Here is a 287,288-nt window from a genome sequence, read left to right as displayed (position 1 = left end):
GACAGATTTTTCCATTTTCCTAATGTTCTGCAGGAGGCCTGGTCTCACAGAGGAGAAATGCCGAAACTGGCCCAAAAAAGTAAAAAGTGGGAGTTTTCCACTTAAAACAGCTTGAAAAACCTAGAACTTGGGGGTCACTGTGGCTCCTCTGGGGAGTGGTTGGCCATTCTCTCTGGTGTAAGACTGCTCAGCTCGTGGCTCTGAGCATGGCTGGAGTCCTCTGTCCTCCCAAGGTCCCCAGCGTCCAGGTGGCCAGGCCGAGGGGTCTTGCTTTCCCTCCTTCAGGTTTTTAAAGCTCAAGTCTAGTCTCAACGCCCCTCATCAGATGAGAAGCGCGCCAGGTTGGAAGATCCCCTGCCTGCGGGACTCCCTAGCCACACTGCCACCCACTGCCCCGTGGGGCGGCGGGGCGGGGAGCGAGAGCTGGCCGCCTGCCCCCCTGTCTCCTCCCTGCAGCCTTCGGCCCCAACGCGCAGCGAGCGGGGGGACAGAGCGGCATTTGAGTCAAAACCTCGCATATCAGTTCTGATTTCAACTGGAGTCGCCTCCCCCGGCTGGATTTCAAAAGACAGCGTTACTAATGAGAAACACACAAGTTCTTGAAATGAAGTTAACGTCTTTAAAAAAAAAAAAAAAAAAGGCCTTTTCTTTGGCTCTGTTGATATATATTAGAACCACATTGTCTAAGGAAAAAAAAAAACCCAGCCGTTCCGCTTCTGAACAGAAGTACGGGAGTCCTGTACATCGGGAGATGCAGAGGCTGGTGTCCCGGCTCGTCATCGCTCTCGGGACTTGGAGAGGGTTTCTTTGGTTTGGGTTTGGGTTTTAGAGAGTGCCAGGGATTTACAAAATCAATTTAAACCAGAGAAAAGAAAGGAGGGAGACTATAATGTCTGAAGTGAACAAAAACGAATGTGAATGGACACTGAACTTTTTTTTTTTTTTAATCCTCACCCGAGGACACTTTTCCATTTTTTGTTCAGGTAGAGTGGGAGGGAGAGAAAGGAAGAGAGAGAGAGAGAAACATCGACGTGAAAGGGACACATCGAGTGGCTGCCACCCGCACAACCGACCAAGGCCGGGGACAAACTGCAACCGAGGTACGTGCCTCTAGCGGGAACCGAACCCGGGTGTCTCTGGACCGCAGGCCGACGCTCTAACCGCTGAGCCAAACCGGCCAGGGCGACACTGAACTTTTTCTTAAGTGCTAGTTTGATCACTGTTTTCAAGAGAAGCCGGAGGTGTCGCACCGAGGACAGACGGTTTCTGCCACCTCCCTGTCCCCTTGCACTTCCCAGCTCTGGGCCTGGGCAAGTCACCACACCCTACGTAACTCTGTCTCCTCTGTTTCCCCATGGAACTCGAGGTGACCCAGGAGGAAGTGTCTGGCATGTGTGACATTTAGTCCGTGGGCAGAAAATGGGGCTTGGCTTGGAGGTGTCGTGCCAGCTGGGAGCTGTGGGGTCCCAGGAGCACATTACGGCCTGGTTCTCTTGAGAACACCCCTGTCTAGTTGTCTGGAACCCACTGGAGATGTGAGAAGTCCTTGCGTGGAGAGCGTCCTCATTCCAGAGCTGACAGAGGACCTTTCTCGTCTCATCTTGAGCACGACCAGAGCTGAGTGGGACCTGGGAAAGGGCAGGGCTTCCTGCACCTCCAGAAGCCTGAACTCAAGAAGCTGTTTCTGAGCAGCCCACAGGCTGGTTCCTCCCAGAACCTCCGAGCAGGCCCCGTCCTGCCCACCCACCTCAGCTCTTCTCCAGAAAGGCAGTGCGGGCCACTGGAAGGCTCTCCAGCCCGGGCGTCAGGAGCCCACTGCATTTCCCCACGGGCATGCCTTCCCCTCTCTGGGCCTCAGTTTACCCATCTGTGCCAGAACGATTGGATGCGATGACTCCCAGGGTCTCTTCCAGAGCCTGTGAAGCCTGAGCTGCGGTCTGGCCGGGAAAGACTTCCAGATGCCGACAGGGGACTTTTGGACGCGGTGGCCACATCTGAGCCAGCGTCCGGCCTTCCGCATCTCTGCAGCCTCTCGATGCGCTGAGTGCCTGGAGGCCCTGATGTAGTCAGCAGAGGGGCAGCTTGGCCCCACCCTGGCGGGACAGACAGGAGGTGAAAGGTGCACACGTCTGCGGAGCCACCATATTTGCATAGCACAGCCAAGGAAAGTCGTTTCCCAGAGGAATGAAGTGGGCTCCGTGTGTCCTCGATACCCTCCCAGAAAGTCAGTTATCACGACATCGAGCTTGGAAGAGGGAATAGGGGTCCCAGCACCAGCTGGGGCTGTTCTTGGTCCCATGTGGCTTTGATCTATTCCTTTAGATTCCTGGGACTGTAGTTCTAAAAATAAGACCTTTGCCCTTTGTCAAAGCTGCCTGGGGACAAATCACGGGTGCCCTTCACCCCTCTGCTCCGCCCCTCCATGCTGCACTCCAGGTCTCTGGGAGAAGAGGGAGGTGGTGTGGACTGCAAGGGGTTTCTTCCCCTAGGACCAGAAACCTTTCTCAGCCCTGCTCCATCCTCAGCTGAGTGGCTTGAGGTCTTAACCTTTCTGAACCTCAGTCTCCCCAGCTGCGGAATGAGAAGGCCTCTCTGACAGGTCTGTCGTGAGGACAAGCTCCGTGGCTGGGTTTCTCTAATGGGGGGGGGTCCCTTATTCAGACGCTTGTCAGATACTGTACGCTCCTTGCAAGTCTAGGTCGTCCAGTGGCGGTCAGCAGCTGAGCGAGTTGTCCTAAGCCCATTGTTGCCTTCCCACCTTGGCAGGTTCCCCCACTTCTCAGGCTGGGCCTCGCGTGCGTCATCCCTGGGTTGGGCTGGACCCCTCCAGCAGGCACCCCTGTATTCAAATGTAAGCTGGAGTCAGGCAGCAAGGAGGGTGTGGGATGTGCAAAGCAAGAGGAAGGCCAGGGACCGGCCAACCGTAGTCCATCAGGGTTTTCTGGTCCCAGGACCTCAAAGCTGCCCCCTCACAGGTGTCCCCCAGAGTCGGGGTGTGGGGGCTAGCAGTCCCTGAATGGGTCAGTCAGCTGGGCCTGCACCAGCCTCCTCTTCGGTGCTGTCCCAAGCCTGGCCCCTCCACATCTGGGGGACTTGTTTTCAGCCAAAGCGAGACCCTGACCCAACCAGCCCCAAACCCTTTCAGTCACCTTGAACGAGGAATGTTTTTTTCATTAACGTCCTCCTTCTCTGCTCTCCTCCCCAGCCTACCCCCCGCCCCGCAAGAGGCCCCCAAGCTTGAGCTTCCTCTCCCTGTCTCTGCAACTTCATAATATCCCCAGGCAGCTGGAAGGGCGAAGCAGTGATCTCAGCCGACAGCCATGCGCGGCAGCCCCCACCGCCCACCCCTGCCCTCGGCTAGCAGGCTGTTTTCCTTCCTTCGCCCACGGCGGAGACTGCGCTGCGCCCAGAGGTTTCTCCCCTGCAAAGGCTCCGGGGGAGCTGCTACCCCAGGGACCAGCTCTGGGACAGGAAAGAACACCACCCTTTTATCTGTCAGGCATGTTCTCAGACACTGTCACGTTTAATCATCCTTGTCCCCATTAGACAGATGAGGAAACTGAGGTGTCTCGTTCTGACTCTTCTCCCAGCACGAGACCTTTCTTGGTGGAGGTGAGGCTGGCCCTCCCTGGGCAGCCCCCCGGCGACGCCTTGGAGCCACCGAGCCGGGATGCTTGTCCTCGCCAGCTGTCCACATCTGTGCTGATCCAGCAGAGCACCGCCTCTGCTCACCACCTCTGTCTTCCTCGCTCCTTCCTTCAAAAACGCTGACTTCGGTCAGCAGCAGGAACTTTACTTCGGAGGAAACCGACGGGCCTGCGGTCGACGGAGTCAGAAGGAGAGCACATTTTACTTTAAAACAAACAAACAAACAAAAAAACCAGAGAAACATGATTGGCATCAGAGTCATTTAGACATTGGTTCTAATTCTGGCTCTGCCGCTTGCTGGCTGCGTGACTCCCCCAGACCTGTCTTCAAGGGCGGTTCTCCCTCCGTGAAACAGGTGTATTAGGGAAAGTACTCATGTCCCAAGATCTGAAGGATAATTAAGTGTAAGCTATAATGCTTGGGAAATGTTAGCTATGGTGATGAAGGAGAAGGAAAGAGAAGAAAAGAAGGAAGAGGAGGAGGAGGAGGAGGAAGGGAGGGGAAGGGGGAAGTAGAGGGGGAAAGGGAGGGAGAAGAAGAGGAGGAGGAGAAAGTTTAAAGGCTCTTGATACTTATTGCAAATTGTAATCAGCTCCACTCTGGTGCCCAGACTACCTTCAAAGCGCCGTGGTTTAGAGCCGCACTGATACAGTAGCCACTAGCCACAGGCGGCTATTAAAATGACAATTCGGTTCCATTAAAATTCAGTGCTCAGCCTGGCCAGCGTGGCTCAGTGGTTGAGCTTCGACCCATGCACCAAGAGGTCGCTGGTTCGATTCCCAGTCAGAGCACATGCCCAGGTTGTGGGCAAATCCCCAGTGGGGGGCATGCAGGAGGCGGCCAATCGATGTTCTCTCTCATGGATGTTTCTATCTCTCTCTCTCCCTCTCCCTTTCTTTCTCTCTAAACTCAATAAAGAAAAAAAGTTTTTTGCTAAAATAAAACTCAGTGCTCAGTAGCCACACGTGGCCGGTGGCTGCACCGTGAAACAGCACAGCAGGTCCTAAAGCCCTGCTCCAGAGCAGGGGACGCGTGGCCAGGCTGTCGGGATTCAGATCTTGGCTTTGCCACTTAATAGTGACTCTGGGCCGGTTACTTCATTTCCATCTGCCTCTGTTTCTTCATCTGTAAGATGGGAATGAGAATAATACACACCTCCTAGAGCTATTATGAAGATTAAATAAATTCACATTTGTAAAGCACTTCAACAACACTTGGCTTTTAAATAAAATCAGACACAGACTATGTAAGTTAGCATTCTCCATCCCTATTATGGTAGCAGGACCCCTCGCCACCACTCATACACACCTACCTGTACCTATCCTGTTCCAGATCCCGCACTGAGTCATGCGTGTAATACCTCCATTGATTTTAAATCTTGCACATAATTTAAGTGACAAATATTCACCAAAGGAAGGCAAGAGGGAACTGTGTCAAACCAGAGATCCAAAAGATGGAGCAACAGAACCCTAGAGCTTACCCAGAGCTTCCTGGTGGCCAAGGTGAAAAGGAAAACATGACAAATGGTTTTGTTCTTGTCTGATGATCAAATGGGCTCATGTGCTTCCTTTTATACATGATCAGATAAAAAGGAAATCTTGATATATATGTACACCAAGGTAGATGGAAACTCTATGATTAGACCTCTGTTAAGGCAAATTCCTAAGTTACTCAGCTCCTACACACACCCTTGCTCATCTGTCCCAAAGAGTGTTGGTCAATCCTCATGCTCCAGAGGGTCCCGATAACCTCCGAAGGGTTTCACCTGGCCCTGGCCCTCCTCCCCAAGCTCCTCTACTGAACAGCACTGCGAGCTTAGCCACACCTTCACCCGGCACAGCTCTGTCCACAGCACAGAATCACCTTCTTTTCCGTGGGGTCCAATTGGATTGCCCATTTTATCGCCAGGGGCATGGACTCAGAGACTCAAGTTTCTTGCCCTCAGCATAGATTAGGTCAGTTGCTGGGCCTGTGACAGAGGGTCGGGATGCCCTTGGCGGTATCTGTGAGGTCCCAAGATCTGTGCCTCTCTGGGGCTGGCTCAGCTCAGTCTGCCTTCTGCTGGTGCGAGGGCATCGGGTTGTGGCAAAGGGGGCAGAGAGGAGTCTCAGGGCCTGCCGGATGTGCCTGTGGACAAGACTAGCCTCAAGCTCATGCCATCCCACCCCTCTCCACAGGGATGTCTGCCGTCTGCCTGCCTCACCAACACAGTCTGCCCATCCACTCCCCAAAGCTCCACACCCAGGCCTGGCAGCCTAGAGGAAGGAGAACAAGACTGGCATCTCGAAGCCTATGATGTGACAAAGTCCAGTTTGAAGAGACCTGCAGAAAACGGCCAAGCCCAGCACCCGCCCAGGGAGCACGCGGAGCAGCTGCCGGCCGGACGTCGGCCCAGCAGGGAGCCTCCCTCCTGAATCGTCCTCCCTGCTGCCATTCCCACGGCTCCGGCTAATCCCTGCTCTTCCTCATGAACTGGCCGGTGAGAGGAGGACCATCCTAGAGAGAGGCCCCTTTGGAGAGGGAACTCCTGAAGCTCAGAAACCTTCCGGGCCCAGAGCAAGGCAACGCTAATGATGAATGACAGGCAGGCAAATTGCATTGGTTCAAGGTCCTTGTTATGGGCTGAATTGAAAAGTTCACATGTTAGTTCCAACCCTTAGTACCTCAAGATGTGACTGTATTTGGAGACAGCGCCTTTACAGAGGTAATTTAGGCAAAATGAGGTCCCCTGGGTGGGCCCTAATTCAATGATGGGTGTCTTTATTAGAAGAGGAGATTAGAACACACACACACAGAGGAAAGACTGTGTGGAGACACCAGGAAGAGAACACAGACGACCACAAACAAACCAAGGAGAGAGGCCTCAGAAGGAACCAACCCTGCCAACACCTGGACCGCAAACCTCCAGACCCCAGAACCGTGAGACACATCAACGTCCACTGTTCAGGCCACCCTAGCGAACGCATGCAGCCTCCATGCATGGACCACGCACCCCACACAGGGCTGCCAAGCAAATCTCACTGCTCGGGCAGAAGACAGAGGACGAGCACGTGCTGAAGACCTACTGTGAGCCGGGCGCACCCACAGGGCCTCATCTCGTCCTCCGAACCCTGCCAGGTGCAGCGTGGGCCACACCTGCCAACTGAGGAAGCTGAGGTGATGTCAGGAGCGACGCTCCTCCGAGCTGTGCTTGAACTCGGGTCTGTGTAATTTCAGGCTGGGGCCCTTTTCACCCATGATGCTAAAGGGCTCCCTGAGCCAGAGGAGCACAAGCAGAGCTTGGGGGGGGCATCGGGCCCCAGGGTACAGCAGGGGCTCTGTGGTGTCTGTCCACAGGCTTCCCCAGCTCAGGGCACCGTGCTGGGGGGGCCTCCCCGAGAACAGCCTGGAGCATGCACCCCCTTGCTTGCAAAGAAAGGGGGCCCTGGGAAGAGAGAACAAAAGAGAGGAAAGCAGACAAAGGGATTAAAGAGGAAGACAATGAGGTGGATCCGGACCAGAGGAGGCGGACCCCCGTGAACACAGCTGGGTGCTCCCTGCCACTTCTCCCACCCTCCCGCAGCCTGCGGTGTGACCAGCACAGGTAAAGCTCCCACTAAGCGCCACCCACTCTAACCCTCTCTTCTGAACGACTCGTCTCATGCACAGAGCATCCAGGGAGGCGCAGGGAGCAGACAGCTTGCCCGAGGACCGCAGGTAGCCCTGCGTGGGGCCACAGCCGGAGCCAGAGCAGCATCCCCAACCATTCCCTGCATCTCGGCGAGACTGCTTCGGAAGTCCGCTGTTTTAGATACAAAGAGAAAGTGTCTTCCTGCAGGATGAGGCTCTCAGGAGGCAGTGAAGGAGTCATTAACAACCTGGTACGAGTGATAATGTATTCTCTTTAACAGGGGATTGGAGAGGGAAAGAAAGAGCAGTCAGCCTGGAGAGAGAGACAAGAGGTCCCAGAGGCGAGCAAGGGGCCCAGCTGAGGCCGGCGCATCGCAGGGCCTGCGTCCTTGACCAAGCCTGCCTACCCCTCTGCAGGCAATGAGCCATTCCAGGGGGCTGGTCCCCAGCACACTTCTGGGTGCCCCTTCCTGCAAGGCATGCTGAGGAGACAAGCTCATTTGCCTAACTGAAGCATACTTCTGAAATTAAATCTATAGCATAATGTGGTGGTCATATCATGGGGAAATGCCCAAGATGTATTAAGTGGAAGAAAAAAATCACACAGAGGTTGCGCTGTAATGTCCACACTATGTTAAAAATCATCTGTATATCATATGTATATACGTATACTATATTAATATGTTATAACGAACATCATCATCCCAATTTTTCTCTACAAACACTCTCTTCTCCACTCTCCAGCTAGGTACTTTTAAAACCTTGTTATAGCCTACATACAGTAAAATGTATACACTTTTACATACATACACACCGTTCAGCTACCCCAGATCAAGATACAGGACATTTTCAACCCTCTTAGGAGACGTCCTGTACCCTCTCTTAGTTGATCCCAATCCCCAACCCCAGAGGTAACCACCCTCTGCCTTTCATCACATGGATTTGCTTTCCACCGAGCTATGTGCTCATGGGCACAGCTGATTCTACCACCACCTCTGGAGCACATGGTTCAGTCCTGGCCAATAGGATCACATTCCCTTAATCACAGTGATTGGTCCAGGGGTTGACACCGGCCAGAGCAGGGCTGACACTGCTCATTGCGGTGCTGGTGGAGAGGTGTGTGATACCTGGTGCTGCAGGCGGCCCCACGGGGAGCCTGGAAGTAGAGTCAGCAGGACAAGGCTGAGCAAACTGGGGACATTGTTAGAGTCCGTAGGCCAAGCCACAGCCACATGAGCCGATAAAATACCTCTTCTGCTTAAGCCATCCTGCTGAAGCATCAATTGATGCATATAGGCACCAAGACAAATCAGAAAGAATATATGTCAAGTACAAATTTAATCAAATGCATGTTTACTTAAACAGTTGACTTCCTTTACTCTTAGGATAAACACCCCAACATCTTATCATGGTCTTCAGAGTTTCCCCAGATGTGCCTGCTACCTTACTATGAACCAGTCACTATAACAAACTTGATTTTTCTCTCTCTCCTGCCACAGGGCCTTTGCATAGACATTTCTTCTTCCTTGACAACTCTTTCCTTCCATCTTCACATACTTAACAGATTCCAACTCCATCTTGATGCTCTCAACCATGTTTTACCAGACCTTATCAAAGTCCTTCCCCCCAGTTTCATGCCTTCACATCTCCCCTTTTTAACGCAAAACACAGTTGAATTTTTACAATTGTGTGATGGTTTCATATCTCTTCCCCATTCAACTATGAGTCCCATGGGGGCACAAATGACATCTGCGTTTATTTACTGTCATTCTCCAAGTGCCTACAGTAGACACTGACACTCACTTAGTAGGTTTAAAAACAAATTAATATTAACTGTGGCTGAAGAGGGGCCATAATATTGAAACACTTTCACTTTCTACATCATGTATATTTCTGTAATGTTCTACTTCTTCAGCAGTACCGATCACTTCTGTTACCAGAAAATAAATTACAGATTTATTTTAAAGAATAAAAAATAATGGTTCTTTTCTCCTGCCTCATAGAGATCCTCTTGGCCATGAGTATTTTGTTTCAGCCTCAAAACATGAGAAATGGTCTTTTTCTTTTTCTTCTATTTTTTTTTTTTTTCATATTCACACCTACACATACTCCAAGTTTTGCTCCCACAAAGTTTTCTGAAACCTTTGCTATCTGCTGCTACGTACCTGCTAAGAGCTCCCAGACAACACTGTAAATGATCGTGGCCAGTGAGCACGACCCGGAAGACTTAAAAGGAAGTTAGCTTTCTGTGCTGAGATCTCCCCTGGGGAACATGTGCTCGACTTAGTGATTTTTACTGCACGCATCTAGGAAGTTATGTCTCCTGCGAGTAAAATGATTCCTGCTTCACATGATGGGATTAAGGCTTGGTGGCCCCTGGGGCTTTTCATAAGCTCCAGCCATTCAGGTGCTCTGCCACCTGGTCACAGCTAAGATGATACGATGCTTTGCCCAAACCAGAAATAGTGGGCTGGGCCTCAGAGACCAGGCCCCAGGCTGAGGTTTGGATCTCACTCTGTGACCTCTGGGCCTCAGTTTACCCATCCATAAGACAGAGAGGAGGGTTTTGATCAGACCAGCAGGTTCTCAATTTGATATTGGCTGGAAACCTCATTTCTTAAACAAAATCAGAAGTTGAAGCTCAATATGTAAACATATAAAAGTGGGAAAATGGGGGTCTGAGATCTGTCCATTTGCCACTCCTTCAACCTCCCGGAGGCCCTATATGGGCACATACACTTGCACACGTGTATACTTGCACATACGCATATACACGTGCATACAGGCAGCAGCAGCAGCTTGTGGGACCCCTCGGGGGAGCGCAGTCTGCAAATTGTGGACTGGATCATCTTTAGGCACCATCCCCCTCAGCTCTGACATGCTATAGATGCTATGATGGTTTTTATTTTGATATGTACCTTATTCCTAACTTCCCCTGACTGTCTTTTCTTTCACTCATTTCCTCAACAGCTATTTACTGGAAAAGCACCATGAACCAGGCATTGTGCTGGGGACATAGCCATACCCAAGATAAGCATGGCCCTGCCTTCACTGAGCTTACAGTTCTTAGGGAGAATAAATCCTAAACCAGCAATGGCGTGGATGGTGCATGACTCTGGTGGCAAGTAGTATCAAGAGAAAGTCAAGGTCAGCATTCAAGAAGAGATAAGAAGGACAAGGGACCAAGAGGAGAGAAAGAACATCAAGGAGAGGAAGCAGCATGTGCAAAGGCCCTGTGTCTGAAGCTTAGCACATATGGAAGAAAAGAGAAGGGCAGAGTGTGTTAAGGAGGCTGGTTTCTATTCCAAGAGGAATGTGAGGCCCTGAAAGAAGTATGAACCTGGGACTGACCTACATACATGCAGCAACACTTATTGAGCTCCTACTGTGTACAGCCACGGTTTGAGATCTTAAGAATAAAACTTATTTTAACACAAAAGTTTCTACTCTTATCGAGTTTATGTTTTAATGGTAGAGGGAGAGACATAATAAACAAAATAAAAACAGGTAAGTTGTCAGATGAAGGGGCAGAGACTTTTGTGGAACCTGAAGCTTGTATGATTGGGGGAGGTGGACTCTTTAAGAGAAAATAATAAAAAGTTATACATATCAGTTTAGATGCTGGGCCTTGAAACCTGCTGGTTTCTCCCTGAGAAATTAACCTCCAGAAACCTAGAGATGAAGAGGGAGCCATGTGAATATTTGGGGGAAGAGCATTCTAGGTAGAGGGAACAGACCATGCAAAGGCACTGAGCCAGAAACCTTCCGGAAAGAGGCCATAGCAGAAAGTGGACAGGCCGGAGGGAGCTGCAGCCAATGAGATCAGACTGGCATTTTTCAAGGTCATCCTGGTCACTGCGAGAATCCAAGGCAGTCAGGAGTAGAAGCCCAGAGCCCAGGTGCCAGGTTATTTCAGAGAGATGCTGACAGAGCCTGAAACCCAGAGACACGCGCACATCTGAGGAGCTGCTTGAGGGTAGACCCAGTGGGACATCTCAGCGCAGCCAGGGGGTGGCTGGCCCGCCGAAGGGAAGAGGAGGCAGAGAAGAAATCTAGGCCAGCACAGAGACTGGGACAGAAATCCTCCTGCATCATTTTACTCCCATGCAGCCGGGCAAAAGGAAGCAAAAATGTTTTTTGACAAGTAAATTGTGTCCTTCCATACACAAACGTGACTCTCTCGTCAAAGGTTGTTTATCAGCCACAAAAGGCCTTCTGTGCTCCCACCCAGGGAACCCCGAGCCTGGACGGCCCCACGGGGTAGCAGCAGATCCTTTTTGAACAGAGCAAAGTAACCCTGACGAGGGCGACGCCAGCGGAACACTGGGGCATTGACAGGGGCCCGGGCTCCCCTCTGCCAGGGCGGGAGGCGCGTGGCTTTGGTGGCAGAACAGACGAGGGGATTGAGAGGGGCCGTGGCGGGTTAATCAGCGCGGCCTCCCCCACAGCCCCAGGCAGCTCTGCTCGCAACAGTCCACCTTTCATGACCGTCCTACCTTCTGAACAGCCTGCAAGGACCCGCCTAGCAAAGCAGCCAGCCATTCATGTCTTCCAAGGCTGCAGATGGGTTTCTGGCTGGGAGGCTCCTCACCCTCCCTGTTCCCGATGGAGAAGGGCTCCCGAGAGACTCGGGGTCACTGACCGAGTCAGAGGTGAGGGGTCTTCTGAGCACCAGCTTCCCTTCCTTCCAATCTGTGCAGAATGGATGGGTCACCACAGAGCCAGAGACCTGGCTTTGTGTCCCAGCTCTGCCACTGCAAGCTGTGTGAGCTCGGACAAGTCGCTTAACCTCTCTGAACCTCATTTCGTCGTCTATAATGCCTCAGGGCAGCAGTGAGGATGAAAGAAGTGCCCAGAACAGAAAGCCAAGTAAGGCAGTAATCAAGGCCAATATTACTAGTTACAGACCAAGACTCAAGTCCACCAGGCTGACACGCACAGGGCCAATGGCACTGAAGGCTTTAAACCGTAGCTGGACACCCGAGGGCCCTCTACCAAGGCCTTCAAACTCCCGCGCGCTGATCCAAAAATTAATACCCCAAGGATCTTGGAAGGTCCTTGTGCCTGGGGGGACGTCAGGCTCTGCCGGTCCTGGGAAGACGGAAATGGGTCGAGTCAGTTCCAGAGGCAGGAGGTGACAGGCTTGGCGGGAACGGGGACACCCTGGGGAGGTAACCAAAGACTAGTGTCCCCTGCAGGAAGACCGCTGCGCCCAGAGAGAAGGGCTCCCTCCAGGGCAAGTCAGGGCACGCGGGATCCAGCTCAGCTCCCATCAGGGACAGGCTCACACTAACACTGACAGTAATAACCACGTGGCCAGTTCCCACCTGGCTCTGAGAAGGCCGAGCACTGTGCCGACTTGGGAAGGACATAATCAACGAGGCAGGACCTCTTTGTAGAGCTCATGAAAACCAAAGTGTTCCGACCGCCTCTGTGAGCTTCTACAAACATTGTCGCCTTCCACCCTCGGCACCGCCTTCCACCCTCGGCACCGCCTTAGAAAGAAGCGTGAGGAAATGAGTTCAGGGAAGGTAGGAGTTCCCTGGCGTCACGCCGCAGGTGTGTGGCAGATGCAGGTGCGAGCAGACACCTGCGTGCTCGCTCACAGGGCGGCTTCTGGAGCCATCGGGCTCCCAGCTCAGCTCCTTCTTCACACTTTCCCCCAAATCACCTCCCGTGTGTCCACGGAAACCATGTCCAGGCTGCTCTGTGGAGAGAAGTTGGACAGGACAGCGTTTTCTCCATCTCCCTTCCCAGGGCTGCGCCATGCCCCACCCAGAGGGACACACCTGAGCGTCTCACTCACACGCCCCGGGGACCTTGAGGAAGCCCAGCTCTGAAACCCCAGGCCACCATCGCCATCCGGTGTGCAATTCAAACCCCACCGTGACCCAAACCACAGTGGTTTTCTGAGCCTTGAAATGAACACAAACCTTCCTGATTTCCGGAACCTCAGACCCGTCGGAGGGTCACACCTCCTGAAGGCAAAGCCAGGCCACAAACAAAAAACACCAGACAGATCGAAGTCCAAACATTCACTCCCAGAATGGTGTCCGGCCAAACCCAACACCCCCAAACTTCTGGTCCTGGTTTTGGGCCTTTGAATATAAGGAGTAAAGGGTTGAAGAGTCAAAGTAAATGGGGACAGGAGGTGGAGGCAGAAAAGGAGCCTCCAATGGGACATAGAGACAAGGTCTCTCTCAGCCTGTGGCGTCTGTGGGAGGGACTCCCCTCATCTGGGGGAACCGATGAGGTGGGACCTTCCTCTAGGAATCTGCCAGTTACCCCCAGAGCCCCAAGGAGGGGAGGGATGGAGCAGAGAAGACAGTGAGAAGAACTGTCCAGGCATGGGGCCGCCACCACCCCATGACGCCAGGGGGTAGGGCTGGACCTGGCTGCCATCTTGCAAGCCCCCTCTCCTGTCCTCAGGCTGCAAAGGGAGGGTGAGTGCCGATTCCGGTGCTGGGGGCTTATATCCCGGTCCAACGAGGCCCCGCCCTTGAGGATTCTTGCCATGTCTGGTCTAACTGGGACGCCTGTGAAACAGTGGTCTGGTCGTGCCCTTGGAGGATGGTGAGGTTAAAGTGAGACCAGGCAGCGTGCTGGTGTGTGTGTCCCAGCCATGTGCAGCCGTGGGGACAGGTGCAGAGCAGCGGGGAGCAGACAGGAGAGGGGAGCCCTGGTGATTGAAGCCGCTGGAAATTGGTCTTTGCAGCTCAGAAGCTGAGAGGCTGGGAAATGAGGGTGGGGACACCCAGAAGTTGCCAAGTGCAGAAATCATCAAGCCTTTCCCCAAAAGTGAGGTGCCTGCCCCTCCCCCCAGCCAGCATTCTGAAAGCTGTGTGCATCTATGCCCCGCACACAGTGTCCCCCTCCCACAGGGAACCCGGCTGCGTCTCTGTGCCTCTGCCCCGCACAGAGCTGTCCCCTCCCACTGGGAACCCGGCTGCTTCTCTGCTGGGGCCCCACGGAGGAAGCTGCAGCTGGGTGGGAGGGGCAGGCTCGGGGGCTCCACAGCCACTGAGGGGTAAGCTCCAGTGCATGGGGTGCAGGTGGGGGGACAAGACCCACTTTCATGGTGGCAGGAGAGTAAAGAGGGACTTAAATCCACAAGGGTCCCAGAGATGGGATGGAGCTAGCCGTCTCAACAACCCAACACAGTGCTGACTTGGGTAACCTCAATTCAGGCTCAGCCCTTTCCCGGGGACAAGGAGCCATTTTCTTGGTGTGGTCACCTTCCAGAAAGTTCCTGGCATAGAATAGATGATGTAGGGAAAACCATCAGAAGCCAGAAAGGACTGAGTTCAAGTCCTCTCTTTACTCCTGTGTGGTTTGGGCAAGTTACCTAACCTCTCAGATTCTCAGCGCCCCAGTCTGCATGGTGGAGATAATTACATATACTTTGCCCACTGGGGCAAGAGCTAAATGGGGAGAACACAGTAGGTGCTCTAAATGTTTTAGGCACTCCTGGGGTGGTTGGTTGTCCCAGCTGCCCGGAGAGGTTTGGCATCCTGGAATGCCCACCCTGCCCCCAAAGAGCACACGCTGTGTGCCGCAGTCTGGCTCAGAGCCCCCGGCCGGCCTGCCTGGTGCCCAAGGCGGGTTTGAGACCTTCCCCAGTCACCAGTTTACGTTTGTTGAGCCCCCTCCACGGAAAAACTTGGATCGGCTGGAAAATCCCAACTACAGTTACATTTTCAAACCTTCTCACAATCCAAATGTCAACACCAATCGAAACAATATGTTTATTTGCAGACCTCCTGCCAAACTGGATTAATTTTTACAGGCTCAAAGCCCATTTTGGAACTGTAATGTCTCAATTGTACAGATGAGAGGAGGGAGGGAAAACGCCAACCCAGCCTGGCCTTCTTGCTCTGGAAGGTGTTGGGGGAAGGGCAGGCTCTGTGGTTGGCCCTGTCACCCAGAAGGTCCCGTCCCCCAGGAACAGCGTCTGGGGTCCCCATCACTCCTCAGCTCGCACCTGCGAACCCCTCTCCTCCTGGTCCCCCTCACAGCTGCCTTCCCTCTGCGTGGGTCACCAAGCTCTCTGCCTGATGGGGGGCTGGTGGGGCGGCAGGTGGGTGGGCGCATTCAGCCAGGGTCTGGAAGACGAAAACCAAATAAAAGGATGAAATTTCTCCGGAGCCCCAGGCTTCACGTGGGCCCCAGATGAGCCAGGACCTGGTGTGTGGCTTTGTAATAAGGAGAACAAGGTCTTGAGTCCAGACACCGGGCCCTGCTGGCAGAGGACCCAGCCTTGCCTCAGACGGCCTGGCATGTGCGAGGCATGAAGTGGGTGCCTTGCCCCATCTGGAATCCTCACAGCAGCTTGGCAAGGTGGGCATCGCCCTTATGCCCACTTTCCTGATGAGCAGACTGAGGCTTGCCCAAGATCTCCAGCGTGCACGTGGCAGCGTCGTGGCTGCAGGCTGGAGCGTCCAAAGAGCCTGTCCTTTCCAGCCCTGTGGACAGCAGCGGAAGGCGGAAGAGAGTCTCACGGGGAAAGCCGTCTTTGGGGTGGTCTTCAAGCTGAAGCAACCAGCTGCCCTTGCATGAGAGCAGAGGGAAGGATGGGTTAGATGGAGTGTTGTTCTGCGTTGTCGGGCATATCCCCTCTACTTACTATCCAAGTCGACCTACTGAAAAATACGTCCAGCACCCCCTCCCCTCAGCAAAAGTCGAATTCTAAGCCCATTGTGGGAACGAGGCGGAGTCATATATGGGGAAGGGCCGTGGAAACAGCTGAGCTGCCCTTCCTGCCAGCCCCTGTCAGGGCTCCTGTCCCCTTCAGGAAGCCCCCTGCACCCCGTGCCCTCACCACGGGGAGGCGTTCCCTTCCTTCTCCCTGGCATCCTGGCAGAGGTTCCTACGCCTGCCCCACACGAGGCCCAGTGCAGCTTGGCACACAGGAGGCCCTCAAAAGAATCTGTCCTGAAGGAATGAGGTCACAATGAAGATATGTTAGCACCGCGAGGAAGGTGCTGTATTGCCCCCATTTTAGAGACGAGGAAGCTGAGGCTCAGGAAGGTGCAACAGCTGCTCCTGGGCCCACAGCTGGTGAGCAATAGCACCCCACTCAGAGCCCGGTCTGGGGGACTCCAGACTGCTAGCGTCGGGAGCAGTCAGCTGTGCCCACGCAGGACCCTGCTCCAGGGCCCTGCTCCACTGGCCACTGCAGGAGTCAGACGGGGCCACGAGTGGAGGCCACAGAGCGGGAGAGCCGGCTGCCTGCCTGCTCACATCTCAACGGCCACGCAGAGGGGTTGCCTGACAGGCCGCAGGGACCCGGGCCATGCGACTCGGGGTCTCAGGACACACGAGTCGATTCCCTTCGAATGGGTGTCACTCTCATTCCCTGAGGAGGGGTCAGACCCAACCAGACAGGCCCCCCAGAGCCAGGCCAGCAGACCGAGGAGTGTCTCTGCCCCTCGACTGCTGGGTGGATATGGAAGCGGCAGAACAAACAGCAAAAGCCAGGGAGCAGATAGGACCGCCCTGGACGTTTTATCCTGGTGGGATCGTCAGTCCAGGGGCCTGAGGGGAGGCCTGGAGCCACCTGGCGAGCCCACTGCAGATCCGGACCCAGGGTCCGCCGTGGAGTGAGATCACAGGGCGCGAGTGGGAGGGGTCCGGGCCAGCTCCGTGATGGGGGTCCTGGGCCCCCCGCCAGGACGCTGGCCCTCTTACAACACCAGGGTCCCAGTACTCACCCCTCCATTTACTTAGTTCTACGTGCTCCTCTTTCATTTGTGTTCAGAACCACGGAAGGAGTGAGCACAAGGAGACAGAAAGAGAAAGAAAACGCGCCCGCAGCCCAGCTTTCGGAGATGACCACTGCGTTGCTCTGCGGGCTCCACCCCCGACGACTCTCTACGGGCTTGTTTGTTTTGCACATAGAGTCAGACTGTTCAAAGGAGGTTTTATAACCTTCTCGTCTCACTGTACAGGTAAGATTATTGTGTGCCCACATGCTTACACAACACGCGGCATTTCTGGAAGGACACGCAAGAAGCGATTCATGTGGCTGCTTCCGGAGAGGCAGACAGCAGAGGGAAAGCTACTTCTCCTTCCATCTATTTCTATTTAACAAGCACCTCCAGCGTGTGCCCTGTGTCCCGGGCACCGTGCTCCTAAACGCGGGACAAAGACGAATGCATTTCACTTACTTTAAAAACACTTCTGGAGGGTTTTTGTCTCTGGTGGCGTATGTGCTATTTTTGTCGTTAACAGTGAGGTTAAATTCGCACATGTCGTGAAGGTCTTTCCGCGTCACATACTATTCATTTACGTGTCCCCTCTACTAACCGGAGGTGTCCTGGGACGGGCCTGTTGAAAGGACGGGCCCGGGACAGAGAAGACCAGACTCGCCAGCCTCCTCGAGAAGGAGCCGAAGCCGAGGGAAACGAGATGCCTCCCTCCACCACTGCCGGCCGGCGGTCCGCGCGTGTCTTACAAACAGAAACTCTCCCCTGTCCCTGAACCAGACCAGGTGGCAGACAAAAAGCCACACAACCCACGATGACTTGTTGAACCTCGAACCCAAATCGAGCAACCAGAGCTAGTTTCCTAAAAGCCAAAGTGAGGGTGCTCACGTGAGACCAGACCCCCGCACTGTCCCGAACAGCTCGCCGAGACCTTCCCTCTCGTCTCTGTCTGAGAAGGTCTATTTCGGGATCCCAGGGCCCTGCGTTCTATCCGCTTGGTGACACCGTGCAGCATCAGTCATAGAGGCTGGACTCAAGGTTCAGAAAGACCCGGGCTCGGGGTGACCTGGGACGGATTGTGAACTGTTCTGAGTACCAGAGTCCTAGGACTGCTGTGGGATTGAGGGTCCCCACGACTTTGGACAAGGAGTGTATCCCAGCCCTTGGGGAAGTCCCGGTCATTCTGAGGCTGAGCCACTGTCCTGGCTGGAATAGCTGGAGGCCTCGGAGGCATCGCCCCCAAAGCCCTGTCCCCCGGGCCTCTTCTACGCCTGGGCTCAAAGCCCGGACACTGCTGCCTTGTTTCAGGCCCTGAAGGTCAGGGGTGGGAGGGAAAGCGATGCTGCCCCAGCTGTCCCCCCGCTGAGGTCACACCTGCTGGCCTCAAGCTGCCCATTGAGATTCCAGACTCGGCCTAGTTGACAGCCTCAGGGCCGCTTCCCCATGAGAAAGAGGGCCCCACAGGACAGAGTCGGAGCCTGGGACTTGGCCTGGAGGGTGAGGGCAGTCCCCACTCCCCTGGACCCCCGCACACTCCTCCCTCCATGTGCAGATCCCCCCCGGTGCCGAGCCCTCCACCGGCAGCTGCCGCCTGGCTCAGCGCTCTGAAGCTGCTTCCGCGCCAACTGTTTGCACCCGTGACTGGGAGAGGACAGAGGGGCCGCAAATCTGTGCCCTGGGCCCCTCACTGCCCTACAAGGAAGTGGCCCAGACCTTCTGGGAGGGAACAGAGACTTCCGAGGCAGGAGAGCTCCCGAAACGTGCCCAGGAGGCCACGTGACCGAGCCCGGCACCCCGCAGGCACCCCAAGCAGCTCGCTCCTCCAGCCCCTCCTGAGCTCTCCAACCACAGACCAAGGAGGATCACCAGCTGCATGTTCCACAAGATGCTTATGTTTGCCTTGCTTCGCTAACACCACGAGCCTTGCAGTGACCCAGGAGGGCCTCACAATCCACACACCGTTTCTGGTGCAAGAGTGCCCCACCTCCCAGGAGGGGCAACCAAGGCCCAACCGTCCGCTCGGAAGGAAAAAATAATGCCACAAAATAAGCCAGGGCCACAGTCCCTGTGCCCCACCTCGTCACTGCTTGGAACCAAACTGTCCCCATGTTCCTGATCTGCGCTGGGGATTTCAGGAAATCAGACATCAACTAGGAACTGACCCTGAGTCAGACCTGTCTCCCCAGCTGAGCTGGGGCCCCCAGTCTCGGGCACCTGGCCCCATCTCCTGGAGCTACTGTGACAGCTCAGGAAAGAATTTTACTGAAAATGTCATCTCCGTCCCCAGGAAAGACTTCGATCACTAGAAACCCCCAATGCAAACCCTCTTTATGTGCCCGGGAGACAGAAGCCCCCATCAACTGACAGGAGACAGGCCTCCCAAAGAAGGTTCTGGAATTCCGAGTGCTCCCACAGAGCTCCGACTGGTGACTGGGGCCCAGGAAAGCACAGTCCTCCGCTCCTGAAGGCGTCCAACACTCACACCCCTGGGCCCCCACCCCCAACCATCCGAGCTCAGCCAGCAAATACTTCGCATTCTTCCAAATTAGAATGGCAAGTCCTCATTTTGACTAAATGCAATTTAAAACTCAAACTCCCCCAGTCCAAAGGCGGGACCCACCCCCGGCCCAGGCTCCTTGGAAGCCTGATGGCACTTCTCATGGCTTTGGCCTCTCCTCTCACCAGCATCAGTTGGGGGGGTGGGGGGGCCCATTCCTATAATAAGAATTATGTGGAAAAACGGGTGCTGCCTGACATTGCTTACCAACCTGTAATTTAGGATCGTACGTTTCTGCGCCAGGCAAACAAAGAATGTGGCTTTGGCCTTGCAGTTAACCTTCACAGCAGATGTGAATTTCGTTGCTGAACGTGAACTTAAGACGCACTTCGACAGGGAGCCGGGGCTTGGGTCAGCTCTGAGGTGCGGGCACAGCTCCCTGGATGTATTGGAGTCATGGCACATGAGCATGGCATCTGAGGGCCAACCGTGTGATGGCCACATTAGCACCAGATGAAAATGTCATGCGGGGTGATGTGACAATAAGCGAGAGTAAGCCACTGTGATTGTGACACCAGAGCCGGGTGGTGGACAGAGACCACATTTCTGTGATTTCCTTTATTCTTTGTCAGGGAAGAAAGCAGACGAATAACCCACAAATGAACAGAAAGGAAAAATGAATCCAATTTCCATTCAGAAGTTGCCGTTTACAAGGAAAAAGTGAGACTCGAATGTAGACGTTGGATTTCTTTTTCTCCCTGTGGACAGGGTGAGCTCATACATGCAAAAGGGATCGGACTGGGAAAATGGTCTCTGGTGATTCTCTGATAAGCTCGGCTATTCCTGATGGTCAGGAAGGTCATTTAAAAAAGGACCGAGCTCTTAAAACCAGCCAGGCGTTCCCAACGGTGCTGAAAAACAGTCGCCGCGACCGTGGAGAAACCAGCAGCTGCCTGGCCTGTGGCCGGCGGGCCCAGCCCTGCACCGCGGCCGGCGGGTCGGTGTTTCAAACGCCTGTGCTTTGCTGGGTGTGGAATGTCTCAAACTTCAGCCCCGACAAGTCTTATTGAAAACATTATCTTTACCATCAATAATACCTCTGAGTTCTTTATTAGCAAACTCCCCGGCAAAGCTGACATATTTACAGCGCGCAGTAAACTTTACGTATCTGCAACAATATTAGAGGAGAGGGAGGGACCCCGACTCAGTGACCATAACAAATCATTCCGTCTTAAAATGATCAAGTGGGAGGCTAATTGTCCTGAAAAGAAGGACTCCTGACGACTCCCATCCCATCCAGCGGCCAGAAGGAGTGTTAACAAAGATGAAAAAAGTACGTTTGAGGATTGGAAACATAAGAATACATAGTTTAAAAAAAAAAAAAAAAAAGAAGGAAAGAAAGAAAGAAAAGAAAAAAACCCAACTGATATCACCGTCTAGGCTGAAGGAGAAACCTGATCTTGAGATGGAATGGTTAACATTTGGGGTTGTTTGGAGAGAATTGCTCCAAGCTGTTTTTGTTCAAAATGTATAGATTTAAGGTAAGAAGCCCTGTGTAGGTCATAACCACTCTGGAAAAGTTCCCCCATTACTTTGCATCTGACAAAGGTAGGGACGCATTTTGTTTTTTCGTTTCTTTAAGCGGGTGGCTTCGTTGGTTTTAACTTGGAAGTGTGCTAGGAAAATATTTATTTGTCTTGTTCTTTTTATCAGTCTGCCAACGTTTTCTCCTTTAGGGTCCTGTCTTTCTCTCAGCTCGTCGACCCCTTTCCTCTTGCATTCCGGCCAACGGAGTGTGGGTCCTGGGTCCCAGCTCTATCCCAGCCCATTGCCCCTCTGGAGAAAGAGTGTCAACTCTGTGGGAATTCATAGAAAGGAAACTTTTTTTTATATGTCTAGTGAAATCTCAAGGTTCCCAACGGAGAACCCAAGGGAAGTGAGGGCCCCCAGCCTCCAGAACTACTAGCCAGTGAAAATGATTTGTTTGGATGAAAATAAAAATAGATGCATATTTATTTGGGAGGAATCCCATCAATGGTCTTATGGGAACTATTTGATTTTTAGTTGTTATTTGGCAAATCCAAAGAGGGAACTCGGTGTCCATTTGAAGCTTCTATTTTTCATCACTTTTGTTACATGAATCTCTCTCCTCCTTGAACTTTACATTAATCCGCTTATCCTCAGGGAAAAAAGAAAAAAAAAACAAAAAACGAGAATATTTCCAACTCTAAAAAGGATAAATATTTTTAGGAGACAATATTTGAAGGTATCTTAGAATATTAAAATAATTGCGTCATAGAAGAACAATTTAAAAAAGGTTTTTGGACTCTGCTTTTGAAAAGGAAGACTGAAAACTTGCATTAGTAACTAGCTTCCCCGGGGCTGTTCGTTTGCAGGGATCTGCTCCCTCAGCCAGCACTTTTTAACCCCTCTTCAAAATACAGGCCTTCGTTTCTAACTTCACAAGTGGATGGTCACACATTTTCACCATTCCAAAAAAAAGAGGAGAATGGGGTATATTTAAACTGAAAAAGAATTATCTTCAGGTGAAAGCTTTTGATAAAGAAATCTATATTAAAAGTTCTGTTTTGAAAGGCAATGGTTGGTGCAGATTAAAACACCAAATTGGTGACAATAAAATGTCATCAGATTCTTATACTTTTGCTGTACAGAACATCATCAAAGTCGCCCCATATGTTAACATGGTTTTTATATCTTTTGAATGCAGCATCAATTTAATTTCTATCAACAATGACAGTCCCAATCTCCAAATATTTGCATCAGGGGCAGGAAAAGGATACGCACCCCAAAATATCCTCAAAATTATATACTGATGTCAACACCACTTTGCTGAGCTGTTATGTTTTTGCGGTTTTGCTTTTGTGAAAACATGTCTTCCACGAGCCTTTTGTCCGCACCGTATCTACATATAAAATGTTTTTCCTGCAGTCATCCTGACCACAGCTTTGGCTGCTGCATCAGCAATATCTTTAAATTTGTTCTTTCAACCTTGGGGAAGCCATACTCTTTCTTTTTCGCTTGGTCTGCGCTGGAAATGAATTTCACAATTTGCGGAGACCTCAGCATCTCTTATCCTGTAACAATACAAGATGTGGAAAATATGCTTAAGGTTGAAAATCGCATTTTGAAAATCCAATCGTTTCTCTTTCTAGACGTTTGCTAAGCAGCTTATTATACAAATCCAGGTACTGCTTACATATCTCTAGGGGTTAAAAAAAAAGAGCATGATGTACTATTTATTATATTTCATTAGATAAACCTCAAAAAAGTAAACATCTTCTCCCCTCAATTCATCCACTGCCTGTTTCAAATTTTAATGCAATGATATGTTCTTTTCGAGATCTTGAATATTTATGTTTCAGAACTTAAATATCTTTATTTAAACCATACAGTCTCAATCTCCAAAACCCTGGATTTTTAATATTTTGGCGACTGAAACCTGGCATGTTTGAAGGCTTGCCTCTCTGCAGAAGCCTCTTGTTATCCAAAGTAGAAAAACAAACCGGAGACAGATTATAAAGAGCCCAACGCTGGCTGCTAGCACAGCAAAAACGCCACCGCCGACCCCTTTACGCTCTGCCCTAGGGACAACTACTCTCTTAATAATAAATAGGGAAAATGTAAAATGTTTTCTTTAAATTAAAAATCGCAACGAATTGTTTTAATGAATATCTCTGGTTAGGAGGGTAAAGCGTGCCTTCGTGTGTACACTTTGCGAAGAAAAATTTCCTGTGTGGTTTTCCCTGTGAGATCAAAAGGAACTAATTAACTTTTCTATAAGGTAAACAAAACTTTAACTTGAAATATCCCCATGAAGTATGTGGGAAGTGAGCTTTTGTGTGAGGGAGGGCGGGCGGGAAGGAGGGAGGGGGATTTAATTTTCTATTCGAAATCATCTCGTGCTCAGAAGGTACTGGAAACTCTTGTCCAAAAGTCCGCCTTCTTTTTTCCTCCCCCATTACCGAAATGATATTTAAATCAAAGGCTGAGATGTTGCCAAGTTCAAATCCCCCTTACGATTAATAGGGCATTGTTCTGCTCATAGGAAATTCGTTCTTCTCAGATCCCCTGTAGGAAGGACTGGGGTGTGAAGGAGAGTGCAGGAGGGAGTGTGGGAAAGGGAGCGATCTGGAACACCAGCCCGCGGCCTGGGTGGGAGGGTGGGAAGGGGAGACAGTCTTCAGGATGACGGACCCTCAGCCCGAAGTAATTGGGGTCAAGGGGACCAGGTCCCCAGCTGGAGCCCCATTTCCCGAGAACTTGGCTCATTTTCTCAGGTCTCTGAGTGAAAGAACAGCAGGAGGAGGCAGCTCTAAGGGGACCAGAGGGTCTTGGGGCTGTGCCCTCAGGGGTGCTGACCCTGGGCTGAGAGGGCAGAGCGGGCTCCTCGCGCCCCTCCCAGGAGGAGCAGCTGGTGCAGGGCTGCCTTCCTCCCAGGACAGCGTCCCAGCCTGCTCCAGGGCTGCCTGGGGCCGGGCTCCCTGGCTGGGCCTCCTGTTTGCCCTTGCCAGGGCAGGGACAGGCGGCGGCCTGAATGACAGAGATGGCAGGAGGCAGCCTGTGTGGAAGAAAAGGCTCCTCGGTGGAGGGCTCAGCAAAACAGGGGACTATGTCCGTGCCCCCAGAGTCTGCCCTAGGCCTTGGATCTGAAGCAGAGGCGGAGGTCACACACATCCCTCACACACTCACACACCTCTGCTCATCAGCACCCCATTGCTCCTTACGGCCACTCTGTGGACGATGCTAGAAGGTGTCTTAACAGCTAACATTTATTCAGAGTTTACCTGGTACCAGGCTCTGCACTGACTACTTTATCTAAAATGTCACAGCAAATATAGAAGGTGGGTACTCTTATCCCCATTCAACAGATGAGAACACTGAGGAAGAGAGAGATGAAGTCATTTGCCCAAGGGCACCAAGCAACTTAAATAGAAGGCCACTTAGCTACCAAGCTTAGCGGAATTTGGTTGTGACAAAAGGTCTCCAGTCGAAGACGTTTCTTATAGTAACTTTGCCCAGATGCTTGGCCACTAAGCTAGGATTGGGGTGGTGGGGTGGGGCACACCCGTGTGAACTCCAGAAGCCACCTCCAGGGACAGTGGCACAGGCCAGGTCCACCTGTACAGGTCTGAGTGGATCAGTCCACAGACGTGTGTTATTAGTGACCTTATTCATTTATCCCGCACTTAAGTATGCAAATATTTTGCTTTTGTGCCAGAAGACAGGGACTAGAGGCCACCTTTAGAAACTGTCCCTCTCACTCATCCCGGCCTCAGGGAGCTCTCCTGAGAGGACAGGGGAGGTGGGCTTGTGTGTGTGTGTGTGTGGGGGGGGGTGCATTGCTAGAAGCCCATGTCTCTCACCGAGCCCTTGTCTCTGATGAAGAGGCCAAAACCAATGCCCTTCCTAGATGGCATACCAGGGGATAAAATCCCCAAAGTTTGAATATCCCAAATGTATCCTTTTTTCTGGGGAGAAAAAGCAAAAATTCTCACAGGAAAAGGAAAAGGGGGTGTGGGAAGCAGGCAATAACCATTATGCTAGATTCAGGAGCACCAGCATTTCCTAGGGCCCAGTGTGGGAGTTGAGTCCTACCAACATAACCACATCCTGGCTGGGTGACCCTGGGCAAGTCGCTTTACCTCTCTGAACCTCGGTTTCCTCGTCTGGTAAATAGAGGTCATCTACCTGTAATAAGGCAAAGCATGTTCAGTCCCCAGTGGCCAGTCTTCACAGGGCTTAAAGAAAGACTCTTCCCTCCCATTCCCAAAATCACCTGGAAATAAGCCCTACCCCTGAACCGCCCTGCTGTGCATAGACTCAAGTACTGCGTTTACGCTTCAGTCCTTCTAGAAATGTTCAGTTATTATTGGAAGTGTCCTTGACTAGAGCCCCTTTGTCACAGTTAAATCCCACTCATTTCCAGTCAACCCTGCAGCTGACTCCTAGCCCACCTCCCCTGTCCCCCGGGCTGCAGCAGGGCCGTAGTGGGACCACTCTCTGTCCAGCTGGGGTGGAAACACTGCCCCTCTGTGCCCTTGCAGTCTCTGAGGCCCAGAGCCCTGTGCCAGGCCCTAAGTCATTCATTCATTCATTCATTCATTCATTCATTCAACAGACACCTGCCGGGCAACTGCTGTGTACAAGCTAGTGGACCTGGTGCTGGGTCCTGGGAATTCAGGTGTGAACAGGCCAGACAAGGGCCCGCCCCCGGAAGCTCACGTGATGGTGGGCGGGGTCAGACCGGGTCGTGAAAGTGGGTTGGAAGGAGGCGAAGAGCTGTTGCGTTTCTTTAACACGAGCCTGCTGTGTCGGGGGTGTGGGCACACGGGCCCCCCTCCACCGCCCTGCTGCCCTTGGATCAGCCCCTACACCTCTCCAAGCCTCTGTGTTTCCAGAATTTTCTCTAAGGCTTTCCAGGGGGCAGGCTCTGCGCTGGGCTCTGGGGGCAGGGCAGCCAACAAGACCCAACCGCCCCTTCCGGTTTGGTAGGGAAGACCAGGTAAGAGGGGATCACTCGGGTAAGGATGAGCGCACGGGGGACCCCAGCGAGCTCCGACAGCCTTACCGGGGCTGGCCCCTTGGCGGAGACAAGTGCCATAAAGGAGGCAGCCAGCCTGTGGACACACCAGAGGCCCCGGAAACAGAGCATCGCCAGGCTGCACTGGTACACCGGTACCATGGTGCTCAGTGTGGGAGGCAAGAACAGGCAGGCATGCACCCCAGATGCTCCTCTTCGTAAGAGCTGTTTTATTCCATGTCCCCACTAAGGTGAGACAGTGGCAGCCTGGGTACAACTGACCCGAAGGAGCTGATAGCCCTGAACCTGACCCCACTCACATCAGAGGGGACCCCAGGCCTTCCCTCCCGCACCCACCATGCTCCGCACTGCCTCCTCTCTCATTTGGGTGCAGGGTTTGCCTCCAGTCTCTGACAGCATTTCCCAACCCGGGAATGTGGATATACTCTGCTTTCCAACAGCGATGCTCCTGCCCCCTGCACCCAGTATTTGGTTGGCTTCTGGTATAATCAGCTATGTGTATATATTATTTACGTACAAACACATATCCCTCTCTAACTGCACACACACATACACACGCCCTCCAGAGAGTGAACACTAAGTAAATATTTGCTGGAACTGTTGAAGAGACATATATGTGTGCATCTGTTATGAATAGCTATCGTCCAATATGCCCACAGAGATCCACATATGGTTTTATACACAAGGTTAAAGATCAGTTTATGTGAGTGTATATACATATATAACTTTATTTCCCGTTGGCATCGGGCAGCCCGCTGGCATCTGCTACAAACGAACTGTTCATTCAGTTGGTTACAAACATGTAATGTCTGTGTGCACAGAGTGAAAAACGTAACTGTTTTATCCCCCTTTTTCTTCAAAATGTTGAATACACAACTTGTGATACTTTTAATAAAGGGTGCATCACTATGATCAATTTTACCTAATTGTTAACTTGGAATTTCCAAAACAAGCCATAAGAAATCACGGGGGGCTGTCAGTCCCTCCGTAAGGCACGGGGAGCCCAGCTCTGAAGAACGGCTGAATTTAAACGTGTGGTGTCAGACTCTACTGCCGTGCACTGAACCACTCCGGGCTTGTGTTCATCACCTCACTGAACCCTCAGCACCTCGGGAACTGCGGTCCTGGCTGGAGGATGCTCACCGAGGCTTGAGAGGCTAGTGGCCTACACAGGTACCCCAGCTCGTAGGGGTGGATCTCATGTGCTGGTTTCCCAGGGCTGCCATGCCCAGCACTACCCCCTGGGAGACTTGAAACAACAGAAACCTGTTCTCTCCCAGTTCTGGAGGCCGCGAGAACAAAATCAAGGTGTCACAGGGCCATTCTCAAAGACTAAGGAAGGAACCCTCCTCGGCCCCTCCTGCCTTCCGGTGTGGGCTGGCGAGCTCGGCTCATCCTTGGCTTGTAGACGCCTCCCCCACTCTGCCTGCCCCTTCGCAGGCCTTCTCCCGCGAGTCTGGGTCCAATTTCCCTCTTCTTCTAAGGATGGCAGTCCGGGGATTAGAGCCCACCCTAATCCGGCCTGACCCACTTTAACAAATCACATCGGCAAAGACCCTCCTTCTGAACAAGGTCACACTCTTGTTCCAGGTGGACGTGACTTTGGGGGGACACTATGGACCCAGTTCAGCTGGGACTTGGATGAAGCCTGTATGACTTCAACACTCGGGCCCTTTCCACAGTGTACCTGGGCCCACTCCTCCACTTCAAGGTGGCAGGTGACAGGTGGCGGCAGTGCCCTCGGGCTGACCCTCCCTGTGCCCTCCGGCCAGGGTTATACACAGCCAAGAACACCCTTCCTTGGAGTTCGGCCAAGTCTCACAGGGGACACTGGCAGGTCCCAGAGCTCAGAGCGGCAGAGAGAGGGCAGGCGTATGTCCCTTGGTGGCAGCTGGCCCAGAGGCCTCCTCCAAGGCTTCTGCTACCACGGCCCACCTCCGCCTGCTGCCCTGCGGGCCCCAGGAAAACAGCTTCCTCTCCACACATCTTTCCTGTCCCCTTTCAGCTGCTCCTATCATCCCAGACGCTTGCTCCCCTGTCCTCGTACCACATTCAGGAACCGCAGTGGGGGCCCCATGGCTTCCGGAGCCGGGTCAGAGCTGAAGCGGCCTCTGGCGTCAGGCACCTCCCACGACCTGGGCTCATCTGGGGAAAGCTGGAGGCCCCCTGGGAGGGGAAGCCTGAAACCAGGCAGGCCCCACCCCTGGCAGGTGCCAGGGGACTGGCCCCCACTGGAGGTGCCTCAGTGGCTGCTGCTCTGATTGCCTGTCATCAGTATCTCTGTAAAGGGATGACAGGTCTCACTCCTGGGCCCGGCACTTACTAGCTGGTGACCTTCAACAAATGAGTTGACCTCTCTTTGCCTCCATTTTCTCTTTTATAAAATGGGCTTCACAATAGTGTCTCCTCACAGGGTTGCGACCATTCAGCAAGTTTCTGCACGTAAAACACCGGGCATACTAGCAGGGACACGGTAGCATCAGCCGTCATTGTCGGGCTGTCGCTGTCACAGAACGGCTGTTCCTGCCGCACCCTGACTGGCGGCAGGAGGGGGATGAGCTTTGCAGAACCGGATTCACATAGAGCAGGACATGCTGTGGTCCACTAGCTCTCGACCCCAGCGGCTCCCAGCCCTGCCCCTTGTAAACTAGGACGCTGTGCAGCTGGGCAAGTCAGCTGGCCTCCAGCCTCGGCTTCTCCCCTGCCCAGTGGCCTCCTCCCGTCACCTCCCTCACCTGTGGATGGGATGACGAGTCCCCTTACACAGCTGCCAAGAGCACTAGAGGCAGCGAGCAGACGGGTGTCTGGCACACGGCAGAAGCGCAGCGACGGGTGGTGGACCTTGTCACTCAGGATCAGGGCACCCTCCGAGGCACATGTGTGGAAACTGCAGGCAGCGGCCTCTGGGGAGGGGAATGCTGGGTAGTGGAGTTAAGGGGTCACGTCCACACACACCCTGCCCCTTCCCTCGGTCCCTTCTGCCTCCTAGTCCGGGTCTGTGATGGGGGGCCGGGTGCAGAGCACCAAATGGGGAGTCGGGGCCAGCACAGCCGGCCTTGATCTGTGGAAGGCCTGAGGGAAAGTGGGGGAGGACGAGGAAGCAGGCTCATAAATTCATTGCCGAGTAATTTATGGCAGCCGAGTGTAACACCTAATGCCTGCCAGTGTGAGAGGTTAATGGGGAAGGTTAAGGGGCACAGGCCGCTGATTTATGGGCCTGGCCAGCGGCTTTCATCCTGGCTCCGGCCCCAGAGGCTGGCCTGGGGGACGGGAGGGAGGGGGCAGCCAGGTTGCAAGGGGGTGGAGAGGGAATTTGGGAGAGAGGGAGAGTCCAGGGTAAGTAGGATGAGAGATGGGAGGGAACCACAGGAAAAAGGCAGGAAGGACCAAGGCTCTGGTACCGTTGTCCACGCCCCTGGAAGCCCGTGGTGATGGGATCAGCTGGCTCCACGGCCCCGGAGGCCGGGCTTATGAGTGGGTCTCAGAACCGTGTGCACCCATCAGGCAGAAATACAAGTTTGAGAAGTGCATTCAGTGATGTAAGCTGGGGAATGATTTATGTTTCAGGCAGTTGACAAATAACTCCATCGTCCACATAGTAGTGAGGCCATGACAGGACCAGGAGACGGGCATTGAGTCCAACCTGCTGCTCCACCACTCACGAGCTGCGTGCTGTGGGTCTGGGCGTCCTCGCCTGCAAGTGGCAACCGTGGTGCCTACTGCTGAGGGCGCCTCTGTGCATTCAACGGGATCTCGTGGGTGAGGACTCCTGGCACGGTCCCTGACCTAGAGAAGATGAGATGCAAGAGTTGGGTCTGAGGGGACACCAAGGGCAGCCCGGTAAAGTTGACACCAAAAAGAGTGGCAAGCAGCAGGCACAGGCATCGGCCACCCCTGGCACTGGAAGAGTGATCACAGGGCAGCTGGACAGCACCCAGGCTGGACGCTTGGGTTGCCATTCAGAACAGCCTCCGAAAAGAGCTCGTCTGACTGTCGAATTCAGTAAGATTAGCTACAGTGAAATGAAGGCTGAGGGGATCTTTGAGACAGTCCACAGATAACCCCCTTCCCTGAACACCAGACCCAGAATTCCCTGGGGCCCAGGGCAGGGTCACACTGGCAGTGACAGTCAGAGACCAGACCCCTCACGCGCCCAGCACCCACCAGCTCACAGAGCATTGTCCCACTCACGGGCCCACACAGTCCTCCCAGCTCCTCGCAGTGTGTCACCACGAGGAAGCTGGGCTCAGAGAGGCCAAGTGACTTGCCCAAGGTTGTGCAGCCTGTCAGAGTGAGCAGGGCCAGGGTGAGAAGCCAGTTTCTTGGTTCCAAGTTCAAAACTTCCTCCTTGTGCCCATCGCCTTAGATGCAGAGGTCACGCTGCTGTGGTTTCCCAGAGGCCCCTGCACCACGCGCTCTGGGGAGCTGTGGGTGGGGGGAGAGAGGGGGTAAGGACAACCTCCCTGGGAGCAACTAAGGGCAACCACCCCCTTCTCTGGCTCCTTCCCTCTCTGCTCTGTCTCTTTCTCTGCTAAATCCCCCTACAGGCCATTTTGTGTTTTCTGCCCCTGTGAGCCTGTCCCCCCTTATTCTACTCCACCCTGTGACAAACGTCAGTTCCTCAAAAGCCAACATGGGAAGTTGTCCTGATTAAACCTTCGAGGTGTCCCCACATCCCACATCTGACTCCACACCTGAGTGGGAGCTGTGTTCACAATTGGGACTAAACACGGGGGACGGACAGACTGTTGGTACCCCGGCACACATGCACACACGCCTTCAGTTAGAACATCTTACATGCATGTGAACACACATGCACAGACATGTGCACACACATGTACAGAACACACATCTATAGACACATTAACCTCAAAAGCCAAGCCAGCTCATAGCCCCCCTCTAGACACAGAGCTTCGGTTCCAGAAACATCAGCATCCAGAAGTAACTTGCAATTCCGTTAACATGTTTAGTGCAGGCTCCCAAGAAAGGGAGGAGACTGTACTCCTAATACGTGACACTGAGAACTCCTTAGACTCCCACTGTCCCCTCTGCTCCCCGGCTCCTAGACCTGGCAGCTTTGCTCAAAGTCTCCTTTCTCTCTGACTCGAAGGCCTCACTCCTAACCCCACCTGCACCTTTACCCTTCCTGTGCCTCTCAGCCTCTCCTGCGTAAATGTGGCCAGGGGTTCTGGCTCCAGCCCCTAGCCCTCCCCCCACAACCCCTGTGATCCACGGCGGGGCGGGATGCGGATGGGGTGAGAAGCTCAGGCCTTAGTATGTTACACACACAGGTAAACACACACAGAGATGAACTTGTGAGTGTCTGTGATAAAGGGCCCATCACCCTTTGCCAATTCCCGGCCCTCGGGGCACCCATTCTGCAGGTTCAGCCAGAACCCTCATACGCTCCTTCTGCCCATCGGGCTTCCGGGCTGCAGTGCTGAGTTGGGGGAGGGAACTGGGCCGGGTATCCCAGGACCTCTTAACCTGGTTTCTGCTTTGTCACTTCCTGGCTGTGTGAACCCAGAAGAGTCACTCGGACACCCTGAGAGGCCATGGGCCTAATAGGCAAGATGTGTATGTACAGCCTTTCCGGCCAGATCTGCCAATTCCTCGCTGTGTGTCTTTAGGCAAGTGCTCAACCTCTCTGAACTCTGTCTGATTTCTTCATCATAAAATGGCATAGAATGATAGCAACTTGACTGATTTCTGTGAAAAAGAAAGAAAACAAGATATTGTAGGATTATGAATACCACTATTTGGGAAATGTTTCCTCAAATATAAGGTCCACAAGTCTTCAATTTTGACAAGGTCTTCTGTTTCCAACAGAATATTCACCCCAAGGCAAGGCAAGTGGGCAAGGGGAGGTGGTATGGGGTCGGAGAACCGCACAGAATTCAGTCCAACATCTGGGGGTTGGAATCCCAGGGCTGCGCTTCCTGACGATGGTGTGTCCTTTGTCAAGGCCCTTGGCTTCTTCTTTGCCTCAGTTTTCTTATCTGTGAAATGGGGATTATCATAGTACCTTCCTGTAAGATTGCCTTGAAGATTATCTACTTGTTTAGACAAAATATTAAATATTTGCTGAGCATCTGTTCTGTGCCAAGCACCTCTCCAGACCCTGGAGATGGAGCATGAAGAAACATACAAGGTTCCTGGCATTAGAATGGGGAGGCAGACAGTGCACAAGTAAACAAATAAATAAACCAGAAATCTAGCAATGAGTGGTCTGAAGAAGTACAGCACAGTAAGTGACATGAGTTCCTGGGGAAGGAGCTCATTTGGATTGGGTGGCCCAGAAGAGAGAATCCACAAAACAAGCCAAGAACTGGGTCTGGCTCATAATAGGTGCTCAGTTTATTGTGCTAATTGTGGGTTATTGTTACTGCAGGTCAGATACACAGCTAGACCAGGGGGGCTTTCTGGGAGCTGGCAGAGCAGGAGCAGGTCTTTGGGGAGGAGAGGGAGAGATGTCTGGGGGTGGCCCAGCTTGCGGAAAGGCCTGGCTGGCTCCAGCTGCCATGCTGTTTCTGGAAGCGCCTGAGCCACCCCCTTCTGCAGCCCCATCAGGCTTTCATTTCCTCAGGCGGAGGCTGAGTGCCAGCGCCCTGCTGCCCGCCAGGCCGGCACATCAGAGACCAGGACCATTTGCCGTGGGTTTCACGGGGTGTAAAGTGCTCAGCACCCATTAAAGCTAGAGAGGCTGCAGGGTGGGGGCTGGGAACCTGCCTAAAAGGCTCAGAAACACTTTGGAAAGAGCCAAGATCAGCCCTGATCCCTGGCTTTGCCCTGGAACTGTTTAATCTCAGCTTTAAAACGCCATGGGCCAGGCTGAGAGTTTGGGAAAGGAAAAAGTACATGTGATTCTCGGAGCCAGGGTGAGTGGGGTGGTCTCCCCGACAGCTCCCCAGTTTGGGCGAGGCAGCTCCCTGCCAGTCCATCCATCCACGGCGGCTATGAGGTCCTTGGAGAGGCACCTGGAGTAGCAGATACAGTGTCTGCTTGTCATCTGCTTGAGGAAGGGGAGGAAATAAAACACATCGATCAAGTGCCTGCTAGGTACCAGGCCTCCCCATCATCTCCTTCATCCTCACGGCATGTATCAAGGCCGGCATTAGCACCCTCATTTATCAAATAAGAAAAGAGGCTCCGAGAAGTTAAGTAACTCACTCAAGGTTGACCAGCAAATAAGTGGCAGAGGCAGGATTCAAACTCTGTTCACTCGTAGAGAAGGTGAAGTAAAGCAGCTTGGAAGAAGCTGTTCCTCCCTTCTGGGGAGGACGTGGGGTAGAGGTAGGTGGAAGACGGGGGCCCTGCCCAGAGAGCAGGGAGTGGCGGGTATATAGCCAGGTCGTCTCCCACCCTGGTCAGCGAGAGTGGGGCACCTGCCTATGCCAGGCCCTTCTCATGAACTTTCTCACATAATCCCCTCCCCTCCTCCTGCCCAGGACCCGGTCACTAAAGTTATCCCCAGCCCAAATCATTCTGACCGGCGGCAGACCTACTCACTTGCCATGTGACTCGCAATCACTGAAACACACATGTTGCATGCCTCCATGACAGGCACTCTGCAGTTCACGCACAGTTTTTCCACTCATTACCTCCACTGAGGATTTGAGCAAGCCTCGGGGACTGGGCAGCCCAGGACTCAGGCCCCCATCAGCGCCCCATGGTGGCTGTGAGGCCCTCAGGACAGATGCTGCTGGCAGGAGGGTCCTGGGGAGGCCCCATAGCCCAGGCAGGGAGAGGTTAGGCCTTCATCAGCCTCAACCTCCAGGGAGCACCCTTACATCTGCGACAGTCCAGAGTAGCAGCCACCTTCCATTTTTACCTGGAGGCAAAGGAATGGACTAGAAGGCCTGACGGACCTCTCCTTTAACCTGTGTCCTGGTGTAAGATGGCTGGAATACAGCACCTTCGAGTGCAAAGAGGGTTGTGAACCGGTCTCCATGTGACTGGGAGCCACTCGGGTCCTGTTACAAAGGGGAGAGTAAGTCACCGTTACCAAATAGCTGCCTTCAAGGAGACAGTAACTCAGATGTGGTGGAACAGTTTTCCAGCCAGTTCTACTTAGTTCATTCATTCATTCGTTCATTCATTGACTGTTCTTTGCCTAAACCCACCCCAGCCTGAGATCACATTACAGGAGATAAGAGGATAGAAGGGAAAATGTTGAGGGGAGGGGCCGTGACTCCAGTGGAGACAGGGTGTGGGGGAAATTCCGGAAGGGGAGGCTTGACCGGTGCCTCAGAAGCTTCCAGGGAGAAGAGAGGAGGCATTCGGGGCTGGACGCAGGCATGGGCAAGGGAGACATTCAGAAGCCCTCTGGGGTCCCACATGGGCAGGACCCAGCCAAGGCCTCACCCAGCTACTTCCTAGAACTGAGGCCACTGGCGCTTCTTGATCAGGTGTCATGGTTTCCGTCCTTCCTTTCCAAGCATCGGCTCCCCAATTTGTGGGACTTTATTAAAAACACACAGTTAATGGTTAGGAAAGAGGAGGCACTTTTGCCTTCTCTCTCCCCACCCTGAGCCCCCACTCTGGCTGGAATGTAGCCATCAAAATAAACATTAAATGCAAAACGCCAGAGCTGAGTTATTACTTGTGAGGGTGCTGGGAGAAAAATTTATAGCAACATTACAGTGTTTTGTTAGAAATCTCTTAATGTACCAAAATGGGAAGGTGTGTGTGTTTTTTATTAAAATGTTACACTCTATAAATCCAATCTGCAGGAAGGACACAGGTGGCGACTCGGGGACTCAGCTGAGGAAGCTGTCACTTCTATCTTTGGGGTCCGTCCTGTCCCTGGCTCTGGGGATAGCCTCCCCCAGCCCTGCCGCCCTCCTCCTCCTCCACACCTCTCTCCTTCCCTGGGAAAGAGCTCCCCCCTCCCCGACCCTCCCCCCAGGAGGAGAAGCCACGAAGGGGTGTAAAGATCTTTGTGACACTTCCCTTGGGGTCTGGCTCAAAGTTGCAATTTTCTTAAAAGGCCTCTCTGAGCAGTCGAGCCCCTACAGGGCCTTTATGAAGTTTGTCTGACAGGGTAAAATTTCCTCTTGGTCCATTTTCGCACATTTAGATTCTGGCTGATGCTGCATTTTTCAAGGGCTTCTTTGTAAAACGGCCACCGGTTTCTGTCTCTAGCCTTCTGTTCTGGAATGTCCTCCCCCAAAAGGGTAGATATGGGGGGGCAGAATGGTGGGTTCATTTTCTCCTCTTAGGCACATGTGGGCGTGTCCTTCTGTAAAGAGAACTGTGACGACAGGACCGATTGCCTTTCTCTCCGCCTTTCTCCCAGTGACGTCATCGACCAGATTCCTAGCCCGGACAGGCCTTCCGGAGCCCCTGAGGTTGTATATGGAATTGGATGGATGCTCTTGTACTGAGTTCAATGGTAGCCCCTCAAAAAAAGTATTTCCAGGTCCTAACCCCCAGTACCTGTGAATGTGACCTTATTTAGAAAAAAAGAATATTTAGTTTAGTTAAGCACAGGATCCAAGATGAGATAATCCTGGATTCTCCAGGTGGGCCCTACGTCTAAGGACGTGTCCTTAATAAGTGACAGAAGAGGCGAAGACAGAGAAGAAGGTCGAGTGAAGAACAAGGCAGAGTGGGAGCGGTTAGGCCACCAGGAAAGCCTGGAGCACGAGGAGCTAGAAAAGGCAAGAAAGGTCCTCCTGGAACACGGCCCCCACGGACTCCGCGACCTCGGACTCCTGCCTCCAGAGCGGGGACAGAATAAACTCTGTTCTTGTGAGCCACCACTTTCTGGTCATTTGTCACATCAGCCCAGGAAAAGCACCTCTCCGCATCTCTCCAGGAAGGGAGTCGGCAGCTTTCTGCAGATGGTTCAGAAATGGCTCCTAAAGAGTTTCAAAGCCACCTACTAAATGCTTCTGTGCAGAGCTGTGTGCAGAGCCCTCCCGCCTGCCCATGAGACCTGTACCTAGAATTTGGATGGGCGGGGCCATCGGAGACCCTCTACCTGGGCCTGGTTCCCCAGCTCCCTGTTCCATCATCCCCACTCCCTGTTCTCACACACACACCGATTCCTGGGTCCTCAGTTCCTTTTACTCCCACTCACCTCCTTGTTCCCTAGTCCTCTGAGATCCACTTTGCAAATCATTCAGGAAACTGAGCTCTAAAAAGAGCTCCTTAAAAAAAAAAAAAGCATTGAAAAGAGGCGTTGAAAGGACGTGGAATCCTGGTGTCTAAGGTGTCGGCTGCACACAGCTCAGTTCTGGGAACAGAGCTGAAAAGGCATATGAGTCCTTTCGGGTACTGAAAATGTTTTGGAACTAGAGAGAGGTGGTGGATGTACAACACTGAGAATGCACTAAACGCCACGTCTTAAAGGAGGCAAATTCTGAAGAGACTGGACTGGCCACACTTGGGGGTGGATCACATGGCCCCAAGACCCAAGGTCGCATAACTGCAGGTCGGAATTAGCACCCCGCTCTGCCTGGCTCTGGAACCTGCGCTCAGCCACCCCTTGCAAAACTCAACTGGACCTGGAAACGAATCCAGTTTAGAAAAAGCAGGAGTTTCGCGCTCCTGAGGATGGCAGAGCAGTTGGGAGAAACAGGCTGAGAGGAAGCTGAGTGTCCAAGGAAGTCTCCACAGCGCGTCTCTGCGCATAGGCAGGGGGAAGACAAGCTCCTGGCTCCCCAGCCCCAGTTCAGTCCATCGCCAGCCCTGCGGGATTTGCATTTCCCTGGGTGCTTAGGGCTGGCAGCTTCCCTTCGTGGCCTGGACCTGCTTTCTTCAGTACTTGGGCGAGAACCGAGGCGGGGGAGGGTGCGTTGCGCGACTGCAGAGGAGCGGAGTCCCTGAACCGGCACCCAATAAACGCAGCGAAGGCGCCACCCCCGAGACAACCGCAGCCCAGCTCCTGGGGCCTCGCCCCCGTTTCCTGGTGGCTGTCCATTCCTGGAGAGAGGCTATAGATTTGATTGTTTCTTTGATCTCAGTAGTGACCTTTTTGGTTTTCCAAGTGGATTCGCTCCATCTGGTGGGAGTGCGCGCCCCATACATTCCCCCAAAGGCTAGAGGTTGTTGGTAAACTACGCTCTGCGCTGCGCTTCCGCCCTGAGCTGCGCTTCCGCTCTTAGTTCACCAGTCAAAGCCCCTGCTCCCCCAACCCCCCCCACACACACACACCCCTCGGCCCAGGGTGGACAGGTGGACTCAAAAGTGACCGCAGTCTCCCCGAATCTGTGAGCTCTGGGCCGGGCTCGGGGCGTGCCAGGGGAATGCAGCAAGGCCACCTGTGTGCCTACAGGTCCCGAGGAGGGAAGGACCGCAGGCGGGTGGAAAAGAGAAAGTCAGGTCAAGTCACTGGCGTTCTCAGCTACTACTGGCCGGAGGGAGGAGGTTGGGAAGGTTGGGGGGCAGCTAGTGAAAGCAGGAGGCGATAAAAATATAATAACCACCACCACTTACTAAGCACCTACTACGAACCTGCCAGAGCTGTTTGAGCGGTCTCTCTTTCTGTCTCTGGTGTCTAGGGTTATCCAAGAACATCTCTCCTGCGTTCCCCTTGCCCTGCCCTCCCCCCTACCTCCCTCCTCTCTGCCTTCCTCCCTGCCAGTCACAAGCCCTGGGATTATGTGATCAGAATGTGCATTCCGCTGCCTCCTACAACAGGTGCTAGGCCAGCTGCTGAAGCCTGACCCCGCCCGCAGGTCAGGTCATGGGATACTGTGGCTGCAGGGACAAAGATACAAGGCCTAACCTTGGCCTTGCGGTGTGACTTTGGGCAAAGGGTGTCCCTCTCTGAGCTTCCATTTTCCAGACTGTAAAACAGGGACGTGGACCCTACTTCACAGGGTATTGGTGCAGCTGACAGAGAGAATCAAAGGACGTGAGGTGTGGCTGCTTTAAGTGCGAGGTGGGCTGGAGCCAGGAGCTGGAAGGCTGGAACCCTAGCCCTCCCCTAAACCACCCCCACTCACCCACACACAAGGGGAGACCGGACCCTCGAAGTTTCAAACTCCTCTGGCCTTTTCACTCCCAGGGCTTTGAAAGGCCCATGATGGGGAGTCGCGGTCAGAGGAGAAGAATGAATATGACCCATTTTCCTAACTCTGAAGGGCAGGAACCCCACTTGGCCATTTCTGATTCTCTAAGGCCAGGCTATGATGTTTAAATAGCAGCATCTCTGGATGGAAAGGAGGTCATTATCACTGTTACTGGAAAATGCCTTAAATGAGCGCGATCTCATTTAATCCTTGTAGCTATTTTATGGAGTAGTTACTATTAGTATCCCCGTTTTACAGATGAGGAAACCGAGACCCACAAAGGAAGTCCCTTTGCCCATATTACACAGCCCAAAAGTGGCAGAACTGGGATTCAAACTTGGATCTGCAGCTGGGCTCTTGACCACGAATGGAATTGCTGTCTGAGCATTTTGCTGCTTCCTCCGGTCCCCTCCTTTCCAGCCCCATGGCTTCCCCACTGCCACACATAGACTCCCCAACCCAGCTCTGTCTGAGAGAATCCAGAAGCACCTCCCACCATCCATGAGGACAGTGGGGAAGAGTTTGGGGGTGTTAGAATGGGAGTCAACACAGCTCCACTGGCTGCCCGCAAACTCTTGGGACTGGGGAAAGGGACAAGGGGACAAATGACTCTCATAGAAGAAGGGAATTATGGGCCATGCTCTCCCAGTGAGGAGAGCAGGGTGAGGCCCAGGCACTGAGGGAATGCGGATAAGCCAGTGGGCTCTGGGGACTGGAGAAGAGATGAGTGGGGGGAGGGGGGTTAATTCAAGGAACCCAGCAGGAAAGGATTGGGAATTGGGAAGTCAGCTCTTTCCTGCCCGGGTGGAAGCCTGCCCCTTGCCTCTCCCCAGCACCAGCATGGTTTTCTGGGTATGGAATGGAAACCCCACCCCTTACCAGACAGGAGTGCCACAGACCTGAAGAGACCCTCCAGCCGGCCAGCTGAACCTCTTCGCTGCAGAGTGAAAGGGTTGCCTGGGGAGGAGGAGGATGGAGTCCGAGTCTGAGGGACCAGCTTTGTCCCAAGGGGCCATCTCTGTCCAGACCTGTGGCGTTTAACCTTAGGGTGGTCAAGGATCCTTTGAGACCCAGCTGAGAATGTTGAACCCTGTATCTCCTCAGATACAGGCACATGCAGACACAGTGTGAGGGTCCTGGTCTCCCTCCAGCCATCAATGCTGCTTCCCCTCCATCGCTGAAGCCTCCATCTCCCCCGTGGAGAAATGGGTACAAAGTGGCTACATACTTCCCTGGCACTAAGACAGGGCAAGGGCAGATCCTCCCTTCACAACAAGCATCTCAAGAAACTGAAACCTCATTTCTGCCCAGGAGGTGGGGGCCTCAGGACCCTGGTACAGGCGAGGTGGTGTGTTTTGGCCTCCATTTCCCTGCCGCCAATCTTTTCCAACCACATTTTGAAATCTTAGAGGACCCGCTTCCAGGAGCGAAGGGGCAGAGGATACAAGGAGGGACAGGGGGCTTCAGCCCAAACACCTGGGGCTGGAGGTCTGGCTAATGATGTTTGGGAATTACCTGTGGATTTAAATGATCTGTGCTGTAACCGATCTTCAAGTAGCGCACGGCTGGACTTTATAGGAGGGCTTTCGGTTCCAAGGACTTCCTCCCGGTCGAGAACTAAAGCGGTCGCGGGGCGAGTAGAGACCTTGTCTCCCGAGCTTTTGAGCCGCATTCTCCCCGGGGCTCGCCAGACCCCCGCCCTGGGAGCTCTCTCCCCGCGCTTGCGGAGGGACGGGGGTAGGGCCCCCAGGCTCTGTGGCGCGCCTGGTCTGCTCCTCCAGACTGGGACCCCAGCCCGCGCAAGAAAGTATCGGGCGCCGCGGGAGCCGGGGGCAGATCCCCGAGGCGCTTGGCGGGGGAGCGGGGCAGCGGTGTGCGTTCCCGCGGGCGCGGGCGCGGGCGGCGAGATGGGGCCTTGGAAAAACCTCCCTTCCTCCCGCTTTGTGCATCACCGACGCTCCAGACAGACCCAGTGTGGACTCTGCAGAACGCCTGGATCACCCGGCTTTCGGGAGTTGGCGCAATTCGCAGGTGAACGCAGATGTGCCCCTGTTTCGACCCCCTCGCTGCCCGGCCCTACTACACACAGAATGGGCGGCGGGGAGGTGGGCACCTCTGCGGCCTGTCCTCACCAGGGTCCGACGGGCTCCGAGGCTCCGGAAAAGCTAAGCACCCAAACTGGGGGTACAGGTCCGGGGTGGGGTGCTGGCAGTGGGTGGCGAGGAAGGGCAGGTGAGAAGGCGCTCCCGGGGTCCTGCTAGGCAAGACCGGACCTAGTCCCAAGCTCCGTCCCTCGAGATCCTCCCGCGGGGCTCAAAGCGCCTAAATGGCCCCCAAAGGGGGTCCTTCCTCACCGCAGGCCGGCGCCCTATGGCCGGTGCCTGAGGGGTTCTGAGCCGCACACGCCGCGACCCCCGAGCCCCTGGAGAACTTCGGAGGGACGGTGTCTCCCTGCCTCCCACCCCGGGGCGCGGGGCCGGAGGGTGCCGCGGGGTCTTCGATCGGGGGTGGGGCGGGGCGGGGGTGAAGCCGTGTCCCGAAGGCTGGATGCGGGTGGCGGGCGTTGGCGCGGGCCTCCCGGCCTCGTGTCCGACCTCGCGGCCTCGTCCTCTCATCCTCTGCCCTGCGGAGGGCACGCTGGCTCCGAGCCTGCGGCCGGGACGGGTTGTCGTTCCGAGTGCTGGACCCAGCTCGCCGCTGCGGCGCCCGCGCCTGCGGCACTGGAGAAGTAGGGCTTTCTCGGCGCGCCCTACAGGCCGAGAGGGATCTGGAACCTTTCAACCGACCGCTCCCTGGAGATCGCTGAGAACCGCTCTCGGTGCAGAGCTCCGAGGGTGCTCAGTGGTTAGGAGCATGGCTTCTGATGTCAGCTCACTTGTGTTGGGGTCCCAAGTCTTCTGCTTTGCTGTGTGACTGTAAGCAATTGCTTCACTTCTCTGTGGTTCGATTTTTGTTCGATTTTTTGCAGTTGTCCAAAGTGTCCCCAAACTTCTGAGCAGTCTTTGTTACATCCTGGCGTTCACAGAGTGGCAACTTTGAGCCAAGTACACTACACGCTCGCTGAGGCGGGTGCACCCCGTTTTAGAGCATTGGGGCAGTCAGAGGGTAAGCAGCACCTGCTGAGTGGAGCTGGAGTGTCCCCACCCCAGCTCCACTGTTTGTCCAGGGGGGATAGGCAGAGGACAGTGGGGGTCAGGGGTGGAGGGAGCTCAGACCAAAGAAGGTACTTCCAGATCTGCCCTTCCCTTTGCAAAGAAGGGGTACCTGCTGTGCCTCTTCCATTGGGGACCTTATAACCAACTCAATCCTACACCCCTGGCCTCAAGACCTCCAGCCCTGGACCACAGGACTGAGCAACTACTCTCCAAACGGAGGGCAATGCTCCCCTGACATTCATTCGTTCGTTCATTCATTCATTCATTTATTGACTCATTCACTATGTAGTTTTTTTTGCTTTTTGGGTTTTTTTTGTAAACTCAACAGATGTTTACTGAGCGGTGCTGTGCCAAGCACTGGACTTCTGGCCTGAGAGACAGTAGCCATGGGCTCTAATTCTAGTAGGAAGACAGACACTCAACCAAGTAAATCAACAAATGTGGAAGATAAAGTCAGGTCAGAATAGATGCTGTGGATGAAATAAACCGGCAGATGTGACAGAGCAGTAGCTAGGGTAGTGCAGAAAGGCCTCCCAGAGGACGTGACACCAGGCACTCTGCGTTAACGAAGAAAGCCTTCTTCACCAGGTCTCCTTCCCTGGCTGTGTGAGAGCCCAGGGAGCCACCGAAGGAAGAAACTGCTTCCAGGATGGCTGAGTGGGAGATTCAGAAAGGAGGGAGAAGGGGGCAGCCAGGGAGGTGCCTGCCAGGGGCTGATCCCCACTGTTCCTGGTTCACAGTGGAGTGATCGGAAGTGACAGGAAGGGCCAGGTGTGTTAAGGGCAGAGGAGGCAGATTAGAGACAAACAATAAACCAAGGGGAGCCTTAGCTTCAGGAGAAATAACACGCAGAGGCCAGGGCCAGAACCAGCCTTCAGTGCCCTCGAAGTTGCCAGATGGCTGCAAGGGTGCCCTGTGCCCTCGAGAAGGAACTGAGTGGGAGAGGCTCCACTTTCAGCTATGGATGGATGGGTGGGTGGATGGGCCAGCCGATGGGCGCACAAATGATTGAAGGCACACAGAAATAATCAGCTACATTTATTAGTGTTCTCAGAAAGATGTGTTTGAAGGAATTTGAGGCAGTCAGTGTCCATTTTCATGAGACAAAAGACTTGCCCAGAATGTGCTCACCCCACAGGTACTGCGTCACTGGCAGGCACATGCTCACTCTTTCTGAGTCCAACTCTAAGTACAGTGTAGAAAAGCAGAAGACTCTGGTGCAGGTTCCCAGGACACAGGACCGAGGTGTTCCAGGACGGATTCTGACTGAGGACATCAAATGCTGCTCCCCGATGCTCTGGGTTTGAAATCCCCGATGCTCTGGGTTTGAAATCCCCGGGGTGGCTGGGAAAAGGGTGAATAATGAGGCAGGAATTAAACAGGTAATAACAGGAAGCATGGGGTGGGTAGGTGGTCAGAGGCTGTGCTCAAAGAAACTTCCTGGCAAGAGGCAGTTTTTGCATTGAGGGCATGCAGCACAGAGGTTACTGAGAATATTGCCTTTAAGTGCAATTATACCTGTCTTGGGGTCATTCCTCCCCCAACCTCACCCCATGTGTTTCACTTCTCATGGTCTTCCCCTGTGTCTGAAATTGGGGCTGGGGGCAGTGAAGGGGTTGCTGCCCCCATCTGGGTGCTTGCAGAAAGCTTCTGGGCACATGGGATGGGAGTAGCCTGTTCGCTTGGAACTTGGCAAAGATGCATCTCTAAGCCCCCAGACCACACGGCATTTTCATTCATTCATTCGACACACATTTTATGAGTGCCCACGATGTGGCAAGCCCTGCCCTGGTCTGAGAGAACACACTGTTGTCACGCAGCCTCGGAGAGGCCAGTGCACTCTTTATGTCGTTATTCGATTCATGAAGAGCGAGAGGGAGAACAACGGGTCCTTGGCTAGAGGACACCAAAGACTTTGGGAACTGGTGCCTTGCTGGGCAGTGGAAGGGACCCAGGGTCCAAGAGACCCGATTTTAATATTTAATTCCACAGATATTTATGGGGTGTCAGGCACAGCAGAGACTGCCCTGGGGGACTTCCAGCTAGTGAGATCGAGATGAACACCCACAACCAGACAACCAAGAAGTCCAGGACACAGATGTCACAAGTGGAGGCACCAAAGCGAACTGGGACAGATGGGAAGACTTTGGAGGAAAAGCCTCTAGGCTGAACCCCCAATCATTGGTGGAACAAAGAACTGCAGTGAGATTGGTGTGTCCAGAGCTGGGCAGGACCAAGGACCTGAAACTGACAGGAGCCAGCTGGGACGATGGCAGGCTCTGCTCACCTACTTTGGGCTAGTGAAGCTTGGAAAATTAATTGGCTTCTTTGAGTATCAGTTTACCCTTCTGCAAAATGGGCTTAACAAGGCAAGCATCTCCAGATTGTTGGGGGTGGCTGGGAGGATGACCTGTGAATGGCTTCTGCACAATAGGTGCTCAGTAAATACTAGGTCTTCGGGCAGATCAGGAAGCCAGGGGTCGATGGGCTGTGGGGGGGGGGGTTCAGGATTGGGCACCCCTGGGCATGGTTTGCAGAATCTTTATTAACAAGCACATCAAGGTAAGCCGCAATGGAAACCAGATGTGGGATCTCGCAGTCAGACTGAGGCAGAGCGAGGAGCAGAGATACCAAGGCAGCCAGCCTGGTTGGGGTAAGGACTAGTCAGGATGAAGTTGGGGTGAAGCACAACTGTTCAGATACTTTTTCTTTGAGAGACCTTCAGTGCAGAAGATTGGCCTCTGACCCTCCTTCCTGGGTTCAGGGCACCCAGGCCCTCATTTTACTTCACCCCCTTCACCTCTCACCCCACTCCCAGCCTCTCGAGGTATATAACTCCTCCATCCATGGATTTCCCCTGCATTTTATCCAGGGCTTCCCTAACTGGTCTCCTTGGAACCGAGTCATTCCGCAGTCGGATACCCAGAGGCCCGTTTGCTCTGTTTGCGTTTTCCCTGTGGAAATGTCCTCCCGGGTCTCTGAAGAGCCGAGCTTCAGCGTGGGTTCCAAGGCGAGCGCTGCTACTTTTGAGCTGTGTGACCTGGTCCTGGTGGCCGCACCTCTCAGAGTCTTGATTTGCTCATCGAAAAACTGGGGACCCCAATCTCCACCACTTATTGTTGCTGTGAGGTATAGTTGATAATTAGCAGTCAGGAAGGGGCTCAATGCGCCCTAAAAGTTCTTTTCCCTTGCGGTGGCAGGTCCCGGGACCCTGAGGCATGAGTCGGTAAAGGAAACCACAACCCAACAAATCCGAGATTACAGACCGCCTCACCCCTACCCCGAGCGGTGAGCAGGTGACGGCAGGGCGATGGGGCGATGCCTGCGGGTCTCCGAACTCCACACTCTCCACCCGGCCAGCCAGAAAATCCCCTGGAAGGGGCGCAGACCTGAAGTGCGCGCGGCTCTCTGTGGGGGCGAGGAGGGAAGATGAGGGGAGGAGACAGCGCTCTAAAGCTTCTGAAACCTGGCCCGGCTGGGGGTTTCTCCCGTGGTTGAGTGAACACAGGCCTCTCTGCACCCCTACCCAGAGCCCTTACAGAGGAGGGAAATAGTTAATCAGACGTGAAAGTGGCCACGCACAGGACGCCTGCGGCGTGTGTGTGTTAATTTCATGGAGGACTGGAGAATGGGGGGAGAGGCTGGAAACAGAGGAAAAGGCACTCGTGGGGAGACCCGCAGCTGCGCCTCCAAATTCGCGCAGAAGTGTGCAAACGACTCGCCTGCACTCGGAGGCTAGCGGCCCAATCTGACTCCCAACGTCAAAACTTGTTAGTTTTTTTTTGGTTTGTTTGGTTTCTTCTGTTTTGTTTTGTTTTTTTGTTTTTTTATCTGTAACTAAAGTTTTGCAGGCTCCCCTCCCCTAGGCCAAAGCGGGGACCAGATAATTTTCAGCCTAGCCTCGGGAGCCCTAAGGGTCTTGACACCTCCCCGGTCCCGCCCAGAGTCGGAAAAGCCTTCGGGCGCCTCAGGGTAGAATCCCTAAAATTCTACCGCGAGAGAGGAGAGAAAAGGCCGGAGCAGTAGAGGAGGGAGGAGGGGGGTGAGAAGGAGGGGAGAAGAAAGGAGAGATTCTAGGGGGAAATTCACTCTCTCTCTTTCTCTCTATTCCTCCCGCCCCCCTCACCCCTTCAAAAACCTTAAGAGAGTTTGGGAGATCTGGTCAACTTTCCGAAACATCTGAATCTTTTTACAGCCCTCCGTTCTATCCCTGGGCCAGCTGTGGGGAGGGAGGAGGGAGAGGAGAGAAAGAGAGAGAGGGAGGAGGGAGGGCAGAGGGAGGGAGGGAGAGAGAGAGAGAGAGAGAGAAAGAGAGAGAGAGAGAGAGAGAGAGGACAGCAGTGGAGGGAGGCGGGAGAGGAGCGAGCAGGCCGGCGCGGAGCGCACAGCCACAGCCTCCTCGCTTCTCCAAACTCCCGGCCGCGGCGCGCGGTGGCGTCCTCGCGCTCTCGCTCGCGCCCCCGCCCGTCGCCCGCGCAAGCCAGGCATGAATGCTGAGACTTGCGTCTCCTACAGCGAGTCGCCGGCTGCTGCCATGGACGCCTACTACAGCCCGGTGTCGCAGAGCCGGGAAGGCTCGTCACCTTTTAGGGCATACCCCAGCGGCGATAAGTTCGGCACAACTTTCCTCTCCGCCGCCGCCAAAGGGCAGGGATTCGGGGACGCCAAGAGCCGGGCTCGCTACAGCGCGGGGCAACAGGACCTGGCGGAGCCCCTGGAGAGTGGCGCCGGGGCGCGGGGCTCTTTTAACAAGTTCCAACCCCAGCCACCGGCCCCGCAGCCGCCGCAGCCGCAGTCACAGCCGCAGCCGCAGCCGCCGGCTCAGCAACCGCATCTCTACTTGCAGCGAAGCGCCTGCAAGACGCCCCCGGACGGCAGCCTCAAACTCCAGGAAGGCCACAACGCGGCCTTGCAGGTCCCCTGCTACGGTGAGTGCACGTGCCGGTTCCCATGGGCTGGGACCCTGGGGCCCATGGCTTCGGCACCCTCGAAACCTGGTAGGCTTATGGGAGGCAGGAGTTGGGCCAAGGAGGTGCGGGGAACCGATCAGTGGGCACCTCTCGGATGGGAAATGGGGATCGACTGTCCCCAAGGGAGACCCGTCTTGCCCCTTCGTGTCTACCTCCGCCACAACCAAGGAGCGTTTGAACTGTTAAACTCTGCCTGGAGTTTGTTTCACCCCTTCTCTGCTGTTCCCCGACCACTCGCTTGGCGTTGAAGCGGAGGTTCGCACCGGCTCCAAGCGTGCGGCGGGAAACAGTTGCAGCACGGCGCTGGGGCGCCGGGCTCCCGGCTGCCAAGGCCTCGCTCCCCGCCGGCTCGGAGGCTCCTCCGGCGGCGCCACAGGTGGAAGCGCCGCAGGTGCCGGCCCGGCCGGGAGCGCAGTCTTCGGAGCGCGCCGGGGATGCCGTGGAAAAGGGGCACCACACGGACGCGGGTCCAGAGACGCCTGGGGTGGCAGAAGACCCGAGTCCCGTGGCCCCCGAACGCGGCTCGCCGCGGGGAAACGGGCTGGCCAGAGTCCCAGAGCCTTTCTCTCGGGGCGAGCCCGGGAGGCCAGTTGGCTTCAGAACAATGGTTTAGGGCCGACGCCGCAGGGAGGCAGGAAGCCGAAGGTCTTGAGGGGGCTCGGTGCTGGGGGAAGAGGGAAGTTTCTTCTTTCTGATTTGGGCCCATAGGAAACCCGAGGCCTAAATGACCTCCAGGCCCCCTTGAACGCAGGCCTGGGCCCCCAGAGCTCAGCGACCATAGTGGAGGAGAGAGCCTCTCTCAAGGGCAGCTTGAGGCCAAAGCAACTCAGTAGCCTAGGCCCTCTCTTCCACAGAATCGGACTCAGTGAGCCCCAAGCTGGGAGCGAGGGAAATGGAGAAGGCAGGGGAGAATCTTCTCTGGACTAGGAACCCTGGGTACAGTCTCCCCCTGAGGCCTTGAGGCAGGGCCCTGGAGATGAGCTGGTGCTGACAGGGCAATGGCTTCGGCTGAGCTGATCCACACCAGATGCAGAGGCACCAGGCTTGGGGACAGAAGTGGGACATAGTGGAGGTCTTGGCAACTGGAATAACCTTAGGAAAACAGCCCATGGCAAGCACTTTCTTACATTCAAACTAGCTCCCCCTTAGGCTCAGAATTAGTTCAATAGGTGGTTGTTGACACGCACAAATATTCACAGCCATAGGCCTGTCTACACTTGCATTCTACACACACACACACACACACACACACACAACCTCTTCCTCATGAGCCAACGTGGGCACACATCAAGTACACTCACTCATGTGGCCTAGGATATAGTCACACACTCCCAAACCCGTAGAACAGGACTGAGAGTAGATTTAGAAAGACCCAGTGGCCTTTCCCCACTTCCTCCACCTTCCTGTTGGAATGAAACCGGGCGCTCAGATCACAGACACAGCTCCACACAGGTGCTCCTTCCTCGCTGGGGCAGCCCATGTTTTCAGCCCTGTCTGTATGCGCTGGCCTGCCTCCTGGCCTCACTCAGGCCCCTCCTCATCCATGTCAGTTGGGACTATTAAATGAGAGCAAATAACAAACTGGGGGACCCATGGAGGTGCAGTGTGCAAAGCCAGGAGACTCAGTTTTCTCCTCCACTACACCGGATTATCATGTTTTAAAGAAATTCACCAGTGAGGCTTCTGAGAAGGCTGAGACATTGGGAAGGAGAGATCCAAAGCTGCTTCCACCTTCTTGTTTGAAAGATGCCTTCAGGTCCAGAGGGGAAGGAGTAAGGGCTTTCCCCCTCTGGGCACCCTCTCTGAGCCCTACTGGGCCCTCACGTGCCAGCTTGGCCCTTGCTCTACTTGCATTAGTCTTTGGGGCTACCTACAGTGTGCCTGAGAGCAAGTAACTCCACACCCCGGTACTCATCTGCATCATGGAGAGATCACAGCAAGGCTTCAGTGGGTGGTAAATGTCCTCCCAAGGAGAGAGCAGGAGTCTAGCCTACCCTCTTCCACATTTCTATCATCAGCCTCTGTGCTGTTGGGAACCTCTGAGCACCTAATTCTGAGGACAGGACAGGCGCCTACCCCTGCTGTGGGCAAAGCCATAAGCTGCAGGTTGGTACAAAAGGCAGCCTGGAATCACTGACTGGACCCCACTCCCTGGCTGCCGGAGATGGAGGCACTACTCGGCAAAGACACAAACAATCAACAACTCTCTTTATTCTTCTTCTTCTTCTTCTCAGCAGCAGAGTCTCCCTGTCTAGGAGGAGATTTCTGGTCCTTGTACAAAAGAGATTAGGCACTCAGGTACAAGATCAGGCACCCCAGGCACCAAGAGGGGAGGCTCTGCCCTTTATGGGGGCCGCTGGGAGAAGAGCCTCTGGAGATGAATTTTTAGACTGCTGGCTCGGAGGGAAACTGAGGCATGTGTTGACAGCTGTTCTCTTCCACACTTGTCAGAGTGTGTATTCAAAAGGGAAGAAATGAGGTTCAAGGAAAAAGCCTTGGGGGGTTCCCAGGAGCTTGGAGAAATTGGGGGCAGACAGGGCTTGGCGCTGGGCTGGGCCGGGCCTTGGCTGACCTGACCCCAGGTAGCTTCGACTTCGAAACCTCCTTCCTAGCTCTGTCGGTCCGGCGGAAGCCAGTTCCTCATCTGCGATCCACGAAACCACTCGGAGCTGGAGGCGAGGCTCCGAAGTTTCCTCTGGGACCTCAGACCCTGGAGCCACTACCCACGTTCAAGGGGCCCCGGCCAGTGAGGTGTGGGCCCCGGGTGGGGGTGCGCCAGGGCCGCGCCAGGGAGCGCGTGGCCGGGAAGCCTTCTTGGTCTCAGGCAGCCGGATTTTCTCTGCGTGGCCAGAAGTGGAGGTGAGAGATGCTCCCAGGCTTCAGTGGTCTCTGCCCCACGGGGCCTCCGTTTCCCATCGGTACTCAAAGGGCGACGAGCAAGATGAGTAGGCAGATCCCTCTGGCGCAGACACTTTCTTCTCGATTTTACGAAAGAGCCCCACGGGGGTCGCTCCGGCTGCGGTACCGACCTCGCCGGGCTCTGGGTCCGCACTTTGGCTTTCCTAAGCCCCTGCCTATCTTCGGCCGTTTTGACCGCGTGGCCCCAGGAGACACGCCAGGTTGGACGCCCGACACTTCTCAGCAGCACGAAGAGCTTCCTCGCAGCCGGGGTGGGGGCTCAGGCCCCTCGCCCCCAAACCCAGGTCCAACTCCCCGAGCCGCCCCAGGCGCTCCGGGTTCGGCCTTGCGCCCCGGCACGCGTGGTGGAGCAGCCTCGGTTCCTCTGTCTTTCGCTTTCGATTCGGTGCACGCAGGTTTTCGTTGCGAGCGGATTGCTACCTTCCTATCGACCGACCCCAACGCAGCGCTCTCTGCGCGCGGTCTGGGGAGACGCGGACCAGGCTGAAGACCCCTGGGGCGCCGCTGAGGGCCCGTCCTGATTTGTCGAATTAGACGCAGTGTTTGAATGCTGGGGATATTTATTTCCCTGCACAGTTACAATCACACACCACAGAGGGTGTCAGCTCCGTCCCAGTCTGGTCGTATTCGAAGTTAGTCAACCAACGTGGGCTTTTTAATGGGACCCCCCACAAAAAGACAGCCAGAAACCGACATGCAGGCAGAAGCAGTAAGAGCTCATCGGAGATTGTGGGGTAATCGAAAGGAAACTCGAGCCCGGGAGCTGTGACATCGCCGACCCTCGTCAATTTTGGAGGAGAGGGATCAGAAGGAAGACGCTTTTAATTTTTCACTTTAACAATTTCTGTAGCCGCCAGCATGCGCCAACAATCCCGCCTGAACACATACATTCTTAAATAGAAAAACAGAAGACCTGGATCAAACCGATAGTATTATTTTAAATCCATCGATTTGAACAAAGTTTTCTTTCTTGTAAATAATTTATATACAGTCATGTCCACTAGCCGAGTGGAAAGGTCGAAGAATTGTCGCGTGTGTGTACAGTGACAGAACTACCACCTGGACCCAGGCACCCCTTTATGTGCTGTGTAAGTTCACGAACAGTTTTGGGGGAAGTTTTCTGTAATTTATTCTAAGAAAATAGCAGAAGAGACCCCGGAGAAATGGGGACCACGCCTTGTGCCGGACCGTGGTGTTTTCTTGAGTAGGGTGACTGTGCGCCCCAGCCTTGCGCGGTTCCGACTCGGAAAGCGAGTTACTACCGGCTGCGGCAGGACCCTCGCCGCCGCCGTGCCGCCGCCAGACGAGCCCCGAGTCGCCGCAGCCCTGAGCCTCGCGCTGCAATAACGGAGCCGTGGTAGGAAAACAAGTTAAAATACCATACATAAAATTTAGCTTAAGTCCTGGAGGACTTTCGTTTTGGAAAGGGTCTGGGAGCACTTTTCCGGGGACGTACCTTTCCATTGGCCTCAGCCCGTTTCTCTCTTCCCGCAGCAATGCGCACCGCTGGCGTTTAGAGTTGCAAATTGAAATAGAAATGGAAATACTGCAGTCTTTGCAGATTCGGGGGTGAGGGAAGGTTGGAGTCCCACGTATTTGTCTGGGGTTCAGGCTTCTCTGCTGACCCCTGGACCAGGGTGCCCGAAACAGCCAGCGGGGAGAGAAGGGAGAAACTCCCAGGAGCGCCCACAGCGCCTGGGCACGAGATGGGGAGCTGGGCACGAGATGGGGAGCTGGTGGGCCACGCCTGAACTGTGCGCCTTTCCGGGAGAAGAGGGGAGCTGTGGGGGGCACACTCTGAGAGAGTGCCTGGGAGATTATTCCCTCCACTAGGAGCTTCAGCGTCTTCAGCTCCCATGACCCCCAAGGACCTTGGCCCCGGCACTGTTTGGGGACAGTGAGATCCCAGTCTGTGTCTGGACCCGCCTGCTTGGCGTCACCTTCCTAAGTGCTCCCGCAGCTTTGGGGTTCCCCAGGAATCGCTAAGGTGACGGGAGTCATCAGATTAGGAAACCAAGACAGTGAGGCCCTGGCTACATGGTGACATCCGCAGCGAATGTATTAACAATGAAAGCCATCGGTCCCTTCTCCTTCAGAGGCCGTGTGTGCCACACTCCGCTGGCTGGTTTGCACCGGACAGTGACAAGAGGCCCTTCTTCCTCACAGGGCCCTTTTGCGGAAAGAGGAGGCACCTCTCTCTGACGCAAGCCCTCCAGCTGCAGGCGGTACCGCTCAGAGATCAGTTATTGATACCCCCAGGCGACTCCCTCCAGAGGTGCAGCTCTGTGCCTTCTCCTCTCTGCATTTGTGCAAATGAGAGACACCCCCGCCTCCATGCAAGATGCTCCTTCCTCACCAGTGCAGGGGTGTGGGGTGGCCTGGTGCTGCGTGGGAGCTGGTGTCTTTAGAAAGGCCAGCTCGGTGTTGCAACAGAAGCTTCTAGTGTGTCCAGAATGGTGTCCCAGGCCACCAGGCACAGCAGACCCGTCCCTCTACCATCTACCCCGTGTCTCCTCAGCAAAGCCCCACTTTTCCACCCAATCCCACCCGGACTGCCAGCACCAAGGAGGAGAGGGAGGAGTGAGAAGGCCGCTGATGCTCTGTGGGGAGAAGAGACAGGCAAAGGGGAGGCTCAGAGGAGCGAAAGGCTGAGGAGTGGGGTGGCGGTGAGGGGCAGCTAGGGGGTCGCCATGGTGCTCCGGCATCTGGAATGCCTTTTAGGAGAGGAGGGCTACTGGGAGATACCGGCGTGGGGTGGGGATGGGGGTGAAAGAGCCGCCACAACCTTTCAAGTACCTGTCTTTCCCGGTGACCATACTGTTTGTACTGGGGACCGGGCTGCTGCGTGCTGCTCGCTCGCGTTACAGAGAGGAAACCTGTGTGCGCCTCATCAAACTTTTAAAGCGGATTGTTTTGGAGGGAATTCTCCTTCCAAACTGGAGGGTCTCAGATTTTGGGCGTCGTGCTCCAAGCACCTCACATAGAGACTGCTGGCGACCCGGGTCGGGGCAAAACTGCTGGTGCTCCACCGACGCACAGGTGATGAGATTGAGCGGCCGGCGGTGGAAGGTTTGGTCTGCGATGCTTAGCCCCAGCTTGGCAGGCAGGGCAGGCAGTCCTGGTAGAGACGGCAGGCGGGTCTCCACTGTGCTTTTTTCTTCGCCATGCATGACCTTGGGAAAGTTCTTCCCCTTCTCCTGGCTCTGAATTGTAGTTCTGTGAAATGTTGGAGTTGGGACAACTTCCAAAGCCCTTCCAGAAGCTCTGTGCTGGCACCGGTTTGGACTACCTTCCCCACGTCTCCCTGCCCTCCCCACCCTTCCATACATTTTCCCCAGGAGAAGTCAGACAGCGTGGACAGAAAAGGCTTCCCTGGAAGCAGAGGTGGGTCCTGAGTGTTCCCTAGAGGGTGCTAAAAGGCACAGGGACCGAGAGGGCAGCAGTTCCAAGACCGTGGGTGGGGGTCCTGCAGGGTTGTGGTGGAATGCAGGGCCAGGCTCCAGGCTAGGGCTTAAATGTGGAGGGGCGAGCCACCGGGTGTCTTCATGCTCACAAGTGACCAGGCTCAAGCCGAGGCTCTGGTGTTCCTGGCCCCTCCGGCCCACTCATGTCCAGGCTCCACTCGTCTTCCCCGTCTCTGCATTGACCGAGCACCCAGGGCCAGATCCTGGGCTGGGAGAACAAGCCGAGCACCTGCCTGCACCCTGTAGCTTACATCCTCCCAGGAGTATGCTTTGGGGCATAATAGATGTTTATTGGCTGGAAGGATGAATGAAGAATTGGTGTCTCATCCGGAGTGTGGCATGGTTAGGGTCACCTGTGAGCATATCCCAGGACCTTGGTCGTGAGTGGAGCCCTGGGGTTCGTGTGAGTATGTCCAAAGCCTGACGCTTGACCGCGAGAGGGTGTTCTCACTCATTGGGTCTGTGTTCTGCTGTCCCAGTGTGCTGCAGGGGGCCCTGTGTACTAATCTATGTGCACTCCTGTGTGAGAGAGGGTGCATCCTCAGCACTGGCCCTGTGTACCTGAGCCACATGCAAATGAGGGCGAGCACCTGCTTAGGAAGCCAAGGAAAAAGTGACTAAGCGCCTGTGCATAGCCTGTGGCCTCCCCCACTGGTTGGGGGCTCCTCCTGGAGGCTGACTCATCGAGTGGCAGGCAGAGTCCCTCTGTGGCCCGGAGGGTGGCACTCAGTCCCCAGCATCTTCCTGGAGCCTCCCAAGGGTCTACCCAGTTCACCCACACTGCGGTGATTCGTCCCCTCAACCTCCAGATCTTGAGTGTGCCCTCTGTCCCGTGTGGCTCGCTGTGGCGAGAAACCATCGTCTGCACCATCTTTATGCACATGCAGATCCCATTCAGTAGATGAGCAAACTGAGGTCCAAAGAGAAACGGTGCCCCGCAGACAGGTTAGTGGAAGGAGGGACCACTGCTGGGTCCTCCTCCTTCCATGCTGGTGGTGGAGGAAGAGGAGGAGGAAGGACTTGGGCAATGTCTGCTCAGGCTCCCCACTGTCTCCCTTCCTTGTAACCCTATGTGCATTGCACATTCTCTCTGTGCATCAGATAGGCAGATGCCTGCTGTTCCCCCTTTTCAGGAATAGGGCAACCATGGTGGCATAGATTCCTGGGGGTTTCAGTGGCAACGGGAGCACCCCTGGAGTTCCTGTGGAGTTGCAGGTACTCACCCTGCATGTGACCAGGCAGGGCTGGGACTCCTGCTGTCTGCCAGGCCCCCTGGGCCACGTTCCCTTTCCTACGCGGTGGAAACCACCAGGGCTTTTGCCTGAGGGGTCAACAGAGGCCACGTGACTGACCTCCTCAGTTGACCATGTGCCAGGTTCAGAGGCCTCAGTGGTGCCCAGGTGCCCTGTTACTGCCTGCCTACACACAGTGGGTCAGGGTGTCAGGTTGGGTGTCCCACCTAGTGTTGGGACAGACACCAGACGTCTGCTGGCCCAGATGTCCTGTTTCACAGAAGAGAGGACTGAAATGCCTGATTCCACTTACTCATCGCTCACCAAACTTTGCCTGTCGCTGTGCCAGGCCTTGTGGGGGATTCTGAGAAGTGCTGGACACCGCCCCTGCCTCCAGGTCCAGGGGGGAGACAGCAGAGTAACTCGATGATCCCAGTGCGTTGGGCAATGCTGGAACGGGAGTCCCAGCTCAGGCTGGGCAGGCAAGGGCGGCTCGGCGGGCGGGGTGTGCGGTGGCAGGAAGGGCTCTCCACCGGGCTCCTAGCTCCTCAGAAGCGCCTCCCCCCAGGTGGGCTAACCTTGCCCAGTAAGGGGGGTCTCAGAGAAGTTGAGGGAAGTTGGGTCTTCCACAGACCCGCTGGACGGTCTCTGGTAGTTGAGAAGCTACTTCTCTCCTCTCTCCTCCCCCTCCATGCCTTCTCTAGAGATCAGAGATCCGAGATGAAGTTCTGGCTTTCCCATTGAAATGGCCATGCATCTTTGGAACTATCCTATCTCTCTGATTCCACTCATTTGTTTCTTCTGTGAAACAGGGCTGTTCGGGCCTGTCCTGTAGGAAGGGAGCGAGGGGTGTGGGTGCAGAGAGGTAGTGTGCCTGCAGGTGCGTCCTGCAAGGTCAAGTTCTTTGCCTGGGAGGACTCAGGGCCACACCCCCTCTCATTATCTAACCTTTGAAGGTGATGGAATATTGCAAATAGTGGTGGTTTAGGGGAGTTCTGATCAAGTTTCAGAGTGGGGATGGAGAATTTAGGGCCCTCCCAGATATGTGGGTTTCCCTGGCTCTGTCTGCAGCTCAGCCACATGGGTTCACATCTGGCTCACACCCCAGCACTGAGCTAAGACAGCTCCCTGGCCCCCACTGTCAAGGAGGGAGCTCACCGTCGGGCAGAGAAGACAAGCATGCCCACAGTTCTGCTGCACAGGTCCCCTTTCAGGGCCTCGGTCCCTCGTCTACAAAACCCTTGCTGGGGACTAGTGGACTTCTGCATCCCTGGGATTCTGTGCTATCCCACGCCGGGGATCGAGGCACCGAGAGAGGTCCTCCAGGGTCCTCGGGGCGACTCTGGGCCTCACCGCTCTGCCCCATCCTTTGCACGGAGAGAGGGGCCGTTCAGGAGGCAGACGGGTGGTCCAAAGGGAAAGTCTGGTGCGCCTTTCCTGGCTCTGTGCCTTTGTTTCCCCAGCTGCAGGACAGGGAATTTAATGGAGCGAGGCCGACGAGATGAGAGGCCAGGGGGCTATGGTTGGCAGGGCAACACCTTTGTGCCGGTGACGCCGCGTGCTAGCCCACGTCTGCGCTCTCCTGCCAGGGCAGCGGGCAGCGCCACGTGCTGCTTGTGTGTGATTTCACCGAGTCCCCGTCCAGACCCACGAGACCGGTCCTGTTATCATCTCCACTCCACGGAGGAACCAGACCCCTGTCGGAGGCACCCTTTCACAGGTTAGCCTGGAGGTCACCCTAATCCCACTCCGGAGGATACGGGATTGAAAGACCGGATTTTATCAGTGTGGCCCCCAAAGAGTTCTTTCCATCTTCACATCTGAGGATGCAGTGAGCTGGGGGCGGGGGTCAAGGGTGGGCTTGGTGCCTTGTAGGTCAGAGGTCGTGACCTGACTGTGACTCTCACTAGGGCACAGCCTCTCCACCTGCTCGTGTCCTGCTGGGCCGCGGTGAGAACTGGGGTGCCAGGCATGGCAGAGGTGCCTCTTCACTGCTATGAGGGGTTCTTCTTTGAGTTTCCAGAGCCCCGGGAACATGCCAGAACCTCTGGTCGGGGCAGGGTGAAGCCAAGGAACTCGCGAGGGACAGAACAGTGGGGCAGCACCCCCCTAAGTAGGATGAGAGACCGAAGGGGGCTGTTTTCTGTTTTGTTTCAATTTGTTTTCCCAGAGCTTGGAGCAGCGCTTGGAATACATAGTAGGTGCTCAATAAATGCTTGTTGCTGAATGACTGAATGAATCATATAGGATGTGAATACGCTAGGAATTCTAAAAATATTTACTTTTTTCTTTAGATTTTTATTGAATTTATTGGGGTGACCTTGGTTAATACAATTATACAGGTTTCAGGCATACAATTCTCCGATACATAATCTGCATGTTATATTGTGTGTTCACCACCCCAGGTCAGGTCTCTTTCCATCACCATCTCTCCCCACTTTCTCTCCCTGACCCCCTTTGCCTCTGGCAATCACCAGGCTGGTTGCTTGTGTCCAAGAGTCTTTCTTTTTTTATTTGCTAATCCCTTCACCCAGCCCCCAAACCCTCCCCTCTGACAGCTGTCAGTCTGTTTTCTGCATCCATGAGTCTGTCTCCACTGTGTTTGTTAGTTTATTTTATTCACTAGATTCCACATATAAGTGAACTACACATATTTCTGTCCTCTCTTCCTTTCTCCTTCCTTTGAATCAAGGCCTGGGGTGAGAACCCAACTTCTAGTTTTCTTGTACCCTGGTGGAGAATAATTTCTCCCCGGCGAGTATCCCTGTGGGGTGTGGGCTGTGAGCAGGGAGGTCCTTGCAGATGCTGACAGTTGGAGGGGCACCCCTTTTCCCTGCTGTTCCCCCTCAGACCGAGGTCTAGCTGCTGCACCCCTGAACTGGCTCTGACCAAGTTGGCAGTGCCCTCCATCCCGACTCCTTTCCTCCAGTGGCCCCAGTCCCTGCAGTGAGTTCTAGGTCTCTCCTGCCTGCAGCCCCGCCCTCACCTGCCCCCTTCTGGGCCCCATGTTCTTCCTGCTGCCTGCCACAGGGCCACTGAGAGCGGCTGGTGTTCCTCCCTGGGTACCCCATCTATCCAGCCCTGCTCTCGGGATTCCGAGATCCCCCTCCCAAAGGGCTGCAGCACTCTCTCTGGCCGGGATGCCGTCCTGAGCTAACAGCCCAGACAAGATGATAGATGGGAAGCTTTTAGACCCAAGCCTGGGATGTAGCCAGCACTCAGGGGGTGGCCATGATTACAGTGAGCCAGGCACCGTGGGGCACGGTGTGGACAGAGAGCTGGAGGGCACTGTGATGGACGGGCTCCGTCCTCCTTTAGAGAGGGAACTGGGCATAAACAAAGCTGTGGGAAGTGCTTTGCCAAAGCCTACTCCCCCCAGCCAACAAATCCCACAGGGCTGCGCCCCCGATCAGGCAGGCATGGAACATTTGGCAGTGAATGAGTCCCCAGGGAAAGGGCAAATGGACTGGGGCTTCATGGGTCTGGGCATTTGAAGTGGACCTTGGAGGTTGAATAGGAGCTCGCCAGCTGGAAACGGCACTCTAGACTCAGAAAACAGCAGGAACTGGGCTTTGGGTCAGGAAAATACAGGGAGCGTTTGGGAAAGAGCAGGTGTGTGGTGTGCAGGGGGCATGGTAGATCTGGGCAAGATGGACCTGAGGCAAGGTGGGCGAAGCCGAGAGGGGCGTCCACTTTCTGCTGAGGGGTTCAGACTTTGGGGAAGCCCCTGGAGGCCTCTGAGAGCAGGGAGAGGCCAAAACCCCAAGAGGAGTGTTGTTTGTGCTACTTAGTTTGGCCTTTTATAAAAAAAATTCAAAATCTTCCATTAGCAATAACTTTTTATTGTGGGAAAATATAGGGTGTCCCAAAAAATGTATACAGGGTGTCTGTGAATTCTATTACATTTTGAAAGTGAAATGTATTTTAGTGCTGGCTTTATAATTATACTTTTTTATATATACATTTTTGGGGGGCACCCTATATACATAACATAAAAATTAACCATTTGAAGTATTTTTAAGTATACAATTCAGTGCTCTTAAGCACATTTATAACATTGAGTAACAAGGACTGCTACCTATTTCCAGAACGTCTTCATCATCCCAAACAAACCCAGTAAACAGTGACTCCCCATCCCCTCCCCCGAGGCCCTGGAAACCTCTGTTCTGCTTTCTGTCCTATGACGTTTCCTACTCTAGGGATCTCGTGGGAGTGGACTCGTGCCCATCATATTTGTCCTTTTGTGTCCAGTCACTTGTATATCTTTGGAGAAAAGTCTAGTCAAGTTCTCCACCCATTTCTGGATGGGGCGGTTTTGCGGTTGTTGGTCAGTAGTAGGAGTTCTCTATATATTCTGGGTGGTCATTCCTTATCAGGTACAGGATTTGCAAGTATCTCCTCTCATTCTGTGGGTTGCCTTTGAACTCTCCGGTTAATGTCCTCTTGATGCACAAACGTCTTTCCATTTGATGGAATCCAGTTAATTAATTTTTCTTTTGTTTCCTGTGCATTCAGCGTTATATCCCAGAAATCATCGCTCACTTCGATGGCATGACGAATGTCCCCTATATTTTCTGCTGAGAGCTGTATGGTTTAGGTTTCTGACCCACTTTGAGTGCATTTTTGTATGTAGTGTGAGATGCAGGTCCAACATCATTCTTTTGTCTGTGGATATTTTGTTTTCCCGGAACCCTTTGTTGAAAAGACTGCCCTTTCTCCATTGAATGGTCATGACACCTTTGTCAAAAATCGCCTGGCCGTATATTTGAGAGTTTATTTCTGGACTCTCTATTTTGTTCCGTTGGTCTGTCTGTCTGTCCCTTGCATGCCTTCTCAAGTCCACAATCCCAGAATGTGGGGACACTTGTAAGTCATCCGTCCATCCCCTCCCCTCCAGGCCAATGACTGACCGGTTGAAGAGAACCAGCTCAGGGACATTTGATTTCCAGGGACCAGGGCTGGTGAGAAAGGTGCAGGCCAGGACCTCAGGCCTCTCCTAGGCCCCCAGCCGTTTGGGAGTCTCAGATACGTCAGTGAACACTCCCATGAGAACTTGGTTCGGGGGAAATTCTCATGTACTCCTAGGGTCCACACATCTGACAGGCCCCATTTTGGGACCACTCCCCTAGGTAAGAGGTCCGAGTCCATCCCCCACTGGCTCCGTGATGTTGGCCCATAAATACAGTGTCCCCCTTACCCACGAAGGATACATTCCAGGACCCCCAGTGGGTGCCTGGAACTGCGTATAGTACCCAAGTCTAAATATACTGTGTTTTGTCCTGGACTTACATACCTATGACAAAGTTTAACTTATAAATTAGGCACAGTCAGAGATTAACAACAATAATAAAATCGAACAATAATAACAATACACTGTAATAAAAGTTATGTGAATGGCTTGGGGGCCATTATTAAGTAAAATAAGGGTTAGGCACAGGATTTTATCACCCTGCTCAGAACAGCACACAATTTAAAACTTATGAATTATTTCTGGAATTTTCCATTAAATGTCTCTGGACCTCTTTTGCCCACGGGTAACTGAAAAGCGTGGAGAGCGGAACCGTGGTTAAAGGGGGCTGGTGATTACACCGGGGTCGCCCGGCTGGTGCCCCAGGCAAACTTCAGGCACAATTTCTAGTATTCTTGGCTTCTCGTAGCAACTTCATTCTTCCCACAGTCGGGCTCGAGAGCTGCCTAAACTTCGTATGCCTTTGGTTCGGGAGGCTGGTGTAGCCGGGGCCTGGGAACACGTGTCGTTCACAGCTGTGCACGTGGGCACACTGGTTCAACTGCCTTCCTTTCCTCATCTATACAGTGGGGACAAGAAGAATATCTACCGCCCAGCCTGTGTGGCTCAGTGGTTGAGCGTCGACCCATGTACCAAGAGGTCACCGGTTCGATTCCCGGTCAGGGCACATGCCCAGGTTGTGGGCCAAATACCCAGTGGGGGGCGTGCAGGAGGCGGCCAATCAATGTACTCTCTCATCAATGTTTCTATTTCTCCCTCTCCCTTCTTCTTTTTCTAAAAATCAATAAAGAAAGAAATTTAAAAAAAGAAGAATATCTACCTTTTAGGAATGTTATGAGGATTGAATCAGGTAACATAGGTAAGGAGCTTAGAACAGTTCCTAAAACAGAGTAAAAATGCCCAGTACATGTTGGTTGTTGTCATTGATGCGATTTTACTGGATCCCTGACTGTCAGGCTGGTCAAACACTTGAACAGTTCTAGTTGACTTCAGTGCATAAAATTGGAATATGATTTCTTCATCTACACTGTGTAGGTAAAAACGTCTTTTTGAACATGGATGAGTGATGAGAGGAACGAGGCTGGCTGTCTGCCTAGCAGGGCAGGAGGGACCCAGGACGGGGAAGGCGCACCCCAGGCCCCCCATGTCCTACAGCCCACGGCTCCCGGCTGCTGCACCTTGTACCCAGGCAGCATGAGCTGGGGCATAACTGTCCCTTCCTCTTCCAATGTCTGCTCACTGTGCTCATCTGGCCTCAGACTTCAGACCAGAAGGTCCCCGGAGGCGGGGCTTGTGTTGGGCTCATCTCTGCATGGGCACAGGGCTGGGCACGGAGAATGGCACCTACTCTGGGCACCAGCTTTCTCCCCCGTGACTAGGGAGCATCTGTTCAGCGTCACTCACGAGCCAGGCCTGCCCTGAGATCTTTCCCTGAACCTCTCGGGAGGCATTAGCACTCCCGATTTGCAGACGAACAACGTGAGACCCCTAGAAGACCACTGTCCCCGCCGTGAATTGAGCTCAGATCTCCTGAAGCCAAAGGACTTTTTCCTTCCCACGCCTCTGCCCTTGGGGCTAATGTCCACTCCTGGGTGGCCTCCCGCCTGTGCCCATCAGACATGACCAAGCATGTGAGAGCTCTGTAAACTGTGGAGTGGAGGGCACCTGGGGGGTGTTCAGTGCACAGCACACCGTCTCCCCGCACCCGCTGACGTGGTGACCACGGATCCTGACTGCTCAGGCCCCATCCCCCTCCTTCCAGAGCCATCCTCAGGGCCGGCCATCTGTGCGTGGGAGCAGCCCCGTGGGCGAGCAAGGGGGCGTGGACCAGCCCCTCCCCTGCTGAGCTCACGTCAGGCTCTGGACCAGGAGGAGGGCCCGCGGGGAGAAGCATTGCCGAGCCGGCAGGTGGACAGCGAGGGCCCACGGCGCCCCTGGCTGCGCCCAGAAGGCCGCACAGCGCTCGCCCCCCGAGGAGATGCCACAGAAGCCACTCCTGGCCGCACGACCTGCGTGGCACACGTCTGCCGAGTAGGGCTTCTCCGCCCGAGGGAGACGCCATGGGCTTTGAAGCGGAGACGTGTTTGAATTTTTGTTCAACCCAGATGAGCAGAAATCAATGAAAGAACCATTTTCAACCAATATGTTAGTTGTAAATATCGGACTATTGAATATTATTTCTGCTTATTACTTATTACACGTGATGGGCAATACAGAGCCCGCCCGCACCACACGCCTGCCATTTAGATGGAAACTCTCACAGCCTAGGTAGAATTCTGTTCTAGAAATTCAAAAATTTTAAACTATTTGATAGCTATCAAGGTGGAATTTTTTTTTTTTTTTTTTAAGGCAAAGATTCAGTCATTTTCTCCATTCTTACCAACTTCAGAAAACTTCAACTGGGTACCTTGTAATTCATTCAGCCATTATTTCCCCTTCTTGTCTGAGGAGAGATAAATCTTGCTTTTCAGCTTGAAAATTATTCTTTTTTTTTTAAGAATAATTTATTGCCTGACCAGCGTGGCTCAGTGGTTGAGCGTCGACCCAGGCACCAAGAGGTTGTCAGTTCGATTCCCGGTCAGGACACATGCCCAGGTTGTGGGCCCGATCCCCAGTGGGGGGCATGCAGGAGGCAGCCAGTTGATGTTCTGTCTCGTCGATGTTTCTGTCTCTCTCTCCCTCTCCCTTCCTCTCTCTCTAAAATCAATAAAGAAAAAAAAAATTTTAAATAAAGAATAGTTTATTGATTTTTAGAGAGAGGAAGGGAGAGGGAGAGAGAGAGAAACATCGATGTGAGCACAGTACTGCTCACTGCCTCTGGCACGGCCACCACAGGGATCGAGCCCACATCCTGGGCATGTGCCCTTGAGCACGAATGGAACCAGTGACCTCCGGTGCACAGACCTTGCCCAGCCAAGCCACACCAGCCAGAGCGCAGACGATTCTTTAAGTTAAAATGAACACGTGGAGGAAAAAACACTCGATTTTGGGCGAAGAAGCAAACGCTTTCCCGGCCGACCAGGTCCTGCAGACTGAGATGTTCAGTAACTTAACATGAGTCATGCAGTTCAGCACATATTCACTGGGTGTCCGACATGGGTGACAGAGGCTGGTAAGGCATTTCCTGCCCGTGGCAAGGGACAGTCTGTGGCAGAGGCGGCCATAAACCCACTCTTGCAATGCTTTGTGATAGTGATTTTATTATGGGGCTCGGAGGAGGGCGTGGCAGGGGATCCACAGGGAGGAGGATGCTAGACCAGGGCCTGGGAGAGGACCTGGGGCTCACTGGGCCCCCACAGGGCCCTGAGTCATTGAGGCCAGTTTCTGGGTGACAGTGGTACTTTCCTGGGACACCCACTCTTCCCCTCCCCACCCAGACAGATTTCAGGTGGTCTGATGGGTGGAGCACCGGCCGCTCCCGCGGAGAAAATCCTTGAGCACGTAAGCGTGTCACGTGCCTGCATGGGAACGCCATCCAGGTGTGGCCGGGACACGGCAGCGCGGGTCCCACCGTTCGCACTGACCTGAACGCGGTCCCCTGGCGGGAGAGCCACACGGCTGGAGGCAGTGAGAAGAAGGACAAATTCCAGGTTGTGGTTCCGCCCTCAAGTCACAGCCTCAGCAGGTCAAGAGATATTTATGTATGGAAGGGTCCTTCTTAAAAATAAACTAGAAGTCTTTGAAAGTATATAACAAGATAAAGTTCACATCTGATTGTCCCAGTGGTGTCGAATGTTTCACCCCACTTACAGCCTTTGTTACGTAGATGGGCATCGGAAGGGGACCCTGGGGGCTACTCGGGACAGAGGGTTGTGAATATCGGTGGCCGGCTGGAGCTGGATGGGCGGAGCAGGGCTGCGAGAGCACCTGGGAAGGAAGGGCACCTGGGAGGAGACGTTCACAGGTTGAGGGCTTAGCCCTTACCCCGGCGCTGGCCTAACTGCCCCCGAATAATAACTGGATTAATGCATCACACCCAATTCCCACTGATCTGTCAGACCGCGCTGTGCAACTGCCTCATTCAGACCTCACAGCCATCCTGGGGTGTGGGCGTGATCAGCCTCACTGTGCAGAGGAGGAAATCGAGGACACAGAGGCCACGTCACTGCCAAGGATGCCCACGGTGGCAGAGCCTCCACAGTGACCTCCTTTAGTCCCCCCCATTTCTCTGATGGGGGAACTGACGTTTCCTCATCCTGTGTAAAGTGCTAGCAAAACACAGCTTCCACAGACCCCTCCGGCCAGATCGCTGCCCCAAAGCCCCTCTCGTGTAGACCTGGAGTGGCTCCCGACAACACCCCTTACAACACCCCTTTCCCTGGCAGGCCTGGGTGCCCCTGCTCTGTCCACCCCCCTGCACCATGATCACTGCCTCCCTCAGGACGATGGAGCTTTGAAGGAAGGGGCCATTCTTATTTTTCTTTTTTCTTTTTATTGATTTTAGAGAGAGAAAGGGAGAGAGAGAGAGAAACATGGATGTGAGAGGACATTGATTGGCCGCCTCCTGCATGCCCCCCACTGGGGATCGGGCCCATAACCTGGGCATGTGGCCTGACCGGGAATTGAACCGGCGACCTCTTGGTGCAGCGTCAACGCTCAGCCACTGAGCCACACCAGCCAGGCAGGAGCCATTCTTTCTGGGGCTTTGTATTCCCACCACTTGGAACTTCACAGCACAGAGCGGGTGTTGCAGAAATGTTGATGAATGAACGCATGAATGCATGAATGCAGCAAACAAGCAGCAGAATCAGGAGCCAAACCCAAGACTGTCTCCTTTCAAAGACCTCTCATTCATTTCATTTCACCCGGCGCAGGATTTCAGCTTCTCTGTCTGGCCTGCCCTGGGTCCGAAGTACTGTTACAGAGTCTCCTGGGGTAGGCTGGGGGCGGTTTCTTCCCGTTCCAGAGGAGACAGAAGCTCGGAGGAATCGGGCGGGGGAGTTCAGGAGGGCCCCATGGTTTGGGGGAGGCAGAGGGCAGCAATGGGTTGACAGACCCAGGCTGATTTGAAATCGGGAGATGCAGTCCTGACAGGCTGTGTGAATGCTGGGGTATCCTGCCTGTAAGGTTTGGGGTGGCGCCTGAGCCCTGGGACTTACTGTTGTTGGGGTGAAGGGAGACTGTGAAGGGAGACTGCCCCTCTGATTATGGACCCCACCCAGGTCAGTTCCCCTTCCCCGGAGGTGCCAGGATGTGAGGCAGATCTGGGGGGTGAGACCTGGGCTGGCCTGGGAGGTGGGCCCCGGGACACATGCAGTGTCCTTGAGAACAGCCAACAGGAGCAGCCAGAGTCCCTCAGACCGGGGCCAAGATGCCCCCCACCCCAGTAAATATCAGGAAGTGTATCCAAGTGTTAGTCATAAATGGGGCCTCTCCTGGTGACCCTAAAGCTCAGGTTAGACCTCTGAGATGGAAAGTCCTGCTGTGGCTCACTGGTGTCGCCTGCGTGTGCCCCTCCAAGAGCCCGTCTCCCTCAGAGAGACATCGCTGCCGTGGGAGGTGACAGGCACCACCTGCGCTGGTTGCTGGGCTGCTGGGCTTCAGTCCCAGCTCCTCCCCACCACCTGTGGGATCTCGAGCAAGTTGTAAAACTTCTCTGGACCTCAGTTTCTTCCTCTGTACACTGGGTGTCAGTGCTCACCTCCTGGGCGTCTGGGGAGGATCAAGTGCAGTAGTGGGTGGGTCAGCACCGCTCCAACACCGGGATCATGTTCTTGTCGTTTTTGTTGTTGTCAGCAGCCCCGGTGGGAGGCCCCCAAGGCCTCTCACTTGGTCATTTATGACCAGCTCCATTCGGGGAGTTGGGAGTGTCCTGTTTTACCAAAACTGGAACATGCCTTCTTGCCAAGACCTCTTTGGTGTTCAAGGCCATGCTGCTGCTGAAGGCTCTCCAGACCTTCCCCCAGAGCTGACTGCTCCTCCTGTGGACCAGCTGTCCTGGGACACTCATGTCCATGGGCCTCATGACACTTGACCACACTGTTATCTGTCTGCCCCTCCAGGAGGCCATGACTACGGGGAGGCTCTGGGGAGATGCTTGGTGAAGGAACAAACAGGTGACCCAAGGAATGGACAAATGCAAACCAAGACACAGTGTGGGGGGAGGGCAAGGAAAAAGAATCCAGTGTGAAGCTGGGCTTGGGGGGGCTAGACCCAGATGGAGTGGGGGGCTGAAGGCAGGACAAAGGTGCAATGGGGCACTGGCTAGTGGGCTTTCTCCCCTCCCCGACAATTTTTAAAATTGTGGCAAAATACACATAAAATGTACCACCGTCACCACTTTTAAGCGTGCAGTTCCGTGGTATTAAATAGATTCACAATACTGTGCAACCATCACCACCATCCATCTCCTTAACTCTTTTCATCTTGTAAAACTGAAACTTCGTCCTCGCGAAACACTACGTCTTTAACTTTGTCCCCACGAAACCGCCGTGTCCCCGCCGACAGCACCCGGCAACCGCCGTGCTGCTTTCTGCCTCCGTGAACTTGGCTACTCCCGGCTCCTCGTGAGTGGAGTCATACATGTTTGTCCTTTTGTAACCGGCTCATTCCACTCAGCATGGTGGCCTCGAGTCAGCCACGTGTCAGAATTTCCTTCCTTGCCAGGCCAATAGCACTGCATCGTGCTGTGCACGCCAGTTTGCTTCTCCAGGCACCGCTGGTGGACACTTGGGGGCTCCCATGTTTCAAACTGTCCGTGGGCTTTCTTTCTCGTCACTTGCTTTTATAGAAGGACACCTCACTCATGTATTCTAACGGTAGAGCTGAAGTTATAACGAGCTCAAAAAACAAAGTTTTTTTTTTTTAAGATTTTTATTGAGTTTTTTAAAGGGAGAGTGGGAGAGAGAAAGAGACATCAAGGTGAGCATGAAGCATCCATCGGTCTCCTGCACGCCCTCTGCTGGGGATCCAGCCTGCAACCCGGGCTTGTGCCCTGACTAGGACTCAAACCAGCGACCTTTCGGTGCACGGGACGACATTCAACCAACTGACCCACACTGGCCAGGGTACCTTGTGATTTTAATTACAAAATCACAAGAGGCCATAGATGGTGAGGGGTTGGTGGGAGTTTGCTAACTAAACTCCCGTCTGGGTCCCATTCAAATGATTACAAATACAGGTTCCTGGATAAAGTGTTGTCTCCCTCCCCTCCCATTTATGTACATACTTCTTTAAAATAATATTTTATATTACGCCAATTCCCCAAATGTTAATATTTCACCATAATTTGTGGTATCAATCTCTCTTGCATTCTCTATGTATAGATAATATGCATATAAATATATACATATTATTTCTTTCTGAACTGCTTAAGAGAAAGTTGCAGACATATACTTCCTTACCTATGAGTACTTCAATATTCACTGGAAAATGAATGAAAATCAAGACTCAGTGTTGGGGAGAGAACAAAAGAGAATTAGTTGGATGTGAGCTAGAGGGTGTTGGAGACCCTGAAGACCAGTCTTGAGAAAAGGCACGGGCCCACATCTGAGACCCCAGTGTTCAGTGGACCAGCACTGAAGACGGGGTGTGATGGGGCTGATGCAGAGGCATCTGAAGGAGCCATTCTCCTGTGACTCCCAGTCTTTCCCCTTCCTCCTCACTGCCCTGTCCCAGTCCTACACAGGGTACCCACCCCAGGAAGGTCCAGGGGACGTGCCCCAGGCTTGGGCTTCAGACCCAGGCTCTGCCTCTTATCAGTTGTGTATTCTTAGCCAAGTCATGTACTCCCTCTGGCCTCAGTTTCTGGGGCCATGGAATGGGGATCTTTTACGTGGTTGCAGAGTCAGTAACCATGACAGTGGTGCATGACTGGAGTCCTAGTACCAGTGAAGCATGAAGCACAGTTCCCGGTTTTCAGGGAGATCTCGGTGCTGACTCCTCTTCCTTCCCTGGCTCTGGGAAGCCCCCTCCATCCCCTGGACCAGAGAAAGACCCCACGCCCCTGTGCTGGGAGGACAGAGAGCTTCTGTCTGCAGTCCTGCCTCTGCTGAGTCTCCCTTGGGAAGAACCCACAGAAGAGTTGGCATCAAATCTGCCAGCCACATGGAAAGCCAACCAGGCAAAACACCAGGGGCCCTGGGGAAGGGGGGCATTTTCTCAGCTCATTTGCAAGTAGCTGGAGAGCCAAGACCCCCCAGGCTCTCCAAGGGAGGCAACTCTGAGGAATAAAGGGAGCTCAGGTCAGACTGCCCCTCGGTGCCGCTGACATTCGGAGGGCCCACCTGGGACATGAGGATGCTCAGGTTACCAAGGAGCCAAGAACGTGAGAGGCCTCAGAACGAGAGGAGAAACAGGCTCTGCGGGGAAGGGCAGGGGCCCACCACACTCAGCTCTGTGCCCTCGGAGTGCTAGGACAACGGCAGACACGTGGAGGACTGCATAACTACCTGCTTGGCAGACCCGCCCAGGTAGGGCCTGGGTCTTCAACCAGACTTCTAGAAACTTCATGGAGGACTGGGGCCTGAGGCACCACCTTTGCCCAGAGGAACTTTATTGGGACTGCAGTGCCTCCTGGTGGCCGGTGTGAGCAACTGCAGCCTTGATTCTGGCCAACTGGGTGTGTGGCCCTACAACCTTCCTGCGGGGTCCAGGGAACCCACCCTGTGCCGGGCAGAGCATCCCAAGACCCAGTGACTCCTTCTCTGCCTTGGCTTCCTGCAGAGGCTGTGCTCTCTCGGTAACTCTTCCTCCCTGGCAGGGATTTAGACAATACTGATGGAGCTGAAGAAACAGAAAAGCCAAGGGTTTGTCCATGACCATTGAAGCCACGAGATCACCTTTGGTCTTCATTCCCTGCCCTGAGTTTCCCCGGTTTCCCTGAGCCCCCTCATTCCACAGGGTCTGCGACCCCCACGCCGCAGCCACCCCACACCAAGTGTGTGCTGAGGGACCAAGGCCTGGACCACTTCCTGTGTGCCCTTGTTACCCTCAGCGGGGTGTGCAAAGCTGCCACCGTGATACCAGAGACAGAGCCCAGGCCTGGCTCAGGCCCCAGCCGCGCACCAGGGAGCCCTGCTCTGCCCTGCTCCTAGTCTGGTGGGGAGCAGCCCCACAAACCAGCACTTGAAGACAGGACATTCAGTGTTGACGTGGTAACACTGACCCCAGCCTGGGGGTCAGTTGGGAGAAGGGTCACCTTGGAAGCCCAGTAGACACAATTCACAAAAGGAAAAATACAACAAATAAAAGGTTTAACTTCACTGATGATCTCAAAACTGTAATTTCAAACAAAATTTCGCTTGTATCCTTCACACGGGCAGAGATTTGGAAACACGATGGCTGGCACTGGCCTGCGGCAGGGGCACCTGCTGGGCGCCGAGGAGACTGGCGTGTTCCCAGAAGACAGTCTGCCGTGTTTATCAGAGGTCTTAAGGCGCGTGTGTGATAGAACCCAGTATTTCTAGTTCTGGGAGTGTCTTCGAAGGAAATCACCAGGAATGCATCGAGGGATTTAACTGTAAGGATGGTCATCGCAGGCCTGTTATCATCTCCAAGAATCAGAAACTTGTGTGCCTGACAGTAGAGGATTGATCAAAGACAGAGCGTGCCCTGGCCAGTTTTGCTCAGCAGTTAGAGCATCGGCCCGCAGACCGAAGAGTCCAGGTCCGGTTCCTGCTAAGGGCATGTACCTCAGCTGGGTCGCGTGGGAGGCAACCACTCGATGTGATGTGTCTCTCTCACATCGATGTTTCTCTCTCTCTCTTCCTCCCTCTCCCCCGCCCGCTGTATCTGAACATAAATGCAAAAATGTCCTCAGGTAAGGATAAAACAAAACAAAACAAAAAAGATAGAGTGTCTCTGTGGTGAAATACTCTGTAGCCATTAAAAATGATGTGATGGAAGAACAGCATGGGAAAACATACTGGATAGTCTTAGGTTAAAAAAAACTTACAGAAAATGTGTGTGTGTGTGTGTGTGTGTGTGTGTGTGTTACAGTTTTCTTCTTTTGGCCTGTCTTGATTGTTAAAAAATTTTTCATGTGGAACATAGATAAATGCATGTAATGAGAAGAAGCCCCAAGAAGTACCGAGAATGACATACAGGCGCCAACAGTAGCTAGCCAGCTGCAGGAGGGGCAGAAGGACACACCAGTCAGAAGGAAGCCGAAGCCCTGGAGCGGGGCGCTGGGGACGTGGAAGCAGACCTGTGGGATTGGAAACCAGGGGGCGGGGGTTGGGGCCTGTCTTCCCAGGGAATCCCGGATGCCAGGGTGAGCCTGATTTGTAGGGTTGCAGAATTAGCAAAAAAACCCCCAAACTAACAACAAAACCAGGATGCTCATTTAAATTTGAATTTTAAATCAACAATAATTTTTAGTATAAGTACTTCCCATGCACACTTTCAGACATATTTATACTAAAAGGTGATGCACTGTTTCTCTGAACTTCTGATTTTACTGAGCACCCTGCATTTTATCTGGCAGCCCTAGTGAGGGCTCAGCGAGGCTGAGGAGACGATCGGATGTGTGAGGTGTAGACCGCTCCCCATTTGTATTTGAGGGTAGTGAGCCTGCAGGCAGGGAAAGCCGTTTAGAAGGTCTGAACGGGAGCTTGAGTTCTGGGAATCTCCAGTATCCAGAAGGCCTCAGAGTCGTGGCGGGACCCAGTTTGTGAGGACGGTGGCCAGTGCCCACTGCAAGAGGGGACTTTCTCCGAAGCTTCTTCCCTCCCCTTCCTCCACCCTCTTCCAAGTGGTGCTCATGTCCCGAATCCCAAAACCGCACAGCGGCGTCCAGCACCGGACCGGAGCCGGCACCGCTCAGGGTTCTAATCACTGCTTTCATACAGCGTCTTAAAAAAAAAAAAAAAAAGAGCAATTCCTGCCCATGGTAGGAAAAACAGAAAACGAATTAAAACAAACAAAAAAAAAAGGAACAAAATTAACCCATATACCTGTATTCTTACCTCTGGAAACTTCTAGTATTTTCTAAGGACAGATACCCACCCACCCCCATCCTCCTTTTTCCCCCCCAAAATGAGATTTACTTGATATATTATGAACATTTTTCCAAATACTAAAATACTATTCTTCTGTAATATCAGTTTCATTCATTCGTTCATCAAATGTTCATTGAACACCAGTTACGTGCCCAACACGAGGCATCAGAATGAAGGGATATATTCAGATGCGCTCTCTGTGTTTTGGAAGGGAGAGAGAGACAATAAACAAAGGGAAAACAAATGAATAAATACATAATAATGTGTGTTAAATGCCAAGAAAGACACAGTGTGCAGGGTAAAGAAGATGAGGCTGGATCTTCCGTCACCCTTCATTTAACCAGTGTCCTAGTACCAGATATTTGGGTTATTTTGTTCTTCTGTATAATAATGCCATGATAAACTTTCTCTCTACTTCATTCTTTGTGCTCATCCATAATCATTTCTTCAGGCTAAATTCCTAGAGGTGGGGTTACTGGGGGAAGACATGCAAACTTTTTTTTTTTTTTTTAATCCTCACCCGAGGACATTTTTGCATTTATCTTCAGATAGAGCAGGAGGGAGAGAGGGAGGAAGAGAGAGAGAGAAACATGGATGTGAGAGAGACACATGGCGTGGCTGCCACCCACACGACCCCAACCAGGGCCAGGGACAAACTGCAACCGAGGTATGTGCCCTTAGCGGGAACCGAACCCGGGACTCTCCGGTCCACGGGCCGACGCTCTAACCGCTGAGCCAAACTGGCCAGGACGACATGCAAACTTTTCACTTACTTAGTTTTTCTTTAGTATATTTAAACACCCTTCGTATTTTCTCTGTAGCTTACATCTCTTCTATTTTAAAGTAACATCCTGTAAAATTAAAATTTGGGCGGTGCAGTTTTATGAATTGTAACGCATCCTTGGACAGAATGGGACACAGGATGGGGCCACACACCAGTGTAGCCCTTGTGGTCAAGCCCCTCCCCCTGCCCCTGGCAACAGCGATCTGGTCTCCGTCCGGACACTGGCGCCGTTCCCTTGATGCATAAGAGCGGCTGTCCGTGACGCCCACCCCGGGCTGTCTTCTGTGGCAGACCACAGCACTGCCTTTGAGAGTCAGCCATGCCATTGCTTGTATCGACACGTGTTCCTTTCCTCCCCGACCGTACCCCATCGCACGGCTGCTCCAGTCTGCTCGGCCGTTCCCCTGTTAAAGGACATTCGCGCTGTGTCCAGTTTGGGGCGATTATGAGCAAAGCTGCTATAAAATAGCATGCAGGTTGGATGGCCCCTGCCCCGCCCGAAAACGTCTGTTGTTTTAGGGTAAATGCCTGGCAGAGAGATTGCGGGGTCCGGCCGGCCGTGTTCAGCCCTGACACCGCCACACTGTCCCCCCGTGCGGTGAGAGTTCCAGCTGCTCCACGTCCCACCGTCGCTTGGTATCGTCAGGTTTCTATTTCCCCTGCAGCAGGTGTGTGGTGACATCTCATCGAGCCGTAGTGTGTGTGTCCCTGGTCCGGAGCAGGCTGAGCGTGTTTTCATGCTTTTTTGCCACCTGTATATCTTCTTGGGTGAAATGTCTATTACATATTTTACCCAGTTTTTTGTTGTTGTTGTTGTTGTTGTTGTTGTTTTAACATTACGGTTAACTAAACTCCACACCTACCTTCTTCAGATTTCGCTGGCTCCCCCTAATGTCCTCTTACTGTCCCAGGGCCTGTGAGGAGACCACCTTCACTTAGTCCTCATGCGTCCTTAGCTTCCTGTGGTCTGTGAGTTTCTTGGACTTGCTTTGCTTTGAGAGGCATGCTTAGGGCTGGGTCCGTGTGTGCAGGTGACCAGGAGCACCTGCGTCGCCTGAGGGTGGCTGGTCCGAGCACCTGCGCGTCCGGCTCACTGTCCTCTGCAGAGGGGCAGCTCCATGGGGCAGGGACACTGTCCCCACTGGTGCACAGGCTCCACACATGTTTGCTAAATGTCACTCCAGTTACTGCTGCCCCTTCAGCCTTACTTATTGGGCCTGGAGCTGAACTAGGGACATCACGCTGAGCTCTGGACAGAGCCCAGTGGCAGATGAGGTGGGCTAGGGACATGATCAATGGCTAACCTTTAACCTCCACCCCCACCCCCACACGACTGTTTGGACAGCAGTGGGTTTAGTCAGTGCCCTTTAAATAGCATGAAAGGGCCTCACGCTGGCCTGTTTTGTTTAAGGAGATTACATCGGCGCTGTGCACTCGGCCACAGGGGGCGTGAGGCCGGCTCACCGAGAACAGAGCGCGCGGCATGTCCCCCACAAAGCAGATGTTTGGAGGAAAAATAGATGTAATCAAAACCATGGAGGATAAAATTACTCAGACCCCTTACACATACACTCCACATGCAAGGGCCTGTGCCTGACTACACACACACACACATACACACACGCAATGCATCCCACTGACCACACAAGCACGCATGCTCCGCAGGCAAGCACACGTGTGTTCCCACACCCACGCACGACTGCCGGCCGCGCCACGTGCCGAGGGCGCACACATGCAGTACCCACGCACGCAGTACCCACACAGGCATCCGGCACCCTCTCCCCAAATGGCTTCAGAAGTTTCTTCTCTTTAAACCACAGTCATAAAAGATTCTCTTTAAATCATAGTCGTAAAAAGGAATCCCAGTCACCTTTGGAAATCTCGGTTAGACTAGATTAGAGCGACGCCACGGGGTTGAGCCAGGACCCGTGGGCAGAGGTCAAGGGAATGAAAAAAGGTTTCCTATTTCTCGAAATCCCAAATCCAGAGGACCAGCGACTCCCAGAAGAGTTCAGGCCAAGGCCAGAGGGCCTTCTGCGCTGCTGAGGGACAGTAGCGTTTACCTATTTACCTGCCGTTGTCTGCCGGGCATTTACCTGCGGTTGTCTGCGGGGCCTTTACCTGCGGTTGTCTGCGGGGCGTTCACCTGCGGTTGTCTGCGGGGCGTTTACCTGTGGTTGTCTGCGGGGCGTTCACCTGCGGTTGTCTGCGGGGCCTTTACCTGTGGTTGTCTGCGGGGCATTTACCTGCCGTTGTCTGCCGGGCATTCACCTGCGGTTGTCTGCGGGGCGTTCACCTGCGGTTGTCTGCGGGGCGTTTACCTGTGGTTGTCTGCGGGGCGTTCACCTGCGGTTGTCTGCGGGGCGTTCACCTGTGGTTGTCTGCGGGGTGTTCACCTGCGGTTGTCTTCGGGGCGTTCACCTGCCGTTGTCTGCCGGGCATTTACCTGCGGATGTCTGCGGGGCGTTCACCTGCGGTTGTCTGCGGGGCGTTCACCTAGGTTGTCTGCGGGGCGTTCACCTGCGGTTGTCTGCGGGGCGTTCACCTGCGGTTGTCTGCGGGGCGTTCACCTGCGGTTGTCTGCGGGGCGTTCACCTGCGGATGTCTGCGGGGCGTTCACCTGCGGTTGTCTGCGGGGCGTTCACCTAGGTTGTCTGCGGGGCGTTCACCTGCGGTTGTCTGCGGGGCGTTCACCTGCGGTTGTCTGTGGGGCGTTCACCTGCGGTTGTCTGCGGTACCATCATGCCGTCAGGGCCTGCATACCTTCCGTGGGGCAGTCGGTGCTTACTCTCGATGTTTTTTTTATTTTTTTATTTTGTTTTTTTAATCATTTTTCTATATTGATTTTAGAGAGAGGAAGGGAGAGGGAGAGAGATAAGAGATAGAGACATTGATGAGAGAGAACATCGATTAGCTGCCTCCTGCATGCCCCCTGCTGGGGATTGGGCCCACAGCCAGGCCGTGTGCCCTGCCCGGGAATCGAACCGGCGACCTCCTGGTGCATGGGTCGATGCGCACCGGCCAGGCACGCTCAATGTTTTACGCATATTACTTGATCTCTCTGGGTAGTCCGAGGGTTATTTCCACATCAAGACATTCCACTGGGAAGACGCAGATCGGATGACATTGCCCTGGGCCCAGCACCAGTCCAGAGTCCTAGGACCTGCCTGAGGGAGGGCAGGGCGGAGTCGGAACCGGAGGCAGGTGACCTGGGCCCAGGTGGGGCTTGTTGCTCCTCAGCCTCATGCGGCTCTGGGTGCCACTGCCACTGAAGGTCTCCCGGTGGACTTGCCTCCACCGCAGCGTAGGAGCATGGTGGGCGCGGAGCTGGGCCTGGCAGATGCTGGACGGGTCTCCCGGACACTGAAATTCCCAAGGCGCCTCCCTGAAGCCCGGCTCTGTGCTCCTCGCGCCTCCCGGGCCCTCCCTGCTCCCCCTGCTCCCTGCGTGTAGATCCTTCCATGTTTGTCTTGGTCTCCTACCCTCTCCCCCTTGGTGATCTCATCTCCTGCTTCAGCTGTCAACCTTTAACGGACGCATTAGTCATCACATGCCTCTCTTCTCAAGTGTCCTGTGCCCTGTTCTGTCTGCCAGGGTGATCGGTGCATTCGCTCATCGATGCTACATGCTCTGCATGTCTGCTGCAGGGCCGGCACAGGAGGAGCACAGGAAGCTGGACAGAGAGAGCCCAGTCATGACTGTTAGAAACTGTTCCTTTCTTCTTCAGCAACTTCTTACTGCACATCTGCTACCTGCCTGTCCTGGGGTAAGCCCTGGGCCGAGAAGGGACACATGGCATGAGGTCCCAACCCTCGGGGAACTGACATTCTACAGAGGGCTTGATTATATACTGGTCAGAAACAGGAATCAGAGAGGCTGAGCAGAGGACAAAGGGGCTGCATGGCTGTCACAGCCCGAGAGGGGCTTCCTGGAGGAGCCGGTACTTGGCTGGATCTTGGAGGTCAAGGGACATTCCAGGCAGGCGACAGGAGGTGGGGGCAGTAATTCAGCCGGAGTCTGAGGGCCTGTTTTAGCGGCCGTCTTATTGGGAAGAGCAGCACAGAGCGAGCTGCACCTGACAGCACCCAGGTCCCGGGGCTGATTCTCCACCAGCCCCTCAGAAGCATCTAGTCAGAGAACAGTGTGTCGGCTCCGCTCCCACCCAGCTCCGTCCCCGGCATCCACGGTCTCAGACGGGCTCCATAAACCCGGGGCCACCCGAGGAGCAGAGTGGGGATGAAAACTGTCCAGTCAGGGGCTGGGAGACTTAGACAGAGGACAGTGGCTCTAACTGTCCACAGGGCTGTCTTGGAGCAGGACCTGGAGGTTCAGAACCAGGACCAGTGGGCCAGATCTACAGGAGACAGACAGGCTGGACTTCAGGATCAATGTCCAGCTGTCTGGGGGCAATGAGCCCTCTGTCCCCAAGGCCAGGGTGACAGCACTTGGTGGAGATGCTGGGGGTGGAAGGAGGTTGAAATAGATGCCCCGAGTTCGGGGTCCTTGGACCGAGAGGGCCTTGGCTCATCATTCTGACCAGCTGGGTGGCCACAGAACCTTGAGGAACTTTCCTTTGCTGTCTAAATTAGGACCTGGCCTCGGGATTTAAAACAAGATGATCAATAATCATGACTGAGGTTAGGAGGCTGTTTTTCCTCTTTGCGGACCAGAAGCATCAGTTTGCCAGATTTCCTCCATCTGCAGCCTTTACGGTCAGCTGACGTTTGTCTGGACGCAGATATGCCCCACCCCCCTTCCCATCCAGAGCCTGAGGGACGGTCCACTAGTCCTGAGGTGGGAGGGATACTCCAGTGGGTTGAGGCAGGGGCCCCACTGCAGAGGGGACATGCCTGCTCCCATTCGCAGACGAGACTGGCATGAAGCGAGTCATCTGAAGTCACCGCAGACAGTGCTGGAGCTGAGACCCAGAGCAGACCTGGCAGCTCGGTCTGGTGGTCTCTGCACACACACCATGCTTCCTCCCCGTCTCTCCCTCACCGTCTCCGTCTCAGTGAGTGGCTGGAGGTGGGGAAGCCGAGTTCTTCTCACCATGGAAGACTGGACATTCTGCCGCCTCCCCACCAGCTACGCCCAGAACCAGCTCAGCGCTGGGGGCTGCTCTCAGGGGCTGAATCCTCGCTCCATCACCCTCAGGGGCTGGTCCTTCTGTCCCCAGGACAAGGGAGTAGGATCCTTGGTTATGCGAGGCCCTGGATCCCTCTGCCCCTACAGCTCTCCTTGGGGGAGGATCCAGGAGCATGGAGGCCACGGTCTTTCACCAAGTAGCATACATTCCCTGCTCTCTCTATGGCCTGTTCCCCCCAGTTAAAACCAGGACTTTGGGCTGGTCCCTGACCATCCTCTGTTTCTATAACATGGAGCTCCCTCTGCTCAGCCCCGCCCCTGTGGCTGTGCAGTGGTTCCAACCCCGGGCTGGGAGCAGAGGATGCTCCGAGGGGCCAGCAGGTCACAGGATAGGGTCTGGGGAGCAGAGCTACGGCAGGAGGGGTAGGGGCTGCCCCCTCCCAGTCTGGCCTCCAGGAAGTTGCATAACAGATGTTTATTTTTGGTGAGGTTGAGTGGGATTTCTTCTCTTTAAAAAAAAAAAACAACTCAAAATATAAAACTGATTTGTCTGCCAGGAAGATAAATATCTTTGCTGAAAGCCCTTGGCCCAGCTGCCAGCTGCAGTTTGCATGAAGCTGTCACTGAGGACCTGGCCGTCTGTGTGCCTGGGCTCACGTGGTGTCGTGCGTGATTGCTGTGGGCTGGCCCACCACCCTGGTGGCGTCAGCACTGGCAGTGACCCTCAGAAACGTCCTCCTGAAGCTGCTTCCAGGCTCACTGGCCTCCACCCGCTTCCCTTCAGAGCCTTAGAGAGGGAGGTGGGTGCGACAGAGGTGGAATGCCCCTGTCAGCTTCCCCAGCAGGAAGAGCAACCCCGGTGCACACAGAAAGCCTGCAGCGTCGGCCCCAGAACCAGGGCGGAGTCAGGAGACCTGCCGCCACCTGGACCTGTTCCTAGACGAGGAGACCGAGGGTCAGAGTGACACTCATGCTTGCGATGGTCAGTTTGTGTGTGTGAAAGGTCTTGTCAGATGCTCCTCACATGTGTCTCAGTAATCCATTACGTTATCTGACTCCACCAGAGCACAGACCAGGGACTGTGTCTGACAGGGGCTCGCACCCGTCTCCAGACACCAGCCCCACGCCCTTCCCACAGCGCCGCACACGCTCTGACTCCGGCGCTCCAGGGTCTGCGCCCTGGGAGGACTCCTCAGGGTCGGTCTCTGTTGGCAAACGCAGACCAGCCTGAGGTACTGACACCGGGGAAACTTACACAGCTGTTCCTGTGCGGAGTGCTCTACACGGTGACCCTGTAACCCTACGGCCACCCCGTGAGCATGCCTAGCCCAGGCCTCTTCATCCCCATGTCGGAGAGGAGGAAACGGAAGCACAAAGAGCTTAAGTGAACTGTCCGAAGCACACAGCAGGAGAGGGTCCCTGTGGGATTCATACCCTGGTGCCCACTGATGCCCGCTCTCCAACCCTGGGGCCACTGTGTCTGCCCAGGGTGCTAACGGGGCTATCTGGACGTGAACAAGCTACGTCCTGCCCCACCCTTCCACCCTGGCCTCTGCCCCCTCGTCCTTGACCGGCATGGTCCTTTCCAGCTCTGAGCCTCTAAGAACCAGTGGGCGGGGCCCCGTTCTGACGGACAGCGGGGCCTGTGGGCCTGGGCCTCCAGCTCTGTGTAAATCTACCGGGGCCCATGTGGAGGGGCCGGTCACCGCTTGGCCAGTCGGTGAGACCAGTGCGGAGGGCAAGGGGATATGGATTTCTGGAGAAGAATCTCCACAAGTCCTACTGAACCCCAAAAAGGACCAGGTCAGGAAAGGAGGGGCATTTCCGCCTGCCTCAATTCTGGCCTCTCCTCCTCATCCCAAGCTCAGTTGGGCCAGAAATGACTGCTGAATGAGTTTTCCCTTCCACCCCGGGGAGCCCCAGGCAGTGAATCAGCATCCTCCACGCCCAAAGGAGAAGTTCTGGCAAAGGGGCCCTTCTAGGAGAAGACTGAGGTCAGTAGGGTGGGAATTAAAGGTCATAGAGGTCATATTGACTGACCCAGAGTCACTAACACTGATGCTGTAAGGGGACCATTTTGAGATGATGGTAAAGAGGCTCAGAGAGGGAAAGGATTTGCCCAAGTTCACAGAGCGTGGTAATGGTAAGCTAAGATTAGAACTCAGGTCTTCTGACCTCATATCCAGTGCACCTCTGAGAGAGACAAGGCAGGGGATGGCACCCCATTCCTCCCTCCTCTCTTGCTTGATTCAGCCATTGGTTTCTGACCTTGTTTCTTTCCCCCTCAGCCAAAGAGAGCTCCCTGAGTGAGCCAGAGTTACCACCTGACTCTGACACCGTGGGGATGGACAGCAGCTACCTCGGGGTGAAGGAGGCTGGGGTGAAGGGGCCCCAGGACCGGGCCAGCGCCGACCTCCCCAGCCCACTGGAGAAGGCCGACTCAGAGAGCAACAAGGGCAAGAAGCGGCGGAACCGAACCACCTTCACCAGCTACCAGCTGGAGGAGCTGGAGAAGGTCTTCCAGAAGACCCACTACCCCGACGTGTATGCACGGGAGCAGCTGGCCATGAGGACGGACCTCACCGAGGCCCGTGTGCAGGTCAGTTAGGGTGGGGTGGCGAGCAGGGCTCCCTTGAGCTGGTGACTGGAGCTGAGACTGCCTGACCATCCCTCAATGACATTCTCTGCACCTCAGTCCAAGGAGAGCCCCAGAAGTCTGCCTTTATCCACTTTAGTGTTGGGCTTCTTGCTCTGTTTGGAGCAGGATTGAAAGAAGCAGGGCCCTGCAGAGGGGCCGGAAGCCTGTAGCTGTATTTCTGCGCTCTGAGTGGTGTGAAAGTCTAGGCCGTTTCATGAGGAGGAGATGACTGGTCTCTGCTCTTGAAGGCCGACCTCTTAGAAAGGAAACAGGGAGAAACTTAAAGACATCCACAGCCGCCCAAAGGGCTGAGACAGAGAACAACCCAGCCCTTCCTTCTGCCCAGGACGGCCACCTGCTCCTCCATCTTTCAGGTCTCAACTCGATATACCTCCTTTGAGAAGTCTTCCTGACCGTCATGGTGAAAGCCATAGCCCCCTACCACCACCCAATCACACAACACAACACAGCGAAATCCAGCACAGCTCAATTCAGTACAACCCAGCTCAACCCAAACCAACACAACCCAAAACCACCCAATACAACTCAACCCAACCCAACTCTACACAACCCAACACAACCCAATTCAACTCAACACAACACAACAAAATCCAGCACAGCTCAAACCAATATTACCCACCTCAACCCAAATCAACACAACCCAAAACCACCCAACAGAACTCAACCCAACCCAACTCTACCCAAACCAACACAACCCAATTCAACTCAACACAACAAAATCCAGCACAGCTCAATCCAGTATTATCCACCTCAACCCAAACCAACACAACACAACTCAACACAATGCAACCCAACAAAATTCAACCCAACCCAGCTCAACCCAAACCAACATAACCCAAAACGACCCAACACAACTCAACCCAACCCAATTCAACTCAACACAACACAACACAACTCAACACACCAAAGCCCATCACAGCTCAATCCAATATTACCCACCTCAACCCAAACCAACACAACCCAACCCAACACAGTACCACACAAGCAAACCATGTTACCTACTACCTCATTATCCTATTTTCTTTGTAGAAATGACTGGCTTAAATTATTTTATCTGTTTATCTCCTCCCACTAAAATACGAGTCCCTGAGGGCAGGTACTGTCTGATAGTTTGTCACTGTATTCCTACCAACTAGAGAAGGCCAAAATCAGAGCAACAAAGACAAAAAAATAATAATTCATGGACCGATTGACCTTTTTGTCCAGAGAGGGTGTCCCTGCCTCTCTGCATGAAATTATAGCAAAGACAGAACCAAACGGGAAGCCAAGACCTCTGAGCACCCCAAAGCAGGTGACAGAACCTCTGCACCAAAGCCTCGACTTCAGCTTAGCACAAACTCGACGCCATGCTCAGCCTGCCTGTCTACCCCAGAGCATGTTAGAAATAGCAAATGAGGTGTTGTCAAATCGCAGCTTTCCCCACTCCAGTGTGCTAGGGAAATCAACAGCTTGAGGAGAAGGGAAATTTTTAAAATATGTTTTCTAACTGATATTTTTAGAGAGAGAGAGAAACATTACTGGGAATCGAACCGGGACCTCTCAGTCCACGGGATGATGCTCAATCCACTGAGCCACACCAGGCGGGTTTTTTTTTTGTTTTTTTTTTTAAAGCAGCACAGCTCAGCTCAGCTCAGCTTAGTTCAGCGCAGAGGGACTCCCAGTGCCCGGACAAAGAGCCCTTCCTTAGCAGACCCCAAGGGTGCCTCCTGTTGCATTAGTTCACTCAGAATCTCAGGCAGAGGTTTTCTGCGGCAGTAAAAGGTTCGTCAGTCTCCACCATGTGGGGAGGCATTTGTGGTTTAGGCCAGAATGATGTTTATGTACAAGGGTGAATGGAGAAAAGGGCGGGCAGTCACCTGCACACACGTAGCCACCCAGACGTGCTTCATTCCGCCCGGAAGTGATTCTGAAGGGTGGGATTGTGGAAGCCTCGGTTCCTGAGCGCAGGCTGGCTGTTGGGTGGCTGGGCATCCAGGGGCTGTGTGGGGAAGGAGGGCAGGGCGCTGGGGCTTTCCTGGGATTCCAGGAGCCCTCTCGCACCCACTCTCTCCTTCGAGTGGGGAAAACCAGCCACGAGACCTCAGCTGCCCAGAGTCTGGCCTTAGCTCAGCCAGAGGACTGGGAGTAGGTGCCGACAGGCTCAGCCTGGTGTGGGATGTTCTGTAGGTGCTGTGTCGGTGTGGGATAAACCGGTTCATTTTCTGTGCAGGATGTGTACGCCTGCGTGTGTGCATGTGCGTGTGCCTAGCAAGTGGACGGGAGTGCCCAGGCGTAGAACTCACTTAGTATTGAAAGAAGGATGGCTTGTCCAGGACACAACATGGAAATGACACTGGGCACGTCTAGCATTTTTCAGTCACCACCGTCCAGCTGAAAGAGAGTTCCCTCTGCGCACACACACACGCGCGCGCACACACACGTGTGCCTGCCTCCAAAAAGTTGAGGCAGCTTATAATTAAAGACTTACTATGTTATCTAGGAACAAGAATGATTTTACAAAATGGGAAAGTAATTGTGTCAAAAATCTAGGCGGGCTTAGCATCCTAGTTGCCGCTGAGCAGATTTCACTTCTGACCTTCCCAGCAGCCAACGCAGAAAGAGAAACGCTAACGGATTGCAGGTTTTATCACCTACGGGGGAGACCACAGAATTGCAGGATATTCGTGCTGGGAAGCATCGCTTGGTCCCTGGATGACAAGGAAGAAGAGTCTGGGGCGGGGCGGAGTGACTGTGATCGGGAGGCGGAGGGGCCTCCGTGGCAGGGCTGGGACTAGGACCCGAGGCTCCGAGTTCCACCCCTGGCGTCCCTCACTTCAGTTAGCTGTACGGGACACGTGACAGATTGTTCCGAGACTTCTTTGTGTGAAGGCAGCAGAGTGGGTGGGATGTGCATGTGCGTCAGACCTCTGGGCTGAGCCCGGAGCCTGGCAGTGCCCCGAGGGGCGGAGGGAGTGGCCATGGAACCCCTTGCTGGCCTCCGCTCCATGAGTCTGGGGCCCAGAACCAGCTGGTGGGAAGCCAGGTGCCGGGTGTAGAGTGGCGGTGGGGACAGGAGGCGGTGATGGGGGCCCCTGAGATGGACCTATCCTGGGAAGGAGCCCGGGGTTTGGCCCTGCTCCAGGGGGCTGCAGGGGCCTCTCTCGGCTGTCTGGGATTCCGATCTCCACAGCTGGTGTCTGAAGACAATGAGACAGAGGCTTCCCCACCCTGGGCCACCCCGCCCGGGCCCCAGATGGGCTGCGGTGAGCAAGCCCTCTGCCAGGACGGTTGGTTCCTTGGGGAGAGGCTGTGCTGAGTGGGCCCATGCCGGGGTGGGCCTGGGAACGGGGTGGTCCTGGGGTGAGCCACGCAGCAGGGAAGGCGGGGACCTTGCGGTCTGCTCCGCTCCCTGGGGCTGCGCAGTGGAGACAGGCCTGGGGCGCAGACTCCGGGCGGGGCGAGGGTTCGGGGAGAGCTCCCAGAGCACCAGGCTCCGGGGCTCAGAATGGAAGGACACGCAGAGCTTCAGAACCCATGAATGTCAGCACGGGAGGAGCCTGTGAGGGGACCCCTGCCACCACCCCATTTATGTGCGAGGAGATTGAAGACCAGAGATGCTAACTCAGCTCAAGCCCCGATCTGGGCAAGAAGGCTCCAGCCTTGTGCACAGGGTAAGGCCCAGGGAGAACGGGCAGGAGCGGGCAGGTCTGCGGCCTCCGTCTGCTTCCCACAGCCGGCCACCCCCACAGTCTCCATCTTTAGTCCTCAGAGAAAGCCCTCAGCCTGACCCCAGCCCACCCCCCCGAGGACGGTGCTCTCTGCTGCCTCTCCCTCGGCTGCTCATCTATCTTTTTAGATAACCAGGTCTCCCCTCTCCCGGCCTCCTCCTCCCCCGCATGAAGCTCCAGCCCCCCCACACACATTCCATCTCCCCCCACTCTGCTCCTCCCCTCAATTCCAGGCTCCTTTAGGGACACTGGCCTCCCCTCTCCTCGCTGTGTCCCTCCCAGCCCATCCAAACCTGCCTGGGGCCCTCATAGCACCTCTGCACCTCTGCGTCCCACCCGAGTCCACAGACACGGAAACCCCCACAGTGGTGGCACTGAACCTCCTCTTGCTTCTCCCCACCCCCAAAGAAAGAATGAAGCCATATATCTCGATGCCTCCAGTGGGCTTCGCCCCTCCCCCCGACCCCCCCCCCCCCCGAAAACCCTGGGAGGTGGAGGAAGGAGCGGAAAGACCGAGCTAAGCCTGCAGGAAATTAAACATGAAATGAAAACAAGCTCCTCTGATGCATTCTCTCATCCTGCCCCCAGTCCCCCATTCCAGGCCGCTGATAAAGGGGGATCCCATTTCAGCCGCGCAGAGAGGAGACCTGACCCGCCCTTGGCTCCCAGCAGGCTCTGGGGCAGGGCTGAGACCCCAAGCCCAGGAGAGGGCGGTCTCCAGGGAGGACACAGGAAGAATGCTTCTCCTGCACTAGAGTCAAAAGCGGGAAGTGGAGTGACAGAAACGTCCACAGGCCCGTGTGTGTGCGCGCGCGTGTGCGCGCGCATGTGTGAGCACATGTGTGTGTATATACGCATGTGTGTGTGCACTTGTGTGTGCACTTGTGCACATGCATACTGGGGGGGAAGTGAGGTGCAGCCCCACACTCCCTCCCCACACTCACATGAGATACATGGACTCCATCTCCTTGGACCCTTTGACACTAAGAAAGGCCGGGAGCTATAAATAAACAAGCATGAAGTACTCTAAAAACGGACACAAGTTCCCATCTGTCTCACCTGCTGCTTTCTGAAGCATCACCCCTGTGAGGATGTCTACACAGACACCGGCCCATTTCCCAGATGCAGGAACTGAGGCTGTTGGCAGTGCCAGCGCTCCAGTGGGCACTCTTCCCCGGCCACACTTGGAGCCGGTACGGGCTGTGCACCTGCCGTCCCTCGGCCTGTCGGGGTCGGTGCGATGCAGTGAAGCTACAAGCACACGCTGCTTGGAGCGAGGGGGAGCTTTGCAAGGTAGCAAATGCTCCAGCTCTCTGGACGCAGTCCCATTTATTTGCAGATTGGTACCCCCAGGTCACAAGTGGATTTAAGTAAATTATTTCTTTGAAATGGCATTACTGCAAACATACACCCTAGCTTTGTCTCTTGCTTTTTACAGGAAGAGACCTTGACGCCAAAAGATAACAAACCCTTATTCACATGCAAATGAAGCACCCAACACACCTGGGTGGGCCAGGTTCCCCCCCTTAGGATTCAGAGAATGCATTAAGGTTGAGAGCGCCTAACACAAGGTTAAAAAACATCCATCTTCCAACCCCCCAACCCCACATGCACCTGTGCGCTGCCCCGTGGGGGCTGGTCCACACCTGGGCCGGGCTCTGCTCCCTCCTCTGAGGAAGCCGGGCCTCTCAGCGGAGAGCTGCTTCTGCAGAGGGCTCCTCTCTACCTAGTTCTGCAGCAGCACCGGTCACAGGACGGGAGTGTTTGTGCCCCCGGCAGGGACCGGGCCTGCGGAAAGCTGGCTTCCTCGGTGCTGGTGCTGGTGCTGGTGCTGGTGCCCGCCTGGTGGAGCCTGCGAGGCTCCTTGAAGCCGCGGGCCCTGTCGCTGTCTCCTCAGGTCCACAGGCTGCAGGCACGGTGCTCCCTGGGGTGCGCACTTGCACCCGGTCAGCTGGTGGCTCCATCTGGGGAGCTCCGAGCTCTGCCTCTGACAACCCCAGGCCCCTCTCCCATGGATGATTCCAAGTCAGGGCAGGGCTGCAGCCCCGAGGTGAGCCGTTGCCCATCAGCCTGGGGAAAGTTCTCAGCCTGCCAGAAATGCTCCCGCAAAGGAAACGGATCCCCACCCACCCACCCAAGATCCCAGCTTCACCTGCCTCGGAGACCACCCTCCCTGTGAGGTGCCCCGGCAAGCCTACGTCCCACCCACCCGTGCTCAGCCACAAGGGCCCTCCGGCCCTCCTGGACATCAGGCCCCTCTTCTGAGTGAGAGCTGGCAGCACCGAGGGCAACCCCTCCACGTGGCATCAGAGCCCTGCAGTCTGACTCCTGCTGCCTCTCTCCCACCGCGGCCCCCAGCTGGGCGGTGTGCCCTGGTGTTTCTAAACTGACGCCTCCCCAGCCACCGAGAGGCCCCCTCCACCCTCCCCTCCGAGAAGCTGTCCCCAACTGTCTCTGTCGCCCAGCTGAGCCCCTGGTGTGCACAGGACTTTAACACATGGTCTCTGAGCTGGGACAGTTTCCCAAGGAACGCTGCCGGAGGTTCGGGAGGGCAGGGGCTCTGGCCCGTGGGCCCCCGGGAGCCACGGACCTGTGGAACCCGTGCGTGCAGTAGAACAGCTTTATCGGGTTCTCCACCGGAGTCTGTGGCCCGCGGCACGTTAGGCCACACCTCCCATACATGCTAAGTGACCAGGGACATGTTTCATGTGTGTGACACTTGCTGGCTCTAGATTCTGAAGCTTAGCAAAAGCGAAGTTCCTGGCCAGGGTCCCGCCTGGGGTGGTTGGGGTGCGCTGCCTTCCCGACCCAGCCTCCATCAGTCTGGATGGTGAGCTCTCAGGGGTCAGCCCTGACGGGAGCCCCGTGGCCCTCAGGCTCAAGGGAGCGGCTGCACCGCCTGGGGCAGGGCCTCCCGACCCCTCGACAACTCCTTTGCCCTGCAGGTCTGGTTCCAGAACCGGAGGGCCAAGTGGAGGAAGAGGGAGCGTTTTGGGCAGATGCAGCAGGTTCGAACCCACTTCTCCACGGCCTACGAGCTGCCCCTCCTCACTCGAGCTGAGAACTACGCCCAGGTACGTCCCTGCCCCTCGAACTCAGAGGTCCTGTGAGATGGGGCTCGTGGCTTCCAGTTCCCTCAGGCCGTAAGCTGGGGGCCTCTTTCCACGGGGTGTGGAGGCCCACAGGGGTGCTGCCAAGCTCGGCTGAGTCCCCAGGCCCAACTCCCCATAAAGGCTCAGAGGGAAGTGGGGTCAGGGGGGGAAGCTGGGGAGAGGAGAGGGAGCCCAGCGGGGAGACCAGCCGTCCAGCCCAGCCCACTGCTGCCTGGCTCCCTCCACTCCCAGGGGCGTGTGGGCCTCCCGCTGGCTCCACCCACGTGCCATGCCCACCACTTCCGGAGGCAGCCCCTCAGTCCTGAGCAGGTGCAAAGCCTTGGGTGGTGGCTTCAAGATCCTCAGCCACTGGCTCTGGCAGATTTGGGTCCCACTGCCCACTCCCACCCCCTCCACACCACACCTACAAGCCCAGAGCCCCTGTTCCCAAGGCCAAAGCCCCCACTCCTGGGGACCTGGGCGGCCCTGGGCCCGGGGAGGAGCCCGAGGGAGGGTTCGTGGCTGATCTTGAGGAGCTCAGGGGCCCAGGGACAGTCTGTAGCTGTGTCTGAAATCAGGAGGTCAGCGGCTGGGGCAGGGGCCGTCCTCAGCAGGTGAGTTTTTGGCCCCAGACCCTTCACTGGACCCTTGACGAAGTTTGAAGTTCAGTCTGAAACAGCATTTCTGTTTCTGCTAGCCTGGCCCTGGGGACACGTAGCCAGAGCATAAAACCCAGGCTCTCCTGGGGCATCTGGGTGACCTTCACGTTTAGGGTGGCTCCCAGGAGAACGTTTTCATCACAACAGTGGGCTCCTAACTGGGGAGAGGTCATTCATGGGGTGGGGAAGCCCCTGTGTACCCCCCCATCTCAGCCAGCCTGTGACATCTCTCCCCTCCACCTCCCAGATTCAGAACCCGTCCTGGATCGGCAACAATGGGGCCGCCTCACCGGTGCCAGCCTGCGTGGTCCCCTGTGACCCGGTGCCAGCCTGCATGTCCCCTCACGCCCATCCCCCTGGCTCTGGGGCCAGTGGCGTCACCGACTTCCTGAGTGTGTCCGGGGCCGGCAGCCACGTGGGCCAGACGCACATGGGTGGCCTATTTGGAGCGGCGGGCCTCAGCCCCGGCCTCAACGGCTACGAGCTCAACGGGGAGCCAGACCGCAAGACCTCGAGCATCGCGGCCCTGCGCATGAAGGCCAAGGAGCACAGCGCGGCCATCTCCTGGGCCACATGACAGGGCCCCCCCCCCCCCGTCCCTCCCCCACCTCGGGGCACTGGCCACGCCCACGCTTTCCTGGCCCCCAGCCTCCCACTCGACTTTCCTCTTAGGAACCTGGCCTGGGCCGGGGACCTGACCCTCAGCACTTTCAGCCACCCCAAGTCTGAGGCCGCGTGGACTGCTGGGAGGGAGGGGACAGCAGGCCCCTGCCCCCCGGCACCGAGGCCGAGACCCCTGCTCCTGGCCAGAGGCAGTGGAGGAAGTGGTGGCCGAGTTTGCGGCTTTGCATCCATTACAAGCTGAAGACCCCTCTCCCCGCTCCTGCTCCTCCATCCTGCCCAGTCTGACCATTGAGTCCAGTTTAAATTCCCATCGAGACCCAGCAACAGCAACTGTGTCATCACGTCCGTCCTTCCTTCTTCTGTGTGGTCCCTGGTCACCGGCCCGTGACTGTGTCTGAAGAACAGTCCTCCCGTCTCCTTTCCTCTTCCCCAAACCCCACGGAATCTGGCCTCCTGGACCCAAGTCACCTGCCTCACCTTCACCCCTATGCTGGACACACCCAGAGCGAGTGGGCAGAGGAGGGGGAGCTGGAGCCAAAGAATCCAGCTGTCACCCCGCAATGCTGACATGCCCAGGCCCTCACACCCCAAAACTCTGGATCCGGGTGAACACCACAGGGAAAGATGCAGACCCCCATGGTACCTGTGTGCCGGAGGAAGGAGGTCCAGAGAGAAAGGGCTGCAGGGAGGTGTCCGGGTGGGGGCAGGGCTTGTGCACACGGTCCTCTCTGGCCACCTAACATCCCACTTCGGGCAGGATGACAGCGACGGGCAGGTGGGGCAGCTGTGTTCTCTATCCAGGCAGGCCCCTCAGGAGGGTCTTTCTCCATCCCCGTCCCATCCTGGTCACTCACTGGGGCTGCTGATCAGTGTCCTGGCATGGAAGGACTTATCCCTGGGACCCGAGCTAGGGCCTGGCACAGCGGCAGAGGGTTGAGAGCAGGTGCGGGATTTGCTGGAAGATTTGTGCCCACACTCGGCCTCCGGGCAGCAGGGTGGCCTTCTGCTGCCTCAAACTGCTTTTCCCTCATCAGCCATCTCTGGTGCACTGCCAGACCTTCCAGAGCCTTCCATGGCAGGTGGGGGCTCCGTGGCCTTCCAGGCAGGAGGCAGACAGAGCCCACCTTGACACTTGTCCCCTAGGGGATCAGTCGGCCCCTCTCTCTGGCCTCTGGCAGGGCTCAAGGGGCCGAGCTCCCCTGAGTCACTTGCTGTTCTAGATGTGGGGACAGGGTGTCCTTGGGAAGTGCATTTCCCTGCCTGTAGGAAGGGGCCTCCTGGGGGGGGGGGGCGCTCCTTATCTGCCCAACTTGATACCTGCAGCTTAATCCCAGCTGTCACCAAAGCTTGGGGCGCTCAGTATCTGTCCTCCATGGCGGCCTTTCGGGGCCCCGGAGTCCATGGCAGGTAGCCCCTGGGAGAAGCACTTGCTGTTTTTACCTTCTCCCTTGATCCTGTCGGTGAGGTGGGCCAGGTCCCTCAGGCCCCGGCGCCTGGGCGCAGCTCAGCCTCTGGGTGGGGCGGAGAGGTGTGGGGTCCTCTGGCCCCAGCTGCCCGGGGCTCAGAGGAAATCGCAGCCTCCACCTCAGCCTCCCGTTCTCATCGGCTCCAGACACAGGATGGGAAGGACCTGGCTTTGGCCTCCCTTGAAAGGAGTCCGGCCTGTTTGGGAGCCGGAGCTCTGACATCAATCTCGGACAACGACAGGGGTCTTGGCATTGAATTAGGTTTACTGGAGGCTTGGCTGTCCAGGTTTCATTCGCTGGAGTGTCTGGGAGTGACTCTTAGGAAGCCTTTCCAGTTCCGAGGTTCACCGAGATAACTCAGACTCCCCAAAATCTAGCAAGGAAAAGGGAGAAACTGCTTGGGGCTGGGAACGGTCCCCCGTTTCCTCCTCAAAAGCTGTGGTGGCCAGAAGGATACAAGGACTTTCACCAGGAGAGAATCAGGGTGCAGAGAACACCCCAAGGAGGGGAGAGGGAGGCTCGAGGTGGAATCCTCTGGAAGGGACCCCTGGCACCAAGTTCTCTGTCTGCGTTCTGGCTGGACTTGACGTCCGTCAGGCAAGTTTCAACCACAATGCCTGAGAAGCAAAAGCCCCTGGTAGACGCGGGCGCTGTGGCCCTGGCTGCCTGTCCCACCGACTGGGCCCAGTCTTAATGGTTAAAATGCCACCCACCCCCAGGCCTGCCTAACACTGAGAATCTCACCACCAAGCTGGGGGGCAGGGGGTGATTCTAGTTAGTTCAAGGCCTTCAGGGTGGAGACAAGCAGGCCGGCCGAGGGGAGGAGGACCCCCTGCCCTGTTCAGCCAGAGGCACAGAAAGGGGAGGAGCCTGCCCTGCGCCAGGCTGCGGGCCTCGGGCAGCAGGTGCAGAGCACCCCAGCACCTGGGGGCTTCCCAGCCCGCCGGCAGCTCAGCTCTCCGCCTGGGCTCCCCCCTTCAGCCTTCTCTGCTCTTTCCCAGTTGGGTGCCCAGGCCAGGCCTGCTGTTGTAGGGCGGAGGCACCCCGAAGCAGCTCCCGGGTCTGCGTCCTCAGGAAGGCAGGCAGAGAGGAGGGCCAGCCGGGTGGCTTCGGGCTGGAAGGCGAGGTTTCCCTGGCTGTTCGCCTGAGGTCTGGCAGACGTGGCAGCCGGAGCGACGGGCAGCAGGCGGCCAGTGGGCAGCCTCCCTGCGGCCACTGCCCCGGGGCATGAAGGCGAGGGCTTGGGGCAGGCGCGGGGAGGCCGGTCCCTCCTCCCCAGTGGCACTTGGAGGACCGGCTTTGTGACTCTCCGGAAGTGCCTTCGACTACACCCGATTCCCGGCTCTCGGCCCCCCTCCCGCTCTGGGAAGCCCGTGGCCAGGTCAGCTCACGGCACTGCGAAGGTGGGGACACGCCACGCTGGCCCAGCTCCAGGCCCCTTCTGCCCTCGCTGCCCTCGTAGCCAAGAGGAACTTCCCCACGGAAACTACCACGTGTCCTGCTTACACTAGCCTGCCTCTGGGCTGGGTCCCGGGGAGACCACCGTGAGGGCCCTCCGGGGCTTCGGGGCGCACGATGGCCCTGAATGTCGGGTGCAGAGGCCCACAGGCCTAGCGGGGGAGGATGGCTGGCAAACTGGCCCCCAGGATAACGGCCCATGACCATGAAAGAGAAGATCGAGAAGCCCACACAAATCCTCCTTCTCCAAGTCGCCCACTTCACGCTGTGAAGGATGCCGGAGAGAGGGAGGGGTCCCCGTGAACACAGTACCTACCCTTGCCCGCCCCGCCCGCCCCCTTCACTAGTACATAGAGCTAGGCCTTTATACTACTGATTTGAAGGACAGATTTCAGTGTCCGGCAGTCTGGGTGCAGTGGTTGGAGAGAGAACTGAGCTAGAAGGAACACAACCTCAACCCACGCTGACTGTTCTCATTGTAAGATATTTTAACCCTGTATAAACGCAACTTCTCCTTTAGCTTAATGGCCTGGGGTGGATATTAAAAATATATATTAAAAATACATTAAAAATTCAGAAAAAAAATGTATATAAAAAAAATGAGGTCGGTTCCATAAAGTTTTACTGCCTATACCACCATGTAACTACATTACAGCAAAATATTAATAGAAACGTTCTTGCCTTTAAAGTAAGTTATTGCACTTACATCTTTTGGGGGAGGGGAGGACTATGGAGGAGAAGGGGCCGTGGGGGCTGAGGCACGGGCGGATGGAGAGTGCAAGCAGCCCCCTTGGCTGGGCACAGCCCAAACTGTCTGTTTGGTGGTTGTTTGCAATAAACTCCTTCTCCTTCCTCCTCTCAACTGGAACCTGTCTGTTTTGTTCCTGACTTGTGACAGATGAAATGTGATCAGAGGGGCCTCTGAAATCTCACGTTAATTGAAGTCGGCAAAAAATACTAACAGTGCCCTTTTGAACTGCTGACACAGTACAGGGTGGATTACCAGGGCCAGATTAACAACAGGTGGCTGCCAGGGCCCCCGCACGAAGAGGGGTGCGTGGCCTGCGACAGGCCCCCCCCATCCCAGAGGATCGCCTGCACAGCTGGGGTGGGGAGAAGCCGGCCCACCACAGTCCGCTTCTCAGGCAGCAAAGGGGTCGCAGCCGCAGCTCCCGGGCACCCCTGCACCTGGCCTGCGGCAGGGCGGTCCCTCCACGAGCGCCGGTCTGTGTCTCCAGGGGCGGTTCTGGAGGCAGGCGAGGGCCAGGGCATGAGGTCCGGGGCAGGGAGGCCTGGCTCTTGGCACGGAGACCCCCGGACCCGGCTCTCCGACAGCAGCTGAGGAGCTTGCAGGAGGTCCAGCCGGATGATTTTTAAAGCAAAGCTCTGAAAACAGATGATGACGCAGGGAGCGCCCAGGCTCCGCTGCAGAAGCGTGCTCTCGCTTTCCACCATGAAGGTGACCCGAGGAGGGGCGGTCAGCCCGCAGGGAGCCCTGTGCGGACAGGAGTCCTGGTCCTTCAGCAGACCACCTGCGGCTCAGCTCTCACACCTGAAGGAGGGACAGGAGCCCCGTTCCTGCCTAGGTGGCCACCAAGAGGGGAGGATTAAACGAGATCGTACACGGGTATCCGCAGAGATTCTCGACGTGGCTGGGGAGGGCGGGTGGTGCAGTGGGATGGTCTGTCTCCCTACACACACCCAGCCGCTAAGGAACAACAGGCCCCCCACACACAGCCCGTTTCCCAAAATAGGGCTCACTGCACACTGTCTGCGTGCTTGGGGTGTCTACGTGCCAGCTCCAGGGACAAGGGGTGTGAGAGTTGACATTTTCCCAGGAATTCTGATTCCGAACAGATTTTTTTTAGCTCCACACAGACCAATAGGCTTGAGGAAGGGCAAACCTCCGGAAGGAGCTTCAGTTTATGAGCATGTGCGAACCACGTGTTAAGGTGTTGCTGTGGGGCCTGCAGGCTGTCTCCCTGGGCCCTGGCTGCAGTGGTCTTGCCACGCCTCCTGGGGTTCCTCTTTTGGTTGCCCCACAAGCTCCCTCCCCAGCCCTTCTCTGTCCTCTGCTCACACCGTCAGAGGAGCTCACTGTCGCTATGACATACAGGCCAAGCCACATGACGGAGAATAGAAATAAACAAGTGTCTGTGTGTTGGGGGACCAGGGGAGGGGACAGAGCTTGAGGAAGGATGAAACACAAAGGCAGCCCCTCTTTCCAGGATGGGTTTAGATGGGGAGGTGTGTTCAGAGGAGAGCACAGAAAGGGACCGGCCAGGAGGCGTGTGTTGAAGTGACAGATGGAAAACCTGAGTCTAAGAACGGACTTTGCAGCTTATTGGCTGGGTTATGTTAGCCAAGCCACTAAACCTCTCTGATTTTCGATTTCTTCGTCAGTGAAGTGGGGACACCAGCTCTTTCCTGCTGATCTCACGAGGTGGTCATGAAGTCCAGAGACTTTAAACTATTTGCAACTAGGGAGGAGCTGTAGAGACGGGAGGGATCACGTACCCTGGGGCTTGGGAGGGGCCATGGGGTTGAGGGCAGGATGCCGGAGGCTGGGGTTCTGCTTCACGCAGTGCACCATCGCACTTGCTGTGAGCTCTGGGAACCCCGGTATCATATCCGTGGCATCGGCAAGAACCCTGTGGGGAGCAGCCCACAAGTCCGCTCAGGCTGCCGGGACAAACTGCCGCACAGTCCTGGAGACCGGAAGTCTGCGAGCAAGGTGCTGGCAGATCCGTCTCTGGAGGGGCCTCTCCAGCCCCAGACGGAGGCCTCCTCGCCGCGCCCTCCTGTGGCCTTTCCTGTGCCCATTCCGAGAGCTCTGGCGTCTTCCTTTGCTTAGGACACCAGTCCTGTCAAATGAAGACCCCACCCTATGTCCTCACTTAGCCTCTGTTACCTCCTACAGGCCCTGCTCGAGGTTCGGGCTTCAGTATATGAATTTTGGGAGGGTGCACGACTCGGTCTGCAACAAGCAGCGTGGCTGGGACGTGTAAGGGAAGGACACCGAAATGGACAAGGGCTGCCCTTCCCGTCCCCGCATCCCAAAGGGTCTCCGTGGGCCCAGCACGGTTCCCGAATGGGCCCAGCAGCCACTCGGGTTGGCTCGGCACCATGTCACTTTCTACCCTAGTCCCGCCCTGCTCCACTCCATCAGTACTGATGCCAACGCCACGGTGCCAAGACCAGCCCGATCACACCCCGAATCCGAATCCTCGTCGGAGAAGCCTTCTCACTGCCTACCGGGCAGGGCAGCTCTTCTGTGCAGCCCTAAGCCCCATCCAGCCTCGCCTTCTCTGCCTCCCCACCTGGACGCAGCGCTCCTGCAGCGCAGGGCATCCGCGAGGCTTTCCCTCCGCTTCCTCTCTCCTCTCTCAGCCCCGTGCCTGCCCGCCCGCCACCCACTCCGCTGCCTCCCCTGTTAACTCCCCAGCGCCCACCTCAAGGGCCACCTCCTTCACCCAGCCGGGAAGGGGCGCGACTCTCCCTTAGTCGGGCGCTGTCTTATCCAGTGAGTAGATAGGACTACACTGACTTCTCTCTCGTACTTAGTAATGTGATTATAAGCTCCTTGAAGTTGGAAATGGTGTCGTCTTCACCTTTTGTCTGTCCCCCCGGCACAGTATCATAGCACTTAGTGTCAGCTCGATGGCTGGCCAGTCTGCAATCCTCCTCAAGGACACAGCCGAAAACACTAACTCCGGGCAAGACGGAGTGAGAGGCAGCCTTGATCCTGAGGCCCTACGCGGTCATCCAGGTTAAGGAGGGGGATACTGGTCCATGACAACACCAAGAAATAGGGTAGGTTTTAACCACCATTTAAAAGTAAATCATCTGTATTGAGGTATAATTTACATCATATAAAATACACCAATTTTGGATGAGTTTGGACAAACGTACATACACGTGTAACCATCACCTCAATCAAAATGCAGGACATTCCCCTCACCCCAAGAAAGTCCCTGTGCCTCATCCCAGTCAATCCCCAGCCCCAGGCAACTGTTAGCCTACTTTCTGTCGCTCAGATGTAAAACTTCATCCAAGTGGAATTTATTTATTTTTGTAAGAGTACACGTGGAGGCATGTACAGTACGTACTTTTTTGCTCACCTGTTTTGGAAATTCATCCATGTTGTGCGTCTCAGTAGCTCGTTATTTTTATTGCTCAGTTATATTCCACTGAATGGATGTACCGCTATGTGTCTCTCCATTCACCTGGTGTTGAAAGTTTGTTTCCAATTTGGGGCTATGATGAATAAAGCTGCTATGAATGGGTGTTGAACTTTGTCAAAGGCCTGTTCTAGATCTACTGAAATAATCATATGGTTATTCTCCTTTATTCTATTAATACTGTGAACTATATGGATTGATTTTCAAATGTTAGACCAACCTTGTGTTCTGTAGTCATGCTGTACCACCCTTTCCATATATTAATGGATTCAGTTTGCTAATATTTTGTGAAGGATTTTGTCTATGCTCAGCAGGGCTATTGGGCTGTAGTTTTCTTTGCTGTAATGTTTTTGTCTGCCTTTAGGACCAGGGTAATAATGGCCACTTAAAACAAGTCGGGACATATTTCGTCCCCTTCTATTTTCTGAAGAGTTTGTGTAAGATTGGTATTATTTTTTCCTTAATTGCTGGCTAGAACTTGCCAGTAAATCTGTGTGACTTGGGTGCTTCTTGGCGGGAAGTCTTGAACTGTGGACTGGATTGCTGTAACAGACACAGGGCTTTCCCGACGGTTTCTTCTTGAGGCAGTTTTGTCCATTTGTGTCTTTCAAGGATTGTGTCCATTTCTCCTACGCTGTAAAATGTATCAGCATAAGGTTGTTCATGTGTATTCCCTTTTTAATATTTGTCACCTGTACCAATGTCCCCTCTTTGATTCCCAATACTGATCATTTGTATCTTCTCATTTTTTCCTTGAAAAGTCTAGAGCATTTCTTGATCTTTTCAAAGAACCCGTTTTTGTTTGATTTTTCTCCATTGTTTGTCCAGTTTCTGTTTTGTTTCCACTCTTCTTTTTATTCTTTCTGTTGTCTACCCATTTTGGATTTAATTTGCTCAAGTTTAAGGTAGAGGCTTAAATCACTGATTTTAGATCTTTCTTTATTTCTAATACAAGCACTTCAAACTACACATCTCCCAGTACTCCATCCCACACACTTAATATTGTTTTCATTTCAGTCCAAAATATTTTCTCCTTTCCTGTGTATCTTTATTAAACCCTACATTATTTAGAAATATGTTATTTAATTGCCAAGTATTGGACATTTTTCCAAATATCTGTTATTGATTTCTGATGATTTAATTCCATTGTGATCAGAGAACATACTGATGTTTTCATTTTTTCTAAAACTATTGAGATATCATATAATGCAACTCATTTGTGGTGAATGTTGCATGCTCACTTGAGAAGCATGTGTACTCAGGTATTAGTGGACAAAGTGTTCTATGACTGTCATTGAGCCAAGGTGGTCTTCCAGGTCATTCAGGTTGTTCTAGCAGCTTGTTCTACCAATTACTAAGAGAAGAGTATTGAAACAATCTAATATAATAGTGGACTTCCTATTTTGCTTTCTGTTGTGTTTGCTTTACATATTTTGAAGCCTTGTTAGCCAGTGCCTACACATTTAGAATGACCTGTTCTTCATTCTTGAGTTGGCCCCTTTATCACAAAATATTCTTTTCCATGGCAATATTCTGTTTTGAAGTTCATTTTATCCTTTCTTGATATAATCACTTTTCATGGTTTATGTTTATCTAGTATATCTTTTTTTTTATAAGAGAGAGAGGAAGAAACATTTGCTCTCTCTTTGCTTCTCCATCATGTTTTTATTTATTTTTTCCTCACCCAAGGACATTTTTTTCCATTTTTTGTTCAGATAGAGTGGGAGGGAGAGCGAGGAAGAGAGAGAGAGAGAGAGAGAGAGAAGCATCGATGTGAAAGGGACACATCGAGTGGTTGCCACCTATATGACCCAACCAGGGCCGGGGACAAACTGCAACCAAGGTACATGCCCTTAGCGGGAACCGAACCCGGGTCTCTCTGGACCGCAGGCTGACGCTCTAATCGCTGAGTCAAACTGGCCGGGGCTAGTATATCTTTTTTAAAATATGTTTTCTTTATTGATTTTAGAGAGAGAAAGGAAGGGAGAGGGAGAGAGATAGAGATAGAAACATTGATGAGAGAGAACATTGATGGGCCACCTCCTGCGTGCCCCCCACTGGGGACTGGGCCCACAACCTGGGCATGTGCCCTGACCGGGAATGGAGCCAGTGACTTCTTGGTGAATGGGTCAATGCTCAACCACTGAGCCACAACGGCTGGGATATCTAGTATATCTTTTCCTACCCTTTTTAGACTGTACTTTATAGTGTTTTCCTTGTAGATCACATATAATTGCTCTTACTGTTTAATTCAGAATAATAATCTCTGCCCTTTTGTTAGAATGTTTAGACCATTTAAATTTAATGTAATTATTGATGTGTTTGGGTTTAAGTCTACTCTCTTGCTTTGTTATTTGCTACACCTCTTCTTTGTTTATTCCTCTTTTCATCCCTTTCTTTTTTCCTAAAAAAATATTTTTCTGGTATTCCATCTCCAGTATTGTCTTATTAGCTATGCCTTTAAAAAATGTGTTTAATGTATATCCTTATCACAGTCTTTCTTACAGATATCTTCCTAACCCATGGCAACAACTCCATCTCCTTTTTTGTTTCTTTCTTTTCTTCCCTACTTGTGAATACTACAGAAGGCCCAGTAATCAGGCCACAGTCCTTTGCTCTTCTCCGCTGACACTGATTCTCTGGGTGATCTCAGCTGGTCATATGATTCTGTATTTTCAGCCTTAACTTTTCCTCCGAGCTCTAGATACGTTTCAAGTATACTACTCCCTTGATGCCCAAGAGATGCCTCAAACCTAGCAAATCTAAAGTAGAGCTCTGGTTTTCCCAGTCCTCATCCCTGACCGTCCGCTCTATTTCAGTTAATGGTGTTGCCCAGTTTGCTGTGAATCCCCTGTTGTTTTCAACTATATTCACCAGTAAGTGAGTCCAATAGCTTCTACTCCCAACATAACTTCTCACCACTTCAGCTACAGCCATCCTGGGCTAAGCCACCACTGTCCTGATTTGGACTCCCTAAAGTAGCCTCCTGACCCCCTCCTTTCATTCCTGCACCCAACAGTGGATGCTCCACACAGTCATTGAAATGATCTTAAAAAAAAAAAAAAAAAAAAAACCAATCAGATGTCATTCCTTTGCTTAACACCTTTCAATGTCTTCCCAACTCACTCACAAAAATCTAGAATCCTTTTGGCTACACAGTCCTACCACGATTTGGCCCTGGCCTGATTTTCTGCCACCAGCTTCACCATGCTCCCCATGCACTGCAGCCACACAGGGGTTCTTGCTGCTCTTAAACAAGCTGAGCTGGTGGCTGCCTGAAGGCCTTTATGCCAGCTCTTCCCTCCGGCCTGGATCCTCATGGTCACTCCTCCTCACATGTAGATCTGTGCTAACGGTCACTCTGGCCAACCCACTTACAATGCCTCCTCACGCCAAGCCACCACCTGTCTGCCCTTCCTCCGCTCTATTTTCTTCGCGGCATGTATTACCCTTTGACGCTCTGTTCACTTCCTTGTTTGGTTGTCTTCCTCCTTCGAACGTAAACCTGATGAGAGCAAGTGCTTCTTGCTCAGTGCAGCACCCTCACACTAAGAACGGTATCCGGCATATAGTAAGTGCTCTGAGTAAGTGAATCCATCACGTCAGGTTGAGTTAATAGACTAAAATTTTTATGAGTGAAATTTTACTTTCTCCTGGTCCTTTCCCTGAAAGTGATCTAAATTTGGTTCTTAGATGCACTTCTCTTCATCAATAGATTCCAAGGTTCAGGTTGTGTCCACAGAGATTTCTCCACTGAGTGACTTACCAGGCTAACCCATCCCGAGAAGAAACGATCCTTAGCCCAAGTCCTAACAGACGATGCCGTGTCCAGCTCAGTCTCGCTGGGCACTCCGGATGTGCTCTCAAGGCCTGAAGCAGCCAGAAACTCCTCCTCGGGAAGTCCTAACTTGGAGCGTTCCCACACTTCCAGATTTCCACGCAGCATATAATACACTGCACTGGGCGGTCAGATGTTCCTTCTTACCCGTGTTGTTGCTGAGACGGTGTAGCCATGGGAACAAAGGAGCTGTTCTTCATGGATGTTCCTACTGTAACTTCTACAAAAGGACCAAGATACAGCTGGCAACAGCGAGGTGCTCTGAGGAGAGAGGGAGCAAGTCCTCCTCTGCAGAGCGCTGGAGAAGATGGGGGCCGTGGAGGGAGCCCTCCTTTGGCCAAGCGGTCAGTACACCAAACCAAACTGGCAACGAGAACAAACCTCAAGGCTGTTAGGACAGACACTGGGACCATCTCCAGAAAACAAGGGCAGAGACTGGGTGCAGGGCAGGCAGAAGGAAGGAGATGAAGGTAAGCCCCTCAGGATCTACTAGAGAGAGGCCATTGGAAATCCTATAGGAGCAGCTGCCACCAATGCACAATTTTTGTTAATTACCTCAATTGTGGCTGTTATCCCCGTGATGAGAAACACAACTCCACTTCTAAGTGGGCAGTGAGGCTGGGAGAAAGCTGAAACCTGAAAATCAGCAGATCCAGGGCTGCATACAGACCTTAGCATTGAAATTAAGCCACATCCCAAACATAGGGGAGGCCTCCAAATAGCTCAGACAGCAGCCAGGCAGCCAGGGCCCTCACCAGGCACCGGATGGACGCTCTCCTGACTTGTCAAAAGTCCCAAATCCCAAGTTCTCATTTCAATAACATAAGAAAATAAACACGGGGCTTATTTATAGCACAGGAAAGGGACTGGGGCAGAAGACCTGCTCATTCGGTAATCCGCCCTGACGGGGCCAGATAGGATCCAGACCCCAAGCTCTCTGGTAACAGAAATAGGGGCCGGAAGAGGGCTGGCTGCCAGCATCATCAGGTAAATCTGGTAAAGGCCTGGTGGAGAGACAGAGAAGCGATCTGATCCATCATTCCAGCTCATCAACCTGAGTCTGAGTGCTCCTGCTAGGTTCAGTTCCTGGCGGAGGAAACTAAGGATGGGAGTGGACTCCCTCAAGGCCAAGGAAGGGGAAGGTACCACTCAGAGCAGAGCACTTTGAGGAGAGGAAATAAGAGTCCTTGCATCCTCCAAGCACCGAAGAAGGGGGTGCTAAATGAATACTCAGTCACAGGTGGGACTAGAACGTACGTGTGTACAGTCCAAGGCCACTAACGGCTCCCCCATCTTACAGAGCTCAGGGGTTCCCACTAGAATCGGGGCTCCTTGAGGCCAGGACAGTGTCTGGTCCAGATCTCCCAGATCTAGTACAGACCCTGGTGAAGTATATTTTGATGAATGAATGAACAATTAGAAAAACTGAATGACTGAATAAATGCCCTCACCTCACCTGGACCAATAACTAGTGGGCTGCTCTTCAGCTGTGATTACCAGAAAGCCAGACGTCTGCTGAGTGTGTCCGGGGCTTCGTAGCTAATGGTGCAGGCGGGCAGCTATACATAAACGCCCACACAGATATGCGATGACCTTCGACTTACGATGGGGTCACGTCCTGATAAACCCACGGGGAGTTGAAAATGTAGTAAGTCGAAAAGGCATTTACTACATCCAACCTACTGAGCGTCACAGCTTAAACGTGCTCAGAACACTGACAACAGCCTACGGCCAGGTGAGATCCCCTCACTGCTGCCCAGCATCCTGAGGGAGCATTGTACCGCCTATTGCTAGCCCGGGAAAAGATCAAAATTCAAAACGTGGAGTATGGTTTCCACTGAATGTGTGTAAACTCCACACCATGTGGAGCTGAAAAATCACAAGTCGAAGGCTGTCTGAAGGTGAGGCTCCGCGAACTGACTGGTGTGGGGGTCTCGGGGGACGGGTCGCCCCTGCTCTGTGGGCAGCTCCCACCCACATGTCGCTCCCGAGAGGTCGCAGACAAAACGGTGCTTCCCCAGGCGACGTCTAGCAGGTGCAGCTGCCTGCTGCCCCTCAGAGACCACCAGGCACCTTCCGTCTCTGTCGTCTACCTGTGCCTTCAGGGGCTGGGGAGAAACGCAGAGGCCCAAGCCATTGAGAGAAGGAAGGAAAAAGCTCTGCCCTGAAAAGGTTGTAAATCTGAAAAGAAGAAGATGCGAGACACAGATGATGGTCAGTCACCCTTTCTCGAAAGGGGGAGCGACCTGGAAAGCGGGGCGAGGGGGTCAGACCCGTCACCTTCCCTGTTGCCAGCGATGGTGAGCCTGACATTAAAACCCCGGCACGAAGTGACCTGTGCAGACCCGCACCCCCTCCCTGGAAACCTGGAGCCACACAGCCTGGCCGGGGCTCCCCAAGGTCCACTAATGGAGGTGGAAGGCTGGGCGCCGAGCTGGGACTGCCCGCCCGCCTTCCCAGCGCCAGGCCCGTTCAGATGGTCCGGCTGCGCAGAGCTGGCACCATGGGGCCAGAAGCTGTCCTGGATTCTACTTAGAACACGTGAGGATCAAGCACTGGCCCGGGACGGGAGCCCGGGGCCTGGAACGGAGCTCGGGGTAAGCAGACAGGCCCCCAGGCTCCGTGCGCCTCCAGCCCCGCGGTGGAAAGCTCGGGCTGCTGCCAAAGCGTCCTGGCCGGCCGCCGCCTGCCAGCATGGTGAGGCTGCCAGGGCCGCCCCTCAGGACGGCAGGACGCGGCTGGGGGCCAGTTAGCTCTGTCTCCGCCTGTCTGTGCCAGGGCTGCGTGGGCAACAGCCTGCCGCGGCTCTGCTGCTGCAACACATGACCCGGGCCAAGAGGAATGGAAAAAGCAGCCTCAAAAAGAAGCTACTGTCCCCAAAGCTAAAGAAACCCACCAGGCTCAGGAGGGGTGGTTGATGGGAAACTCCCAACACCCTGAACCCCTCGTCTCACAGCTGGGTTCCCAGGGTCGCCCCGCTGCAGAGCCAGGGAGTCTCACCAGGACAGAACACTTCCCAAGCCCAGGCTCCACTTTCTCCACCTAATTCCGCCCTGGCTGAACCTGTGGAGAGTTGGCCTTTTCTTTAGGACCCTGGTTTGGCACCTGCTACCTTTGGGGGGGCGAGGATCCTCCATACTCCGGCAGAGATGGCCGTCCCAGGGCACAGCTGAGGTCAGGGCGGTATTAGCGACTCCCCCGCGAAGGAGCCGAGGGGCAGCAGCCTCCTCCAGCTCCCAGCCTGGTCAGCGCGGCCGGCGCGGCGGCCCCTCCCGAGGCAGCAGAGAAAACGCCCGCGCCCCGCAGGTCGGAAGCCCAGCCGGACGCACGTGGGCTGCACATGAAGCCAGAGCAGAGCTGGGATGTCCTGGCAGAGCGCCAGGAGCCAGTACAGTGTCACCTGCAGGAATAACCAGAGATTCTGAGAACAAAAATTGGTGTTTTCCTCTTCGATTTCCCAGAAAAGGAGGTTCCTGCCCAAACATGCGGGGCTCAGTAAAACGCGCGATCAGAACGTCAACAGCTCACGTTGCTCAGCAAGAACGGCGTCGGGCCTTGCTCTCCAAGCGGGCCCGCCGGGGCAAAGGCAGCGGGGGCGCACACACACGGGCAGCTGGGGTTCGCCTTCGGTACGGGCCAGCGGGATGCAGTTTCTTAGAAAGAGATTTCTTCATCTAAAACCAGCTGCTGTCTGCTGCAGGCCAGGGCATGGCATCTTAATGAGCATTGTTGTTCCGTTTCTGAAACCAGGCCGTGGCATCCCAAGGCAGACGATCCTACCCAGGCTCACGGGGGAGGCTTGCTGGTGAGCAGCTCAGAACCGTGCTCACGGGGGCGGAGTCACCACCAGCCCCCCTGACTACCTGAATCATGACCGCGGTCTGTATGCCTGTTCTGAATTCCCCTGTGACCAGTACAACCTGTCTGTTCACAGGAGAGAAAGTTCGAGGTCAGTTCCAAGTGCCTAGGATATAATATTCATTCTGTAATAGAAATTCTTTTCTGCTGTGCTGTAAGATCTAACCCCCAATATTTCTGGGGGTAGTGAGGTACTGTAAATGAAGTTTTAACGCCCTTAGAAGGCCAGTGGCTCCTAAGGAGGTGATAAAATCACATTAACACAGCTCCCCTGGGCTCCCAATGATCTCAGACTAAAGAGCTCCTCTTCCAAAACCAAAGGACTAACAAGGTTTAAAGAAAAGAAGAAATGTACCCTTTGGGAGGGAGAACTGGACGAGGGCCCGTCGCTGAGGCAGTGTGTGCAGCGATGTGGAAAGGGCAGACCCATCGGAAGAAGCCAGGCCGAGGAAGAGCCCGGGCGATGTACCATACATGACGTTAGCAGAGCTCTTGGCTTTCAGCGGGGACTTAAATGTGAGGCTCTCCCCCTCCAGCTGCCCCCAATTTGAAAAACAAGCTCGAGAACCACCAGAAAGGTTACCGGCACTCACTGTGTCAGCTACTGGTATCTGGGTGACAAAAGAAATCCCTTTCTCTTGGTTTCTATCGTACCATCCCCAGTATTAGGACTATGGGACCAAAGTGCTTCCCATACCACAGCTGAAGCATTTATTGAGCACCTACTTTGCAGCTGCACCGCACTGAACCAGTCACAGCCTGTGTCTGCTTCTGCAGAATGGAGGACTGAGTGAGCCGGTCTCGTCCCTCCTTCCCGCCACAGCCGCTTCTCTCACGCCTGCACGCGAGAGGCGGCTCTCCTCTGACCTCCGGTCGGAGTGCACAGGAGGGACTCTCGTGGGTCAGCACGATCGCCGCTCACCTTCATGTCACTCAACGGAACAATGGGATGTATTAGTGATCTCGACTGGCACATTAGTGATCTCGAGGCTTCGGTAATTATATCCATATTCCAAGCAAATTGTTATATATTTTGTGTTCTGGGGACATATGTTATGGCTAAAGCCCAAACTGTGGCTAATCTTAATATTAGAGCCAGATAAATCTGTTTCGAATCCATAACATCTAACATTTGCCAGAGTAGATTTGTTCATCAACTGGGCTTAAAGAGGTATAATTCACACATGTGCAGTATTACTAAATGCTGAAATTTAATGATTTAAATATACCAGCAACTATTGCAAAGCAGTTGTTATAGCAGCATTTAACATTAGCCAGAACCTCCCTGGCTAACGTTACGTTTATACCAAGAGAATGAGGGAAACTCTGGCATCCCCCTGGGGTGGGGTCACAGCTCCCTCAACTTTTACAACATGGTACTTGCTAGAGCGACTCAGTGTGCAGCTATCAGAGGCCCTCTGTCTGCCCTGAGAACACCTACAAAAGACTGGCTGGACCTAATAAGGAACAAACAGAGCCTTTGGAGGTTCTGGGAGGCATCTTCTCTTACAAAGTCTAGTGTGGGGATCTTACTCTGCTGGACACACTTGGCACCAGAGTCCCCTGGCTGTGTCTTTCCAGACATGGACATAGACTGGAGTGAAGAGCAGATGCAGCTAAATACACAAAAGGAGATGCTCCTCGGACCACCGATAATGAATGCTTTACACAGAGTAGAAAAAGGAATAAAAAATCATTTTAATCAGAGCAAAGAGCAAACCACAGGGACAGCGGGTGGGGCTTCCAGGATCCCAGTGCAGCAGCCACTCTCCTCGCCCGAGCCCAGCGCCCAGGTCCCAGACACGCGGGCGGGACGAGGGCAGGTCTGCAGCCGTGGGTGCAGCAGAGTCATTCTTGTGTATTAATACTGTGCTATTTCCCACATGAACAACTGTAAACTGACTTGCCCCACCTGACATGTCAAATCCCACTACGGTGTTTGGGTTCTGCACCAAATTCTGGGCTTCGCTTTTCCTCCGAAGAACTCACTGATTTGAAATAACTAAACGTAAGAAAACAGGTCCTCCACACATCCACAAATCTAAAATGCGTGGGTAGGTTTCTTTCCTCAGCAGTCTCCCAGTCCACGAAGTTCCTTTCAGACGGTCCTGTCGGAACTGGAAACAGGAGCCTGAGCTGCACGTAAACCCGGAGCCTGTCACCAAGGCTTCTGTTCAGCATCTTCAGAGAGAAGCCACCGGAGATCACAGAAGCCCAGGACAGAGGACGCCGAGCTCAAGGTGCCTCGGCATCCTCCCGAGGTTCCCATTCTGGACAAAGTAGGTTGGGGCGTACATGCGAAGATGCGATATGTCCATCTTCCACTCTGAAGTCCCCACCCTGACCTCAGATGTGCCGGAGAGGCCGTCTCCTCTTCCTCTGTCCACGCTCAACGTTCAGACCTCCACCCGCGGCAGCCTTACAAGCTGCCAATGTTGGGGAAGCTCTTCAGTTTCTCAGGAAAGTCGTCTTTGTACAGGACGGGGTCAGCTCGGTGCTCCACCACCTTTAGGGGCATTGTCCCAAAGACTGAAGCAAACTTGTTGATGCACTCAGACCTGTGGGGTTTGGGGAGCAGGAGGGCAGGTGAGCAGATGAGAAGGGTAGGGATGGGGGGAAAGAGAGAAAATGTTTAAGAGGCTGAGAGATGAGAGCAAAATGCATAATATTCAACATCAACAGAAGGAATCCGAGCAGCCCCAGCCTGCTCCCAGGTTCTTACAAAGGTTGGAAGGGTGCAGACACAAGAAGTGATGTGGGGGTCCTCTATTAGTTTGGTGGGAGAAAGTGAACAGGGAATGCTGTTTGAAGGGCCTGTAGAGGTCAGGATGTCTCTTCCCCTCCCCCTTACATTCCAATCATTCTTCCCGATCTGCAGGAGCAGGCCTCAAACCAAGGAGGACTAGCTGCCAACAGTCTTAACCCCATCTGTGCCAGCTAAAGAGAGGGCAGTCAGTGGGAAGGAAAAGCCGCTTGGAGCTGAGCTGTAGCTGACTGAACTTCGACAGGCAGAGGGAGGCTCCTACACACAGAGCCATGGAAGGCAAAAGAAGCAAATGGGGCTGGTGAACCTCAAATTTAAACAGTAAACACTTCATCCGTCCGTCCAGCCGACATGTGCTGAAGGCTTGTAAGTGGCCATCTCTGGGATTTACCAGTCAGCTTCCCCAAACTGCAGCTGGTATCGGGTGGGAGAGCTGAGGCCACACGGAGCAGCTTCCATAGGAGCACGTCCGTCAGAACCAGCAGTCAGCAACCAGCTGGTGCGGGCAGCCCAGCTCCACGGTGGGGCGGTTTCCTCTCCCCCACGCTCCCAGCCTGGTGAGCACCCTCCCGGGGGTCAGGTCAGGCACGCTGGCGGGAAGTGGTTCTGCTCAATCAGGCCAACTAGGTGTGACGGCTGGGTAATGAGGACCCTTCGGCATCGGCCAGAGGGGAGTTAAGGCCTGTAAAACCCTCTGAAGTTAAGGGGAGCCCCAGGATGGGTTTCAGAAAGGTCAATATGCTCTCTCAGTTAGGCCCACGGCACCCGAGAGCTACAACAAGAACAAACTAATCAGAGGCAGAACCATTTACCAGGAAGGGGCTAAGTTTCAAGACGCAGACCAGAAGTCTCTCTGTCCTCGAGGTACTGTGAGATTTGTTTCAACGTATTTAAATCAACAAGTTTTCACTTGAGTACTTTGAGCTTTATGAAGAAACCGATTCATAAAGAAACCAGTCATCATTTCTTTTCACTTGGTCATCTTTCTAGAAAAAGGTGTTACTATTTCACTTTGAGCTCTTCTAGCTAATAACATCATTGTGTCCACCAACACAAACCAACAATACTTACTGTGTAAGAGCGCTTTACGTGTAGTAGGGCCCGTTTCATCCTCACTACCACCCTACGGGCGGTCCTACCATTATTCCCATTCTACACGGGAAGACAGACGCTGAGAGGCTAAGGAACGTGTCCAAATGGTAAGTCACTAGTAAGAGGCTGGGCCAAACCCAGGCATTCTGGCTCCTAAGTCTAGAGTCTTAATTATGAGAGGATACAAATTTATTAATTAACACACTTTGAGGGTCCAAGAGGAAGGGCTTGAAACGAACGAACAAATGTTGAGCACCTACTACATGCCAAATAATTTACACACACGATGTCATTGACCCCTTCAAGCTCCCCCTATACGCCCAAGTGTGGGTTTATCACGGCTCCCTGAAGGGGCCGAGAAACTGGGACAGAGTCAATGACTTGGCCAAGGACCAGGAGCTGGAGGGTGGGGCGCCGGGTTCAAGCACACTTGCGCTGCAGCAGCAACCTGCTCTCCGTCACGCTCAACTCGCGGGGAGCGGAGCCTCCCTTCTGCCAGCCGTTTTCTGAGACTCGGGAGCTAGTAGTCATAGGTTCCAAATTGAGAAGAAACTGGGCAAAAAGACTGAGGATTTCAACAAAATGGTATGAAGCAAGCACTGGACAACAGCCTCCCTCTACTCAAATAATGGGGTCAAATTATTTGCAGTGGCACAGTGAAATCTCCCCAAGGCCTTGCTTTTGACAGCTATTCTGCCTATAATCATGCACTGGTTCTTCCAGCTCCCAGTTACTATGCCAGTGGGTCTGGCTAGCAAAGCCCAGCTGTGCCAGGATAGGTACCAGCGAGTATGTGCTCAAGAAGAATCATGGCTCTTGGCAGAGCAGAGAGACTCCATGGCCCCTGGAGATACTGAGGACAATGTCTCCTCTGTAACTGAATCTGCCAACAGGGCTGGGCCACAGGCAGGAGGCCACTGGGGTTCCGGCCAGCTTGACTTGTTGACAGCTGCCCCTGGCTCACCCAGGTTTCGTGAGTACTTCTTTCTTTCCACACAGGCTGCCTGGAGAAGAGGCTGGCCCCTCTGAATGGTAAAGGTCCTGAACTCTCCCGCTAGGTACTGACAATGCTGCCTACTTTCTTTGCATCTGGGTTGGGGAACAGGTTAGGCAGACCAGGAGTCTGGCTTGCTGCTGGGGGCCCACCTGAGTTGTTCTGTCCATCTACCCCATCCGTAACTGTTCCCTGGGTTGGTTTTCTAACTGAGTACAAACAGGCTAAGGACTGCCAATGTCTATCTCTAAAGTCAGGGGCAGGGAGGAGAAAGGACTAATTGTTTTTTGTTTTCCTTTCAAACACATACAATTACCTAAGGTAACCAAGAGCCTTTTGGACTAATGCTGGGGCAACTGGGAAGGAAAGGAATTCTGCCAGGCACTGTGCTACAAGCTCTCGTGTGTTACGAGTTCACTCGCCAGCATATAATACAGTGTTTAGTACAAAGATACTCAATAAATATTAGTTGAACCAATGGATAGACACCATAGTTTGATATATATTAACATCCCCATTTTAGGAGATGAAAAGATGAAAGTTCAGGTAAGGTAAGTCAATTTCCTTAAGTCAGCTAACAAGGGGCAAACTCATAATCTGAACAAAGATCGGCCTGAATCAAAATACTATATTCTTTTTCTTAAATCGACACTATTTGCCTGCCACACCTGACCTCACGGAAGCTACTGGCCAGAATGAGCAGTATTCTTCGGGTTCTTACGGAATGACAGCAGACGCTAGAAATGGATGCTGGGCAGGGCAAGCTACTTCCCTCTGCGACTGAGCTTTCTGATTCTAGAACCCGAAGAGAGAACAAGTACGCTCACTGCACCACAAAACCCAGCACCAGGTTCATAACTTACAAAGAGGTTAACTCCTTTAACTGTTGTGTGCAAAACGTGTATTCTGGAAAGGGAACCATTACAAAAATAAAACAAGTGAACAACTCTACAGCCCATCTATTGGTCAACAATGGATGGCTTAATCGTCTTCTTCCCTCCCAATCTAAGTACCTTATTTAATAGTTCAGTGATCGAGTCTTAATCCAAATAGTTTTACTCCCAGCTTCTGATTCCAAGACCGACTCCCATCACATTTCTCACAGGAGCAGTCTAGCTTCCCCGCCTCTTCTTCCCCCCGTGCTTCGTTCTAGGGCTCTGGTTCCACATTTCCAACTGCCCCGTATCTACACCTGCACATATACAGAGGGCAAACCCCAACCCTACCTTGCTGCTCTCCAACTCCAGCCACGATTAAAATCTCTTCCTGTCCTCGTTAATTATACTGTACAGCTATCCCCCCTCCCCAATTAGTGTCTCCTCCTAACTATACTATGTACACGGTTAAAGGCATCACCATTCATTCTGACTGGAAATCTAGAAGTTATCTCTCGACTCCTTCTCATAACCTTCCCACACCTATCTAGTTGGAAATAAGTTCTAGCACATCTTCCTTTGGGAAAAAAAAACGCTTGCAATTTAATTCCTTCCTTCCTTTCCACACTCAATTTAGTTTAAGCTTCTGACTGCTCTTTCTTCAATCTCTTTACTTCATTCCAGCCTATGCACTACTTTCAAATCAATCTCAGGACAATGTGAGACCAAGCTACCCCCCTGCTCCATGTAAAGAACAGACTGGGAATATAGGAAAACACTACCCCTCCCCCGACCCCATGTTTCTCCTGTGGCTTTCACTAGAGCCTGAAGATGCACGCTCGGCTCCCTGACTGGGGATCCAAGGCAGTTTGGCACTAACGGGCCAGAACTCGATGCTCTAGCCAAACTGAACTTTTTTGTCCCCTAGGTTAACTCATAATTTTACTTCTTCTACAATTTTATTCAGCATCCAAATAAGTTCCATATGTTACAATTGGCTGATAGTATCTTTAAGTCTCTTTTAGTCTGTAGGTTACCCCTCCTCTTATTTTCCTCCAGCTATTTATTTGTTGAAGAAACAGGGTCATTCATCCTGTTCCCACATATGGACTTTGCTGATTACATCCCATGGTGTCCTTTGATATGTTCATCTGTCCCCTGTATTTCTTGTCTATCAGCAGTTGAATCTCGAGTGTTTGTCAGATTTGATTTGGGGACAGAATACTTCCGAGATGAACATTTATCAGGAGACACAAAAATGTCTAATTGTCATGTCCTCTTTTTTTGCTAGTAGCCACTGATGTCACTGCCTAAATTCATTACTTTTTCAGAGTTTGTACAATAGTGATATTCTAATTCTATAATTTTTGTTGTTATTTTTCATTAGCTAGATTTCTACAAAGACTAAAATCTTCTCATGAACTATTTTGATACCCTGAGGTACAGCTGACATTGGAATGAACTTAACTGCTTGCCAGATACACCTAGAACCTGCTGAGGGGCACCTCTGATCACAGCGCCCCTGCCTGGGTCTCCCCTTCCTGCCCAGTGTATCAATTGTTGGGATCCTGGTGATCTTTGAAGGCTCACTTCAAATGGCATCTCTTTTACAAAATTATTCCTAATAATCAATCTAGCACGAAATCACTTCTCTTTCCTCTGATCAATTATAACATTTTGAGCCTCCCTAATGGTATTTATCACACAGAGCTTTGGGTTAACTTTGTGTGTCTGTATTTGCTGTTGTTAACTGTAAACTCTGATATAATTAGATTCAAACCTAATAACACCTGGGAAGCTGCCCATTCTATTTTCTTTCTTTCCTTTTTTTGTGGTACGTGCCCCTAGCAGGAACCGAACCCAGGACTCTCTGGTCCACAGGCCGACACTCAACCCCTGAGCCAAACTGGCCAGGGCTGTCTATACTATTTTCCAATGAGAAGTCCCCACATCTCCCTTACTTACTTTCTTCAGTGTTTAGTAATAAATGTATCTAACTTTAGTCTCTCTCACTGCATTTTAAGTCTCTTCACATTTGCGATGATCTCAGTGGCCAGACAAGAGTTGTTTAACCTTAGCATGAGCTTCAAGGCCACTGTCAGGTCAACCTTTCTCCCTATAATTCCTTTCCCAGAATTTCCTAACCCTGCCATTTTAACTTAGCCCAATCAATAACCAGTTGCTTAATGCTATAAATTCTCCCCAGACACAGAGAATAGTGGTAGGTTTAAACAACAATTTCATGTACTACAACAGAACTATAGTTGGGGTCTCTCTTCCAAATGAGTTATGACTTTCACAGTGTAATTTATACCAGTGACAGATATTTCCAAAATAACAATATATTATTTCACACTGACAGTTGGTAGAAGTCACATAATTTGGGTAAGATATCTTTATATGTAAAAGACAAAGAGATTATTTAAAGAGTAAGAAGAGTAAAGCATTATAGAAGAATCCAGGCCAACTGAAAAGAAACAAGTTTCTGCACAGAAAAGTCCTCCGGGCTTGAAGGATTTTAATACGGCTCACAGATTTCAGCAATGAATGCTGCAAACAGTAGCACGTGAGACCTATGGGAACCCGAACTAGATGTCTCATTCTACAAAGCGACTGTAACATTCTGAGTGAATTCTGGTCCCTTGACAATAGTGCTGCTGGATGTCAAGCTCGCTGTCCTGCATGAGGAGCTGATTTTGGAAGAACTGGGTTTGATTCAAGAGACTCAAAGCTCAGGGACCTTCCGGTTACAGGTGAGAACTACTAGACCTACTACAAGATTACAGCAGTCAGGGAGACATGGGTCTCTGCTCTGTACATACTCACCAACAAGGCCGGGCAGAACACTCCACACAGAGGTGTGCTTGTTGAGGAACTGACTGAATCGAAATAAAGGGGGTATTTCGGAGCTGCCCTGCCCCCCTCTCTCTGGAAATAAAGAGCTGTGCTTTCGAGTCTGTTCTCACTAGGTGTTTCCGTAGTGTTAGCAAAGGTAATCTGTCTCGGGTGGGTTTGGTTTAATTCTTTCTGATCAAACTTCTACTGTAACATGGAGATATTACCCTGAAAAACAATCCAGTATTTCCTTGGAATTAACTAGCTTCCACTCAAATGACTGTGGATGGTTAACTGCTTAGTCTAAATGGGGAATCTGGCTTCTGGAGCTTAAGGCCAGCTATATTTTTAAGATCCTTCCAGCCATTACAAATTGAGTGAGTAGCATTCCAAATTAATTCTTTGGGTGACCTGGGCTTGAACTAACCCAATTCCCACAGTGCAAAAGAAGGTGACTATGGCTACCAGCTGCTGTCCTTATATTTCCAAAAAAGCCCCATAAACAGGCCCAGGGCAGGAAATGGGGATCAGAAGCTAGGGCAGACTGTGGTGAGAGGCTCACTCACCTCTCCACCATGTGTGTCTGGTCGAGGGAAAGCCCATCGATGGCTGTGCACTCAGGACACTTGAATTTCTTTCGCGGTGTCACCTGCCAGAGGAACACAAAAATACCTGGCTGTCAGCGTCAAGGACAATCAAGTTATGCTTGTGACACCACTCTGCATGCTTCTGTTCTGTAAGAGGAGATGCCTGTTCCCTCTACACACACGCACACACACACACCTCACCATTCCCCCATTCAATTCTGTCTGGCTCGGCCAACGGCAGAACTCACAAGGGCCCAATAAAAAAGGCTTGGAGGGCTTTTGCCTTCTGTAACTGAAAAGAAGTGGTGATGACAAGCTCCTTAATTCCTGTTTAATGACTGTTTTCTCACTGCCAAGGTCCTTGTATAAACACCATTTGTTCTTGCAGCCATAAGGGCGATGAAATACAGCTTCCCATAACTTTCACCGTAACCTTAGTTCCAACAGGCGCTATTTCTCCTTATTTCAGCTCATGGCAAATGCTACGAGCAGCTCCGGGCCCTTGAAGATGCCAGGTGATTGCACAATTCCCTTGAATCAGAAAAACATCGAACGGTCCCTTATCCTCTGACTCCTCCTCCCGGATTCACCCCCACCCTCCCAAACCTTAAGCTTCCAGTGCTTTTTCTAGCAAACTCAGGGGAAGCTGCAGAGGGATGGGAAGGAGAGAAAGCTAGATAACTAACTAAGACAAGGTTCAGAAGCAAAGGACACCAGGAGTTAGCAGAGCTAAAAAGATCCTGAAGCATGTCAAAAAGCAAATTTGGAGACAAACTTCCTTTAAAATGAGTTTCACAATTTACATTCTTTAATTTTCTTTGCAGTGAGCTATCCATGGAGTTATTTAGAGAGCGGGGAATAGAATGAGGATTGGGTCAGGTCTAAAGAGCACAGATAGTGGATTTCTCTTTTTCCTTAGTCACCGTGGTTTAATTTGGCTTCTCTCGTCAATTGATAGTACAAAGAATCAATGGGAAGGTTCTATTATGCTTCCGATATAAGCCCCCAGCACAGGAGGCTGCGGGCATGAGGAGCGTGGCCTAGGAGCAGTGCCCACTGCCGCACTGATCTAGTCCAGAAGGGAAAGCTCAAGGTGAGTCCACTTACATAAAAAGCGCGTACTCTCTCCACGTATCTAGGGATCTGATTTGAGCAAAATCTACATTTCAAGAATAGATGACTATCCCCATGGAATCTTTAATATATTATAGGAAAGGTGATTTTTACTGCCCAGTAATCAATATTTAAAAACAATGTTTAGGACAGCTACAGTTGTAATTGTACAAAGTATGGTATCTTCTCAATGTTATAAAAAAAAAGACTGGCTACCTTAAGATGTAAACTGCATCCTTTAGCTAATAGAACTAGATTTCAAATCAGCTTTGAGAATAAAATTAATTTTTAAAAAAACATGATTTATAGAAGAACTATCATAGCCTTTATCTCTGATTCTGAAGTTTAAGAACCAACTAAAGTAATTGTGTAAAAAAAAAAAAAAAAATGCTTAAATTATCAAAGCCTACCCTTCAATTTTACAGTATGATAGGGTCAATCATTGAATCTTAAAAAGTGAAAAGGGAGCTTAAAGCTCATCCAGGCCATACCTCATCTACAGGTACAAGAACTCCCAGGCTCAGAGGGGAGACCTATCTACCATCACAGAGCAAGTCAGTGGCAGAGCTGGACAAGAACGCCTCCTACCTTGATGACAGCTTTCCCCGTGACATTAGCCACCAGGAAATTCATGGCAATGTCTTCACAGTTCATATGAGCATCCACCCAGTTCTTGATATCCCCAGGCATTTTGTAGGTATACAGGTAATTAAAGTACTATCAGGTGAGACAAAAAGAAGAAACATTCAAATATCAGTGCCCTCTGGCTGATACATCAAGTGCATGAGACAAGCTTTCTCTAATAAGCTCAATCGCAAGGCTGTATCAACAGAAAGGGCAAAGGAAGTATTAGAATGTTTTTGGTCAGATGACCAAGATCGTTAATATTGTCATTCTTTTCAAAATCACCTATTGTAAGCAGAGGAGAGGTACAATGTGGAGCCCTTGTAGGGTGCAGGCCCTTTAGACTGATTAAGTGTGTTACAGATACTGTTCAGAGATACACTACGCATTCATCTTTATTAAATCCTTCCCCTGAACTCACAATGCTCAATCCTGCTTTCTCTATCCTTTCCACCGATTGCAAAGAGAAACGGATAAATTGACAGTAGACCGACATTGCAAAGTCATATGCTTTTTACAGTAGAACAAAAATGAGGCAATTCTGAAACCACCATAACCTACACACATAAAATAGTATAGAAATTAATAAGCAAAAAAAAAAAAAATGCATACAATTTACTACCATATACCCCCCAATTATAACCCTTATTTTTTATTTCTTGCTGAGAACGGACAGCATTTCTGGGTCTGGGCCCTAAGCGGCGTGGGGCAGCGCTGCTGAGACAACGAGGAGCCTCAGCACGGGACGGCGGAGTCGGACGGCCTGTGCCGGGCTGAGCAGGTCTTTCTCCTGAGGTCAGTCCTTAAGCCCCTGCGGACAGCGGGCAGGTTGGTACCACTGAGTTAAGCCACACACTTCCAGGGAGCACTCTAATCATCAACAAATATTCTAAAGCCCAGTGCATGAAGCGGTAAGTCTTAGATGAGGAGAAACACAAAAGGTTCATAAATAAGCAAAAGGAATCTCAGTCTCACTAGTCAAGTCAGTTAAACATTAAGGCCCATTTCATGTGCATTTCTCACAAGGGAGGCTATGGTAAGAACGTTTTATATTTTGCTGGTGGTAGTGTATGTTGGTACAAACAACACTGAAAACAGTAGATAGAAATATGTATCAAAACCTTCCAAAAATGTTCATTTCCTTTGACAGAATTCTACTTCTAGGAATCTAACATAATGGTCAAAAGTATAAACAGTTATGAAAGTGAATAATAATTATAATTTAAGCATTAGATATTAAACATTATCTAAAATAGCAAAAAAGCTACATGCAACCTAAATACACAATGACAGAATAATAGTTACACACATAATTTATGGAATACTAATATAATGGTATATTAGCAATTATGTTAAGAAAAATTTGTGAAGAAATGTTAATGACATGAGAAAATGCTCACAATATGATACATGAAAGTAGCAGGTTAATGCGAATCTTTATAATAGTATGTGTGTATATGTGCATAAGTAAATAAATAAAAGGCAAAGTGGAAAAAACATCTAAACAACAATAATGGTTCTCTGTTATGACTATATAAGTGACTTCTTATATAGTAAAATTTGTTCTGAGTTTTCCATATTTTCTATTATGAACAAGTACTATTTTATAACTAGATAAAAAACTTTATTCTTTAAAAAATATCATAAGCCCTGGCCGGTTTGGCTCAGCAGTTAGAACGTTGGCCTGCGGTCCAGAGAGACCCGGGTTCAGTTCCCACTAAGGGCACGTACCTCGGTTGCAGTTTGTCCCCGGCCCTGGCTGGTCATGCGGATGGCAGCCACTCGATGTGTCCCTTTCACATCGATGTTTCCCTCTCTCTCTTCCTCTCTCTCCCTCCCACTCTATCGAAACAAAAAGTGGGAAAATGTCCTCAGGTGAGGATAAAAAAAAAATCATAAAATATGGCCTTTGTGAGACCTCTGAATAGAACATTTTTTAAATAAACGCAGCAAGAATTAAACTGGCTATATAAAATGAGTATCACACTCTCAGTTTTGTCAGACCCAGCTGCCCCAAGCCTGCCCACACCTTACCTTGTGATAAAAAGCTGCTCCCGTGAGCACCATGGACACCTCATTAGTCCATTCAGACTCATACTTCCACTTACTCATCTCATGGTCCCAGAGATGCAGACGACCTGGATAACCCACTAACCGGTCAGGAAATTCCCGCCAGACCTAAGGACAGAAACACATCAACAATCTATTCCCTGTTCAGACACAACCAAGCACAGTGAGTGTGAAGTTATCCAAACAGACTCCGGAGGTTCAAATCATCACAAACTAAGGTCAGAATACACTTCTGAAGATGTTCATTTGAACAGGTGCTAGTTCTCCTGCTAATGTTCAAAGACAGACATTGATTCTGATTTCCTCCAAAACTTCTGTGCTTGCTTGGAAATTTCAAATAATGTAGAGAAATAGCTTACCGAATTGGGCCAAGATAGGTAATCTCTTAACATATGATTAGTGAAATAGGTTCCAATCTTTTTTTTTTTAATCCTCACCCGAGGATCTTTTTCCATTCATCTTCAGATAGAGTAGGAGGGAGTTAAGGAGGGAGGGAGGGAGAGCAAGAGAGAGAGAGAGAGAACGCAACATTGATGTGAGAGACACACATGCATTGGTTGCCTCCCGCAGGACCCCAACCAGGACCAGGGACCGAACCACAACTAAGGTACGTGCCCTTGACCAGAATCAAACCCATGACTCTTTGGTCTGAGGGCCAATGCTGTAACTGCTGAGCCAAACTGGCCAGGGCATGAAATCGGTTCCATTCTTAAAGAATGCACAAATGAAGAATAAATGGAACCCTACAACGAACTCATCTGTCCAGGCTTACTTTAAATTTTGGTAATTGTGAAAACTTACAAAATCTTGGTTTCTAAAATAAAAAAACAATTTCTCTGGAGCACCCATTCAGCCATTCTTATGACCTTCTATGTAGACAATTTGTTTGATACTATAATCTGTAACATATTTAAAAAAACCTTGATTTCCACATTTGAAAATATTCTTAGGTGCAGTTTTGTTAAAGAGAATTTGATAATTGGGGTGAGGTCCTTCTAATACCTTTCCCCATATATTTCTGTGCAATTCAGTTTAACTTTTAAAAGAGAAGTTCATACCATTAATGAGTGTTGACAATTTGCCAGCTGTTCACGGCGGCTGGCTTTTCAGCACCAGGACTCCGTGCCCCTTACCAGACCTCTAAACAACGGCCTGAGGACCTAGCCCTGGGCCCTCTTATTCTTCTTTAAACTCTCTAAGTAATCGTATCCAGTTTATAATCTGATGGCCTCTACATTTATGCTTGGCCCTGAATGTTCCTGAGATAACCAACTACTTAGTATTTTCAACTGAATAAACAACAGGCACCTCGAACTTAACATGTCCAACACTTCACCCTGGATTCCATTTCCCCAGATGAGCATTCTCTCCATCTTCTCCATCTCCATAAATTATCTACTCAACTGCCCAAGCCCAAAAGCTAGCGTCAGCCTTCATTTCTTCCCTTTCTTTTTCCTCTTTCCCCACATCCAATCCACTGCAAGTCCTGCTGGCTCTACTTCTACCTGTTCCCATTTCTACCACCCTCTCTCTAGTCCCAACCACCATCATCTCTCACCTCGGCTGTCACAGGCTTTTAACGCATCCCTTTCCTTCTGCTTTTGCCCCTCCACACAATTATTAAAAGTCTCTAAGAGGACTACTCCTAAAACAGTAGTAGGGTATGCTGTACAAGATCATTCAACCAGTATGCTTTATCCTATTTTATACACATATATACCTAACGTGTATTTTCACTACCCACATACAGGGGTAGGCAAAAGTAGGTTTACAGTTATTCACATGGAAAATACAATAATGAATAAAAATAAGACAAGAATAAACTCTGTGTTTCATGTACTCACACCTGTGACCCTACTTTTGCCCCACCCTGTACAGATGTCATATGGTCACAGGTACAGCAACCAGAGGCTTTCCAACACCCAGTGTCTCTGAGCCCAGGGAGGAGGCTTAGTTGCCTTCCCAAGGCGGGAGCCAGTGAGCTAGCACTTCCCTCTCAGGTTTGCTGGGGCTGCTGTGGCAGTAACAGACTGGGTGGCTGAAAACAACAGAAACCCCCAAGTCCACACTCAAGGTGTTGGCAGGGTCATGCTCCCTCTGAAACCTATAGGGGAAGGATCCTTCCTCGCCTCTGCTGAGTTCTTTTGACTGGTGGTACCAGTCAAAATGGATTAGGGCCCACCCAACAAGGTCCTTTTTACTGGGTTACCTGTGAACAGACCCTATTTCCAAATACAGTTACTTAGAGTTCAAGTTTCAACATATCTCTTTTAAAGGGTCACACTTCAACCCTTAACACTTTTCCCCAATCTTTAAATGTTTCACCCCCAAAACAAAAAAACGTCTTCCTATTGACTAAGAACCACCAAGGTCTTCAGCATGTTCTAGGGTCTGCCACTCTTCAGCCTCTTCTTACCACATTCTCAGACTGCAGCGATTTTCTGTTCTGCACCATGACTAGACCTCAAGCCCTTTGCACTTGCTATTTCTTCTGACTGCAATGTTCTCCCAGCTCTTCAAAAGGCTGGTTCCTGCTCATCAGTCAGGTCTCTGCTTAAATATACCTACTCTGAGACGCCTTTTCAGACCTTCCTAAGGTAAACACCATCCCCCAACCAGGATTCTTCATCACATCCTCACCCCATGCTTTTCTTCACCAAACTCATTTTTGGACATTGTCCTGGTTATTCATTGTTACTTATTTCTTATCTATCCCCCCTCCCCCCACCAGAATTTAAACTCCACGAGGACGGAGACTTTGTCTCATCCGCTGTGGTGTCCGAAGCACAAAGAACAGTGCCGGCACACGCCGCATTCCATACACACGTGTTGAAGGCATGAACGAGCAGACTCTCAGCAGGCAAATGCTGAGAATGAAAGAACGGAACCAGAGAACCTTTCTCTGTTCTTCACAGCCAGAGCCATTATACTCCTTAATTCAGAAAGGATGTCTGCAGCAGTATTGATCAACCGGTACCATTAATAATAATGTGATATCCTTTGTGTGTGAAGATCGCAGTAATAATTCACCATCACTGAAGCACATGTTTTGAATTGCTTTTCCAGAAGCGGGTAAAAGGATATTTGCTGAGTCATTACACTGTCTTGCCCAGTCCTCCTTGTGATCATCTACTACATGCTTTTTATGTGATGTCTGACCTGGGTCTGAGCATGGTCTGGAATTGTGGAAAGAGTTTTCCTTTGTGTGAAACCAGCTCACCTTAACAGGCACTCAAACCCACATCCTTGGCCTCATTAACACCATGTTGTAACCAACAGAGTTAACCGGCCACAGGAATCATCCTAATAGCTGCAGACAAATGAATCCATGTCAAACATTTCCTCAGATGTGTACTGCTGCTGTGCTCCTTACTCTGGGGTTTGTATTTCAGCAGATTAAAATAATATGATACTATTACAGTTTTATAGAGCCCAGAGCAACAACACAGTATGTGAGCCATGACTTCTGTTTGGTTGGTGGGCCTGGGCAGATTCCATTAAAATGCACGGCCAGTTGCCTCTTCTCAGCACCAAGCACCTGCCTGCTGAAGCCACACCAGGGCGGCACTCCGACTCCCCGCAGCGGAACTCAAGGGGCTTCTGAAGGGCTCCAAGCACAAGTAACTGGACACCAGCAGTGGCCAAGGTGGAGGGAAGGGTGAGAGGGGGAGAGAGGGATGTCTCCGTTCAATGGGACCCTCTGCAAGATGGAAGTCGCACCCCCGCCCTTCACAGCACTGCAATCCACGCAAAGGCAGTTGAAATCCCTTTCCCAAGGGGTTCTTCTTCTTTTCAAGGCCCTGTTTCCAGCAATAATAGTAATACTGACTCAGGTTTAGGGTTGAATGCTGTTAAGATTTCAGTCCCCGTCGGGTTAACTGAAGCCACCCCCAGCATTCAGCATTCTCTCCGGAGGGATGCGGTCTGGTGGCACCGGGTCAGACTGCCAGACTGCTGCCCTGAAGGCACCAGCGCCCCGAGGCTCAGATTCCGCGGAGCCTGTGCTGAGCGCGGCTCCTCGTGCGGGGCCTCTCTGCCCTTGACTTACTCCAGGCAGCTGGATACAATCAAGATACCATCCTTGTCACTTCATCTATAACTCCGCAGCTGACTACAGGATCAAAACGGAGAGGAACAGAAGGGGACGGGCCCTCTCTAATCGAGCCCCAGTGTAGCACAGAGCTGATTATGTACACAGTAAAGCATTTTCCCAGCCAGCAGAGTGAGAACTCAAATTCTACCCCCTCTCCTCTTGGCTACCCACCTCCTACTCTAATTCAACTTTTTTCTTTTTACTTCAGGAAAGTGCTCTGGGGTCAGCCTTTTGACATTACAAACAAATGCCTTTATACACTGTAGTGCGGGTATTTCGAACTTCACATTATATCCCTGTGGTTCTAGTGACAGCGCTGGCATAGTTCTCTCAAGTCACAAAGCCACCGTCCCCTTGTGTGCCTAGACTACTGAAGTCCTTCATAGATGGTGTCCTCCTCTAGTTCTAATCACACACATTATTGAAGACAAAAGCCTCTGCCTGTTATAACAAACTCTGTCTTCAGTAGGGGCTCAGCAATAACTTGAACAATCCGTACATTTGGGGCCAGAGACTTTAACAATATAATACCATCCTCCAACTGTTTCTTTCTGATCTAAGTTTTATAATTTTCGTTCTAACCACCTCTTAACAGATTACAAAAATGTCCTCTTCTGGACTCCCAGCTGTGATCACTTGGCTGTTTTCAGAGTTAGCTATTTTTTTTTTCAAAATTTTCTTTGGTTTTTAGAGTGAGAGGAAAGGAAAGGAAGAGAGACAGAAACATCGATGAGAGAAAACACCCACTGGCTGCCTCCTGCATGCCCTCCACTGGGGATTGGGCCCACAGCCTGGGCATGTGCCCTGACCAGGAATCGAACCGGCGACCTCTTAGTGCATGGGTCGACGCTCAACCACTGAGCCACACCGGCCGGGTGCCTATTTTGTTTTTTAATTTCTGAACTTCACAAGGTCTTCTGTGGCTTCCCATTGCTAGAATATCAAACTAAGATCATCTACTGTTGTTTAAAAGGCACAGGGGGCTGCCTAGGTTACTTCCTACAGAAAAGACAACAGGTGACACAGTTAAAGCAAATTAAGAACTGGCTCTGCCTCTGACCTGTCCTGCAACTGACCTATGCAAGTTGTCCTCCTTCTGTTTTGCCATATGCAAAAGGAGGGGTTGGATTAGGTGACCTCTAATGTCCTTTTAGGGCTAAAATCTTATATCTTCTTCCTTACTAAGCTATTCCCATGGAAAGTAACTCATTAATTGTAATCAGTTCCAAGTTACAGGTTTCTAAAGAGCATGGCCTGCATTATTTAACTTTGTTTAACATACCATACACATATGGGTACCTAATAAATGTTCCTGAAAAGAGGATAATGCACGGTATTCTAAGCCAGCTTAGAGAGTGCATTTAAACTCAGGGTGTGTGCTAACCACAGTCACATTCAGGAAACCGACTTGGGGGAGATGGGGGAAGGTGTAACCACAGGTGGTGCCCATCTGGGATATACAATTAGGAAACCATGGGTCAGCTCTAAGAGAAAAGTAACTCTCTGAAGTGGCTGCTACAGTTATCACACCTTCAAAGGCACAGCTCCGCAGGGATATTGCTACTGGGTGAGAAGGATGCCACATGTATTAGGATTCGCAAGCCAAGAAATGGACTAAGAAGTGATGAGGTAAGTATGGCTCCAAGGTGCACAAACTGGGCCAGGGTTTCATTTCTCTCCTTGCACACGCCCCTGAGTTTGTCAATACCCAACCATCAGAGTAAAACAGAACTCTATGAACCACGCCAGACCCTGTGGTCACATGTCTAGGTCAGCCAGGGCAAAGTTGCAAGGAACCCAACTTGCAAACGTCTTTGAATTACTGGCCCTTCAGACTTGTGCTGCGTGCTGCCCAGATGGGAAAGGGGTAGCTGGCTGGATTCCAATTCCTAGCTGGTTCCACAGAGGAGCCAGCGATCGGATTCACTCTCAGCCCTCTGGGAACAAAGCTCACCTTTTATATTTGGAATTTCCTGAAATGAGAATAGAGGGACTGATTGGCTTCATTTTCAGCTCATGCTTTTCATTACACTGGTGGTTGGTAGTTTTTGTCAATGGGGTGCCTGGGACCCAATTAAATGCTAATGTTAGACATCTAGAGCAAAGAAGCCCTGCAGTTCTCACCTGGAGTTCCCTAATGCTGACTGGTTTTGACAAATAACATGTGTCTGCTGTGCTACATATTAAGATTTACCTGTTAGATCACACCAGTCTACCTAAGGGACCTTTCCAACCCAAGGCAGTATTCTGCTTAAAATAAGCCAAGCAGGACCCTGGCCGGTGTGGCTCAGTTGGCTGGAGCTTCATCCTGTGCACCACAGGGTGGCGGGTTTGATACTTGGTCAGGGCACATACCAGGGTTGCAGGTTGGGTCCTCAGGCAGGGTGCATATGGGAGGCAACTGATCTATGCTTCTCTCTCATATCAATGTTTCTCTTACTCTCCCCCTCCCTCTTCTTTCTAAAAACAAACAAACAAACAAAAACAAACAAACAGTGTGAGGGGAAGGCTTCCAGGGTTCTGGCAGCAATGCTACTTTGCCCCAGTCTGGCTGGAGGTTAGTGCCTTGGTGCTGGGGTCATGATCTCCACTCCCCTCAAGCTCCTGCCTCAGGCCTGGGGCAGTGATGAAGGCCAAGAGACAGTCCGGAGTTGGCCACAACTGATAGAGGAACGTGTGCTAGTACATCTTTCACCAGTGACCACCATTAGGAAGACACAACGGAAGAAGGGGGCTTTAGAACACTCGCCTCCTCCTCGTGCCTGCTGTGGAGGGTGAGAAGAGGCGCACTCTGATGGTCCCAGCTGCCCACCCGGCTCTGCAGTCAGAGATCCTTCGGCCCAGATCCCTCAATGCACAACGAAAACCTGAGAGCTGGAGAGGAGGTGGCCGTTGCAAGGTGACAGCGAATTCAAGCCGGGCCCTAACTGGTGGCCCAGTCCTCTTTTCCTGAAGTTAGGGTTTCCCTCCCGCTCCTCTGATTCTAAAAAGCACCTCATCTCCCCATGCTCCATCCCTCGCTTATAAACAAAGAAGTCAGATGTCTTAAATTACACAGTGTCGTCTTCAGCTCTGCTGTGCTCGTAGCAGAGACGGTAAAGTCACACATGCGTGCTGAATGACCAGGCTGAGAACAGAACGGGGGAGGAGGTGGGGAAAACGACAGAACCCTTTGCTCTCAGCAGTACTCATCTTCTGAAAGCTGAAGGCCCTTCATGAATGTGGTTTCCATTTAGCAAAGAGCCACAGGCCCCCACCATTAAAAGAAGGAACTCTCATCAGCTGTGTAGCAAACGAGCAAGATTCCACACATGACATGCCCAGGCCTACTGGAACCTTGTAATCTGTGAGGCTCTGGGGCAGAGAAGGAAATACAAGCAAAAAGCAGCTGAACAAAAGATTAAACTCAACTGCTATTTTTCATGAGGCAATGAACCCCCCGAGTGATTCACGGAAGGAGAGAGGAGACGTGAGATGAGGGCCTGGGAGGAGGAAGGGTGGGTCAGCACAGGGCTGTGGGTTTTCTAACTTTGAGTTCAAGACCCACTAAACATAGAATCATCTTTATTTCCATAAGCTCCACTCCAGTGGGGCTATACTATTTTAAAGTCTGATCCTAGGGGATTGCTTAATGAAGTTAAAAGAATAGTGACCATAAGCCAATGGCTATTCTCTTTAAATCCTGCACGAGTGGAAACAGAAACTTTAGGTTTTATAAATAACCATTACTGAGCCTTCAAAATTTCAAGTTGATTTTGTTTTCTTCTCACTATAGAAAGGGAGGAAGTAGCATTGACCACAAACCCTATAATCCTGGCTGACTTCAAAGCATCGATGTGGTTCAAAATAATTTTTTAATGAGTAAATTCATCATAGTGCCCCGTGTGTGTGCGTAAACCCTAGAATCCTTTGGTGGAGAGTCAAGCAGCAGAGGGACTTGTCCAAATTATTTATTTATATCCCATCTATTCCAACCTCCAAAATAATTTGGGGTGGCTCACAATAAAAGGTAAAACCTACAATAAAGTCCAAAGTGTCAAAACAGATGATGTCCTCAGCAGCATGAAAAAACAAATCCAGCCTGGTGGGGTGGCTCAGTGAGTTGGAGCATCATCCTGTACACCAAAAGATTGTGGGTTTTATCCCAGTTGGGGTGTGTACAGGAGGCAACCAATAGATGTTTCTCTCGACATTGATGTTTTTTTTCTCTCTCTCTCACTCTACCTTCCTCTCTCTAAAATCAATGCAACATATCAAGTGAGAACTTTTTAAAAATCCAGAAATTTCCATCTATTTAAAAAATGTTAATCCTGACATCAAGTTCTAGAAAGGAAATCCAACAACAAGCTAAAGTCAGAGATGGAGAGCTGTAAGTATTCCTATTGATCCATTAATGCATTCAACTCACAGATACTTATTGAGCTACCATTATTTTTTTTATTAGACACTTTGAGACAACTACAGATTAAAAAAAAGTTGTAAGAAAAAAATGCAGAGATCCTGTGTACTCTTTACCCAGTTTCCCCAAGGTCAGTACCTTGTAAAACTGTACTGTGACACCATAACATGATATTGATGTTGACACAGTCAAGATACGGAGCAATTCTATCACAAGGGTCCCTCCTGTCAATCTTTTATAGATACCCTACCCACCACTAATCTGTTCTCCACCTCTATAATTTCATAATGTCAAAAAGGCTACACAAGTGAAATGACACAGTATGTAATCTTTTGGGATTGGTTCTCACTCAGCATAATTCCCTGAAGATGCATCTAAGTTTGTTTCTTTTTATTGCTGAGTAATAGTCCATAGTATAGATGTTTAACCACTGACCCACTGAAGGACATCTGGGCTGATTCGTTTTGAGCCATTACAAATAAAGCTGCTACACATTTGTGTGGACACAAATTTTTATTCCTTTGGAATAAATGCCCAAGAGTGCAACTGCTGGCTCATATGGTAGTTGCGTGTTTAGTTTTATAAAAAATGTTTCTCCAGAGTGGCTGCACCACTTAACATTCCCACCAATAATGTCTGAGTCATCCAGTTTCTCGGCATCTTTACCAGCATTTGGTGCTGTATTTTTATTTTAGCCATTCTGATAGGTTTTAATTTCCATTTCCTTAATGGTTAACAATGTTGAACACCTTTTCCTGTGCTATTTGCCATACATATATCCTCTTCTGTGAAAAGTCTGTTCATGTTCTTTGCCTATGTTCTAGGTGGATTGTTAGTTTTTTAATGTTGCGTTTTGAGAGTTCTTTATGTATCCTAGATGCTTAGTCCTTTGTTGTATATTAGTTTGCAAATATATTCTCGCTTTTCATCCTCTTCAAAGGTCTTTCACAGAGAAGTTTTAAATGCTGATGAGGTCCGATTTATCCATTTTCCTTTTTATGGATTATGCTTTTGGTCTCAAGTCTAAGGGCTCTTTGTTTAATCCAAGATCCGGAAGATTTTCTCAAGTTTTTTTCCTAAAAGCTTTAAAGCTTTATGTTTACATTTAAATCCATGATTCGCTCTGAGTTAATTTTTCTATAAGATGTTAGGTTAAGATCAAGGGTAAGTGTCTGCCTATGGATATCCCATTTGTCCATCACCATTTGTTGAAAAGGCTATCTCTCCTCCCTTGACTGCGTTTACACCTTTTGTCAAAAATCAGTTGCCCCAACTACTTTTAGGGACAGTCTTACACTTAAAGAGTGAATACAAAAATAAGGTATGTATCTTGTTAATAAGGAGCTTATCATTGAAAAAAGCTAATGACATATGCATAAAAAGCGACAGATGAAACAAAGCTAGGCTACAGGAAAAAGTGCCTGAATTAAGAGGACAGGAAGATCACTTCTGGGTTGGGGTGGGAAAGCAGGGAATAAGGAAGAGGCTTCATGATTTCATTTCAAGGGAAGAAAGAAAAAGAAAGTTAAATTACAAATTTAGGACTGAGATTCTCATTGCCCCAACCAGATAAGTAAGTAGCACAAAATTACTCTTTGCTGTCTGTTTAGCAGGCCAAGGAGTGGAAGACGAGGATTTCTTATCTAATATAGAGTAGGGAATTATTTCACTTTGAACATCTCCTTATAATTGTACTCACAGAAACTGAATAGGAGAAAATTTAATGTCCAAACATGTACAGTTCACTCATTTAGTCAATAAACATTCGGTGAGGATCTACTGTGTCAAGCCCTAGGCAAAGAGTAGTAAACAAGGCAGACACAATCCTGTCTGAATGGACAGCTCTAAAGGGGAGTTTTTCATCCCAGCCCCAGATCTACACTGTGGATTTAATTGTTCAAAAGTCAGCCCCTTCTGTCCTTCTCTAAGAGCAGAGTGTCAGCATTTCATCAAGATGTCTGCTCTACCCTCAAATCTCCAGCACAACACAAAGACTGGCTGGGAACGTAGAAATAGTACTTTTAAAGGTTGCCAACTCTTGATCTAAATGAGCAAACAAATAGTAGCAAATACACTGCAAACCCAACTAATGTGAACCCCCATGCACCAATTTTGTTTTAAATCCTCACCCGAGTATATGTTTTTATTGATTTGAGAGAGAGAAACATCGATGTGAGAGAAAAACATTGACTGGTTGCCTCCCATACACGCCCCAACTGGGGACTGAACACGAAACCTAGGTATGTGCCTTGATCAGAATTCGAACCTGTGACTTTCTCTGTTTATGAGACAATGCTCCAACCAACTAAGCCACCAGGCCAGGGCTCCAGCACCAATTCTGGAGCACTAAGCAATCAATGTGATCTAAGAAGTGAGCTGTATCACACTGACTAGTTCACCTTGCTTTCTAGAGACTCGTCTTCCCAATTGTGACATTTCTGAGGTCAGGAGATTACTCTGATCTTTCACATTTTCTTTCTTTTTATTCTTCCAAACTGTTGAATCGTTGTGTCTAATGCATTAACAATCACCAAACACAGCCTAAAATTCACGATTTTGCAGTAGTTTTACAACCAGCAATGCACGGTGCAGCTCCATGTTTGGGGAAGGCATAGAATTCCCCCAGAAAGCTACAGGCCCTGCCCTCCTGAGGGAGCTGTGGGAGAGTTCAAGGCCTGGATGCTGCTGTGGCTTTCGTTTCCCCTGGCCCGATGCCAAGTCCTGCCCACACACCTCCTTTAAGCATCTCTATCAAAATCAAGGCAGATAAGCAGCCCGTGCAAGACAAATTCCCCATATCCCCAAATCAGAAGCCAAATCCTGAAGCTCGGAATTCCTGGAGCAAAGCCTGTAATCAATCCCAATGAGACAACAGGCAGCTTTTGGAACAATAACCCTCAAACATATGGATCCTCTCAGGGTTGGAATATCATCGCAGTTATCTCCATTTGAATGGGGAGCTGGGGGAGGGAAAGAATGCATTCTTTAAACCCTCAAGTGTACCAACACCTCTTTAAAGGAACCATCCCACATTATGAGCACTAGCTCTCCAGGTAAGAAGCTACAGAGCCAGGTGGCCCTGAGGCACTGGGCAGGAAAGGTGCTGAGGCCGGGTGGGGAGCACACAGGGCTAGGGGTGGAAAGGTCAGGAGAGCTCTTCCCACACCAGCACTGCCTGGCACAAAGGAAGCGGTTATGGAAAACATTCTGAAACCAACTCACCTGATTTATTTCACACGGGAGTCTGAGGAGACACCCTTCAATGGGAGGTTGTGCCAGCAGGAAACGTGCTCCCTTCACTTTGGGAGCGAGCGCCTCGCCCTACATTTGCTGTTTCATTCATGGCTATGTAAACAAATTCTGAGCTTGTTATTTTTAATGTGGCTCAGTGGGGAAGGAAAAAGTGTCACTCTATTATAATTCCCAACTGGGTGCTTTTTGAACTGATCAGATGTTATTCCACGGTTCAGCATACACACTGGATTTCCTTCCCTTAACATTTCTTTGACGTCTCCTCCGATGGGGACTGGGCGCTTTAGAACAGCTCCGAGAGGTCAGCCCTCGCCACAGCCTCTCTCAGCACCTCCCTGGGCTCCTGGCCCATGTTCTGGGCCTTCTTTCAGCAGTTCTTGCTGCAGCAGCCGCACACACCAACTATTTTCCCTCCAGGTCCCCTGAGTCTCGGGGGTGTAAATCAAAGCAAGCTGGATGTAGGGCAGACCGAACAGATTATTCAGTTCCCCCACAGGCTGAAACCTGGGAGCCTGAAGCAGTGTGCAGAGTGCCCCAGGGAGAGAAGTCTCTAGGAAAGAACCACTCACCAGCCCCAGCCTTCCTTCCACAGGTCTCCTCTGCAGAAAGGCTGACAACACGCTATGGGTGGGGGAGGGGCACTCACAGTAACGAGTCAAGTGACCCATTCCCTCTCCCAAAGATGACAATCTCTATTAATAGCAACTCTTCAGGTACTTAAGAAAAGTGAAAAACAGACAGATGTCCTTTTCGGACTTCAACACCATACTGATAATTATGCCCAGGCCCAGGGAAGGTACTTAGAGGGGGACTATCACTCAGACAACACACAGGCTCCACGAACTGGCAGCCATCAGCTTCTTCAGATCTTAATGAAGACAGTGCACCTCTAGCCCTAAGAAAGGTAGAGTTCAAAAAGCACAACGTGGGCACAGTGGTTCTATCTACCTTAGTGTCGGACAAGCAAATGCTGATCCAGAACGGCATCGGCGAGGTGACACCGGTGTGCGCCCCAAATGGGCCCGGCTCACTGTGACTTAGTGCCTGCAACTCCCCAGCAGCCATGGGCACCCACTTCTGCCCATCCTCTAGATAAGAGAAGGAAATATTCGAGTTCCCAATCTTTCCAGTCACTTACTGGGTCACACCCTATGAAGGCTCAAGGACCCCACTCAGCCAAGAGGTGAAGGAGTAGAAATCGAAGGTGCTGGCTCTCAATGAAGGCGGAGACACTTCCAATAACTGAATTATCCATCTCCTCCAGGGATGTCCCTTGCATTTATGGGCCCTCCTTCAGAGACGCTCCCTTTTTTAGTCCTGGCTATGCAAGAACTGAGCTTCTTGGTGCCCTAGATGAACTCCAAGGGTGAATCTGCTCTGGAGCCCAAGGCAGGACGAGATAGGTGGTTCCATGAATCATAAAGAAAAACCTTTCAGAAGAGGCCCTCCCTGGATTCCTAACAAACTGAGCACATTTTCACATTTAGGATTCTGAGGCTTAAAATCTAGGGAGGGCCCTGGGCAGTTTTTCTCAGTGGCTAGAGCGTCGGCCCTCAGACCAGAGTCAAGGGTTTGATTCTAGTCAAGGGCACGTACCTTGGTTGTCATTCAATCCCGGGCCTTCGTCAGGGTTGTATGGGAGGCAACCAATTGATGTGTCTCTCACATCGATGTTTCTCTGTCTCTCTCTCTCTCCCTCTCTTGCCCCCACTCTATCTGAACATCAATGGAAAAATATTCTCCAGTGAGGATTAAAAAAAAAAAACCTAGGAAGGAAAGCAGTTAATTTTCTATCAGAAGGATCATTACCACCAGTCTATGAGAAACAATCTTAGACCCAGTCCAAGACTTGTTTTACCCCAGACCTGTATCTGTGGCACTTTTCACTGGCAGAAAGCTCAGAGAGGGTTGAACAGAAGGACAGAGATAGTCTATTTTTTAAAAAGTTATCTGCCTGCTAGCTTTAAAAAGAGATTATTAGGAAGTCTAATTCTTTGATAGGTTGTTTCCATCTTTCATCTCTTCTTGTGAGAAGGGAAAATGTGGGATAGTTTATTTAGAATCACAGACTTTATCATTTCTCCCACTCTCCCTGGATGAATATATAGATAGCTATAAATTTTACTAATTATGTTTAAAATGTAACTGTTATATATAGCTTAGGCTCTGGAATTCTCCAATTAGCTGAGCTCCCTCACCACAAATTAAATCTAAGCTATGTGTAAGTCTATCTTTTTCTTTTCCTTGGTTCTTCAATCCATTTGAACATTAAGTTTATAGATTTCCCACCACCACTACCTAACTGGCTTTCCCTGTCTTCACTCTGTCATCTCCAGTTCATCCTGTGATCTGACTGCTTTTACCATACACCTCTCTTTACCACCTTACACTTCTCAGCTGGCCTCTGGGCCTATCTATCAGCTGACCCTCTACTGCCAAACCCACCTAGTTTCCGCTGTCAACCAAAACACAAGGTCCCTCCTCATCACACCAATCTGTTCAGGACCTCCGTGTGTGTGCACACACACCAGGCTCATCCCCACTTTGGTGCCTTTCGCCTCGGTGCCTCTTATACCAAGTACACTCAAAGACGGTTTTATGTTCTCATTGGAAAAAAAAAAGGGGGGGGGTACATTCCAAGCTATTTTGCTGTCTTTCCATGATTCTTTGAGAGTATATATTTGCCATTGGCTTGGGAAGTTGTGAACGAAATAATACAAATAAATTCTCAAAATTTATCAGTACCCAAAAAGGTTGAACCAGCCTCTAACACCCATGGGATGCCCAGGCAGCAAAAGGAAGTAAACTGTTAGGCATTCTGCACACCTAACAACATACAGTTGGCTCTTAGTGAAGTCCATTCCCCACATGAAGTACTGACTTTATAACCAGTATTACTAGCCAAGAGTATTTCACATCTCTCAGGTGAAAAATGTTCAACACTTAAGTGCTACTAATAATTTTTATGGTTGGAAATGAGGATCAAAGTATGAAAGGAAAAATAAATTCACGGGTTCATACATTCAGCCAAGTCTGCATGGCTCATTTTCTGCCACATGTTTTAAATGGTCTCTCTAAAGCGCGGGGGAGGGAAGTAGAAAAAGTTGCATTTTATTTCCCAGCTCTTTAGGTCTGAAATAAAAGCAGACAGACTTGGGGGGAGAAAAAAATCAAACATTTGAGTAACACTATACACTGCTACTGTTCCCCCAGGAGTTCCTTGCAAATGAGTATCAAGAACTCAATAGATACTTTCCTGGTAAAATACATAAACAGATAAATAAATTATTCCAGGCTGAAAAGAATTTCAACATCTGGCAGCTCACTAGAGCTTGTCAAACAAGTCAGAAACACGCGGGGCCAGAGAAGATCATTCTTAGCTCCTGATTTCAGGGTTGGAGAGGGAATGTAACATTTCCCAAAGCTCTTTGCCTTCCAACAGGGAATATGACCCATCTAAACAGGCAAATGACCCCTCTGTTTTCTTCCAATAAAATAAATAATGATACCCAGTGTTAGGTCATTAATCCTAATGTCTGTGTGCTCAAGTCACAGACACTGGAAGAAAAAAGGTCTTTCCTACATGGAATGGCCTTTCATTCCCAAGAACTTGCTGTGGTATACCTCTAAAGGTTATATTCGATGAACATTTAACACTTTAAAGAAAGAACTTAATCCTGACTGGTGTGCTCAGTGGTTAGAGCATCATCCCGCATACCAAAGTGTATTGGGTTCAATTCCCAGACAGGGCACATACCCAGGTTGAGGGTTCGATCCCTGGTCAGGGCGTGTGCAGGAGGCAACCAATCAATGCTTCTCTCTCACATCAATGTTTCTCTCTCTCCCTCTCCCTCTCTAGAACCAATGAAAAATATCCTTGGGTGAGAATTTTTTAAAAAAGAAGGAACTTAACCTCTTTGCACCTGTTTCGTCAGCAATGAAGTGGCAGGATGTTCTCTAGGTCTCCTCATTTCTGAACTTTTGGACTGGGGTGCAACGAATGCCTAACAGGCCTGCTGAAATCCCGATCCTTTCAGCCCGATCAGCAGAGAGGCCTGAGGGTGGTCCCATCTAGCGCAGCAGCCTCGTCTATGTACACAGCACACGGCATTAACATCGCCTGTGTGTGTTAGGTTTTGACGAAGGCTGGGAAAGCACTATAATGGTTCTAACAAGTCCTCCTGGAAAGGGCTTCAGGGTTCACTATCCTTTTCAGGCTAACAGTCAAGGGAGATCTTCCCTCATCACTTCTCTTACATCTCTTACCTGTTACATGAGGCCCACATTTCCTTCTCACAGCTGTGGGAAGTGAGCCCTCCCGTCTCTGCTCTATGTCCCTCAACCAAGCTGTGAAGCCTGTTGCTTTAAAATGGCAAATCTGCTCTTTCCCATCTTGCAGGGTAGCAGATGAAAAACCTGAGAAGCCAGATACTAAGAAGAAACCTGGAGCCATGAAGGCTAATGCTGGAGGCAAGGTTAAGAAGGGTAACTCAAGGTCAAGGCATCTAAGAAGGGGAAGCCCCAATGCAGCCGAAACCCTGTCCTCGTCCAAGGAATTGGCAGATATTCCTGGTCGGCTATGTATTCCCTAAAGGCCAGGTACAAGAGAAAGTATTCGGCAGCTAAATCCAGGATTGAAAAGAAAAAGGAGAAAGTTCTTGCTACTGTCACAAAACCAGTTGGTGGTGACAAGAATGGTGGTACCCGAGTGGTTAAATTTCATGAAATGCCTAGACATTATCCTACTGAAGATGTGCCTGGGAAGCTGCTGAGCCATGGCGAGAAACCCTTCAGTCAGCATGTGATAAAACTGTGGACCAGCATCACTCCCGGGACCATTCTGATCGTCCTCACTGGGCGCCACAGAGGCAAGAGGGTGATTTTCCTGAAGCAGCTGAGCAGTGCCTTGTTACTTGTGACTGAACCTCTGTCCCTTAATCGAGTTCCTCTGCGTAGAACACACCAGAAATTTGTCATTGCCACCTCCACCAAAATTGATGATCAGTGGTGTGGAAATCCCCAAACACCTCACTGATGCTTACTTCAAGCAGCAGCTGCGCAAGCCCAGACACCGGGAGGGTGAGATCTTCGGCACAGAGAAAGAGAAGTACGAGATCACAGAGCAGCGCAAGGTTGACCAGAAAGCCATGGACTTACAAATTCTGCCCCAAATCAGAACTGTTCTTCAGTTCCAGGGCTACCTCTGCTGTTTGCTCTCACAAATGGGCTTTATCCTCACAAAACGGTGTGCTAAATTTCTTACACCGAACCTAATTAAATAACTGATTTACTGTTAAAAAAATAATAATAATAAAATGGCAAATCTCTGTAAATCAGTGCTTCCAAGCCTCTACCAAAAGCACTGCCTTAAAATGTCTTCACGTTTGTATAAAACATGCTAGAACTCTGGTGCTTGAACCTATATGTGAGGCCTCAGAAGAGGCATCGCCAGAACCATGATGAAAACAAGGCCGTGGTTCACCATACTCGTGCTGGTCATCCTGCTCTACAGTGACTGCTGGATCCTCCCTCTGGCTCCAACATGCTGCTGGCCGTCACCTCGAAACACCCTCCCACAGCACTCTTTCAGGGTTCCACCGGAACTGAAGGATCTGGACATGTTGTATGCACCAAAGTCTGGTACTTTTCCACATGGAACCACACCTTATGGGTTTGCCTGTACATCTCATCCCTTCGATTAATTACACCCGAAGGGATTTCAGGAAGTCATCCAGTCTATTCTTCCGTCTCCAGACAGTAATAGCAAAATCACTCGGGCTACAGGGAGACTGCTAGCTTCTCTTTCTTGAAAATCCCCAAAAGGGAAAAACACCTCTGTCTCAACAGGTTTCTCTAAAAATTCTTCGGAGCCACAGTACGCAAGATCTGTTGTATGGTTTCTGTTTGATTCTCACATATTAAATACCATGCTTAAACTGTTTTTTATTTAAACTAGGATAATGAACTTAATTACTACAGAAATGATAAGGGCTTTAGAAAAAAATAAACAGAAGAAGAAATGGAGAGATGCCTATTTTAGAGAAGAACAGCAGGGTGATATTTCGATTACATTAAAATTAAAAGTGCCAAGGCAACTAACCTTACCTAAATGATCTAGTAAGATCATTAAATCGACAACTGCAGAATGTCTACTCTTTCAGGTGCAAATAAAACATTGAACAAAATAGACTTTTTATCGAGCCATAGAGTCTCAATAAATTTCAAAATTTTGAAATCATTTGGATTATATTTTTTGAACACAGAATAAAATCAGAAATCAGTAAGAAAAAGGTAACTTTAAAAACTGGCAAAAGTAAGCAATATACTTTTATATAACTACAGGTCAAAGAAGATATTACAGTGGAAATTAGAAAATATTTTAAACTTAACAATAAAATATGACATTTGTAAACTTAGGAATGCACCTAAAGCAATAATTAAGGAGAAATCTACAGCTTTAAATGCATATGTTAGAAAAATAAATATTGAGAGATCAATGATCTAAGCTACTAAGTCAAAAGTCTAGAAAAATAACAGCTACTTAAACTAATGAAAGTAGAAGAAATTAGGAAGAGAGTAGTTAGTGAAACACAAAACAAATATACAATAAAGAAAAATCCACAAAATCAAAAGTTGATTCTTTGCAAAGATTATGACATTGATATACCTCTAACACAGACCAAGAAAAACAAAGAAAATAAAAATTACCAATATATTTAAAAAATTTTTTTATCCTCACCCGAAGACTTTTTTTTTTTTTTTTGCATTTATCTTCAGATAGAGTAGGAGGGAGAGAAGGAGGAAGAGAGAAAGAGAAACATCGATGTGAGAGACACATCGAATGGTCGCCACCCACACAACCCCAACTGGGGCTGGGACAAACTGCAACGGAGGTACATGCCCTTAGTGGGAACCGAACCCGGGTCTCTCTGGTCCATGGGCGGATGCTCTAACCACTGAGAAAAACCGGCCAGGGCCAAATTACCAATATCTTGAAAAAGAGCACATCGTTCCAAATTCTATAGCCTTTAAGTAATACGATAATAGCTTTATAGCTATTTGTAATTTATAATTTAGATGAAATAAACAGATTCCTGGAAAAACACAGCTTACCAAAGATGAAATAAAAAGTCTGAACAGTACTGGAGCCATTAAAGCAGCTGGGTTTTAATAAACATGCTGGAGAACAAAGGGAATATGGGATGAGACGTATAAGAAGAAAGTTACAAACATCACCTATGGTCTCATGACCAAGCTACAAAAGCAAAGAATGTAGCAGCTATGCATATTTCTCCTTTTCTTATGTATATAAACACCAATTTATTTGTCTCTTCTTTTCCAATTACTATTTGATGTAGGAATCAATGCTATAATTTATTTGGTTTATACAATGTACATAAATTTATACAACTTATTCTTGGATATTTGTGGTTTCCTCATAAGTTTAATGTCCTTTGTCACATTGTAAAGTTTCAGCCATTTTTTCTTCAAATATTTTTCCAGCCCCACATTCTTTCTCTTCTCCTTCTGGAACTCTGATGACATGAGTGTTGTCTCTTGTGAGTGTCTCACAGGTCTGAGGCTCTGATCACTTTTTAAAAAATCCATTTTCTCTCTGTTGTTCAGAATGAATAATTCTTACTGATTTATCCTCAAGTTCACCAATTCTTTCCTGTTATCTCCACTCACCTATTGAACCTATCCAGTAAGTTTTAAATTTAGGTTTTTCTAATTTTCAGTTCTGAAATTTCCTTCTGGTTCTTCTTTATATTCTCTGTTTCTTTGCCAAGATATTCTATTTTTCCATTTGTTTCAACAGGCTCATAATTGCTTATTAGAGGATTTCCCCCCATTTATCTGCAGACAGAGTGGGAGATAAGGAGGGAGAGCAAGAGAGAGAGAGAGAGAGAGAAAGAAACATCCATGCGAGAGAGACACATAGACCACCTCCCGCACGACCCCAACCAGGGCTGGGGACAAACCGCAGCCAAGATATGTGCCTCTGACCAGAATCAAACCTGCAACCCCTTGGTCCACAGGCCAACACTAACCACTAAGCCAAACTAGTCAGGGCTATTAGCGGATATTTTTGTGACAGCAGTTTCAAAATCCTTGTCAAGCAACTCCAACACTTGTGTCATCCTGGTGTTGGCATTTGTTGATTATCCTTTCTCATTAAAGTTGCCATTTTCCTGGTTCTTGGTATGATGAATAGTTTTGTATTATATCTTAAACATTTTGAGTATTACTATCCGAAGTCACTTCCTTTTAAATTTTCTACTTTAGCAGGGAGTTTGGGTTCAGAATGCATGACCTGGCCCATTTTTATGGGCTGTGGATTGAAAAACAATTTAGTTTTATAGTGCTATTCTGCTCCCCCCAACTTGTGTGCTATCCAGAGGCTAATTTGAAGCCTGGGTAGTATTCTATACCATAGTTTATTTCTCAAAGCTTTCACTGTGTTGATGCGAGTCAGTAATATACATGGGCTGCTCTGAAGGGAGAGGGAGGAGACTGTGCCCTGGACTTCATATGCAGATTTAAAGAATCCCTTTCAGCTTCCTCCTTCCCATAATTTTCCCTCCACTCTCCATCTGGGAAGGGATGAGGTGCTGCCTCTTTGCTGTCTGTTGCTTGGTGCAGGCTGGGGACTATGGACAGGACTCCTCCCCAGCAGGCTCTGCAGCTGCCTCTTTGCTGACGTTCACTTCAGGGCCTGGATGGTTGACTGGGTCCATCCCACAGTGTCCACCCTGGAGAGGGGTCAGGGAAAGAGCGCCTTCTCTGCTCCTGTCTCCTGTCAGTGCAGGGCGGCTGGTCAACAAGGCTCTGCGTGACCATCTCCCCTGGTCGCAGCATCTGGATGGCAGGGGTATGTACGGCTTCTTTCATGGTGTTCGCCTGGTGGAAAGTGGGTATAGTCCCATTTGTCGGTTCCATTTGCTGGGCTGCCCTTTCCTCTTTGGCAAGAAAAATAGGGTTTTACTTGTTTTTTGTTTACTTTTGTTTGTTTGTTTATTTGTCTTTATCTGTGCTTATAAATGTTAAGACCTTCTCTAGCACTGAAGCTGGGGAAGGAAGAAGGGAGAGAGGGTGGGAGAGAAAAAGGAAGAGGGAGGGAGAGGAGAGAAAGGGAAGAAGGGAAAAACGCAAGGGAACTCATTGTTGGAGTATCCCTCAAGTCCTGAGGTTCCTACTCAGTCTATCTTCTTTTTCAGGAACGGTGAAATGTGCTTACTTGATCTTGTCCAGAATTGAAAGTCTACAACTTATTCGTTAAGTGACAAATATTCAAGCAGAATTGTGACTAAATTAAAGAAGGAATTACTAATTACCCAGAGATTGATATAATGACTACAGGGGCTTTGTATCTCCCCTTCTGGGGGAGACAGTGAGAGGTCCTATGTATAACGAACAGTTGCATCTTCTTAGTAAAAGAATAAAGTTGTGCCCTGGCCAGTTTGGCTCAGCGGTTGGAGCGTCGGCCTGCGGTCCGGAGAGACCCGGGTTCGGTTCCCGCTAAGGGCACATACTTCGGTTGCAGTTTGTCCCCGGCCCTGGTTGGTTGTGCGGGTGGCAGCCACTCAATGTGTCCCTTCACATCAATGTTTCTCTCTCTCTCTCCTTCCTCTCTCTCCCTCCCACTCTATCTGTTCAAAAAATGGAAAAATATCCTCGGGTGAGGATAAAAAATAAATAAATAAATAAAAAAGAATAAAGTTGTTGCTATTACCTTAGGGAAGTTCAAGTCTGTGCAGAAGAGTGTGTGCAGACACTGAGTAGCCAAAGGGGTAGACAGTGCCAGTTACTACACTGTTGTCTTGCAGCCCACCCCTGCTTTGTGATGCTGGGGCTGACTCCGCAAGAAGAGAAAGCGCTCCATCCGTCTTGGCTATATCATTCTGAATCTTCCCTTTTCCCACAAAAATAGATACATGGATATAGTTTGAAGCCATTATCAGCAATGAAGAGAGAAAGCCTGGTAGAAAAAAGTTGGTCTTTTGCCATGAGTAGGCTAGGGAAACAAGCAGGTAATCTGCTTTTTTAAAAAATGGGAATGAGAGTATACTAAAAATTATCCAACACCCTAGATGTGATAACGTAAAAGACATCTCTATGAATGAAAATAAGTCCAAAAAGATGAATGTATGTTTGATCAACTACTCTGATGCCTTTCACTGACCAATTAACTACACCGACCAGGGCATCACACAGCAGCCTACTTCACAATGATTTCTTTTACACCCAAACGGAACTATATACATATATATAGTTTAAAAAAATAACCTCGGAAAACATGAGCTTTTAATTTTTGGTGGTGGTGGTGATAGGGGAATTCCTATTTCTTCTCCTTAAAGTCCACTTTTAATTTAGGAGTTAGCAAATAAATTTCCAAAATAAATATAGGTAATCATTTTGAAATATGGCATCATTTAATAAAATTTCATGGTTTCTTAGAACCTCAAATTCAACAAATCCCAAGTCAACTAACGAAGCTGGTTACTTCTGTCCCAGAGGCAGGCTGACTGCAGGGGATAAACTTCGCCTGTGCCCCTGTGCCGGCTGGAGCTGATTTATGCCCTGTTTTGCTCAGGTCTGATACCACCATTCACCCTGGCAGCCACAGGCCTGTCCTGTCGCCATCGTGCATCGCACGTACATCCTCCCTGACAGAGCTCATCAATTCCTACTGCTTTTCACCAGGCCTCGGCTCCGGCACTTTCCCCTGGGGAGACCTTTCCTGGTCTCCATACTTAACCCTTGAACCCTGCCTAATCCATCAGCCGCATCGAATGAACGGTGATAGAGAATGTTTCTCCCTAAAGACAGGCAGCCAGCCTCCCCACTTAAAACTCAGAGAGAAAGCCATCATCAGGGTCTGTTTTCTGTTTGTCAGTGTCGCCAGCTTCTTCACTTACTGATGTTTTTATTGTTGCGGTGCCCAGCTGCTTGAGCCAGGGGAAATGCTATTCAAAAGGAGACATCAATTAAGTGCTTGTTAAATGCTATAGACGCTCTTTTGAAAATGTCCCCTAGGACTCTCCTTGGGAGTTCCCCAAACTAGTGGAGGGCAGTTATCATTTTGGAATAGGGTTTCTCCAAAGTTTTAAAGAACAGCTTCATAACCCACATTCCTATGCACAGCTTTTGGACTCTACTTGAACTTAAAAATTATGACTCTGGAGAATGAAATAGAATACTCTTTATTAGAAAGAACAAGCAATAATAGCCAATAAATATTAAATATATAAATATACTGTTTAAAACCTCCTTACCTCATAACCAAACTGCAGCTCATCAGAGGTCAGCATAATGATATCATCATCAATGGCCAGGACAGCCTCTGTCTCAATTTCGTTGTAAGGGAAGAAACGGTTACTCAACTTGTTTTCAGCCGTCCTCACCACTTTTAATGGAACCCGGATTTTGGGCCAGAGAGACTCTGGAAAAAGAAAACACAAGGTATTTATCTCCAATAAAGTGGTGACGGCACCGCATCATGAATGAATTGGAAGAATCAGTTAAATCCACACGTATAGTATGCAAGGGAAGTCCTTACAGATGCAGCTTTATACTATTTTATAAGGATGTCTGTCCTAAGTCCCTGCAACACTACTAACTCTCATCACTGTCTCTACCAGAACGCACAAACCGGCTCCACTGAGACTGAGACAGGGAAGCAAATGACCACTTGACCACAAACACAATGATAAGAGGAGAAATCGAGTCTGGACTGCCTTTCTCAGGCCCACGGCTTGACTATCAGACTGCTACCACCTCAGCAAATACTTTCTGGTAGGTACACCCCAGCTCTGCTAGGAAACACATGCATGTGCTGAGATGTCTGCCCCGTGTGCCCATCTCTGAAATGCAATCACAAACGGCTATCAAGGCTGCAAAAATCCGCCCCTCACCAAACTTTCACTGAACGGGTTTAGCTTCCTTAACTTAGCACTTTATCCCCTCCACAGCCCCTACCCCATGATTTACCGGCTTTGGTTTCTCATCACGTCCAATTTACAGAGTGAATATCAAATTTCTAGGTTCAATTATGTGGGATTTTCCAGTAAAGACTTGCCTTACACTTTCCTCATTCTACTTTGAAACGATTAAAGCGATTCCACTGCAGTTCCTTTTTTAAAATGCTGCGTTTAGCGTGGCATGAAATTAATACTTCTTTGGTACAGTACCAATGTCTATACATCTCAGGGTCCTTACAGAGGGCAGTTTGTCCTTCACCCACTTGTCAAATGCAAACAGGAAAGCTAGGTGCTATACTGCTTCCAAAAAGTCCATTGAGTAACTGTGCGATGATCTAGTTTTGTGAGTCCTGAAAGCCCCAAGTGCCCATGGCCACTCCAAAGTCACTATACTGCAGAGAAATATGACAGAAGGAAAGACCAGATAAAATATCTCGCATCTGTGTATTCCACAGTAAATCCATGTACCACATTGTTGGGGCACTACCAGGGCCTTGGCAGAAGCCTGCGCAAGTGAGAGGCCCTATGATTAAGGAAGATATTTCAGTGTTAAATAAACTCAGAGTCTAAAAAAGTGGTCAACTCCAAAAGCAGCATACTTGAAAAAGGACTGAACTGGAAACCAAAAATGATCCTACAGGCCACTGTCTTTTAATCACTAACAATAGTTAATGATGGTTTCGCTCCTGACACAGAATTACATGATCAACAACTATCTCTGGAACCAGTGCACTGGCACAGGACCCAGAGAGTGGATACCCAAGTTCTTCATTATCTATAGGATCCTAGGCAAGTCTTTTTCTCAGGGTAAGAATAAGCAGAGAGCGCAAAGGGGGCCTTTATTAAGCAACTAGTATATGCCAGACATGTGAGAGATACAGTATCATTCAAGCCCTGACAGCCCTATGTGGCAGAAATTATTTATAAAGTGGTCTTTACAAGGCTCAGAGAGGTTAAGTAACTTGGTTGGGGTTAAAAGCTAATAAATGGTAAGGCTACTATTTGAATTTAAGTCTGTTTAGCATCAAAGAACAAATAGAAGTGTACAATCTATTGCAGCTTGAAAGTCTCATGTTTCTCTAGATCTGGAACAAAACACTAAGTTCAATAATTTTCTCCAGCAATCGTCTTTATTCTTGTTTGCTTCCCACTCCCATTTCCAGATCAATTAAACTGCTGTCCTAAATCTGCTGTCCAAATCCTTATAAAACATGAATTATCTGTAATATCTAAATTGAACCAACCAGACCAGCAGTTCTCACACTTTTTGGTCTTAGGACTTCTTTGTGCTCTAAAAATGTTTAGAACTCCAAAGAGGATTGTTTATGTGGGACGTGCGTGTACATGCACACACACAAACACACACTTTACTGTATTAGAAATTAAAATAGAGGAAATTTCAAAACACAAGAATACACAAGAACACATTCCATTAGGCATGACAGTGATGATGTCATCCCATGTCACGTAGCTTCTGGAAAACTCCATTGTCCACTTGTGAAAGAACAAAAGAGTAGGAAAGGGAGGTGACTTAGTATTATTATGAAAACAAGTTCAACCTCACAAAGCCCCTGAAAGGATCTTGGGGATGTCCAGGGGTCCCTGGACCACACTTTGAGAACCTCTGTACTAGGCTCTGGGTTCTGACTTGGGTAGCACAATCCAGGGAAAGTCCTAACAAACTGGAAAACAGTTTGGGAGTAGTTACGAGGACAGTGCAGGCACCTGAATCCAGGATTTCTATAGAATGCTTAAAGAAACTGAATGCGCCACTCGTCAACGTGTTGCCTCTCAGCATCCATTTCACCCTTCACTGCCCTGTCTGTGCTGCTGGAACGGGGTCCTGTACGCAGGCCCCCTTGCCAGCTGGCACCATGCTAAGCTTTGTCAGCAGAGGGTGCTGGAGGGACACCGCAGGAGAAGTGGGCTCTTCCAGGTGCGGGTGTGCTTTATTACTTCTTGCTCCTTTAGTACGTGGCCAGCTGACAGGCAGGCAGTGGCATTTATCTCCAGCAAATTTAAGTGGCACCCCAGAGGCAGCTTCCCAGCAGATTCTGCAGACAGTCCAACCAGCTTCCAGGAATTCAACAGCACCTCTGGAGCCAGCTTCCCAGTATTCTATGGATACTCCCAAGGGCAGCTCAGCTGAGGTTCTGCCCATGGGTGGTTTTGAGTGAGCTCCACTGAAGCCCTCAACAGTTTCTCAGCAAGTTCAATAACACACCCTGGGCAGATTCCAGTTGAATTCCCTGGGTATCCAAGGAGACGGCTGGTTTCTTGCAGGCCAGACCTGGCACCTCAGCCAACTTCACCATGCCGGGAGCTACTCGGTCTGAATCTCAGACCTACCAGAGACGGGATGCTCCCAAATTATTCCCTGTAATCTTTAGAGCTCTTTTTACCCCCTAGTCACCAATCTCCTATTACTAGTTAATAACTCTTACGTTAGCCCTGGCCGGTTTGGCTCAGCGGTTGGAGCGTCGGCCTGCGGTACAAAGAGACCCAGGTTCAATTCCTGTAAGGGCACGTACCTCGGTTGCAGTTTGTTCCCAGCCCTGGTTGGGTTGTGCGGGTGGCAGCCACTCGATGTGTCCCTTCACATCGATGTTTCTCTCTCTTTTTCTTCCTCTCTCTCCCTCCCGCTCTATCTGAACAAAAAATGGAAAAATGTCCTCAGGTGAGGATAAAAAAAAAAAAAATAGAAAGCTGTATAAGTAAGGTTTTGAATGCTAAACTAAATCATACTTTCTTGAAATAAAGTATATTTGGAGATTATTAAAGGTTTTTTTTTAAAAAAAAATAATAACTCCTTACGTTAAACTTTTCCTATTCAAGTTACTGTGTGGGGTCTATCTCCTCCCTGGACCTTGACTAACACACTAGGGCTATCAGAAAGGTTATCAGATGAGAAGGGAGTTGTTCTCTATGGTCTCTAAAGTTAGAAACATGACCAACAGCTGGGTGAAAGTTACAAGAAAACTCTTTTAGACTCAAAATAGGTAAGAATTTTCTGATGGTATAAACTGTCCTAAGATGGAATAAAATGCCTTCAGCAACACAATGTACCCCCTTTTTAAAATGCTTTTATTGATTTTAGAGAGAAAAGAAGGGAGAGGTGGAAGAGAGAGAGAGAGAAACATTGATGTGAGAGAGAAACATCGAGCAGTTGCACTAGTACAAACCCCAACCAGGGACTGAACCCAAAACCTGCGTATGTGCCCTGACCAGGAATCGAAACAGCGACCTTTTCAGTGCAAGTGACGACGCTCAACCAACTGAACCACATTGGCCAGGGCTACTCTTTTACTTGAAATGTACTAACTTAGGTCAGTTCTACTTCCCACCAGATGAGAAACCAAACAAGATGCTGCTGAGGTCCCAGGATCACATGAGACAATTACAGATCACAGAAAGAACACAATCTTTGGAAACAGCTTCAAACCCAGGTGTACCCATTACTAGCCATGTGATCTTGAACAACTCAATCATTTTGAACCTGTTTCTTCGACTGTGAAGATGCAATAACAACACCATCTTTCCATGAATGACTGTGAGAATGAACCTGAATGCATTTAGCAGCACAGTGCCCAGCACATGATAGACATCTGCTAAATGTTAGCTGTACTTTCCCTTGAAAGTTTGCATCTATTTAGAGAATGAAAGGATATTTTTGGACTTTGGGTAGTGGTGGCAAGGTGGCACATGTTAGATCTGGTGTATTATTCTGACAGTCCAGTGGCATGCCTCCAGCTTGTATCTTCCATGTCTACTTTTAGATCAACAGAATCCCTGCCACTTCCAGGACTGAGAAAAGCTAACACACTAATGAAACAAAAGAACATGGAACTTCTGCCTGTTAGTTTCACAAAGTAACTAACAGCTCCTCTTTTTGCAGTATGCTCTGAAAACAGGCTGGCTGCTTTGGTTAAGTATAAACATTTCTCTACCCTGGATGGGATGTGAACTTTCACTTGGCGAGTGTGTACAGCATGTTCAAACCACAGACAGCTTTCCATATTCTTTGCCCACATATATCTAAAGAATTAATTACCTGAGACAATGCCCATAAAGAACTAACTGGTCCCTGTAAGGTCTTTGATGGGGAAGTTTTAGAAAGTGATGACGGCCAAAGAGGATGATCTGGGGTGCAGATGGAAACGCAGAGGGTGAATCAGGGCATTTTTTGGGAAATGTGATGACTTTTCCCTGTATTGAGTTAGGCCTGGGTAGCCCAAAGTCAGCTCTGACAAAAGGAGTCTCATCTCAATGGTCAGGTGTCTATGAACCATCATTACCACAAGACTGGGCTCTAAATAGAACTCCCAGTTCTGATTTTTACATTTTAAAATAGAACAGGCCTCTAAGAAAGAGAAATACCATTATTTCAGGCTTTAGCATCCCTTCTGCAGTGGGGGGCAGGGGTGAGGGGGCAGCAATCAAAGAACAAGCATCATAATTACTCCCAGCTCTAAAGCAGATAATTCTGATATGGGATTTTGATTCTGTTTATAAAATCAGGGCAGAAGCATGAGGTAGGAAAGAAAAACATAGATGAGAAAGTTGTTTTTTTCCTTCCATTAGTATTTTCAAAAGAATAGATTTACTTTTTTGTCTCTCTCTGAGTCCTTGACAAGGACCTAGTTCTTTTACATAATCCCAAATTGGAGAACTGACAAGGCATGATGATTTTCCTACTGCTAATTGGTAATCTAAATAGACACAGTAGGGCTTAGTGCAAAGGGCATGAGCTTTAGATCTAGGGAGATCTGTGTTTATTTCTGACTCTGCTATATGCAGTGCTGTGATTCAGAAAAAGTACTCAACTAATCTGTATTTCATTCTTGTAAAAATGGGGATAATACAGTTTTCTCCCAAGTTTTTCATAGGATTAGATATAATATACGCAAAGCACTCAGCGCAGTTCCTATTCCTGGGATATAAAAGTTATACAATACATGGTTATAATAACATCGGATCATTATTTTCACAAATGGATTTTTATAAAGTCTTATGAACTCCAACAACCTGAAGAGGTATAGACAGAAGGCTATGGGAGTGACCCCTTAGGAAGAAGAAGGAAACAGTGTCATAGCCAGAAGTATTCAGGCCCTAAGTCCATTGCTTTTCCTTACTCCTTTAAGCCCTAAATGGAACAGCAGGCCCTGGTATCCTATGTCTCATTCTGTGGCTCTGTAGCTGGCAAAATAGAAATGTCCCCTTTCATTCACACAACAAAGAAATCTGAAATAAAGGATTCTCAAACACACTAAGTTTATGAAAAACAAACAGCTGAGCCAGCTGAACCGATAACTTCACAGTTATGAGCTCTAGTCCAGCTCGAAGGGAAAAAAACCCTCGTTTTAAGGATTTTTTCAAAAATGTGTATTGATTAACGGTTTTCTCCATGTTGGATGCCAAGAGAAACGTGAACTAAGAGAATTTTTCTCCAACCAGGCAAAGGTACCACAAAATGTTCAGGTTGACTGAAGATGACCATAGTTCTATCCTGGCAATCGCTGTCACAACCAACCACAGACCCACAAAATGAGTGATGAGATTATCTCCGTGCAAGCCTTGAGCTCACTTCACGAGTGCTTGGCTGCTTGGTGTCCACCTGGTCCCCCCGACCCTAACTCCCACAGTTGCAGTAAAAGGAAGGCGGCTGCTGCTTCGACGTCCCTGGTGCCTCTTTTGGACTGACCGTCCAGACAGGATAGCCAATCCCATCCTGCTACTAAGAACTAGGAAAGTTGCAAGGTTGAAGCTGGGGGCTCTTGAGATCAAATCAAATTTAAAACTGAAATCAGTTAAAAAAAGAAGGTTGACATCAACCTATCTGAAACGAACAATGGAAAAGCTTCCTTCAAACTGGGGCCAGGGGCCGAGCCAAACCACTCCTGTGTCCATCGAGCCCAGAAACGGGAGAGATGGGGAGGAGGAAGGCAGGGCTTGCCTTTTTTTCTGACAGGGCTCAAAACCAATGTGACGAAAGCTCACTGGAAATTTCTATTGCCTAGTCTAAGTATTTACTTAAACTTCAAACCAAGCAATTTAGACTTAAATGTAACCAAAAAGAAAAAAGTATTTGGTTGGATTGGAAAGTGAAAAAAAGGTGGGGGGGGGGGGCGGTTCTGCCTACACGAATCCTCCCAGCAGCAGACCTGTTAACCACAATATTTATTTTAGTAAATGTAGAGAGAGTGAAAAACATCACTTTTGCCTCTAATATTTCAAAGCCTTGGACTTGCTTTTTAAAAAACATGTATGTCACTAATGCTGCACATGAAAAATCAGATGCCTGTGCTGGCATGAGACCAGAGCGACAGCCCCATTTACCAACTGAACAAACACCCCACAGAAAATTAAACATGGTTCATGTTCTTCCCAAACAACCACACTGCCAGAGCCAGACCCTGACCGAAAACCACTGTTAGAAAAGAGCTGGTCCAGTTTCTGAATGTGTCAAAATTAGGGCCTCATCAGTTGAGGGCTCTTTCCTCCCTGGAGCCAAAATACTTCAAAAATAAACTAAACTCTCGGTCATAAAATTAACCACTACATTTTAGTAGGGTCTACCAAAAATTAAAACGGAATACCCTGCTCTAAACCCTAGGTTTGTGCTATTGCATTTAGCTATGTCGGTGTGGGGGCTTGGACCAAGAGGGAAGGAAAAGATTTCTCCCTTTGTATTGTTTGTAATGAATACTTGCCCAAATGAAGGAACTCAAATTCACAATAAGTAATTCACCTCAAGCCCAAAGAGGCTCAGCACGCTCCCTAAGAGAAGCCTCCTTTGCATTTCGCACCAGGCTCTGCAGCTCCGCCACTGGGGGCAGGAGGGTGCCCAGAGGTTCTGAAGGCTGGTGGCCTTCGTGAGCAGTGAGTGCAAGAGCATGAATGCAGCCTGACACAGGTGCTTGGAGGAGGGACACACAGTCCCCTTCTAACATGATCCATCTTTTATAGATGAAGAGACTAATGAGCAATTCGGCACCATCCAGTCCACGCCACCTTGAGGGGAAGGGATGTACTGATGAATCCAGGTCAGCAGTCAGAGGTCCTCCCAGGCCCCTCCTCCCAGCTCCTTTGGTCTTCTCTACCTTTCCCAGCCCGGCAGTCTCTTCCTCCTGCCTTCTTAGACGGCGCCAACACCTCCCTTTTTCTTCTACCCTTTTCTTTCTCCTTTACTAAGCATCAAGCAAAACAAAATTAGATGTTAAGAAGAAAAAACTTGACATAAAAAAAGAGTTATCAAAAAGATAATTTTTAAAAAAGCAGTGTGCTTTTTTTTAATCTAAAATGTGACCTTTACCTAAAATGCTATTTTGTTTACTCACACACTATGGCTCCCTAGATCTAAAAAGAAAGTACATGATTCTCTCAGAGAACAAAAATGCCACTAAGTGAAACATTTTAAACATCTCAGGAGGAACTAAAGAATTTTCTTGAAACAATTTCAGATTTGCCTAACAAACAGAAATATGGTCTTTCCCAGCCTAGACTCTAGATCTACTGGCAGTGTCCAGACTTGACTGCCCCAATGTCAGTATAACCAACGAAAAGGGAACAGCCATAAAAAGCAGATACTACTGTCAGGCAATAAACTAGACCTTATCGGTGATAGTGGTGCACATTACAAACTTCAAACTCATTCCTTACTCTAATCCATCAGAAACTTCCTGGCTTTAATAGGCTATAAAGGGCAGGAGCTTTGAAGTCCCTGGGATTAGAATCAGTAATAGACGGACTGAATGAGAAACTAAATGCAGGTGAAACATACTCTCTGCATTCTGAATTAAAAACAAATCCAACTCATCAAACAGTCCTGGACCCTAGCTGCAGGCCAGCAGATTGCAAGGGTGGCCACAGCACAGAACAGCGTGATTATGGGGGAGCCCATGGGAAGCTCCAGCGGGTGCTCACCTAGCAACTGATTCGAAGTCGGGGAGGGCATGTTTTGCTGACTTTCCCAGTCAGAGGTGAGGCCATCTTTTCTTTTTTTGAAGAGTACAGTATCAGAGCCAAGATAAGGAAGGAGAAAACTAATGCCTTTTAAACTGAGTTTTCATGTAAACAAATCAGCTGAGAGGGCTGAGGGAAGCTGAAATCTGTTTTCCCAAGGCGGATGGCCTTTGATCCTACTGATTCCTAAGCCCTCCAACACTTGTGGCTACAGAACAAGCCATAGACTTGGAGTTACATGGGCCACCCTAGAACAAGAATGAAATGATTGATAAAATTGGGGTCATGCTGCCTCAGTAATGGCATTATTGCCAACAAAGTGGGGAAATTCATTTAAAACAAAGTATGCAAATAACATGACTAGCCATAATGGATCCAGCTCAGTCACACTCACACCCAAAACACACCGTTCCCCTGATCTTCTTACCTTCTGGAGGGCTTTTATTCTGATTATTCCAGACGACTAGCAGCTTGGATAGACTGGGCACCTTGGACAGTTCAGTGATGACCCGAAAGAGACTCTCCACTCGGTCGTAGGTGAGGACAATGGCAGTGAAACCTTGAGACTGTGGTGGGATCAGGGGGAGGAAGAGTGGGTTGCTCACACTACTCCACTTCTGCAAGGAAACAGATTAATGTGGGTCAGAGAAGTATCTAGTAACAACGGGGCTGATCACTTTCCCAGCATCATCAATAAACCCACATGGGAGGTCTGGTGACTTTTACCTTCACCAATCCCAGTGCTAAGCAACTGTTCAAAGTCCGTCCTTCCTGAAAATTCACACTGACTCTGTAATTCAGTTTGGTTCCAATACCATTAAAAACAGAGCAGAGCCTGGCTGGTGTGGCTCAGAGGATTTAGCATCTCCCATGGAATGAGAGGTCCCAGTTCAATTCCCGGTCAGGGCACATGCCGGGGTTGTGGGCTTAATCCCCAGTGGGAGGCGTGCAGAAGGCAGCCAATCGATGTTTCTCTCTCATGGATGTTTCTCTCTCCCTTCCTCCCTCTCTAAAAAAAAACAATAAAAACATATTTAAAAAAAACAACCACCAAAAAACGGAGCACAGAATTTTTGCAGCTGAGGAGAGATTTCTAGTTAAACATGGGAGATTAAACCCATACATTAATCTCTATTCCCTTCCCAAACACACTAAAATAACAGTTAACAAATGTCACATACAAATCTATAATGACAAGGAAACGGGAAAGCAGCTGATGAGCAATGTTAACATGTTCCTGAAAGAGGCCAGAGAGGTGGCAACAGAGCAGGAGAGCAGAAATCTAAGTACCTGCAAGGGGGAGCGAACCAGGTTCAAGGTCAAATTGCTCAGGAGTTGAGTTCAGAGGGCACCTTGTGAGGGTAAGAGGAGGGGTAGGGTCGAAAGGAGGAGGACTGGTTAAAACACACGTAAGGAGCAGCAAGAGACTCAGCCTCACCAACCTTCCCTTCACCCAGCCACTCAGCCAGACACTCCTCTCCCCACCCCCGCCGGACAAAGAGGTGTATTCTCTGAGGATGCTGAAGGTCCAGACATGGAAACACGGGTACGGCTGAGAGGAACCTGCAGGTGACAAACTCTGTTCTGAATGAGAGCCCTACAGCCTTTATCCCTGCAGCTCCCAAAACGCCTGCGCCGTGGGGCAGCGTGCCACTCTGTGGTCTACAGCAAAGCTCCCAGCGAGCCTGCCCGCACACAGAGCGCTTCTGACCGAGTTCTCAGTGCTTCTTCATCATGAGCAGATCCCGGAACCACAGACATGTCAAGAACATCTTCAGCATGAACGACAGAGACCAAACGAACAAACAGATAAACAGGAACTCAGAAAAACAGAGACAAGAGAAACACAAGGAAATGAAAGCAACGTCAACAAATTATATCCTCAAAGAGAGATTTTTCATCCATGAAATAAGAATAAATTGTTATTTTTATTTTAAAAGATCTATAAAGAGCAGGGGAGAACTCTTAGACATTAAAATGTGCTAGCTTAAAGTTATGTAAAAGGCAGGATTGAGAGGTAAAGATGATAACATAAATTCAGTATGGTGAACAAAAAGATGAAAAACAGGAGAGAAAAGACGAGAGAATCTAGAAGGTCCAATATCCATCTAATAGGAGGTTCCTAAAAAAGCAAAACACAGAACACAGAAGAAAAAGAACTATCAAAGAAATTAAATAAGTTCTCAGAACAAAATATATGAGACATGAATTTTCAGATTGAAAGCGTCCAATAAGTAATGAGTACACCGAATTAAAAAAAGACAAAAACCTAAACAGAACAACGAAACCAAAACCACAGCATATCAAAGCGCATCACTTCTGAACGCTGGTAATAAAGAGTGTGAATACATCGAGTGTGTGTATCTAGGTGATGAGCATGGGAGTTCGCTGAACACCCTCGCAACTTATAGCTCTGTGAGTTTGAAATTTTTTCAAAAAAGCTTAAAAAGTAATTCAGGAAATTTGATTTCTTTGATACCATTAAAATGTTAAGCAATTTTTAATGTAGCAATGTAAGCTAAAGTATTTTTGTATTGATAATAGAAAAATATTGTTAGATCATTCTTATATTTTAAAACAGTTTTACTGAAATAATTTATATACTATATCATCTACTCATTTAAAGTATACTATGGTTTTTAATATATTATAGTTTGTAAAAACTATGGTAACATATAACATGAACTTTGGTATTGTAACTATTTTTAAGTACAATTCAGTGGAATTAAGTACATTCACGTTCACATGTTATTATGTGAAAAGCCCAGGACCTAATTTCATCTTCGCCAGAAGGTGGTTGAGTATGAAATGTCCTACCTGTTATCCTGGCTGCTTACACTTCCCTAGCGTCTTTCATAATCTGGGATTCCCAAGGTTCCTTGTCAACCTCATCCATATCACTGATGGACACCCATCACCACGTGTATGACAACAGCTGTTTGCCAGATGGACAGGAAATGTACACAAACACATGGAATACACATGGGATGGGAACTCAAGGAGACTGCATGGTTTTCCTGGAGCCCTAATGTAATCAGGATATTAAAATCAAAATGTCCACAAAAGGCCATAATTAGATTTCATAACTGAGAGACACAACAGGAAAGGCTATCTTCTTAATGCTGACTTTCTGTTTCCATGAATCACACTTTGACATTAAGCTGTAGTCTTAGAAAGGTGCCTGGATTTTAGTATTTGTGCCCTAGCATCTGATTACATTTGTAGAAACCCCTTTTAGCTTTCTTCCCAAACCTTATTCTTCATATCTTTCTGACTTTTATAGAAACTGAAGTCAGTAAGTAGCCCTGTGCTTAAGTCATAATTAATCCTCAGGGTTCACCCTCTGCCATCACCATCCCAACCCACTCATCTATTCCTCTATAAACAATACTCTCTTATGCTTCAAAAACAGTTTAAATGAAAAAGAAAGACAAATATTTTTTTTGTCCTCACCCGAGGATATGTTTATTGATTTGAGAGAAAGAGGAACACTGATGTGAAGAAAAACATCAATTTTTTTTTTTTGGTTGCCTTCCATATGCACCCCGACTGGGAATCAAACCTGCAACCTAGGTATGTGCCCTGACGGGGAATCAAACCCATCCTGAAACCTTTTGGTGTAGAGGACAATGCTCCAATCAATTGAGACACCTGGCCAGGGCAGAAAAAATACTTTTTAAAGAAGTGTGTAAAATAATTTAATGTGTGATATATAAACAGTCAAGATTTACTGAGCACATACTTATGGAGTATTAGGCACTATGCTGTACATGTATTATAACATTTGAGCCTTACAACAACCCCCAAGGTAGATACAGTCATTATCCTCATTTTACAGATGATGAAACTATAAAATCAGAAATAGTGAATGATGTCTAATCATTTGCTTTAGCAGTCGAAGGCAGGCAGACAGGCAGGCAGGCAGGAAGGGGAAGGAAGGAGAAGGGAAGAAGAATAAATGATGTTCAAGGTTACATAGCATGTAAGTGACAGACGCTGGAAATAGCCCAAGTGTTTGACTCCAGAAATCCAAATGGTGTTGGTTCATTGCCCTCCTACTCCAAGCCCAGGGTAAAACATCACCATTTTATAGACTTTGGAAACTGGAACTGTGGGTAACTCCAGAGTTCATTATTTCTAGCTCTTCTCTGAGACAAAAATGCTAACAGTTCTTTATCCTTGATAATAAAAACTGAGTCAGTGAGCAAAAGCCCACCCCACAACTATAATTTCAGAGGGTATGTGAAATAAAAACACACCAACTATAAAACACTGACACAAAGAGAGCACATCAATTTAAAAAGGTAAATACACCTCTGACACAGAGGGAAAACCATTAAAACACCAACAAAATAAGGTCTGTTCTTTGGGAGAAGCAGGGAACACTAACATACTTGAATGCCTTTGTGACATTAAAAGGAGAGGAAAATTCCCCGAGAGATGAAAAGCTTGGCTTCAGAAAACGAATCCCTGGGGACCTAAACTGAGGCGCCCCCTGAAAGGCACCACAGCTCTGATTTCAAGACCTTCCCAGGCAGAAGGGACCAGAGTCTCTGGCAAGACAAGGACCTAGACTCAGCCCATATGCCAAGTGGACGGTTCTGCAGGGAGGAGGAGAGGAAGGGACGGGCGAGTGAGAAGCAGACAGTTACTCCTCGTGGTGTTCAGTTTTTCCACACTACTCACTTGCACACCAAATAGGGCCTGAAAACTGGAGAAGCAGAAAAGACCACATACTGAGGAGACAGAGCATGTCCAGGAGCATAACAAGGACTGAACTCTTGCCATCCATTCCCCATACAATGCAGACATTGAGATGAACGCGGAGGCCACACGGAGGCACTGAGTATATATTCACTCTAACACAGGCTCGATGCTTTACTGCAGGGTTCCTTCCAGGGCTGATGCACAACTTCAAAAAGTGAGTCGGCGTGTTGAGAGTCGGTTTGGGGATCGTGAGGCCTTACTCTGAACCCAGTTTCTTTCACTTAAACCTGCAGTGTGACCTGGGCAATGTACTCAGTGCCTCTCTTGCACTTCAGTTTCTTTTTATCCTCACCCGAGGACACTTTTTTCCATTTTTTGTTCAGATAGAATGGGAGGGAGAGAGAGGGGGAGAAAGAGGGAGAGAAATAATTGACGTGAAAGGGACACATCGAGTGGCTGCCACCTGCACGACCAACCAGGGCCGGGAACAAACTGCAACCGAGGTACGTGCCCTTAGCGGGAACCGAACCCGGGTCTCTCTGGACCGTAGGCCGACACTCTAACCACTGAGCCAAACCAGCCCGGACACACCTCAGTTTCTGTATGATAATATTACTAATGTTCTAGATGATACGACTTGACATTGTAATAATTACTTAATTATTCTCACTTCTTAATTATTATTTAACAGCCCAGAGGTTGTTAATAAAAGTAAGTAGGTATATATGCAAAGTACCTGGCATGTACAAACATTCGAAAAATGACAGCCAACAGTTGACCTTGTGCGAGTAACAATCTTTCTGGGCTTTTCTTTCTGCATGTCTCAGACACGGGGTGGGCAGCAGCCAAGCATCCTGAGGTATCTTCCAGCACCAGGAATTCTAACTAAATGAAATGCTTTGCTGCTTTTATGTTATAATACTTTCAGGTGCTGGTTTACCCAGCTTCTCTACCTCAACAACTCCAAATAACTGTTTTTGTTTATGATTTTCTCTTTTCCTTCCTACCCTTTTTGTTTTTACGATCTTGAAAGCTCCATGAAAGTAGGAGCCATAAATGTTTTAACACCCAGTACCTAGCACAGTGCCTAGTGCTACTCAATAAAAACTTGTTTCAAGTTAGTAAATTAAACCCACATGACCCAGGTCATGTTCTTTCTGTCCTCTTTATGTGTGGATATGAACAGCTGATGTACACTCAAATGAGCGACACCATGATTTTGAAATGATTTCCAACTCAGTTCATCCATTTCAAAGTACTTACCAAGAATCTTATTGTGCTAAGTATTTTGAAGAAGTGTGGGATTAGGGCCTTTAACAGAGTCTGACTGTGGGCCCTGCCGTTTACTAGTTCTGTAATGTGTTAAGCTACCTACTGAGTATTTATTTCCTCATCAATAAAATGGGAAGCATGATAGTACCTACCTCCTAGGGTGATTCTGATTAAATTAGATTATGCACAAATGCACTTAGCAGGAATGGTAGTTTAAAACAAACACAGAAAACTTCCAGCTCTCCCCATTTGTATCCTCCTTGCTTGCTAAAACAATGGTATTAGCCATTCAGCAATCATTCCTACCAATATTATTTCTGGTACGCATTCGTTCAGGCAATATTTCCTGAGCACATACTATAAACCTAGAATAGTGTTAAAGATGCACAAATTCCTTCCCTTAAAAATGTTCGTAATCTAGTGGGGAAGACAGTCCAGTAAAACATGAATTACAATGCAAAAGAACAGCATTAAAGCAAAGTAGTAAAGTCCTGTGGCGACATCGAGTGCTACCGGATCACCTCTCCCTGGAGGAGATGAGGAGGGAACCCTTGGGTAGTCTCTGAGGATAAGCAGGAGCGTGCTGGCCAAAGAAGCCGAAAGGAAAACTGAGCAGCACTGCTAACAAGCCGGGAGAAGATTCCACCAGGTTGCGGCAGCTGGGAGGAGGAAGGAGTAGAAAGGAGAGAAACTCAGCCTCAGGCAGGCTAAAGCCACATCATGAAAAGCCTTGTTCAACAGAAGCTTTTTTTTAAGTCACATGATTAGCTTTTGAAACTTTCTCTTCCTGAGTATGTTTTACTGATAAATTAACATTGCTACCTTTATGTTCTATTTCAAAAGGTCAAAAATAGGAAATGCTGATCTGCAACTACGCTTCTGTCAATTGCTTTTTCCCACCTCAAATATAATCCCATTTGCCTCTAGAGCCCGTGACATTGTGGAGAAAGGCAGCTTTAATTGGGGTGTATGCCTTCACACAGACACTCCGCTCCACTGGGGTAAGGTCAACAACTAACCCCCAGAGGGAGAAATATACTGGGGAAGGACATTTCCATACGGCATTTAGTCACCTCTGAAATACCTTTAAGACCTGACCCCCTGCTGGCTGACCAAAGAGAGTGCCTACAGTCTGGGACCTCTTGACCCCACTTTCTGCAGGAAATCAAACAAATTTAAACCTCCATAATTTACTCAAGACTCTGACTTCTGCCAGGGAAAAGGAAACAATGCTGGCAATTAACTCTGTTGCCTGATTAAATTTCCATCATGGCAAGACAGGGCATGGAACCAGGCACTCAGCAACAGAGACCTAAAAAAGGTGAAGCCCGTTTATTGCAGCTGCATCCTTGGAACCTTGGTTATCAATACACCTTTCAAATATGCTCAATAAACTGTTCATTCAAAGATGGGAGGAGGTAGCCCTGGCTGTTTTGTCTCAGTGGTTAAAGCATCGGCCCAAAGATCGAAGGGTCACAGGTTTGATTCCCAGTCAAGGGCATGTACCTGGGTTGCAGGTTCAATCTCTGGCCTGGTCGGGGTAGTGCAGAGGTAACTGATCGATGTGTTTCTCTCACATCAATGTTTCTCTCTCTCTCCCCCCTCCCTCCCACTCCATATTAAAAAAATCAATGGAAAAATATCCTTGAGTGAGGATTAACAACAACAACAAAAAGATGGAAGGAGGTACCAAGAGAAGTGTATCATCCTGACAGAGGACCGGCACTTAGCCAAAATACCTTGTTCTCTCTTGCCCACCCTCTGCTTCTCACTCCTACAACAAATATTCATTGTAGAAGCTTCAGTAAGAAATCCAGATGGTTACACTGTAATTGCATAAAAGTAATCCATAATAGCCATGATAATCGTCAGGTCACAATGCTAGCTTTAGAAAAGTTCTTTCATATCGCTTATTCTGGAAAGCCCTGGTGAATGCTGGTAGCGAGCAGACAGACTAGCAAGAGGAAGTTGTGGGTTCGATTTTCAGGATGCTCTGAACGAAAGGTACTGGGAGACTAGGCAAAGGGATTTCCTCCTGCAAGAAAGAGATTCAAACTCAAACACCCAGGTGTGTCTCTTGCAACCTCACGTGAAGCAAATCGTCCGGGCCCTCCCTGCAGTCCCAGTTTGCTTTCTTTTAGCTGAAGGTCATGGGAGCCTTATATGCGTCTAACCTAAATAATTCTAGCCAAGGTTACCTACCACACAGAAAAGCAGAGGAAGGTGGTGAGCAAATGGCCTTTGCTAACCATTCTGAAATGTTCCTACTGGAACTACTTGAGAATTATAAAATGAAGAGTGAGGAAAACCACCTTTCCTTACCAACTAAAGGACGCTTTCAGTCTAAACCAACCCAGGTCCAGACAGGAGAAATCAAGCTCAAAGTAAGATGATGCAAACTTTAATTCCTATGACTTACCATATCAGAGCTTTTTCAAAATGTCACTATATATAACTTCATGTGACAAGGAGAGAAGTAAGGAGATATTTGAGTCAACCCATACTTGATTTAAATAAAGGTATTTTGCCTGAGCAGAAAAGTGAGAAGAAAGAGAAGAGAAGACAGGCCTGTTGCACAGAAGCTTCTGAGCCCCTGGTAATGAGTGCCTTACCTACCCCTACCTTGATAGAAAGGGCAGTTTTCTTGGTTGTTTTGAAGTTATCAACCCTTACCTCAATGTGGTTTCAATTATGAATTACCAGACTAAAAGGGGGGGAAAAGCTTTGATTTATTCTTTTTTGCTCCAATTATGCATGATGTGTTTCCACTGAAGACTTTGAAAAGTATTTCATCATGCCTCTCATCCTGAAGTGGTCAGAGGGCAAAACCAAAAGGAGTTAACCCTTTAACTTCTTCTCCAGGTTCAAACAGACTTCCTATCAATGGCTGTAAGGCAGGGCCTTTGAAGCAAACAAAGCAATGAAAGGGTTAAGCATTAGCATCATATTACTAACGTACATAAGGGTGGTGTCCCCAGTCCAAAAGGGTGAGATGATATTTATGTTAATGGTTACTGGGAGATTTGAAAGGGGCAGCCAGTAATGTGGCCTATGTTGCCTTAACCATTAAACCTCTGCAGCCCCGATGACTCCCAGCACTAAACTCTTCGGGGCATGCACTGAGTTGGGAAACAGGAGAACGCAGAAACCTAACGATGTCTTCAAGCAGGATCAAGAGAAAAAAGATTTGGGACAAGTCTGAAGTCTACTTGCTGCATGATACCTTTAATTCATTCCACCAACAAAAAATAACTGATTGATCTGAAAAAGAAAGATAACACCTGATGGCTGAATCTCACTGACTTCACATTAAACAGACACAAGGAAGATGATGAGATCGAAGACTAGAAATCCCCTTAGTGCTGCAGACTCAACTAAGGGAGAGAATAAATGATCAAGTTAGAATTCCTACAACTACTTACAGTAATCTGTTCATAAATAAGTTTTCTCGTTGGTGGATTTGGAATGTTTCTAACCACATGTGGGTGTATTGGAGTAACAGGTACTGTGACTCTGACATCCAAAGAAACTGAGCCACAGAGACTAAATCAGGGTCATAGGAGCAGGCCAAATGCTTCTATTAGCCTTTTTCCTCTAGGTGTAGTTAAGATTTTCTTTTTCTTGCTCTCCCTCTCTTCTCTGGAACTCTGATTAGACACATGCTGGAACTGCTCTTCTGTTCTCCACGTCACTCCATGACTCCTCTACATCGCTTTGTCTCTTTGGGCTGCATTCTGAACAATTTTTTGGAATCTAATAATCTAATCTAATAATCTGAAGTCCTTGTGGGTGTGTTTCTACTGGTTCTCACTCATAACACTGCTTTATTTATGGTTTTGTGGTTTTTAACTGTGAAATGCTCATTTTCCTCAGACACTGGGTTTGTAAAAATTATTTGAGACCCAAATTAAAGCAGCGTTCCTCAAAGAGAGGGCTTGCGTCTACTTTTGCTGGTCCCTATGAACTCAAGGCCCCTTTCAGTGAAATTCTCCTCTCGAGGTTTATTTGGACCATAAGCCATGTGAAAGTGGCTTACGACTACAGTTCTCAGCCCCTGGTCAGTACAGATCTACTTTTCTTTCCTCTCTGACAATATAGTCTTTCAGTTTCCTGGCTTCATCCAGGAAGCTCAGGTTAGACCCTCCAACTCATAGGCTTTCAATCCTGCTCCTGTCTGCTGCTTCACACAGTTGCAGGTAGAAGCTCCATGTCATCAAACTTGCAAACATCTCCAGAGCAGAAGCCAGCTTTGGTTCTCACTCACTTCCCAGGATACCTAGTTTCACTTTGCTTAGGGAATCAACCAATATCATTCTTTCGTGCTTGGCAATAGGCTACAGTTGCTTTACAAGACTTCATTCAGTATTTTAATTGTTCAGTTGGAAATGTCATTTAGCATATCCAATCTATCATAAAGTCAGTGACAGAAGTCTTTCTATATTTACATTGTCAATCTAAATATGTACTACTGCATTTTCTATTTAATTTTGGGGTCAAGTTTGTGTACAAGATAAAAACAATTATTAAGAAAATATGGCAGTATAGTATAATAGTTGGAATGATGAACTGAGAATCTCTGCTTTAGACAAGTCACCATATTTCTCCGACCTTCATTTCCTCATTTATAAAATACGATGATGGGAGTTAGACCTTAAAAATTAGGTCTTCATCTGTAAGATGAAGCTAACAGAATGCTACTCCTAGTGGTGTGAGGATTAAACAACAGAAAATACATAAAAGAGCCTATATGGGTACAAAAAACGCCCTCCGCTAAATTCCAATTTTCCCCTCTGGAGTCTCATCTAATTCTAAACTCCATGTATCCATGTGATAAAGCATTAAACTAGCAGCCTTACATTAACAACACTTTATGTTTTAGAGTGCTACACCACTTACAAAATGGTTTCCAAGTATTATTTCACTAATATTTCATAATAACCCTGTGAAATAAGTAATACCTACATTTTACAGACAAGGATAATGAATTTCAAAGAGATAAGAAAGCACACGGTCAAGCAAATAGATGGTTTTGAATTCAAGTTTGAGTCCAAAGTGTCGTTTTCAATGGCCCTAATTAATAATTGGAAATCAGTCACTCTTCTTCCCTAAACCAGCCCCCAAGACGAGCAAACTTCTACAAAGAGCGATTTGATAAGTAACCTCAGATCATCACCAGGAAAGAAGGGATTAAAACTTGCAGTTCAGGAATTTCTGAGCTATAGTTAGCTTACTGAAGGCTCACAGGTTAAACCCATCTGAATGCCTCTCTGAAAATTCCAGTTATTATCTGAGGTTCAGCTACTTAAATTTTTTCTTTATATAGCACTGAAATTCACATTTGGCTCAATGCCCACCCTTCCTCCGTAAAGCCAGACTACTGTCAAGAAGAGCAGGACGGGTTGCCACTGATTGCTTTTCAGGTAGTAAAGGAAAAAGTTGACATTTCATCCTCTTCTTGCTTGGAAGAGAAACCAGTCATTTATAAGAACCCTGGTCTGGCTGCGGCTTCCATCAGTGGGATGGACAGAAGCCAGTTAAATGGCTCAACATAAGCCATATTAAAGGAATTTGGAATGAGAAAAGAGCAGGTTCCATATGCCGATGCTTTTAATAATTCATGAGTTGTATCAGTCTGCAAGTAATAAATTTCACTAAATATATCTATGGTAAGATGGTTTAAGATACTGTCAAATCAATTAAATGGGTGAATACAATAAGCAGGAGCCCCGAGAACACATCACTGATTTATACTGGTTCATACTTTGATATGTTAAATATAACAATTCAGCTCTTTGATTGTGCAAAAGATTTGGATTATTCTTAGAACATGGCCTTGAAATACACAATCATCATCCCTGGATCTGTTACTTAACATGTGTAGGAAAAACACTTAAAAGAAATGCTTCAGTGAAAAAACTAGTAACCTCTTTGATCCAAACAAGACTGATCTATAATCCAAGGTGTCTGAGAATGTTAATGATGGCCGACACTACTACCTCTCGTGAGAGGCAAAACAACTGTATGATTTCATCTGACTATCCAATAGTTCAACTACTCTGACAGTTTGAATAAAGGCTTGTTCTCTGGCCTGGGCATTAAAATGTTTGTCGGTAGCCCACTGACTATATTATAGAGGTCAGCTACCGTATAGAGGAGGACTTCACAGGCTTGGTAAATAGAAACTCTACCCAGGGGTTAAATGAACTATCTGTGTGGTATGGAAACCTCCTACTAAAAAAATTAATGTTTAAAAAAGGTGATTTAGCCCTGGCTGGTTTGGCTCAGCGGTTAGAGTGCCGGCCTGCGGTCCACAGAGACCCGGGTTCGGTTTCCGCTAAAGGCATGTACCTCGGTTGCAGTTTGTCCCTGGCCCAGGTTGGGTTGTGCGGGTGGCAACCACTCGATGTGTCCCTTTCACGTCGATGTTTCTCTCTCTCTCTCCCTCCCTCCCACTCTATCTAAACAAAATATGGAAAAATGTCCTCGGGCGAGGAAATAAATAAATAAATGAATGAATGAATGAATGTGATTTATCTCTGCAACAGCTCTGAAACACCTGGTAGAAGCAAAAAACAAGAACTTAATAAACTCTCTGGAGAAATACCTCCTTACCCCCAGTGGCAAAGATTTGCACAGAAAACCTTACGGAAGATGAATTCGCAATCTAAAATTATAAAACATATAAGAAAACAATGTAACAAGAGCAACAAGCAGTACATAAATGACAGGATTAGAGATTTTAGAAGAAAGTTAAAGATTGGAGAACATCAAGTATTTCAAATAATTAAAGATATAAAAGGATGAATTAAAAACATGAAAAAAACTAGGGCAGGCAGATTTGAAAACAATAGAGCCAGAAATAACCACTGAAATTTAAATCTCAGTGGAGGGGTAAAATACACTGGTTACAGCTGAAGAAAACAGCAAATTAAATATGAAAAATTATCGAGCATGCAGAGAGATAAAAATGTGGAAAACATGAGAGAAAAAAAACACCCACACCCACACCTGAGAGACATAACAGAATAATACGATTCCAAAAGGAAAGACTAGTGTGAGTGACAGCTATGTAATATTCAAAAAGAAAAAGAGACTTTCCCAAAACTGATTAAAAACATAAACCCCAAGCTTAGGAAAAAATCACTCTCAAAAGCAGATAGAAAATGGGAATTAGAAAAATCATCATTTGGCAACCATTATAACAATTGTTTCAGACAAGAAATCATCAGTGGATTGTAATACTAGTGGGTTAAAGTTTGAGGAGCAACAAGATATTTATAGTCTCAGTATTTCCCCACCAGTGATCCTACTTCTGGATATATATCCAAAGACACTAACAACACTAATGTGAAAGAATATATGCACCCCTATGTTCACTGCAGTGTTATTCACAATAGCCAAGCTATAGAAGTAGCCCAAGTGCCCATCAATAGACGAGTGGATAAAAAAGTGGTGGTACATATATACAATGGAATATTACTCAGCAATAAAAAAAACACAAAATCTTGCCCTGGCTAGTTTGGCTCAGCAGTTAGAGTGTCGGCCTGTGGATCAGAGAGTCCCTCCCGGGTTCGGTTCCCGCTAAGGACACATACCTTGGTTGCAGTTTGTTCCCAGCCTTGGTTGGGGTCATGTGGGTGGCAACCACTTGATGTGTCTCTGTCACGTCGATGTTTCTCTCTCTCTTTTCTTTCCTCTTTCCCTCTCTCCCTCCCGCTCTATCTGAAGATAAATGCAAAAAAAATTCCTCGGGTGAGGATGAATAAAAAAGAACAAAATCTTACCATTTGAGACAGCATGGATGGACCTACAGGATATTATGTTCAATAAAATAGGTCAGCCAGAGAAAGACAAATACCACATGATTTCACAAATATGTGGAATTTAAAGAACAATATAAATAAACAAACAAAACAGAAACAGACACACAGATACAGTCAGGCCTCGTTTATCATGGTTAATCAGTTCCAGACTCTACCACAATAAATGAATTTCCACAAGGTAGGATTCTTTATTTATACACAGTCGTCCCTCGCCACTTCGCGCTTTGACGTGTGTGGCTTTACTCTATCGCGGTTTTCTCAAATACATATAGTATAGTATTTGATATAGTATAGTATTTGAAAAACCGTGATAGAGTGAAGCCGCGCATGTCAAAGCGCGAGTGGCGAGGGACAACTGTACAGAGAACAGACTGATGGTTGCCAGAGGGGAGGGTGTTAGGGGGCTGAAGGAAAAAGGTGAAGGGATTGAAAAGTACAGATTGGTAGTTACAAAACAGTCATGGGAATATAAAGTATAGTATAGAAAATATAGTCAATAATATTATAGTAAGTAGGTATGGTGTCAGGTAGGTACTGGAAATACAAGGGGATCACTTTGTAAAGTATATGATTGTCTAACCACTATGCTGTATACCTGAAGCTAATACAAAATAATATTAAATGTAAACTGTAACAAAATTAATATTAAAATAAAGACACGGGGAGTTAAAAAATAATAATAATTAGTAACTTTACATTGGAGAAATCCAGCCAAAACCTGTGATTGAAGTAATCATCACCAGTAATGGGACAAACTGACATGTGTCCTCCCATATGATACCCTGAGAACATATCACTTTTGTGATATTCCTTAAAAATGCTCTGGTGAGATGCTGTTGGAGGGGTGGAGGGACTAAGCAAAAAAGAAAGGGACAGCCCTGGCCGGTTTGGCTCAGCGGTTGGAGCGTTGGCCTGCGGTCCAGAGAGACCCTGGTTCGGTTCCCGCTAAGGGCATGTACCTCGGTTGCAGTTTGTCCCCGGCCCTGGTTGGTCGTGCGGGTGGCAGCCACTCGATGTGTCACTTCATGTCGATGTTTCTCTCTCTCTCTCTCCCTCTCTATCCCTCCCACTCTATCTGAACAAAAAATGGAAAAATGTCCTCGGGTGAGGATAAAAAAAAAAGGGACAGAACTCATGTACATGGACAACAGTGTGGTGATAGCGGGGGTAGTGGGGGATGGAAGTGGAAGAAGGCATAGAGGGGATAAACGGTGATTTAAAAAATAAAATAAAGCCCTGACCGGTTTGGCTCAGCGGTTAGAGCGTCGGCCTGCGGTCCCGAGAGACCCGGGTTCGGTTCCCACTAAGGGCACGTACTTCGGTTGCAGTTTGTCCCCGGCCCTGGTTGGTCGTGCGGGTGGCAGCCACTCGATGTGTCCCTTCACGTCGATGTTTCTCTCTCTCTCTCTCCCTTCCTCTCTCTCCCTCCCACTCTATCTGTGCAAAAAATGGAAAAATATCCTCGGGTGAGGATAAAAAAAAAATAATAATAAAAAAATAAAATAAAAACGTGACGCACGGCTGCTGTGGCTCAGTGGTTGAGCATTGACCCATGCACCAAGAGGTCGCTGGTTTGATTCCTGGTCAGGGCACATGCCCAGGTTGTGGGCCAGGTCCCCGGAGGGGGGCATGCAGGAGGCGGCCAATTGATGTTCTCTCTCATTGATGTTTCTATCTCTCCCTCTCCCTTCCTCTTTCTGGAATCAATAAAGAAAAACAAAAAACATGTCTAATCAAGTATTCACATGTAAGAATACCAAATATATAATGTTAAAAGAACAAAGAAGTTGCACTATAATGTGTATTAAATGATCTTATTTTAATAAAAACAAACAATTGTAAAAATAAGAAAAAAATTCATAATGTGAATTTCAATAATTTGAAAATCTGAATGCATAATTTGATGCAAAACCCAAATCCAGGAACATTCTACAAAACAACTGACATGTTCTCTTCAGAAATGTCAGTGTTGTATAAGACAAAGACTAAGAAATTGTTCTAGACCATAAGAAGCTAACGAAACATCACAACTGAATGCGAGGCATAATCTGCAATTTTCTTTTGCTATAAAGGACATTATTAGGATAAATGGTAAATCTAAATAAGGTATACAGGTCAAATAATACTGTATCAATGTTTATTTCTGGATGATTTTGATAACTGTATTGTGATTCCATACAAGAAGTATTTAGGGGTAAAGGTATATCATTTCTGCAACATTCGAATGGTTCAGGAAAAAAAAAATGTGTGTGTATATATATAGGGGTTGGCAAAGTAGGTTTATAGTTGTTCATATGGAAAAGAATACAATAATTAATAAATAATGAAAGAATAAACTGTTTTGTGTACTCACAACCATAAACCTACTTTTGCCCACCCCTGTATGTGCTTACAAACAATATACATACACACAGAGAGAAAAGAATAAAGGAAATGTGGCAAAATATTAATATGAGGAATATGGATGAAGTGTGTACAGAAGCGCTCTGTATCTTTTTGGAATTTTAAGTCTGAAATTATGTCAAAATAAAAAGTTAAAATAAAAAAATACAGAGAATTTTAGGTCTGTTTAATCAAACAACAAAAACTAGATAGAAGAACATAAATTAGCAAAACAAAAAAGCTAAACCTTTCAAGTATGATAAGACGATGACTCCGAAATTGGAGGTACTAGATGTCCAGGAAGGTCCGGACCTCTGAAAACAGGAATAAGGAACAGTTGGTCCCAAGACTCCTTAGACTGACATGCACAGGCAGACCAACCCTTGCACTATCCCCCTGGGCAGGTAAAGGGTGGTTTATCTTTGGAGAAAATGAGTTAGTGAGATTCCATACTCAGAGACACTAGGCATGGAAGGCAGGGTGAGGCAGGGTGAGGCGCAGATTAAGTATTCATCTGTAAAATGAAGGAGAATCCATCTCCTTCCTCCATTCAGCTCCCAAAATGCTTGTAGCCCAGACTTATCCATCCTCTCCTGAACTTCCAAGGTAAAGATTATTGTCTGGATCAATGAACCAATCCAACAGAAATAACCCATGAATATTGACATTTGGGCAAACAACCAGGTCCCCATCCTCTTAGAACTAAAGCCAATCAGTTCACAAGCTTTACCCAGTACAAAGAGCTTCTGATCAGCTGGAGTGCCCCACTCTTAAATAACAGACTGCTGAGAAACATCAGGTTACTGAAGAGAGTTTCCAATAGGAAAGAGAGAATATAACAAAATGAAAAAGGAATCACAGGAAACAAACAATAGGAGCTAAAGAAAATTAAAACAAAACCACAAATATCATCAGAAAGTATTGTATCCTTAAAAAATAACAACCAAGAATAGGAAGCTATAAAAATAATTAGCAGTCAAGAAAAAACTCTTAGAAATTAAAAGTGAACAAAATTTTTAAAAATCAAAAGGTTAGATAAAATTGAGAAAATATCTAAGAAATTAAAATAAAAAGATAATAAATAGGACAGAAAAGAAAAGAAAAATAAGGATTAATCTAGTACATTCATCAACTAGATTGGCAATGAAAGTTTCATAAAGAGAAAAAAGAGAAAACGGGAAGAAAATAATCAAAAATATAAAACACATAAATTTCTCAGAACTGGACCTGAATTTCCAGCTTATAAGTAACCAAATGAGTATCCAGTGAACAAAAAAAAAGAACCCATACTAAGATATATCATCATAACATTCCAGAACATAAAATTTCCAGGAAGATTAAAATGTCACATATAAGCATCAAGAATTAGAATGACATCTCACTTTTTGATATAAAAATAGGAAGCTTATTAGACAATGGGATAATGCTGTCAAAATTCTGAAGAAAAGTCATTTCAATCAGAAATCTACACTAGCCCAACTATTCATCAAATGTGAAATGGAATACATTTTCAGACATGTAACATGACAGAAAATGTATCTCCTATAGTCCCTTTCTTGAGAAGCTACTGGAGAAAATAAACAAAAATGAGAACGATGTTAGAACCTGGAAACAGAAACCAACAAAAAAAGAGAGAAAAGGGGGATTCCCAGAACCATGGTGAACTGACGGATGACCACTGTGAAGGAGATCTGGAGAGCAGTCAGCCCAAAAAGAAAAATCCTACAGTGTACCTGTGCTTGACCATGTCATTCTTTTGTTGGAGAATTTGGTAAAAATCAATTGGTGATAGGAACATGAAAAACTAAGAGGAAAAAAAGAGGCAGTTATTAACTCCCTGGAAAATAAAAATTTATACAGAAAGGAAATATAATCACTGTTCATGTCTTGGTTCGGTTGAAAACAATATTTATACAGTCTTAATATACACAATAAATACTGCTTTAATAAAAAATAATGTTTCAGCCCTCTTGGTAAGATAGGAGAAAGAGAAAGGTGTAAGAGGAAGAAGGGAGAACAGGAGAAAAAGTACTAACTCAAAAGCAGTAAAAAGGTAATGTTGTGACTGGGAAATCAAGACAGCACGGGTGTTTTGTGGGAAGACAGGAAGGTAAGTGCCAGAGGGAAGCTAGGAGCTGAAAGCAGTGACCCTTCGGGGAAGCCTTCATTTTAGTTATATGCTTCATTTACTATTTGAATTTTCAAACAGTTCATGTGTTAAGCTGTACTATTTTTTAAATATAAAATTAAGAAATATACCTGAGATAAAAAAATAAAGAGAACTAAAAATGAAGAATCCACTTCTAGTTGGAGCAACATGGAAATCTTTCTACTTTGCTGCTATAATGACTGTTTATTAGAAAATTACACTTAAATATTAATTATTTGGGAGACATGTATCTAGGATAGGATATCAGAAATAGAAACAAGATCCATTAGTTGAAATACCCAACAACTACATTTTCCTGGTAACTTCTGCTACTGACTCATTCAAGCAGACCTCAAGAGAGAATTAAAATGGTCCCTGACACAAGGAGAAAGGGAATTTGATGTGCTAATAAGTGAGAGCTGGGTCATGAAGGATGACTTTGCCAACCGTTCAATATGTTCTTAATTACTCTGCTGCCAGATCAAGCTGCCACAGACTCCAAAAAACTCTTCTACTCACTGCCTCCTACAAGCTGTGTGATGTAAGGAAGCAGCCGGGTTTTGATTCATGAACGCTGGAGCCATAAAAGTGGACTCTCAGTAAGCAACGGGAAGGACTGCATCCAGGGAAACAATGTGTACAGCTTCCCCCACCACTCCTGGAGTTGCCGTGCAGATGTGTGTTACACAGGCATACTCATCTCTCTCTACTAGTAAGGGTCCAAGATGTTCATGCAAAAGACCTGAATGATATATTGGCTTTTCATATTCCTTACATGTCCTCCCCTAATCTGGATCTGTAATCTAGTCTTTTCCTTTTTCTGTTTGACCATCAGAATTGGCAAAATTTTTTACTTGGGACCCCAGATCAAGCTCTTTGGATCTTCCTGCATCTCTCCATCTGCCGACCCAACTCAGCTTTATTTATTCCCTGTTTGCTGATGACCTGAGCCTTCCTAGCTTGTTTCCACAGAAGTAACCGCAGATAGCAGACAATTCAAAGGCAAAGTCTACTCAAAGAAAAATTTGGAATTTGGGGTAGTATAATGGATTGCTTGTGCAACTGTGATTCTATCAATGTGATACCTCTAAAAACAAAGACTTCAAAAAGCTTAAACTTACTTAAAATTCAAGCTAAAATTTCTAAATTCCATACATACTTTAGTCATATCTAGGCAGTGGGAGGAAGAAGGGGAGAATAAGCCCCGAAGGCCTCCTGGGGGGCAGGGTAGGCTTTCAAATTCCAGAGAAACATTCCACAACCTGGAAGTTAAAAGGCACTGAGTTGAGTTAAACAGATTGCTAACCTGGTATCTTTTCAACTTAGAGAACTGCTTCAAGCATCTGAGCTGGTGCTTCTTCTGCCTGCAGAGTGATTTATTGCTTGTTAGTGTTTACAGTTGAGTGATATTTTCAGCTGCTTGTACATCTATATAACCTTTGTGAATGAGGTCCGCTGTCTGGACATCTACTACATACAAGCAGCCCTGAGTTTTTCATGTAGCTAAGACAGATGTAGTCTGAACCCATTCTCTAATCCAAGCCCTAAGGGGTCCAGAAGAGGAACTGGATGGGGAGAGAGGGAGAGCCTTCTCTGGTCACTGAGTTAGGACACACACATCGTGAATCAATCCCACATTAAAGTATGGTCCCTGGCCCGGCTGGTGTGGCTCAGTGGACTGTGCATCGTTCCGTGGACTGAGTGGTACTGGTTCAATGCCCTGTCAAGGCACATGCCCGGGTTGCAGGCTCGATCCCCAGTAGGGGGCGTGCAGGAGGCAGCCGATTGATGTTTCTCTCTCTTTCTCTCTCCCCTCTTCTCTCTCTAAAAAAGAAAAAAAAAAATCAATAAAAACATATTAAAAATAAATTTAAAAAGTATGGTCCCTGGACCAGTAGCATCTTGGGAACTTGCTAGAAATGCAAATTCTAGGACTCCACCCAGATCTACTCAATCTAACACTTGGGGTAAAGTGGCAGCAATCTGTGTTTTAACAAGCCTTTTGGGAGATTCTGATGCATACTAAAGTGGGAGAACCACTTCCCTAAGATCTTAGGAGGCTACAGCAAACTGCCACATTTTACCTACAACTTGGATCCCCACTCCTGAGTGGTAACTGCCAATCAAGTGCTCTTATATAATACTCCAGCCTACTGATCCCTTCCCTTTCTGTCTTCAAACTGGACTTGGACTGAGACTAACAGGAAGTGCAGGTAAGTATGTAATCTTCACCTAAGGCCTTTCTTGCAGCTAGGTCACCACTCTGGCCAGATTTCATAGGAACAAGCTCTTGTTTTTAACCTCATTGTTATGCTGAGGACAATAATCCATTTAAGTCACTTCCCTATTTTCTGCTTCAATTTTTGTCAATGGCCATGGGAACCCTGCCCTCTCTCCTTACTGTTCTAGGTCTAGTATGGTCAATGAAGAAAAGAAACAAATATGGAGAATTTATATTTGTTATCTATAATAGCAAATTTGGAAAAAAAAAAAACTGTCAAAGGACTGGGTAAATAAAATTATGACATTGAAAAGATGGGGAATAATCTTTTAAATCATGTTGTGGGAAAATATTCCACTCTAGAACATAATTTTAGGACTGTATTACATTTAGTTCTTAAAAAATCATTGCTGAGAAAATATGGTTTTGGTGACACGCCAGAAATCCAAACTTTGCCAGTTCCTGGCCTGCTCCACCCCACATCACACTGAATGCTCACTTGCCTCAGCCTCTGTTCTCCAGACATGCTCACATCTGGCAGAGAGCCAGAGTCAAGGTGAGGGTGTGCAGGGGGACTCCCAGCTACACAGGCTAGGCCCACATGCAGGGCTGAGGCCTGCCAAGGGGCAAGACCAGAAATGACACTAATGTTAGAAGTGATACAGGTGTGGAGTATTTGGGGAAATAAGAAAGTTTTGCTGATGTTTGCAAAAAAGGGGAGAAAAATGAAAGCAGGGAAAGACTGAAAAGGTAGTAAAATACAGGCAGCCTTGACATGAGGAGCTAAGAAAATTAATGCTAAAAACATTATGTGCCCTCATAAAGAACCTTAACTTGGTGAGAAATTCCTTCCAAAGATTCAAAGCAAAGGGCCAATGTCTCCAAACCAGACAGAGTTGCTACTTTAAAGTTATGCTCAAGAATTATTTCATCAGACTTTTTCAAGTTTTGAGAGCATGGCACAATACACTTAGTGCAGTCCTCTCCATCTGGTTAGAAGCAAGAATGGCAGGGTGTCTGGTAACACGCACATGTGGTTTCTGCAATGCCACCCTCACTGTCTTCATAACCCACACCACAGGTTGGTTGGTTTGTTTAACGTTAGTCTAAGGCAGCAGCATCTGGCCAAAACAGGGCTCTACTCTCACGCCTTCCTCTCCAGTCTGAGCAAGCTCAGAGCTTGCTGTAGGCTCTGATAGCACATGTTTAAAAACCAGACCATTCCCTGATTTACTGACCAAGATCCACACCAACTCCCACCTCAAGGTCTCTGATATTGTAAATTTGATGGAATCTAGAGGGAAGACTCCCCTGCAAGTTGGGTTCCTAGTAATCATATCTAGAGTGGGTTAAGTATTTCTGAAGGGGAGGGGCAAAGTTAACTATAAATAAATCATCACTACTCAGGCCAGATGCTTTCACGGAAGATGCAGGATGTAAAACCCATGGCTTTAAATCAGGGCTCTCATCACCTGAGCACCTAGAAATATGATAAACACTACATTTCCATGAAAAGGACTATTTAAGAAAGAGTTAAACAAAAAAAATGTAGAATACATTTTCCAATTACATATCAGGATTTATGTTTTTTACATTTATGTTCTTTCCCAAATTTGACTATTTTGTCCTAAATTAAAACACATCTATAACTGTAAAATTTCATGTACTGTTTTCTTCTGGTCTATATTCTTATGAAAGACAGAGAACCAAAATTTCATTTATTCTCATTAAACTTTTCTTATAACTTTAGAATAAAGTAGAGAATAAAGTCCCACTGTTTCCACCCCTTCTGGCTGGGTCATGACCATCCCACCCGTATGAATTCTCATGTATGCATGAATTCTCAAACAGATGTGATATTCTTTGTCTCAAGCTTATACCACATGCTTAAAATAGTAGCAATGCTTCAGCCCAGTGGAGGCTCAATGGCTCCCATAAAATTCCATAAGGAATTCAAAATAACCTAGGTTCTCACTTGTTTACACAACTTGCCAATTCTATGACCTCAGATAAGTCATAAGCCACCATGAGTCTCATTATGTCAGCTTTATATGAATAAGAATTTATCACTTTCCCCACATTCCCAACAGGTGAAGGTCAAATAAAATAATGATGTCACATCAGTATGTGAGTGAAGCTTGGATGGCTCAAGTCCTAGGATCCCAATCTTCCTCCTCCCCTTCTTTACGTATCAAGGGCCGCCTGTCTAAACTAAATTGTCCCAGATATTGTGAGGAATACCAAGATAACTCAGAAATTCCCCTAAAATGCTTAAAACTTTACCGGGAATTATACCTCTATGCATGCTAAGAGATAGGAAAGAAATACAGATAATATGCTCCAAGAGTTACGAGAAGGAAAGATTACTTCCTGCTTAGAGTCCGGGAAAACCTCATGGATGAAGGAGTATATGAGCAGGCCACTGAAATTTGGATCAAATGTGGACAATTAAAGGTGATAGTGATGAAAGGCATCTCAGTGAAAGGACCAACAGTCAAAGACACAGAGAAAGAAAAGCATACAGTATTCACAGGAAGAACAAAGCTGTGTTGCCAGAAATCTAGAATTCCCTTAAAGGGAACAGAAGGAAATAAAGCTAAAAAGACAGACTGGAGCCAGACTGTGGAAGGCCCTGCCAACAGACTGAGTTTGGACTCCAGTACCATCTTCACCCAGGACCCCCATGTGCCTACCTTCTCAATCTAGATAAACTACATCATATGCCTCAATTTTCCTGAACTCCCCCATTTGCCAGTTCAAACAGTCAATTCTCCCAGACGTTGCTTAAATTTATCTTCTATTTAAAGTTTCACCAGGATTCCCGAAATAGTCTCCTATCTCCAGTATTGCCACACTGCAATTGATCCATTTTCCACACTGATGTCAGATAGCTCCAAAATGCAATCTCACCACATTACTCCCCTGCTTAAATGTTTCAGTCACTTCCTGTTACTCAGATAACACTCGAATGCCTTCCATAAGATAGAAGGTATTTGGTGATCTGGGCCCTCTCCAGGCTTCATCCTCTGCCTCTTCCTCACAAGCCTCCTTCACCTCCACCACACTGACCTTGAAGTTCCTTAAACTTGCTCTCTTGTCCCCTCTGCACCTCTGAATTCGCTGTTCCTTCTGGATAAAACTTAACTTTCCCTCTTCCTCTGACTAGATAAGACCTATCCTTCTCTTTAACACTCAGATTATTATTTAACACTGTTCTAGAAGTGCTAGCCAATGAAATTGGATTAAAAGTAGAAGGGTCAAATGTTAGAAAATGGAAGCAAAATTAGCATTTGTAAATATAATTATATATCTAGAAAACTAAGAGAATCAACTAAAAAAAAAATGAAACAACTGTAGAATTCAGTAAAAGAATATATAATTTATATACAAAAGCCAAAAAGGTATCTTTATACAAATGGTAACCAGTAAGAAACTGGCAGTACAATGTCAGAAAGTTTTTGTTTATAAGAGCATAAGAAAGATATAATACCTAAAAAAATTTTTCAGGGTTTATGAACAACCTATATAAGGAAAACATAAAAATTCTACTACAAAGACAAATCTTGCTTCCAGATAGCAATATCCACTGCAATGTAAACTCCCCAAAGGCATAGATCTTGCTCTGCTTTGTTCACTAATACAATTCAAGTGCCAGGAACACTGTCTGCACACAGCAGGCACTCAAGAAATACCTACAGAATGCCTAAAACCATCTAAAAATGCAATGTGACAAATCAAACTACAAATTGGATTTATATGCATATTCTGGGGAAAACTGACAGAAATATCAACCTTCTACTTGAAAAAGGACAATTTCTTAATATCTACCAACATCAAAATGTGTACATTCTTTAAGCAATTTCTAAGCTGAAATTAATTCCATAAATATATTCACACATTTATGTGCAAACATTTATTGTATTACTGTTTGAAAATAGGGGGAAAAGCAATTTAAATCTCTTAATATTAGATCTGTTATGTAGGATACACCTAAATGAAATACTCTACAGTCATCCTTTAAAATGAAGTACAGTCATTCCCTGGTATAGCAGGAGATTGATTCCAGGACACCCCAAATCCGTGGGGGGTAGGGCAAAATCTGCTGCTGCTCCAGCCCCTTATATTAAATGGCATATTGTTTTCATAGAATCAATATTTGCATATAGGTGATGGCAGGGTATGCTTACATATCACTTCATTACCATGGATTTAGTATAGTGCTCAGCATGTGGCCAATTCAAGTTTTGCTTTTTGAAACTTTCTGGGATTTTTAAAAGATATTTTCGCTCTGCGGTTGATTGAATCCACAAATGTAAAAACTCAGAGAATTGAAACCAGCGGATATGGCTGGCCACTGCATACTATACAGAAGGAAATAGAAATAAATCAATAATCTATTATAAAGTAAAAAAAACAAGGTGCAGAACAACATGTGTTGTATGATCCCATCAGTGTTCTAAAGTTATATAATTATGTTTATATGAGAATAGAAACATTCCGGAGGGTTACCTTTGGTAATGGATTCAAGGGAGGAGATGAACAGAAGTAAACTTGACCTCAAGCACAACAGAAAGGTTTTGTTTTGTTCGGTTTTATCCTAAACCATGCATGTACCCTTCCTCTCCAGGCACCCCACTTCAGGAAGGTGCAGCCCCCACCCAGCGAGGAGGCCGCCTGCACCTGTGCTCCCACAGCATTCTGCACACCTCTCTGTCAGAGCGCGTCTCGCTCACTCGCTGGCTTCCCAAGCTAGTGGAGAGCTCCTCGGAGGGCAGGGATTGGCTCCTTTTTCTCTATTCTCAGTGCCTGACACACAGTAACTGCTCAATAAAGATTGAAGGGAGAGAGGGGACCAGGGATGGAGGGAAGGAGAGTCCCAAGTGAAGATTAACCAGGTAGCAGTACACAGCACTATGGAGAAGGTAGGATCAGGAGACGAGGAGGGTGGCCAGAGAGAGCAGTGATTAGGATGATGAATGGAGTCTAGTTATCTTCATGAAAGCCTTGGGGTTTGTGAGCCAGGCAGCCAGGTGTGCTCCAAAGCAGCCAGGAAGCAGTAACTGCCAGCCCCAGAGCTTTGGCATATTTGATAACAGAGAAGGTGTAGCGACTCCACAACCCCAACAATGCCACTAGGGCCTTGGGACCCCTTCGAGCAAAAAAGAAGCCCTAAGAACAGCTTCTGACCACCTCCCCTCTCTGCTAGAAATACCCAGGGGCCTAAGCCAGTGACTGGCAATCCCTGATGCCTCAAGACCACTTTTGAGGACTATTTTCCTCACAGTGTGTTAGAAATGTTAACTGAAACAACCCATGTAAAGCACTTAACATAATCCGTGACAGAGAGCAAGCACTTAAAATATAAACTATTTTTACTAAGTATCTCACAGAATCTTTTCAAGAATTCTAAGCACTGCAACTACCAAAGTCATCAGGAAGTCGTTATTTCCAACAAGACCCAAGCCTCCCATTGATCTCTGCAATAAATAAACACACTGTCTTCCTAAGCACATTTAAAACAAACTAGAAGCTGTTGCTTTTTTATTTCTTTTGTCATCATTTCAAAATTAAGCCGGCCTCACCAGACCCCAAGTATAACAGCACACTTTCATCTTAGAAAGCTAGAATTTAAATAACCTTTACAAATTCGGTACATTTTCCTTTGTCCCATCCCAACAGCTGGACAGTGCCTGATGTGGCTAGCGCTGGAATTCACTTACCACGGTTGGAGGGTCATTCCATTCTTCATAGGAGATGGCAGCATATGGGTAGATCCGGTCATTGATAATCTGCAGGGTGGCGAGGGCAATGGCTTTAATTGACTGGAAGTATGCTTCCCAGAACCACCGTGCCTGCAAAGAAAACAACACTGTATTAAGTGAGCGAACAAGTGTGACAGAGCAGAAGAACTAGATGCTCTATCACACCCAAAGCTGGGTCTGGGAAATTTCTGTATTCCCCAAAGTGGGGGAGCCTGTGGCAAATGCTCCCTGCTGTTCACAGCAGCTCCATCAGAAGTGTGCATTTACCAAATGCAGTTAAAACAGAACATGAGCAAGGGAGGCGAACACTGGATTCAATTTAGATATGAGAGAAATAATGTGATGATGAAAATATCATGGTTATTATACCAGAGCAAGTTTATAGTCTTTTTAAAGATATAACATACATAAAGTTCACAGATTAAGTGCACAGCTCACTGAATTTTTATATATGTACATACATATAACTATTACCCAGACAGAGACAGAGAATATTCCAGCATCTCAGAAGATTCCCTTCTGCTGTGTCCCAGTCACGACCTCACCCCTCTTAGGGTGAATCATTATTTTGATTTCTACCGTGTCTACTACTGGATTTCATATAAATGGAATCAAACAATATTTACTCTTTTCTGTCTGACTCCTTTTGCTCAACCCTTGTATTTAAATCAGATTTTGGTATTAAGGCTATGCTGGCCTCATAGAATAAGTTGAAAAGTATTCCTTCTTTTTCTATTCCTTGTGAAATTTTATGCAAGATTAGCATTATTTCTTCCTTGAAAGTCTTAGAGGAATTCATCAAAAAGCCATCTGGGGTAGGTGTTCCTTGGTGTGTAGAGGTTTTAAATCATGTATTAATTTTCTTTCATAGGCATAAGATTGTGGGTATCTTCATGTGTGTGTCAGTTTTGTAAGCAGTATGTTTCAAAGTCTATGTTCATTTCACCTAAGTTGTTAAATTTATTAGACTGAAAATGTGTGCTAGCCTGTTTAATGACTGTACAATCTGTAGTAATATGCTTTTTATTCCTGATATTGATGTGTTTTCTCTTTGCATGTGATTAGTCTTACTAAAGGTTTATCAATTTTAATAATCTTTTCAAAAAAACTTTTGGTTTTGCTGATTTTTTTTATTATACATTTTCTTTTCTATTTTGTTCCTTTCTGTTCTTATTTTTATTATTTCCTTTCTTCTGTTTTGGAGGACTTTAGTTCATCTTGTGTTTAGTTTTCTTGAGCCTGAAGTTTAGATAACTGACTTCAATCTTTGTTTCTAATATGTAAATTTAAAGCTATCAATTTACCTCTGTGCACTATTTTAAGTGTATACCATACATTTATATGTCACTTTCATTATAATTTAGGTTACAATTGTCTAATTTCCATCGTGATGTTCTCCTTGACCATGAGTCGTTTTATTTATTTATTTATTTTTTTAATCCTCATCCGAGGACATTTTTCCATTTTTTGTACAGTCAGAGTGGGAGGGAGAGAGAGGAAGAGAGAGAGAGGGAAACATCGATGTGAAGGGACACATTGAGTGGTTGCCACCCACACAACCAACCAGGGCCGGGGACAAACTGCAACCAAGGTACATGCCCTTAGCGGGAACCGAACCCGGGCCTCTCCGGACCGTAGGTGGACGCTCTAGCCGCTGAGCCAAACCGGCCAGGGCCCATGAGTCGTTTTAGAAGTACATTGTTTAATTTCCAAACATTTTGGGATCTTCTATTTATCTGTCAATGATTTCTATTTTGATTGCACTGTGGTCAGAGAATATAGGTGTTCTTTCAATATCTGTAATTTATTTAAACTTGACTTATGAACTAAGTATTTTGTTTATTTTTGTAAATCTATAAAAAGTGTATTCTGTAGTCAATGAATATAATGTTCTATAACTGTCAAGTAAATTGATTATTAGTTCTTACTTTCAAATTTGTTTTCTCAAGGCTTGTTTCAAGATTGTCTCTTGTAAAAAGAATATAAATGGATTTTAACATTTTATTCCATCCAAAAATCTTTGGCTTCCAATTGTACATATAGTCCCATTTATACCTGATGTGATTACAGATATGGCTGAGTTTAAGTAAGTGATCATTCTGTTTGTTTCATCAGTTCTTTGTTACTTTACTTCTCCTTTCTTACCTTTACAATTGATAAAACAAATTTAATTATTATTCTATGTTTTTCTTCTTCATTAGATTGCTGGCTTTTTGAGCCTTCTTTTATTTATTTATTTATTTATTTATTTATTTATTTATTTATTTATTTATTATTATTATTTTTTTTAATCCTCACCCGAGGATATTTTTCCATTTTTTGTACAGATAGAGTGGGAGGGAGAGAGAGACAGAAACATCGATGTGAAGGGACACATCGAGTGGCTGCCACCCGCACGACCAACCAGGGCCGGGGACAAACTGCAACCGAAGTACATGCCCTTAGCGGGAACCGAACCCGGGTCTCTCCGGACCGCAGGCCGACGCTCTAACCGCTGAGCCAAACCGGCCAGGGCATTTTTTAATTTTTTTTAATCCTCACGAGGATATTTTTCTATTTATCTTCAGATAGAGTGGGAGGCAGAGAAAGGGAGAGAGACAGAAACACTGATGTGAAAGGGACACATTTGACTGACTGCCTCCTGCACGACCTGACCAGGGCCTGGTACAAACTGCAACAGAGGTACGTGCCCTTGGCCGCAATCGAACCCTCAACTCATTGGTCCACAGGCCGAAGCTCTACTGCTAGGCCAAACCAGCCAGGGCTTCTTTTATTCTTTTAGTTGCTATCTTAGCAATTAAATAAGCATCACTGATTTATGATATTAAACTTCAAATTAGTAATTTTACAATTTACCAAACAATATAAGAACACTTGTGTATCCTCTCCCATCTGTTGTGCTATCAGTGTCAAATATTTTTCTTCTACGTATTTTCAATTGCATAAGAAATCATTATCATTGATTTTAAAAGTAAATTTTCATTTATATTCATCATATGTTTTCCCTTTCTGATAGGCTTCATTTCTTCATGCACATCTGAGCTTCCATCTCAAATTATCTTTCTGCTGCCTGAAGAACTTGTTGATTTTGCTGCAGGTCAGCGGACAGAAAATTCTCTCAAATTTTGTTTGTTTGAAAGTTTCTTTTCCCCCCACGTTTGTTCTAGAAGCATATCTTTGCTTGACAGAGATTTTCAGGCAAGCAATCTGCCCCCCCCCCCAGTACATTCTAAATACAATTTCATTGTCTTCTGGTCTCATCCAATTTTTGCTAATACATCAAAAGTGTTGGACTTACTGGTGCTCCTTTGAAAATAACATGCCTTTCAATTCTGACTGCATTTCAGCTTTCTCTGTCTTTGGCTTACAACAGTGCAACATGGCATGCCCAGGTATGGTCTTTGCATTTATCCTACTAAGGAGTGCAGAGCTTCTGCAACTTGTGGTTGATGTCTTTCATCATTTTTAGAAAAATCTCATCCAATATTTCTTTAAATACTGGTTCTATCACTTTTGTCATCTTCTCGGGCTCCAAACAAACATATATAAAATGTTTTCACTATATCCCATGCCTCTTATTTTCTTTTCTGTATTTTTTCTCTCTGTGCTCCAATCTGGATATTTTCTACCAATTTTCTCATGGTCCAATAATCCTCTCTACTTTTCATGTATGTCTAAATTCCTATAAAATTCATGTTTGAATTCTTAATTCCAGTCCTTACATTTTTCAGTACCAGCACTTCCATTTTACTATTTTTAAAGTAGATTTCTTATCTTTGTTAAAATTCTCCTTCTTTTCTTCTTTTTTATTGAACATAGTTTCTGACAGATAACTTCAATATCTGAATCACCTGTAGGTCTCTTTCTACTATCTGTTTTTTTCTCTTCATTTTCGTTATTTGGTTTCAAATTCTATCATGCCTCTTAATTTTTCATTTGCCAGACATTCTATATTAAAATTGTAGAGGTTTTGGATGATTCAGATTATATTCCTCCTAAGAGTGTAATATAGTCTCTGTCAGGCACAGTGAATGCAGCCAGCCCATTTTAATCCAGTTAGTGGTTGGTTTTAAATTTTTTTTTTTATCCTCACTCGAGGACATTTTTCCATTCATTGTTCAGGTAAAGTGGGAGGGAGAGAGAGGAACAGAGAGAGAGAGAGAGAGAGAGAGAAACATCGACGTGAAGGGACACATCGAGTGGCTGCCACCTGCACAACCAACCAGGGCCGGGGACAAACTGCAACCAAGGTATGTGCCCTTAGCAGGAACCGAACCCAGGTCTCTTGGGACCGCAGGCTGATGCTCTAACCACTGAGCAAAACCAGCCAGGGCTGGTTTTAAACTTTGGTAAGGGTAACTTTTTGCAGCTTTTTTTATTCTAAAGGTATGGCCCTTTGGAACTTTCAGTTAAGGCCCAGGTTAATTACCAGGACCCCTTCATCCTGGCAGGCCTGAACACAACCTTTATCCTGTCTGTACTATATATGGTTGCTGGAATGTTTACAGGCTTACTAGGCTCCCAGATGCTTCTTTCTGCAGAGGTTCTTGGAGTCTTGCTCTGATCGTGTGCACCTTGGAAGATGGCAAACACCTCAAGGGAAGATTGCATGCCCATATTTTGCTTACTTCCCTGTAGCCATCTTTTCCCTGGGATTCTGTCCTTAGAGCCCACACTTTCAGAAGCCCTAAGTCCAGCACTCAGCCCTATGGGACTACTGCTTCCTGCTGACTATACACCGCGTACTGTGAATCAGAATGTGCCCTCAGGGAAAAGACTGAGTGCAAACGCTGCTCACCTCAGGGTGCTTCCTTTCTCCCAGGGACTCTGGTCCCTCGCGTACTGCCTGCATTAGCTGCTCGTCAATGCCTCTACACTGTTGTATTATATATATTAATAAACTTTCATACTTCTTTTTCTTTTTTCAGCAAGAGGGTTACTTCAATACCAGCTATGCTGTCATATTCCAATGTAGTCTTCCGAAAGAAGATAGTTTCTTATCCAAGCAGAGTTTAAACTCAGTTACTAACAAGCAGGATGCTGATCTAGATGGTCTCCCCAGCTGCATTGAGACCTATGATCCTACTCAAAATCAGAGACCATTAGGATTTACACAGGGGTGAACTATGAAAATTTAACATGAGGAAATTGGAAACACAACCAAAAGAGGTAGAGGAAAAAGACATTTTCTAGTCTAGACTTGTCAAATTTGGTTCTCTTTGCTGGGCAAGTCCTCTATTCATTAGTTTAAAGCCCAGAATAACTTCTGAGTTATGTGACTATTCTCTCCACTAATTATATGAAAAAGGCAAAAGCATTACAATGAGAATTTCTCCTACTCAATGAAGAGCTGAAAGAGATTTAGCTTCCAAAGGCATCTGACTTAAGTTGTCTTGTAGTTTCCCATCTGGGTACAGGCTAGAGGCCGGCTGGATGCCTGCTGCTGCTCAGCAGATATATCCTACTCACTCCAACCTCGTTCCTGCTTAAATTCTTGTTGCTGCCCCCCGACCCACTGTCATCCAGCCAAAATATTTACAATTTATGAGACCTGAAAAAAACTATCGTCTCTGTGAAACCATAACTGATCACCCCAAATATCAACTATCTCCTCTTACTAGGAAATCCCGCAGCACTTACAGCTTTTGCTCTATAGGGTTAGTTCTGTTACATACTGTCCTATAATGGTCTTATTGTTATTTCAGAGAATCACTTTTCTCTCTCCAGCTAGATTATGAGTTCCTTGGGTGTAGAAAAATGGCATGTTATTAGTTTCCTATCAAATGTTAGAATGTTTTATCTGCTGCAAAGCACTTCTGTATCCATGTTCTTTCTCATTTACTCTTTATAACCAGCTTGTCCCTTATTTGGGGCAAATACAAGTTTCATTTCATATATGAGATACAAAGATGTTAAGTGGCAGCGTCACAACTCAAACCTATGACTCTTAACTCTAAATTTGGACTTTTTCCCACTCCATTTCAGAGAATTCAGAGTACCGGCACATGGTAAGGTTTAGGAAATAGTCCTTTTTCAAGAAACCGAGAGGTATAAAAATTCACTAAGAAGCATGAGCCCACACATAAACACAGACATCCTAAAATTTCCCTCCCTTTCTACCCAGATGGGTCCATCATATGTTCTTTTATTTTAAATCATATTCAAACTTAAGCATTTCAAAGCTTTATGTTCGCATTTAATCACAGTGGAGACAGCAGCCTTTGGGATTTATAGGAAACAATAATTGGTAACAAATTCACCTAGAATACCAGCCAAAGGTACAATTGTAGGACAGAGCTTCTAATTTAAGATGTCTCAAATCATCTCACTCTGTCCACCAAATTGCAAGTCAAGGAAGCAAGCTTTGCCAATAATCATAGCTCAAGTGTTTCAGCCTGAGGATACGTGAACTGCTCAGGCTTAATTGTTTCTGCAGGACCTCTGTAACACCTTGAAGTGTTTAGAAGCATTATAATTTACAGCCCCTACAGAACAGTGTCAGCCTCTTGTCGGCAGAAAGGAAGGAGTTTTCAGCTGTACTGGTGGTACCCTAACGCACCACTGCTGTCATCCAGTAAGCAAATGCAAAAACTTATGTTTTAGGAGTTTTTCCCCTAAAACGTGGGCTACATTTATCTCTATCCGAAAAGCTTAAATGAGGGATTCTTTAGCAGCTATGCAAATTTTCCAGCCAACTCTACACTGTGGAAGCTACATAGTTAATAGTTAAGTCACATGTGAACTGGTCATATCAATATAACTGAACAAAATGTTTAACCTTTCCTCATTAAAGAAACACTACCAAGATTTTATAAAACATGCAATTTCAAAGCACAGAAACTATAAAGTTCCTATAATGCTTTCAAACATGAGAATAATAAAGTTCCTAAAAGGTAAGAATTAAGCCAACTTAAAACAATTATAAGAAAATTGTTGAGGTACTTCAAATTGAAATTGCTACTTCAATGTATACATCAATTAAATGTGCTTAATTTCTCTGATTTTCAGTATCATAAAGCCAACAGCAATAACACGTGTTTAAAGGAAGCCAGTACAGTACAGTATAAAGAGCCATGGCTATGAGCATCTTGCACAGCTTCACGTTCAAAATCTGTAAGATGAAGATCATAACACCTATCTCATGAAGTTGTGATGATTAATGGGATGAGCTTTATAAAGCTTCTTTCCTATAAAGTCCTAGGACAGAACAATCAGAGAGTCTCAGATCTCTCCCCCAAACTAACATCCACCCTGTCCCCTTAGGGTCTTTGTCACTTACATTAGAATGCCTTCAACACTTCTTGGTTTGGGAATGGGGGAAGAGGGAGAAGAGAGACAGAATGGGATCTCAACGTTACGCTCCATCCATCTCAATTCCTACCGACAATAAAGAAACCCACTGGTCAGATGATAAAGTTAGAAATGATAAAAATACATCAAATGGGAGTGTGACAGAACTTTATAATGACAAGTGCAGCAACCAGTAACGTGCCTTGTAGCTTAATCTCTAAACTTTCAAGGAAGAGGACAGTACTTCTCAGGAAACCATGAGTGTGGGAATACATCTGGTTTTGCTCCCACTGAACTCCCAGCCGCTAGCACAGTGCCTGTAACAGAGGAGCCAGACACTGCTGAGACAGATCCACCTAACACTCTGCCTCACAGAACTCCCAAATCTTCTACGTCCCAATCCGCCAGGTTACAGGGGCAAGTTATCATTTAACAGTAGTGACTGCACCTTGTGCACAGAATTTTAAAAGATGAAAGATGGGGCAAGTGAATTTGAGGGAGAAAGGCCACATTTCAGAGGGTGACAAGCTTTTCCAGGAGCGACGGGACACACCCGATTCCAGCCTGGGAAGAGCACAGACGGGAGAAGAGGCTACCATAGAAGCAGCCAAAGAAAACAGCTAACATTTTAACAAATTCTTAAAACGACGTGTGGGCTGGCAAAACAATGTGGAAGCTCCAGACACAAGGGAGTCTGCATTTATTTGCAAGCTCTTTCCTGCTGGATGTTCTCGAGGCAGACTGGGGAAGGGAAGGAAACCAAAGAGAGGCCCCTCAGCAGCACACAGGTAAAATTCCTGCGCCTTTCTTGGACTTTTTTTTTTTTTTTTTAATTCAAAGCAAAAGCCTTGAACTGCTGGGGGTGGAACAGAAAGTGCTCCCATGCCCAAGGTCCCGTCACAGAGGCCCTGCCTTTGGAAGAGGATGGAAAGGCAGCCTGCCTCTGGGAGGGGTGGAAGCTACACCTCTGCTCCACAGGGAGGGGCAGGAAACTGGCTGGCTGTACCCTAAGCTGCACTGAGGAAGCCACAGGAGTCTGCTGCTGTGCCAGGGGCAGGACAACCTCCCACCAGCAATCCCAGACAAAGGTACACTACTGCCCTGTGGGAGGAGAAGCAAAAGCCATTTGTTCCTGAAAACTTGCTCAGGTCAGGATCCAGCACTGACACAAAGCAGAGGTCAGCAACCAAGGGCAGGAACGCTCCAACCCGAGACCCCACAGACACAGAGCAGCAGACAGCTGCCTGGGGAAGAGCAGGAACACCGAGAAAGCCCCGCCTCCAAGGCCCCAGAGCGGCCTGCCTGAGACTGAGGCTGGACCAGGGGAAGGAGAGTCCCACTGCCTCCACCAGGAGCCCAGCACCACACACAGAGCCAGCAGTGAACGTGCCGCTGGGGGAAGGCCTCTGCGGGCCTGCTGGAAGCAAGGGTGAGGCGGGAGCGCCGAGGAACCCCGCACCCCGGGCCCCACACTAACAACTCAGTAGCAGCAGCTGACCTCGGGCAGCATTGGAGTCTGTGGTGTGCACAAGGTAAGTCTAGTGACAGGAAAACCCCAACCCAGCCCAATGACTAGAGCAAGTCAACCTCCCCCATCCACGGCCCAAGAGAAGAGGCACCCATTTCTGGACATGACATTTACCTTAGTCTCCTCTGTTTCTCCACACAGAATGCCCATCATTCAACCAAAATTTACCAGAAAAAAAAACAAGAGAGAATAACCCACTGTCATAATATAAAGCTGTCAAAAGAACCAGACGCAAAGATGACCAAGATGTTAGATCTATCCGACAGGGACTTCAAAATAACTTTTCTTAATATGTTAAAGAATCTAGTGAAAGAGGTAAACAACTTGTGTGAATAGGTGGGAGTTTTCCGTAGAGATGGAAACTACAAAAAATAGTCAAATGAAAATTTTGAAAAAAACCCATAATATAAAAAATTCCTTTGACAAGCATATACTACATATAGTAAGAGGGGGCAAACAGTGAACTTGGAAACAGAAAAAGAAATGATCCAAACCAAAGTGCAGAGAGAACACAGAGCGAAAGAAAACAGAACAGGGCACCAAGTCCTGGAGGACGATGCTGAACGTTCTGACACCTGTGAGGGCCCCAGAAGGCGGGGTGGGAGACAAGGCCAACAGAGAGATGTTATTCTAAGAATAGCTAAGAATTTTCCAAAATTAATGAAAAACAACAAAATACAGACTCAAGAAACTCAGAGAATAAGACATGTTAAATAAAACATTCACCTTCTCCATCAAAAAGTTTAAGAAAACAGCTGCACCATGAAAGATGCAAAAGTACTCTGCCTCTGAGCAATCTAGGAAATTCAAGAGATGTGAGCTATAGGAAATTCTCTCTTAACACGCTCACATTGACAGAGCCATTTATTTCGGGCAAAGGGCTGGAAAATATTTCCACACCTTATGGATTAATTTTTCAAAGCTGTGTGTGAAGATGAATCTGAAACTTCCAAAGGGATTCCAAGTCTTTCCAAACACATGTAGGGAAGGCGCCTTACGTCCTTCCCTTTGTTTGCTGTGACAAATGGAACCAATGAGCACCTCTGCCTCTGCGAAGTTCCTACGCAGCAGGCTTCTCGGGCCACTGGCCGTCCCTCACTGCCCTGCTGCAAAGGTGAGTGTGCGAGAGCAGGGAGCCCATGCCCCTCAGGAGAACTTCACCGCAGCCCGGAGGGAGCAGAGACGGGCTCTACCAATCTCTACCTGAAAGCTGGAAAACCCAACGGTGAGGTCAGATTTCAATCCAAGCACCCTGATTCCTGGTTGAGAATTACTACAAGCAAAACTGGTTTTGTTTATTCTTTTGCTTACTCCATTTTTATAGATGTAAGAGTTAGATGACAACTTAAAATTAGGGGAAACAGTATCAACAAAACCCCTCAGATGCACATAAAAGGTTTTATAAAATTGTGCAAAGTCCACGTTACCAGTTTTTCCGAAGGAGTAGAGGATGTCCACAAACATTTGATACACCTTTACTCAAGGATTCAATTAACAACAATAAATAGAATTTCCCTTCTCTAAAATAAAGAGTATTTCTGAAACAAACAAACAAACAAAAAGAGTTAATATACCTGGAATTTATCAGTACACCATTTCTTTTCCTTAAAATATGTATTTTGTTAATTTAGTTACATTTAAAATACCTTACTACCTAAAATATGAGCGTGCTTTTTTTCACTCCCTCAAGCATGAAGCTGCTTTGCTGCCCTCTCCACAGGCACCCTCCACCTGAAGGTCTGATACCTCTGGAGGCACTCCCCATCGTCTAGAACAGTCTTCCCAGTCCCATCATCTCAGTCATTTGAACACCGCCTTTGAGGGACCCACACTTATCACTCACCACAATTCTACACAAAGCCAGACATCTGTTCACACAACAGTAGCAGAATTCATTTCATAATTTTTTGGTAAGTGTAAATATATATATTTTTACTTCTTTACCGTGAAGTGTTGTAATCCCTTTCTTTTTTAACTTTTTATTTTGAAATAAGTTAAGATTTAGAGAACAGGTGCAGTCATAGTACAGAGAGCTCCCAGATACCCTCACCCAGACTGCTCCCAATGTTAACATCTTGTATCACCATGGTATAATGAGCAAAACTAACAAGTTAACTAAACCACAGACTTTTTTATTCTTTGCAGATTTTCTCAGTTTTTTTCTAAGGTCTTTTTTGTTCTAGGAAATGGAACAAAAGCACATTGCACTTAGCTGTCATGTGTCCTCAGTCTCCTCTGATCTGTGGCAGTTTCTCAGTCTCTCCTTGACACTTTTGACTAGTACTGGTCAACCCCTCAATTTGATTTGATATGATGTTTCTAATTATTATAGGTTATGGATTTTGGAAAATACTGGAGGTGATGTGCTCTTCTCTTCACATCATATCAGGGGATACATGATATCAACAAGACTTATTAAGGGGGAAGTTAACCTTGATCACCTGGTTAAGGTGGGGTCTGTCAAGTCTCTCCCTTATAAAGTTACTACTCTTCCCATTCCATACTTTATTCATTAGAAGTAAGTCACTATGCTCAGTCCATATTCAAGGTGAACATAAGCTCCACCTCCTAGAGAAAAAAGTACCAAAAAAAATTAGCACACTATTTTTAGCATATTTTGAAAGAAATAAAAACCATGAAATTGAATTCTCGGAGTATTATACATTTTTCATCCTAGTTTATGCACATACAGTATGGATTCTATTAAAATCCTTAAATCTATGGGAATTGTGGTTGATCGAAAATATTAAAACATTTCCTTTCCTCAATAATAATTTCACTAAAATTAATAATCAGATATTTGCCTTAAATATTAAGTTGAAGTCTAATAACATATCTCATCTACTTAAAAAAGAAAAGCATACAGCCCTTTTTATTAAAAATCTTAGAGATGATCCGCCCTGGCTGGTTTGACCCAGTGGTTGGAGCATTGGCCCGGTCAAGGGCACATGCCTGGGTTACAGGGTCAATCCTCGGCCCTGGTTAAAGTTCTGTGGGAGGGAGGCAACCAATCTTTGTGTCTCTCTCACATCGATGTTTCTCTCTCTCTCTCCCCTCCCTCCTTTCCATTCTCTCTAAGAAAATAATGAAAATATATCCTAGGGTGAGTATTAACAAGAATAAAAAAAAAATCTTAGAGATGAACTATACTGAGCCCTCAAATATATATTTATGAAATTTGAGTTGCTGCTAGTCTCATACTCTAACTTTGGCCTGATGTACTCAGCATTACTATACAAAAATTTAGTTTCCAATTTGATAATTTGGAAAAGAATGAAATAAACCTAAGAAAATTAATAGAATAAGAAAACAAAAAAAAAGAAATTTGAAAATAATTCCAAGAAGTTTCCACAGATTGACTATTAAGAAAACCCTTGAGAATCAGCTAAAACCTGTCAGAGCTAAAATTAAAAATCTATAAAGTAATTTTTAAAATAAATAGAACAAAAACCTAAACTCTCACATCCCAGCAATACCCAATACGATTTTACAAGCACAGATACACTCAGAAATATCACACACACACACAACACATATACACACATACACATGCACACACATACACACGCATACACGTGCACACACATACACACACACACACACATACACATACACACACACACAGAATTAGCAGCAGAGCTCTTCCCATTTCCCCAACTTCTCACGGTCCAGATTATTCTTAGTCCTGCTAATAAATGTTAGCTAACTCTTTATCATTCACCACTTTCTTTTCTAATTCATCTGACAATTTTAACACAAAAGTCAGGATCTATTCTCTGCCCCCCTGATATTTTATGGGAAGGGGTCACTTATGCTCCCAGCTAAACTAAAAATTCACTAGCCCCCATTTAAGGGCAAGGATTCGAGAAACTGGCCCGTAACTACTACAGATTTAGAGTGGTGGGTTCCTGTGGGTTCTCACAGCTTCTTTACACTGGTATCCTGCAGCCCCTCTGGAGTAAGGCCCAAGTGTCTTGGAAAACTGGAATGGATTATGGTACAATGCCATTGTCAATGTCAAAACTCATTTTTCCCAATAGCAGCAACAAAGCAGGACTACACTTGGCTTAACCAGTAGGGTCTCTATTTTAAGCTGCGCTGCTCCGAGTGAACAGCTGAGAACCGTTTTAAGTGCACTGCTGCCCGGTGCAAAAGCTAATGTATCACACCTTAGTGAACACATTTTTGCTTTTCTCCCAGAATCTCATGTAGAGCCCAGTGATTCTTGCTAGGAATTAGTATCTCCTAGGATTTGATCATCTCAATTTTATTTTTACTTCATTCCCACATTCCCAGCCTTCTAAAAATATACTAGAATTTAGAACCCATAGTATATTTGTTGTCGTTATTTTGTCTTGTTTAAAATAGTCTCTACCCAGTGGGCACATAGGAAATGAAAAGGAAAAAACAAACAAACAAACAAAAAAAAACACCTTCATATTAACAAACGCAGTTATGAAACTCTGTGCCACACAAAATGGGCTTTTTTTTTCTCTTTCTCACCCTTCTCAGAACTTTGAGAACTTGACCAAAACCTTGTCCTTGGCTCGCTGAAAGTACCTACCCCCTTAAATCTAACTTTTTCCACTCCTAGCATTTTGTTAAGCATCTCTGCATTTCCCCCATCTCCTGGCACTACAATGAAGATGTTCTTATACGGTCTTCCAGGCCATGTCTCCCTAGCACGTGCCCAAGAATCTCTGAAGAACTCTCAACATCAGCAGCATCCCTATCCCAAATGAACTGCTAAAGATACAACTTCTCCTTTGTATAGCCCAGTTTCTAGAGTTCTAGATCTCATTTTTATATCCAAAACTACAAGACACTCAAAGGTTAGGAAAACAAGCAAGTACATGGACCAGTACCCAAATCCTATTCTGAAACAGGACTGGTGGGAAAATTCCCAAAGGATCATATATAAGCACATTTCATCCACTGAGAAGCAAGGATTTCCTTCTGTTCACCTCCAGTCTCAGTATTAATATTTATGGGAAGTGATTAATGAATTAACATGCAGTTAGTTCCATTTATGGTTTCCAGAGAAAATAGCTACAGCATACATTCCTTAGTTATCCCAACTATGTGAGGAAGAGGTCTAAATGATGAGGTCCATGGCAATACTTTCTAATGGCAAAACAGGGTGCTTGCTTAAGTTCACAAGTTTTTAATCAGACCAGGTGTTTTTTTCAAGGATCAGTGTGTATTTATGAGCTCTTTTCAAGCTCACATGGCATCAGATTACATCCTTGATTCCTATAAAGAGTTTAAAAACCTGAGTTATCATCAGAGAAAGAATATAGAGAAAGAACTAGAACCTGCGACAAGTGAAGGCCAGGTGTACGAACTAGGGTGTGTGTGTGTGTGTGTGTCTTTTGTCCAGATGATGTATCTATGTGAATCAATAAACAGTAGGCATGCATGGTTACAGGATAAGTTAACAGTCTCTCTTTAGAAATAGAAATACAATATTTTCATATATCTATTTCTTTTACTACTCTCCGTTCCTCCTACCCCCAAATCAACCATCTTGAGCGACACAAGCTTAAGAATGAAGAATCACCTTCATCACAAACAAGAGGTTTCCTGCATTGTTAACTCTTTTTTGAATTCTCAAGCATTTTTAAAGTCCTAAAGCTCTCAATCTAGTGCATAATCCTTTACTTGTAAGCTTCCCTTTCTATAATTAAAACACGAATTGTGGTATTCCAAATTTCAATGAAAGAAAACAATCTCACAGCTAAGGATCTTTCCATTGACACAACAAAACAAAACAATAAAAAACTGAGTGTTTATAGGGCTAATAAACTCTTCTAAAAATATGTACCATCCTGTCGCAATTAGGGTTCACGACACAAGTTCTACCTCACTGAACGGCATCCTGGGCAAAGTCACCTTGCCAATTCTGAGTTTAGGTCAACAGGCCAATTCTCAGTGTTGCAATGTGCAGTGGAGTGAGGTGGTACTTAAAGCATTACTCTTCACTACCTCTCCCCCACACACACCGCCTTTTGGACTTACATTATCACTACCGCTCTTACCTGGGAAGGAACTGAGAATGGGGTTAGGGAAAAACACCTCAGAAGCTGATCTCACAGTAAGGAGCAAAACCCCTTTTCTCAATTAAGCCACTAAATGACACCTATGGACTTTGGTTCTTGTACCTTATATGGACATTGGTATGGGCTCAATTGTGTCCCTTTAAAATTTGTGTGTTGAAGCCTTAACCCCTAGACCCCCAGAATGTGACTGTATTTAAAGATAGGGCCTTTAAACAGGTGATTAAGTTAAAATGAGGTTGATAAGAGGAGACCCTCATCCAATCAGACTGGTGTCCTTCTAAGAGGAGGACACTTGGACTCACAGAGAGGCGCCAGGGTGCTCATGCAGAGGGATGGCATGCAGAGGCAGCAAAAGGGCACCATCTGTAAGCCGAGGAGAGCGAGCTCAGGAGCAGCCAACCCTGCTGACATCTTGATCTAAAACTGAGGAAATAACTTTCTGTTGTTTAAGTCAGCCAATCTATGATGTTGTGAGGGCAGCCTCAGCAAACTAATATAGACATTAGCAGACATTATCCACCTCCGCCTTCAAGACTGCCGGCTGCTTGAGAACAAGGACCATAGCTTGTACAGCTCTGAATCGTGTGTAGTAACTTACCAAACGTGGGCACTTAATATTTTAGATGATCACAACGGTTTAAAAGGTGTTCTCAACAAAGAAAAATAGAAATAAACTTCATATTTTTTAATCACATGCCACAAATTCTTCCCAGTTCCAAATTGGCTACTTAAGCTTTGTAATCTCAGGCCATCTATTATCCTCTAACTTGCGCTTTCTCCTTTATGAAAATGAGGATAACAAGTATTTCATCAGGTTTTCACAAGGAAGCTCCCAATACAGTACCAGACACAGGAGAAATCTTAATTCTCCCCTTCCCTTTGCCAAATGGAAAATGTTAGCTCATGACCATACTCCTGACCACAGAACAAGACAGTGGTAAAAATTAGGCCTGGCTGTTCTGATACCTGGATACCTGCTAAACACCCTTTGCTCAGAGGCAGAAAAAGACCTGGCCAGCATGTCCTTTCTGCAAAAGATTTTCAGTAATATTCTATTTGAATTCCAGAAAGAGAGGACCTCAACGGAGACCATTTGCTCCCATTCTAAGCTAAAAGCATCATGAGTAGAAGAGGCATTCGCTATCAATATTCTTAGGATGAAAAGTTTGATTTCTTGCCAAAGAAGCTATATTGAAGTCATCTAACATCCACGGGTCCCTGGATTTGCCTCTCAGTACTAATGCTGCCACTCCTGTTCCTTAGGCAAGAGGCCAAGCAGATGTCGGAGGGCAATCCATGATATCTCTGTGTCTTCTTGCAAGATGTAATTTTTCCAGAAGGTGGAATGGAATTGGGAAGGCAGTGACAAGCACAGCAGGGCTGTCTTACAAGTAGGATTCATCTGATCTGGAAGCACTGGTTTCGAACATGTAGCCCCATTATATTCTCACGATGTTATCTTTATAATTGTACTCCCAGACACCACAGATAACTACAATTTTCATGTTTTAGTCCTATTTAAAAGGAAAATTCTTTCAAAGTACATGCTACTTGGAGCAAGTAGAATATAAACGGTGAAAGAACTAGAAGGTAGGGGAGAACTTCGTGAATACTTGTAGGGAATGCTCCAGTGTTATGCTCTCCTGTCCTATGGGAAACAAGGAGGGATCGAGAAGGAAAAAGGGGTAGCCTGAATCATGTTTCTTGACATATGACAGACAGCTCCTGAAATAGAAAGCCATAGGTTTCAAGTCTCAGGGGTATCACCTTCAAATATGTCAATGTTCTAAGGATGGATCAGTTTTCCCAACTGCTGACATCCTGCTGCGAGGAGAGATCCCAAGCAAAACAGGAGCCTCTGACTGGGAGCCTTTGAGGTGGCAGGAGCCATGAGGAGTTCAAAGGCAAGGCCGGCCAGTGGCTTGTACCTCCAAGAACCACAGGGGTGAAAGGTTACTAAAGCAGGAGCCACTGACCAATAAAACTGTTTGGCCAAACCTTCTCAGCTGAGAGACTAGAGACTCATGTCTGCTGTGTCCAGTTTTCTGAGTTATCCACACTCTGGGTCCCCCTGTCCCTAGGTCGGATCAGGGAGCTTCTGCAGTAGTTAGCAGCTGACCAGCTCTCTCTCCTGGCTGGCTCCATGAAAGAGCTGAAAGGAGGATGCAAACCTTTAATCGGGATCTGTCATCAAAAATAAATAAATAAGAGCACAACTTGGGTCAACTTGTTGCAAAGGAATCTGCCTGGGGTGAGATTTCCCATGTCAGCAGGAGGAAGCAAGCATTCGTTTGTTTGATTAGAGAAGGCAAACACAAAATGCCTCACTCCAACCAGGCACACGTGAAAGGCCTGCCTCTTTTAATTAAGGTACACACACAAACACAATATGTGAAGGGACCAAGAAGACAGAACTTGAAAACTTACATCCCTCCAAAGCTGGCATTGTGTCATGCCACATTAGGGTAACGTTCTCTCCTCTTCTGTTTCCCATGTCATAACGATTCTAGAGAAGCTAAGGAGACATTCTTTGGCAGTTTCTTTATTTTAGGCTGGGGACACGAACTCAGCAGTCAGGTCATGAGAGCCCTTTCCACTGTCCCTATACACTCTCAGAAAAAGACTGAGACCAGTGTGGCCTGTCACTGTTCCACCAGACAGAGGCCCAGGGATTCTCTACAAGCTGCTTGCCGATGGAGAGCTCCATCTTCTGACTGAGTGGTATCAATGTGAGCTCTCTGGTTGATTCTGAGAAACGCTAAGGTACATTCCCCAAAGTGGGACTTTGAACAGACAGAGAAGCTTGAAGTAGCAGCACACGCTATGGCAGTGGTTCTCACCTGAACATCACATACACCCACGAGTAAGAGTAACTGGGATTCATCTTGGCAGAGACTCTCAAGAGAAATCCATGTCCCCATCCCCAGCCCAGAAAGCATTTCAGAATTTGAATGGCAGTGAGAGAGATGTGTGCAGTTTGAAAATCCCCCCTGGGAATTCTGTTCCCCCCCTCATCTCACAGTTAAAACTGCTATGGTGGCTGATTGGACAGCTGAAATCTTCTTCTTCTATAGTTCACAATCTGCAAGTTACACCAAAAAGATTTCCAAAGATCATGCTTGCTGTTATATGTTAAGTCACCTACAACCTGCTAGGCAATGATCTGGGAGAACGCTGCCTGTGGTTACAGGGGGTACAGTCAGGTCTACTGTTCCCTCCACACTGCACTGCAATCCTGGAGTATGTTATTCTGACCCTTTGGTCTGCCACCAGCTTCTGGGTCTTCTCATTCACATCAAATGCCAAAATGCCTCCCTGCAGAACTCAGCCCTTAGGCTGCAGCTCAAACCACAAACTGCAAGATCTTTCTAAAACACAAATGATATAAGACCTGGTCAAATGAAGCTGAAAGTTAAAAACTACTTCAATACATATATGGACTTCAAATACCTGACAAGAAAACACTTGCTCCTTTTAATAAAAAGTATTAGAATCTGAAAGATAACAAGTGAACTGCTCACGTACTATTAGATTCCTTAATAAAAAGGAAAGTATACATTTAAATACAACAAATTAGGTAACTGTACTGTCAGAAATGGTTTCTATGAACCTACTTCTGTACCAATCCTGATCTGATTCAGTATTAAAGATCTCTCTCTCTCTCTCTCTCTCTCTCCTCTCTCTCTCTCTCTCTCTCTCTCTATATATATATATATATATAAATATTTTTTGATTGATTTTGAGAGAGGGAGAGAAAGACAGAAACATCAATATGAGAGTGAAACATCAACTGGCTGCCTCCTGCATGCCCCCTACTGGAGATCAAGCCTGCAACCCAGGCATGTGCCCTGACCAGGAATCAAAACCAGCAACCTTATAGTACACACGCATGGAATGACGCCCAACCAATAAGCCACACTGGCCAGGGCTTAGAGATATTTAAATGAAGATAAATGAATACATAATTGTTATCTTACATTCTCAAGAACAGTAGCACAGAATTATAAGATTATGTTATTATAAAACTGAAAATGACAAAAATAATTAAGCAACTCCAAATTCTCTCAACCTCTGCAATGCTGAAGGAGACAGAATATATAAATGTGTAATAATCTATATTAATATTTATAAATATAGGCAGAAATCCTATGGATTAGTTTAACCCTTACTGAAGACTTGAAAACAATGAATTTTTTACCGAATGTATCAACACTTCATAATTTACAAGTTATTGTATTGTAAACAAACCTAGGTTTTTTCTGAGTAGGTACATAATGAAGTCACAAAGTTGGCACTACATTTCCTGTAATGAGTAATTATTTCTCAGGAATGCTTCACAAACAGCCCTACCCTGTGGGAAACCAGCCCCAAAGAGTCAGACTATTCTTACACAGGCTGCAAATTAATATTTAGTACTTTTATGACAGAGGCCATTTTTTTAAGCAATGCCCATATTGGGGACTCATTACAAGGGATTAACCTATGGTTAACTTTAGAGATAGCTCTCCAACCTAACCAATGCCCCGAGAAGAAACTAGGGCAATCCCATCTACCTTGACCCTTGAAAAAGCTGAGTAATGAAGAGTAATCATAATGTATTTATTGAGAACTTCCAAGATATTTATTTGTTAAATATTTTAATGTTTGCTAAAATTACACCATAAGCAATAGCAGCCAGTTCACTAAACTTGTTAGCTAATTACAGGATATCAATTTAGTCCCCAGAAATATATAAAAAAGTAGTTCTATCGCTTTGGAGTCTGGGGTGTTTTGTTTTATTGCTCGTTTGGTTTTTATACCTAATTGTCCTCCCCACAGGAGCTACACAAGTAATAAAACAAACCAGTATTTTTTATTGTTTGCTCAATGAAAATATCAATCTTAGATCAACAACTCTATAATTTCACTAACTTACTACAAAAATTCCTTGCTTTTTGCCTCAACCTCAAGTTAAATGGCTATTTTAAATTGAACACACTTGCAAAACTGCTCATGTCCAAAACTATTTGATAAAAGAAAAATAATGGATGTGTGCCAAAAGGGACAGAGCAGTTAAAACTATACGTCCACTGGATTCTGCTTATCTCTACTAACCTCTTCCTAAAAGCTTTCGTCAGGAGAAAAAGGGCAGGCAGACACGAAGCACATCGTGAGGGCACATTCCACCCACCCACCCTTTTGGAAATCGAGGCTGGAGAGCTGAAAGGAGGAGGGTAAGGATGCACTCTTTGAAATGCCTGGAAAAACATTCTGGTCAGGAGATGCCAGAGATTTTGAAGCTCCCATCAAGCTGCTGGCCTAGATCCAGGTAATGGTTTTTCCTTCCCCCTCAGCTGTCTGCTGCAAGAGTTTTCCAGCAAAGAAAGAAAGGAAGAGTGGTAGGGGAGAGGGAGGAGCAGCTTCCAGTCTACGTCTCTGTAACTGAGAGGGTAAAAGGGCCAAGCATCGAAGGCTGACATTTATAGAGAGCCTGGTGTTTCCATGGAGCACTCTGGGAGGATTACTGGGGGTTAGCAATCTGGTCTAAAAGGGGCAGCAAAGCAGACTGATGAAAGTCCCTTTAAATTCGATAACAGTGATGCTGTGGACACAGAGACAGTAAGCTGGAGCTGGCAGACATGCGAGCAGAGGTCTAGCCAGTCAGACGGCCTTTAGGAAAAAAAATACATTGTAATCCTGGCTCCCCTAACTCTTCAGGGCTGCCCAACTCACTTGCTGGAACTCAAAAGCACAAACTGTCAACAGAATGGCATTTCTAATCAGCAGATAAAAATAAAAGCCCTTGCAAAATCCTCCCTCGCCTACACCCTTACTGTCCTGCCCCTACCAACCAAGAGAAATTTATCCTGCCAATGTCGAAGTTCCAGGCCTGCAAAGGTTAATTATCTTGCTAGTCTTTTTCCTCCAAATCATGGTTGCACCACCCAATCCCTTCTGCCTGGCATTTTTCTTCAATTTTAATATCAGAAGTTTCACACGCCTGCCTGAGCTCCTGGACTCGGCAGAAAGGCCCATATAGCTGTCAGCAAACTGATAAGAACTTTAAAATTACTCCGCAGGGCCTCTTTAAAAAGAAGAGCCAAAGAAGCCCATAAAGAAAGAGGGCAGGGGCCACGGAAACCAGCCGCTCACACTGTTTTAACGTGGCATTAAAATGAGCTGCAGATTTATGGCAGTGTTTTAGCCCCTGGCCCAAATCATCTGGGACGAAGCTCTCTTCTCTGTTTTCCAGTGGGATTTCAAATCTGGGATGGCGCTGGCTAGAAGGGTGGGGGAGGGAGGCAGAGGCGGCAGGAGGAGAAGAGGAAATGGGAAGGAGCAGAGCGCACCAGGAGAATCATACACAAGAACTCCTTCTCCTTTCAGTAGGACATGACCACCAGCTAGTTCTAAAAGATACCTGACTGGTCCCCTTAAATTCACATGAAAATGTCCTTTATTTTAGTTCATACGCAGTAAATTCTGATTCTTCAACTGTTCACCACCCAAATGTCAATTCTAGTTTTAACTTCTCTCTATAAGTTTTTTTTTATTTTTTTAATTCAAAATCATCATTAGGCAGAGAACATAGTTAGAAGAGGGGGGAAATGACTTAGTATAGAATTTTTTTTCTCACTGGAAAGGGGGAAAACGAACAGTACTTTATTCAGATGTGCCAATGAATTTTTTTTAAGGCCAGCTAGAAAACCACTGATTTTAATAAGCTATTCTGATCCCAACAGAAAAACAGAGAGGTGAACCTCCTTCCATGTCAAGCTGTAGAAAGGACATCAGAACCCACAGGAATAAATTCTCTTTCCAGTTTCCAAGCCCAGAAGCAAATGCATAATACATCGGCGCTGGTAATTCACTGTGGTTCCTGAAGACCAAACTCCATACCAGGAGGCTCCTTCAGTACTCACACCCCCAGGCAGGGCGCTCGGAACCACTGCCAGCACGCAGCAGACAGACCAGATCTCCATGCTTTCAGTAGGTTACTCACTGGGCCACACAACTGCTCTATAGTATTATTAGTCCCAGGTCTGCATTAAGAAAAACTGAAGCTTGGAAAAGGCAGGTAACTTCCCCAAGTCACAAAGCTGGTAGACAGCACAGCTGAGACTATGAAGTCAGATTTCTCCAACTCGAAAGCCCATCATATGCTTTCCACTACCAACATTTTTCAATTTTTTGAACTAGGATCCACACTAAGAAACACATAAACACATTTTATACTGCAACTCGCTACATACATACATATATATATATAACCGAAACAAAGGTTTCGGGAAATAGTTACCCTTACTATGTAATGTGATGATATTTTCCTATTATATTTCATTTATTAAAAATAAAATGCCAGTCTTGAACCACTGATTTAACTTCATGAGTAACTAATAAATCATGGCCCTCAGTCTGGAAAATACTGCTGTGACAATGCAAAAAGACAAACAAACCATCAGACTGGGAGTCAGGACACCTGGGTTCCAGCAGGGCTCAACACTGGCCCTAAGGACTCAAGATCACTCAACTCCAGGCTTACTTGTGATTTGTAAAATATGAGGAAAGGGCTGAATATGTTCTAAGGTCCCTTCTGGCTCTTTGATTTTTTTCCCAATCTCCTTAATTGAGATTGCTTTCCCCTTTCATCATACATCTTTTCACTACTCTTCACTTCTCATTTACTATCTTCTCCTTCTAATTCTCTGGAGTTCTCTGCTGGTATTCAAAGTCCCCCACCCCACCTGTTCCATCTTACCTACCTACAGAAGCCACCCCCCAGGTCAGTGAGCCAGCAGAGCATCATCCTCTCTTGAGCTGACACTGCCCCATGCTGAAGGTCCCTTTCCCCTCACCACCCACAACTCACTGCACAGCACTTCTGGCCTTTTAATTTGTATGTTACTGAAAGCACTGTCCCCAGCACTTTGAGGGCTTTCTGAAAAACAGGATCCCCCTTTTACACTCTTCCTCAACATGCCTGTACAACTAGGAACAAAGCAGGTGCTTAATAATATTTTATTGGTTTACATATGAAATTAAGGACTCTCATCTTAAATTTAGAGATTATTTAGGTGGATTGCTCTAAGAAAAGTCACAAAAATAATTAAAACTGGTCTCACAATGAGGTAAGTGAGCATTTACAGACTCAGTTCCACACACTACTCATTTATGTCTGCTATGGACAAGGTAAGCCGAGGTGGCCAAGGAAAGCAGCTTTATGGTCCCTCCATCTGGAGTATGAGGGTTTAAATCTCAGAAGCTATACAAAATAACTGCAAATCAGCCCAAACCTTAAAGACAAGGAAATTTATTTACAGGCCCTAGTGCACTATAAATTTCAGACAGTTCTATTAAACTGCTTTTCTTGGCTTCCCATCAGATACTTGGCAAAAGTCTTTTTCCAATAGGTTCTTAATACTAAAGTTGGAAAAAAACTTAAAACACATAAAAATGTTCTTCCTTAAGAGTTCCAATTAAATGAGTCCTTATTTTATCCTGCTTTAAACAACATACATTGGCCAGTCTAGTCTCCTTCACAATATGAATTTATACATTCAGGAAAGCTTAAATACAGAGTACACAGTGCTTTTGAAAAATATGATAAAATTCAAAATATCCCCCAAGTGATGAAACGCATCCCAAGGCTCTCCACTGGCCCAGGAGCCGGGCTCTGTATCAGAACCGTGCTTGTCTGTTTCACAGGAAGAACTCCAGGGATCAGGTCAGTGTGTTTGCTTCAGGGTAAGCAATCCAACACCTTTTTTAGGGCCAGTATGAAAGCAGAGATTAGGAAACGCAGCTTGGAGTGGCAGGTTGGGACTAGAGTGTGGGGGGAGAAAGGGAGGCAAAAATATTAGGCATTTTTTAAAAGCCTTGAGAGTTCAGTTTATGTATACAAAAATGTTTCAGTTTCACAGCAGCGGGAATAAGAATGACAAGCATTACAATATCGATCCTGGAAATTAGAAGTGAAATTTCTTCCCTGTCTTTATAATGTATTTCCAGGGATGTGTCCAATCTAAATGTTTCAAGTAATCACTTTTTAAAGGCTATCTAAAAAGCAGTTAGCTTGAATTACTGGGAAGTTCATCCTGGTTTTTAGCCTCAATCCAGGCCACACAGTGATTTGAATAATGTTGTGGGCAGCAAAGTAGATTGGGCTCCCTGTCTGTCCCTCACATATTGTGTGGTCTTGGGAGAATTACTTTACATCTCTTTATCCTCAGTTTCTTCACACTGAAAACCTCACCTTGCTCTTCCAACTGCCTATCTCACTACTCTGTTTGCTTTGTAAACTGGTGTGTGTTGGGGATGGGGGAATGAGGGAGAAACAGACACAGACTGCTGTATAACTATAAATGGACGTAATAGTCAAGCAACCTACACAGGGAACCCTCAGAGAATACATCCATCTGGGCTGCTGAGGTTTCTAGACATCTGACGGTTTACACCTATAAGTGAATCACAAAAACACTTTTTAAAAATAAAAACTTAAACATTTTAGATAGAAAACTTTATAAAATATGAGCCAATATTTTTTTTTATCCTCACCCAGGGACATTTTTCCATATTTTGTTCAGATAGAGTGGGAGGGGGAGGGGGAGAGAAAGAGAGAGAGAGAAACATCGACGTGAAAGGGACACATCGAGCGGCTGCCACCTGCACAACCCAACCAGGGCTGGGGAAAAACTGCAACTGAGGTACATGCCCTTAGCGGGAACCAAACCTGGGTCTCTCTGGACCACAGGCCGACGCTCTATCCGCTGAGCCAAACCAGCCAGGGCATGAGCCAATATTTTTAAACACACACACACACAATTTAAACCATTCCTTAAAGATCCAAGGGCATCACAAGAAACAGCAATTCCTGTATTTCCTCCACTTTAAAATGCCGCATCAATAACAGCTTCAGGGGGAAGAAAAAGAAATAATATTCAATGCTCAAACTGATGGTAGGAATCATTTGGATGTCAGAAATGCAAAATATAAAAACCAAACAAACATGTACTCCTCTGAATCGCAGGGCTCTGCCACCTGACAATCGCACTCCCAGGGCAGTGACCAGTGGAGCCTGCAAAGCCGTCTGCTGCAGATCCAATGTGCTGAGAGATGTTCTCGAAGTAGCTTTTCCACCATCTCAATTTAAGCAAGACTAGCAGATGGGCCATCTCAGAGACCTTGTAGTCTCTCGCCCTTCAAACTTGTGACTTTTAAACTGCTATGGCTATGGGAACAGGATAATTCAATGTGCTGAAATTATGTGTAAATAGGATAAAATGAGAGCCCAGTTTCAGGGACTCTCCTGGAAATGAAGTGCACAAAGGCTGGTGTACACACACACATTGCTGTTCTGTGGTCTGGTCTGCTCTCTCCTTTACCACAGCAAGGCCCAACTATGTCCTGGTAGATCACATGCCTTAAATAGAAGCATTTTGTCTTTTTCCTAATCAGCTTATCTTCAAGTACGCTTCTGCAGCCCAAATATTTGGTATGTCTGGTAGGGAAATATGAAGGTAAACTGAGTGGGTCAGTGCAATAGACTGAAGAGAAACTAGTATTTTAATGTATCCGAGTGTTAAAGGTGAGAGAGAAAAGAAGATGCTGAATGTTTCTGCCACCTCAAAGGCTCACAGTCAACTGAGTACAAAGAAGAGTTCAAAGGCAAGGCAGGCTCCTGACTTCCACCTCCTAGTGTGGCTGAGGTTAGAGGTCACTCTGCTGGTGGAGCCACTGACCAATAAAACAATGTTTGGAAACTCCACTCAACAGATAAACTGGAGATCCATTTACACCTTCTTCCCTATCTACACAAACACTTCTAACCACACAATCTAGTGTCCATCCAGCGTTCTAAGATCCTCAATTACCTTCTTTTTCATTGTGATTCAAGGGAGACTGGAGATATAAATGCTCCATTTGACTACAGAAAAATATTTAGTTGCATACTCCTTCCTGCCTTCCACTGTGAGAAAGATGGTTGATGGGACTCGCCATCTTTAAGGCCTTCCACAAATGGTACCTCCCCAGTAAATTGATCCTTGTCCCATACCTCTTCCTTCCATTTCAGACCCCTAATGTACTTTGGAAAATCGGTACCACCTTCTCAACTTCTTTGTGCTCATACCCATATGTCCACAAGATGACTGTTTGTTAGGCCTTTGTGAGTGAGAATCCCAGATTTCTTATTATCTCCCCTTGAAAAAACAAACACTTAATTAGGGCTTCACTAAATTAATCAACTAATTAATTCAGCTCACAGGACAATAAAAGACCAACTGATACTGTTATAAATATTACCTTCTACTCATTGAAGGAACTGCCTTTTAACCTATTCAGCCCTGGCCGGTTTGGCTCAGTGGTTAGAGCGTTGGCCTACAATCCGGAGAGACCCGGGTTCGGTTCCCGCTAAGGGCATGTACCTCGGTTGCAGTTTGTCTCCGGCCCTGGTTGGTGGTGCGGGTGGCAGCCACTCGATGTGTCCCTTTCACGTCGATGTTTCTCTCTCTCTCTCTCTCTCTCTCCCTCTCTCTCTCTCTCTCCCCCCCTCTCTCTTCCTCCCACTCTATCTGAACAAAAAATGGAAAAATGTCCTTGGGTGAGGATAAAAAGAAAAAAAAAAAAAAGGCAATCTAACCTATTCACACAAAAAAGAGCCCAGCTGGTGTGGCTCAGTGTTCAAGTGTCGACCCCGTGCACCAAGAGGTTGCCAGTTCGATTCCTGGTCAGAGCTGTGGGCCTGATCCCCAGCGGGGGGCATGCAGGAGGCGGTCAATCGATGTTCTCTCTTATAGATGTTTCTCTCTCTCTCCCCCTCTCCCTTCCTCTCTCTCTAAAATCAATAAAGAAAAAAAAATTTAAACAACAATAAGAACGATAAGCCACCCCTAGCCTGTCCAATGCCATGTATGCCAGCACTCTCGCTACCCTTCAGGAGTAGGTGACAGACCCATAGGTGGTACTTCCCTTTAAAAATCTTACCTCAACTGCAGCTCGCTCTTACTTCAGGTTCTAACCCTGCAGTTAACAGTATGGCTGCTTCACTATCACATCTAAGGTCAAAAGGAAAATATAATTTCTTCTTGTCAGGCATGTCTTGGTACATGCTAATTTCAAAGACATGAAAATGACTTTGACCATTGTATAAATCAATCAGACTGTAGCCTTTCTGATCCTGAACTCTAAGTTGCAAAATGTTCCTGCAACACCTTTCACCAAGATCCCACCCCACATTTTTGGGGTCAATTCAGAAACTTTAGCTCTATTCTATCTAGGGAGAGCAAAATCCTGTGCTGAGCACTCTTTCTTCCTCGTCCAAAAGAACTGTCTCTGGAGAGTCGCTGTGAGGACAATGTCAAAGCGAAACACCAGAACAGCTCATGGCATTTAGGATTTAGGGTTTCTTGGAAACATTGCAACAGTCAGAAGGAAAATGAGTCACTTAAAAGTGGATGGAGACCTCTGCTGGCTACAACTGGTCCTGCAGCTCCTTAAGCTAGTTCTGAGTTGCTCAGCAAGAAAATCACTGTTCCCGTCTCAGGTCACTCTGGCATGCCAACCAGAGCTCTATTGCATCAGCTGCTGAGGCAACAGGTTTTTCCCTAAAAGTTTATGCCTGTCTTACAAAAAGATCCAAATCTGTCCACCCCAAAGAGAATTCATTAAGATAAAAAACTTCCTAGACCCAGGTGTATGCTATTTTTTCAGTTACTCCTGCCAAGGTCAGGTTAAACTGATGGATAGTAAACAGAAGGCAAGTGTCAAGTAAAATCTGGAAAAGGGTCCTATGGAACAATAGAACTCTCTCTAATCTTAGAGATATGAAACCTTAACTATCAATGGAACAGTGATTCTCAATCAAAGCAATTTTGTCTCGCAGGGACCATCTGGCAATGTCTAGAGACATTTCTGATTGTCACAACTTAGGATGAGGGTGTGCTACTGGCATCTAGTAGCTGAACCTTTACCAGTGGTTCTCAACCTTCCTAATGCCGCAACCCTTTAATACAGTTCCTCGTGTTGTGGTGACCCTCAACCATAAAATTACTTTCATTGCTACTTCATAACTGTAATTTTGCTACTGTTATGTCTTAGGCGACCCCTGTGAAAGGGTCGTTGGACCCCTAAGGGTTCAAGGCCCACAGGTTGAGAACTGCTGCTTTATACCTACCTGGGAATTACTTCAACCAGATACCTCACCTCTAATTGAGATCAGTTCCCACCTCGAAGTCTGGGGTTGGGAGAAGAAAAGAGGTCATCTTTGGAACACAGATGACTTAGAAAAAGGGAAGCAGGACTAAATGGGGCGTTGAGTGGGGTGCTCTAGGTCTGCAAGCAGCACAGAGAACAGGGGCATCAGGAAGCAGAAGAGAGGCTAGAAAGGGAGGCAGGTGCGCACGAGTGCCCTTCTACAGCTGACACGATGCAGGGCACTCGCCACCAGCGGAGGTATGGCCCTCCTGGCTGGAGGTGTCCAGAAGAGATGACCCTAACTGCTAATGTTGTCAAGGACAGGAATATTCTTGCTAAAGACAAGGGTTCCATAGAGCTTTCACGCAGCTGAATGGAACATGAGAAGTGATCTGGCCATCCTTCATTTCATAAGTGAGAAAAGGAAAGCCCAAGCAGCTCTGGTGACTTGTCATGGTCACACAATTAACAGGGACAGAGCCAGGGCTCAAACCCAAGTCTCTTGACTCCAAGTGTGTCTCTCTGAACCCAAGTAACCTACAGGTACACTGTTTTAAATGCCATCTATTCATTCCTTCTCAGTGGCTCCATGACTCTGAGTCTGCTCCTGAAAATGACCAGCCAAGCTTGTTTCAGAACTGTGGTTCCCACGCCGTGCTCCTGAGGAACAACAGCCTCTGTAAGCCAGCCCAAACCAATTCTGCTCCAAAAACCAAATGACTCTCTCCCTACATGCAGTTGATGGGTTTCTCGCGGCCTTTTTTCAGACTACGGTCTATTAAAAGGTGTATCTGGTTTAGCAGACGATTCTATATTTAGTTATGTTCATAAATCAAGATGCCATAAAAAGAAACACAAAGAGCACAAACACCAGGACTCTCAAAGAGCATTTTCTTCTGTAGAAGTTTTAAGAACCACAGGTTTAGATCAAGGTTCTAGAGATCTCCAAACTGATTTTCTAACTCACTGAAATTCAGACAACGTCAGCAGTTGAGTAACAACTAGGAAGCCAGAAACTTAAAATGAACACAAGCATGCTATGAAAAACTACAGGGAGCCTGGCCGGTGTGGCTCAGTGGTTGAACGTCCACCCATGCATGCACCAAGAGGTCGCCTGTTCGATTCCCGGTCAGGACACATGCCCAGGTTGTGGGCCCAGTCTCCAGTGGGGTCATGCAGGAGGCGGCAAATCGATGTTCTCTCATCCATGTCTCTATCTCTCTCTCCCTCTCCCTTAAATCAATCAAGAAAAATTATTTTAAAAAAACTACAGGGAGGCTAAAATCAGCCTGTGATTTGTTTTCAAATCAGAATGCCAAAACGGTTTACAGATGAGGCTACTGAGGTCCAGAGAAGGCAAACCCTTGGCCTTCAGAGTGAGTCGCTGGCCAAGCTGGCACTTGACCCAGGCAGCCGGAGGTAAAACCTCCAGCCTTCATGACTGTGTGAGGCGAGCCTCTCTTTGGTGTAAGAAGCTCAGTACCATTATAAAGAGGGCAACCTGAACACACTCGCTAACTTCCACTTCCTTCTAAAATCCTAAAATTACAATTTAGGGGAATTGTTTAAATTGAGGCATAATCACTCTAACGTAAAGAGAACAGCAGATGAGGTAACAGTAACAAAATGTGGAAGCTGAAAAGCAGACAGAAAAGTGGGAGCTGACTGTACAGGCCATGAGCACTGCATCCCAGGTTGGCTGAGAAAAACCCAAGTTCCGCTGCAGAGCCGCCAAGTGGGAGAAAAGCGGGGCTAACGGCAGGCGGTGGACTGGATGCATTTAAGAAGCAGTTAGCAGCCCAGATCCCCTCCCAATTCCACACGGCCAGGTCGCTGGCCTGCCCTCACCCGCACAGAGGCCTGACAGCTGCTCTCTAGACAAGGCTAAATGCAGGCCCTCCGCCTATGGGTGGAGGTGCCAAAATTAAAACAGGATCCACGGGACAGTTACATACTTAATGCTGAGAACCCTCCAAACCTCTTCTCTTGCTCATCTCCTACACAGAACATTTTGATAAAAATAAAAAATTTTTAAATCCATTTAAAAAAAAAAAAACAAGCACAGTACCAATATCAGGAGAGTCTTTTTAATTTTTTAAAACTTACTTGATATTTAAGTCCAACTAAATTTTTTTGCAGGAGAAAGGGAAGCAGGCCTAAATGGGACACCCAGTGGAGTGCTTCTGACCGTAGAGAGCAGCCCCGGGAAGGGGTGTCAGAAGGTGGAAGAGACACTTGGAAAGGAGGCAGGAGCATGGAAGGGTTTGAGGGGAAAGGAACTGGGAACCTAGGCCAGCTTATACAACATTCTCAAGGTTAACAGCTACCCAGAAGCAGCGCCCTGAACTGTTCCAGCTTCCGTGGCTGTCTTAGTCACTACAACTGTCACCTGCTATGAAAACAACCTTCCAAAGAGGCTCAGCTTTGCATCCTGAACACACAGCTATGGTATGACCCTGAAATCACAGCAGGCTTACCTCAGAAGCCATTTTAAATCTGAAACTTATTATATCAAACCTTGTCTGACCAATTCACCTGACACTGTTGTCCTCTGTTCAGTTTGGTTGGTTGAGACCGTGGTGGAAATGAACACCCCTCACGCATTCAGCTGCTGTCACTCTGTATCCAAGCAGTGAAGATCACCCTTTCACATCGCCCAGGTCACCTCCCTTACAGGGCTGCTTGCCCCCTTACCTGTCTCTGCATTTCTTCAATCTGTCTTTGGGGGATGCTCTGCAAAATACTGAATACATCTGCCATCTTTTCTTCGGGCACAACCACAGATGCTCTAGAGACAATAGCAGAACAATTTATATATGTACAGTCCTTTTCACAGAGCACTTTCACATACATTGCCTTGTTTAATTCTCACAAGCAGAAACAACAAACCTCCTTCGGCTCTCCCTCCCTTCTGGTGAGTGGTCCCTGTTCCAACTCCCTTCCTCATGCCGACCTTCTCAAAGGAGCTCTCACCAGTCCCACTTTCTCACCTCCCACGCACCACTGTATCCATCCTCCCGCCACTCCACGCTGTGCTCCAGCCACCCTGGCACCTGTCAGCCACTCGAACACACAAGGCTCTGCCCACCACACCGGGCACGCTCTTCCTTACCCTCCACTGCCTACTCTGAATTCACAATGACTTTTCTCCTTTAGCTAGACCGTATGCTCAAATCCATTCATTTACTCAGCATGTGTTTATGGAGACCCTGTTAGGAACTAGGTCCTGGTAATACGACAGTGAACAAAACAGACAAGGAAGGCCTGGGAGTGAGAGAGCCATGAGGACACCTGAGGGAAGAGCATTCCAGGCAGAAGCACTAAAAGGTGAAAGGCTCTGAGAAAGCAGCATGTCAGGAATGTTCCAGCAACAACAAAGAGGCCAGTCTGAAGATGGAGAATATCAGCAGATGAAGACAAACAGGATGAGGGTCACAGCAAAGCACATAGGGCCTTGCAGGTCACGGCAAGGACATGAGCTTCTGAGATAGACAGCCACTGAGAGGCTTTAGGAAGGCATGGCTCAGTCTATGTTCCAACAGAATCACTCTGCCTAAAGTATTCGAACACACCACCAGCAAGACCAGAAGCAGGGAGAACAGCTAGAGACCAGCGCCAAACCTACGCAAGGAATGCTGAGAGGGAGCAACTGATGAAGTGATGAGAGAACCGTCAGGATCTGTTAACAGATTAGATATGGTGAGAAAGGGGAAGGGAGGACTCAACAATGACTTACCCATCATGGCATTTAGCAGAGTTTGTAATTATATTTGTATAAGTTAATTTATTAAAATCTGAAGCTCCATCCCCACAGTAGACTAGTCCATTGGGATGGAAGCCACACCAACTTCCACTCACCAGCATATCCTGAACATCTGGTGCTTAGCACAGACAGTTAGCATTTAAATATTTGTTCAATAAATACATGATTTCGACTATACAGATGGGAAAACTGAAGCTCAAAAAGATTAAATGATTTGTCAAGATCACAAAGCTAGCCAGTAACAGAACTGATCACCTGAACCCAGGCCTTCTGACTCCAAATCCCGAGCCCTTCCACCACTTATCCACAATTCAGTGCCCCAAGCAGATCTAGCTTCCTGCAGGAACATCTCTGCAGACTCAGCTCAGGGACACTGCCCCGGAAAGCCCTCACCATCGCCACGTCAGCAATGGCATGCGTCTCCTTTTCACTCTTCTCCAAGCACCACACCAGCCAGGGCTGCGTCCGTCAGTGTTTGGTAATTACTGGCTCACTTGTCTCTTTCACCACTAGACTAGGAGTTTCTTGGAGGTAGAGTTTGACCTTGATCATCTTGCATTCCCATACCTAACACAGTACCTGGCAAATAAAAGGCACTCAATACGCTTTCATGAATGTATAAATGACTAGAAGTGGCTCATCACTTCCCTAAGATACAAGGAACTGCACACCCTCCTCTTCCAAGCTGATTTAGGCTCTCTCCTTTGTCCTGGGCTTCCATCTCCCCCCGTGCACACACCTGTCATAGCACTTTACACACAAGATTATAATTGGTTTGTCTTCCTCACTAGCTTCTAACCTCTGTAATAGCAGACACTATATTATTCACAGTAGGCTTTCCAATAAATGTGAGATGAATGAATGAATGCACATATGAATGAATGTTACTTAAGTCATTCAAATATCTGTAGTGATTAGACTTGATAGAAATATCAAAAAAATTTGGAGAGGAGAAAGCAATTAAGCATTTAAGACCAAGTCAAGCCAGAGAAGTATATGCAAAAGGAACTAATTTTCAATAATCTTTAACCTCCAAAGTCCTAGGGAAATGAAATAACATGAGCCTCACAGGCCATTCTGTTATTGATAGCCATGCCCAAGACAATGTCCACGTGCATACCGGGAATGTTTCTAAGCTTTCATACAGGGGAGGCACTCTACCTCCGGCTAGGCACATTCTGAAAATCAATATATTAAGACTCTAGATCAATGGTTCTCAACTGAAGTTACAAATCATAGCTGGGGAGCTTTAAAATTCAGCATTCCTGAGGCTAAAGCCCAGGCATTTAAAAAATTTCTCTATGTAAGTATACTCTGCAATCTCTACAAACCACTGTTTTTGGCCAAAGGTCAGTGAATGCTTTCTGTAAAGGGCCAGAGAGTAAATATTTTAGGCATTATAAGCCATATAATCACAGTTGCAACTACGCAACTCTGCACTGTAGCACAAGAATAGTCACAGACAATATGTAAGTGAAAGGGCGTGGCTGAGTTTCCATAAAACTTTATTTATAAAACTGGCAATCTGCCACATTTGACTCATAGGCCTCAGTTTGCCAACTTCTGCTCCAGGCCAATGGACTACCTGTCCTGAAGAAAAACAGAGCAAAACAATCTAAAGAAGCAGTTCTCACACCTAGGAATGCATTGCAATTACCCGGGGGCTTCTAAAATCTAATACACACAGAACCACTGGTGTAAAGTTTATTAGAAGGTAACACCCACCTCTTCCAGTCAAGTACTTCGGAGAAAGGCAAAATATAGGAGTCTGCGATGACAACTGGGACACAACCAGCCCGTAATACGTCACTCAATACCGCCTGGCCCAGCCGAGCTCCACGAAGGACCACACAGAAAGTAGCCTCCTGTAGGAACAGATGCAGAAGTAGGGGATTACAAGCCACTTTCACCGACTCACTTACTCTGATCCCTGCAGACCATGAAGTTCTCCCAAAGGCTGAAGCCAAGCAATACTGAGGTATTCTGACACAAAAATGTTAAAAGATAACAACTCACACCAGTAAACTTGAAAAACTAACTGGCTGCAACATTTCACATTTCTGCTTTTCAGCATTACCTCAATGCCTCCACTGTCAGCATCCTGAAACTGTTTAAAACCCATGTCCAAGTCCTCTTCTGGATACTCAACAGTATGATTTCCCACAGACTGGTCTCTTTCAGCCCTAGTGTACTGGAAAAACACACCGTGGCACAGTGGCTGGACACCATCCTTACCACGGCCTACCTTGTAATGGAATTATTTTGTCTGGGCATATCGGGCTCTCTAGAGGAACCCCTAAAGAGAAGCCATCAAATATCGTTTCATCTTCTATTCCCTATTGCATCTAGCTTGTCCTTTTCATATAGAAGACAGTCATTTCATGAATGCAATGCCTTTGAAAACAGATTGAGAGAGAAATGTTCTATTTAGAAAAAAATAAATCGAACAAAATGCAAAATCTCAAAAGATTCTTCTCCATTCACGTTCTCAATGTGGGGAACATTTGGGAAAATAAAAGATGCAAGGGACAAAAAACAGTTGCAATACGTAAACCAAAATAAGGAAGGACCCTCTCTCTAACACTGTTTCTCTCAGTTATTGCTCATCAGGAGAAGAAAACAAAATTTTAAAAAAGACATTATTTAATCTTTAAAGCTAGAGAAAAGGAACATTTAGAAAAAATATGAAGAAACTCAATATGCCAAAGTCCTCTGGGGATAAAAGAGAAAAGCAGCAAGAGTCAAACAAGAGAATCCGTCATGGCGCCCGGCGGCGCAGGTGGACAGCTCGGCCTGCCCTGAGGAGTCGGCGTCCAGATGTGGACACACGTGCTGATAACCATTTTTCCTGTCTAGACAAAGGTTACTATAAATACTCCTGTTCACATCACCACTGTTATCAGTCAGACATTCCAGAGGAGATGCAGCACTTTTTGAGAGAAAGTATTTTAACAATCTCAGCATGGGCCAGTTCTCTTTGGAGATTAAAAAAAAAAAAAATCATACCAGCTCCTTGACATTTCTCCTTGAACTAACCTGTCCGCATTTTAAATATTTAAGGGAACAAAACTCAACATCTCCTTTCCTAGCCCCCATTCCCTTGGAATGTCAAATATCCTGCTTCTAAAATCTTCCCAAAAGGACTGCTTTGCCTGTGGTTATGGAAGCACTGTCATTCCCATGATTTAAGTATAGGACATGCCACCAGTAGGACATGCTAAGGGTGGCAAACACCCAAAGAGAAAACAAAGACTAAAAAGAAAACTTCCACTCCTAGGAAAAGCGGACTGCAGCCTTCGGGCAGCCCAGTCAGAGGACACAGGCTCCATTGAGAGAAGAAAAGTTCTCTGGGGTAAAAGCAAAACACCCTTGCCTGCTTTGTCTATGTGGCTTCTTTGCAAATCTCTCACACTTGCATTTTTGAAGTATAACAGATATTTGAAAGAAGTATGAACACTCACGGCCAAGCAGCTCTGCACAAACACTGTGCCCCACGTCGAAGCACCTGAAAGTCTACTCCCCCAGGAAAGAGCAACACTAGTTTCTCCTCCCGCAGGAGTTCTCTGGGTTGCAAGTGGAGAACAGCTCCTGTCTGCTGGGGTGGGTTTTACTTCGTGGGGCTGACCTCTACTGAGCCTTGACAGAGGTCAAGAACGAACTCACCTGCAGCACCTGGGGGTACTCGAAGACCCGGTGCTGGTGGCAGCGCTTCCGAACGGGGAGGACGTCCTCGGACAGGTTGGTGCATTTGTCTAGCACTAACACTGACTCTCCGTGTTTGGCCTGGAGGGCTCCCAGCTCCTCTCGGAACTCAGGATGGAGAGCCAGCTGAGATGACAGGAGGAAATACCGCCGAGGACTATAAAGGGAGACAACGGTGACTGGAAAGCTGCAGCCAGTACGTTAGTCAACGCAAGACAAACTCTGACACTAAACATGCGGCAGTAAATGCTTTCTCACCAGTTTGGGGGGAAATAATACTCTAGTATGACTGAGTGTTTAAAATATTATATACTACAAGAGAGTAAAGTATGACTCATTCACATGCTGAAATATTATGCAATAGTTAAAAACGTTATTTGGGAAAAGTTCTTAATGTTCTGAGGAACTGCTTACAATATGCCAAGCTTAGAGAGCCTGCTACAAATACGTGTGTGTCTGTGTGTGTCTGTGTGTGTGTGTGTCTGTGTGTGTGTGTGTCTGTGTGTGTGTCTGTGTGTGTGTGTCTGTGTGTGTGTGTGTCTGTGTGTGTGTGTCTGTGTGTGTGTGTCTGTGTGTGTCTGTGTGTGTGTCTGTGTGTGTGTGTCTGTGTGTGTGTGTCTGTGTGTGTGTGTGTCTGTGTGTGTGTGTCTGTGTGTGTGTGTCTGTGTGTGTGTCTATGTGTGTGTCTATGTGTGTGTCTGTGTGTGTGTGTCTGTGTCTGTGTGTGTGTGTCTGTGTGTGTGTCTGTGTGTGTCTGTGTGTGTGTCTGTGTGTGTGTCTATGTCTGTGTGTCTGTGTCTGTGTGTCTGTGTCTGTGTGTGTGTGTCTGTGTGTGTGTGTGTCTGTGTGTGTGTGTCTGTGTGTGTGTGTGTCTGTGTGTGTGTGTCTGTGTGTGTGTGTCTGTGTGTGTGTCTGTGTGTGTCTATGTGTGTGTCTGTGTGTGTGTGTCTGTGTGTGTCTGTGTGTGTGTCTGTGTGTGTGTCTGTGTGTGTGTGTCTGTGTGTCTGTGTGTGTGTAAAAAGAGAGAAACCGACTGACCAGTTGACTGATTGGAAGAAACATCAACATTTTATCATTAGTTATGGATGATTCTCTGATCAAAAAAGGAAATGAGAGCGGGAACCCTTCACCCGGGAAGAGAGGGAAACGTGACGGCAGCACTGGCTGTAGAACCAGGAGAGATGAAGGGCTGCTTCGGCTGTGAACGGCACCCTCACGCTATGAAGAAGCTCCAGGAAAGACCGCTCCCATGAAGGCCACCTGAACATCAGGAAGACCCAACTGGTAATTGAGAACAAGTGGACAAAATATCTTACCAGAGGATGGAATCAGTTCTAACATCTGGACAGCAAGGATGCTTAAAGGAAAATGGAGTGAAGAAAGGACTCCAGAGGGTCTAGTGCCACTTCACCTCCGTAAGAGAGAAGAATGAAAACACAAAGTTAGAGGTAAGCCAGAAGTCAAGGGAAAAGTGGGGGGAGACCATGTGGTAAGTAATTTCCTCCTAGAATGCAAGAAGACAGAGTGGTTACAGAGCATAAACACTATACAGATTGAGAGATCACTAGAAAGAATATAAAGCAGGTTCCAGGGAGAAATGAAATGCCCATCACACCTAGAAGCAGCCCTCACTATCTACCTTTAACTGGTACAGACCAGGGAAAATACGAGGGCTACGCATCTCATAGGCTGGATGACAATATGAGTCTGTTCATAAGAAAGGACCAAAAATCTACACTCTGTGAACCATCTCTACCCCCCCCCCCCCCCCCCGCTTTGGAAAGAAAGGGAGGATAATTGTTTTAGTTTTCTTTAGTTTCTTAGCCGTATTTAGAGGGTCATACATCCATTGCCAAAGAGTAATCAATCATTCTCTAACTGAGGTCATCATCTTTACTGAGCATTAAGCTTCAGGTCCAAACCACACAGAGCAATGAGTGCAGAAGGTGAACACTGGCCTGGCCAGTCAGATCAGCTACATAAACCAGAAAACAGAGCAACACAGCCAGATTGCTCATAAATCCTCAGAACCATTTCTTTGTACAACTGAACTAAAAGCAAAAGGCATTTCCCACACCACAGTGACAAAAGAAAGGAATAAGCAAACTTCCTAGAACCTCACTGTTCAATAGCAATTAGATACATCAGGCCATCTAAATTAAAGTTTAAAATTCAGTTCCTCAGTTACATCACCCACATCTCAAGGGCTCACCATATGTGGCTAGTGGGTATATCTGACAACACAGATACAGATCACCACCTCAACACAGAAAGTTCTGCTTGCTAGAACAGCCCTAAATGGTAGCCTCCACCCAGAGGCCAGGGTCAAGGTAAGTGGAATAAGACAGGCACAGAATAACATTCCATCAAGGAGACCATGTGGATTAGTTGCACAGACTAGCTTCTCTCATCCTGGGCAACTTCCCCCTACATTATAATCTACTGAACAATAAGCTCAATATTTATATCCAAAGTGTTTCTTCTAGACACTGAAATAGACTCTTGGTTTCTACTCCCAGCTATAAGCCCCAACAATTTTTCTTTTGTGAAAGCATTCACTTTCAAAGGGATGACTTAGTGATGAAAAGATCAGATACAGGGAGCACTCTCAGATCACCTCGAAGTATTTCTGTAATCAATCTTGTCTGTTTAAACAGGAGAATGCATTATAGTCAAACTCACAAGCAAGAAAACCACCTTAATTAAAGCTATCTGAAAATGAAATGGACTGCAAGAGTCTTATTTTTATTACAAATCTAAAAATTTTTCATTTAGAAATTATAGTAAAAAATCATGCATCAAGTTAAGGCTAAATGGCCTCGAAAGGTCTTTCCAATTCCTAAGATGCTGGTACACGGTACTTGCTGGATGTTTCTGGACACTTTGTATTTCAGTAGAGCTGCTAGCATGAAACTGAAACTCCACACTGTCCAGAGTAAGAACAGACATGTTGGCATCCAAGAGGGTGTGCACGCAGGCTGATGTAGTGTTGGAGTCCTCATAGGAAGAGACCATCTGTGCATGACGAGGTGGCCCATAGGGAGTGTCGAAGCCCTTGTAAGTAAGCCTTTCTACTTGGGGAAGAGCAGGGAGGTGGCCCAGCGCAGGTATGAGAGCCCTAAAAGGGTGACTAAGGTTTCTGCACTGTAGACGGGGTGGAGGTAGCCATAGCAACCCAGCATGCATGCTGGAAACCAAGTGAGGTTAGGGTTAATCTGGGAATCCCAGAACAATGTTTAGAGCCTGGGCAGGCTGAAAAGGATGCCCCAGTTGTGGGGAGAATGACGGCAATGGTAGTGTCACCCCAGTGTGGGGTGTTGGAACCCAGAAAAGGGTAAGGAGGGTATCTATGCTTGGGGGGGGGGTTCAGCAGCAGGAGTACTACGTGGGGAGGGAGGAGGTGTTGGAGTCTGAGTGAGAGTGAAGAGGGCATCTGTGCCATGAGGTGGGGGGCAGTGGCAGCAACCGAACCTTGGTTACATGCAAGAGGGCTGATCAAATAAGTAGAGAGGTTGAGGGTAATGGGAACCAGATTTCTCCCTGTGAGAGAAGGGAGTTACAAATATGGAATTAGAGATATCAGTAAGAACGCATGGTTTTCAATAAACATACTTTTAGAGAAGGAGATAGACTCATCTACACAGATATAGAAATAGATAGAGGTGTAATGTGTGGTGCTCAAAGAAACTCTCCAGTAACGAGTAACGAAGGACTCCGGGTTAGACTTCACTGCTAAGACACCAAGTTCCACTTCGGACAGTCAGCACAGGACCACTGGGTCCCACTCGACCGCTACTCCATTTCCAACATAAATGTGCACATGTGGACAAGAACCTAAAAATGCTTCCCCTGCTCCATGAGGATCTCCCTGACCTGACAGATGTTTGATGGAATATGCCCATTTTAGTTTTAAGCAAACAAAATGTTCAGGTGGATTTGTTTTTCTTTCAAGGGTTAAAATTACTAGTATGACTTTCATGTTTCCTCCCAGCAGTACTGATGTCCAAGTTTAAGTAAAATCATGCTGAGAATTTGAAGTCTCCCTCAATAGTAACAGTTGTAAACTCCCAATTTAGTTCCCTTCAGACAGAAAATGACAAGAATTCCAGCTGAGGCCAGCACAGCTGTGAGAAGAAGCTATCAATAGCAACAACCCTCAACTTCCCATTGAAAAAGCAGAGAGAGATTTAAAATAAAAATAAAAATGAAGCTCTTGCTACTCTATATAGCCCTCAAGAGATGTGGGAATTCCCTTAAAAAGCAACTCTCACAAAGAGCAACAAATCCAAAATGCTGCCAAGAGGTCACCCACCCTACCTCCTCCCAAGTCTCTGGAAAGGATGATTAGCCTGGAGCCTGACTTTGCCTTATTTTTTTTTCTTTTTTGACTTTTTTGGGGGAAAGGAGGAGGTGTTTATAAAAGAAACAGTGCAGCTGCAAGTCCAACCTGTGGACTAGAGAGGAAACGTGGATCAGATGCAGAAATCCACCAACTGGCCAGCAGAGGGAGGATCATGCCCAGTGCAGCCTTGAACTTTCTTCTACGACCCTTGAAGATATATCTAGTTCCTAAACCCCAGAACTTCAGAAACTCACTGAGACCTTAAGTGATCCAGTTAAAGATCTTAATTTCAATCTAATTATACATAATAATTATGGATTCATTAAGAAAATACCACCAATATATCAGTTTAAGTCTTTGAAATTAATTTAAAAATAGTAATTTTACTGTTTGGAGTGAGTTAGGTTTTTTTCTGTCTTTTCATTTTGGTATGTTTCTGCCCTGGATTAAATTAGAAGGGAATTACGAGTCCTAAACCACTATATGAGAGCTAGATTATACTGGAGAGGTTAGATAACAAAGAGAGTTTAGTTCAAGCAGTCTTCAGAAAGACAGAGCTGACCTAATAGACGGGTCCCCACCGCTCACTCTCTGCCTCACCCGGGCTTTCTCAACCACAGTACCGCTGACATTGGGATCCAATAATTCTTTGTTGTGGGGAGTTGCCCTGAGCATTGTAGAGGTTTAGAGGCATCCTTGGCCCCCACCAGTAGATACCAGGAGCATCTTAAGCAGAAAAGAGTCAACACAGCAGGCCTGACTGCTCTCCTTCGAAAGGTTGGCCCTTGGCTAGTATATGGGAACTTGGATTTGGGGGATTTCCCACCATCCCCAGAACTGATGAGAACTGTGCCCAAACTGTTTGTACAAACAACATGGTTTATATCGAACACCTGTTTTCCTTCTGGGAGTCTGGAATTTCGGCACATGCCAAGTACTGATTGCCCATGTGATTAGCTCCCAATAAAAAGCCTGGGCACTGAATTTCTAAGGAGCTTCCCTACATTTTTCACGTGTTGTCACAACGTGTACTGGAATTCAGCCGTCCTATGTGACACCACTGGGAGAGGACCCTTGGATGCCTGCAGTTGGTTTCCCTGGACTCCACCCCATGCACCTGTTCCCTCTGCTGACTACGCTTTGTAGCCTTGTGCTGTAATAAATCATAGCGTGAGTACAACCAATTATATGTTGACTCTTGTGAGTCCTTCTGGCAAATCACTGAGATCGGAGCTGGTCTTGGGGACCCCAACACACACGGCCTAGGTCATAATAGTGAAACATGGCTCCATACATTGCCTAATACTTCTAGGGAGACAAAATCAACCCTCCTCCCTTGTTGAGAACCACCAGCCTCGCCATACTTCAGTAAAGGTCTGAGTTGAACTGAAGTGAAATGAACTAAATTAAGCAATTTCCAGAACTTCAGAAAAAATAAAGCAAAGGGTTAAAAAAACCTTGAAAAAAAATTCAATTGATTTAAATTTAAGTAAATGCTCACAAAAGCAGAAAGCAGAGAAGTAAACTTTTTTTAAGCTCCACTTACAGTTATTCATATTCAGTGCTACATAAATATGCCAAATTAAGATACCAGGTACATAACAGAAACTTGTACCCCCCTACAGGGTACAAGTTGTAATAACATAGACTATCCTTACTCATTTTATGGAAATCTAGCCTCGAAACACAGCTACATCATTTACTCCAGTCTATAAATTCTCTGTAAGAATTATTTTTTTTAATTTTCACCTTATGATGATTCAAAAAAATTAGTATAGGCATGTTTAGCATATTTAATGATGAACACTGCTAAGTATTTTTCAATGTTCAAGTTTGTATTTAATGAGCTAAAATTTTTTACACTTTGCTGTCTGCTTGAAGAGTTTCATCATAAAATGTTGGGGGAAAATATGAATCGGGTATCTCTACGAGATGAAGATAATGATGTCACATAATACTGTAAGCCATATAAAGGGAAACTTCCCACAGAAGGACATCATTACCCAACAGTAAAGGCATGTCAAACCCAAAACACCATTGTTAACTCCATATTCACCTTGAAAGGTAAAATTCAGTTTCAAAGAAAAAGCCCCAGCTATCATGTTATGTTAATCTGAATGATATTAATTTTGCCAATTTGTTTGTATTTAATTTGTAAATTTGTTTTAGCATTGCAATTGTATAAGAAAGAAGAGTTTAGTTTAGATCTTTTTTTATTTGTACTTATTCAAATTGCATTACAAAAAAGTAATTAAAATTCAAGGGACCTTGAATAACTAAAAAAAAGACCTTGAAAAACAAGAACAAAGTTGGAGAACTCACATTTATCGATTTCAAAACTTACTACAAAACTATGGTAATCAAGACAATGGGGTAGTGTCATAAGGAAAAATAGATTAATGGAACAGAACTGGGAGTCCAGAAATAAATCTATATATCTATGGCTGGTTGATTTTCAACAATGGTGCCAAGATAATTCAATGAAAAACAACAAGCCTCTTCAACAAGTGTTGCTAAGATAACTGGATATCCACAAGTAAAAGAATTAAGTTAGACTCTTACCTCACACCATATAAAAAGTGAACTCAAAATGGATCAAAAAAACAAAATGTAAAAGCTAAAACTATAAAATTCTTAAAAGAAAACATAGGTGTAAATCTTTATGACTCTGAATTAGGCAATGTTTTTTTTAAGTATGATACCAAAAGCAAAAGCAATCAAAGGAAAAATAAATTAGAGTCCATTAAAATTAGAAACCTTTGTGTGTCAAAGGACACTATTAAGAACGTGAAAAGACAACCTACAGAATAACAGAAAGTATTTGCAAATTGTATATCTGATAAGAATCTAGTATCTAAACTACACAAAAAATTCTAACAACTCAACAATAAAAACAAAATCCAACTTAAAAATAGCAAATGATTTTAATAGCTATTTCTCCAGAGGTTATATAAATGGCAAATAAGCACATGAAAAGATACTCAACACTATTAATCATTAGACATATGCAAATCAAAACTACAATAAGATATCACTTCACATCTACCATGATGGCTAAAATAAAGAAGACACACGTGTTGGCAGGAATATGGAGAAACTGGAGCCCGCACACATTGCTGGTGCAGCAATTCTGGCAAACGATCTGGCAGTTCCTCAAAAAGTTAAACACAATGTGACCACATGACTCAGCAATTCCACTCCTAGATATATATCCAAGAGAATTAAAAACATATGTGTACACAAAAATGTGTACACAGATGTTGGTAGCATTATTCATAATTACTAGAAAGTGGAAAAAACCCAAATGTCTGTCAACTGATAAATGGATAAACAAAATGCGGTATATCCACACATATGATGAAATATTATTCAGCCAAGAAAGGAATGAAGTATTGATTCCATGCTGCAAGATGGCTAAACCTTGAAAACATTATGCTAAGCGAAAAAAGACACAAAAGGTCACATACTGCATGATGGCATTTATATGAAATGTCCAGAATGAGCAAATCCATAGAGACAGAAAGCAGATTAGTGGTTGTTGCTGGGGACAATGGGTATGAAGTTTAGGGGCAGGGACAGAGAGTGACAGCTAATAGATACTGGGTTTATTCTGGGGGTGATGAAAATGTCCTGGAATTAGACAGTAGTGATGATGACAGCTGTACAACTTTGTGAATATACTAAAAACCACTGAATTGTATCAATCAACACAATGTACACCTAAAGCTTACACAGTGTTATATGTCGATTATATCTCAATTTTTAAAAACTCACTGAGTGGTATATGTTAAAAGAATGAATTTTATGGTATATAAATTATATCTCAATTTAAAAATAAAATAAATTAAGTCAACTCTGAGAGTCCATTAACAGAAAAATATCCAGAAAGTTGCTCTAAGCAACAAGTTCATTAAAGATCTAGTCTTTCTTTGCACTTCTTTGCAGTTGCCTAAGGGTACAGTAAAAGATGTTTCCATCTCACCTGGGCTTTTTCATACATTGTCTAAAGAACAAAATTTGCTATGTCTAAAGTAAGTTCCCTAATTAGGTCCCAGACCACATGGTAAGACACATATACTCAGGAGAGAAATGTCTGCACTTTGGAAAAGTTCCCTTCACAAAGAATCTGTAAAGGCTTCTAAGGGGAAGTTTGGAATGCTTTGAGAATGATTCTAGTGTTCTCAAAGTATTGCCTTGAGACTCATTTCTAAGTCCAAATGCTATGTGTGGGCTTTTAAATCTCATCCAGTATATGTCTAGGGAGAAATATACAAATCAGTCACCTTCATACAGGAGCACTTGGCACACAAGTGAAGAATTATCATCATATTTGTTTAAAGCTGAGAGTCTCACTGTGAATGAGCACAACTTGAACAGACTACAGCAAAAAATGAGACAAAATGCCCATGCTGTCAGCTCTTTTTATTTACTCACAAATCAAAAATATAAGCCAATTATGCACCAGGCACAGAGGACACGGCAGTTTAAAAACAGACCTGGCACCAGCTTCACCACACTTATAAAATCTAAATCTGAAGGAGAGGCTTTGAGCAAGTCATTATAACAGGGCACAGTGAATGGTGCACTAGTGAAGTGCAGGCTTGTGATGGGAGCACAGAGCAGAAGAGACATTCCGGGGCTAAGAACATGCCCCAAAAGTAAGAGGTATTCAAGTTGAAATCTAAAGAACAAGCAGGCCATTAGTCTGATGAAAATAAAGAAAAAGATTTCCAGACAATGGAGAGTTATTTAGCCCAGAAAAACTGAGAGCGCAAGAACTAAAGAACTAAGAGCCAAAAGAAAAAAAAGCTGGAGATGGAGACAGTGGTCCTGTGACAGAGGGACTTGGACAGTTGAAGGAGTCTGGGCTTTATCCTAAGGGCCATGTGAAGCCAATAGTCAGACTGGAAAGCAGCAAGATCAGAAGCCAGGAAACCAAATAGGAAGTCATTTCAGCAATCCAAGGGAGCAACGACAGTAACCTGGCGTAGGATGGGGGCAGAGGAGATAGAAAAGTGGACAGAGCTAAGAACTATTTAGAAAGTAAATCAACAGGATTTATTCTTTCAGTATAGACATAAGGGAGAGGAAGGAGTTAAGGACACCATGAAGATATTTAATTTGGAAAGCTTGTACATTTACTGCGAGAACACTGAGGAATAAACAGGATTGGGCTGGGATGGGAAAGGTGGGAGCCTCAAGGATGCTGGCCTGTAATCGAAGCTCTGATTGCTGTGATACCCTCCACACTGAATCGTGACAGCATCTCGTAGCACACCTGCTGTGCTGAATGCCCCTTACCCTGGTCCTTTCTCTGGAAGGTCCACCTCAGCTGACAGCGAACTATAGACAGGAATGCTGACATCGTAGCCTTGCCGGTAAGTCCACGTAGAAAAGCCACCACCAGCCAACAGAGCCCTGAAAGCAAAAAATTTTGTCAAACAATAAAGTCTTCATTCTGATAAGCTCTACAGAAAGAGACAGGAGTACAGTAAGTCCTCACTTGATGTCGTGGATGGGTTCTGCTACTTTAAGCAAAGTGACATATATGGAAACCAATTTTACCACAGGCTAATTGTTATAAACAAGAGGAAGTTCCTACTGCATCTCATCAATGGTATAAGGAAATGAGGTTGAATGAAATGACATTCAGGGACCTGCTATAATTGAGTCTTACTATCAACAACTGCTAATGTTTACTTAGTCATTTTTCCATAAAGACACTGTGCTAAATGTTCTACATTACATCTTCCGGACATCAGCTGCATTCTATCCCTGAGTTACCAGCCTTCCTCCAATGTCCTAGTAGTTTTTCCTTACTTTCCATTTTTAAAAATATATCACAGCCCAGAGGACACCCCATGAACAGCCCCTCTTCTACCTTATTCAGATCCCATTCACCTCTTCCAGAAGCCATCCCTGGTCATAAACACATTTACATAACAGGAATAACAACAGGTCCACACAGGAAGATTGGCTGGGGCAGTCACTTACCTACTCACTGACTAGTATCTCAGGAGACAATGGGCACAGAAAGCAGAGGTGACAGCCAGGTATCACATCTCACACTGCATATGCCCCAGCTTCCCTTCAATTCCTGCCCCACGCAGTTCTTTCCACTGTCATCCCAGAGCTATGCGTGAATCATGTAGCCTCTCCCAGCAATCATCATCCATTCCAGTTACTCAACCTTGTTAACCCAATTCCCTGCAGAGGAAGCAGAATCCAGAACTGGACCTTTAGTGCTTCTCTTGCAGTCTACATGCACTAGCTTTTATTCTCCATCAGAAAGCTGTGAACACACTCTTAATGGGATCCAGCAAGTAGTATAATGACACTTCATCAGAGAAAGGAAGCAGGTGTGTATCACACCAACTTTTACTGATATTCTGTCTTTGGGGTCCCAAAGCCATCAAAATCACTTACTGGGGCAAAGTTTTGCCAGTTCCATGCACTGCACAGTCTAAGCTTACATGTCTGAACTGAGAAACCACATTTTTTGTAATATTGATTGCTACCAATTCCCCTCCCTACCCTGATGACAGTGTACATTCCTTTCTAACACGACCAGTTAAAGTTAAAAGATTTTCAAACCAAAATCTAAATCTATTTGCTTAAGCTTTCTGAAACCAAGAAATGGTTAGTGAGGTAATGGGCAGGCTAAACATCTCTCCAGCTGCCAGTCTACTCTGTAAAACTTAATGACTATCCTTAGTACCAACATACGGTCTTATTTTTCCTGATTAGCATGCAGCAGTGAATACATCCAACATGAACTTGGGCAGGTTCCAGGACCATGATGGCAAGCAGACTGTGTGGGCCCCATGACCTCTTGTGCAGAGAAGCAAACATGGATCCAATACACAGGCAGTGGACAGTCTAGGTAAGCCAGGGTGGAGGGTGATTAAGTAATTACACCCATAGCCCCAGAGGAGAGGGGTGTGTATGTGGTGAGAAAGGAAGCAGGTATATATCACACCAAGTTTTATTGTTACTCTGTCCCTGGGGCCCCAAACTTTACTCTGTTCCCAGGGAGAAGGGTGGGGTTATGTGCAGGTAGTAGAAAAGCATGCAGTCTTGTGTCACAGATCACACACTTGCGATCTCCATCTGTGATCTCGAAAGAGCCTCGAATGCCATTAGTCACACAGACCTCACACCAGCCCTGTTATTGACAAGACTTCAACTTTAAGTCACTATATCTTCTTCTGCCAAGGTTTCCATAACATTGTAATGGAGAAAATATTGTAAGCATCCCTTGTTTGAAAGAACACGTGTTTTACATTGACTGAAAAGTGAGTTTCTGAGAAACTCATTCTGTTTTCCCATTATGTAGTCCAAAAGCAGAGATCAGTCAGAGATCAGTTCTAAAGCTGCGAGAGAGTGGGTTGAAAATTCACAGCTTAAAAGGTATTAATATGATGAACAGACTCATGCCAGACTAAGTGTTAGATCACTTAAAGTGTCCTCCAGTATTTTTAGCACTTTCCAGGACTTCCTGACTCTAGGTCATCTCCTCTGTCACCGAACCCTCCCCACGGTCTCATGAACTCACGGTCCCCAGTCCAGGTCTTTCCTCAGATGTTCTCATACTTCTCCTCCTCCTGTCTGAGTATTCAGTACCTAAACACTGTCTGCATCTTTATCCTTGGCTTTCTTTTAATCCATGCTGATCAATTCTTTTGGCCATACAGGGTGGGGCATATAGGTTTATAGCTGTGAGTATGCAAAACACACTGTATTTATTCTTGCATTATTTATGAATTATTGTATCATTTTCCATACAAACAACTGTAAACCTACTTTTGCCCTACCCTGTATTCATTTACTGAATCAAACAAACCATTAAAAAAAAAATACCTGTGAAACAGGTAAATTTGAACAATGGCTAAATATTTGGTGAATATTCAGTAACACTAAAAAATTACTATTAATTTTTAGGTATGATAATAGTACCATAGTTGGTTTTTCAAAAAGCTCTTATCATGCAGATTCAAATGGAAATATTTACAGATGTGATGACATAACATCTGGGGTTTGCTCCTAGATAACCCGGGTAAGAGTACAGATGAATGGAGACTGGCCTTGAGTTGATGATTACTGAAGCTGGTCGGGGAGGGGGGTATGGGGGTGGGGGATGTGGCATTCACTGTACCAGTGTTTCTTCTTTTATATAGGTTTGAAATTTTCCATAATAAATATATACCCACACAGAATATAAATTTGTGAGCGATATGTGCAAAGAATAATAACAACCCAAGGTAGTAATATTATACAGCATATCTAAGAAAACAATGATCAGTCAAGTAAGGCACTGAAGAAGAATATGCTCTCAATTAAGTTAATATATATATATGTGTGTGTGTATATATATATGTGTGTATATATATAAAACCCATAGAAAAATACACAGTATTTGAGACCAATGATTACCTTTCAGTAAGGGGGTGAAAAGAGAGCAGGGTTGAAAGCATATTTAAAAATTTTATTCTTTATACACTTGCATATGGTTCCAACCTTGTACAAAATACACGTGTACCATGTGTATGATTTTTGAAAATTGAAGAAAAAATAAAAACAGATTTAAACAGCATAAAGATATTTGCTGAGCAGACATTTCCTGAAGACCAGGCCCTTGCATTTCCCCGTGTGAAATCATTCCTAAGTATTCCCACCTAGGACTAGACTTTAGGAGACCTTGGAAACCATCTAGTCCAGCCCGTCTATTTTCTAATTCCCGAATAATCTTATATGCAGTTCCTGCTGAAACCATTCTATTTTCCTGGTTTTGCCTGCTCTGAATCCAGGAATAAGGACAAAGGATAAGAGAAATTAACAAACAAATCCTCTATTCCTTACCCCAACCAGAGGACCACCTAGGTTTCAAAATGAATTTTCCACATGCAAAGATGCAGAAGGACTGTATGGTGATTCATTACTTGCCACAGGATTGCTTCTAATCACTTACAAAAATACATGCACAGGAAAAACAATTTAACCTTTCTGATTCTTAACACCTAAGAACTAGCAAGAACTTAAACTTTCTCCTCACTACTTGACACTTTCCTGCAGAGAAATGAAACCCCATTTAACATGTGTACTTGATAAAAATAAAATCCTTCTCCCGTGCAGTTACATATACCAAAATGTCAGCAAAAAGCGAAATGTCTCAAACAGAAATAAGCCCTTCTCAAAATAAACCCAGAACAGCAGGTGAAGACATTGCATTCCTAACAGCTCTTTTCCTCCCCTTCTCTGTTCTCTAACGGATTTCCCTTTCCCAGAACAACCAAATCCATAAAACAGTAGCCCACTCAGGAACACTGGAGCTGAGAGCCAAATTAAGGATCACTTTGCATTTAGCTGGTTTCTATAGAATTTGTGTAACGTGGCTGCCCTCTATCGTCCAAAATGGTTTCTAAGTTGAGGAGTGATCCTTGTGTATCCTAGTGATAATTGTATTTCCAGATAGAAACACAACACTGACTCTAGATAATACGTAGAGCAAAGAGGGCTTAGATTTAATCATCTGGGGAAAAGTAAATAGTATTAAGTGTAGATTTTGACAATGTTAGACCCTAACAAATTGAGAACACAGATGGCCCTGAGCTAGTCACTCAGTAACAATGGTTTTAAGAGTTAAAATTGGTTATAAATGAGTTTGTGCATAAACTTATAACAATCCTAACCCTTTAGTATTGCCCGGGACTCTTATCTTGGGCCCAAGCTTTCTGCCCTTCTTAAAAGCTTGAACCCAGTATTAGGAAAGGAACCTTAAGTGGCATCTCATTCCTGAACTTCCCAGGATGCTTCCAGTCAAAGTGCATCAGTCCATGTATAAAAGGGCTGATAAACATAGTAAGCAAACTCAAAATCATAAGCATGTAATCTTGGCTACCCCATACCACACCTGCTGTCTGGAAGATTAACTAGGAAGGGAGCAAGGGAGGGGAGAAGGAGAGAAAGGAAAAAAGGAAGGAAAGCAAGAACCCCACTGGCTGAAACATCAGACAGAAAATGATGTGGTCTCCTTTCCCGATATTATAGACTTTGGGCATCACTTACACACCACCATGCCCTCTTCCCTCAGTAAACTGTGGCTCTACTTTTGACAAGGGCTCATAAATTCAGAGAGTTGACACAAGCCAATCATGAACCAGGCCTTAGTGGGTGGGGTGCTACACTCAGAAGAGCATAACCCAGAGTAAGAAAAAAAAAAAAGATAGTTTTTAAGATACTATGCTAGAACATAAGCTGTAATTGGTTCTCAACAATGGATTTCAGCAGGTCTCAATAATCCTATATCTTGAAGAGAGAAATGCCTAGGGCAATTTTTTTATTTTAACAAACAATTCTGATTACAAAGTATGTCCCAGTAGACTCAGAAATATGATTTCACGAGAACAAAATGTATTTACTTAATCCTCAGAAACCCATCACAGTGACAATCCCAAATGCACCTACCTGTCTCTGGGGACATCCAGAGCCGTGTTATAATCTGGGGGACCTCCAGGCAACATATTGAATAGCAGGTGGTTTGTACCTCGATCCCACCTATTAAGAAATTAAACATGTAGGAGAATTCACATGTTGATGATGAAGAAACAAAAACAAGTCTCAGTTACTGGATGACAAGTAACAAGTATCCCCAACCTGAAACTTCTCAGGAATGCCAAGTGAGTTTCTAGCAATTCTAGCAGTACGTCAGGTATTAGCCTGGAGCCTCAAAAGGAAAAAAATGGATAGATGTGTACTCCAAGCGTGTCCACTACAGAACTGTTTACGATAATGAAAACTCTCTGAATATGTACGATTTGGTTAGAGAAATAAAAAATAAAGTAAAAATAGAAGGCTGATTAAATGCATTTTGGAACATATGCAAAATGGAATGCTATACAACCCTTAAAATTATAAAATTATTTGAAAATATATTCATGATTAAGAAAAAAGGGCAGCAAGAGAGTATGTACTGTGTGATCCCATTCTTGACAAAAATGTATATGCATATATATGTGTGTGTGCATGTCTTACCCTCACCCGAGGTTATGTTTTATTGAGAGAGAGAGAGAAACATTGATGTGAGCAAAACATCAATCAGTTGCCTTCCATGTATGCTCTGACTGGGGATCGAACCCATGACATTTTGGTGTTTGGGATGATGCTCCAACAAGCTGAGCCACCCAGCCAGGGCTATGTATATATTTTTATACAAAATATATATATATATTCATTCACTTGCATATATTTCTATGTAAAAATTACTGTAAAGTAAAATCAAAACATTAATGATTATCTCTTAGAAATAGATTATCTCTTGAAACCCAGCTGCCACCTGTAAGAGAGCCTCACACTCTTCTTTTTGTTTACCTGTATTTTCAGACTTTTTACAGTGAACATGTATGTGTAAGTAATAAAGAGGTGGAGAAATGTATTTAAATTTAAAAGAAAAGTATGGGAAATGAGCCATCCTTAGTTTTTAAGAGAGAGAGCAGCTGGGAGCCAGCTCAAGAGGAAAAACATTGCTCGCCCTCTCCCTCCCCTTCCTTTCAGCTCCCTGAAGGACTTGGCTCTGGTCTGTAAAAGTGCTAGATACCTAGAGAGCTGGGCCAGTGCTTGTGCTGTCTCCTTAATGCGGAGCGTGTTCTGGTTCAGCACATCGATGGAGGGGACAAACAGGCAGGCCCGGGTGATGTCGTCAGTATAGTAGTCACTGTCTGAGATAGCCGTGAGTAGTTCATTATACTCCCGGGAGATGGTGTTGCTGACTGGGATGCCAGAGTCATCCACGTACTTTTTCAGAGAGTAGATATACACCTTGATTTTGTTCTTTGGGTTGAAGCCACAGCGGTAGACATCAAAACATGTGTGCATTCTGCAACTGAGATCACCCCGCTCGGGGATGGGACTATCGGCTGGCAGCCTGACCACTGGCACGTCTCGGACACTGCGCTTCTCCACACTCCAGTCATTTGAGGCTTCGATGGAATGAGGCCAGAACTGAAACATGCCAGTGGCGATGAGGCCCAGGAGGACAACAGAGAAGAGGGTGATGTAATAGATTCGGTGTTTGGTCTTCATCCTTGGGATGAGGGCAGGACCCCGGATATTGTATTTGACTGACGCACACATAATGACACAGACAGCCTCTTCCTCACGCTCCTGGTTATCAAGTGAAGAAAGGAGAAAAATGAAGTATTTAGGGTGGCAAATGACAAGTGAAAGTACTGTTTAATTTTTAATATACCCATTTCTTTCCCTTATGTGGTTTGATGAAATAATAAAAAGAAATTTTGACCATTCTTTGTATAAATGAATATATGCTATATATTTAATATTTAATACTATATATACTACTCAATACAAATATTGTTATATAATAACAATAATATAACTGTATCTTATAAACATATATTCACCGAAGGCAGGAACTGGTAATGTGTGGGGCCTAGGAAGAGGGGTGCTGACCAGGAAGAGAAATCCAAAGTGGAATCACTAAAGACTTGCTTTGTTTTGCTTTTAAACACTGTCTAACATAAACTGATGCTTCAGCTGGACAAACTGATTCTTGGTTATTCTAAAATCTGTTTTCACTCATTTATTCATTCAACCCTCTATTGAGCAACTACCATGCACTGTGAAGGAAACATAGAAGGAGGAGAGACCTCACCACAGAGGGACTTACGTTCTAGTAAGGATGACAGACAAACAAAACTGTAACCAAAACTGCAAAATATATAAACAGCACTAGAAAGGGTATTAAAGAAGAAAATCTTAATCTTTAATCTTTAAATAAAATATACATTGATGTTTTATAATGAAGGTGGTAATTGACACATTTAGATGAAAGGAAAGAAGAAAGGAAAAGGGAGGGAGGGAACAGGGTAGTGGGGAGGGAGGGAAAGAAGGACTAGTGTGGTGGATCAATTCCTAAGTTTGATGCCAACAATTCTTCTCATCAATGAATGTGTAAACCACTTTTCCAACAAAAGGTGAAATCTATTCCCCTTCCACTGAATCTGGGCTAGCCCTGTGACCTGCTTTGACTGAATGTGTCAGAAGTGACATTCTAGGATTTTTGAGTCCAGGCCTTAAGGGACCCTATAGTTGCTGCTTTTGTCCTCTTGAAACCCAGCTGCCACCTGTAAGAAAGCAGAGCTCCCAGTTGAAGGCAACCTCAAAAAGACCCCAACAGAAACTATGTGATGCAGACATGGACCACCCCACCAAGCTCTATACAGATTGCAGAATCTTGACTGTCATTGCTTTTGAGCTACTAAGTACTGAGTTGGTTTGTTACTCAGCCATAGCTAAATTAAACAGCCAATAAGCACCACTGACTGATACAAAGAAAATTCTTAGTCCTCAATTAAAAATTCAGAGTTACCCTGGAGGTCACAAATTAAGATCCTTACCAAACAAACTCCTCTATCTGATGCCTAGATACTATGTGGAGGGTAGAGCCTGGAGTGTGATTGCATCATACGTCACAGCCTCACCATGTTTCTGCAAAAACCACTTTGGCATTCCACATTTCAAAGTCCCAGTCTTCAAAATGGTCTCACTCCACTCACTAATCGTTCAAAAAAGCTATTTCAATAAAAGGAAATAACTGAAAAGCTCATAGACCATCTTAGAGTTTATCAACCATTTTTACTTTGGCTAAACAGAGCTCTCCCCAGTCAGTGCCCACACTAAAACCGTTTCCTGCCCAACTGCCAAGCCTTGGCTGTTGTAGTCATTATCAGCTTTTTGGGTAAAATGCAAACAGTCATGAATGATTTCCACTTGTATCTCTCAGAGACCATGAGTTAGAATATAACAAGTGTGCTTGTCACAGATCACTGTACAAAAGCTCATGCATTTTAAGCCTAAAGATTACCATCTATGGAGTATATACATGAGCTATTCAATATATGCTAATTGATTCTCTGACTGAAATGCAGGCATGAGAGCTATCTCACTTTTTCTGTCATTCTAACAACCAACAGGATGTTCCCAGCCTGCCCTCCCACACTGTCTCCTGCCCCTTCACCCCAACAGCTTTCTTGCCCCTTTGTCTTACCCCTCCTAGAGCTCAAGACTGGTCTTTGGGACAAACGCATGCCAGGAGCTGCACCATCCACTGCGCCAAGTTACAATTTCCCAACAGGCTCTCGAGGTCTATTTAGATCCTGAATCTGTGGTTCTCAAACACCCAAAGGTTGAGAATCACACAGGAAGAGTCCTTGGCCCCAGCACTGGAGGTGTGCATCAGTAGGTCTAAAATACGGTCACAAAATCTGTCATTTTAGCAAGCTCCTCAGATGTTTACTTTGTGCAAATCAGGGTTAGAGTCTTCATTAAAATTAAACAAACTACCTCAGAAAGCCACTACGACATACTTTCAAATTTTTCTTTTTAAAAATGAAATCTACAATAAGAAACACATTTTATATTGTGACCCAATACAGACACAGCACTAGCCATAGAACATTTGGTAAACACTGTATGTTTCTATTCTGTTATTCTATTGCTTTTTTAAAAATTCTAGTCATAACCTACTAGATCAATTATATCACCCAAAGTTTGAAAATACTGTTTTCACATGCTAACAAAACTGGGGTTAAGGGAACAACAGTATCCACACATGAGCTTTAAAATTTTTCATGATTTGCAAATTAACTATAAAAAAGACATTATCACAAAATAAACCTAAAGATAATAGAAGAAAATAAGTAATAAATAAAACACAGAAATTAATTAAAAAACAAAATAGACAGGCTTAACAAAGCTAACAGTTGATTTTTTAAAAAGATGAATAAAATTGACATTGACATAATTCTGGCAAGATTAATCAAAATAAAGTAAAAAGCACAAATGAAGATCTGGAATAAAGCAGAAAACAACTCTAAATGCTACATATTCTTAAAAGACAAGATGATTGATACCAATGAACTTTTGCCAATATATTTGAAAACCCAGATGAAATGGGAAAATTGTTTTAAAATATAACATCAAAATAGTCTCAAGGAGAAATAGCAAGCCTGAATACTTCTATAACATTAAAGAAACTGAATCAGTTTTTAAATCTTCTTATAAAGAAAACTCCAGGCCCAGAAGATTTTCTGTGTTCTATTAAACATTCAAAAACCAATAATTCCAATTTTACACAAATTATTCCAGAGTTGAGAAAAAGAGAACACTCCCCAGCTTATTGTACGAGGCTACAATAACCTTAATACCAAAATCTTAAAGACTGGGGGTTCTCAGAGTATGGTCTAGGGACTCTAGGGGGTCCCCACAACCCTTTCAAAGGGTCTGAATTATATTCATAACAATACTGACATTATTTTTTCACTTTCATTTTCCAGAGGCTACATGATGTGTGATATTGCAATGCAGAAATAGATGAGAATCCAGCTGTCTTTTACTAAGCTTTTCCAAAAATAATGATAAATATGAACTCACAGAGTCAAGATACTCAACTCCAAGCAGAATATATACATACAAAGAAAAGTCCACCTAGAAAAGTCAAAGTAAAAACACAAAAAAGAAAGTCAAAGAAAAATATTAAAAGCAGCCCGAGGGGTGATAGTGGTGGGGTACCTATCCAAGGTGGATTAAAAAGCTGTATGTAACAGGCAAACTTATAAAATATTTCAACACAATAGAGTATCTATGAGTTCTGAGAAGAGAATGATGTTTGAAACAATATAAGAAGTGCAAACCATAAAAAGATAAAATACTATATTCAGGGTTACAATTAAGAACTTTTGTTCAGCCCTGGCTGGTTTGGCTCAGCGGTTGGAGCGGCGACCTGCGGTACAGAGAGACCTGGGTTCGGTTCCCGCTAAGGGCACATACCTCGGTTGCAGTTAGTCCTCGGCCCTGGTTGGTCGTGCGGGTGGCAGCCACTCAATGTGTCCCTTCACATCGATGTTTCTCTCTCTCTCTTCCTCTCTCTCCCTCCTGCTCTATCTGAACAAAAAATGGAAAAATGTCCTCGGGTGAGGATAAAAAAAAAAAAAAAGAACTTTTGTTCACTTAAAGACACTATAAGGAAGTAAAAAGATAATCTACAAACCAGAAGCTATTTGCAATACATACAACTAATAAGGACTAGTGACCAGAATAAAGAACTCCTACAAAGCAATAAAAAAAAAAAACAAAAAAAAAAAACATAAAACAACCAAAAAATAAAAAAACTGGACAAAAGACTTACACACATTTCACAGAAGAAACAAAAATGGCACAGTAACATCTGAAAAGACATTTGGTCTCATTTACGGTCAGGGAAAGTAAAACCACAGTGAGACAGCTACCCACCAGCACAGGAAAGTTAAGAGTCCAACACCACCAAGGGTTGGTGGGAACCTGGAGCTGGAGGAACTCTCCTGACAGGATTGTTGCCTAGCTCCATAGTCCCAAGTGGTCAGCAGAAGGGCTAGAAAGAAGAGAGGGCTGATACCCACTATGTTAGATTCCTAAACATCACATTTTGCTCTGTACCTGTCCTAGTTTGGGTTCTCTGTCCACCCCTCCCGCAAAAAATAAAGGACCAAAGACAAGGATTAGAGTGCAGGTAGTTTACTTACTTGGGAGGTTCTCTCAGAAAGCTAGAATGATGGAGCAAGAACAGAGGGACGGGGCACTAGAGAAGGCCAGTAAGGAATGTGTTACTAAGTTGATTGCTGCTGTGGCCAACAGGGGTCCTTAGGTCTGCTAGGAACCCTCTGAAGAACCATGTAGGCTATGACTTGTCCCTCAGAAGGATGATAGTCTAGAGTATTTATCTGCCAGCTCCTATCCACTATTGCTTGAGGGTTGTCTGGTACTACTATCAGCTCAGAACCTGTAGTCAAAAGCCTTCAAAAGGTCTGGATATTATCTTTTCCTTGACGTACAGTTAGTCTGACAAAGAGTTGTGGTTCCCTTGTGGAAGGACTGGGGAACATTTGTCTATACTTACAGGGATGCTGAAAAGTACTTCTTCAAAGAGATCTCAATCCATGGGATATGGATCTGAAAGCTCACATCTGAAAACCAGGTGATGAATAGTGATTTTTCTTCTTCTTCTTTTTTTTTTTTTTAATCCTCACCTGAGGACAGTTTTGCATTATCTTCAGATAGAGCAGGAGGAAGAGATAGAGAGAAATATCGATATGAAAGAGACACATCAAGTGGCTGCCACCTACATGACCCCAACCGGGGCCGGGGACAAACTACAACCGAGGTACATGCCCTTAGCGGGGAACCGAACCTGGGACTCTCTGGTCCATGGGTTGACGCTCTAACCACTGAGCAAAACCGTCCAGGGCAAGAATAGTGATTTACCCATTGCAGCAGCTGACATCAGCCTACTTGCCAATTTTTTGTTTGTTTGTTTTCTGGTTATATAAGTCAAGCAGCGCTAGCTGCCTGCCCATCTACACTGCCCTTAGGAACACCATGCTCTATTAGCATCACAATGGGCCAAGCAAGACACACTGGTTGTGAGTCATGCCCATATGGGTATTGTGTCCACCCTACTTCTGATAGTGCCACCACCCTGAAATAGCCTCTGCTATTTCAGAATCCTATCACCTCCATAGACACTTGGGAACCAACGCCATGGTTCTATGTTCTGAAGTCAATCCTGGCCTACAGAGGACAGTCAACACTGAGCTTCTCAAAGATGCTGGTCTCCTCATTGTGCATTCCATATTTCCAGAGTGAAGGGAGCGCACCCTTCCAGGAATCTGAGCAAGTGGTGCATCTCTAGCCTTAAAAAATAATTCTACTTCAAATCTCCACCTCCAATCTCCTTCTGACGCCTTCCTCAATACTCTGCCAAGATAGCTCTGTTTTTTCTCAGTCTCGGCACTACTTACATTTTGGGCCAGATAATTCTTTTTTGTGGGGAGCTGTTCTGTAAAATGTAGAAAATTTAGTAGTATCCCTGGTTTCTGCTCAATAGAAGCCAGAACCAACTCTCAGTTGTGACAACTAAAAATATATCTAGACACTATATATAAATACCCCCTGCGGAGGCAAAACCACACCCAGTTGAGAACCAGTGGTATTGGCCAATGCCATGCCCCAGCTTCAAAGAGCCTGCCTAGCAGCACATTATGACTGGCTCCAGTTATCCTAGCTAGGTCATTAAATCCTGAATCATGAGACAATGTCCCCAAGGCAACAGTCTTTCCTTTCCAGCTTGATAGTCAACTAGTACCCCCACTCTTGGTTTAACACCCTCAAGATTCACTCAGACACGTGCTCCCCCAGTTCCAGCTGGTCCACATGAATCAGTCCTACAATTCTTTCAGTACAAAAACTTTCCCCCTTGCAGGGACAGTACTTGCCTGCTTAGGTAATGCTGAGATATAAAGGGAGAGGAAGGCAGATCTTGAGGAGGATAAGCACCATCTAGCAAGGCATGTGACCCAAGTGAGGTCTCTGCACAGTGTCCAGGCAAGAAGTTGTTCTCTATAATAGGTGGATATTTCTGCTGGCCCAGAGAATCTGAGAAAATCTGGGAGTTCAAATTTCTCAATGCCTCCACCCAATCACCCCATCGCAGGTCTCACCCCTGACTTTAACAGAAGCAACCTGTGCAAGCTGTACATTTAGCTTCCTTATGATTAAATGCGGGGCCTGGTTTTCAACACAGTCTGCCCTCCAGCTGCAGAAGATGCTACCAAAGAGCCTTCTGTTTTTCACAGGGAGTCTTGTGTTGATATCTGGCTGATCTGAACCTGATCTTACCTCAAGGCCTCTAAAGGAGATGAGAGTCAGCCAATTTCACTATTCCTATCATTACCATTTTGCACCTATTAGTCAAGTGCTAGAGCTACTGTACTAGCCAGTGCTCTCCCTTCTACCTGAATCTCATCCCAATCCACCACTGGTGACTCTTACAGCTGTGACGCTAGAAGGTACCAGGGGTCATCAACACCTCACTTACCACCAGCAAGGCGGTCCTTTTGCCATCTGAGGAGGAGTAAGTCCAGTTTCACAGTACTAGTCTCAGAGCCTGCTCTCTAGAGCCACTTCTAGTATCAACTGTCTTAGTTTACATTCTGCCAAACTAAGAAAAAGTGACTTGTGCGGATGTAGCTCACAGAAGTAATCCAAAGAGCCAGAGTGGAGTCAGGGAAGAACAGAAAGCCATTCAGGTGCATTGTGGAGTTGGTTACCACACTAAGTCGGGCAAATGGGGTTCAGTCCTGCTAAGGTCCCTCTGAAAAATGCACCTTAGAACTGTCCCTTTGAAGGATAGAGAGCTATAACATTCATCCACCGAAGTCCATCCCCTCCTGGTAGGGAGCTATTCCCAGAAATGCAAACTCACACTTCTGAGGTATGCCTGCACAGGCCAAGCAAGCTCCCACAAGTCTGTGCCGAACAGCTGAGAGATGTGGCGAGCGCTTAAGGCAGAATAAAAACTCAATGAAAGAGATACAGTAAAAAGCCTTAAATGAAAAAGAAAAGGATGAGAAATGAAGAGAAAAGCCGGTTACTAAGTGCCTTAGAGGTAAAGAACCTTCTCTATGAGCATCCACATACGTTTTGCATACTTCATTACAGCTCTTGCTACATTATATTAATCAGTTAAGTAGTTGCAAGTCTGTTCCCTCTACTGGTTATGGTTTCCTTGTAGTCAGAGTTTTTCATTTCTGCTCAGTATTCTCAGCATCTAATACCATGTCCAGAACACATTTCATAGGACCATAAAGTCTGTTCAATCAGTGAGTGTCTCTATCTTTCCCAGTTCTATCAGTGCACACACCATTCAGTTTTGAGTTGCTGTATGTGATGAATGGATTATTTTCTTTCTTGAATTAGAGTTTCCAAAGGGGGAAAACATGGCTAGGTAGAGACCTAATGTTCTGTGTCCACCCCTAAACACCCTCCTCTCCTCTAACACTGGGCTTCCCTGAAGAGGACAGACCGAAAGGAACCACAGACTAATGAACGTTTGTTCTCCATAACACCATAACCTGAATCAAAGCAAGAATTTCACAAAGCCCTACAAACTTTACCCTTCTTGAAACACATCAAACCTGTTCCTGAAAACTCTGGAACCACCTGGCTGGCTTTCAAGCACTGAGTCACTGGGAAAATCTTTTAACCCCACTCTGCTGTCCGGATGAGAGGCATTTTCTGTTCCTGGAATTATTTATTCTTAAATTTTGCCTGAATAATCTTTTCTTGGTGCTGTAGGCTACAACCAATCCACTCAGTCCAATGTTTTGAGTCGCAGTCTCTTAAGCGTTTTTAGAAAAGCACTCACAGCTGGACTCCCAGGGCCACTGCTACACTAGAACTTAACCAAACTGCGCCTGAAAACAAAGGAACCAACAGCAGCAAAAGCAGGAAAATCTGCAATTCAGTGCCTTACCTGACAAGGGTTTTTATAATTAAAGGTACCCTGTGATTAACCAGCCCTAAAAATGGTTTCTAATCAAAAACAAAAAGAAACGGTGTCCTTTGTTAGTGGGATTATACAATAATCAATTCAATGCATATAATTAAGGAACTAATAGCTAAACTTCACTGAGGACTTACTACATGCCAAGATCTGTTTTAAGTACCTTGAGCTAATGTGTTTCATCTTCCTAACAGTGCCACGTGACAAGCTATTACTACTCTCATTCTGCAGGCAGGGAAAGTGCACAGCACGGCACCCAATGGCACACAGCTAGAAAGTGCCGGTGCGGGGTTTGGAGGATGCCAGTCTGGCTCCGGAGCCCGCTCTTCACGTGTGCAGCTGCCTCCCTGGTTACCTTGAACGCCCGGGTTAGGTAGGCCTTTTCCACTCCTCCATGAGCACGGCCTAACTTGACAGAAGACAGTCTACCCATTCACACCCGCGGAGGCCACCCGGAGACTTAAACCAGCGGAAGTGAGAAGGGAGGGAAAGGGAATCATGTGTCACGGCCGCGAAGGGCCTTGGAGCTCCGAAGTTACACACCGAGTCCAGGGACAGCCCCTGGGGCCCTCTACCGCCTCGGAATGAAACGGACCCAAGCAGTCGTTTCTCTCAAAACGCGTCCACAGACCTAGCTAGTTCCCACGCCAGCGGAGAACTCCAAATGCCCCGGCTCCGAGTCGCTGCCCAGAGCCAAGAGCCCTGGCCACCGGCCCCACCGCGCCCTCAGAGGCCGGGCACCAGGTCCTGCCCACGCATCCAGCGCAGAGCCCGGCGCGCAGGACACCCCCGTGGGAGCAAACGGGCCGCAGCTCGGGGAGGAGGTGGGCGCGGTCAGGCGGAGGGCGACGCCGCGGGACGGAGGCTGCGGGGCCCGGGGGTGGGGGTGGAAGGGGCGGGCGCGGGGCAGCCGTGGGAGGGAGGCAGGTGGGAGCAAGTGCGGGCGGGCCAGGGGAAGGGGAAGGCGGTGCGGGAACCAAACGTTCCCAGAGCAGTGATGTCGCCGGCGGCCCTGCGAGGGGAGGGAGCCTCAGGCAGCCCTCGGGCCTCCGCACGGCCCGCGCTTCCCCGGCGGCCGGGGCCAGACTCCGCCGCGGCCCGAGGAGGCCCGAGCCCGCACCGGCCCTTCCGCGCTGCGTTTACCTCGGCCACGGCTGCCTCCCGCTCGGCCCCGCGCTCGGTCACCGGCTCATGCCGCAGGGCGCGGGCCACGGCAGCCGGGATGGGATCGCGGCGAGTCGCCAGCCGCCACGGTGGGCGCCAGGGCTGCGCGAACGAGCGAGGAGTGCTGCGCCGGCCACCCGGCTCGGCGTCTGACACTTAGCGCACTGCGCATGCGGGAGCGGCCGGGGCCGGCGCCCCCTGCTGGACAGGAGGAGTCAGGGCACCGCTCAGGGTTTCTCCCAGGCAGGCGCGGCAAGCTCAGGCTCCACAGTGAAACTCAAAGCCAGGGGGCCTTGTTCATAATTAAGCTGCGAACAGAAACAATGAGGCGGCATGCTTCACCTATAAAACTTCTAAAACCGATAAAAATGTAGTATTTTATTATATTCAGTACCGGTGAGCGTGTAACATCCCTAGAAGGCAATTGGCAGTATCCGTCAAATGTAAAATGTGGTAACCTTCCCTCAACCCCTCTGTATGAAGTTTACACTATGGATATTTTCAACAATGTCTATCAGAATATTCACTACAGTATTATTTCTAATATAGAGAAAAACTGAACTCAACCAAAATAAAATATGGAACATGATTAGAATGGAATAATGTAAGAATGCATATATGTGTTGGCATGGAATTATCTTCAAGATTTGTTCATATAAAAGCATGGTCTAGCCCTGGCCAGTTTGGCTCAGCGGTTAGAGCGTCGGCCTGCGGTCTGGAGAGACCCGGGTTCGGTTCCCGCTAAGGGCACGTACTTCGGTTGTAGTTTGTCCCCGGCCCTGGTTGGTCATGCGGGTGGCAGCCACTCGATGTGTCCCTTCACGTCGATGTTTCTCTCTCTCTCTCCCTTCCTCTCTCTCTCCTTCCCACTCTATCTGTACAAAAAATGGAAAAATATCCTCGGGTGAGGATAAAAAAAAAAAGCATGGTCTAAAACAGTGCAAGTATGACCCCTTTATATATGTGTGTGTATGTATGCATGTATATATATATATACCTTTTCTTATAAATATAAAACAGAAGAGATAAAATGTATATGTAGATAATTATATTAAGGTGTATGTATAATTTTTTTGAAGGAATTTAAGACACAATTAACAGTTTGGGGGAAGGCAATTGTGGAAGAAGAAATGGGGGAGACTTCTACTTTCATTTTGTTTTTGTGCTATGATGTAGCTTTCTACATGCACAGTAAAATCCCTGTTGTAAGGCAGTGAGTGGAATCTTAAAAATTCAATCAAAATTCAGTGATGTTACTGAGAAGTTAATGAAATTACCCTCACTGAGCCTATGCAGTTTTCTGATACTGGCAGCAGAATCCAAATCTATTTCTGGTCCCAGCTATACCTTAGCACCTTCTGCTGAGGACTCACTGGGACTTCCAGTGGCAAACATGACTTCAGAAATAATCTTGTGAGCTAATGCCTAGTGTCACAGACCCAGCGAGATTGGGATGAGACATGCAAAGAGGTCAATGGGGCCTTTCAGGCAGAGGAAAAAGTCACAAGCAAAGGCACAGATGTTATAAAGAAGGAGGAGCAATCAGAAAGAACGAAGAGTTTTGCAATCCAGTGTAGTTAAAACAGTATGGCCACATTTCTAGGGGTAGAAACCATGCAAGTAATTGGAGGTGAGAAAGTATAGAAGCTGTGAGAGGATGACTACAGAGAAGGAAAGAAAATATGAGCCTGGTCCTAAAGTCTCTGAGAAGGTGGTTAAGTGTCCTGGTAGTTGGCGGTTAACAGAGGAGAGGCTATTACATGACTCACTTGGAAGGTACAGGAAAAAGCAAAGATCGCACTGAGACCTGCTTACCCAGTGAGTCAGGAAATGTGGAAGCAGGAGTTAGAAGGTTATGGCTTTCAAAGAAAGTGGCATCATCAGAGTGCAAAGAGCACAGGATTTTGAACCAAACCAAACTGACTTTGAATCCTGGCTCCAATACTTTTTAGCTACATGACTTTAGGAAGATCATTCCATCTCTTTGAGACTTGGTTTCCTCATCTCTACAATGGGGGATATTAATGTCAGCTTCCCAGACATTTACTATGTTACAGTTAGAAATAATACATGGACCGGCTGGTGTGGCTCAGTGGTTGAACGTGGACCCATGCACCAAGAGGTCACCGGTTTGATTCCCAGTCAGGGCACATGCCCAGGTTGTGGGCCCGATCCCCAATGGGGGGCCATATGGGAGGCAGCCAATCGAGGTGCTCTCTCATTGATGTTTCCATCTCTCTCTCCCTCTCCCTTCCTCTCTCTCTAAAATCAATTTAAAAATAATTTTAAGAACTATCCTCTTCCAAAACATAAAAAAAAAGAAATAATACATGTAATTAACCCAACATTGAGTACATTGAAGGTACTCAAGAAAAGATAGAGAGGAGGAATGAATGAATAAAAGGCAGAAAGAAAGAAAGAGAGAGAGAGAGACAGAGAGAGAGAGAGAGAGGAAATCTTAAACCAAATAACATGGTTTACAGACAGAAAATGCTGATTTCACCAATATTCTCTTTAAAACAAGAACAAAGAAAGAGACAGCTTTTATAAACAGGAGTGTCAGGTCCTGACTGGGCAGCTCAGATGATTGGAGCATTGTCCCAATACGCCATTTGGGGGTTTGATTCTAGATCAGGGCATATACAAGTATCAACCAATGAATCCATAAATAATAAATGGAACAATAAATCAATGTTTCTCTCTCTCTCAAAAAATCAATAAATAAACGGGAGTGTCAGCACCAAGAAGGGTCCTCAGCATGTGGCTTTACAGTCAGATCACAAAGCTCATTTGGGTTCTGAACTGGGGATGGGGCGGGTGGCCCTTTGCATTCTTAGGGTGGAAAGCCCAGCCTTGGTCAGCTTGTCGCAGCAGCAGCCTCAGTTCAGGGTCCAGCCCCATACCTCCTCCCACAGTCATGAGTAGGCCATTCTGGTTTGGGATCTTCAGTGAAGGTGGCTCCTTCCCACAAAGGAGGAGGAGGAAGAGCATCCCAGAGTCAGAGAAGCCCCTCCTGACTCCCACCATGGGGTCCTGTTCACCTGGTCCCCAGCAGAGGCTGTCCCAGGTCCCAGGTCTCACGTCTTCACATCCTAAGTGCGTGGAGGACAATTTGAACATGTAGAATTCAGTCCTTTCTCCTTGTAGTTTGGAAATTACCACTCTTTTTTATTTGGGGGCCATACCCTCTCTTACATGTGACGTTCCTTTGACTTGTTTCCCTGGCAACAAAGGAGGAGGAATGGGGGCGCTGCTGAAAAGAAAGTCCAGGCTGTTTGTTCTCCTGTCGCGTCCACAGGGGGCCGAGGGCAGTCACGACTCCTCCAGTCTGTACATTACTCACAACAGAGGTTTCCAGTTTCTCCCGGTTTTGTTTAATAGAGGGAAGAGGATGGGCCAGGTCAGACACAACTTAAGGCGTCCCCCAGTGCCTCAGAGAGAGGCAGGAGCAGTTCTGCAGGGGCATGGTTATCTTCCTGGCCGACGCTCAGCCACCATCAGCCTTCACATCCCCCAAGGCCCCCGGTTGGCAGTAGCGGCCACAAGGCGACAACCAGCTCACCTGTGCTGGCCCCTGGGCTCCTGGGTCTGACAGGAAGGGGGATCTTCTGCCACCTGGGATGTGCCCTCGAGCACCTGCCGGACCCTCTGCATCCCTGGGAGAGGACAGTGAGAGCCCCGTCAGCACTCATGGCTGGGGGGGGGGGGGGGGTGGCTGAGGTAGCTGAAGCCACAAGTGGGGCCAGAAGGAAGGCAGAGGAAGGATGCACTGGGGGGTGCTGGGAGGGGAGACCACTCACCCAGGTGAAGCCGGTGGGCCTTGTCTGAGAAGACCAAGCGGAACCACCCGGGCTCTTTACACTCGAAGGCCTTGCCGAAGGACAGCAGCACCTTATTGTCCAAAAAGCGACGCCAGAGCAGCAATTCCCCCTCAAAGGTGGCCTCAGGCAGGTACTGGGAGGGTGGAAGGGGCTCAGGATGCGGAGGAGGCGTCCCTGCTCCTCAGCTGCTGGAGGGGGCTTACATTCCCTCCCCACTGAAGTACCTTCCTCAAGTCGGCCCAGATGAAGAAGCCAGCCCCCCGGCTCAGAAAGGGGATCCCCAGGGCCCTGAGCTCTCTGGAGACATAGCTGTGAGCAGCCTTGAGCCGGGCATGGTTCTCCGGCAGGTACACCTGGTCGATCCAGTCTGTTTGGGCAAAAGAGAAGACAAAATATAAATCTCCTATCAACTCTCCGCTCTGTCCCATGAAGCTAAAATGCTGAAAGCAAAAGGCCACCAGCTGCCAAGACTGGGTGAGCCCCTCTAACTGGTTGATTAGGGGGGATGGGAATATTCAGCATTCACAGTCAAGCACCTTAAATCCAGATACTTGGCCCTGCCTGCACCAGGTGCCCAAGACACGGGGTCCCTCAGGATGCAGACCCCAATCAAAGGTGACCCGCTCACAGAGTGACGCCTCCCAATGCCACAGCTGAGCTCAGCTCCAGCACAGCCCCTATCAGGGGTGGGCCTTGGGCAAGTTCACCTCCCTGATCTTTGCTTATTTGTAACTTTTTTTTTTTGGTGTCCCATTCCATGAATTTTAACACACATACAGATTTGAGTGACCGCCACCATGGCAGGACATTGTACAGCTCCCTTGCCCCGAAGAACACCTCCTGCTATCTGTTCATAGTCCCATCATCCCCTTCCCCACAGCCACTGGTCTGTTCCCTGTCACTTTTCCAGGATGCCGTAGAAGTGGAATTACACAGTGATGCCATCTTTAGAGATGGACTTCTTGCCCTCAGCCTCCTGCCTTTGAAATCAGTCCACGCCATCCTGGGTTTTATTGCAGGGTAGCCCCCGGCTGTGTGGACCGACCGCTGCGTGTGTCTCCATTCATCGGTGGCGGGCACTGGTTGTTTCCAGTTTGGGTGACGACGAACAGAGCAGCTATACACATTGGCACAGAGCTTTTTGTGTGACCATAAGGGTAAATATCTAGGAGTGGGATTGCTGGGCCATTTGGTATTTAACTCTGAAAGCAACTGCCCGTGGTTTTCCTACGTGGCTGCGCCATCTTCCATTCCCACAGCACTGCAGGTGCATCCCAGCCATCCGCGTCCTCGCAGCGACACCGGATGCTGTCACTGTTCTTTAAACTGTGGTTATTATAGCAGGTGTGCACTGTCTGGTCCCCATTTTCCTCATCTATACAATAACGGGGGGATGCAGGAATGCCTGCTTCCTAGGGTTCTGGGGAGAGACAAAGGAGACGATGCATTGAGAACACCTAGCAGGACTCAGTAAATGGGGGCACTTACAGGTCCCTTTGCTGCCTAAACTTGCCATCTGAACCTGGGAACAAAACAGATCCACACAGAGAAAAAGAGGAGGGGAGTGAGGGATGGAGAGAAGGAGAGAAGGAGAGGGAGAGAGAGAGCAAGGGAGAGGGGGAAGGGAGAGAGAGGGAGGGGGAAAGGGAGGGAGAGAAAGGGAGAGGAAGAGGCAGAGAGGGAGAGAGAGAGTTCCATCATAACATTTTTCAGGCAGTAGATTCTGCTCTTTTCTGAGTGCTCACAGCTAGTAATGAGTTCACACTGACCAAGTGCCTATTATACACCAGCTACTATTCTAATTGAATGAAAAATAACACTTGTTAACCCTACAAGGCAGGTACCATTATGACCCTGTTTTACAGATGAAGAAACTGAGGCCTGACGAGGTGAAGGAATGTGCCACACAGAGTCAAGGTGTGAACCCAGCCTGGGCCCACAGCCGGTACTCTCAAACTCCACCCTATACTTATCCCAGGCCCAGAGCATCATGATCCCTGGCCAGTCCCAGACTGGCTACAACCCTCCTCCACTCGCAGGTGGCCAGTCACCTCGGTCCTGGAGCAGCTGTGCCATCTGGTACTGGACCAAGCCACTGAGGCCATGGTAGCGGCAGAGAGAGGCCACCGCAGTGGCCACGTCCCGGTTTTCTGTGTACAGCGTGCCAAAGCGGAGCCCGGACATCCCAAAGTCCTGAAGGAGAAAGACATCTGAGGCGGTGGCCACAAAGCCAGTTCTACCCACCTCTCTGCCTTCCCACCTCCCTGACACCCCCAAGGCCAGCCAGGCACCCACCTTGCTGGTGGCCCACATCACGTGGGTCCTCTGGGGGTCCGGCAGCCTGCAGAGGGCACAGTGTGGGGATGGAGACAACACAGATCTGCAGGTGCTCACATGTGTGGTTGAAGACGGCTGCATGGATAAATCTGGCTCTGGTCAAGCCCTGGTTTCATGCCTTGAATCACCAACTCCCAGCATCCTTTAGAGCAGGGGTCAGCAAACTACAGCCTGCAGGCCAAATCCGGCCTGCTGTCTGTTTTCGTAAATAGTTTTTGGGGTTTTTTTTTTTATCCTCACCCAAGGACATTTTTGCATTTATCTTCAGATGGGGGTGGGCAACATTGATGTGAGAGAGACACATCGAGTGGTTGCCACCGACACGACCCCAACCAGGGCCGAGGACAAACTGCAACCAAGGTACGTGCCCTTAGTGGGAACCGAACCTGGGACTCTCTGGTCCACAGGCCGATGCTCTAACCACTGAGCACTTGGCCAGGGCCCATAACTAGTTTTATCAGAACACAGCCATGCTCTTCCATGTGCGCACATCTACGCTGCTTTGGTGCCATAATGGCGGAGCTGAATGAGAGACCACAGGGCCTGTAAAGCCTAAAATAGTTTCCATTTGATCTAAAAAATGTTTGCCCACCCCTGATCTGGCACACAGCTCAGTGTCACTTCCTCAAACAGACCTTCTCTGACCACCTTCCAGCAGACCAGGCCAAGTGGGTGCCCCAAGGCGGTCCCCTCACGGCGCCCAGCCTTCTCCCTTTTAGTATTGAATCAAATAACTAGCTGTTATTTAGCTGCTAAAATGTTATTCCTGGCCCGAAATAAAAGTTCTACATAGAAAGGGCCTATGTCTTTCTTGTTCGCCGTCGCATGCCGGCGCCTCGCGTGGCGTCTGGCACAGGGTAGATCACAAGTCCCTGCTTCTGTGTCTCACTGCGCTAACCGGGAAACGAAGGGGAGCAACAGCCGACAGCACGTGCCCCACGCATTCGGCAGAGCTTTGGGAGAAGTAGCCAGAGATCAGGAGCTGTTGGATTCTCTGAGCGTGAGATTTACAGACTTTATAGATGATCTGGTCCAAGTGTTTGCAAAGGCATTTTGGCCACACGTCCTTGACTCAGAATAAATCTGATGGAAAAGCCCAAATAGCCAGAAGTGCATGATACATGCAAGGGGCTCCGGGATATCTGAAGGAGGGGAGGGGGAGGGGGAAGGGGAGGGAGAGGGAGAAATTGGAGGTACTTGGCGGATGAAGGAAACAGCAAAGCCCAGTGTCCCACCCCCCAGCCTTCCTTCAAGGACTCCTAAGGCCCCTCCTTGGAGCTCTCAGAAACCCCACAGAACAATCTGAAACCACTAATCTGGCCCAGTCCTCCCAGTTCTCTCTGGGGGCTCTGAGGACAAGGGGATCAGCTAGATGAAGAGGATCACCCTGGGGCAGGCCATGCCCTGTGGCTGAGCCACAGCGGGGCGGGGCCGGAGGGCAGGGAGGTGCAGAGTCAGCTCTGACACAGCAGCCTCACCTTTCCAGGCTCAGGACACTGCGGTAACCCACCGACTCCTCAAACACGGACAGCATGTAGACCTCATCCACCACCACGTGCAGCTCGTGCCTGGGGCGATGGCAGAGAACAGAGAGCTTGGTTACAGGTCAAATGCATCCCCCAGGGGAGGGGCGGTGACTCAGCAACCCCGAAGGACTGTATCTACCCCAGGGTTACCCAACTTGTTTCATCCACACACACAAGGCCCATGACAGTGGGGCTTTCGAAGCCCTGTGGGGGAGAGGCGGAGCCCTCAGGCACCCCCACAGAGGTTAAGTACAAGGCAGTTAAATACAAACAGACCCAGATTCAGGCTGGCTCCGCCCCTCACTCTTAGGCTCAGTAAACTGAGGGTAATAACAGTGTCTGTACCTAACAGTGTTGTTGGGAGGACGATGAGATAGAGCACATGAAGCAACTGCCCCTAAAGTGTGCAATAAATGAGAGCTGTTGTCACAGAGGCAGAGAAAGAACTAGCATCCCGCTGACAGCTGCCTCCCTCCCCCTGCCAGGAGGGGCCAAAGCGGGTGGAAGCCATGGTGGAGAAAGGAGGGTAGAAGGACCTGTCCCGAAGCCGGAACCCTTATCTGCCAGACGCTTTGGAGGGGCAGTATGGGTGCCTCACCTCTTGGCAAATTCCAGGTATTCCCACAGCTCTCCTGGAGAGTAGATGTCACCCAGAGGGTTCTGGGGGTTGATGAGGATGAGGCCTTTGACCTTCACACCCTGAAACCATCAGTGGAGCAGGACACCCTCAGCTCCTCCCAAAGGCCAGAGCCACAGGGTCCCACAGGGTCCCACAGGGTGGGGCTGGTTGCTGGGCAGGCTCCCCAGAAAATGTGATGGGACCCCATTCACCACACAACATGAAGCAAACAAGGGCAGAGAATTACATCTGCAGCATCATGTCAGCTATGAAAGAAAACAAATGCAGAGAGCAAAGCCTGGAGGGAACTATGCCCAAATGGCAGCAGGGTTGCCTCGGTTGGCAGACTTACGGGTGGGGTTGCACTTTGAAAATTCCCCTAGTGCCCTGGCTGTTTGGCCCAGCAGTTAGAGCATCGGCCCGTGGGCTAAAGGATCTTGGGTTCAATTCCCTGTCAAGGGCACATACCTGGTTACAGGTTTAATCCCCAGCCCCGGTCAGGGTTGTGTGGGAGGCAACCAATCGATGTGTCTCTCTCATCAATGTTTCTCTCTGTCTCTCTCTCTCTCTCTCTCTCTCTCTCTCTCTCTCCCTCTCCCGCCTTCTCTCTCTTTCTCCCTCCTTCACATCCACTCTATCTAAAAATCAATGGAAAAATATCCTTGAGTGAGGATTAACAAATAATAATAATAAAATTCCCAGTGGACATGTACAGCTTTAATCACCACGATAAAAGAAATTAAGTTGAAGAGTTGTGAAAGTGGACTAGAAGAGAACCACTGGAGGATTCCTGCTCTCTGCCTTCTCCAGGAGGCCTCAGCTCCCCGAGAGAGAGGACCCTCTTTTCTAATTGCAGGGAGACTGCTGAACTTCAGATTTCTAAGCTCCACAGCTGACCTGCTGGATCGGAATCAAGCAAAGTGGGGAGGTAATATTTTCAATCAAGTTCCCTGGTTGGTTATTTGTACACCGAGGTCTCCCAGTCTTCTCTGATGGCAAGACCCTCCACAGGCAGGCTCCTGCTTGACCCCAGAATGGTCCTGTGCCTACCCTCTGTCCTCATCACGGAATGCCAACCCTACCCAGGAGTAGATCAGCCGCAGGAAGAGGAAGAGGAAGAGGGGTCCGTGCCCTGCTCAGACCCGCCCACTCCCGGCCTTGGGTTTGCTTTGATCCCCAGACCTCAGAATTAGCTCCTTGCAGGGCCATCTCCAGCTTTTCCACTGTGAGCTGGAAGGGGTGTGTGTCCAGCCCAGTGACCTGGAAAAAGATTCACCGCCAAATTCAGTGACCCCTCCCCGAAGCCCTGAAATCTGGGGACTTCTCCTGCCTGTTATCTGGAAAAATACAGGGTGGTCACTCCCCTCTCCCTGCCCCCACACCCACCCCACCATATCAGGAACACCCTCATCACTATTAGGTTTCAAGAAGAGGCCCTAAAGGTCAACTGATCGGGATCCAAGGACTTCCATGTTGAAGTCTGCTCACCATCCTCACCCCACCATTTCGGTGTGGTCCCTGGGACCGTTCTTGGCTTCTACACTGACCCAGGACCTCAGAGCTGGGAGAATGGGAAGCCCCAGGGAACCTAGGCACTGGCTATGGGCACAGAAACCTCTACTCCCCTTTCAGCCATAACCCCTGAGCCCTCAGCATGGACCTCCACCCATGTCCACCCTCAAATTCAGATGCAGGAAAGTCTTGGCCTGCAGGAACCCCTACCTGGGGCTCCAGGAACTCTTACCTCACTGTCCAGATAGACACAGACCAGTCGGACGTTGCCATAGAGATAGACATGCTGCGTGATGGCTCCATAGTAAGGGGCAGGGATCAGGAAAGCCTCTGGGGGCAGGAGTAGGCCAGAGCCTGTCACCCTCTGGCTGGAGCTCATGAACCCCCGTCTGCTGGCCCCATGCCTCTCCAAGCCTTCGATAATCTTGGGAACATTTGGGGCATGCTCCCTCTCTCAACTCCCAAGATCCTTTCTTGAGCTTGGATCCACTGAGATCAGTTCCTTTTCTAATAACCTGCAGCTAACATTTATTGAGCACTTGCTATATGCTGGGAACTGTGCTAAACATTTATTTGCACTTTATCTCATTAGATCCTCATAATCACTCTGTGAAGTAAGTACGATTGTCATCCTAACTTTACCAATGAGAAAACTAAAGCTCAGAGGATCCCACTGAGGCACTCAGCATGTGGGGTACTCTAAAGAGACCAGGACCCGTGAGTGGAAGGTGCGGGGTGATGATCTGGGCTCAACCAGCAGAAAAACTTGACAACATGTAGAATTGCCCAGAGATATAATAAGCTGCTTCAGGGGGAGTGAATTCTCTACCCTTGGGGTCATTCAAACAAAGGCTGAAACCATTTGCGGGGGGGAGAGAATGTCAGACAGAGACCAGCTGTGGGTGGGGACCGATGAGAGGGACCTGAGAGGGACCGTAGGCTCTACTCTAAGCAGAGCTGAAGGCATTCCTGCACTTCTGAAGAGGGTGCATAGGTCAAGCGCGCTCCCTCCCCAGCCCTCCATTAGCACTGCCCACCCCACTCACAGCTCTGTGTTCCTATGTGCTCCCTTCCCCACCACAGGGACTAGACTAGAGGCAAGTGACCCAAGGGAGCCAATCCACTGGTGGGCCAGAAACCCATCATGTTCTCACTCTCTGAAGACTTTGCTCTGAGAAGCACAGACACTCGTGAGAACGTGCACTTGAATGGAAAGGTCACGTGCAGTGGCAGCTGGCTGGCACCACTGGGCCATGCAAGACCCAAGGCAGGTCCAGAGAAAGGCCTGCATTGAAAGGGGGCGGGGAGGGAGACTGCATATCCCAGTGAGAGGTACTGTTGCGCTGATCCCATTCTCGATTGTTCTAGAATGGGCAGGAAAGTGCCTTTTATATCCTGGTAATGAATCTTCCTTTTATAGTTCAAATCGTGGTTACTACCCCTCTGTGTGATTTTAATAAGGTTCCTAACCCCTTGTGCCTTAATCTCCTCACCTGTTAAATGGGGATAATCAGAGAACCTGCCTCATAGGGGTTGTAGTGAAGATTCTATGACAGACCATGTGTAAAGCCTTCAGCCAGTGCCTGGGACATAGTATGTGGTCAACACTGTAACTAATATTATCATTAATTACACCAGCATGGGTGGGCCTCTGTTCCTGGCAACCAATAACCCCTGACCACGACCATGGTCAGTGTGTTCTCAGTATGACTCTGGCTCTTGTAGCAGGCACTCCGGCACGTGAGGGTGCAAGGGCCATCTGTGCACGTGCAGAAAAGCCAAGGCCAGCACAGAGAGACAGCCCAGACCCCCATCACACTGGCTTCCTCTGGAAATGCTGGCACCTGGGTGTCTTGTCAAGCACTTATTTCAGCCCCCGGTAGCCTAGGGGTCTATTATGGCCCGGAGCATTCTGAGGCAGCCCCGAGGACAAGCAGCTGGGACATGGCAGGCAGAGGGCAGCTCCCGGTGCTAAGCGGGCCACAGTCCACTTACCCCCGACCTCACACAGCACCGTGGCCAGAGCAGAGAAGAGAGAGGCACAGCCGTTCAGGACAACCACCTGAGGGTGACACATCCATGTGACAAACGTGAACCTGTTTAAGGCGGGATCAGGCTCTGTCCCTGGATGGTGCAGAGGGACAGCCAGGTGGTACCCTTCAGAGCTCTGTCACAGCAAGGCCACAGAAGGTACCCAAAGGCCCCTCCTGACTAACAGCCAAGTTCATTCATGTGGCTTATTTGTGGGACCCTGCTCTAGGTGAACTGAGCAAGGAAGAAGGAGCTGCTCAGAGGTGTGGAGGTAAAGAAGGGCCACAGGACAAAGTGGGGGCAGAAACCATACCCAAACTCGAAGGGAGGGGAAAGGGAACAGGTGTTCCTAACTCCACTTGGAAACCAATCAAAACACAGAGAAAGGCAGATCCCCACCCCCTAACCCCTGGCCAGCCTAAAGCTGGGGGAAAGAGGCAGAAAACCAGGAAAGAGCAGAGGAGGGGGGCTACTCACATTCTCTGGTTTAAGGGGTGCAGGGCTCCTGCAGTAGACAGACAGGAACCTGGCCACTTCCTCCCGGAGGCTGCAGATAAGACAGACAGAGGGGCAGTGCTTGTCAGAGGGTCTTCAACCCACCAACCCACCCAAAGCGCCTCTGGTGAATCTTCAGGCAGCGCTCATTAAGGCCTTTGTTTCCCAGAAGGGAAATGTGATCAGTAGGTGTCTCCACCCCCTCTCCACTCCCAACACTACCTGGAGGCATGAAACTTTCACTCTCTGTAGTTCTAAGACTGCCAACCCCACTGAATCAGCAGATTTCAGGATAACATAAGCAACACTTGCTTTATCACGCAACTATCATCATTATTATTCCCATTTTACAGAAAAAGAAACTGAGACTTGAAGAAATTAGCTCACTTGTGGGAAAGTGGCAGAGTTCACACTTGAGCCCAAGGGTCTGACTTGAGGGCCCACCATCCCAATTACTGTAAGAACATGTGCTTTGGAATCACTCTTAGAATCAAGTCCTGCTCAGTCACAACGCCCAGGACAGCAACTGGTCCCGTAAGTGCTCAATAAGTATAAACTCCTACAAGTATTATTTACCACCTTCCATCCTGTGAGTCGGGGAAGCTCCAGCCAGCTCCCCTTAAACTGATCTGGCTCCTCTAAAGCAGCTGGGAAAGTGAGGTCAAGGACTCCTTGTAGGAAGGCCCTCCCCAGGCCTCAGAGCCAGAGAAACCAAGCTGGGAGCTCCTGCGCTGGGGTGGGACTGGCAGGAGGCACCAGGCCCCCACAGAGGCTCCAGGAGCCCCCTCCCCACCCTGACCGCCCGCCAGGTCTCCAGGACTAGGTAGGCCCTCAGCCTAAGGCAGACTTTCTCAACCTGCCACTATGGCCATTTGGGGCCAGATAAGTCTTTGCTGTGGGGGCTATCCTGGGCATCATAGGAGGTTTAGCAACATCCCTTGCCTCTACCCAACAAATGCCAGTAGCACCCACTTCCCAGTTATAACAACCAAAAAATTTGCAGACATTGCTATATGTCCCCTGGGGAGCAAAACCACCCTGGGGTTGAGAACCGCTGGCCTATGGCAAGTACTTACAACAGATGTCCCCTCCAGTCAGGGTACTGCAACAGAGACGGCTTCACCTGCAGCATGTCACTCTGACTCAGCTGGGGACAAAGAGGAAAGAGCAGGGCTAAAGGTCACACGTGCTCACAGGAAGGGCTGGTTGGTGTTACCATGTGCGTCCCCACCGCACCAGGGCCCCTAAAGCCACAGGCTTGGTCTCCACATCGAAGAACCTGTGAGACGGGCAGCCTGGGAACAGCATTCTCACGCCCATTTTGCTGATGAGGAAACCGAGGCTAAAACAGTGAGGTGGCTCAGCCAAGGTCACAGAGCTAGCAAGTGGCAGAGCTGAGAAAAAAGCTAGAATTCTTGACTTCCAGTCAAGTGCTCTTCATTCAACACTGACACCTACAAAAACCGGAGGGGTGGATTTGCAGAGCAGTGATGGGAGGTGTGCTGCCCAGCTCTTCTCTGGGGTGAAAGAAGACGCCCTAGAATTGGGTGCCATCACTGTGGTCTTCTGGAGGGACTCAGGCCACTGTCCTCCTGCAGGCTCAGATCAACCTTGGGAAAATGTGGCCATTTCTAGACCATCCCCACCCTGACCAGGTGCTGGGTTAGTGACTCCCAGGGCATCGCACACACGATGTCAAGGAAAGGCAGGGTCCTTGGGCAGGGGGACCACAGGACGAAAGGTATAGTCAGCCACTTGTACATAAGTTGAGCCTTTCCCTTTCTCCTTCATCCCCGGAGCTGCACTGACCAATGCGGAAGGCACTAGCCACATGGGCTATTGAGCACTCGGGATGTGGCTAGTCTGAATCCAGACACACAGGATACTGGAGACTGGATCTGAAAAAAGTACGTAAAATATCTCACCGATAATTTTTTTATATTGATTACATGTCGAAATGGTCACAGTTTAAATATATTAGGATAAATAAAGTATATTAGTAAAATGAATTTTACCAGTTTCTTTTTACTTACTTAATAGAAAATTTAAAATGATATACATGGCTCACATTTTATTTCTACTGGATGGCGCTGAGCAACCTTGGAGTTGGGGCAGCTGGCTTTAGTAGAACATGCCTTTCAAGCCCACTCCTGACACTACACGCCTCTCCCCTTGGGACTTGCATTTCTCACCTGTGGGCACAAGTCCCTTTGAGTTAAACATCACTCTCTCTACTCTGACTCCCAAGCCTTGGGAGATATATTTAACAGGCATTTCCAGCAGTTTGCTAGAGATGGCTGGCATCAGCTCAAGAAATATGATTATTAAATTTTCAGAAATTTTGCAAGCTGCGTTAATAGATAGCCATTTCAAATATTAACTTATACAAATGACATTTAAATTATATAACTGAATTATATTAAAAACAAAGGTAGTAGCCCTGGCCAGTTTGGCTCAGCGGTTAGAGCGTCGGCCTATGGTCCAAAGAGACCCAGGTTCGGTTCCTGTTAAGGGCACATACCTCGATTGCAGTTTGTCCCCGGCCCTGGTTGGGTCATGCGGGAGGCAGCCACTTGATGTGTCCTTTTCACGTCGATGTTCCTCTCTCTCTCTCTCTCTCTCTCTCTCTCTCTCTCTCTCTCTCCCTCCCACTCTATCTGAACAAAAAATGGAAAAATGTCCTCGAGTGAGGATTAAAAAAAAAACAAAGGTAGTAAATACTTAAACAACATTGCTCTTGGTTATGTCACTGCATTTTACTGTGCTCTTGAGGCTATCTCTGTCTTGAGGTTATCTCTGTCTATGTGACTAGACGGAAAACACTATACTGGGTGGGGCAAAAGTAGGCTTACAATTGTTCATATGGAAAATAGTACAAGAATAAACTCTTGTTTTTTGTATTCACAACTGTACACCTGTTTTTGCTCCACCCTGTAAATGTGTGCCACTGCACTTCTTTCCCCAATTCTGTGTGCACTAATGTCACATCAGTAGCTTGAAACTGGCCGTAGTGGGAGTATTTACACTATGGGAATTGGCCAAAGCTACAAATCAGCACCACCACCCCCAGAGCCCGTTGTTCATTACTGATCACACACCCACCACTGAGTGTTTCTCCTGAGAGCAGGGACCCAGCTGACAGGAGGGTCTGAGTGAGGGTAAGAGCCTAAAGAGAAAAAGAAGCAGGATCAGAGTAGGGGAAGTAACCACCCAAGACCATACGGAAAGTTGTCCCTGAGCAGATCCGGAACCTAGACTCCTGACTCCCAGGCCACAGCCACTGAGGTAAGCAGCAGGCTCTCGTGGGAGAAGCAGTCTAGGGAGGCCGAGAGAAAACAGGCTCTCAAGTTGGTGATGCCACCCAGAGGTGCACCGGGACTTACCCGCCTGGACAGAAGGTCAAAGCACAGCTTGTTCTCACTGGTGCCCAAGTTAATGATGCCCTGGAAAGGAGAGGTACAGAGGCAGGGTGAGCATGGCAGAGGGGGGCAAAGGAAAGGTCAAGGAAGCAGCAAAGCAGGAACTCTCTGCAATCCTGCCCTTCCAACCACCCCTGCTTGACCTGGCTCAGGCCGTGCCCTCCACTCAGCACACTGACCCCATCTTCCCACTTCTAAAGTTCTGTTCAAATGCCATCTCCTCCAGAAAGCCTTCCCCAAACCCCGCCTGGTGAGATCTTTTCTTCTTCTGAACCCCAAAGCTCTTTGTCCCCCTTTAGAGCACTGGTCAGTTTCTGCCCCAGGTCACAGGAACTGCTGAACATGCTCGTACCTCGAGGACGAACTGCAACCAAGGTACGTGCCCTTGGCTAGAATCAAACCCGGAACTCCTTGGTCCGCAGGCCAATGCTCTAACCACTCAGCCAAACCAGCCAGGGCTCTAAGTCATCTTTTAAAAATTGAAATCAGGTCATGTTGCTCTTCCTAAGAACACTTTCCATCTGCTTTGTCTGTCTCCCCCACTAGACGATAAACTCCATGAGGGCAGAGACTTTCTTTTGTCCACTGCTATAACCCCAGCACGTAGAGCAGTGCCCAGCACCTGGCAGATGTTCAACAAATAAAGATTATTAAAGGTTGTTATCTGTGGTAGCTCTGAAGGTGTTCCTGGTAAGAACTTACAATAGCCAGGACAGATAACATTCATAACGGCAGCAGCTACTAGTCACTGAACGCTCCGTGTGGAAGCACCGTGCTAATAACTTTACATCCTGATCTCACTCCACTGGGACTGTTCAATAGAACAGGCATCATTATCTCATTTTAGAGATGAACTGAAGTTCAAAGAGGTTAAATCATTAGCTCAAGAATACACAACCCATAAGTAAAATAGTTGTAACCCAAACCCTACTTCTGTCCCAGCTCTAAAGATGAGTAGTGGAGAGTCTGTGGGTCAGAATCCAGTTTGGAGCATTCCATGGTTCTTGAACTCCTCCCTCACAAATCAAGTTCCCCTTCATTATAACTGGGCCATTTTCTGATCCAGGTAATAAACCGGGGCCTTTCTTTGCTACATCAGGAGCCCTCTTGGAGGTCAGAGGCTGTAAGTCCAACCTGACAAGAACAAGCTGGATGCTGTCCTGTTGGTCAAGGTAGGGTATCCCACCCTGCAGTCCTTACTGGGTCCCAGTGGGAAGGAGGGCTTCACTCACATTAGGGTTCTTATCCTCATCATACTCATCCATATGGTAGGTCCTGTAGCCCTCCTCAGCCGAGTCCCAGAACCATTTGATGATGCTTCCTCTCGAGGACAGGTGGGAGCTATCGGAGGAGAACGTGGCAGTGGGGTCACCCACTCCACAGAGCTCTGGCAGCTTCTGGTCTGGCTCTCTGGCGCGGTCTCCTTCCAGACCACCCCTGTAGTTAGTGTTCAGGCCCCGTGTGGCGGCTGGGCCCAGACGGGTGGTAGGTGCCCTGGATTCCTTCTCAGAGAGCGTGGACATCTGCAAAAACACAGAAGCACTCAATGCCTGATCGAGGATTTTCCTCCGGACCAAGCATCAAAAATGAATTGGGAGTCAGGGGCCTCCTCCTTTCCCTACCTGCCTCTTCTTTATGTACTAACTGCATCCTGTGTCCCTGACTAGTTGTAGCCATGTGTGCAACCACTTCAAGTAAAGTCTGTTAAGGATGTTTTCCATGCCAGGGTCTGCACTTGCTTACTATTATATAGCTGTATTATACAGCTGCTTTAGTTAGACTTTTGTGGGGTTTTCTGAATATTTCTGAAATATTCTGACTTAAAGCATAAAGAACATGATCTCACTTATTTGTGGAATATAATGAACAAGGCGGGCTGATGAATGAAATAGGCCCAGAGACATAGAAAGGAGTATGGTTCAGACTGACAAACCTCAGAGGAGGGGGGCAGAAGGGGGATGGGTGAGATGAACCAAAGAACTTATATGCATGTATGCATAACCAATGACAGACAACAATGCTAGGGGGGTTGGGAGGGCGGGATGGGGAGGGGGGGTGTAGGGGGGAAAAAGGAGAAACATCTATAACAAAAATAAATTAATAAAAATAGGAGAAAAAAGCAAAGTGCAAAAATAAAAAAAGCATAAAGAGTGGCAATGGAGTGTGCGTGGGGGGGGTGTCTTGTGGCGACTGATGTAAATAGGGGTAAAGGGTGGGATGAGAGTGTTGGTGGTCTGAAGCAGACCTTGGGTGGGGACTGAGGGGTGGTGCTAGGGATCTCCGGGGTCCCCTCTTCCCACCCACTGGTGAGCGGCACCGGGCCTGGATCGGGTTATCTCATCTTGCGAGCGGATGGGAGCTCCTCCACTTTCCAAGGTGGTTTCCTCATTTGCACCGCGGATGTAATCGTACCTACTTCATAAGACAACAGTAAGGCTGTACGTACATGAGTTAATGTAGAGAAAGTGCTTAAATCCTGGCCCGTGGCCAAAGTTCGGTAAAAGATAACTTTTGGCTGATTTTCCCAGTCCTAACGGACAAGTCCACACACCAAATAATGGGGGGACATGCCAAATGATGGGGGACCAGCTGGCAGCACAAGGACCCTGGGGCTCCTGCTCAATCGTGCTCCACAAAGTCTTCTCTGTGGTCCTCCCCCAATCTCTGCGCTCCCCAGTGCTCGGCTGGGTCCCCCCCTCGGAGCCCAGGCCTGCGGAAAGGCCTGGCGGGCCGGCGAGGCCAGGGAGGGGGGCCGGACACTCGCTCAGCGCTGCGCAGGAGCCACGCAGCTCAGCAGTCGTCCGGTCCACAGCCCAAACCCAGCGCCGACCAGGCCTCCGGCCAGTGGTGGGAGGGACAGAAAAGTGCCTGGGCCTCGGCGGGGCGGGGACCGTCTGGAGGGACCGCTCCCGGGCCCAGGAGGGGGCAGTAGAGATGGAAGGACAGACCTTGGCGGAGCCCTGGAGCCGGTCCCCAAGGGAGTGCCACCTGTCTGCGCAGCGATCACAGCGATCACAGCGACCTGGCCGAGCGAGCGGGGCGGAGCAGACGTGGCCAGTGTCGTTTCCTTTGCCCCGACACGCCCTCGGCGCTCTACGCAGGGACCCGCCCCCACGGCACCTAGATTGGGGTTCCGCGGGAGTGTCCGCCACCGGAGCTTCCCGGGCTGGTGGGAGCGCAGTTCGCCCCCTGGCGACCGAGACCAGAAGACACCTCCGTGTGGCCTGCGAGAAAAGGGGTGCACACTCGGTGGACGGCAGGGGCCGGTGTGCCCCCCTACCCTCTCGGATCCTGACACCCGCTCAGGCCAAGGAGAGGGCAGGGAAGAGGAAGGGGCTTAGGGCCCAGATCTTGGCGAGGGAGGGGAAGGTCACCCGTGGCCTCAGCGCAGGGCAGCCTCCTGACTCTGGTCTCCCCTCCGCTGGCTCTTTGGGGCGCCTCCCTCTGCCTCCTGGTGTAGTTCCCCAGTGTTGAGACAACTGGAGCCACGGAGCTTTCTTGGCGACTGTGTGCCTGGCTGTGGCCCACTGAGAAGTCTTTCCGGATTAAGGCGACAGCATCCTTGAAGCATCCTTCCCCTACGAGAGTTTTACACCAGTTTGTCATTTCTCCCCTTTTCGTTCTATGCGACGTTTTTTGAAGTTTACCAGGGACCCTGCATATCTGGGGCTTTAGCAGTGAGTTAGACTACCCAGGGCCCTAGCATGCTCAGAGCCTTGAGTAGAATGGAAAGTATTATCCTAAGTGAAATAAGCCAAGCAGAGAGAGACAAATACCACATGATCTCACTTATATATGGAATATAATGAACATAACAGTCTGAGGAATACGGTAGACCCAGAGACGTGGAAGTAGGGCACAGACTGACATCCCTCAGAAGAGGGGGTGGGGGGGTGAGAAGAGATAAACCACAGAACCTATATGCATGTATGCATGACCAATGGACATGGACAACTAAGCCGGGGACGGGGCAGGGGTGGGGTGGGGAGGGGGGTGCCAATGGGGTAAAAAAGGTGAAATATCTGTAACAAAAAAAAGTCTCCTTTCCCTCCGTGATTTGTTCTGTAAAATGAGCCAGTTCTCTCTATGCAAGTCATAGCATTCTATTTCATTCAGATAAGTAATCTTATTGAATGCCTACTTTGTGCCAAATCTCCGCAAAGTGCTGGAATACAGTTATAAGCAAACCAAACAGGGGACCTGTATGGTTGATTGGGAAGGCAGACACTAAGGTGTTAACTGCGAAGAAACCGGTTGCTGAGTGTCGTGTAAGCGTACAGCAGGCAGGTTTAACCCTACCCCAAAACACACGCACTGGCCCCACAGAGGAAGCCCTGCACACGCATTCAGCCTAAACACGTAGGAAGTGGTGGTTGAGTTCTGAAGGATAAGTCCTAGTTAGCTACCTGGTCAGTGAAGTGTTAGAGCAGAAGGAACTTTTTTTTTTTTTTTAATCCTCACCCAAGGACATTTTTCCATTTTTTGTTCAGATAGAGTGGGAGGGAGGGAGAGGAAGAGAGAGAGAGAAACATCTCAATGTGAAAGGGACACATCGAGTGGCTGCCACCCGCACGACCAACCAGGGCCGGGGACAAACTGCAACCGAGGTACGTGCCCTTAGCGGGAACCGAACCCGGGTCTCTCCGGACCGCAGGCTGATGCTCTAACTGCTGAGCCAAACTGGCCAGGGCCAGAAGGAACATTTTGATAGAGCCTTGAAGATTAGAGTCAGTGTAGAACATTAATGAACAGTACAAATCCAATACCTCTGGAACTTACCAGGTTTGAGAGAAAGGTCAGAGATACAAGCAGGGTCAGGTCATGAATCTTTGTAAATAAACCACAATAAGGACTGTGGAATTCTCACTGAGGACTTTGGAGATATAGAGATATATACATATATAAGTCGGTGGGGCATGGGGGGGGCGATAGTTTTTTTCATCAAAAGGTATAACTAAGCCCCCCAAAAGATAAATAAAATGGATACTAAATAATGCTGACTAATCTGAAAGAAGCCAAGCAGAAAGGAAAAATGAGTAAAAAGTATATGGCACAAACAGAAAAGATAATTGACTTAAATTCAACCACATTGATAATTACATTAAATAGAATGACTAAGGACCAATTAAAAGATCAAACTAAAAAAAAAAAAAAAAGCTGCAAATATATGGTGTTTGCAAGACACATGTTGAAGGTGACAAATGGTTAAAAGTGAAATTGGAAAAAAATATTCCATGCAAATAACAGTCATAGCAAGATGGGTACTGTTCAAAAAACAGAAAACATGTGTTGGCGAGAATGTAGAGAAATTGGAATCCTAGTGCACTGTTGGTAGGAATGTAAAATGGTACAGCTGCTGAGGAAAAGTGTGGAGTTTCCTCCAAAAATTAAAAGTAGAATTGCTGCATGACCCATTGCATTTCTGGGTATAGTCCCAAAATAACTGAAAGCAAGTTCTCAAAGACATTTGTGTACATGTTCATAACATCATTATTCACAATAACTAAAACAAGGAAGCAACTCAAATGTCCGTCAGTGGATGAATGAATAAGCAAAATGTATATACATGCAATGAAATATTATTCAGCCTTAAAAAGGGAAGAAATTCAGACATGCTACAACATGGATGAACTTTGAGGACATGAAGCTGAGTGAAATAAGCCAGTCACAAAAAGACAAATACTGTGTGATTCCACATGAGGCGGGTAGAGTAGTTAAAATCAGAGACAGAAAGTAGCACAGCAGTTGCCCGCAGCTGAAGGAAGGGGATAATGAGGAATTATTATGTAATAGGTATAGATTTTCAGGTTTACAAAATGAAAAGAGTTATGGGGACAGATGGTGGTGATGGTTGCACAACAATGTGAATGTGCTTAATACCACTAAACTATGCAATTTAAAAATGGTTAAGATGGGCCCAGCCAGTGTGGCTCAGTGGTTGAGCGTCAACCCATGCACCAAGAGGTCACTGGTTCGATTCCCGGTCAGGGCACATGCCCAGGTTGTGGGCCAGGTCCCCAGTGGGGGCCATGCAGGAGGTGGCCAATCGATGTTCTCTCTCATCAATGTTTCTATCTCTTTCTCCCTCTCCCTTCCTCTCTCTCTCTAAAAATCAATAAAGAAAAAAAATGGTTAAGATGGTACATTTCATGTTAGATGTTTCTTAGCACACAAATAAGAGGGGGAAAAAAAACATAAGGAGGTTAAAGTGTTCATAATAATATCTGACATAGACTTCAAAACAAAAAGAATAACCAAGAATTAAAATATTTCATAATAAAATGTTCAATTCATCAGTATAAAAAAAATTTTAATGTTTATACCCCTAATGACAAATATTCAAAATCCATGAAACAGAAAGTGACAGAACAAAAGGGAGAAATGGACAAATCAACAGTGATAGTGAAGAAATTTAGCACCCTTCTCTTAGTTATAGAATAAGTTGATAAAATGACAGTAAGAATCAGAAGATTTAACCATTACAAAGCAATTTAACCTAATGGATGTTTGTAGGACACCATGCCTGATAACTGCAGAATTCATGTCAAGTGCACATGAAACATTGATAAACCATATACTTGGCCATAAACAAGTCTCAATAAATTTAAAGGGTTGAAATCATAGTTTATGTCCTCTAATCACAATGGAACTAAAGTATAAATCATTAACAAAGCTAATCGAGTGATCTCCAAATATTTGGAAACTAAGTGACATGTGCTAGATAAATCATAGATAACAGAAATCACAAAAGAAATGAGAAAATTGAATGATCATAAGAACCCAACATATCAAAATTATATGTAACTAAAGCAATGCTGGAAGAGAGATCAATAGCTATAAATTTTTATATTAAATAAAGCTTAAAAGCATTGATCTGAGCTTCTACATTAGCAGCTGGAAAAACAGCAAATTAAACCCAAAGGAAATAAAGATAAAAGTAGAAATTAAACGAGAAACAATAAAGTAAAATCAATGAAACCCAAAGTTGGTTCTTTGAAAAGATCAATACAATTGATAAACATTTAGATTAACTTATTAAAATCTCATTTCAATTTCAGGAAAGAAAAAAGGGATAGCACTATAGAGCCTACAAATATTAAAGGGATAAAATTAGTCCCTCATTATGTCAATAATTTTATTTAGATGAAATGGACAAATTTTCTTGAAACAAATTGCCAAAACTGACACAAAAAAATAGAAAATGTGAATGGCCCTATATCTGTTACAGAAATTGAATTCATGAGTAAAAACCTTCCCACAAAGAAAACTTCATATACACATGGCTTTACAGGTACATTTTACCAAATATTTGAATATTTAAAAAGTTCGGTTTGACACCAAGTTTCAGAAACCTGAGGAAAGAAAACTTCCCCAAACATTTGAGGTCAGTTTTACCCTGATATCAAAACCAACAATGCATTACAAAAATAAAGTATAATACAATATCCTTTGTGAAAATAGATGTAAAATTCTTAATATCAGCTCAAATTTAACTATATAAAAGGATGATACATCATAACTACATGGTGTTTGTTGCAGAATATGACATTGGCTTAACATGTTTAAAAAATTAATGTAATTTACTACATTAATAATGTCAAAAGAATTATGTGATCTCCAGAAGTACAGATAAAAACATCTGACAAAATTAAACCCCATTGCCCTGGCTGGGTGGCTCAGTTGGTTGGAGTGTCATCCTGTACAGCAAAAGGTTACAGGTTCAATTCCCAGTCAGGGTACATTCCTAGGTTGCGGGTTCAATCCCTGGTCAAGGCATGTACAGGAGGTAAGTAATCGATGTTTCTCTCTAAAATTCAATTTTAAAAAAAAAAACAAAAACATATCCTCAGGTGAGGGTTAAAAAAATTAAACCCTCATTAATGGTAAAACTTAGAAAACTAGAATTAAAGGAAACTTTTCTATATGGTAAAAAGCAATAGGGAAAATACAGCAACATTATATATTTGAGTAAGAGACTAACTCAATCCTGCTAAGATTGAGAACAAAACCAGAATGTTCTCTTGCACCTCTTTTCAACATTACTGGGGGGTGGAGGGTTCTAGGCAATGCGATTAGAACAGAAAAATAAGAAATATTGAAAAGAACAGAGGAAAATTATATTTATTAGCAATATGATTGTGTACATTGAAAATTCAAATTAAATCCCCCCAAAACGATGAGGGGCTAATACGTGGATTTAACAAGGTCACAGTATTGCTGAGTGATGGTTCTTTCTGGGTCTCGCATTATTGCTTGTCTTGCAAGCGGGGACAGATTGCCCTTGTTTTAGGCTGTTTTCCAAAGATATACACATGGCGTGTACGTAGATTTAAACATGTGTATAGCACACTGCCTTCAAGGACTGCAAGCTAGTTCCCATTTCAGAGATCCCAAGAGCATCTCTGGTTTCTCTCTTGACCTTCTTTTCTGATCCCATGAGCTCCCTCATTCACCCAATGAATTCCTTTCTGTTTCTATTAGCCATCGTTGGTTTCTTAAAAAAAAAAAAAAAAAAAAAAAAAACAACTTGTGCAGAGTAAAAACCTTGAAGGAGTCAGGGTTTGTTATGCTTTTTGATTTAAAAAAGGCAAAACAAAACAGAAGATGGTCTCTGAGGAACCACCATCAAACCTGGACCCAAGGGAGACAGGCTGGTCACAAACCGAAGTGACTGCCCCAAGTCTTCCATTGGTGCTGAAAGCTCTTTCATCATCTACTAAAGGACAGTGGTCACTGCTCTGTCCATTCACAGCATCAGTGCTCTCGCTGATGCCCAGGTGTGCAAGGGCTTCGCAGAGACGTGTGGGCGGTGTTATCTGGACAGCTGAAAACACTAGAAATAACAATGGAAGACCCCAAACTTGGCACCAGAGATTCATCTGAAAAGCCAACAAGGGAAACAGCTTGTATTTGGAAGCAGAAAAATCTGGAATTATACCACCACCCTGCCATTTGGCCACTCATGTGGAAGATGGCTGGGACCTTGTTAAGATCCTTTGGGACACTGCATCCAACCCTAGAAAATGTCCATCAATTAGGGACCATTTTATTCCTTCCTTTCTTGCCTGCCCCAGACAGTCTTTGTGTGTAACCCGCTTAAGAATTTAAAAATAAAAAGGACATAATAATTAATCGTTCCCAAAGGTGAGTCTGAAGAGTGAGGAAGAAATAAAACAGGCCTGGAATTTAAGAGAATATGAAATTTATTAGGTATCAAATACAAAAATAAACCTATCTAAACAGGGATGCAGAGAGCTCCCTTTGTTTCTCTAGGCTTTCCCACCCCAACCCCATAAAAACATTTTGCCCGTATGCAACAGCTAGCAAAGAGGAAAAAAAGAAGCAAGTCCTCAAAAATGAGAGGTGTGGAACTGTAAAGAGGATGATGAGCTGGAGGTGCTGGTTGAGGCAGAGAGCACTTCTTCCCTCATCGAATCCTCCAGTTGCTTCTCTATCCATTCCTGCTTCTGGTCAGCTAGTGCCTGAGAGAACCGGAGCATGGCTAGAGGATCCAGATGAAGACAGAGAAATAGAATCAGTGGGTTTGCGGGTGCGCCCCACAAACCCCCAGGTCATGGTGGACTGTCACACAGCCTCTTGTGCAGGGTGTTGAACTTCAGCCCACCACCCTTCCTTGGCACACATATCTAAGTATATCCGCCACATTCCTGATGGCTCTTTTCAGCTTCCATGTCACAGCATGTGCCTGTAAGACACTTAATGTCTCATCAAATCCTATAAACTGGCTCATGGACTCATCAAGGTTCCTGTTGCCCCCAATATCCCTTCACTCAGTCTATTCTCCACACTAGCTCAAAATTTCTATAACTGATATTCTCTCTTCACTGCTCTATTCCCAGCAGAAAGAACACTGCCCAGCATGTGGAGATGTAAGAGATCCTTGTGAAATGAATGTCACGGTCTCATAACACTCAGAGGGGAATCTGAACTCCACAGAAGAACATCCAGACACATCCACGATCATCTACCTGTCTATCTCCCCTACCTGACTCAGGCCTCACAGGGAGAGTACCCCTTCTAAAGAGTCCCACATATGCACTGTTGGCGAAGGAAAAATCAACATGTGGAAGTACAAACCTCATATGTTGTAGAGGAGATGTAGCTATAGCTACTAAAGGCCAATAAGGAAAGATTCAGCTATTGGTTACAGGAGTGGAAGATGCCAGGGTTGAGAAGTCAGCACCACTCACCGACTTTTAGGTGGAGGGGCTTATCCGAAAAGGTGAGGCGGAACCAGCCAGGCTCCTTGCACATGTAGGACTTGCCAGGGGACAACAGCAGCTTGTTGTCCAGGAAGCGGCGATAAAGGAGCAACTCTTCCTCAAATGTGCACGGGTCCAGGTACTAGGAAAAGCAGAGGGACAGAGCTGAGCCCGAGACCCATCAGGCAGGTCTGCCCAAGAACCCCTGTCCTCACTCCCAGAGCTCACCTCTTTCAAGTTGATCCACACAAAGAGGCCAGAGCCACGATTGAGAAAAGGGATCTTCAATGCCTTCAATTTGTCGGTGATGTACCTGTGAGCTGCCTGTAGCCGGAAGCGGTTAGTGGGCAGGTACACGTTGTCAATCCATTCTGGATGGGGTGGGGGGTGGGGGTACTGTCACAGGTCTTGTGGCACAGAACGACCAAGGGTTCTTTACCACATGCTCCCTACCAGGGCTTCCTGGCAACTATTTCATCCAAGACTGACTCTGTATTATATTTGAGCTGATGGCATCCCTACCCAACACTCACCTGCTACCTATGGCTCTGGAGGAGACATTGGGCTTCTCAAACCAGTAGGAGTGTTCTGTTTGAGTTTATACCTCTGACACTAAAAGTCGGGGCATCCCCCTGTAGGGTTGATGCTGCTGTTGTCAACTGAGCAAGTAGCAGGTACTCACAGCTCCTGTACCTCCTGCCTTACAGCCTCACACAGTGGACTTTGAGAACCGAGATGTGCTTCTTGGTGATCTTGGAGCCCAGATGTTCTCGGCATTGGCAGCACATAGAACCATGTAGGGAATGTTTAAAGGTCCTCACGGCCAGGTTTTATCTCCAGATCATCTAAATCAGAATGGTGGGGTGGAGCCCACACATCAGTATTTAAGCTCCCCACATATTCCCATGTGCATCCCAATTGAGAACCAGTGTTCAGGGGGCTGGGAACTTGGTTTCTGCCAAATATCAAAGGATCTAGCTCGGTGCAGGGAAAGATATAGTTGGATGTTCCTAGTTGGATTTTTCCTATCTACCCCTTTACTCACTCAAAGATGAAAGCAAATTGTATTCTAAACCAGATTATCTAGTTACTTTAGTTTAATTATATTCCACCTTTTAATATAAAGCAGTGAGACTGGCACCTGTTCTAATACAGTGAATTAAAGAAAGGGGCCCCCTCTCTACATTTGGGCCATGCATTAAAGGGGAAGTTCTCCCTGAAGCCAGTATTCACATGAGATCCAAGCGGCAGAAGAATCCAGGGGCCATAGGTGTAGCCTCAACAACTTGCCCACTGACAGCTCTCCTTTAGCCACCTTGGAAGAAGTTAAATCATACCTGACGAGTCAGGGTGTTTAATTTTTGTCATCTGTGCCTGAGCAAGCAGAATTTTGGAAAGGGAGAAGAGATAACAGATTTCTGAAGTTCCCACCTGAAGTCTCAGAGTATGATAACTGTCCCTTCTCCAGGCAGAGCACGAGCTACCAGACACCCAGAAATTCAAGCCCATCCTGACTTAGACCAGCACCGCCCTCTTGTCTCCACCCTACTGCACCAGCTGAGCTGCATCCTGACCTCCTTCAAGCTTCCTGTCTTCCACTGTTCACCCCGAGACGGTGAACAGGAGGTCCGCGGACTGAAGGCATGTCAGAGGCCCGAGCAGACCCAGGATTTGCCCTTGGCCATGAGTTGCCAGGGTGCCTGGACGGAGCTCAGTACCTCTGTCCTGGAGCAGCCGACACAGCTTGTGCTGGGCGATGCCAGAGATGCCGTGGAGGAAGCCAAACGCGCTCACGGCAGAAGCCACTTCCTTGTTGCGGGTGTACAGAGCGCCCAAACGGAAGCCAGAGATCCCAAATCCCTAGGAGAAGAGAGTAGCGAGAGAATCTCTGGTTGGTCTGCCTTCTGCTCCTGGCTCCTCTTCTGTCCCAGCCCAAGGGCAGGCAGCGGGGACTCACCTTACTGGTGCCCCAGATCACATGGGTCCTGTTGGTGTCAGGCAATCTGGAAAGGAGAGTACAGTCAAGTTTATAGAGGAATATTTGAAGGGTGAAGCTTTGGGGTCTTGAGGGAAAGAGAAAATGGACATGAGGTCCTCTATCATGATCTTAGGTAGGGATTTAGCTTGATTTTGATTGTGTACCTTCTACCTTGCTCTCAAGTATCTCATACACAAAATGGCATTTAGACAAAAATATACTTGGTAGGAAATATACTTTGCTCATTTTCACATTTAACTCACTTCCTAAAACTTAGCCGGTTAAAATTTTTGGTACATGAGTTTCCTGTCCAAAGCAGGAAGCTAATATTTTCATTCCATCTCCAGAAAAGATCACTCACCTTCCCATGCTCAGAACACTGTGGAATGGGATGGATTCATCAAACACAGTCCCCATGTAAATCTCATCAATAATCACATGTAGGTTGTACCTGCAAGTTAGGCGAAAAAGGGAAACAACATCAAGGTTCTCTCTCTAATTTTCACTCACTCACTTTTACAGTCAACTCTGATACAGATCAGATTCTCCTACTGCTGCCCATCCAGTCTGTCCGAGGACCATGACAAGGCAGGGGCTGGTACATCAGAATAGGCCTTCCATGTGGCTTAGGAGTACTTGGGAGGAAAACAACCCAAAAGACATGCGTGGAACATCTTACTGAACCTTTCAATCATCAAGCAGAGACCAAAGTGGCATTAAGCGGCCTAAGACTTGTGCACATGGCATGGATCCGTCAGTGACCTCCATTCCACAGATGAAGAATCAGTTTCTGAGATGCAGAGGTAATTCCCTCCATCAGCAGGTTTTGGAGCTGGGATTCGAACCCAGTTCCATCAGATTCCAGCCCAGGACTTACAGCATTCTTCCTCTTGTCCCTCTGCTCTACCCTTATTGGTCTGGGTTAGTTATTAGGCTTGGATAAGTGCATCTCTTCTAGAGAACAGAAAAGGATCCACCCTCGCTAAGAGGGCTCTTTCGGGACTCCAGACATAGCTGTGTGAACATGTTCTTAGCAATGGGACAGACAAGTTCTATGGGGACATGTCTTCCTCTTCACCCCACCAGGTCCCTCGTCTCTTCCTCGGCACCTCAGGCCAAGTAGTTTGGGAAATGGAGGCTGGGAAAGTGCTTATGCTGCAAGAACAGCTACAAAACCATATTATGATTGTTACATAGGTGTCTGCACATGGACAAGAGTAGAAAGGCCATAAAAAAAATAAAAAAAACAAGGTTGGTCAGAGGGTAAGCATGTGGGTGCAATTCCTTCACTCCAACTACAGTTGGTTGTACACCACTTTGCAGAGTACAGTAAACAGTAAGAATAGTTAGAGTAAATTATTGCTGGTTCTGACTTCTTGTCCGTGAGCAAGAGGAATTCGTCTAATCTCAAGGGGTGAACTCCTACCTCTTGGCAAACTCCAGGTATTCCCTCAGTGAGTCCAGAGAGTAGACGTCTCCCAGGGGATTATGAGGGTTGATGAGCACAAGGCTTTTGACCTTTTTCCCCTGAAAGAACCAAACACAACCCAGTGAACACAAATCCCTCACCTCTACTTCATGTTCAGCCAAGGATCAGTCAGGACACGCAACATAGGTCACATGACCAAGGCGCAGGTAGAATCTCGAGCAGCTAGCATACTGCCCCCAGGGCAGAGAAGGACAGAACTCTGGGGACTAGGCCTGGGAGGGCTCAGTCCCCCTACGGGCATGACCCCTAGGACTCTGCCTCTTCTGAAGAAGGAGCGCGCTCGGTCTCGCTGAGAAGTTGTAGCGGAGTCTCAGCACGGACCCTCAGGGCAGCAGTGCCCACCTGACCCTGGCTCTCCTTACCTCAGTCCTCGCCTCCAGCAGGGCTTCCTCCAACGTGCGCACTGTCAGCTGGAACGGGTGGGGGTTCGCCTCAGTGACCTGGAACACAAGCGCTGCCTGAGGATGGCCCGTCCGAGAGCTCTAAGCTTTGATCCCTCGTTCCTATGAACCCCGAAAAATCCTTTGCCTTCATACCCAGGGCACCATCCCACATGCCCTCCGCCCTGATTTCTCCATCCTCACCCCACCACCACTTACAGGGGAGGAAAGTAAGCCCCCACCCTGTGCCTTCAAACCCCTTCCAGAAATTCCATTGCCCAGGTGGGCTGACCAGGGGAAGGGGCCCATTCTGACCTCACTGTCCAGGTGGACGTGAATCAGCTCAACTTTCGAGTACAGGCGGGAAGCACAGGTGAAGCCAGCATAAAAGGGGGTGGGGGTCAGAAAGGCCTCTGGAAGCACAGGGAGACAAAGCTGTCAGTCCAGGATCTTTTGGTCACAACCTGCTGGACACTACCTGACCCCCAGACTAGCGGCAACTCTACCCACAGGGTAGGTCTCTTGGGCAATCCCTCCTGCTTGAGGATGAATGCTTTGGGGCGTAGACACTGTAAAAGCTAGCTGTCCTTATAAACATCATTTGAGGGGAAATGCAAGTGTCCTTTGGGGCTGCACTACAGAAGGAACCAAGGGAAGAACAGAGCTGTGAATGGCTCAAAACCAGGGCACAAATCAAACCAGCCTTCCTAGCAGGATGAGCACTGGGCCCTCACAACTTCCGGTCAGCTCCAGGGCTAACACCAGAGGCTGAGCTCCCTGCACAGGGAGGGCTCTGTCTCTCCACATGACTCAGCCATCTGCTCCTGGTGATCTCATGTGTTCTTCTCTTCCCATCCATTTGGCCTCACTGATGAGCTAATCAAGGACCTACTCATTTGAATGAAACTGACCTTCATGGTAACTTTCTTCCAGGTGGTCAAAGCTCATTAAAGTCTGAGACTCTTGCTTGGGTATTGTTAAGAGGGACATTGAGAACAGATTGCTCAGTCTTCCTTGATTTAGAACTCATTCTAGTTTTGTGGGGTTTTTGTGAGGTTTTTTTTTTTTTTTTTTTTTTAGCAGGAGGAGGAGAGGGTGATAATTCTACATAGTTTAAACCTGTTCCCCAGGGCTGTCTCTATTGAATTGAGCCCAAGACCAGCTAATAATAGGATGAATTGGCTTCCACTGTCACCATTTCTAGAGCATACCTTCTTAAGGACTGTCACATGATTTCCATCCTTATCAAGTGGTCATCCAAATCCCTCACTCTTAGAGAAATAGTAGGAACATGTCCTAATCTGTGTGGGCGAGTCTCAACACTTTAGGGGAGAGGCCTTGAGTGGCAATGGTCTTCTTCCCTCAGGCCCCGTGCCATGTGCTGCTATTTCCTAAGAGAAAGCGGAGCCCATTGACTTACCACCTGGATCACACAGAACCATGGTCAGCGCCAAGAAGACAGAGACACAGCTGTTTAGAACAACCACCTGAAGAAGATGCACAGGAGGCAGAAGTTAAAAACCATTCTCCATGTATAAAGGGCTAGTCCCTTTATACTCTGTCTTGGCCCTAAGGGTCTCTGCTGCTTTTCCCTACACACTCTAGAAAATGCAGAGTCACTCAACAATACAACCCTCCACTAGGATGGCACTGAACCTGGAAAACAGACTCACATTTTCTGGATCAAGCGGGACAGGTGCCTTGCAGTAGTAGGTCAGGAACCGGGCCACTTCTTCCCGCAGGCTGTGGGGAGACCCAGAGAGACCTTGAGGTTTTCAAGCCCAGGGGCCCTTCCTTAGCCAGTGTCTAGACTTTATGTCTTTTCCAAAGAGCAAGGCGTCCAACATCATGTTCAAGAGCTACTGACTAAAGGTATAGATTCCCAGGAGACAGATAAATAGTGTGAGAGATGGGACAAGAACGTGGGCCTTTGAATTATAGGGCAGTGTTACCTTTATTACACCAGGCTGCCTCCTAAAGTTGTACTCCAGACGTTTTCTAGAGTTGCTACCCAAAAACACAGAGGTAGCCAACCAGGAGTCTGGCCGTTGCGTCCTTCCCTGCAGGAGGACTGGTACCTTGGATCAGGAGACATTGACCCAAGGTCTGGAGGGTACTTACAACGCATGTCCTCTCCAGTCAGCGTATTGCAGAAGGGCCTCATCAGTGGAGGTCATGTCATCCCGACTCAACTGTTGACAGATAAGCATGAGGACAGCCTGACCAGGGAAGCCCAGTTGTCTTCATGCTACTCCTAGGATGCAGGTGGGCATTCTCCCTACAACACAGGGCCTCCCGGAGGGCAGTGGGGGCACAGGCTGCATGCTCCTGATGAATGCGGCCCCCAACTTCTTATCAGATCACGCAAGCAGACAACTGGCAGGGAAGTGCTTAACCACCTCCCCAACCATACATACACTTGGGCCAGAGCCTCCCTGTCACCCTACCCAAAATAGACCCACCCACAGAACACCTCAGAACAGTCAGAAAATCCAGGAGGTGACGTGCTGTTCTAGAAGCTGTTTCCCCCTCCCTTCCCCAACCCCCTAAGGCCCACTCCTGTATCGGCCACATGCTGGGGACTGGGCCTGAATGTGGTCCCAGCACAGCCCAGAGCCTGGCTTACCCTCTCGGTGATCAGATCGATGCAGAGCTTGTTCTCGCTGATAGCAAGGTTAATGAAGCCCTGGAGACGGGAGGAATCTGAGATCAGTCCCCTTGCCCAGCCTAGGGACCCTTTCGACATGTCAGAAAGTACTCATCCCAGACGGTTTCAAATGGAGGGCTCAGTCCCATGAGGCATTTCAATCCACGTTTAAGTGTTTGAAAATTTTCCACAGACCCTAAATCATACAGCTTGTAATCTTCCCTGTTTTGAGCCATAGAGATAAATAATTATATTATGTACCAGCTACCAGTCATTGGGTTCTTATGACTAGAGCCACTAGGCTATCACTACACTAAGTGCTTCTTTTTAGTTACCTTAATTCCCACTATTTCTAAGAAAAGGGTTCTATGATGACACCTGCTTTAAAGGCTGAATAACCTACTAGCCATGTGACCTTGGTGAAGGGCAGACTCTACCTCCTTGCCCCAGAGCCTGGATCCTTAAGCATCAGAGGCCCTGCCTCATACTCATCTCTGTTATTTCTTCTTCCATGTAGGACCCTTCAAGTTATTGAGGAGGTATGCTCCTCAGAGTCCAAGGGGGTCCTAGACTCACTTGGCCTCCAGAAGAGCATGTGGCCATCAAGCACACGTCACTTAGCTGGAAACGAGGGAGGGTATAACTTGTGCTGTCCTCCTCCCTCTGGCTGGAGAGCTGTTGTGAACGTCCTTTGCTGGAAGCCTCCAGTTGACTCCCTGTCACCCTAGGATAACATCCCCACCCTATCCTGCCCCGTGCACACTTGTCACAGCCCTCATTGCCCTGCTCTAGCCACGTGGCCTCCTCTTCCACTCACTCCAAGCCCTACCCACCTAGAGCTGTCACACTTGCTGGTCTCCCTCCTGCAGGACCCGCCCTGCCCCCACCACCACAGGCTGGCTCATTCGGCCTTCAGGACACCCTCCCAGACCCCCCAAAGCTGGCATCCCCTCAGCGCTCTTAGAAACATTGTTAACATCCATTTCCCAATGGCTGAGGACATCATCAATAGACTGAGTTCCCTGAAAGCAGGTTCACTTCTGCCTGTGGCCACGTGACTCCTAGTGGGCAGGAGCAGGGATTAGGGAAGGCAAGCAGAGGGCAAGAGGGGAACCCAGTCCCAGCTCTTCACCTTGGGCATGTCACTATTTTGTGCCCGTTCCCTTATCTATAAGAAGAGGGTGCCACCTACTTCGTGGGGCCGGGAAGAGTACGTGCGGGAGCACAGCACTTGGCACAGGACTCAGTCAATCCTAGTGACTGGGCTCTAGTGTGTCCTTCCCACCCCATGTCCTCACCGAGGGGTTCCTGTCTTCGTCATATTTGTCTCCATGGTAGGTTGTGAAATCCTGAAACCTGGACTGGTATAAGGCAGAGGTGTCCGTCCCACGGTCGGACAGGTCATTGCTGATGAATGAAGCTTTTACATCACTTAGTTGGTGATTCAGCTGGTCAGGCTGCCTGGACGTTTGGGCCTGCTGCCCACCTCCAACATCACCCCTCGAGTCCAGTTGGAGCTCCAGGCTATTTGTGGCCCCAGACTGGAAGAGGCTGACCACCTGGCACATTAATTGCATGAGTTTGACTTCCTGCTCCCTGGTGGCCTGGCTGTGGTTCTGCTTCTCCAGCTCCAGGTCCTGCTGCAGGTGTCTGGTCTCCAGATGCGTGATGTAGTCCTCTAGGGTCTGCTGCAAGCGCAGGATCAGCTCCGTCAGCTGGGGGTGGGCGCTCTTCATCTGGCCACTGGGGTTGTGGAGGGTGTGTGATTGGTGACTCATAGTTTGGGTCCTTGATTTGGCCTCACCAGGCTGGCCTGTACCTGTGGAGAATGAGAGAGAACAGGAACTGCAGCAAAGTAGACCCCCCCGACCTTCAGGTCCAGGCCTGCACAGGGGATTCTACCATCTACTGAAAGAAATACATTGTTCCAATACAAGTCATACCCTGCTAGGGAACAGGAAAAGCATCTACATTTTATAATCAAATAGTGATGTCAAATTTGATAAGTTTTATATGAAGAGCTATGAATGAATGTCACCTGTGATTAGATTACCAATACTTAAAGCTGAATCACACCTAGACAACACATTCACCAGCACAATAAGACAACCTTAGGACCAAGTGGGGTTGTACTGAGACGGGAAGGGTAGTTCAAGTCTACACCTCATACTAACTTCATTAATAAATCCTCAGGGGATTAAATTCTCCATCTATAAATGCTAAAAAGACATTTGACCAAATTAGATACCCATTCTTGATTTAGAAAACTTAATGAAATGAATGGATACCTATTTACATTCTCAGCCAATAAACCAGCCTCCTACTCAATTGGGAAAATCTGAAGGGTTTGAACTTCTAAATGAATGAAGAGGCCATTTGTTCGTTGTCAGTGTTAAATATCTGAGATTGCACCAGGGGTCTCAGACAGAAATGTTAGGCGAGGAAACAAATTAGACTTAGAAATAGAGAAGTTGATTATTGCTCTCTGCAGATTATTACTGTCTTCTTGGAAGACACAAGAGGATTAACAGATGAGAATTTAGTATAGTTATGGAAGAGGGGCCCACCTCATGTTTCTGTAAATACAGTTTTACTGGAGCACAGCTACACCTGTGTTGCACATATACGTCAGTCAGAGTTTGGTAGCAAATCCTAGACCAGCGTTTTCAATCTGGGTCATTTACCTAATCAGTGAGCCTAGTGAATTCCCAGCAGCCCCATCCACATGCAGCTTCGTTTTCACTTAATCCTAAAGGCTGGCAGGTAAGAATTCTCCCCAACGTTCAGGTAGAGCAATTAAGGACATCATTTACGACAACCCATCGAATTTAACAAGACGTCCAGGGTGAGGATGAATGGTGTGGGTTACTTTGGGGGACACAGAACCCTCTGACACCACAATGTTATCGATGGCAGGTTCTGGTCTAAGGTCTTTGTACATACATGTGATTAATCCCCAAAACAACTCTATTAAGCACCTCCATTAGCCTCATTTTACAGGTGAGAATACAGAGGCTGAGAAGAAGGAGGTGAGTAACAACACAAACATGGGACAGGGAGCTTTAAAGTTAAGTCCACTACTCCGGGACCCCACGGTCCTCTCTAAAATCTTTCCTCAAGGCCCCTTTCTAGAAGGATGCAATACAGTCCAGGCTTGGCCTTCACTTTTTGGGGTGCATAAGCTCAGTGAGTCCATCGGCGACCTAGCCCTACTGTGCGGTCCAGGAACCCAGCGGAAACCCCAGGCAGCGGCGGGTGCGAAACTCCTCACTCCATCCCACACTCTCCCAACTCTGCCCCCAGCACTTACCTGTGCCTCTTTTTTCACTCCTCTCTTCTTGTCTAAAAATCCTTATGCACGAAGAAATTGACTTTGACCATCAGGGGTCAGGCACCGCTCCAGGCCCCTCCTCGCCAAGCTTGCTTCCTGCACTGGGCCGGCAGCGAGGCTTTTAAGAACAAACTGTTATGCAGGGCAACAATGAACTCCACCTTTTCCATATCAAGGGGATCTCACAAGGGGCTCCCTATTATCTAAAATGGCCCTTCTTGGCCCCATTAGAGAGAAAGGGTCAGCAATGCCCACACCTGAGGTCACCCACATTGGAGCCATGGCTCTCAAACTTTGGTGGCATTGGCATCACCTGGAGAGCTGAGAAAGACCAAGAGGCCTTGGAGGTCAGCTAGGGCTGGACCAGAGAGGTGGCTCAAGATCGCCAGGTGCTTTGAATACGTACCAAGTTTGCAAACCACTGGGGCAAGTGACTCTCAATTAAATCACAAATAAGCCACAAACATTCCCTGGTTCTGGGAAAGCTGTGATTGTGAGCAGGTTGGAATGGGTTAGCCTAGGGCAGAGGGACAACCTGACAAGGAAGCACCTGAGTGAATGCCAGGAGGGCTGGTCCCACCCCCAGCCCTACCTGACTGTGTGACGCTGGCAAACCTACCCAGCCGTTCTGGTCCTGTTTCTCCTTGTTAAAGGGGGGAGGCCATGCCCCTGCCTCGCAGAAGGTGATGTGAAGGCTCAGCGGGAGGACCTGCCAAAATGAGAAGGCAGACAGCACTGCCCCATAACTGCGTCTGTTCCACCCTGGTCAGCTCCTGTGCTGCCTTCCCTGGGGGTTACATACAGAAGGGAGACCCAAAGCCGCCTGTGGTCTGGAAGGACCCTGCCTTGTGACTGTTCTCCAACTTTAGAGGGGGTTTGTTTAAAATGCAGGTGCCTGGGCTCCACCAAGGCTTCTGATTCAGGAGGTCTCTACTGGGGCCCAGGACTCTGCATTGGGACACTGCCTACAGTATAAGCACACGGGGTGGGCAGTGCTCAGGGCCATGGCTCTCGCTGGGCTCCAGGGCCCACCCTGCTCTGCTCCCAGACACCAGCTGGGCTCACTCCCTCTCCTCCTTCAAGTCTTCGCTCAAATCCCCTTCTCCTGGAGGCCTCCTGTGACCACCCACTTAATTCCACAAGCTGCTCCACCTCCCGCACAGCGGAACCCCCTCCCCCGTTCCACCTCTCACTTTTTATAGCACGTTCCCTTCAAATATACTGTAACTTCACTTATTATGTGCAGTTTCTTTTCAGTTCCCCTTCTAAACTCCATGCGAGCGAGGGTCTTAGATTGGTTTGTTTACTGCTGTTTCTCAGAAGCAAAGAATCATGTTGGCTACTGGGGCCTCAATAACATTTATGAATGAACAAATGAGAGATGAATGAAAAAAGTAAATGAACCAACAAATGAATGAATGATACATAATGCAATTATCTGAAGTCTGGGGCCCCATCTGGACCATAGGCTTCTCAGCTTCTGCCACAGTTCCAAGGCACACAGGGGATTCTTGGTTAGTGTTTGTTGATTACTACTGTTAAGTAACCAGTAATAATGAAAGAATCACTCAGGTGCAGGCCCAGGTGAAGGATGACGGTGGAATGAACATTTGCCCAGAAGAAATCCCTCATTTTCCTCAACCTCCTGCATTTCCCACACCACCCCTCAGCTGGAAGCTGGCTCCTAACAGTGACTCTCCCACCTCCCACCCCAGCACAGCGCTGTCACATGGAAAATGTTTTTTCCTGGCTGAGGACTCAGAGAAGCCAGGGTAAAGGTAGAAAGGGAAGGACTGGGAAGGCCCCAACCCCTCCTAGACTCACTAGCGCCTCTTCTGCAAGTATCTTGTCCATTAGAGGACCGGGACCTGGCTGGGCTCAGGCAACACAATCCCGTTCTAACTCACCTCAACCCCGGGCTCAGAGGGCCTCCTGGGATATTGGTCTATACACAGGAACCCAGGCTGGGAGGGCAGGGACCCTGAAGACTGTGGCACAACTAAAAACATCAGTGGCAGGATTCGGTTCCAGGTTTGACAAACACTGTTGTTCCCTCCTCCCTCCCCATACAACACGGCTCCTTCTGGCTTCTCTGCTCCAAGGGCAAAGCGAGATTCCAAGTTCAGCCTCTGCCTGGGTCTGACTTAGAAGGCCCTGGGTTCTCTTTGCCCGTGCTGAGGGCATGGAGGGAGACAGAGTTCCTCCCCCAAGGACACTGGCCCGGTAGCCCACAGCGCCCACGATCCCCCAGTTTGCATCACCCTTGTTCCCTTGGTTTCTGTTCCTGGGTGTTTATTTATTTATTATTATTATTATTATTACTATTATTATTAATCCTCGCCCAAGGACACTTCTTCAAATATCTTCAGATAGAGTTGGGGGCGGGGGGAGAGAGAGACATCATCGTGAGAGGGACACATTGATTGGTTGCCTTACACATGACCCTGACCAGGCCTGGGGACAAACTGCAACTGAGGTACATGCCCTTGGCTGGAATCAAACACGAGAATCTTTGGTCCGCGTGCAGACACTAACCGCTGAGTCAAAACGGCCAGGGCTATTCTTGGGTGTTTAAGTAGCCACATGCCCACAGGCAAACTCTCTTCAGAGGGACGAGCCTGGCACACACTGGTGTGGGGGTCACAGGGAGAAATTCAGGAAATGGTCCCTGACCCATCTCAGAGAGACAGCGATGAAACTGAGGTTCTCAGGGGCCGCCTAGAGGACCCCGGCCTGAGCCTGGGTGTCTGTAATGATGAGGCTTTCTTTGCTGACATGGGTCCTGAGTTCTAGATACTAGCCCCCCCCCCCAACAATCCAGGGAGCAAAGTGTCCTTGACCCAATTTCGCAGATGGGAAACAGGCCCAGCAAGATTTCCGCAACCTTGTCCCACTTCCTGCTGCTTGCCTTGGCCTAACTCCAGCACGTCTGGATCCAGGCCGAGTGCGTTCGCTTCCCAGGTCTCTGGACCACAGAAACGAGAGCCTTACTATCCTGCTCGGTCTAGCCTGGTCTCCAGGAGTGGGGAGCCTGGAAAGAGGAAGGCATCGATGTCGGGGTTCGGTGGTTCCCCCCCACTGAACCCTCCTTCCCCTGGGAGAACTGAGGGCCCGTGAACCCGTCGGTGGCTGGCTGCCTGCCGTCTGCGGAGCATCTTCTCCCACCCAGGAACCCTGCAGGCCTGCGGTCTAAAGGTTCGCAGGTGTTCCCTCCTCCAGAGAGCCTCTCTGACCCCAGCCCTCAGAGCTCGACTCTCCTTCAAGGCTCTGAACAGGTAGTTGCCCGTCTGCGTGTTGTCTGGCCTCAGCACGCATGCCCAGCTGGGTTGTAAAGACCTCGCAGAGCGAGCACCTCTTTGCTCCCACCCCTCGTTAGCCGTAGGGACTGAGCATAAAGTAGACGGCAAGTAGCCTCTTTTTGTTGACGTCGTTGCTTCTACATGGGAAAATGGGTGACAGGAAACGGACGGCGTGTATAAACAAGAGGAGTTGGACTAGTGCTGTGAAGAACTCCCATGCTGGGAAGGGCCCTGGGACCGAGAGAGAGGCTACACAGCTAGGGGGGTTAGGCAAAGACCCACAGGAAGGGAAGGAGCAACCCGTGTGAATCTCTGGGGGATGGTGTTCCAGGCAGAGCACAGCAAGTGCAAAGACCCTGAGGTGGGAGCATGTATTTGCTGTATTTGAAGAAAGGATCCCATAAGGTTGAGGAACCTTGATAAGGACTTTGGCTTTTCTTCTGAGCATGATGGGAAGGCAACAGAGCTCTTCCTGAGCTGGTGTGTGAGTGACTAACAACCAGGGCCCCATCAGTCACCTGGGAGCCTTCCCCAAAACCAATGCCAAGTTCACCTCTGCCCCACTGACCCAGGGATGAACGTCGCTCATTAAGAACCACTGTCATGAGGCCCGTGGAGGGGCTCTCATCCCTCCCCATATTTTATCTGCCTCCACCTTTGGTGTGGAAGGGATGAGAAGGCCCATGGCTCTCATCAGAGTCCCCCGAAGATCCAGAATCATATTATAAGGCAAAGTGGGTCCGCCAGGGAAGCTGGAGTAGAGCCCAGGACCCGGGCATGCGCACTGCCCCTCACCCACCCTTTCTATCCCACCTGCCCCGCCCCCACCAAGCCTTTGCTCGGGCTCCTCCCTCTCTGTCCTCTGCCCAGATTCATTCTGATGGAGCAGCTCCCTTCCTTCCAGCCTGTCTTCTGCCAGCCTTCAACACCTCTCCAACTGTGAATGAGCTGTTCTCCTCGCCACACCCCTGACTCAGTGAAGTCAGATTTTTCTGGGCTCTTTCTGTTTGCTTTCCCCAAGGTCTTCCTGCTTCTTCTATCACCCTGTCCTCCCTGCCCAGCACTCAGTATACAGCCCAGGACATGAAGAAAGAGGTTTTGTTTCATTTCCACGGACACTATGCTCGTCATCACGGTAGAGCCCAGCGGCCGCCTTCAAGGTCCTGGGATAAAGCCAAGTGACCTGGGCCTGGGTGTGCTGGGGGAGGACATGCAGGAGACGGGCAGTGGGGTGGCCGGGTGGCCCCCTGAGGGACAGTGCTGGCAGGCCTTAGCAGGCACTGACTCTTCTGCTTCTTGTCGGGACCTGATTGCTGTGATCCCCTGAGATGGTTCTTTATCTGTGTGAGGTGTGGCGTGGCGTGGAGTGGGGTGGCGTGGCGTGGCATGGCGTGGCATGTGGTGGGTGGCGTGGCGTGGCGTGGCGTGGGGTAGTGTGGGGTGGTGCGGCAGGGCAGGGTTGGGTCAGTGTGCTCCACATGGAGTTGTTATCAAGCATCTGGGGTTCAAGTCACAAGTTTAAGGCCCATCTCAGCCACTTAAAAATGTCTGTCAGTTACTTAATATCTCTAGGATCTATTTCTCATCTGTGAAAAGACATGAGGGGACAGGGTTGAGCAAACTATGTGAAACAACGAATATAAATTTGAGCGTTTCATGCCAATTCCATCCAGTCCCTGCTGCTCCCCCCAAATCCAGCGCTGCGCTCTCCCTGCGCTCTCCCTGAGCAGCGTCCCGCTTCCCTGGGCTGCTCCCAGCCAAGCTCTGGGCACAGCAGGGTCACTAGCCCAGGCCCGCTCCCAGGACACCTCCAGCTCCTGCACCAGCCTCTCGGCCCAAGGACCCCACGGGCTGGCTGAGCCGCTCTGGACCCGCTGCAGTGCGGGACTCTCCTGCCCAACCTTCCTGCTCCCCTCCCTGCCGGGGCCACGAGGCCCACAGGCCTGCCGCTCCCGCCCCCATCCTCCCCAGGGGTGTCCTCGAGGGTGAGGTGGCCTCGGCCGTACCTCGCTGGTGTCTGCTTGTCAGAGGACATGAACTGACACAGCGAGAGAGCCGAGGTGCAAACCCATGGAGTCCCTGCCTGATGCTTCCCGTGTTTCTCTCGACACCTGGACTCTCAGGAGAAACAGGCACCTTCCACGGTGGCTGCTGCCCAGTCCTCAGAGGCCCGAAGCCACAGTGAAGAAAAACTGCAAGGACAAGTAGACACGGGGCAGGCACCACCCCCAGGCAGACACCTGGCCCTTCGGGATCTGACAGGACCCAGGAGCCTCCAGAGAAGGACGGGGGCGGGGGGATGACATGCTAACAATGTCTTCTTCTCTGCCTGGTCCTTTCCACATGGGCTCACACCGAATCCTCCCAGTGCCCACGAGGCCGGCATTACAATCCCTTCTAAAGCCACAGGCTTGGTCTCCACATCGAAGGACCTGTGAGAGGGGCAGCATGGGAACAGCATTCTCACAACCGTTTTGCTGATGAGGAAACCGAGGCTAAAACAGTGAGGTGGCTCAGCCAAGGTCACAGAGCTAGCAAGTGGCAGAGCTGACTAAAAAGCTAGAATTCTTGACTTCCAGTCAAGTGCTCTTCATTCAACACTGACACCTACAAAAACCAGAGGGGTGGATTTGCAGAGCAGTGATGGGAGGTGTGCTGCCCAGCTCTTCCCTGGGGTGAAAGAAGAGGCCCTAGAATTGGGTGCCATCACCCTGGTCTTGGCTCCAGCTTCTGGAGGGACTCAGGCCACTGTCTTCCTGCAGGCTCAGTTCAACCTCACAGTTCGGAAAATGTGGCCATTTCTAGACCATCCCCACCCTGACCAGGTGCTGGGTTAGTGACTCCCAGGGCATTGCACACGCGATGTCAAGGAAAGGCAGGGTCCTTGGGCAGGGGGACCACAAGATGAAAAGTATAGTCAGCCACTTGTACATATACGTGAAGCCTTTCCCTTTCTCCTTCATCCCCTAGAGCTGCGCTGCCTAATATGGAAGGCACTAGCCACATGGGCTATTGAGCACTCGGAATATAGGTAGTCTGAATTAGGACACACTGGATAGTAAAGACATAATCTGTGGAGTACTGTGAAGCTATAAAAAAGAAAGATCTCTTATCCTTTGAGACTACATGGAGGGACCTGGAGAGTATTATCCTAAGCGAAACAAGCCAAGCAGAGAAAGACAAATATCACATGATCTCACTCATTTGTGGAATATAATGAACATAACAGTCTGAGGAACAGGGTAGACCCAGAGACGTGGAAGTAGAGTACAGACTGACAACCCTCAGAAGAGGGGTGAGGGGGAGGGAAGAGATAAACCACAGAACTTATATGCATGTACGCATAACCGATGGACATGGACAACAAAGCTGGGGACGGGGTGGGGAAATGGGGAGGAGGGTGTCAATGGGAAAAAAAGGAGAAACATCTATAACAAAAACAAATTAATAAAATAAAAAAAACATAATCTGGAATTTAAGACAGTATGGAATTTTATTAGATATAGGATACATGATAAAACCCATCCAGAGCTCCCTTGATTCCTAAGGCTTTCCCACCCCAAACCTCCCCAAATCATTTCACACCATGAAATGGCTAGCAGAGAGTAAAGAAGGCAAAGCTTCCGAAAGTGACAGGCACTCAGCTTCAGGAAGGTGACAACTGGGTCAGATAAGCCTGTTCTGGAGCCCACTGTTTGCTCTGTCACAGCAGCAGGTCAGCACCACACCAGGGGCAGATGCCAGGGACATTCTAAGTGTGTGATTGGCTGGAGCTGCTGGTTGGGAGGCAGACCACTTATTCCTTCAGAGTATCCTTCATCTGCTTCTCTGCCAGACACTGCTTCTGCTCAGATAGTGCCTGAGCGAGCCGGAGCATGGCTAGAGGGTCCACATGCAGACACAGAGAAATAGAATCAGTGGATTTGCAGGTGGGCCCCGCACATCCCCAGGTCATGGTAGAGCATCATGAAGCCTGCCATTCAGGGATGCTATACCGCAGTCCGCCCTTCCTTGGGATGCATATCCAAGTCTACCCACCACATCCCCAAAGGCTCTTTTTCATCTTCATTGTCACAGCATCAGCTTGCCGGACACCTTCATGTCTCATAAAATCTGGTAACCAGGCTATGGTCTTGGACTCATCCAGGGTCTGTTGCCTCTAGTGTCCCTTCTCTTAGTCTGTTCTGCATATTAGCTCAAAATCCATTTCTGTAACATACATGTTCTCTCTTCACTGCTCTATTCCCATCAGGTGAAATAGTGCCCAACATGTAGGGGGATGCAAGAGATCCTTGTTAAAGACTGTCATGTTCTCATAACTGTCAGAGGGAAATCTGAACTCCACAGAAGAACATCCAGGGATCACCTACCTGTCTACCTCCCCTACTGGACTCAGGCCCCACAGGGAAGAATAGTATATGAATAGTCCCATATACTCGCTGTTTGCAAAGGAAAATCAACATGTGGAAGTACAAGCCTCCTACGGTGTAGACGAGATGTAGCTATAGCTACTAAAGGCCAATAAGGGAAGACTCAGCTATTGGTTACAGGAGTGCAAGATGCCAGGGTTGAGAAGTCAGCACCACTCACCGACTTTTAGGTGGAGGAACTTATCCGAAAAGGTGAGGCGGAACCAGCCAGGCTCCTTGCACATGTAGGACTTGCCAGGGGACAACAGCAGCTTGTTGTCCAGGAAGCGGCGATAAAGGAGCAACTCTTCCTCAAATGTGCACGGGTCCAGGTACTAGGAAAAGCAGAGGGACAGAGCTGAGCCCGAGACCCATCAGGCAGGTCTGCCCAAGAACCCCTGTCCTCACTCCCAGAGCTCACCTCTTTCAAGTTGATCCACACAAAGAGGCCAGAGCCACGATTGAGAAAAGGGATCTTCAATGCTTTCAATTTGTCGGTGATGTACCTGTGAGCTGCCTGCAGCCGGGAGCGGTTAGTGGGCAGGTACACGTTGTCAATCCATTCTGGATGGGGTGGGGGGTGGGGGTACTGTCACAGGTCTTGTGGCACAGAACGACCAAGGGTTCTTTACCACATGCTCCCTACCTGGGCTTCCTGGTAGCTATTTCATCCAAGACTGACTCTGTATTATATTTGAGCTGATGGCATCCCTACCCAACACTCACCTGCTACCTATGGCTCTGGAGGAGACATTGGGCTTCTCAAACCAGTAGGAGTGTTCTGTTTGAGTTTATACCTCTGACACTAAGAGTCGGGGCATCCCCCTATAGGGTTGATGCTGCTGTTGTCAACTGAGCAAGTAGCAGGTACTCACAGCTCCTGTACCTCCTGCCTTACAGCCTCACACAGTGGACTTTGAGGACCGAGATGTGCTTCTTGGTGATCTTGGAGCCCAGATGTTCTCGGCATTGGCAGCACATAGAACCATGTAGGGAATTTTTAAAGGTCCTCACGGCCAGGTTATATCTCCAGATCATCTAAATCAGAATGGTGGGGTGGAGCCCACACATCAGTATTTAAGCTCCCCACATATCCCCATGTGCATCCCAATTGAGAACCAGTGTTCAGGGGGCTGGGAACTTGGTTTCTGCCAAATATCAAAGGACCTGGCACCATGTAGGGAAATATCTAGTTGGTTTTCTCCTATCTACCCTTCTATTCACCCAAAGATGAAAGTAAATTGCATTCTAAATCAGATTATCTGGTTGCTTTATTTTATTTTATTATATACCAGTATTTTAAAAATAATCTCGCCTGGTCAGTGTGGCTCAGTGATTGAGCACTGACCCATGCACCAGGTGGTCAGCAGTTCGATTTCCAGTCAGGGTTCATGCCCAGGTTGTGGGCCAGATCCCCACTGAGGGGTATGCAGGTGGTGGCCAATCAATGTTCTCTGTCATCGATATTCTATCTCTCTCTCCCTCTCCCTTCTACTCTCTCTAAAAAGTAATAAAGAAAAAAAAATTTTAATCTTAGTTTTGAGAGTATCACAGATGTCCCTTCTTTTTATTCCCCCATTGTCCCCCTCCACCGGGTTCCCATAGGATCCCAGGCCTTCACCACCTTATTGTCTGTGTCCATGGGCAATGCATATATGCATATAAGTTCTTTGGTTAATCTCTTCCTGCCCCACTCCCAACCTCCCTTCCCAGCTTTTGTTAAAAAAAAAATTTAATTTATTGCTTTTTAGAGAGAGGACTGGAAAGAGAGAAACATTGATGTGAGAGAAACGTTGATCGGCTGCCTCCAGCACACAGTGACGGGGATCAGACCTGCAACATGGGTGTGTGCTCCGACGGGAACTGAACCCACAAGATGACGCTCCCACTAACTGAGCCACACCAGCCAGAGCTCTAACCCAGCTTCCACTTTAAGTCAGTGAGACTGGCACCTGTTCTCTACATTTGGGCCATGCATTAAAGGGGAAGTTCTCCCTGAAGCCAGTATTCACATGAGATCCAAGCGGCAGAAGAATCCAGGTGCCATAGGTGTAGCCTCAACAACTTGCCCACTGACAGCTCTCCTTTAGCCACCTTGGAAGAAGTTAAATCATACCTGACGAGTCAGGGTGTTTAATTTTTGTCATCTGTGCCTGAGCAAGCAGAATTTTGGAAAGGGAGAAGAGATAACAGATTTCTGAAGTTCCCACCTGAAGTCTCGGAGTATGATAACTGTCCCTTCTCCAGGCAGAGCACGAGCTACCAGACACCCAGAAATTCAAGCCCATCCTGGCTTAGACCAGCACCGCCCTCTTGTCTCCACCCTACTGCACCAGCTGAGCTGCATCCTGCCCTCCTTCAAGCTTCCTGTCCTCCACTGTTCACCCCGAGACAGTGAACAGGAGGTCCGCGGACTGAAGGCATGTCAGAGGCCCGAGCAGACCCAGGATTTGCCCTTGGCCATGAGTTGCCAGGGTGCCTGGACGGAGCTCAGTACCTCTGTCCTGGAGCAGCCGACACAGCTTGTGCTGGGCGATGCCAGAGATGCCGTGGAGGAAGCCAAACGTGCTCACGGCCGAGGCCACTTCCTTGTTGCGGGTGTACAGAGCGCCCAAACGGAAGCCAGAGATCCCAAATCCCTAGGAGAAGAGAGTAGCGAGAGAATCTCTGGTTGGTCTGCCTTCTGCTCCTGGCTCCTCTTCCTTCCTGACCCAAGGGCAGGCAGTGGGGACTCATTTTACTGGTGCCCCAGATCACATGGGTCCTATTGGGGTCAGGCAAACTGGAGAGGAGAGTACAGTCAAGGTTATAGAGGAATATTTGAAGGGTGAAGCTTTGGGGTCTTTTTGAAGGAAGGAGGAAATGGACTTGATGTTCTTCCTCGACAGAAGGGTTTACAGGGCCAAAGTTAAAAAAAAAAAAAAAAAACAGTTGCCCAGTTAACCCAAGAAGTTAACACAAGGTGTTTGGGGGGAACAAGATTAGAAATCTCCCAAGTGCCACTGAATGAAGTCCAGGACCCTCAGCCTGGCTTGTGGGCCTTTCTACAGCTTGTCCCAAGCCACCTCCTTGGCAATTGGCTCTTCACACATGAGGTTCACCCACCATGTCTAAAACGTGGCCACGTAGTTCTTACTGCATCGCCTTCGTTAACACTTTTCCTTCTGCCAGGCATGCCCTTCCCTTGGTTTAGCTGCGAGAATCTTATCCCAGGGCCAGACGTTGTTCTTAAGAACACACTGCCCCACTTCTACGTGTCCCTTAGAAACTTATCCAGAGCTTCCTACCCTGACCTTCAGCAGGCTTCACCTTGACTTTTGACAGTGCACGTTCCACCTTGCCCTCAGGTTTTCTCGTGCACATAAAGCAGTGACAAGAGAAGACACGTGAGAGGACGGACGATGCTTTGCTGGTTTTCATACCCCAGTGGGTAATTAGTTTAGTTCCCAGCTCTAGCCGATTAAGTTTAAGGCACATTATCTGACCTGGCAAAGTAGGAACCTTATAGGTCTCATTCCAACTCCCAGCTGAGACCACTCACCTTTCCATGCTCAGAACACTGTGGAATGGGATGGATTCATCAAACACAGTCCCCATGTAAATCTCATCAATAATCACATGTAGGTTGTACCTGCAAGTTAGGCGAAAAAGGGAAACAACATCAAGGTTCTCTCTCTAATTTTCACTCACTCGCTTTTACAGTCAACTCTGATACAGATCAGATTCTCCTACTGCTGCCCATCCGGTCTGTCCGAGGACCATGACAAGGCAGGGGCTGGTACACCAGAAGAGGCCTTCCATCTGGCTCAGGAGTACTTGGGGGGAAAACAACCCAAAAGACATGCGTGGAACATCTTACTGAACCTTTCAATCATCAAGCAGAGACCAAAGTGGCATTAAGCGGCCTAAGACTTGTGCACATGGCATGGATCCATCAGTGACCTCCATTCCACAGATGAAGAATCAGTTTCTGAGATGCAGAGGTAATTCCCTCCATCAGCAGGTTTTGGAGCTGGGATTCGAACCCAGTTTCATCAGATTCCAGCCCAGGACTTACAGCATTCTTCCTCTTGTCCCTCTGCTCTACCCTTATTGGTCTGGGTTAGTTATTAGGCTTGGATAAGTGCATCTCTTCTAGAGAATAGAAAAGGATCCACCCTCGCTAAGAGGGCTCTTTCGGGACTCCAGACATAGCTGTGTGAACATGTTCTTAGCAATGGGACAGACAAGTTCTATGGGGACATGTCTTCCTCTTCACCCCACCAGGTCCCTCGTCTCTTCCTCGGCACCTCAGGCCAAGTAGTTTGGGAAATGGAGGCTGGGAAAGTGCTTATGCTGCAAGAACAGCTACAAAACCATATTATGATTGTTACATAGGTGTCTGCACATGGACAAGAGTAGAAAGGCCATAAAAAAAACAAAAAAAAACAAAAAACAAGGTTGGTCAAGAGGGTAAGCATGTGGGTGCAATTCCTTCACTCCAACTACAGTTGGTTGTACACCACTTTGCAGAGTACAGTAAGCAGTAAGAATAGTTAGAGTAAATTATTGCTGGTTCTGACTTCTTGTCCGTGAGCAACAGGAATCGTCTAGTCTCCTACCTCTTGGCAAACTCCAGGTATTCCCTCAGTGAGTCCAGAGAGTAGACGTCTCCCAGGGGATTATGAGGGTTGATGAGCACAAGGCCTTTGACCTTTTTCCCCTGAAAGAACCAAACACAACCCAGTGAACACAATCCCTCACCTCTACTTCATGTTCAGCCAAGGATCAGTCAGGACACGCAACATAGGTCACATGACCAAGGCGCAGGTAGAATCTCGAGCAGCTAGCATACTGCCCACAGGGCAGAGAAGGACAGAACTCTGGGGACTGGGCCTGGGAGGGCTCAGTCCCCCTACGGGCATGACCCCTAGGACTCTGCCTCTTCTGAAGAAGGAGCGCGCTCGGTCTCGCTGAGAAGTTGTAGCGGAGTCTCAGCACGGACCCTCAGGGCAGCAGTGCCCACCTGACCCTGGCTCTCCTTACCTCAGTCCTCGCCTCCAGCAGGGCTTCCTCCAACGTGCGCACTGTCAGCTGGAACGGGTGGGGGTTCGCCTCAGTGACCTGGAACACAAGCGCTGCCTGAGGATGGCCCATCCGAGAGCTCTAAGCTTTGATCCCTCGTTCCTATGAACCCCGAAAAATCCTTTGCCTTCATACCCAGGGCACCATCCCACATGCCCTCCGCCCTGATTTCTCCATCCTCACCCCACCACCACTTACAGGGGAGGAAAGTAAGCCCCCACCCTGTGCCTTCAAACCCCTTCCAGAAATTCCATTGCCCAGGTGGGCTGACCAGGGGAAGGGGCCCATTCTGACCTCACTGTCCAGGTGGACGTGAATCAGCTCAACTTTCGAGTACAGGCGGGAAGCACAGGTGAAGCCAGCATAAAAGGGGGTGGGGGTCAGAAAGGCCTCTGGAAGCACAGGGAGACAAAGCTGTCAGTCCAGGATCTTTTGGTCACAACCTGCTGGACACTACCTGAGCCCCAGACTAGCGGCAACTCTACCCACAGGGTAGGTCTCTTGGGCAATCCCTCCTGCTTGAGGATGAATGCTTTGGGACGTAGACACTGTAAAAGCTAGCCGTTCTTATAAACAACATTTGGGGGGAAATGCAAGTGTCCTTTGGGGCTGCACTACAGAAGGAACCAAGGGAAGAACAGAGCTGTGAATGGCCCAAAACCAGGGCACAAATCAAACCAGCCTTCCTAGCAGGATGAGCCCTGGGCCCTCACAACTTCCGGTCAGCTCCAGGGCTAACACCAGAGGCTGAGCTCCCTGCACAGGGAGGGCTCTGTCTCTCCACATGACTCAGGTCATCTGCTCCTGGTGATCTCATGTGTTCTTCTCTTCCCATCCATTTGGCCTCACTGATGAGCTATCCAAGGACCTACTCATTTGAATGAAACTGACCTTCATGGTACCTTTCTTCCAGGCGGTCAAAGCTCATTAAAGTCTGAGACTCTTGCTTGAGTAAAGTTAAGAGGGACATTGAGAACATATCTCTTAGTCTTATTTGATCTAGAACTCATTAGAGTCTTTTGAGGAGAAAGAGAAGGGGTAGGAGGAGGAGACAGAAATTTTATATAGTTTAAGCCAGTTCCTCAGGGCTCTCTGTATTGAATTGAACTCCAAAGACCAGCTAATAATACATGAGTTGGCTCCCGTTGGCACCATTTCTAGAGCATACCTTCGTACGGACTTTCACATGATTTCCTATTTTATTAAGTGGTCATCCAAAGCCCTCACTCCTACAGAAATAGCAGGAAGATTTAAGCCATGTAGGAGAGTCCCAACACTTTAGGAGAAGGACCTTGAGTCAAGGTGCTCTTCTTCCCTCAGGTCCAGTCAGTGCCCGTGTGCTGCTGTTTCCCTGAGAAAAAGCCGAGCCTATCAACTTACCACCTGGATCACACAGAACCATGGTCAGAGAGGAGAACATAACACCGCAGCCATTTAGAACAACCACCTGAAGAAGATGCACATGAGCCAGAAGTCAAAAACCAGGCCCCATTTATGAAGGGCTAGTCCCCATTGGCTGGTACTCCCTGTACCCTCTAGAAAATGCAGAGTCACTCAACAATACAACCCTCCACTAGGATGGCACTGAACCTGGGAAACAGACTCACATTTTCTGGATCAAGCGGGACAGGTGCCTTGCAGTAGTAGGTCAGGAACCGGGCCACTTCTTCCCGCAGGCTGTGGGGAGACCCAGAGAGACCTTGGGGTTTTCAGGCCCAGGGGCCCTTCCTTAGCCAGTGTCAAGACTTTATGTCTTTTCCAAAGAGCAAGGCATCCAACATCATGTTCAAGAGCTACTGACTAAAGGTATAGATTCCCAGGTGACAGATAAATAGTGTGAGGGATGGGACAAGAATGTGGGCCTTTGAATTATAGGGCAGTGTTACCTTTATTACACCAGGCTGCCTCCTAAAGTTGTACTCCAGATATTTTCTAGAGTTGCTACCCAAAGACACAGAGGTAGCCAACCAGGAGTCTGGCCGTTGCGTCCTTCCCCGCAGGAGGACTGGTGCCTTGGACCAGGAGACATTGACCCAAGGTCTGGAGGGTACTTACAACGCGTGTCCTCTCCAGTCAGCATACTGCAGAAGGGCCTCATCAGTGGAGGTCATGTCACCCCGACTCAACTGTTGACAGATAAGCATGAGGACAGCCCGGCCAGGGAAGCCCAGCTGTCTTCATGCTACTCCTAGGATGCAGGTGGGCATTCTCCCTACAACACAGGGCCTCCCGGAGGGCAGTGGGGGCACAGGCTGCATGCTCCTGATGAATGGGGCCCCCTCCTTCTTATCAGATCACGCAAGCAGACAACTTACAGAGAAGTGCTTAACCACCTCCCCAACCATACATACACTTGGGCCAGAGCCTCCCTGTCACCCTACCCAAAATAGACCCACCCACAGAACACCTCAGAACAGTCAGAAAATCCAGGAGGTGGCGTGCTGTTCTAGAAGCTGTTTCCCCCTCTCTTCCCCAACCCCCTAAGTCCCACTCCTGTATCGGCCACATGCTGGGGACTGGGCCTGAATGTGGTCCCAGCACAGCCCAGAGCTTGGCTTACCCTCTCGGTGATCAGATCGATGCAGAGGTTGCTCTCGCTGATAGCAAGGTTAATGAAGCCCTGGAGACGGGAGGAATCTGAGATCAGTCCCCTTGCCCAGCCTAGGGACCCTTTCGACATGTCAGAAAGTACTCATCCCAGACGGTTTCAAATGGAGGGCTCAGTCCCATGAGGCATTTCAGTCCACGTTTAAGTGTTTGAAAAATTTTCCACAGACACAAAATTGTAAAGCTTGCAATATTCCCTGTTTTGAGCCATAGACATACATAATTATATTATGTACCAGCTACCAGTCATTGGGTTCTTATTATGGGCCAAACACTAGACTAAGTGCTCCTTGTGAGTTGCTTTCAATTTCACTATACCTGAGCAAAAAGTTATAATATGGTCCTCACTTTAAAGTGAGCGACACTCAGAAAGGCTGAGTAACCTACCTGCCATGTGACCTTGGTGAAGGGCAGACTCTACCTCCTTGCCCCAGAGCCTGGATCCTTAAGCATCAGAGGCCCTGCCTCATACTCATCTCTGTTATTTCTTCTTCCATGTAGGACCCTTCAAGTTATTGAGGAGGTATGCTCCTCAGAGTCCAAGGGGGTACCAGACTCACTTGGCCTCCAGAAGAGCACGTGGCCATCAAGCACACGTCACTTAGCTGGAAACGAGGGAGGGTATAACTGGTGCCGTCCTCCTCCCTCTGGCTGGAGAGCTGTTGTGAACGTCCCTTGCTGGAAGCCTCCAGTTGGCTCCCTGTCATCCTAGGATAACATCCCCACCCTATCCTGCCCCGTCCACACTTGTCACAGCCCTCATTGCCCTGCTCTAGCCACGTGGCCTCCTCTTCCACTCACTCCAAGCCCTACCCACCTAGAGCTGTCACACATGCTGGTCTCCCTCCTGGAGGACCCGCCCTCCCCCCCCACCACAGGCTGGCTCATTCGGCCTTCAGGACACCTTCCCAGACCCCCAAAGCTGGCATCCCCTCAGCGCTCTTAGAAACATTGTTAACATCCATTTCCCAATGGCTGAGGACATCATCACTAGACTGAGTTCCCTGAAAGCAGGTTCACTTCCGCCTGTGGCCACGTGACTCCTAGTGGGCAGGAGCAGGGATTAGGGAAGGCAAGCAGAGGGCAAGAGGGGAACCCAGTCCCAGCTCTTCACCTTGGGCATGTCACTATTTTGTGCCCGTTCCCTTATCTATAAGAAGAGGGTGCCACCTACTTCGTGGGGCCGGGAAGAGTACGTACGTGCGGGAGCACAGCACTTGGCACAGGACTCAGTCAATCCTAGTGACTGGGCTCTAGTGTGTCCTTCCCACCCCATGTCCTCACCGAGGGGTTCCTGTCTTCGTCATATTTGTCTCCATGGTAGGTTGTGAAATCCTGAAAGCTGGACTGGTATAAGGCAGAGGTGTCCGTCCCACGGTCGGACAGGTCATTGCTGATGAATGAAGCTTTTACATCACTCAGTTGGTGATGAAGCTGGTCAGGCTGCCTGGACGTTTGGGCCTGCTGCCCACCTCCAACATCACCCCCCGAGTCCAATTGGAGCTCCAGGCTATTTGTGGCCCCAGACTGGAAGAGGCTGACCACTTGGCACATCAAGTGCACGAGGGTGGTTTCCTGCCCCCTGGTGGCCTGGCTGTGGTTCTGCTTCTCCAGCTCCAGGTCCTGCTGCAGGTGCCTGGTCTCCTGATGCGTGATGTAGTCCTCTAGGGTCTGCTGCAAGCGCAGGATCAGCTCCGTCAGCTGGGGGTGGGCGCTCTTCATCTGGCCACTGGGCTCATGGAGGGTGTGTGATTGGTGACTCATAGTCTGGGTCCTTGATTTGGCCTCACTAGGCTGGTCTGTACCTGCAGAGAAAGAGAGACCAGTAACTCCCCTGACCCTCAGGCCCTGCTCACCTCAGACGGTCCCTGTTTCTTCCCACCTCTACACTTGGTTATAGACTCTAACTGGTTCAGAAAGAGTTCCTGCTCATTCAAGGGCAATGCCTCAGTGGCCCCAAGCCCAGACCCCAGGGCACTGTACTTTTGGCATCAAGCGCTGATCAAAGCCTTCAAAGAACGGCCACAAGACAGAAAAAGCAAGGAAACATTAAGACTAGTGGAAATATCACTTTTGATGAGATTCTCAACATTGCCTGACACATGGGGCAGGGATCTTTTACTAGAGAACTCTCTGTAACCATTAAAGAGTTCCTGGGGTTGCCCAGTCTGTGGGCTGCGATGGTGATGACCGCCATCGCATGACATCATCGATGACGTCGACAGCCAACAGTGCAGTGCAGTTCCTGGCTACTTAAGAGCTACAAAAGGAAATGTTTCTAGTAAAGATCATTTGACAACCAGAAAACAAAACAAAACAAACAAACAACAACAACAAATATATATATATATTCTT

At 48.0% G+C, this 287,288-nt stretch overlaps 5 protein-coding genes across 8 annotated transcripts; 1 reads left to right on the top strand and 4 right to left on the bottom strand.

Moving 5' to 3' along the window:
* Positions 1–45,635: 45,635 nt before the first annotated feature.
* Positions 45,636–90,025, top strand: ALX4 (ALX homeobox 4). The gene is made up of 4 exons (XM_036260134.1): positions 45,636–46,123; positions 78,126–78,436; positions 85,149–85,277; positions 86,202–90,025. Exons 1-4 carry the CDS (start codon positions 45,682–45,684, stop codon positions 86,529–86,531), a joined length of 1,212 nt encoding a protein of 403 aa, XP_036116027.1. The 5' UTR covers positions 45,636–45,681; the 3' UTR covers positions 86,532–90,025.
* Positions 90,026–103,055: 13,030 nt separating this feature from the next.
* On the bottom strand, positions 103,056–234,022 carry EXT2 (exostosin glycosyltransferase 2). 4 transcript variants are annotated; one of them, XM_036258323.1, is made up of 14 exons: positions 233,726–234,022; positions 223,784–224,349; positions 222,655–222,744; positions 217,492–217,608; positions 207,810–208,005; positions 205,872–206,011; positions 203,078–203,171; positions 172,295–172,426; positions 146,448–146,637; positions 137,354–137,520; positions 114,298–114,441; positions 112,228–112,356; positions 110,506–110,588; positions 103,056–103,937 (listed from the first exon to the last, which is right to left on the bottom strand). In XM_036258323.1, exons 2-14 carry the CDS (start codon positions 224,317–224,319, stop codon positions 103,799–103,801), a joined length of 2,157 nt encoding a protein of 718 aa, XP_036114216.1. In that variant the 5' UTR covers positions 224,320–224,349; positions 233,726–234,022; the 3' UTR covers positions 103,056–103,798. The 4 variants fall into 4 exon arrangements, with proteins under 4 accessions (XP_036114216.1, XP_036114214.1, XP_036114215.1 ...); XM_036258321.1 differs by lacking the exon at positions 233,726–234,022 and adding an exon at positions 229,139–229,259; XM_036258322.1 differs by lacking the exon at positions 233,726–234,022 and adding an exon at positions 227,638–227,691.
* Positions 234,023–236,973: 2,951 nt separating this feature from the next.
* ACCS (1-aminocyclopropane-1-carboxylate synthase homolog (inactive)) lies at positions 236,974–252,518 on the bottom strand. The gene is made up of 15 exons (XM_036258717.1): positions 252,455–252,518; positions 250,739–251,029; positions 249,471–249,530; positions 247,164–247,234; positions 246,070–246,139; positions 245,557–245,623; positions 243,794–243,891; positions 243,232–243,309; positions 242,029–242,129; positions 241,383–241,472; positions 239,863–239,908; positions 239,619–239,760; positions 237,792–237,934; positions 237,547–237,700; positions 236,974–237,402 (listed from the first exon to the last, which is right to left on the bottom strand). The coding sequence occupies exons 2-15, from the start codon at positions 251,027–251,029 to the stop codon at positions 237,305–237,307; spliced, it is 1,509 nt and encodes a 502-aa protein (XP_036114610.1). The 5' UTR covers positions 252,455–252,518; the 3' UTR covers positions 236,974–237,304.
* Positions 252,519–259,703: 7,185 nt separating this feature from the next.
* Positions 259,704–268,001, bottom strand: LOC118628780 (probable inactive 1-aminocyclopropane-1-carboxylate synthase-like protein 2). The gene is made up of 13 exons (XM_036259733.1): positions 267,522–268,001; positions 266,203–266,262; positions 265,698–265,768; positions 265,250–265,319; positions 264,997–265,063; positions 263,892–263,989; positions 263,559–263,636; positions 263,134–263,234; positions 262,069–262,158; positions 261,687–261,732; positions 261,448–261,589; positions 259,958–260,100; positions 259,704–259,871 (listed from the first exon to the last, which is right to left on the bottom strand). Exons 1-13 carry the CDS (start codon positions 267,999–268,001, stop codon positions 259,704–259,706), a joined length of 1,614 nt encoding a protein of 537 aa, XP_036115626.1.
* A 9,428-nt stretch (positions 268,002–277,429) lies between these two features.
* On the bottom strand, positions 277,430–286,697 carry LOC118628525 (probable inactive 1-aminocyclopropane-1-carboxylate synthase-like protein 2). Its single transcript, XM_036259513.1, has 13 exons — positions 286,218–286,697; positions 284,887–284,946; positions 284,382–284,452; positions 283,934–284,003; positions 283,707–283,773; positions 282,621–282,718; positions 282,288–282,365; positions 281,864–281,964; positions 280,804–280,893; positions 280,001–280,044; positions 279,760–279,903; positions 277,684–277,826; positions 277,430–277,597 (listed from the first exon to the last, which is right to left on the bottom strand). Exons 1-13 carry the CDS (start codon positions 286,695–286,697, stop codon positions 277,430–277,432), a joined length of 1,614 nt encoding a protein of 537 aa, XP_036115406.1.
* Positions 286,698–287,288: the final 591 nt, after the last annotated feature.

Source organism: Molossus molossus, unplaced genomic scaffold, assembly GCF_014108415.1.
Source record: "Molossus molossus isolate mMolMol1 unplaced genomic scaffold, mMolMol1.p scaffold_m16_p_13, whole genome shotgun sequence".
NCBI classification, from domain to species: domain Eukaryota; kingdom Metazoa; phylum Chordata; class Mammalia; order Chiroptera; family Molossidae; genus Molossus; species Molossus molossus.
This window is presented reverse-complemented; position numbering and strand designations above follow the sequence as displayed.

Excerpts from the sequence above, each read along its gene's own strand:
- LOC118628780 (XM_036259733.1), bottom strand. The coding sequence starts at position 268,001 with ATGAGTCACCAATCACACACCCTCCACAACCCCAGTGGCCAGATGAAG. Across the intron at positions 265,769-266,202 it reads TCGATCTGATCACCGAGAGG|TTGAGTCGGGATGACATGAC; the intron begins GTAAGCCAGGCT and ends ATCTGTCAACAG. Across the intron at positions 262,159-263,133 it reads TACCTGGAGTTTGCCAAGAG|GTACAACCTACATGTGATTA; the intron begins GTAGGAGTTCAC and ends CCTAACTTGCAG.
- ACCS (XM_036258717.1), bottom strand. The coding sequence starts at position 251,029 with ATGTCCACGCTCTCTGAGAAGGAATCCAGGGCACCTACCACCCGTCTG. Across the intron at positions 243,892-245,556 it reads GGTGCTGTGTGAGGTCGGGG|AGGCTTTCCTGATCCCTGCC; the intron begins GTAAGTGGACTG and ends TCCTGCCCCCAG. Across the intron at positions 237,403-237,546 it reads GGCCCACCGGCTTCACCTGG|GGATGCAGAGGGTCCGGCAG; the intron begins GTGAGTGGTCTC and ends GTCCTCTCCCAG.
- ALX4 (XM_036260134.1), top strand. The coding sequence starts at position 45,682 with ATGAATGCTGAGACTTGCGTCTCCTACAGCGAGTCGCCGGCTGCTGCC. Across the intron at positions 46,124-78,125 it reads CTTGCAGGTCCCCTGCTACG|CCAAAGAGAGCTCCCTGAGT; the intron begins GTGAGTGCACGT and ends TTTCCCCCTCAG. Across the intron at positions 85,278-86,201 it reads GAGCTGAGAACTACGCCCAG|ATTCAGAACCCGTCCTGGAT; the intron begins GTACGTCCCTGC and ends TCCACCTCCCAG.
- LOC118628525 (XM_036259513.1), bottom strand. The coding sequence starts at position 286,697 with ATGAGTCACCAATCACACACCCTCCATGAGCCCAGTGGCCAGATGAAG. Across the intron at positions 283,774-283,933 it reads TCCCGCTTGATCCAGAAAAT|GTGGTTGTTCTAAATGGCTG; the intron begins GTGAGTCTGTTT and ends CATCTTCTTCAG. Across the intron at positions 280,894-281,863 it reads TACCTGGAGTTTGCCAAGAG|GTACAACCTACATGTGATTA; the intron begins GTAGGAGACTAG and ends CCTAACTTGCAG.
- EXT2 (XM_036258323.1), bottom strand. The coding sequence starts at position 224,319 with ATGTGTGCGTCAGTCAAATACAATATCCGGGGTCCTGCCCTCATCCCA. Across the intron at positions 112,357-114,297 it reads GAGCAGCTTTTTATCACAAG|TACTTTAATTACCTGTATAC; the intron begins GTAAGGTGTGGG and ends CTCACCTGATAG. Across the intron at positions 110,589-112,227 it reads CGGGGAAAGCTGTCATCAAG|GTGACACCGCGAAAGAAATT; the intron begins GTAGGAGGCGTT and ends TTCCTCTGGCAG.